Below are 235,400 nucleotides of genomic sequence, written 5' to 3'. Positions count from 1 at the left end.
TCCACGTCTCCAAACTTGTGCCACAGCATATGGATTGAACCTTTGGAGATGACCCTTACTTTGACGAAGCACAATAACCATCTGTTACTGATCTGCTTCTGGGATTTAATTTTGCTGAACCGATCAGCACTGATAGATAAATAACAGAAACAGATCAAAAAAATTACTTCATTTATGAGAGGATGACCATATAAATACAACACAATAACAATTCGTACATCAATACCGTTTCTTTGATATGTGTGTGTGTGCGTGTGGGGTGTTGTGCGTGTGTGCGTGTGTACACTTTTGAGAGTGCAATTTTTAGTAAAATCCATGTACAAAGCAAACATATTCATTGTATTCATATTCAAGTGAGATTTTTCCAAAGTGCAAATCTCACTTAATTAATTTCACTTAATTCTCGAAAGTGTACACTAGAGTGCACTCTAAATTGGATAAACTGTGGTGTTCCATCATTTAATGCCATGATGGATGAAATGTTATTGCTAAAAAATTTTAATTCATTTAAATCATGCCCTAATAGAAAGGTTAACATATTTAACAGTTGAACCAACATAATTGAATTGCAGCAATTGGTAACAAGTAATTCAATTGAGTTCATCCAACTTAATTAAGTTTAAATACTCAAGTTCTATCCAATTCAATTGATCATCCATCTCAATTCATCAAGTCTAGCCAACTCAAGTTATGTGTATCCAATTAATTTATGTCTACTAAGTTTATCCAAATCAATATAGTTTTTTTTAACTGAATTCATTAAGTGTGTTTAAAATGACTAGTTTAAATCAGTGTTACTCAAATCATTTAGTTTACTTCAAATAAAGAAGTAAACTTATAAAGGATCTCTTTTAAATGTCTTTTTTTTGACTCAGCCTTTATTTGAGAGTAGTTAGACAGGTAAGTGGGTAATGAAGGAGAGGGAAGACATGCAGCAAAGGTCATCTTGCCAGGAATCGAACCAACAATGGCCACATCAAGGACTAAGGCCTCGTCTGTTTGTTGTGCTCTGCCCCTGCCCACCACAGCACCCTGGTTGATACAGGATCTGTCCCTAGTGAGGTTTGCATCATGACGTCAGACGTAGGATATGAACTTAAATGTTTCAATTAAAGTCAAAGTAAAAAGTTCCTATATTTTAACAAATGTGTAAAAATCCTGTTTACTGTAAAAGTTGCATACCCATACCAACTCAATAACAGACAAGAGGTGATTGTCATTTTATTACATGCAATGTAGATCATTATGAATACATGAAAGTCAAAATTTCAAATACATGAATTTCGCTGGTTGCTTTGCTGGAGGAGGGCAGGGGATTGTTGCCTCCTTGTCGGAGCCACATTGTCTGCTGTGTGACAGGTTCATTATGGTACCAAGCCATCCTTTTGTTTCCTGTCCTGCAGCATACCATTGTCAGCCATCAGAGCAAAGGAGACTCATTCCACTCCATGACCACATTGCACATGAAACACATATTTGTAAAGCTGAGTAACGCTATCAATCGATGCTTGATAGTCTAAATCCCAACTCATCCAGGCAAGGCAGAGTGAGATGGTTTTTAGGGCTGTGTGATGATAGACTGTATTGTTTGAACAGGAGCACTGAGCTGCTTACACATCGTTTGACAGAAGGAGGGTTGGGACAACACTGGGACAATTTAAGGAAAAATGGTTTAGAACTAAACCAATTTACACAAAAGTGTAAAAATTTGCACAGACACATAAAGATAGAACACTAAACAGCCTATATAGATTCCCAGATAGCACAGAAACATTGAATCAATGTTGAACGCTGACATTGAAACAACATCGAAAGTGGTCGGTGACTTGTATGTTGAATCAACGTTAGGGTTTCAACCATTACTGACATTATATCAATGTTGATTCAACCATCATCTGTATGTCAACTTATATGCCTATTTGTGTTGATATTACATTGAATCAGTTAGGAATCAATGTTGATTCAACCTTCATCTGAACGTGGATCTGCATGCATATCTGTGTTGATTCTACATTGAATCAATGTTGATTCAACCTTCATCTGAACGTGAATCTGCATGCATATTTGTGTTGATTCTACATTGAATCAGTTAGGAATCAACACTCATTTGACTGTGGATGTACATGCAGATTTGGGTTGTTTTTATATTGAATGAAAGCTAAGGATTTATGTACATTTTAGGTCTGATAGGTCTACATCATAACATGCCACTAAAAGTTTCTTCACTGGTGTTAAACACTATATTATTGGCAGATGATGGGTAAACTGTAGGGCTGAAACGATTCCTCGAATGATTCGAGTACCTCGATTACTAAAATTCCTCGAGGAAAATTTACCTGCCTCGAAGCTTCGTTAATTTATGTTTTATTAGTTAGCGCACTGTGTTCCGGCCGGGACTTCATTTGCGTTGCGCGGAGCTCTCACTTCCGCCTCTGAGTTGTTGACAAAAGCTAAGTCTCAGCGGCAAAAAGTCCAATCTTCAAGATTGGCCCGTGGGGATTTTATTGATTGATGATAATGCCCGACTTTTTATCGTTTTTGGGGAACCAATAAGCATCCTTAACATGACTGGGGGAATGCCTGGAGTACGGCAGCATTTCTCCTCCGGAGCTGCTGGTTGAAAGCGAACGGCGGGAAGAGCGCTGAGGTGAGCGGATAGACTGAACAGGGCGGGCGGCTGAGTAGCTGATGCTTACCGTGTAAATGTAGCTTTACCGACGAACCGCACAATAAATTTCATATCCCGGTCTGAAGAAACGGGTGGCGGAGCGCATCGTACATGGCTGGTAGATGAGTTTCTGAGTGTGACCAGTGAAGGTGTCGTAAATATCCCGTATTGCTTCCCCCCGTGTTCGTCCCCCGGTCTAACGGTTCGTCAGTCCGCTGGTCTATTTCCTCCCCTCCACCCCATCTTACGTTCGTTCATTCGCCCTCTCCTCCCACTCCAGGCGGCATTTCCCGTATTTTCAAACCCAAAGCGTGACAGGTTAGGTGGCAAGGTGAGTTTAATTAATCTATTAAACTCACTGAAGATGAATACATAAACTAAAAGCTGGATTGTAGACATTTTTTATAAGCATATTTGTGAGCCTGCCTCTTTGTTATTAAATTCAATATAATTTCAGATTTTTCTATAACTTTTCTTCTGGTTAACTTAGAAAGTGAGCTATTATTGTTACAGGTTAGTTTTCTAAACTACAAAAAAGCAACTGTTAGGGATGCTCAAATATGAAAAATTGGACTGATATTGATATCTGATAGTAACACCGGTATTATGCCAGATTTACCAATATTTCATTTTATAATTTTTTTTATCCGATTACTCGATTAATCGTAAGAATAATCGATAGATTACTCGATTACTAAAATATTCGTTTACAACAGCCCTAGTAAACTGTGTACAAAAGTTTAAAAATGACAACATGGGTTTGATTTAACATTTTATTTAAGAAAAGAGGGACAGATCTTTAAACATATTTGATTCCTTTTTGACCGTCAAAACAACAGTCTGTTGTCCACAGAAGAACAGAGTCCATGAGGTTAAGCTTTGTACTGTATGAAGTAGGGAAACAGTACAAGTTGTGGTAACCCCAGTTTGACTCTGGTTGGCGTCACTTTGATTCCTTGCGATGTCTTCCTCTCATTCTGGCGCATAATGAAGCCACTTCTTGACAGTTTTGCTGCAGTCCTCAAGAGTCAGCTTTCGGTCAAACTGCAGAGCAACAGCTGAAAAAATAAAAGTGAGGAAGGTGCCGGTTAGAAAGATGATAAACATTTGAAAAGTTCTGAAACACAATGAAAGATTAAACAGTGTACTGGTTACAGGTCTGAGAACAAATACAAACCATATAGTTCCCCATGTACACTCACTGTTAAATTAATATCTTAATCTCTCATTAATATTTATCTTAATGTTTACATATACAACTACATTTACCCATTAAGCTGCAGTATAGTGTAGGATTTACGATATTGATATTAAATCAATATTTAAAATAAAGGGCTGTTTATCAGAAAACCTAACAATAAAACTCAGGGAGGATCAGGGTTTATTTAACACACCAGAGACAAATAAATAGAACAAAAGGTGATTTATAGTGTAGTTGGAAAAATTATAATTTTTACAGAATAAACTTCCATCAAATAGCTGGTTCAATCTTCCATCAACTACAAATATTTCCAAATAAGTTGATTAAATTCCTTAAAAAGTGTCTATATGCTAATAAAGATCCCACACAAGTAACAATAGTCCAGTTCAATTTAACCAGTTACCAATCCAAGGATCAACAGACTGAATCAGTCATTAGCAGGTTTAGTTCAGTGTTTCACCTGCCTTACATGTTAAGTGTTTCCCTTCTGCCTCACCTGGATTGAATCTGTGGATGATTAACAACCTTCTGCACTTCTTGATGGCTGCAGACGGTCATGTAATCATCCAACTCAGCTGTTCTCGTACAGAGGTTCATTTAAGCACGTCCCTAAGCATATCATAATAAAAAGTTAAAAACAAGTGATTACTATCACAACAATTTAAAGCCCACCTGGAGCAGCCAGCCTTACACTTTCTTGTCCACCACATGCTCTCCCAGACCAAACAATAGGCCCCACCCTATTTTAAAAACTCAAATCCCACAAAATCTCACAGGATTTCATACTTAGGCCTGGAGTGGTGGGTAGGATGAAAATAATACAAAAGGAGACATGACCTCAATTATTAAAAATATCCGTTTTGCCCCAAAATAACCAGGATTACTATGGGCACAAAACAATGCCCTTATTTTTCAATAAACACATTTAAGATCAAAGTAATATTGAAAAACTTACCATAAAAGTGCTCAGCGGAGAATTCAATTCAGAAGCCGGTAGCAAACAAGCCAGCAGCAAAGTGGCTGTTTGGTTGGGACAAACCACAAGTGTAAAATTGGGGAGGTGGACTGTACAACTCCTAGTACAGACTTGTAGATGTTTTTGTGTCAACACATTATGCACAGTCAGTAATAATATTTACAGAAAAGAAAGAAAATGTACAGAAAGGAATCACAACCCACTGTTCTCAACATGTAGTGCTTAATTTGAAACATGATTAACCCCCACCTAGTAATAAAATGTTCTGACCCAGAGCTCAAGGAGGGGGAGGGAAGAAGGGATGAGAGGGGGTAAAGAGGAGAAGGTTGGGAGGAGCGGCTGGGTGGGGGAGGTTTGGGAGGGAGTAGGGGGAGATGAGGAGGTGATGAGGGCTGCAACAAACTGCCCAGATTGCACACAACGGTAAATCAACATTGAATTATAGTTAGAAGGGTTGATTTTTGGTTGAGGTCAACAACTGACGGTTGATCAACCATCAAACAACCATCCACCTCTAGCCAAGTAACCAATGTTGAAACTGTGTCATTGAATCAATGTTGTTTTGTGGTTGAAATCTCATGAATGAAATGCTAATGTCTGATCAACGACTGATCAATGTTGAATCAATGTTGAATCAATGTCAGCTGTTTTGCCACACCCCTTCCCCTCCTCTCCTCCTCATCAGAGCTCTGGGTCAGAGCATTTTATTAGTGAGTGGGGGGTATTACATTCTAAATTAACCTCTGTAAAGGATAGTGGGTGAAAATTCATTTCTGTACATTTTCTTTCTTTTTCATAACAAAGTCCTACTGACCATTTGTGTGTGATATATTGACACAAAAACATCTACAACTTACTACAAGGAGTGGAGCGGTCCACCCCCACCATTTACATGAGTGGGATGTCCCAAACACACAGCCACTTCGCTGTTGGCTTGTTGGCAAAAGATGTTAATTCAATGTTGAATTGCCATCATGTGCAATATGGGCAGGTGCAGAGCTATGGGGGGGTGGGGCTGGGGGTGCGGTTTCAAGTCGCTTAAATGTCTGATTATAGACTGAGAAAGTCTACCGCCTGTTGAGAAAGGTCTATTTAATGTTAAAGTTACTTTCCCTCAATGGAATATATACTAGTCAGTCCCAGTGACCGTTTCACTCACGGTTTAGCCGATGTGTTTCCTGGGTAAAGATCAAACAAAAAACGCAGACCAACCTCCCCGCCCCTCGCTCAACAGTTTCTGGTAGCACAGGCGATAAACGTCAGGGGCCTGGTGATTCGTTAGGGGTCCGGTAATTAGCCCCGCCCCCCGGCCCAACGCTGACTTGTTCCGCTAGTGAATCTGGGTACAGAACGGAATCACAACTCAGTGTTGTCAACACATAGTGCTTAAGTTAAAACGTGATTAACCCTCACCTAAAAGGGGTTGTGCTGTGGTGGCGCAGGGGTTAAGCACAAACCACAATCAAGGACTCAGTCCTCAACACAGCTGTCGCAGGTTCAATTCCTGACCTTGGCAACCTTTGCTGCATTACCCCCCTTCTCTCATTACCCACCTTCCTGTCAATTAACTATCAAATAAAGGCCACTAGCCAAAACAATCTTTTGAAAAATGAAAAACCCTCACTTAAAACTAAAGTTTCACCCGATTGAGGGGTAGATGGGCCCAGGTGGGGGGAAAAGAGGTGTGTGTGTTTTTGGCAGGTGGAGGGAAGGGGGTTGGGCGTTTGAATGGCAGGCGGTGGTGAGGGGTGCAAAAAACACCTGAACACTTTGATTACTAGTTTTTCCCCAAACCTTATCCTCAAGGCAAACTGACCTGCATGCTTTCAGTTCAGCAAAACCTTGTAAATCAAATGTTAATTAAAATCATGTGTGCTGAATTAGGGAAATGCCTAAAACTTGCAGGGCAGTGTGCCTGGTGCCAGTGCTGAAAAACACTGGATTCGATGTGGCATTTCAATCAATGAATGTTAATTGGCTAGAATTGAATGGTTGTTTGATGGTTGATCCAGCTTCTGTCGTTGACCTGAACCATACATGCAGCCTTTGTGATCATAATTCAACATTGAATTAACATTGTGTGCTATCTGGGTAGTTCTTCCCCAAACCTTGTCCTCAATCAAACTGACCTGCGTTTTTTCAGTTCAGCAAAACCCCGTTAATCAGACGTCAATTAATATCATGTGTGTTGAATTAGGGAAATGCCTAAAACTTGTAGGGGCTGGAGGACCAGTGGTGAAACACACTGGATTCGACGTTGGCATTTCATTTATTTGATGTCAACCACAAAACAACATTGATTCAATGACACAGTTTCAACATTAGTTAATTGGCTAGAATTGAATGGTTGTTTTATAGTTGATCCACCATCAGTTGTTGACCTCAACCAAACATGCAACCTTTGTGATGATAATTCAACATTGAATTAACATATTTTCCAACAAGCCAACAGTGAAGTGGCTGTGTGTTTGGGACATCCCACTCATGTAAATGGTGGGGGTGGACCGCTCCGCTCCTTTTAGTAAGTTGTAGATGTTTTTGTGTCAATATATCACACACACAGTCAGTGAGAATTGTTATGAACAAGTAAGAAAATGTACAGAAAGGAATCAGCACCCACTATCCTCTACAGTGCTTAATTTAAATGTGATAACCCCCACTCAGTAATAAAATACTCTGACCCAGAGCGCTGATGAAGAGGAGAGGAGGGGAAGGGGTGCGGGAATACAGCTGACATTGATTCAATATTGATCAGATGTTGATTAGACATTAGCATTTCAGTCATTAGATTTCAACGACAAAACAACACTAATTCAATGACACAGTTTCAACATTGGTTACTTGGCTAGAGGTGGATGGTTGTTTGATGGTTGATCCACCATCATTTGTCGTCTTCAACCAAAAATCAACCATTAATCAGACTTCGGCATTTCAGACATCAGATTTCAACCACCGAACAACATTGATTCAATGTCACAGTTTCAATGGTTTGATTGGATGGTTGTTTGATGGTTGATCCACCGTCATTTGTCGACTTCAACCAAAAATCAACGATTCTAACTATTTTTCAACGTTGATTTAACATCATGTGCTATCTGGGTTGTTTAGCAGCAAGAAAAGGAAGTTGATTTTAGTTACACTTTAATTAGTTTAGACCAGTGTTTCTCAACCTTTTTTGTGCCAGCGCCCCCCCTTAGCCCTTATCCAGTTCCCTCACCGCCCCCCACCAAAGAATTTGCAGGCTACTTTGCACTGACCATTATTTCATCATTAATATTACTATCACTATTGTAGATGTTTTGATTTTTATGCTTGTTTCTGTATTTATCAAAGATAATTTCCCATAAACAAAAAAGCCATGGGAATAGAAATTATTTTCACAGGTGTTTACAAAAAATGCAATGAACATTCAAGTTAAAATCGGTAGGTCTAACAGCAGCCAATCAGAGTGGAAAAAATATTCTTATTTTGTGCCATTTTCTAGTTGTTAAATCTTGCACAAATGATCAGATAAAAGATTAACATGCCAGTTTAAACTTTGAACTATTTGCAAACCGACTGAGCTCTGCAACATTAAAACATGGATAGAACTGTAACTACATTAATCATAGCTCTTCTTCTCCTCAGTGTTTTTGTGAGTTTCTGGTGGTGCAGCTCTGTGCTGCCTTCAGGAGAATGGGACATCAGAGTATCATCTGTAAAACTTCACCCACATGGCATTTATTGTGCAAACCAGAGCTTTCAGTGGAAAAACAAAAGTTCCTTTTAATGCCATACAAATATGAGACAGAAACATGGATTATATCTTCATATAGACCTGTCTATTGATTTATAGATTAATAGTTTTACTGGACAGAAATTACAAAGAACAAATCTGGTTCTTAATGAGTCAAATTGAAAGTGTCATGGAGTCGTCAGCCTCATGACATTAACACTGACATGGAAAATAATATTGAAGAAATAAATATATCAAATCTAATTAAAAACATAAATAAGTGATAAGTTATTTACTGTTATGGCCTGTAAGATATATTTATTCTCAGTATCAGATATGGTGTCAACAAACCCATGACACTTCAACAATATTATTTTACCTTTTATCTGGAGATAGTGTCTGTTTATTCTTGCCATACAGTCCTCTGTATTAATTATTGCTCGAAAGGTCTTGCCATACCAGTTTATTCCTCTGTATTTGCTTTAGTTTTTTCTTAGTTTATTCTTGCATTTTGTTCTTCATTTATTTCCATTTTCATCTGATTAGTATTATCCTCTCTTGGTTTATTGCTATGTCCACTTTAGTTTCTTTCCTGTTGCTAGATTTATTTGATCGTTTATTGACCATCGTTAATCTTCACTCATCACCTGCTGCGCCTCCTAATCGTCATGTTTCACATCATGTGTTGATTTTTCACTGTTCACCGTCGGATTCTCTGTTTTTATGCCATAATTCACATCTAGTTCGTCGCTCCGTTTTATGTCCCGCTTCTCCTGTTTCAGAGTTTTGCGCAATGTGTGCGTCTTTTTTTTTAAGCCCTTAAGGTGCAGGGCGGTCGGGAAGCGTATCGATGGGGAAAAGGCAGACTGACATAAACCTTTTAAACAACGGAAACAATTTCTGCATTCTGATTATTGAAATTTAAAAGTGCCGTGTTGTTCTACCCCCGTTTCATACCGGACCACTTACAGCACCGTTGTTAACGCTATAAAATGAACGCTCTCTATCGTGGTATCACTATGGAGGGATTTCTTTATTTGAATGGGTTCATTTTTCAGAGGGATACACAGCGAGGGTATCGTGATTTTAGCTACCAGTAGCAGGAGAACGGAGCTGCGCCAAGAAGCTAACAGAAGCTAACAAACACTGAATAGAATACAGTTGCAGCCAAGCATGGTTTAATGTTACACAATACAGTTTTACCAAGTTGCTCAAAGTCTAAACTGGCATTGTTGTGCATTTAAGGTGTAAAGTTTACCTTCGACCAAACGCCCCCCAAAGGCATCCCAGCGCCCCCTTTGTGTAAAAATGTCCGCCAGCGCCCCCTGCCGTCCTCTGAACGCGGTACCGCCCACGTTGAGAACCGTTACTTTAAAGGAAAGGTGTGTCTTAATGAATATATAAGCCAACAATAAGTTGACTTTTAGAGCTACTTGTTTTCTGTTCATTATTGTGAAAATAAAATAAAAAAAAAGGATAGCCAACAACTTAATCCATTTTAGGCAAGTGTTACACAACCATCATATTATTACATGAAAAGAACTATATTCACTACTGTATGAAAATACAATGAATATGTTTGCTTTGTACATTGATTTTACTGGTTCCTTTAGGAGAAATGCCCTGGGCATGTTTCCAGTTCATCACAGGACACCAGCAAATTCTTATCCATATTTCTTCAACAAAAGTTTCTCTTTTGTTATTTGCTGGCTTTGCCTGTGCTCTCCTTCACAGACTTCTGAGGCTTATTTGGTGCCATCTTATGAATGGGAGGTTATCAAAGCGCATGTGGGAAAAAATATCTTGACAAATTTAAGTAGTCTTTGTAAAAAGGATTTGATGTGTTTTTCTTGGGATCAACCTCACCTCTCAGTTCTGCTGCTCAACCCACACAGGCTTACAAATGTGGCACCATTCCAGGGGGAAATTAACAGACTTTCCTACTGTTTAACAATGTGCAACAAGGTGGCCTTTTGCAGCTGGATTTTACAGTGAGGAAAAATAGTTGAGGCAGAGTCAGGTGGAAACAGCAGTGGTTTATTCTTCTCACAGCATCAAGAACAAGAACAATTTCACAGGTGAAACTGCAACCTTAAATAGTCCCAGCTGTGACAGACCAAACCACCCTCAATTCACAGGGAGATCTCAATTCACCAATCTCCACCTATTTAAATACAATACATTTTACTAAATACAAACATTTCCACTTACGTTTTATAAATATTTTATGTTTTATCTTACACCATAATGAAATACCACAAAAACCCATAAACAATCCCCCCCACACACTTTTCAATGGCCTCTCCTGGTTTATAGGTTATAAATGGTGTCAAGACCCCCAGGTATTATTTGTCCAAACACCCTGGAGAGGACACAGAAAAGACAGGTGAGTCACTTCATATTAGCACTCCAAACTGAATAGATTATGCACAAACATTTGCTCAGTTTTACCCACCAGTAGGTCCTTGCTCTGAGTAACAATTATCCTCCCTTCACAGGCAACCACCTCACTTGTTAATAAGGAGCAGCTGTGCAGAGCCCAGAACAAAAGGCTACATGTTGATCACTAAAAATACTCAATAAATACAGTTAAAACTTCTTGTGTGCAAGTTGTTATTTATGTGCAAATCTATGCTAAATGTGTGGTGCTTAATAAAGTGCAAAAAGTGCTTTTAAAGTGCCATACAGTGATTTAAGTAAAAATAGTCCAGTAATGAAGCTCTCTTCATTACACAATGATTCCCAAGAATCATTGTTATTACAAAGAAATTGTCATCCAAACAAAAATTAATTTATATTTTGGGCTACATTTCTACAGATTCTCCAATAGGTTTTGCGTCTGTCCAGTATTGTACCAGAGAACCTCCGGATGGAACTGGACTGTCCAAAGTAGGGGCGTTCCCAGGAATCTTGGGCCCCCTGACAAAAAATTAAATTGGGCAGCTACTGTTACAATTTGAGTCTATCTGACCCATCAAAAGCATCACAATTTCAAAAGCTTGCAACTGCCTTGCTTTCTTTGGTCCAATACTGATAACTAGTACAAAATTACTGCTCATGAACATGAATTTTACATGCAAGATGTTAAGAGAGGAAAAATTCTTGAACTTTAAAAACTTTTTGACTCGTTAAATCCTCTCTTATGCCCGGGTTCAGAAAAATGCTGTGCGCAAAGACTGAGATCACGCAGAGATAACAGCGTCACAATAATCAGCATTTATTCAAGACAGATGCATACTATGACCAGACAAACACATCACATAACATCAGAAACCTCAGAGCACAAACAACACATGAATTTACCTGAGAGAGAAAAAGACAAAAGATGGAAGCGACAAACAAAAAGCAAAGACGTCTTTGGAGAAGTTGCAAGCGCAAAATCTGATTTGTTACTTCTGTGTAGAAAGTTTTATCCTCTTGTATTTAATTTATTCAAATAAGGCGTACCTTTGCTCCTCCAACCAGGAGCTATCTCTGACCCTCTCTCAAGCCAGAAACCCCTGCCGTGTTTACGGCCTTTCACAGATGAGTGTGAAAAGCTACAACTTCCACTGTATTGTTTTCCCACAGACAAAAGGCAGTTCAAACGATCCTAGCAAACCATCTGCTGTAACTACAGATAAATTAAAGGTCAAAGAGCCAGAATACATTACTAATTTCAAAACTACAATTAGGCCATTTGAATTAAGACATGTAAAGTTTTAAAACTAGCTTATTTTAAATTTATTTTCTCAACAAAGAGTAAAATTCAGTATGCATACAGTCTGCAAGTAGGTTTGCTTACATTTTTTCTATTAGTTTTAGATTACTGAAATGTCTCTCCACACGAGCAACCAGGCACGTGCAGGGGGGGCTAGGGGTGCTTGAGCACCTGCCCCTTTTGCTCCTTGCCCCCAAGTGCCCTTTTGGTCAAAAATTTTTATTTATTTTTTTTTGTATTATTATTTCTGACGCATAATAACATGTACTAAAATTATTAGTTTTTTGTTGGGTTTTTTTTGTACAACATAATAAGTCGGTCACCTTGTTACCTTTGACCTTTTGCCCGTGACACATGACACAGTTGCTTCTCGCGCAGTGAAATAAGGCGGCTAACTGGAGCTCAACGTAGTGAAAGTTCCAGATTACAGAACAGTTTTTGGTGAATAAAGTGGAGTAGACTTGCTACTTGTCAGATAACGGAAAACATTGAAGTATCGTTTCTGCTTCAGCACGGAGTAGCGGTTTAAGCAGAGAGGTAATGAAATACAACAGACACTGACAGGCCTCTGCGTCTGCCTTTCTCTTTAGAACTACTGAGGGGAGGAGACAGCCAGGTGAGGAAAAACTGTTCTTATTTATGGATTCAGTATTTTTATCATACAGACATTAGGCTGTTGTTGTGCTATTAGCTAGCTACTAGCTAACGACTTTGATAGCAAAGCAAGATAACTAAAAAACGTCTTCCCTGTATCGTTAATGATATCAGTCATTCTTCAGTATTTCTTATGCAATAGGGGCACATCGCCCGTCCAAAACGATCATCTCCATAATGGATATATGTCTTCTAATTTCCTTTGCTGCATAATGTACATTGCATTTATTCTAGCATTAGGTAAATGTATCTTGAAGGAGAATAGCATTTAATAAAAGTCCAACAAGGATATTCATTTAGAATTAAAAATAACTCACCCTGAATAACCAAGATAGATATAATGTATGTAATAAAAGTGTGTCATTAATGAAGGGGAAAAAACTCAACCCAGATTTTAAGTAAGTTTAGGGTCTGGTTCGCAGAGTATGAAGTTAAATTTTTTTTTCCCAATTATTCAATAAAAAAAAAAAACTAACCTCAGTTAAGTAAAATAAAATTGTAATTTCAGTTACCAGTTTCAATGCTGTCAATCACAATCTCATGTGCTCATCATTCCTCCTCCTCGATTTGTGCCGTGCTGCAGCTAGCATAGCACAGAGCTGTGCAGATTCAAACTGTGAATGCTCAGTTTAGTTAGCATAGCTACCAATGACGGCAGATAAACGGTTTTCCTGTAATAAGTTGTTTCTTCCCCATTAGCACATTTAAGCAATGGGTGAATGAGGCTAATTGACAGCGTTAAGAGCATCCTAATAGTTCTGATTGGTTGTTTTGGTCAGAACGGTGCATTACTTTAACCAGTAATAGTAATGTAGTTGCACGTTACTTTTGACTGTTGCTCATGGGGAGACATTTCAGTAATCTAAAACTAATAGAAAACAATTTAAGCAACCTACTTGCATCGACTGTTTCATGTAAAATTCATGAGCAGTAAATATTGTGCTAATTATCAGTATTGAACCAAAGAAAGCAAGGCAGATGCAAGCCTTTAAAATTGTGACGCTTTTTATGGGTCAAATATACTCAAAAGTGTAACAGCAGCTGCGTGGGGGGCCCAATCTAATTTTTTGTCAGGGGGCCCAGGATTTCTTGCAGCGCCCCTGGGGACAAGGCAGAGGAAATAGATTTTTCACATTTTACCTCTCATACCATACTTTCGCAACGTAACAGTTTTAACAAATATGTGGAAAAAAATATTTTTTTATAAAAGTTACATACTGCAGCTTTAATTTCACTTAGGAGAGAACAGGTCAGGAATGACATGAATTAGAGCTGCTGCTGACTGACTCATCTGTTAAGTGTGGTAAAAGATATATGAATATGTTGGTATTTTTTTCCTTAATTCATTAAATGCTAGTGAAATGGAGGCAAACGGTAGTCTGTAGCTATGCTAACTATGCTAAATGGTTGATAATCTCATACAGTCTACTCACCTCTCGGAGAAAACCTGGGTTATAAATTGACACGCTTGCCTTTTTTTCTCTCTCCCTCAATTTTTTTTTCTTGTAAACCTGATTTTCTAACTTCTTAGCAGCATAGTCTGCCACAGTCGTTCTTGTTTCCTACTGTCTACTGCTGAACAGCGTCACTCTCAAGCGCTCCAAGTAGGAACGAACCATTTCATGCAAGGGGGGTTTGGGCAAATATGCATGTGTTTTTTGGTCTGGGAGTGGGAACATTAAATTTTTACTCCTAAAACAATCTTCAAAAATACAATATGATTAATTTTGTATTTGACAGGGCCCCAATTTTTTTTTATATCTATGAACAATAAATAAATTGTGGAAGGCCCCCTGTTGGTCAGGGCCCCTAGAATTGTCATCACTTTTCCCCTCTATACCGCGACCCTGGTCCAAAGTATATTTGATGCTCAAATACAATGAGTCAAAATGAGCTGACTCATTTTGATTACCTCAAAACAAAATCTTCTCCATGTGATTTCACCTATGAACATTGCAGTTCATATTACTAGCAAGGACCAACTCTTAGAAGCATATGGAAAATCTCAACAAATATTTTCTTGAAAGCTAAAACCTTCAAGCACTCTTGGTGCCATGGGACAAGAACCATACAAAGCAGCCTGCCACACAGATGTGGTAGCAACATGATGGGTGCATTAGAGATGGTTTGTAATGTAAAATATGTGGTAATATGCAGAGTCTTAAAAGGTAACTGAGGAAGTCTACTTTTATGCCATGAAGTCAGGATATCCAACCAGAAGAGGCTCTAATGCAACCTAATGGGCTATTGAGGTTGTGAAAATGTGTGAGGAGGAGCCCTTTAGGGGCTGCTGACTTGTGGCCTTTTGTGGCAAAGGAACATTAGTAAATTGATGGAAAGCATTAGTGAACAGTTCAAACTGAATAGGGGGATTTAAAGCAGGCTGGATATGCGGTCTGCTTCCATTAACACGGCAGAATGGAGAGAGATGAGTTAGTAAGCTGGTTTGAGGATTGTGTTTAGGGTGTTGCTGTACATGAAATTACATCACATGAAATGTGTCTGTGTACATTTAAGGAGATCTGCAAGCATCAGTTTAATGACATGAATTGTTGTTTTTCTCAGAACAATATGTATAGGCACAAAATATCTCATAATGATGACTTAAAAAATAAAATCGACCACAGACCACAGATTACCAGTACCCAGGATTGGTTTAGACCTTCATCTGCACTTTGATCTATTTAGGCAAAAGGAAAAGAAGGCAAAACAAAACAATCAATGCCTCTTAGGAGAGACTAGCAAGTAGAGTATATGAAAATATGCAAAAAAAGAAAAATAAATTCCTAGTTTATTTATTTATCTGAAGTAATGTGGTGGAAATTGTCCAACAAGAAATATAAAACATCTATAAAACGAGTTTAAAATTTAAGATTAAGCCTGTAAAGCTAGAGCTCATGAGGAGGAAAAACACTCATTGAGTATTGGGAAGACATTTTAAGACAATAGAACCAAAAAGGAATGGTCTTGTTTTCATGTAATTTGTACACAAGCAGAATAGGGATGGGTATGGGTAATGATGTCATCAAAGCTGATGACTCTGCAGGGTGCACTAAGAGCAGAAATGATGGCACAGCTTGTGCTTTATATAGTTCGTTGTGGTCATACAGAGGATATGTGTGAGTTTGTGTGATTGCATTCTGGATTCTCCCAGTGTACAAAGGAATATGGGCGCCGTAGTGTAATGAAATTAAAGCCAATTACGTCAGATTCATATTTGTACGCTCAAAGATGTTTTATGGGGAACCAAAACTGACATATTTAAAAATAAAAGCAGAATATATATATATATATATATATATATATATATATATATATATATATATATATAGTTTATTCCAGTTAGCTATTATAGTGTATGTCTGTCAATGTTAAATATGTTTGTGTGCATGTAAATTTTCCTGTTTATATAAATAGTTTTTTGTGGGTGTTTAACTTTTCCACATTAGTATGTCTATGTTTTTAGTCTTTATATAACTGCTTTAACATTTGATTACTCTTCTCAGGGAACAGCATGAACTGACAAGGGGGCAGCATTGTGAGCAGCACCAGAAATCCTGGATGGATCTCCTTCAGGAAGAAGCAGCTATCAACTGAGAGATGGCAGACCTCCCCAGGTGAAAAATTAGTGTATTAAGTAATGTATTTTCCGCACTATAAGGCGCACAGGATTATAAGGCGCACCTTCAATGAATGGCCTTTTTTAACACTTTTGTCATATATAAGACGCACCGCATTATAAGGCGCATAGAATAGACGCTACAGTAGAGGCCGGAGTTACACTAGATGGAGCTGCACTAAAGGATGAATGTCTAAACCCACTTTGTTGACATACAGAATGTCAACAAAACAGTCCGACTGCAGTCGGCGAGGAGAGCCTTCCGTGACTGGGCTGGGGCGTGGCCGGACGATGGTCACCCTTCTCCGTTCGTGCACAGCATGTTCGTGGAGAATGTGGTGCTAAATGACCTGCAGACGACCTGATTCTAGACGGTCGGTAGGTAGATAGGTCAGTCAAACTTTATTAACAAACCAGCATTCTGACAACTATTCCAGCATGAACCAAGCGCTTCTTCTTCTACGGGGCGAAAATGAAGTCAGCGGCTGCTTAACGTAGTTGCTAGGCCCATAGACATAATATAAGAATAGACGCCTCATGGACCGCTCTCTCCTATTATCGTTGATGAGATTTAGGGCGGCCATCTTGGAGCGGTCCACCACTCCACTCAACGTTATGTGTTTAGCAGGCACAATGACGTATCAGCGCATTTAATTGATAATAACACACTTTTTTGTTACTGGAAACCATATTCAAAGATCTCTCAAAGCTACATTTATAAACAATTGTATTTTTTAAGTATGTTTTTAATACATAGTTCAGCATATTTAAATATGCTTAGTGGCTATAACAATAGAATAGGAATGGAATATTCTGATATTGATGTAAATTATTTAGTAATATCAATACATATTTATATAACTATACAAACACAAATAATGATTAATAATGACACAAATAAATAATGATTAATACTGAATAATATATATTGGATACATGTTTATATGTATGTATGAATATACATACATATATATAAATATATGTATATGTTTTTCAGCCGACGAGTTCTAGCTTCAGAGTGATTCAGCAGCTGAGCTTGAGTCCAAAATCCGATGCGAGATTCATTCGTGTTGTGCAGTGAATCCGTCTCTCTAAAGATACTTCCCACTTCTTCCTCACATCGTGTCTTTAGAAAACCTTCAAGACAAAAACGGAAGATTTGGGATGTATCTTACTTTTGACAGAGTGAAAGAATTACATATAAATAATAGTCTTTACCACCTGTGTAAACTTTGCTGATGAATGTTATAACACATAATATAGGCTTTATAATATATGTTACATTGTTTCATTTCTAATGTAGGCTCTTGTGTCAGATAAACACAAGAGCCTGTTAGAGAATAATTAATTTTAATTAGAGAATAATTAATTTTTTTAGATTTACAGAATCTCAGTTAGCCTTCATAGAGCGGCTCAACCCCGGTATTACACCAAGCACTGTAGCTAATAATAGCTGGTATCTTGCCGGTGGACATAACTACAGTAAAGTAATATTCTAATCACAGAATATACACAATAATATGTCCATCTTACTTGTGAAATGTTGTTTGTGGAGCCCTCACATCAATAGTCCATCGATCCGAACAACAATATCCCTCAGTGCTGAGGCATCTCCTGTTGTTTTGGTTGAGCAAAGTAGGAGGGACGACCGCTCCAAGATGGCCGCCCTATTTCCTGCGCCGGAGCAGCCAATGCGGGGTCTACTCTTATATTATGTCTATGGCTAGACCTGTTGTGGCTCAATATTGGTCCATATATAAGGCGCACCAGATTATAAAGCCCACTATCGGCTTTTGAGGAAATTGAAGGTTTTTAGGTGCACCTTATAGTGCGGAAAATACGGTATGTTAAATTTTAACATACTTAAGCATACTTTTAGTAGGACTAATCATGAGTATATTTCAAGTATACTTAGAATTAGTATACTTAAATTGTGACTTTTTTTGAAATACTAATTTGGTGCTTAGTGTACTTAAGTAGTATTTAAGTATTACTTATGCACTACTTAAAGTGTACTAAGCATACTTCAACGTACTGTTTTTTGGACAAACTTAAGTAGTACTTAGTGTACTTTAAGTATACTGTTAGTGTACTGTACTAAAAACGTGCTTGATTAGTATATTTTGAGTACTATTTTAGTGATTGAATTAGATTTAACATGTACTTAGATTGTATCAGAAGAATTAGAAGAATTTTATTGTTATTGTCAGAAAGACAACGAAATTGCAGTTCCAGTACAACCATCCATTACACAACAACACGAGGGGGGGGGGGAGTGAGAGAGGGGTAGGGGGGATGGCTGAGGCCTCGCAGCCCGACAGGCGCCGCCTTGCAGAGGAAATAGGAAAAAATAATAAGAAAAACATCAGGTAAGGAGAGTGGAAAAAAACAGCCTGTCTCACACTACTCTTTGCAGGGCAGAGTTTGAGATGAAGAAAAAAAGAAAATCTCAGCACCTAAACACATATAAACACATACAGGTGCTGGTCATAAAATTAGAATATTGTGATAAAGTTCATTATTTTCCATAATGTCATGATAAAAATTAAATTGTCATATATTTTAGATTCATTGCACACCAACTGAAATATTTCAGGTCTTTTATTGTTTTAATTTTGATGATTTTGGCAAACAGCTCATGAAAACCCAAAATCCCTGTCTCAAAAAATTAGAATATTATGAAAAGGTTCTCTGAACGAGCAATAAAAATAATCATCTGAATCAACAAAGTAACTCTAAACACCTGAAAAAGATTCCTGAGGCCTTTAAAAACTCCCAGCCTGGTTCATTACTCAAAACCGCAATCATGGGTCAGACTGCTGACCTGACTGCTGTCCAGAAGGCCATCACTGACATCCTCAAGCAAGAGGGTGAGAAACGGAAAGAAATTTCTGAACGAATCGGCTGTTTGCAGAGTGTTATATCAAGGCACCTCAGTGGGAAGTCAGTAGGAAGGAAAAAGTGTGGCAGAAAACGCTGCACAACGAGAAGAGGTGACCGGACCCTGAGGAAGATTGTGGAGAAGGGCCGATTCCAGACCAAATTAAATTTTCATCTCCATAAAACTTTTCAGCAGATGGAAGCATGAAGTGCTCCAAAATCTTCTGATAGCTGCTGCATTGATCCTGCCCTTGATAAAACCCAGTGGACCAACACCAGCAGCTGACATGGCACCCAGACCATCACTGACTGTGGGTACTTGACACTGGACTTCTGGCATTTTGGCATTTCCTTCTCCCCAGTCTTCCTCCAGAGTCTGGCACTTTGATTTCCGAATGACATGCAAAGTTTGCTTTCATCCGAAAAAAGTGCTGCTTCTCTGTAGCCCAGGTCAGGCGCTTCTGCCGCTGTTTCTGGTTCAAAAGTGGCTTGACCTTTGACCTGGGGAATGCAGCACCTGTAGCCCATTTCCTGCACACGCCTGTGCACAGTGGCTCTGGATGTTTCTACTCCAGACTCAGTCAACTGCTTCCCCCAAGTTCTGGAATCGGCCCTTCTCCACAATCTTCCTCAGGGTCCGGTCACCTCTTCTCGTTGTGCAGCGTTTTCTGCCACACTTTTTCCTTCCTACTGACTTCCCACTGAGGTGCCTTGATATAACACTCTGCAAACAGCTGATTCGTTCAGAAATGTCTTTCTGTTTCTCACCCTCTTGCTTGAGGATGTCAGTGATGGCCTTCTGGACAGCAGTCAGGTCAGCAATCTGACCCATGATTGTGGTTTTGAGTAATGAACCAGGCTGGGAGTTTTTAAAGGCCTCAGGAATCTTTTTCAGGTGTTTAGAGTTACTTTGTTGATTCAGATGATTATTTTTATTGCTCGTTCAGAGAACCTTTTCATAATATTCTAATTTTTTGAGACAGGGATTTTGGGTTTTCATGAGCTGTTTGCCAAAATCATCAAAATTAAAACAATAAAAGACCTGAAATATTTCAGTTGGTGTGCAATGAATCTAAAATATATAACAATTTAATTTTTATCATGACATTATGGAAAATAATGAACTTTATCACAATATTCTAATTTTATGACCAGCACCTGTAGAGACAAAACAAGCCGGGCACGAAGAGGAGGTTCGATGTGCATATGGGTCTCATGTGAGTTATGTGTGTGTCAGACCATGAACCCTAACTGAAGCACGCAATTGTCTGTGATTGTCTGTGAGTATGATGTCGGAGTTCATCACCAGCTTATCAGTTCAGAGCCCACAGTTCTCAGGGAGCGGTGGGGCAGGGGGACAGCAGAACAGAGCCTTCTTTAGACATAGCAACCAGGGGAGGATAGCTGGGGAGGATACCCCCGTGCAGCTGCTGTTACAATTTTTTGAGTCTATTTGACCCATAAAAAGTATCATATTTTAAAGTCTTGCATCTGTCTTGCTTTCTTTGGTTCAATACTAATAATTAGCACAGTATTTACTGCTAATGAATTTAACATCCAACAGTCCACATCCAGTATGTAAGTAGGTTTGCTTAAATTTTTTCTATTAGTTTTAGATTAGTGAAATGTCTCTTCCCATGAGCAACAGTCAAAAGCAATGTGCAACCACACATAAAGCAATCCAGACTTCTCAAAAATGCTATGCAGCTGCATTTTATTCAAGCTGCAGTACATAATTTTAATAAAAAATATGTTTTCTCCATATTTGTTAGAGCTGTCACGATGTCGTAGCCGATTGTTATGAGACAGATAATCTGTGAAAACAATCAATCTCCTCCATCTCCTCCCTGAATTACTATTACTGGTTAAAGTAATGCACCGTTCTGACCAAAACAACCAATCAGAACTAGTAGGACGCTCTTAGTGCTGTCAATTAGCCTCATTTCCTCACTGCTAAATGTGCTAATGGGGGAGAAACAACTTATCATTACAAGAAACCGTTTATCTGCCGTCATTGGTAGCTATGCTAACTAAACTGAGAATTCACAGTTTGAATCTGCACAGCTCTGTGCTATGCTAGCTGCAGCACGGCACAAATCGAGGAGGAGGAATGATGAGCAGCACCACATGAGATTGTGATTGACAGCACTGAAACTCTCCTGCTGACTGGTTGTTTATAGAGAACCCGGTGAGAAAGTAGAGGAAATAGATTTTTCATAGATTACCTCTCATACCATACTGTCACAACATAATGACAGTTTTAAAAAATATGTGAAAAAAAATATTTATATAAAAGTTACATACTGCAGCTTTAATTTCACTCAGGAGAGGACGGATCAGGAGGGACGGTGGTTAGAGCTACTGCTGACTGACTCCTCTGGTAAGTGGTAAAAGGTACAGGGAACAAGTTAAATATATGAATATGTTGGTCATTTTTTTCCTTAATTCATTAAATGCTAGTGAAATTGAGGCAAACAGTAGTCTGTAGCTAAGCTAATTATGCTAAATGGTTGATAATCTCACACAGTCTACCCACCTCTCTTGGAGAAAAACTGGGTTATAAATTAACACTCTTGCCTTTTTTTTCTCTCTCTCCCTCTCTCTTTCCGATTAGCCAGGTAGCCACCAACCAGAAAGCAGAAAACCTATTATAAATCCAATCATGTACACATCTTCAATATCCTCGACTGACAGCATCGTCAGACACACGGTCTTCCACTTCCATCCGGAATCCATCGTGTATTCAGCGAAGAATGTCCCGTCGGGACACGAGGGTTCCCCTTTACCCGGTATCCCAGTGGAAAAAAAATTATCAATTGCATTGAGAGACCAGCTGACCAGATCCATAACTGGCAACTTTGGAAGCTATAGACCCTTTTCACAGTGACGTCAGACAGTGGCCGCCATAACTCAAAACTGGGTATCTTTACTTCCAGTGTGATTTTGCCTTGGGAACCAAGCTGAAAAATTCCCGCATTCTCATAATCTTAAGGATATAATAAAAGGTAAGTTTAATAATAACAGCATTTAAGTGTTAGATAGCTGTTATTAATCATTGTAAATTCACCATTCTCTAACTGTGTATAAAATAAACAGCCTCCGATCAGAGAGTTAACCACCTAGCAGCAGCTTTAGCCACATTTAGGAAAAAATATACTCTCTGTCAGTGCTGTAACGTTTAGAGGTTCACTTTCTGTGTTTTATAAAACAGTGTTTACGTGTTAGATAACCGTTATTAGTCATTGTCAATTTACCATTCTCCAACTGTATTCAAAGGAACCAGCCTCCGATCATGAGTAAACCAGCTAGCAGCAGCTTTAGCCACAGTTAGGAAACATATACACCGCCGCCTGTCAGTGATGTAACGTTTAGAGGTTTATTTTCTGTATTAATGGAAAATAAAGGACAGATTCCAACAACGTTGTTTAGAATAGTATTTTAAATATTCTGGGGCTGATTATGTATCTCTGCTCATTTCCAAGCTCAAATGAGCAACTTCACGTTCAAACACAAGTCCCCCAAAAAACGCGACCGGTGAATCATTATTTTTTATGAGTTTAGAAAAAACAAGACAAAAACCACAAATAACAGTTGGGCTTGACGACATTTCTGTTTTTCCAGCAACAAAATGCGCATCTCCATGCACTGTTCATGTTTCTGTCGCTGCTGTCACAGAGTCTCTCCCAAAGACGCACAGAAGGAATAAAAATAAATACAAAAGAAAATATTAATGTGCAGTGATTTGGATAAATAACTTCAATCTGATTACTGGATTTGAAATACGAACTCGTTAGATTATTCGTTACCGAAAAAGTGGTCCGATTAGAGGAAGGCATTACAAAGCAGCGGCGGCACCGGACATCTCTGCTTATAACAAACAAACCCCTATTTTTGTGGGATGAGTGGCAACTCCAGTCTATAATTTAATAATCTGTTCAAGATTAGAGCCTAAAACGTTATAGTTCAAAAACAGTAAAAAGTTCTGGTTAAGGAACAGTTATGTCACGTAGTTAGCTAGCTAATAAAATTCACTAATGCTAAGCTAACGGTTATGCAAAACAAAAATACCTACCTTCATAGTAAAATAGGTATTGTTCGGTGAAGAATTTGTAGCCTTTGTCTAATTTAGATTTTGTTATCAGAGAAAATTGGTTTGCAAATTGTGATATAACTTCAAATCTTATTTTAGGCAAATGTTTTAGAGACTGTGTAAACTCCATGCTCCGGTGTTCTGTCTGATCAACATATGCTGCCAGATATATATATATATATATATATATATATATATATATATATATATATATATATATATATATATGAAATAGACAACTTTATCATTACTTACTATGTACACCGGAACTAAGGATACACAGCTTCGAGCCAAAACGGAAGTTGTGTGACGTCATGTGAAAAGGGTCTATTCAAAGAAGACTAAAAACACAGGACACAGACGCTGAGCAGGGAAGATAGGGAGGGCAGGGAGACGGAGAAAGTGCGTCCTCCTCCTCCGAAAGACAGCAGAAAAGTATAAGTATATTGTAAATACATATTTAATATATCAGTAGTGAGATTACAGTATGCTACAAATACACTTTTGGTTTATTATAATTGCTAATGAAATACACTTTTTTTGTTACTTAATGTCTTTTATTATTCTTTGCCACTTTGTACATTCCATGCTTCATACACACATCAGGTTACCAGAACACAGAAGGATCCATTACAACACACTTTACAGGTGAAACTAATTACATTGTGCTTTCAATATATTACCATTTTGGTAACACTTTATTTGATAGGGTGTGCATAATAAGACTGACATGACATTAGTGATGAGCTATCTGAATCCAGGCTTCGAGGCTTGTACCGAGTAAAAAGGGGGCGTGTCCGATGAAGCCCCGCTTCGAGGCTTGTGTCGTCTTGCTGAAAACCACGTGACTGGCAACAAATGAGGCCTCGCATTGCATGGATCACGTGACTGCTTCATTTTGCGTGTCAGTTTTCAAAATAAAAGCACGATGAGTCATGCTGCTTCATGGATTGTTGTCCATTTGGTCGCGCATCAGAGGAGGATATTTGTCTTCAGTGGCCAAATAAAATGAACACTGACCAACATATTTGATGTGTATTGATGATGGCACTCATCAAAATGTAATGTTTGTCTCTTTGAACTGCATTGTTGCTGAAATGTGCTACGCAAATAAAATTGACTGATTGTCTGAAATGGAGCCAGCAAGAGGAAAATCTCTGACATCTGGGAATTCTTTGAGATTATCCTCACAATAAAATTCTTCTTAGATAACAATAATCAACCCCTCCAACTCCCAATTTCTCACCTTCTGCAAATTTCCACTATTATTTGTAGTCCGATTAGCAAAGATATATCAGTCTTGCACAGCAGAAACAGATTTAATCCTGTTGCAGAACTAAAATTCAACATGTCGCCAAATATAAGGGATCAGAGCCAATTAGAAATCCAAGAAAAAGTGAATGCTCCAACAGGCACTGCACTCCCAAGACATTAAAACATCAAATGTCTTTATTCTCAAATCCGTCTATGATATAAAAGAAAACCCAACATAACCACTGACCTTCAACATAAACCAGGATTAGATTGGCTACAAATAATTTTAATAATTAAAACATATGACAATTAAATATGGTTTCAATGATTCTCCTGTTACTAAACATGAGTTTGATGAAAACTTTGTGACAATATTGCATTTCGTAATTTTTGGAAGTATGATCCACCTGGTGTCAAGATCCGTATTTTTGTGTGTTTATATTTGAGTTTTCTGTGTTCAGTCCTGTTTCCCTGTGAGTCTCTGTCCTGTCCTCCCCGTTGATTGCTCCCCAGGTGTGTCTCATTCCCTTGACTACCCCGTGTGTATTTAAACCCTCCTGTTGTCTGTGTTCCTCGTCGGGTCCTTGTCGTTTGTCGTAGTCAGTATCTATGTCTGTCTAGTGTTTGCCGTCTACACTCTCCAGTCGTACTGCTAAGTCCTGGGTTGTGTTCGCTCGCACGAAGTCCGGTTTATTCAGTTGCTACCGGTATTTGGCTGTGTGCCTGTCTCTCTGCCGTGCTGCCTGTTTTTGGACTGTGAGCTTTATTATTAAAATCTTCATCATCATCACTTTACCTGGGTCTCAGCGTTCATCTTCACCGTCACCACACCGCTTCATGACAGAAGGACCCGACCACTAAACGGTGAGAAACGCTATCAACATCATGGACCCAGCAGACCGACGTGACTTATTGAGGGAAATCAGAAAATACGACGTTGAAATGGCCAAACCATACTCGCCGTTCAGCCGGCTCAATGCAGCCACACGTATGGCGATCCAGCTGGACAGGTGGATCCCGCTTCTTCCGCAGCTGGGTTTGGTGGACTTTTTCAAAGAGGTTGAGCGGGAGTTGCAGACAGTGAAGGCGGAGTTGGCGGCACGATCCAGACCAGCCCCGCCAGCTACAGTGTCTGCCTCTTCTCCACCAGCTCCAGCCCCCGAGCTCCCAGAGTCTGCTGCCGGAGCGCAGCCGCCCGAGCTCCCAGAGTCTGCTGCCGGAGCGCAGCCGCCCGAGCTCCCAGAGTCTGCTGCTGGAGCGCAGCCGCCCGAGCTCCCCGAGTCTGCTGCTGGAGCGCAGCCGCCCGAGCTCCCCGAGTCTGCTGCTGGAGCGCAGCCGCCCGAGCTCCCCGAGTCTGCTGCTGGAGCGCAGCCGCCCGAGCTCCCCGAGTCTGCTGCTGGAGCGCAGCCGCCCGAGCTCCCCGAGTCTGCTGCTGGAGCGCAGCCGCCCGAGCTCCCCGAGTCTGCTGCTGGAGCGCAGCCGCCCGAGCTCCCCGAGTCTGCTGCTGGAGCGCAGCCGCCCGAGCTCCCCGAGTCTGCTCCGCCCGAGTTTCCTGAGTCTGCTCCGCCCGAGTTTCCTGAGTCTGCTCCGCCCGAGTTTCCTGAGTCTGCTCCGCCCGAGTTTCCTGAGTCTGCTCCGCCCGAGTTTCCTGAGTCTGCTCCGCCCGAGTTTCCTGAGTCTGCTCCGCCCGAGTTTCCTGAGTCTGCTCCGCCCGAGTTTCCTGAGTCTGCTCCGCCCGAGTTTCCTGAGTCTGCTCCGCCCGAGTTTCCTGAGTCTGCTCCGCCCGAGTTTCCTGAGTCTGCTCCGCCCGAGTTTCCTGAGTCTGCTCCGCCCGAGTTTCCTGAGTCTGCTCCGCCCGAGACCCCAGCCGGCCTTCCTGCCGGCCCGGCGGATCCGCCTCCACGTCTCGGCTTTCTGCGCCGGAGACGCCGCCCGCCGGATCCGCCTCCACGTCTCGGCTTTCTGCGCCGGAGACGCCGCCCGCCGGATCCGCCTCCACGTCTCGGCTTTCTGCGCCGGAGACGCCGCCCGCCGGATCCGCCTCCACGTCTCGGCTTTCTGCGCCGGAGACGCCGCCCGCCGGATCCGCCTCCACGTCTCGGCTTTCTGCGCCGGAGACGCCGCCCGTCGGACCCGCCTCCACGTCTCTGCCTCCGACGTCGCCGCCCTCCGGATCTCCCGCGGGAGCACCGCCTCCTGTGCCGTGGTCGGCCCCCGGACTGTTTTTCCGTGTTTTAGTTTCCTGTTTTGGTTTTGGACTGTTTCTGGACTCTGGCCCCTTCCGTCGCCCCTCCGCCCACCCCGTTGGGTTGTTTTTTGTTGGACTGTTTTTCTATGGACTCTTGCCCTCCTTCCGTCGCCCCTCCGCCCACCCTGTTGGGTTGTTTTGTGTTTTTGGACTTTTCTGTTTTTGTGGGCGTCTGGTATCCGCCCTTGAGGGGGGGGTACTGTCAAGATCCGTATTTTTGTGTGTTTATATTTGAGTTTTCTGTGTTCAGTCCTGTTTCCCTGTGAGTCTCTGTCCTGTCCTCCCCGTTGATTGCTCCCCAGGTGTGTCTCATTCCCTTGACTACCCCGTGTGTATTTAAACCCTCCTGTTGTCTGTGTTCCTCGTCGGGTCCTTGTCGTTTGTCGTAGTCAGTATCTATGTCTGTCTAGTGTTTGCCGTCTACACTCTCCAGTCGTACTGCTAAGTCCTGGGTTGTGTTCGCTCGCACGAAGTCCGGTTTATTCAGTTGCTACCGGTATTTGGCTGTGTGCCTGTCTCTCTGCCGTGCTGCCTGTTTTTGGACTGTGAGCTTTATTATTAAAATCTTCATCATCATCACTTTACCTGGGTCTCAGCGTTCATCTTCACCGTCACCACACCGCTTCATGACACCTGGGTGACAAGGCTTACAGTTTCACCAGCAGATGTCACTAGTGAGTGATGAATGAAGCATCGAGTAATGAACCTTTTTGGTTCGTTACAAAGGGATGGAAAGCTTCATTGCTTCATGAGGTTTCACTTGCCCATCACTACACGACACTGTCATAAATATAACATAAAACCTTTCATCCAACTTCTAAAGAAACTTCTCATTAAAATTGTCCTTATTTACTGAATGACACTTCATGACACTGTTGGTATGTTCTTAACATGAGTGAGGATCAACGACAGAACATTTCCATTCACTGGACCACTGCACCTTACAGAAACGTACAAAAAAGAACAATAGAGCAATTAAACAGAGAAAGCATTTGTTTTTTAAAGAGAACAGAAAAAAATGCAAATAAAAAAATAATACAATTTCAAGACGTTGTGGACTCGCCATGTATGTGACACCATCAGAACTGATAATGATTGGGACCCGATACCTGGGGGGTAAAAGCATTTCTGGGTGTCTTCTTTGCCTGTTTATGTTAAAAGTAGAAAAAAATAGTCAGCAATGTCATAGAATCAGTTGATGTTGGTATTAACTATGAAGCTGTTTTAAGTGTGGACTTAAAGGAGACAAACTACCTTAACATCTTTCCATCCATGATCTGAACACGCTGATCCTTGCAGGGTGGTGAGGGGGGCTGGTGGTGCCCATCTCCAGCAGCCATCAGATGAGAGGCAGGGTTCACCATGGACAGGTCACCAGTCCATCACAGAGCCCTGAAAGCCAACAATGAATAAAATGTATGAAAGAGAAATGTTAGATTAACAAGGAGAACAAATTTTGTCCAGTTATCTTTAAATCAAATCATGTTTATTAAGCACTTAGTGTTGGTAATACACCAGTTTTTGTTATTAAAAATGTACCTAGCTCCTCATTTAAACTCCCCCCCCCAAACTTACATTATTAAGACGATGTGTAGGTTCATCCTCAGAGCTGGTTGTTGATCTGGTGGAGCCAGAGCTTCATCTGAGACAGGAAAGTCTTTAGGTTTCCTAAAACCTGATCTCTCTGGCTTCCTCTTTCATCTTCATTTGCTTAGCCCGTAAACATATGTTGAAGATAAAAACATTGATGAATAAGTTATAACAACAACCTCACAATATCAAAGTCTCTCTGTCATACGGAGCTTAATTAAAACCAGGTTAAGTTTATGAATAAATGTATAAGTCCCAACAAACAGAACCTCCATGCATTTATAACATGAAGCTGAATGATTATTATAGTAATAATCATACAAGTCACAATAAAATTGATAAAATAATTATTTATGAAACCAACATAAGTTATATATCTTTACTGCACTGTTTATAATTAAACAAAGATAATTAATAAGCAAACTTACCACTAGCTAGCAACACGTTTAGCAGCCTTCGTCCCTCGGGGCTCCTTTTGTGACACACATTTTATTTCCACTGGTTGTTGTCCAGTTGTGTTGTTGTCTAACTCATGTTAGGAACATACCAACAGTGTCATGAAGTGTCATTCAGTAAATAATGACAATTTTAATGAGAATTTGCTTTAAAAGTAGGATGAAAGGTTTTATGTTATGTTTATGACAGTGTCATGTCAGTCTTATGCACACCCCATCAAATAGTGTTACTAAAATTGTAATATATTGAAAGCACAATGTAATTATAATTTTTGTTCTTTAAAGTAATAACTTTCATGTTTTTTTGTCACACTTAAATTTTCATGTTCATTGTGTTCACTTTTGACGTGTAAACTGATAATTTATGTAAAGTTCATAAAGTTGTGAGTAAAATTGGACAATTTTAAAATGTTGGTAATAAAAGAAAATATTACCTGGAACATTTTGTGTAATTAATCTTTCCATGTAATTGTAGCCTAAAACAATGTAAGTACTGTAGTGTAGTTATGCATGTAATGTACAAAATAGTAAAGTAGGAATAAAGAAGACTTTTTTGAGTAATTAAAATTGTACTGTATTAGCAATAGCAGTAAATCAAAAATAAAAAGTGTAATTTAAATACATTACTAATATATTAGCAGTATGTTTAAAGTATATTAAAAGTATATTTTTAATATAATTCTATGACAGAATTAGTACACTCAAAATATATAAATAGTACATAAAAAGTATACTTAAAGTATATTAAGTACAACTTGAAGTTGTTGCAAAAAAGTATGTTAAAGTATACTAAGTATACTAAAAATTGTAATTTAATACTATTTAAATACAATTAAAATATACTAAGCACAAAAAAGTTGTTCCAAATTAGTACAGTTTAAGTACATCAATCAAAGTATGTTAAAAATTTAGTATAAAGTATACTTTTTTTTTTTACTGGGGAGATATATTAAATATATTTTAAATATACACTTGAGCAAGTGTATATTTATGTAACCCTGTCCGTGTGAGATGACACCTCGCTGTTCGTTAGACTCTGCGTTGTGTTTACTTTAATGGGTTGTTGTTGGAAGGAAACTTGAGGCAGGAATCGGACACACATGACGGTTAGATCGTGGTTCAGACCGTTTATTCGCACCACTCGACAGCACAGCGGCTTCGCCTTCAGAATTCACAACAAATACTTCAGAATTCACAGCAAATACTGTGTGTCAACATAAGTCTCATTAAAGCAGTTTTTTTTTTGTTTACAGATACAGCATATATTAAAAAAGAAAAAGACAAAATTATACAAAACTAACTACTTGGACATTAAAAGTAACATTTGGCTACAGTGAGGAGCTGGCGGTCAGTATTGCTTACCTTCAGAATTCACAGCAAATACTGATCTTTGTACTGCCAGCGCACAGTAACAGACCCCAAGTACGGCATTCTTCAACGGACGCACTTTACCAACTTCCACAACCCAAAGAACAAATCTAACATTTTGGTGACATGCGCTGACATATTTAAAGCACTGTCCTACATCTACACTTGGGCAAATACACATTTTGTTCAATTGAAGTATACTTTTATTGAATATACTTCTTAAAAGTGTAATTTGGTACAATTTTATTTAAGTATGTTTAAAGTTCTAATTTAGAAATTGGTACAAGCATACTTTTAGCATACTTCATATATAGGTACTACATTTAAACTTAGTATACTTAAAATGTACTTTCACAAATGTAAGTATGTTTGAAATATACTAAAGTATACTTTTTTTTCACCTGGGTCCACAGAGAAGAACTGAGCCATCATCAGAGGAAAAATGAATGCTGTTGTGCTCTGTAGCAGGTGAAAATGTATATTGTTGTTGTGCAATAGCCAGACTTGCCCTTTTCCCTTACAAGTCAGAACTGACTACTGCATGGCCTCCATCTAACAGGTCCGGAAAGTTCCTAAACCTATCAAGTCTTACTCTAACTTGAATTACTAGAACAATCTATTTAAAAAGGTGTCGAGAGAGACTCATCTAGCCAGTTCACTACCTACAATCCAGATGTTACAACCTTTTTCAGTTAGTGGAGCAATCAGCTGAGTAGCCTTGCAGCTGCATAACTCCAAAAACCACACCTGTTAACGGACACTCTTTCTCTATTTGACAACGAGCACTTGTTATTGAGCTAGATTAACTTTAGCTGCTAGACATAAGCTCCAAGGGTGTTATTTTTAATCATCTATAAGGTAACGGTGAAAATACCTTCAAATCTCTAGAATCATGTGGTATTACATATTTTACAAATCACTAAAAGAACTCAAAATTGATAGATAGCCAATGTTATGATTAGTGTACTGATTAATGTATCGATTAAATAATGATTGAATGTTGATTGCTTTGGTTGTAATACAATGAAAAGTGATTGTAAATGTATTAGATGTGATTATAAGATGTACTGGGAGGCCCTGTAACTTTTATATTATAATCCCAGCAGTAAACAAAAGAACTGAAAACTTGAGAAAGAGCAAATCTGAGGGAATTGCTTCAGATAGCTGTTGAAAAGAAAAAGTGAGTCAATAAGGGACGGTGAGCAGTACGAAAGGTCACTTAGCATGTGGCCACACGAGTAAGGAGTTGCGCAGTATCTGCAGTACACAACCATGGGATGAGAGAGTATAAAGACCCTTGGAAACAGGAAAAAGGGGCTTATTCAGACAACGACGAAGCAAACCTTCCACCAAGGACCAGGGCCGTGCAGAGACCACTAAAGGGGCAGGTGCTCAAAAAGAAAGGGCACATCTGACCGCATTTTAGGACAAAGTATTAAAGCCACACAGTTTTCAGAGTTTAATAAAACAATGATAAATTACAAAATGTTGTCATTTTGCAATCAAAGCTAAGAAAAATCTCTATAAAGAACATATAACTATGCATATGGAAGATATTTTATTAGTAATTTCTTTCTGCAGGTCTATTTTGTTATAGGAAAGTATTGCAATATTCAAACCCGCAGTTTAGCAAGATATGTAAATCAGAGCTAGACCACCAGACATATTGTCTTTACAGAATTCAGAATTACACTATTAAAAATATAAACAAGGGCACAATGCAACCTTTTAGTGTACTGTAATCTATAAAAAAGAGCTGCCTGTTTCCTACTGCAGTGGAGATGAAGATGGTCCATTCAGGAAAGCAGAGCTGCATCAAACTTTAATGTGGAACTGCAGAAAGAAGAAAAAAAAAGCAAAATGTGAATTGTTAATGCATGTCACCATGAGAAAAGCCTACTGAGTTTTGCTTAAAAAAACTTTTTTTATTAAAATCACACATTTTTGTCTCATGAAGTGAAAAAATTATTTGCAAAACAAACTTATTTGCACATGTCATAAATATTTTCTTGCTATTCCAAGTTTTGGTTTGTGACTCAAAGTTTTGCTTGTGATTCTCACATGACGTCGTGGGCAGGGTCCAAAATTACAACACAAGATTTCTGATGTGTGCAAATAAAAGTTTATGTTTGGCAAATAACTTTTTAAGTTCACGAGACAAAAATGAGTTATTCAATAATAAAAATAAGTTTTTTAAACAAGACGTTTTGTTTTTTAAAAAATAAATCATTACAATTCCAAAGGTTTTATTAACAATTTTATTTTACTTAACTGAGGTCACTTTTTTTTTCATTGAATAATTGGGGAAAGATTTAGCCTAATACTCTGTGAATCAGACCCTAAATGTACTTAAAGTCTGGATTGAGTTTTTTCCCCTTCATTAATGACACACTTTTATATACATTATCTCTATCATGGTAATTCAGGGTGAGTTATTTTTAATTCTAAATGAATATCATTGTTGGACTTTTATTTAAGTGCTATTCTCCTTCAAGATACATTTACCTAACGCCAGAATAAATGCAATGTACATTATGCAGCAAAGGAAATTAGAAGATCTGACATTTATCCATTATGGAGATGATCAGTTTTGGATGGGCGATGTGCCCCTATTGCATAAGCGACACTGAAGAATGACTGATATCATTAACGATACGGGGAAGAAGCTTTTTAGTTATCTAGCTTTGCTAGCAAAGTCGTCAGCTAGCAGCTAGCTAATAGCACAACAACAACAACAACAGCCTAACCTCTGTATGATAAAAATACTGAATCGATAGATAAGAACAGTTTTTCATCACTTGGCTGTCTCCTCCCCTCAGTAGTTCTTCAGAGAAAGGCAGACGCAGAGGCCTGTCAGTGTCTGTTGTATTTCATTACCTCTCTGTTTAAACCGCTACTCCGTGCTGAAGCAGAAACGATACTTCAACGTTTTCCGTCATCTGACAAGAAGCAAGTCTACTCCACTTTATTCACCAAAGACGTTTTTTTTTTATTCAAAAACTGATCTGTAATCTGGAACGTTCGCTACGTTGAGCTCCAGTTAGCCGCCTTATCTCACTGCGCGAGAGACAACTGCGTCATGCGTCACGGGCAAAAGGTCAAAGGTAACAAGGTGACCGGAGGGCTTCTTATGTTGTACAAAAGACCCCAACAAAAAAAACCAAATAATTACAAATAATTTTAGTACATGTTACTATGTGTCAGAATAGGGCTTAGGAAATAATACAAAAAAAAAAAAAAAAAATTGACCAAAAGGGCACTTGGGGGCAAGAAGCAAAAATGGCAGGTGCTCAAGCACCCCCAGCCCCGTCCCTCTGCACATGCCTGCCAAGGACTGCAAGGTCACCTGTTGCCAGGATCTGCCTATCATCTGGTATATGAGTGAACTGCTTCCTAAAGTCTCCCAAAGTAATAGTGACAGTGGTTAGGAATAGGGAGTTGATTAGGATGTGATTTCTAAATGTATAAATGTATTTCAATTATCAAATACCAACTCTCACTTATGCAAAATCTACATGAAACTGGAAAGATCTAAATATGCCAGTTTGCACAACAATATACAATATATATACACAAAATATGCATATTTTGTGTATACATTTTGTTTGTGTAGTGTAGTGTGTGCTCTGTCAGGTAATTGTGTGAATGTAATTTTTTGGTGGTAAGGCTTGAGAAAGCCTGAAGCAGAAGTGCAAAACAAGGAACAGGAAAGAGTAAAGAGGGAGATAAATTGATCAAGCTAAGCATCAGCAGATAAAGTACATGAAAGGATAAAAAACAGACATGGGTCCAAAGGAGAAGAGGAAACACACTAAGAGATTTCAATAGTAAAAGTCATGATAACCAAGTTCTTAGAAGGAAGAGGAAAGGCTGGGAGAGGATGTGGCTGAGTAAGTAATGTGAAATCGGGGGATAATTTCCTTTTTGTTTGCTTAGAATCAGATCATGATTACAGTAACTACAAAAGCAGAAAACATTCAAGACTATTTTCTAGCCAATGTGAAGTAACTAAATGAAATGAGAATAGAACATCACCTTTGGATTTCAGCTGAACAAGGAACCATTGATGGTCAATGAGCCAATCTATGCATTGCACATGAGGAGATGTTATATCAGTGATAACAGAAACATGGGTATGTTTTGATTTTCAGAAATGGTTGATTGTTGGTCTGGTCCATTAAAACCTTTTTAATGGCTACAAGTTGATGGCTTTTACCGCCAGAGGCATAACGCAGTCAGTAATGCTGTTAAATGTGTGTATGTGGGAAAGTGTATTGTTCTACATGGTTGTGTTTTCTTTTTATATAAGCATTTAAACATTATGTCCTAAATGCACTCATCTGTCTTTCCAGCTCCCAGGGGCATCAGATAGTAAGTGAGCTAATCCAATCACTGACATATAAATAAGTTTGTTTGAGCTAAAAGTATGAAGAAAGATTAGCAGATAGCAGAGAAAATTCTATGCTTTGCCTAACTCCAATCTTGCCTTTAGAATATGACTGGAGAGAAGATCTTTACAGACTGCACTCTGAATATATTTTTGTATGGTTAGTGATTGTAGGTGAGTTTGACTAAAAGACAAGTTCCACCATGCATCCTTATTGTTGACATGGAAATGCCAAAGACCAATCATCACAGGGTTACACAAGACACCAGCACACATTTCTGCTTTCTGAATTTGTTTGCACATGTTCTAAAAATAAATGTGCAAAGCTTCAATAAAGCAGTGAGACTGATATGCTATCATGTCAAAACTATGACTTTTCCCTTTGAGGAACGATGAAGGCTGTTTCGGTTCTATTCTACTTGTTTATGTCTTCACAAACGTATGAGTGACACTTCATTCTTAGTGTTTAGTATGACAGCTATACAAGTTTCAGTTCTCCTAGAAAGACTTTTCCACAAGATTTAGGAGTATGTTTATGGATATTTTAAGTCATTGTTTTAGAAACACCGTTGTGAGGTCAGACTCTGCTGGACCAGAAAACTTTGTTTACAGTCTGCTCTAATTCTGAAGGTTTACCTTTAAATATCCACAACCAAAAAATTGAAAGATTTCTTACACATGCCCAGTTCTCTAAATTCATTTTCATACAACATACACAAATGTACAATGGACCACTGTGTGGCTCGTGTTCTGATTTCTGGACAGCAGTGCGCATGCCTCAACTGATTGGCTTACATTGGGTGAGACACATCTCAAATACAACAGACAGTAGCGCATGCACATTGGGTTGCCCTTCCATTTTATTGACAGATGCAAAAACATTTCTACAGACTGATGTATACCTCTGACCTTAGTGGTATACAATCATTTTACAATCATTACTTTGCACCAGTAATGACTTGCTGGTGCTGTCTAATTGATTTTAGTATCAATTAGGCAGATAGTAAAATGCGTCCGTTAGAAAATAAAATGTTTCACTGATTTTTCTTCTGAGATGGACTTGTAACCTGTCCAGTACACTACCTCTTACCCAATGACCACTGGAGAAAGGCACCAGACACTCTTCAACCTTGTGGATGAGCAGATATAGACGATGGATGGATGGATGGATGGATGGATGGATGGATGGATGGATGGATGGATGGATGGATGGATGGATGGATGGATGGATGGATGGATGGATGGATGGATGGATGGATGGATGGATGGATGGATGGATGGATGGATGGATGGATGGATGGATGGATGGATGGATGGATGGATTCTCTGGCAATTTTTTATAAATTATTTAAGAACTACAATGACAATAGAAAGTCTCTGTTTTTCTTTTAGCTACCATTTCCATGCTTTTGTTTTGCTGGTTATAAAACAACAAACCAGCAGAGTGCTTATGTGTCTTACATGATGATGTACTGCATATTAAACCAGTCATACATTAAATCCAGTAATGTTCCTGAGTTGCTCTTGGTGGTTTTAGATGCATGTGGTTTCAGGCTGTGTCCTGATGTGCTTAGCTGTTTAGCAGGCCACAACTCATCTACACAGACCCACAGAAGGCCCTGAGGACAAATGAAAGGCCCCAGACAGGCAGGAAAACCTCTTTCTCCACCTTTAATAGGAAATAAGGCTCCATTAGGGTGTGTAACTGTGGTTTTTGTGCCTCTGTGTTAGTTTTGCAGCACTAGATGTAATAAGCCATGGGCTTGTATTCTGAAAAAAAGAAGTAAGTCTTTTTATTTTAGTGTAGACATTCACTGAATAAAAATGACCAAAATACAGTGATGTGAAAATTACACTGTGTTAGAGCTAAATCTCTGTTAGAATATCAAACTTTAGGATCTTAAAACCTTGATCTTATTTTTGGTTTCAGGTCAAACCTCTAAACAAAGATAAGAACCAAACATGAAAAAGATGGATCAGAAATGATTAATATTTCTTTTGATTCACAACGTCTGAGAAAAACAAAGGGAGATTCTGGCTCTAGACTGTACTAGGAGTTGATTGAGAACATACAAGTCCTAAAGACAGAAACAGACCTGTGATCTGGTCAGACTTACAGAATTTCATACAATCCCCCCCAAAAATAATCATTCATCTCAGCATTCATATAGAACATTTTCAATAATACTCTGCATACAAAATAACAGAAAACTAGGCTTATAAAATCATCAAGGAATACCTAAGCAAGTTAATTGGTCACAATTATTGATTAGTGATTAAATACAAAGGGAGACGCACACACACATTTCTGTGCGTGTGCATGTGTGTGTAGGGATAGAAATAGATTACTTTTATCTATGTCTCAAAAACATAGCCTAGTCTACAAACAGTGCATTAACTGTTCACTATGAATCAATAATTCTCCCATAATGCATTACTGTCATGGGTACATTATGAAGTCATGCCATCTGATTAATATCCTCTGAATGACAGAGGGCCAAACCCCTTTGTTTATCGAAAAGCATGATAAGCTCTCTGGCCCCAGCACTGTAGTTATTTCCAATAATTTACTACAAGAGAAAAATATGCCCACTGTCATGTAATAGGATTTTGTTGTCTTTTGTTATTTTTATTGTAATGCATTAAAGAGAACTTGCGCCGAAACTCAGATGTTCCACCATTTCTTTTTTGTAGGATCTTTGTTTTTACTAAAGATGAGTCAACTTTATTTGTATAGTAACACTCAGAAACAAGGTCATTCAAGAAAGAGCTTCACAGTAATACAATGAAATCATATACAAAATATAAAATTAATTTGCCATGGTAGTGGTTGAAGAGGATCAAAGAACTGCAGGCAAAAAACATGAGAATTTAATGTAACAAAGACGAAACCAATTTACAAAATGGGACATCCAGTGGAAGAAAAAAATCCAAGCAAATACAAAAACTGAAGACACAAAGGAATTTCAGGAGGACACAAGGAGAGTCCTGAGCTGTGGCTGGGTAACAAAATGAACTGGTGACTACTAATAGAACAGGTGTGAGAGCAGGCGCTAACTGAGGGGGAGAAGGGAGAGAGAAGGAGGCACAGAAGAACAGGAAACAATTCAAACACTAACTTAGACTAAAGAAAAGTGATACACAAGAACAGAAAACTAGAAACAAGAAAAACATAACTAGAATCACTAAGGAAGAACAAAAGTGGAAAACAGGGTAAACTAAATAGAGAGACTGAAGGAACACCAAAACTGGCAAAAATAACAAAAATCCCCCCAAAAAACTGAAACTCCAGATCCCAACAAGATTAAGCTGAAGCTGGGAAAAGAGTGAAACATGACAATTACCATGAGCTAAATGGCCACTCAGCAAGGAAGAAGCCTTTACTTCAAAAGAAACATAAAACAACAGACTGCAGTTTGCAATTGCACACAAGGACAAATATCTTCCTTTTTAGAGCTTTGTGGTCTGAGGCCGTCACAAAGCCCTGATCTCAATCATATGGAGAGTTTCTGGGAAGACCTGAAAAGGCCTGCCTACAAAATATACTCATAGTTCCAGCAGTTCAGTCAGGAGGAATGGGCCAGAATTCCAAGAAGCTACTGTGAGAAGCTTGTGGATGGAAACCCAAAAGGTTTGATCCAAGTCATACATTTTAAAAGACCGTGACCTTTGATACTTATCAAATGTATGTAATTTTTTTAAATTCAATGTCTTCGATGGATAAGTACAAATGAAAAAAAGAGAAACTTATTTCTGAAAGAATGACAAATACAATGGCACAAAAATATTTCTAAAAAATCTTCTCACCAAGTTTTCTGGCTTTTAGTAAGCAGAAATAATTTCAGTAATTCTAACTCAGCAAAAATTAACTTCAGAACAAAATGTGTTTGTGTCTTCTGACACAAACATATATATATATATATATATATATATATATATATATATATATATATATATATATATATATATATATATATATATATGAGGGTCAATTAAATGATAACATGAGGTAAAGTAAGTTCATTTGTGTATTTTAAGTGTATTGAATTATTTATTAGGATATTTATATAGTTCTGCTTTTATTTTTAATTCTGTTCATTTCTGTCCTCTGTGCCTCATTGGTTGGAAAGCCATGGGCCTGTGTAGGTGGAGCTTAAAGTTCACCATATGGTGACAACAGGGACTCACAGTGGGAATATCAGCTGAGGCAGAGAGGGAGGGGAGAAATGGAGATGCCAGGATGAATGACAGAAGAGAAAAGCAGAGGGATGGGGCCTCAACCCTTAGATCCCTGGAAGACTGTTCATGGTTTTTCTGCAGTGTCTTTGCGCTCCTACAGATATGATCTACACAGGACCCACGGACCAGGAGAGGTTCTCTCTGCTGGCGTTTGGACTGTGTTGAGAGAGGAAAGTACCGCTTCTACCAGATATACTGAGGAAAAGTTATTTTTATTGTTTCCACAGAGAGGAGCAGTGCAGGAAGATGAAGGATGTTAGTGATCCCGACATGGGGGTCCGAAGAACATGTTCCTTTGATCAGACTGTGAGGATCTGGAGCTGCTGGAAGGTTTTCCTTCTGCTGATCTGTTTGTTCCACAGCAGCCTGAGCTCCCTGTTGGACTGCCCGCCTACCTGCACCTGCTCTTCCACCGAGATCTACTGCAACAAGTCGGACAACAGCAGCATTTCTCAGCTGCTGTCCTTCCACATGGCAGGCGCGGAGAATATGAGTGAGAGCATCGTGGACCTTTTCCAGAACATCACCAGCATGTAAGAGTTATTTTAGACCCAATTCACCAGCAACAGATCGTAACTCTGTCGGTGTTTATTTACATCTTCATAAACAGGAAAAAGAAAAGTTCTTACTTTGATTTAGTAAGTTTTCTCTTACTAAATCACATAAAATGTTTTCACATTTAATCAATTTGATCTCATTAGGGTGAAATAAAAAGTTAATGTTGAGAAATCCTTTATTTTCAAATATCACTAAATTTTTTAATTACTCTGCTGATGGTGAGAAAAACACCAACTAAAGGAAACCAAAGCCAGGATGCTATCCAATGTCTTCTCTGCTTTTCAAAGGAATCTTAGTATTAGCCTAACATGGCTGCTGCTAGTTTGCCAGTCTCTCATTTCATTTGGAGAAACATTTTTAGGCTTATATTTCTTTTCATGAAAAGCATAAAAAGAAACTAAAGTAAAGCTTTTACTCCTATGTTGCAATTTATTATCACAACAGTTAAAAGATAATCAAAGGATTATTTCCCAGTTTTGACCTCCATGTTTTCCACAAAACTCTCCGTTTGACTGCACTGGTATGCCTACCTTTTATTTCTTTGGCCTTTTTAATACTGAATATTACTTTCTATAACTGCATCTTATTCACTGGGAAATATATATTCTGTTATTTCTTAAGGCTGCTATTAAAGAATCTCACAAAGGAGACCAATACTAGTCCAATACAGCACCAAACAATCAGACTTTTGAACTTTTTGTTGAAGAGTCATCACTAAATGATTGTTAGACGGGAAACAATATTTTGCTTTTATATTTAAAAACTTTCAAAGTTTGTTTTCAAAATGTCCTTCATGTAATATAAAAAGAAACAAGGTACATTTAAAAAATATAATTGAAGGAATTATTTTACTGGCAAAATATTTTGGTTTTCTCTATCGGTGCATGTTCTTTCTAGCTTTGCAGGAACCACAGACCATAGAACCGGATCGGGCCAATGCAGAGTTCTGCTCAGATAGAACCTCTCAACCTAACTTGAATCTGACCTCTGGGTTGCTGTTTTCTATTGCATTGGACACTCACTTTGACTTTTTTATTAATTAAAAACGGTAAAAATTCAAAGAGGTTATGCTACCAATAATAAAGCATACCAAAAGGATGCTACAGAGGAAGTGTTGAATCAGACTGTGGTGACAGCTGAAAATGTAGAGAATTTTATTCTATTGCAACAGATCTGGGGTAGGCAACTATAAATTCTAGGAGATTATTTTCTATATGTATATAGTACTTAATGTAAAGTCCCAAAAGGCGTTTTGAAATTATTATTTTTTTAATTAATTTAATGTAAAATGTCCATTTCAATTTACATTATTGACATTAATAAAGTGAATCAAGCTTATTAAGTCGTTTTCAAAATGCAACATGCAAAAAAAGCAATGACTGGATTGTGTGTTTGTTTATTGAGAACCACTTTCCTTCATTAATTCATTAATGAATCACATCGACAGCAAAGGCCAGATCTGTTGTCGTTGTTGCACTTCTTTTCACAAAACTCCTGAGTCTCTGCATCCAAGCCCCAAAGTGTTTTAGTAACCTTGTCCAGCCAGAGTCGTCTCTGAATTGCAGAGCCGATAAGCCGGTTTGGATTTTCGGGTAGCCTCTGTTCTCCATCAGTCTCCTCCAACAGTGAAACAAACTGCGATTCAGATCTTTTACCCTGATGAAATGACATATTTTAGTTAGCATCAACAGCATGGTTCATTTAAAGACTCACCTGCACAACATCTCTTGATGAATGATTCAATGCAAGAGGTTATGTTCTTGATACATTTAAATTGACTTAATTGACATTGATCTAAAGTCCAGAATTTGTCCCCGTCCAAACTGGACAGCCATCAGTGGTAACATCTACCAGTTTGTCCAATTTTAGTCCCACATCTCCATGGATACATTAACCACTGTGAACAAATCACTCCCTGTTATAGTGCCTTTCATTGGCCACATAGCTGTCAGATGCTTTGGTAAGTGTTTTGTTAATAAACAAACAAAGATAAGTATATAACATCCTGCTGCTGCAATGTTGGATGACTGGAGCTTTATGAAAACATCTTCATTGTTTTCTCAGTAGCTAGCCAGTCTTCTGATGCTCATGTATGCTCTGTATTGCTCAACCCATGTACTTCTTTCTCTCTGTGTTTACTTTCATAATGGTAGTAGATGAAGTTGTAATCTTGAAACACCTCTAAGCTCAAGGACAGATTTCAGCAAAATAAAGATCTATGTTAAAGTCTAGGCCAGGTGTGGGCAACTCCAGGCCTCAAGGGCCGGTCTCCTGCAACTTTTAGGTGTGTCTCTACTTCAACACACCTGAGTCAAATAATGAGGTCGTTAGCAGGACTCTGTAGAACTTGACTGCACTTAGGAGGAGATTCAGTAGTTGGATTCAAGTGTGTTGGACCAGAGAGACATCTAAGAGTTGCAGGACACCAGCCCTGGTCTAGGCCTCGCTATGGATCAGGTCCACCTAAAAATCCTCTTCTGTACAAAACTCTGCATTCCATGTCTAAAATTTTTTGCCGACATATGTAATTACCCAGGGTTAACTTCTTGAAAGCGATTCAGCACATTTGCTGGGCCACATAAGTCCACTGACGACATCAAGAAAGCAGTAGTAGCCTTCAAAATAAAAGTACTTCTCACACCTTTATCAGATTAATAGGATTTACACTTTTCTTACAAACTCATGCCAAAGGTTGTGTGTGGGCTGACAACCTTTGGATGGATGGTGCCTGTAAAATGTCCAGGTCTACCACAGATAATGTGTTTTGTATACGTCGACATACCGTCATTGCTGTGACCCATAATGAGCTGATTACGATGCTGGACACACACCAACAGTTATGTTATTTTAATGCTCACATAATTAATACGGAAATAATACATCATAGATTAAAACATGTCAAGCTCACCACTGCTGTTCATATACTGCTAAAGGACCATTGTCACCTGCAGTATGAGAACGGTGCTTCTGTACTGGATGCATACTTCAGTGTTTTATAGGTTATTGTTAATTTGGAAAAAAGATATTAGAGGATGGACGGATCAGAAAGAGTTTTCATCGTGGTCACATGATTTGGGGAACAAATAACTTATAAACAGCCTTTCTTTTAGGCATCATATTCATTACTGATGTGTATGATCCTGCAGTCATAGAGGTAAAGATGTTTCTCCAGTTCACACATATATAAATTAATAATCAGACTAGCTGCTTTTGGTTGAAGGTTAAGTAGGAACTGTAACATTTGTCGGTATAATAGATTTCTCTAATACATCAGTAGGTTGGCAGCAGATTTAAGACATCATATTTAAGAGATTACATATCTTAGTGTAGGGTCAGCAGTCCACTTTTCTATTTTCACAGAACCTCTCCTTGGAAAAATAATTATCTTTTTAATTAATAAATTAGCTGCTAAAGATAATTATCAAGTAAAGCTTTAACCATTGTTGATCAAATGTGAAAAATAAATAAATACCAATAACCAATAATGACTACTTCTGCCACCTTATAAATGAAGTTCAATCTGGAGAGACTCAGACAGAGAAAGAAAGCGATTTAAAAAAGTTTAATGACAGATAAACATTAAAGTCATTTGGCGTTTAGGCCCCGGCCAAGGACGTCGAGCTGGAACTTCAATAAGCTTGATAAACATTCCTGATGCTGCATAGGAATGTAGTCCCCCCGGGGCCTATACTGGTGGCGGAGGTCGAAGAAGGATGTGGGCTGAAGAGCCGGGAGCTGAAGGTGGAGATGGGGCGGAGGTGGGTTGATTGCAGCTGGTAAGTGGAGGAGGCCATGGATGAAGGTCCTTATCAACTGGAGCTTTATCGATGATTGGCCATGGCGTGGATTGATCCAACGCTGATAGGTCCAGGGTGATGAGAGAGAGGTGCTGATTGATGAGGCAGGTGAGGCTAAAGAGTCTTCCAGATTGAATTTGGGCCAAAGCTTCATTTACCATTTAATGTTATTAGTAATTAGTCTTGCTATGTCATTTCACATGAAGAGCATTAGTTTCAGTAGAGCTCAGTTATATGTACGGTCAATTTAATGACTGTTTAAAGTCATGAATTTATTGAGCATTAAATGCAGGTTTCCTGCAGAGTTGAGTATCTGTCTCTCATGCTCCCTCTCTCTCTCTCTTTCTTTGTTTCTCAGGTTGATTTTTACACCAACACTGCACATCATAGGGAGGCATTTTACTTAGTGTTGTTGAATTAACCCTTATAGGGTCCACATGCTCCAATACTGTTTATTTGACACTTTACTGGATTTTACTGTGTAACTGAAACACATTATTAATTCCACACATAATGTACAGATCCTACATTCCTGATTGCCATAATGATAATCGGAGGAAACCTAGTTAAGTTTTACATATACTTTATTTTTGGCATTAAGAAAACTGTATGGAACTGAAGTAGTTCAGCTGTGATTTTGGTTTTGCTCCCAGTCTAAAGTCATATGTGATTCTGCTGAACAGGTTAGTCCAACCCAAAGTCAATGCTGCCATCTGACCTTCACATGGCTGTGCTGCTAGTTGCTGCAAAAAAACTTAATTACTTCATGTTTATTTTGATAGTATTTTTGGAACCAGTTTGACTAACCTTATTGCCATGCTTTTTGTAAGCAAGTCTGTCTGCGTGTGAACCTACAATATAACTTCTGTTAATGCGTTTCTAACAGCTTTCAACCAAAGACATTATGACAAGAAATCAATATATGTGGATCAATCCTTTCCTAATGTCAAATTTAAAATGTATCTATTATAAAAATGAAGAAAAAAATCAATATGTCCTGTCTTTAATGCATTAATTATGTCAGAGAACTTCAGTCATATATGAACTCATAGATTCCAGATAAATCTGGGCTGTTTAATGTATCAGTGCTTGAGGCCTACAGCACTGTTAGCTTTTAATGTTGTACCTCCTTTATCACAGGAACAAACTTGAATCAGGGCAAAAAATTATTTCTCTGGTTTGGGTGTTGAAGCATTTAATGATCTTATTTCATTTAACAATTATCAGCAAGTTTATTTTAAAATTGATGAACAATTAGCATTATTAACTACAGTACATCAGTCCTTAGGATTCTGTAATCTGTTACACACCATGTTTGGGAATAATACCTATTTGTTTCTCCTTCTCCTTAGTGTCAGTTTTAGCAGTTTTTAATATTATTAATGTTTTAATTGTCTATATTATCTTGTATGTAGTATGAATTTATGGTGCATTCATTTATGTATCAGGGCCTGGACTTTAACTTGTTCATTGCAATTATTTAATTATGATTTTAATGTGTCCTAACACAATTAAACACTTTTTTTTACATACAAAATCCTGAGCCATAACCTTTGTATTCATACCTCTAAAGCTGACACACAAGTGTCTGAAAAACTATATTGTTGTGTTTAAGTTCATCAAAAAGGACTTAGCCTATCAGCGCTGCTATTCTAGTGTAAAATAGCATCTCAACTCTAAACAGCAGCACTGATATTCCGCATCCACAGTCCCCATTTCTGAAGAAGTTTTATTTTTTTCAAAAAAGTAAAAAAAAAAAAAAAAGATGAATCAGGGGTTCCTGCACCATTTTAAAGAGATATAATAGCACTATGCACCACTATGATGGTTAAATAACCTAAATAACTCAATAAGAACAAATATCTTTGTTGTTGAGCTCATTTTCTCTTTGTTAATAATAATTTGTTAATAATTATTATTATATTATTATAATTATTATCCTAATAGTATAATATATTATACTATTATAATATGTTATACTATTATAATAATTATAATAATATAATTATAATAATGATTATAATTATATAATTATTAAAATAATTATATAATAATACCTAGAATTAGTTTTCAGAATCTAGAATTTCTTCTATTTCTGGATTTTTAAGTGAATGACAGGAAGTTTTTACTTTCTCTTAGTTAAATGTTGTGGTTTTTCCCTGCAGATACCTTGATAACTGGACAGGTCTGAAAGCACTGAAAGATGTGGACATGGAGCTGTACCCTGGCCTACAGAGACTGTGAGTACTGAAGTATTTGTACACATGTTTCCGTATGCAGAATAACATTGTTTGTGTTTTAAATAAATCCCCAGCTGGCCATAAAAATATTTTTGCCTCCATTCATCTGGTTCATTGCCAGCAGTTGCAATGCATTTTTTTTGAAAGTGAGCTTGATGAAAAGACCTCCCAAAAAATATTTAAAAAATGAAAAATAAACCTCAAATATTGTCTTTAGAAGATTTTCATTAAATGTTAAACTATGTGACAACTAGCTCCTTTTAAAAAATGATCAAATTTGAAAATTGTTGAGATTTCAGTGATGGTAAATTACAGCCATGGTATCATCTTTCAGTAGGAGGGCTTTACCTTTCAGGACAAACTAAAATTAACCTTTTAGGACCAAGTCAAAAGTATTTATTATCAATATAAATGTTATATCTCTGAAGACAGATATCAGATATTGGAATATGGTCTCATGGTTACATTCCATCCAGTCTGCCAAATTTACCAAACGTGATGTTAAGAAATTTTTTTTGCCAACAGCCATCAGCATCTTCGATAACTCTGAAGAATCTAAATTAATGAGTTACAACAACATTTAATTTCTCTTTGGGATTAATAAAGTATTTTTCAATATGAATTTGAATTGAATTGAAGTAACTTGGCCATCTGCTCGTGTTCCAGATGTCCTGAGGTTCATTCAAATGAGCCTCCGAAAGTTGAATCTGTGCTGGCGTTTCTGTTTAGACAGAAGAGTCGTTCTCCTGGGAGCCTAAAGGAGCCATGATAGTTTAGGTTTTTAACATTACTTCATAATTTCTAACATTTAACATGCTAGCTGAGGCCAATCAAGCCTGAGATAAACCCTTCGGAGTGTTTATTGTATTAACACGTGTGTGATCTGTCTTCTCCCTTTTTTCAAATGTGTGTTTAACAGAACTATCACCCGAAGCAGCCTGCACACACTCCATCCTCGGGTTTTCTCCAAGAACCTTAATTTGCGCTACATGTGAGTCCACAAAGTCCTGCTGTGCCTTCTGAACTTTGGAGCAACACAATGCTTCATTTCAGTGACGCGTCAGTATTTCTGAGCTTTGCAAATGTATTTCATCTCCTCAAACTTGTCCGCATTTGTAAAATTTCCTCCACAAACTTATGAGCCAGACCAACATAACAAGTGCGCAATTGTAAAGTGGAAAAAAGTGACTGAGTAACATCTAAAATTTCTGCCCCCTTTCTGTGAAACCCTTAAATAACATTCAGTCCAACCATTTGCCTTCAGACGTCCCCTGAGCAGCAAACAGTAAATTACTGAACAATCCAATGGAAATACCATATTTTCCGCACTATCAGGCACACCGGATTATAAGGCGCACCTTCAATGAATGGCCTATTTTAAAACTGTTTTCATATATAAGGTGCACTGCATTATAAGGCGCATAGAATAGACTCCATAGTAGAGGCTGGAGTTACGTTATGCATCCACTAGATGAAGCTGCACTGAAGGATGAATGTCTAAATCCACTTTGTTGACATACAGAATGTCAACAAAACAGTCCGACTCCGGTCGGCGAGGAGAGCATTCCGCGACTGGGCCGGAGCGTGGCCAGACAATGGTCACCCTTCTCCATTCGCGCACAGCATGTTCGTGGAGAACGTGATGCTAAATGACCTGCAGACAACCTAATTATAGACAGTCAGTAGGTAGATAGGTCAGTCAAACTTTATTAACAAACCAGCATTCTGACAACTATCCCAGCATGCATCGTGTGCTTCTTCTTCTACGGGCGAAAATGAAGTCGGCGGCTGCTTACCGTAGATGCTAGACCTGTTGTGGCTTAATATTGGTCCATTATATATAAGGCGCACCGGATTATAAGGCGCACTGTCGGCTTTTGAGGAAATTGAAGGTTTTTAGGTGCGCCTTATAGTGCAGAAAATATGGTAATTATCAGAGATCAAAGCAATATTCTGTTTTTATTTATGATATTTTTCTCTTTTTGTTCTCTAAATATTAACTTTCGAATTTCTGCCATATGCACCTTTTCGGTCTCTGCCTTTCTGTCGATTTCTCCCTTAGAAACCTGTCTATGAACCCCATGTTGAAGACTCTGTCCTGGCATGTCTTTGAACATCTGCAGCTAACAGCACTGTAAGTCAGCCCTGGATTTGTTTTTTTCACTGACCTGTTGTTAGTACACCTCTAGGTGTATCTGCATGACAATAGTTTCTCTCTCCAATTCAATCCTCCTGCCTTATAAGTTAGTAGGTGGATGAATCCCTCACAGGCGTACAAAAATGTAGTCAGAAAAAATATTTTCCCATTTTATTTCAGACTTATCCTGCTGACTTATCCTTGACAAAATATTTCAGACAGTGTTGGGTCAAGACCACCTAACCCGAGACCAAGACAAGACCAACACCAGAGTGTATTGAGACCAAGACAAGACCAAGACTTTTTGGGTCCGAGACCAAGTCAAGACCAAGACCAGTGCCCCACGCTACATGATACGATAAAATGTGAAAGATGATCAAAATTACTTCTCAAATTGATCTGAAACATCCATATTCCCATAAAAACACCTAGATATTAAATACTTAATAAATTTAACCAATATTAAAATGGCTTCCATCTCTGTGCTACAATCTGCAGTGGTCTCGTGCCATCCCTAAAAAGATCCATGTCCATGTTGCTCATGTCAGAGCAACATGGACAAACCAACATGTTTTGTTATCCGCTATCTTGACCGACAAAATAAAAAAAACGGTCATGTACTATTTTTATCCGTGAAATTAGAATCATATTAACATCGGCTATTTAGCCGCATTTTATGCGGTTTAGTTAATATTCACTGTGAATCCAGATCCCATCACAAATTAACCACTGACTGAGGCCCCAATAACTTTTAATAAATTGAATTAAGCAACTTCACTCACCCGCTGGGATCTGAACGCACTTCCTCCTGGTCCCCATCTGCAGAAAAATCTGCGCTAATTTATCAGTCAGTTGGATCTGTCTGATCCAAACAGATCAACTGAACTCTGTGAGTGTTTTACCCTGTGCGGTCCGGTGTGCGCTTTTACCAGGATTTTTTTTTTTTTTTTTTTGCGTGTTTTTACTTCTCCGAAACGGACAGATGTTACGTCTGCAGCTCCTCCAGAACGCCGCTCTCCTGGGTAACGTGAATCCAGAAGGCTCCATTTGTTAAAACCGCTTGATGAGTTACTTCCAGCGGTTTTTAATACTTCGCAGCGGCGTAGCCGCGTCCGCAGTGGTTGAGCAGCGGACTGCGCATTTTACAGTCTAATTAATTTCTGCGTCGTCATTTATTTCCTCAAGATAAACTGCCGGCTCCTCAAATGGATTAACACAACGTTGCATTCTCTTTAGTTTTCTCTGGTCTGTAATGGAGACTTGAATTTAACGCTCCATTTCAACCAAAGGTTTGTAATGCGCTTCCTAACCAGACGCTCCAAAGCGTCCGGTCCATAACTCTTCAACACGCTGTCAGCTCCCGGTCAGAAAGACGCATTTAGTTCAGAGTCCATGAGATGATATTCAGAAAGGATTCTTTTAATTAATTGATTTCAGTTGCCTCTGAGACTAAATCTTTGCGTAAAGTCTATAATGTATATATATTACAGCCCTACCATTATTTATTTATGCTAGGGCTGCCCAAGTCTAGTTTTCCAGAGCTACCATCTGCAACTTTAGATGGTTCCTTCTCTAACACATCTGGATCATTGACTCACTATAAGCCTCTACAGAACTGAGTTGCTGCTAATGAGGGAAGTCAAGCTTTTGTCTGGGGTGTGTTTTAGCAGGGATGCATCTAAAAGTTGCAGTCTGGAGGACTGAACCTGGGCCCTCCTGATTTGTACTGTCAATGAGGCCCGTTGAGGGTGGCCAATATGCTGAAGTGGCCCTCGGTGAAATTGAGTTTGACACCCCTGGCGTATGGTAATCTCATAGAACGACTCTGAGGATTCCAGTCCTATCTAATAAGTAAAGAGACGAGCAGATGAATCGTACTGTTTCTGAATGTCGCATCACTATATTGCAGACTTTTGGACACAGCGTTGTCCCATATATGCGACAAGTCAGTCAACATCTCCTCACAATAATTCAGCGCAGTGAGTGACAACTTTTTTTCATCAAATGCTTATGTGTCTCTATACAGCTAGCTTTTGCTAACATCACGTCAAGCTTACCTTTCTTTGAGCTACTTTTCTAAGTGACGAAAAAAGTTAAACGTTGTTCCCACCGTCTGTGAAAGCAAAGCGCTGCTGAGTTAGCTGTGGCCATCGGATTTTTTATGATTTATGCAGCGCTATTCTATTACTGACTATTAGACATCTTCTGCCGCTGAGAGAAAACCACTGCGCATGTCTTGGAGCGCCACGTGCGAGTGAAAACTGGGGGGCGACAGGGGAGAAACAGAAACACGTAATTGACAAGTTACGTTATTGGTTGGATTTTAATCGGTGCGTTTTGCATCCACTGAAACAAAGATGTTAACAAATAAACTGGATAGTATGCTGTATGTTTAGTGATATTTTCACAGTTGCGGTCTCGGCTGGTCTTGAAATAAAATGCCGAGTCCTCATGGCCCGAGACCGAGACAAGACCGAGACCAAATGTGACCGAGACCATCAAAAAATGGTCTCGAGACCAAGACCGATCTCGAGTACTACAACATTGATTTCAGAGACAGTTCTTCCATTTATAGCTGAATGGTCCCTTCAAATTCAATGTGCAATGTGTTTCTCCGTTTTAAGAAAGCTTGATAAAGTCTTTCTTTACTTTAACCTTCTTGCCCTCTTCAGTGAGCACCTTATTACAAAACTGACTGCTGTATCTGCAGGCATCTGGAGGGAGTGGTGTTTTCCTGCGGGTGTGAGATCCGCTGGCTGCAGCTGTGGCAGCAGAGAGGAGAGGCGGGCCTGAGCAGCCAGCAGCTGACCTGCTCCACCGGACACACACGCATCCTGCTGCTGGACATGAACGTCACCAACTGTGGTGAGAAAAGACTCAAATCAAATAGAGTAAAATTTAAATAGTCATAAATTCAAACTTTTCCATTCATATTGATTGTAAATAAATGTAGTTCTTTGTTGGTAAAAGTAATGGTTTAAGAAATGTTTCGAGATGTCCTTTTTTTTAAAAAAAATACACAACTATTTTAATTTGTGGATGAAATGAATATTTAGCTTTTTGTTGCATAAATAAGAAAAACTAATTTTTTGATACTCTGATGACTCACATTACCAAAAACTTTCCAGTATCATAAACCTCTTCTTCCAATTGTATATATATTGTGATGTGCAGCTATGCTAGCTTAAAAAAATAACCTAAAATATGGCCTAAAAATGATTAGTGATGTTATGTTATAGCAGATTGATAAACTGACCAGAAGACATAAGTGTGTTAGTAAAATTATGTCCATAATTTTTATTCTGATTTACAGCCCGTTTCTGCCAAAGCAATTCAAGTCTGTTTTTCTTTCATTATGCTTCTAAATTACATATAGCCCTGAAGCTTTATTAATGCACACAAACAACTTCTTTTATAATTTCTGCATCTTTGACAACATAGGAAAGCTTAGAATCCAACTTTCTGACTTTGTAAATAATTCAAAATACACCTGGTTTTTGTTGTAGCCAGTCATTTTTACACATAGTTAATCTGGTTTCTTGATTGCCCTTTTTTATTTCTAAACTTGTACACTGATTAATCACTCCACTTAAGAAATGGAGAGTTTCATATAAATGACTGAATGACACAATTATAATGAACTTCCATGTCCATGATTGTAGTTTTGAAAAGACTTAAAAATGTGAAGATAAGTTTGTCTCTGTTCACTTGAGCAAGAAATCCCAGTTTAATCCAGATAAGGTGTTTCATCATTTGTGAACTCAGCCTCTGCTTCTCTGTTCCAGACCTGCCAGTGGTCAGCGTCAGTCACAGCAACCTGACAGTTGTGGAAGGTGATGAAGTAACAGTGATCTGCAACGGCTCCGCACTGCCAATACCTGAGGTGGACTGGGCTGTTAATGGCTTACAGTCCATCACCACACAACAGGTATGCAGTATGCAACCACCAGAGATTTAATACTTCTTTTTACTAGGTAAAACATTAAGGGCAATTTCTTAATGAAAGTTTTAAAACACGTAAAAAGGGAAGGATAACATTTACATACATTGAGCAAAGTGTTCACTCTGCAAAAACAATTACATGACTACTTAAAATGTCCTAGTCTGTCTTTAAAAGCAAGAACTGAAATGAAAGTGTTGAGATGTTATTTTGATGAAAATTCCAATCATTTGCAGCAGCAAAACAGAAAGACATAAGACCTGAAGAATATTTGGCTTTAGGGATTTTCATTTTAATACATTGGGAGAAGTGATTTTAGTAACTGGACTAAATAAGGAGGTGAAAGAAACAGCAGGGTTTTATATATGAACAAGAGCCAGTGGATGTTAAGATGAGGCTCCAATGAAGGCCAATTAACCTGAGAGTACAACAGACAGTGATGTGTTAAAAGGGGCACTAATAAATTTGGTAATAAACAAAAGTTATTTGGTTCATAAATCTTTGTTTCTCAGGTTTCATGTAGACCCTGACCAGACTTGCATATTCATAGAAATAAAATTAAAAAAAATTGGGGTCCTGAGGTCCTGTCAAATACAAAATTAATCATATTGTATTTTCAAAGATTGTTTTTAGCAGTAAAACTTTAATGTTACCCCTCCCAGACCAAAAAACACACATCCGTTTTTGCCCTGAACGCCCCCCTGTATCTGCATGAAATGGTTCGTTCCTGCTTGGAGCGCTTGAGAGTGCAGCTGCAGTCAGTAGAAGCTGTGGCCACGAATGACTGTGCCAGTTACTATGCTGCTAAGAAAAGTTATCAAATCAGGTTTTCAAAACCAAAATAGAGAGAGGGAGAGAGAGAAAAAGGCAAGAATGTTAATTTATAACCCAGTTTTTCTCCAAGAGGTGGGTAGACTGAGAGATTATCAACCATTTAGCATAATTAGCTTAGCTACAAACTGCTGTTTGCCTCCATTTCACTAGCATTTAATGAATTAAGGAAAAAATATTACCAACATATTCATATATTTAACTTGTTCCCTGTACCTTTTACCACGTAACAACAGGTGAGTCAGTCAGCAGCAGTTATAACTCACGTCCCTCCTGACCCGTCCTCTCCTGAGTGAAATTAAAGCTGCAGTATGTAACTTTTATATAAATATATTTTTTCCACATATTTGTTAAAACTGTCATTATGTTGTGACAGTATGGTATGAGAGGTAATCTATGAAAAATGTATTTCCTTTGCTTTCTCCCAGTGCTCTCTTAAAAACAACCAGTCAGTGACAGGAGAGTTTTAGTGCTGTCAATCACAATCTCATGTGGCTGCTCATCCTTCCACCCCCTCGCTCTGTGCTATGCTGCAGCTAGCATATCCTGTTGTAAATGCTTAATCTAGTTAGCATAGCTACCAATGAGCACAGATAAACTATTTCCCTGAAATAACATGTTATTTCTTCACCGTTAACACAGTTAGCAGTGAGTGAGTGGAGTTGATTAACAACACTAAGACCCACTTCCTGGTTCTGATTGGTTGTTTTTGGTCAGATTGGTGCATTACTTTAGCTAGCAATAGTAGTTCAGGAAGGAGGTGGAAAAGATTGATTGTTTTCACAGATTATCTGTCTCATAACAAACTGTCACGACATGATGACAGCTTTAACAAATATGGAGAAAACATTTTTTTATTAAAGTTACATACTGCAGCTTGCATAAAATGCAACTACATAGTATTGTTTTGAGAAGTTTAGATTGTTTTATGTGTATTTTGCATGTTGCTTTTGACAGTTGCTGGTGGGGAGAGACATTTCAGTAATCTAAAACTAAGAAAAAAATTAAGCAATCTACTTGCATACTGTATGACTGTTGCATGTAAAATTCATGAGCAGTAAATATTGTGTGTCTTTGGTCCAGTACTGATACTGGACCAAAGAAAGCAAGAAAGCAAGTATTAGAACGGGCGGATTATCAGGAGCTGAAGTAATTTTACTTATTTTTCCTCAGCCGCATTTTCCAAGCCTTTACAGTTGTGACACTTTTTATGGGTCACATTATAGACTCAAGAAATTGTAAGAGCAGCTGCGCAGGGGGCGGGAGGGCCCACTCTAATTTTTTGTCATGGGGCCCAAGATTCCTGGAAGCACCCCTGCATACACATGTAGAAGAGATTTTGGTCCACTCTACCTTTCAGATCTCCTAATCTTTCAGTTTTCAATGCTATTGCTAGGCAACATGGAGCTTTAGTTAGCTCCCTTGAAAGAATTTCTATTGGGTTCTAAGTTTTCTTAACATTACAGGTTTACTTAGATTATTGGCTTAGGTAATTTGCTGTTCTCTGAAAATGATGAATCACTTCTTGTGACCTTCATTGTTCCGCTCCCTGTCTGTGATACATACAGCTACATACATGCTGGTTTCAAAGACAAAAGAGAGAGATGATGAGATGACTGTATAAGTAAGATGCTGGACATGTTTTCTGGTGCATTCTGAGAAATGTGGTTAAAAAAAGACACATTCTAACAAAGCACAGTGCCTGTCTGCTCCAAGATCAGGCTAATAACATATCAGTTTAAAAAACTGTTTCTGGCTATCTTTCTTCGGGCCCCGCTTATGCTTTCAGACGGCAGCCAAATGGTTGTCTGCTCAGTTTTTTTTCCCCTTTTATAAAAATACTCATATAAACTCCTTGCATCTCTTGTCTTGCAATTCCTTACACTGTCATTTTTCTCTTGAAAGTATTCACTGGGATTCATTTTTTCCACAATTTCTTATCCTATGATGGAATACATTAATTTTATTCTAAGCATAATATTTTACACACACACACACACAAGTTTGTTTTGCTATCTTTGTGGGGACTTTCCATTGACTTCCATTCATTTCTACAGCCTAAACCTTACCTTTACCCTTTTCCTAACCCTACCCATCACATACCTAACCCTAACCCTAACCAAAACTCAATTCATACCTTAGCCCCAACTCTGACCCCTGACCCAAAAAGTCTATAATGTGACCCAAAACCAGAGCAATTGGTCCCCACAACGTAGTATATGTCAGGAAAATCGTCCCCACAAGGTATTACAAACAAACGCACACACACACACACACACACACACACAATTTTCCTTAATGGCAAAGTAAAAGAAAATTGGAATGTTTTCCCATCTATTAAACAAAATAATATGTAAATAGATATGTTGTGTTTTCTTGGATTAGATTCAAAGATTTACACATCAAGACAAAAAAAGACTGGAAGTTTGAATATCCAGCTCTGCATTAGACATTTCATTACTGTCTAAATGTAAACAATTTAAATAGGAAATTAAACAATTTAACTGTAAATTAAATGTAACTGTAAATTTAACTGTAAATTAGTAAATTTATAGCTAAATTTAACAATTTATATGTAAATTTAAATTTACAGTTAAATTTACAGTTAAATAATTTAAATAGTAAATTGTTTAACTGTTTAAACAGTTGATGCAATTTAAACAGAAGTGAAATGCCACTCCCCAAAAGATGCCACCCTGGGCGGTTGCCCATGTCGCCCATATCAGAAACCCCACCGGGTGGTTTATTACTAGTCTTATTAGAGGCACAGATGGTGCAGGTATGAATGTAGCAAAATGTACAAAACAGGTTTGATTAACTTACAAAATTAATATTTTTTTCATATTAAAACTGTTGAGGTTTTTAATTTTCTTTGTAAAAAAGAACATACTGTTATTTATGTTAAAGAGCTTAAGTGTGTACTTCTGCCTATACATTTTGGCTCATAATCTCTGTAACTGTTACTGACCTTAAATTTACATTTTACATTTTTTCTCATCAATTCAGAGTGCATTTCTGCAGACATCAATATTGTTCAAAATATCAAAATATGATATGTGATATGTAATATTTGATATTATATGATAACCACCATCCAGAATGAAGTTAAATGGGAAAAGCATAAAACTCACTTTGACTTTTTGACCTGTTTTCAGTTAAGAGTCTGACACACCAAACTCCTACCTCAGTCATTGAACTGTTAGGTTCTGTGTAGTTATTTTTGAGGTTTTCTGTTTAGTCCTGTTCCTGTCCTGTCTTCCCTGTTGATTGCTTCCCAGGTGTGTCTAGTTACCTGATTACCCTCCCTGTGTATTTAAACCCACCTGTTGTCTTTGTCTCTTGTCGGGTCCTCGTCAAACATCATGTTTGTCAATGTCTGTTGCCGTCTGCTGTCCGTTCTCCCTGTGCTGCTCGACTTTAGTTTGTCTGTGAATTCTTCATTAAATCATCTTTATTATGTCAACCTGGGCTCGTTGCATTTATCCTCACCACGACCAACCACAGATCATGACATGAACCTCTCAGAACATTTGCACTTTGATAACATTTACCCAGATATGATTTTATAGATATAGTTTTGATGTGTATCCTGAATATTTCAGAGGTTTGCTGCTTTTATCAACCTGCTGGTGTTCTTGTTTTCCGCTTCAGGATAAAGTATACAACAACAGTATTCACTCCATCACCATAACACTGGCCAATGTGAAAAGGGAGGACAACAATTTCTGGCTAAATTGCACCGCCAACAACATCGTAGGCTTTGCTAATGCTTCTGTTCACCTAATCGTTCACTGTAAGTTGACACATATAAGACAGACACAGAGATCAGATTGAGGATCCAACAGTGTTAAGAGTTGTGTGTCTGAGTTGATATGTATCAGAGTTGAATACAAACTGTACAACTGCTATTAGTAAGTGGAATTGAAAGTTCGAATTGCCACATGGGATAGACTGATAAAAACATGTAGTATAATTTATTTATCAGTTTGCATTCAAAACTCATGTTTGAATTGGTATATAACATTTTGACCAGGAAATGTTCCAAGTCATATTACTTTGTAGAAATTTTTATGAGCAAATTCAAAGATTCCAGAAATTATTTCTGTAGCCTATTTATGAAAATGAATGAAGATATTTGCCTCAACAGCTTGGATTTATATCAGTGAAAAGTTTGTAGTGAAAAACATTTGGAAAGTACAATAATTTATTTTGAATTATCTTGAGTGGCTGAATGTCAAAAAAGTTGAGATTTTCAGTGGCTGAAAGTTTTATTATCCTCATAAGCAAGCTCTCATAGTGTAGCCAGGAAAGCATGTGTTTTTCACTGTTGTCTTGACAGGGTTTTCAGGACATACTGTCCAAAACAGTGACCAGAACAGGAACCTTTCAAATCAGTAACAAGAACTGTTGTGTCCAGCATATGATCCCTGTTCAAATCATTCTTTAAATTCGTAAATAAATTAAGAAATAAAGGAAAGTGAATGTTTTATTATGAGTGTAAATGACTTCAAAAGCTTTGTGTGAATTAAATTCAACACTGGTCTTCTTTTCCTGTCTTTTCAGTTCCTCCATCCATTGAGAAGCTTAAGGAGCCAGAACGCCGCCATGACACATGTATAGAATTCACTGTTCGGGGTTCACCTCATCCAAGCTTAAGATGGTTTCATGAAGATAAGGTATGACAGATTTTATTGTCAAGAGTTATCATCTATCTATTAGACAACTGGGCTGATCTTACTAAGGAAGTACACTGTGTGGTGACCCTTAGACAGGCTCTGTGTTTTCCTTTTAGTATGGGAATGCTCTGAGGTCTCTTAGTCAGTTGTGGAGTGTCACTGGGGAGAGGAATGACAAAAAGAAAGTATTTGTCTTGAGAGCTTTGTCTGGCTCACCTAGCAAGAATTATATAATTTTATATAATATTCTTGTCCCATTTTCCTACAAGGTTGTGAAGGTTTGGCTGGCTTATGAGCCTTTACCACAGAGTCATCTGTTAACCTTGAACTTCACTGGAATAATTGGATAGTAAATAGTATTTTAGGTGTTATAGCTACTAAATGCAGTTAGTCAGTGTGGCGCGCACCACTGGTCATTCAAGGGCCACCTGGTCACTGTCATATAGTGCACTCAGTGCAGCCATAACACCTCATCACAGGGCAAGGCAGGCCCAGATGTGGCTGTTGGTGATTTTGTGCATATGTGTGCAGTGAACCAGACAAGGCCAATCAAATCCATCATATTACGCTGCAAGTCTTGAAGACATTTCTTCAAAAATGATCTAGTGCAATGTAGTGTTTCAAAAACAATAAAAGTTCTGACACTCACCCCAGGAGAAACTGAACAATACTCCTGCAGACTTCAATGTATCCAATCATATATGAGCTCCTGGCATGTTTTCTCTCCACCGGTGTCTTTATGGTGGATGTGGTCTTCTCTGAAGTAATTCTATTCTATTCTATTCTATTCTGTCAGGAAATTTCCCACAATGAGTACATCCGCCAAGATATGGATATTTACAATGATGACTTGGAGGGGTGCCTTCTTTTTAAAAACCCAACGCACTACAATAATGGCAACTACACTTTGAAAGCAACCAACTATCTGGGTGAGGTCAACAGGACAGTGTATGGACACTTCCTCGAAATGCCCCCTCCTGGTAAGCTGGTAACATCCAGAGCTTATGCCTGTTGTTTTTATGATAGGAAACTTAATACAATTTATATATTTGTATTCCTTTAACATTGAGAAACATACAATTAATCAACTTGATTATATGTAACATGCCCTGCGACAGATTGGCAACCTGTCCAGGGTGTACTCCGCCTCTCGCCCAGAACTTTAGCTGGAAATAGGCACCGGCAACCCTCCCAACCCCACTAAGGGACAAGGGTGTATAGAAAATAGATGGATGTACGCAACATCAATTTGCTATGTAAATGTATAGTTACCAACATAACTGAATTTTAAAGGAATACACACATTTTGTGCGTATACGAAATGTTGGACAACGGGGGCGACAGCAGTAGGAGTTTGCCTTGCAGTCGGTGGGTTGCTGTTTCAATTACCACTCCCCCCACCTCTGTCATTGTGTCCTTGGGCAAGATACCTGACCCACCTTGCAGAATGGTATGAAACTACAACTACAACCTCACCATTGTCAAAGTGTCCCAGGGCAGACATAGCTACAATCCATTAGCTTGCCATCATCAATTTATGAATGTGTGCATGAATGGAAATGTCTGATTTCATTGTAATTGATATAACTAATACTAAACCTTTTATGAAGTAATACTTCAAAAAATGTATTGAACCTCAGAAAAAGCATATGCTGTATTGCATCCCATGTATGTGACCTTCAGAAACACTAATATGTCAGATCCCATCAGCTGGATCTACTGATCCAGCTGATGGGATCTGATCCTTTTATTATGGAAGACTACTTAACTCTGATAGTTTTTGTTACTTCTGCAGGTTATTTCACTTTAGTCACCTGTCAACTTTACAGCTCCCATTACAAGCAGTGCTATCGCTCTCTTTAAAAGAAAATTAAAATTAATAACCAATCTGGGATCATTCACCTCCTTAAAGACTATATAACATATAATTCTATGTATGTTCACTGATCAGGGTGGTATGGTCTTAGAGCTCATTTTATTGTCTTGATATAAATATTTGTAGAGTCTGTACATTGCCTTACAGTTTGCATTGTCTTATCTATTTGCTTCTTCAATGGATTCAGATTATGATTATGGTAAGTACCTTCTAATGTCAATCTTACTGTATTATGTTTTAGGCACAAATTTCTAAGCCATGTCAAAGCTAAGGGATTGCATGTCAGGTAGTTTCAGTGGCGTAGTGGTGGATGTAGTAAGTTTGTTTCCTCAATTGGAAACAAATTGAGGAAACAATTTTCCTCAATTTGTTTCCAAATTGAGGAATTGGAAACAAATTATCTGCCATCTTGATATGGCAGATAAATTATTTTCAAAACTGGCTTTCCTTTTACCTTGTTTGCTGATCTTTCTGATTAAGAATACATGTCTCATTTTATGTCAGACACTAAGTTATTTGTTAAATGAAAACAAAACATCTAATTGTACCAGGGCTGTGAAACTGACCGTAGGTGAACAGTCAGTTTGTCTGTTTTTGGCTCTTTTTCCTCTTCATTACCATTGCTATTCTTTCTGGCCTATTGAATATGAACCTCAGGATGAACCTCTGACTGAACAGGACTTTTTAGTTTTGACAGTTTAGCAGATTAAAATCTCATTGATTTCCAGCCACAGGTTCAAAATATTAATGTGATGATTACTAAGTCACTTTGTTCTCACTTTTGCCTTGTAGCACAATGATATGTCATACTGGAAAATACACGTCATTACAAGATTGTCCCTGGTTTATTGAACGAATTTGCTAAGGGAGGATGTTTTAATTCTGTCCTTCATACATATCAGTATATAGGTCTGAGCCCCTCGGTCATACCATTGCTTAATTTTGAAAATGAAGCAGCCATCAGCCATCTGTGACTGCGTGACATCTAGCAGGGTCTATAGACATCTGGCTGTATGATATCCAGAAGAAGTGATATTTAGACTCACTCATCAACCTAACCAGGATAAACAGAAACGGCATCAAAATGTGGTTGAACGTTATCCAAGAGAGGCAAGGTTATAACCACCAAAGACACAGCTCCATCAAGAAGAAAGAACAAAAGAAGCCCAAGAAATGCCAATTGCTCAAACAGCTAAAGGATTTGTGGAGAGTCAAGGCTCAGTTTTGTCAGTGGAGAATTTGGAGCTGTAGCAGATTCCAGAAACAACCTCTGAGGTTTCTGTAAAAATAGAGGTAGTTTTCATTGCATTTGAATGTATAAAGATAAATGGTCTAACACCAAGATAGAACTGGTTTATTAGTATTCTTGCAGAAGTTCTGAGCAGAAAACTTTGCCTTTCTTTCCAGGAACTCCAACTGCAGAGACTCACAAACCTTTGGAAGATCCTTTTGGGGTTAGTTACAGAAGTAAAACGTTGTTACCTCAAACTTTGAATGTGTTTTAAAATAACCTCCACTAGGGAAAGAGTCAAGACTTCAAAATTTTGACATCTTAAAACATATTGATCAAGGCAGTTTTTCAAAACATAAAATTTAGATGCTAGGTGTCAGTTTCTTTACTGCTACCTGTCATCGCATAAGTTGCAACTCAGTTTGGCCAAGTTGCTGTATTAATATAGTTGCTCAAACAAATGGATTTGGGAGAAATGACTAAAAGGCAGTGCAGACCCACACTTTAGACCCAGGACATGTCAGAACAGCAAAGTTTGTGTTCATAACTGAATTCTCACTTTACCATAAACTGTATATTAGTGTGTGTATTTGATGCAGTTTTGAAAAATGTTTGTTTTTCATTCAATGAAGTTGTGACTAGAGTATCCAGAAATTCTACTCAAAAAGAGTAGTGATACTTCAAAAAGTATTTTTCACTTTTTGAAGTATTTATCAAAAAGTGCGATGAAGTAAAATGACTCCTAAAAGTATCTTTTTCCAAAAAGTTACTCAAATAAACGTAGCTGATTAAAAGTAACTGCTGTTATATTTAAATTTTGTTTTTGCTTTTCAGTATTATTTTTCATGCTCTCATTAACGTCAAGAGTCTTTACGTGGGCCTGTCTCAAATCCACATGAATTTGACTCGTGGATTTCGAGCTGGCATTGTTCCTGTGGTCTTCGTAATTTCTGTAACATAAAACTACTGAGTTATAGTTTGATGGACAGATCAATATAAAATTATCACCCATATTTTTGTCCATATTTTTTGATATTAAGAGGACTACTGTCACTTATTCTTCTCCACTTAAAGCGCTGATGCGAACATTTTGGTTTGGCAGAATGATGGCCATTTTGCTCTTGTGGACGTGTCTAAAAACACTGATGAATGTTAGTTTTATTTTTTTCTAAATGAATGTGCCCTTAAGTTCAAGATACCGTCAAGTGGCTCTGCTTGAACATGTCAGTGCAGAACATGGACAACATGTCAAGCATACTGTATCTACATCCATTCTAGATTTGGTTCACCAACATGTTTCCTGACCTGCAGGTCTCCATGGCGGTAGGTTTGGCGGTGTTTGCCTGTGTAATCCTTGTGGTTCTCTTTGTTCTGATCAACAAGTATGGACGACGTTCCAAATTTATCATTAAAGGTGAGTATTGTTCATTTCATGATGAAGTCATCAATAATGTGTGTTAACAGAAAAAAAAACTGATTTTGAACTGTTAATAAAATATTGCTTTTATTGTAACTTCATTATTAAATATTCTGAATGAAATTAATACAAAATAAATATACATTTTATTTAGTATTTATTTAGTTGATTTAATATTTAAGTATTTCTTTGGAAATGTCTTCTGTCATCATAAAGAGCCTATCCAATGAAGAAACAGATAAAACCTGATATTTATCTACACTGTATGAACATACTTACCAAATGAAATCCTTCCTCTCTGTCTCTCTCTCCAGGCCCAGTAGCAGTGATGAGTGGGGAAGAAAACTCTGCCAGTCCGCTCCATCATGTAAATCATGGCATTATAAGCCCCTGCGCTCTGGATGTTGGGTTAGATTCCGTGGTGATTGGCATGTCCAGGATCCCCATTATAGAGAATCCACAGTACTTCAGACACGGACACAACGGCACCAAACCAACCACTTGTGAGTAAAGGCTTCTCAAAGCATCTTTAAACAGAACACATGTAGCCTGAACAAGAAATTGATCTTGAAATTGGTGTTGAAAATTTGGACTTGGGTCATACTGTCATATAATCTTCACACTTGATTTAGATTTGTGCCTTAAAGACTGGAGACTTAACTAGGACTTGTTCTGGGATTTGTGTCTTGTTGCCAATTTTTATCTCATGTTATCAGGAGTGAAAGGAAGCTACTACTTCATACCAGCTGGTGGTTTGTAACAACCTTTTGCTGATAACTTTAGCTTAAGGGCAAAATAAGCATAATTTACAGTGACTTTTCCATATTGTGTCACATTACCACCACAAACAAATGTATTTAATTGGAATTTTATGTTAAAGACCAACACAAAGTGGTATGCAATTGTGAAGTAGAAAGAAAATTAGAAATAATTCAAAACATTTTTTTTTTACAAATAAAACACTGAAAAGTGCTGAGTGTAAAAGTATTCATTGCCCCTGCCCCTGAGTCAGTACTTTGTGAATCCACCTTTGGCTGCAATTCTTGTTTTGTTCAGAAGTTTGACATTATTTTACTCCATTGTTTCTGGCTCATAATGTAAATTTATAGCAAACATGCTTACTGTTTAGACTTGGCAGCAGTGTTGTAGTACTCGAGATCGGTCTTGGTCTCGAGACCGGTTTCGAGACCATTTTTTGATAGTCTTGGTCTCGTCTCGGACTCGACCGCATTTGGTCTCAGTCTTGTCTCAGTCTCGGGCGCTGAGGACTCGGCATTTTATTTCAAGACCAGTCAAGACCGCAACTGTGAAAATATCACTAAACGTACAGCATACTGTCCAGTTTATTTGTTAAAATTGTTGTTTTCAGTGGATGCAAAACGCACCGATTAAAATCCAACCAATAACGTAACTTGCCAATTACGTGTTTCTGTTACTCCCCCCTCCCCATTTTTCACTCGCACGCGGCGCTCTGTGACATACACAGTGGTTTCCTCTGAGTGGCAGAAGATGTCTGTCTAATCGTCAGTAATAGAATAGCGCTGCATAAATCATCAGAAATCCGATGGCCACAGCTAACTCAGCAGCGCTTCGCTTTCACAGACGGTGGGGATAACATCTAACTTTTTTCGTCACTTAGAAAAGAAGCTTAAAGAAAGGTAAGTTCCGTTGATGTGATGTTAGCAAAGCTAGCTGTACAGAGACACATAAGCATTAGTGATGAAAAAAAGTTCTCACTCACTGCACTTAATTATTGTGCAAAGGTGTTGACTGACTTGTCGCATATATGGGACAACACTGTGTTCAAAAGTCCGAAATATAGTGATGTGGCATTCAGGAACAGTCCGATTATTCTGAACGGCTCTTTACTTAGAAAATAGGATTGGAGTGACACTGAGAGCCGTTCTTTGTTCTTGTAATGCTCTGTGTACACTGCAGTAGCTCTTATTATTTTATGTAATTATGTACATTGATATTTTTTTAATTAACAAATAAAACACAAGAACAAAAGAGCATGCAGAGCATGCACATTGCTCTATGATTGTTTTTCGTTTAAAGTGGCAGCTGTAATGTGTGCCATGGTGTCAGACTACCTGGCTTCATGTAGCAGGAGAGAGGGTGAAAACAGTCACGGTGAGCGCCTTGTGCTTGGTTACTTCTTGCTTGTTGCTCCTTGGTCAGTGTTCATAGTTGAGCGTTATTTACCATCAGGGCATTGCCTCAATTGCTATGTTTAATGGTGCAGATAGTGATGGTTTCTGACATGAGGAATATGGGCAAACACTTAGGGCGTTATCTTTTTAGGGATGGCACGAGACCACCGCAGATTGTAGCACAAAGATGGAAGCAAAGCAGAACAAAGTTTGTTCTGCTTTTAATATTGGTAAAATTTATTAAATATTTAATATCTAGGTGTTTTTATGGGAATATGGATCTTTGAGATCAATTTGAGAAGCAATTTTGATCATATTTCACCATTTTATCATGTCTTGTAGCGCGGGATGCTGGTCTTTTGTCTTGACTCGGTCTCGACTTCCCTCGGTCTTGGTCTTGACTTGGTCTCGGACCCTAAAAGTCTTGGTCTTGTCACGGTCTCGATACGCTCTGGTCTTGGTCTTATCTTGGTCTCGGGTTAGGTGGTCTTGACCACAACACTGCTTGGCAGCCAATATTTTAAATGTGGATTAAAAACAGTTTTAATCTCCTAAAACATCCTATGTTTTGAAGAAAACTCTTCAAAACATATGCAGTGAAGTAAATGGTAGCCTGGAAAAACCAGCCCTTTGTTCAACGAATCTGGGCCTTTGGCTATTGAGCACTAAAACATTTTCCACTTAAACCACTGATGCAAACATATTTTTTTCTTAAATGAATGTGCGCTTAAGTTAAGTTCAAAATAATATTCAGTGGTTCTGCTTCAACATGTCAGTGCAGAACGTGGACAACAGATGTCAAGTGTGCTGTATACACCAAATACCACCAAAAGACAGACAGACATGTGGACTGAGTTATTCTATATTATTTAGCATTTCATCTCGAGAGATGAGTGTTTGCATTTCAAAATGAGATGCATGGATGCTTTGCCAGTGCTCAAATACGAATATGCAGCTAAAAACATGCACTTAATGTGTCAAAAACCAGAGAAGCTTTGAGATTTTATAGGGAGTATATACTCAGTTACCTTTTGTCATTCTCAGATGTTCAACATATTAAACGTCGGGATATCATTTTGAAGAGGGAGCTCGGTGAAGGTGCCTTTGGAAAGGTCTTCCTGGCTGAATGTTACAACTTAAGTCCAACCAAGGATAAAATGCTAGTAGCTGTGAAGGTAAGACTGGTGTGTGTGTTGAAATATCAGGGGAGTTTAGCCGCCTGAAACCAGGAGAGTCTGGAGTGTTTTGGAAACAAACCTACAGATGTTCGCTCTCTGAACAATTAGCAAAGCTAGTCAAGATTACAACTGACGTGAACTCCATGGTCACAATTAGACAACTCTAATTTTTTTTTTACTAGTAGTTATTATATATTGAGAATGTCTTGAATAAAAAATGATCTAGGTGAACTTTAAATTTACTGTTGTTTTTTAAGTTCTTGTACATTAAATGTATAAAGCATTGTGATTTAGACTTTTTTTTCTTTGACCTGGTTAATATGTCTATTCTTTGGGTTGTGGGTTGTTGATGTGCCAACAAGAACTCTGTCCATTGTTTTATTTCCTTAGCTTTTGTCTCATTTCTGATTTTCTTGCTCTCCAGAGCATTCTGCTGTAATCAGTGACCATATATTTATTTTTCAATGCTTAGTCTGCTCCTAGTCAACACTGTGGTAAAACTCACACTAAATATTTTGGAAATGCTACATCTCTCATTGTTTCCAGACTCTAAAGGACCCCACAGCTGCAGCTAGGAAGGATTTCCAGCATGAGGCAGAGCTGCTGACCAACCTCCAGCACGAACACATAGTCAAGTTCTATGGAGTGTGTGTGGATGGAGACCCTCTTATCATGGTTTTTGAGTACATGAAGCACGGAGATCTCAACAAGTTTCTTAGGTCAGTGATGCAGTCCACTAAACTCTGAGCTATAATGAGAATTCTTGTGAACATAATTATATAGCTTATAGAAGTTGTTTATACTAAACATTATATTGGTGATTTTATATGGTCCTTACATTGTATTGCAACTTCACATGGTTTCAGTATTATATTGTACAGGTGCTGGTCATAAAATTAGAATATTGTGATAAAGTTCATTATTTTCCATAATGTCATGATAAAAATTAAATTGTCATATATTTTAGATTCATTGCACACCAACTGAAATATTTCAGGTCTTTTATTGTTTTAATTTTGATGATTTTGGCAAACAGCTCATGAAAACCCAAAATCCCTGTCTCAAAAAATTAGAATATTATGAAAAGGTTCTCTGAACGAGCAATAAAAATAATCATCTGAATCAACAAAGTAACTCTAAACACCTGAAAAAGATTCCTGAGGCCTTTAAAAACTCCCAGCCTGGTTCATTACTCAAAACCACAATCATGGGTCAGATTGCTGACCTGACTGCTGTCCAGAAGGCCATCACTGACATCCTCAAGCAAGAGGGTGAGAAACGGAAAGAAATTTCTGAACGAATCGGCTGTTTGCAGAGTGTTATATCAAGGCACCTCAGTGGGAAGTCAGTAGGAAGGAAAAAGTGTGGCAGAAAACGCTACACAACGAGAAGAGGTGACCGGACCCTGAGGAAGATTGTGGAGAAGGGCCGATTCCAGACCTTGGGGGACCTACGGAAGCAGTGGACTGAGTCTGGAGTAGAAACATCCAGAGCCACTGTGCACAGGCGTGTGCAGGAAATGGGCTACAGGTGCCGCATTCCCCAGGTCAAAGGTCAAGCCACTTTTGAACCAGAAACAGCGGCAGAAGCGCCTGACCTGGGCTACAGAGAAGCAGCACTTTGGACCACTGTTGTTCAGTGGTCCAAAGTACTTTTTTCGGATGAAAGCAAACTTTGCATGTCATTCGGAAATCAAAGTGCCAGACTCTGGAGGAAGACTGGGGAGAAGGAAATGCCAAAATGCCAGAAGTCCAGTGTCAAGTACCCACAGTCAGTGATGGTCTGGGTGCCATGTCAGCTGCTGGTGTTGGTCCACTGGGTTTTATCAAGGGCAGGATCAATGCAGCAGCTATCAGGAGATGTTGGAGCACTTCATGCTTCCATCTGCTGAAAAGTTTTATGGAGATGAAAATTTAATTTGGTCTGGAATCGGCCCTTCTCCACAATCTTCCTCAGGGTCCGGTCACCTCTTCTCGTTGTGTAGCGTTTTCTGCCACACTTTTTCCTTCCTACTGACTTCCCACTGAGGTGCCTTGATATAACACTCTGCAAACAGCCGATTCGTTCAGAAATTTCTTTCCGTTTCTCACCCTCTTGCTTGAGGATGTCAGTGATGGCCTTCTGGACAGCAGTCAGGTCAGCAATCTGACCCATGATTGTGGTTTTGAGTAATGAACCAGGCTGGGAGTTTTTAAAGGCCTCAGGAATCTTTTTCAGGTGTTTAGAGTTACTTTGTTGATTCAGATAATTATTTTTATTGCTCGTTCAGAGAACCTTTTCATAATATTCTAATTTTTTGAGACAGGGATTTTGGGTTTTCATGAGCTGTTTGCCAAAATCATCAAAATTAAAACAATAAAAGACCTGAAATATTTCAGTTGGTGTGCAATGAATCTAAAATATATGACAATTTAATTTTTATCACGACATTATGGAAAATAATGAACTTTATCACAATATTCTAATTTTATGACCAGCACCTGTATATCTTGATAATTTAGGCTATTTACTGAGATGTTAGCATTGTGAGACCTTTTCCTGAACCTAGAGTCTAAAATTAAATTTAATCATAATATACCTGATTACATCACAGCTTAAATACTAAAAAAACAAGACCATATCAATATTATTATTTTTTACTTTGTTACATTCAATAGCAAATCATTTACACTCACCACAGCTCTAAACATGGTAACAGTCAGCAGCTTTAGGTCCAATAATGCTAAATAAGCTGTCTATCATGCTTGTGTATGCACTGCTTAATGGCTGAGAAACAGCTTACAAGAAAACTGTTTATCTGTTGTTATCAGTGGCCATGCTAACTAGCTTGAGTTTTCAAAGCATGCTCCGTTGTTGGGGACTAGCTGTAGCATAAGCAGAGCACAGCGGACTCTGTGTACACATGCTTTATTGACAGCGCTAAGATCCTCCTCCTGACTCTGATTGTTTGTCTCTGACCACGCAGTGTTTTACTGCCAAGCATTGACAGAGAGGCAGAGGTCTTTTTTTCACAAATTATCTGTTGCATATTATATTGACAGGTCATAGTGACACTTTTAACAAATCTGTAAAAAAATATTTTTTTGGTAACACTTTATTTGGAGGGGTGTGCATAAGGCTGACATGACATTGTCATAAACATGACTTAACACTTGTCATGAACATAAAGAAGTCTTTATGAATGTTTATGACAGTTGTCATGAAGTGTCATTCGGTAAATAATGACACTTTTAATGCAAAGTTGCTCTAAAAGTTGCATTAAAAGTCCATTAAAAGTGGCAACTTTGCATGATTTTGTAAATTATGATAATTTAATGCAAAGTTAGCACTTTTAATGGACTTTCAATGCAACTTTTAGAGCAACTTTGCATTAAAAGTGTCATTATTTACCGAATGACACTTCATGACAACTGTCATAAACTTTCATAGACTTCTTTATGTTCATGACAGGTGTCATGTCATGTTTTTGACAGTGTCATGTCAGTCTTATGCACACCCCTTCAAATAAAGTGTTACTATTTTTTTAATAAAAGCTGTATACTGCAGCTTTAACTAAAAAATATAAATTATAAGAAGAAATATTTTCTTTTTCCTGATTCTGAAAGAAAGTGAAACATTTGAAAAACTAAATGTTCCTTTTTGAAGCTGTTTAGCTACATTACAATGTAATGATGTTTAGATTATAATGTAAATTAATTAAAAACATTATTATTGCTGTTATTAATATTAGTATTATTATTGTTATTTGATTATTGTATAAAAAAGTTTCAGTTGCTGGTATAAATCATTTTTATAGTATCTGATGCTTTTAGATTTGCATTACATTCTAAAAATACTTCAAATTATATAAGAGGCACTATAAGTCAACCCCAAAAAAATGAATCGGTGCTTTAACTGTCCAGTGAAGAAAAGAAAAAGTTATTTTAAGCCTGAATAACAATGAAAAGATTCATAATTGTGAAACTGTCCTCTCAGAGCCCATGGACCTGATGCCACAATCCTAATAGATGGGCAGCCTCTTCAGACCAACGGGGAGCTGGGTCTGTCCCAGATGCTTCACATAGCAAGTCAGATTGCAGGGGGGATGATCTACCTGGCATCCCAGCACTTTGTCCATCGTGATCTTGCAACAAGGAACTGTTTGGTGGGGAATGGCCTTCTGGTGAAAATAGGAGATTTTGGCATGTCCAGAGACATTTACAGCACAGATTACTACAGGGTAAGAGCACATCTGAATATGCCCCACAACTCTTAGTCACATTGATATTATTAATTAAATAACCTGAAATGAAAGAACCTATAAATAGTGTTTTTTAATGGTCTTTTTTAACACACATCATGTAAGTTAATTCAAATCAAAAAGTAATTTTTACTTTACATTCAAAATGTGACATTTGAAAATTTTGTTGAAAACTGTTCCCAACTCTGCTTATGTTGGAAGCCCAAATTCAGAGTCCAAAAATGTAACTTCTGACCCTTGCTGATGCTGAATAATGAATAGCATTATGTTTTTTAATGTATGTTGTAGCACAAACCTGTAATAGATGCCTCTTAGACTGAAGCAGACATCCTGCCAAACCTGACAGGGATCCACATTCAGGTGGCTATTGATGTTGGCTTTAAGGAAACATAAAATTGGATGTGGGAGCAGTTTATTGTTTAGATAATTGAACTGGGTTTGTGACAAAGTTGTATCAAGCTGTTCCACTGCAACCCATAGGAAAATTCAACTGCCTAAAGACCATTTGACGAATTGGACAAAAATTTCTTTTTTTTTCTTTTGCTAGAGATGATTAGCATTGTTTTTCACTGTGGCCAATTTTGTCTCCTGAAAAGGAAAATTGAAACCTAAAACTGAAGCATAAAGTGAACTGAAGCTTCTTTAAATAAAACAACCTGCTGTTCCAAATTTCAGTTCATGTCTTTATCTGTCCATCTTTCTCCTACTTTAGCTTTTAAAGTAGAAAAAAGAGGCATTTCTTTTATGCTTTTTATCTTATAGCCAATGAATGTATGACATAATGTGTAGCCAAGTCAGACTGATGGAGCACTTTAAATATGCGCTGCTGACTGCTCATTGGTGTTAAACTGTGCTCATGCTTACATTAGAGGTGCATTTGAAAATACACTCATCTAAAAAATATTTTTAATGTTCACAACCCTACTTATTGTTTAGGTTGGAGGTCACACCATGCTTCCCATTCGTTGGATGCCCCCAGAGAGCATTATGTACAGGAAATTCACCACAGAGAGTGATGTGTGGAGCTTTGGAGTTATTCTGTGGGAGATCTTCACATATGGCAAACAGCCGTGGTTTCAACTCGCCAACAATGAGGTACAGTACACACAGTTATATTAGATACATTTGGTTTAGTTTTTTTTTGTTTGTTTGTTTGTTTGTTTTTTTGCATTTCTCTTTGTTTTTTCAAACATCTTTTTGTCCTTTTCAGGTTATTGAATGCATTACCCAGGGCAGGGTACTAGAGCGCCCAAGAGTCTGTCCAAAGGAAGTCTATGACATCATGCTGGGCTGCTGGCAAAGGGAGCCACAGCAGCGCCTCATCATTAAAGACATTCAGAAGAAGCTTTTGGCCCTAATGAAATCCACACCAGTTTATCTAGACATATTGGGATGAGAAAAAGGTTCATATGTAACCCTGGAGGCAAAGGAACAAAACTCTCATACCAGACCCCAATCAAATCAACATGTGCAGTAGGATAAAGACCACATCTACATCTGTTTTACTTAATAGAAGCCATGAATCAAACTACCTTAAATAATCCTGGAAACAGACCAAAATGAACCTAACACTCATACAAAAGATATTGTAGATCTTTTTTTTATATGAACTCAAAGCATACGACTCATTTAGAACTACACATTGTATCAAACTGGAGGTAAGTTTGTCAACAATATTGCCCTAGTCTGAAATTTTTTTTATCATTTTGAATAAATTGCTCTGCCCACATGCATAGATTATTGCAGCATTGCTTTTTCAGTCCTGATCTACAGTCCTAGTCATTTTTGTAGTTTGGTGATATGTGAGATATACTGTCATAGATGTCAATGTGTGTGCATACATGTTAATCAGAATTCATTTTTCCACTCTCTGTTGTATTCAGTACTCAATATTCCAGTACTTTGTCATTTTATATGCCTAATAATAAAAAGATTACATGCACTAAACTCAAATAACATTCGTCTTCAGTCTGGTGATTCTACAGCTTCATGAAGGACCTGAAACTATGTCCTTTGTGTCCTTCATGAAGTTCTTAAAGATGGCTATTGCAATATCTTAAATTACAAACTTACACGTTCTGTATAAAAAAATTATTTTAAAAATGAAAGTGAGACCCTGGTGAACTCAGTATTTTACCTTCATACAGAAAAGTCTCAAGGTGTATATTAAAACCGAGAAACCATTAGTAAATATAAACTTTGCTGATTGTGTTGCACCCTTAAAAAGAACTTAAAAACTCATATATTTTAGCTTTTGTGCAACTTTATTAAACAAAATCCATGGTTCGAGCATACAGCTTGTGTAGTTTTCTCTCTCTTTCTGTAATAATCAGATGGGATTTTCAACTCCCATCATGCATTGCGACATTCTTAAAGGGGTATTATGACAGAAATTTATGAAAAAAAAAAAAATAGTTTGAGCACATATTTAGCCATAAACCAATTGAATTCTTCTAAATAAATACTAAATCAAATAAATGCTTGCCCAATATGATCAATATACCTATTAAACAATATCACGTTCTTAACATATTTTCAGGGCTCTACAATTGCATAGCATTTTGGCAACGTGGCATCGGAGATGTTCAGGAAAGGGCCTTTACCATGATATTACTATAATTTGAAGTAATCTTTTATATTGTACACATAAAGTAAAAATGTGCATAATGTATATACATAATATATAATATGTATAATCTGTATACATATAATGTTGCACACATTGCACACATTATGGATAAACGTAATGCGTATACATTGTCCAAATGTAAGAAACCTTTGGGCCATGATTCTTACACTGATATGATAGACTTCTTGCATGTTGTTCTGTTTACTGTCAGGAAATAACCACGTTATGAATTTGTGCAGCTGGGCATGCCTGACTCAGTGCAAAGCACTGTGTGTGACTCCAAATCCCACAAGTCATGCACGTTACACTTTATATTTTACTTTAAAAAGTGCAGAGCACTGTATTCCCAAAACTGTTCTGAACGCTCTGACTAAGTATTCACTTGGTCAGAACACTCTGACCAACTATTTACTTGGTCAGAGTGTTCAGGACAGTTTTGAGGCGCAAGTTTTTCACCTTACGCCTCTTCGAAGAACTTCATACCCAAACCAGAGATCAGGATTTTGTGCAACTAGTAGCACTGACCACATACCGTCTTCCTGCTGCCATGGTAACAAGCTTACCTGGAACCACAGACGGAGTACTGACCCAATCATTCAGTCCCAGCTAGCTTTTTTCTTAGTGTGTCCTGACCAGCAATGTAGCAAGTGCACATATGAACATTAATACAGCTGGCACATTCCAAGGAGGCTAATTTATCAGATTGAAAGGATCTTTTGAAAATAAGGTACCGTATTTTCTGCACTATAAGACGCACCTAAAAACCTTCAATTTCCTCAAAAGCCGACAGTGCGCCTTATAATCCGGTGCGCCTTATATATGGACCAATATTGAGCCACAACAGGTCCAGCAACGGACCTTACCACAGGGGCCGCGTTTCATTGGCTAATGCCCATTTTAGGTCACAGTGCAGCTACCACGTGCGTGACCGTCTCACAAACACAAGCTACAGTAGTAAACATATGCTAATGTACATTGTGGACCATCAAAACCATGAATGCCGACTTACCCAGCCTTGCAAGAACAATAGGCATCAGTGATCTTGTCCACAGCTATATTTATGCTGAGGGTGTGAGGATCTGCTGTTTTCCTCATCTATCGGTAGCTTTTAGCTGTGACGCGCACAATGTTGGAGGCATCCAGTGGCTCAAACACCTTGATGTCGTCCAAAAAAGATGACATGAACTTGTTGGTTCCCCTGTCCATTGTCGTGGCTGATATGTTGTGAAAATCCGGCAGAAATGCTACGCTAATTAACTCAGATCGAAATGAAAGACGTCATGTTTACACAGACATGCAGTAGGCTGCTTACGTAGTTGGTCCACTACGGTAAGCAGCCGCCAACTTCTTTTTCCCCCGTAGAAGAAGTAGTGCGCGGTGCATGCTGGGATAGTTGTCAGAACACTGGTTTGTTAATAAAGTTTGATAATACATTTAAAGGGGGGGAGGGGCAGGGGAAGAGAGACAGAGACTGCAGCGGCAGCGTGTCGGTTGGTCTGTGTTACCCAGAAAGCAGTTGGGCATAATATCGCAACACCAACACCGTGAGTGAAACAACGACTGGGCCAGCCTACTATATAAAGTACTCGGGGACCATTTCTTTATTAATGTGGATGTGTAATAATAGAGTATGAAGCGTCTATTCTATGCGCCTTATAATGCGGTGCGCCTAATGTATGAAAAAAGTCCTAAAATAGGCCATTCATTGAAGGTGCGCCTTATAGTGCGGAAAATACGGTACTTTTGATGAAGCAGACTGAACATTTAGATTCTTCTGTCACAAACACAGATCACAAGAACAATCTTGTTTTACTGTTGGTACAAGTTTAATACATTTGTTGAAGATTCAAGTTAACTTTCTTCTGTAAGTCTAACCAACAAGTGTAACCAACTGGTGCTTCACTGGTGCTTCTGTGTGATTATCAAAATAAACTGAAAGGAAAAATGTTGGAAACCAATTGATTCAAAACTACAGTTTGTTGCATACAGCCAGGCATCAAAATACACCATTTTACTAGCCTCTGCTGGCTTATAACATCACTCAGATCTATTCTTTCTTTAGTACTTTGTTAATTTTGAGGACAATGATGTGCAATTTACATAATTAAACACAAATTTTACTGTTGGAAAAATATGTTCTGCTAGATATGAAGCTGAGAAATCCAGTCAATTTTATTAACTAGTCATCATCTTGTCCAACTGAGAACAAGATGATATTGTTTTAGAGGCGACCTTCACTGTACAGTCATTTTCAATCAAGTAGAATATGCCTTTTAATGAGGGTTGTTACATTAAAAATATCTTTTGAAAATAATTTCCTAAAAGCAGGTATGAAACATATTTTTCATTAAGCTCACATTTCTGTATGAAAAATATTTGTTGATTGGTCTGATGTAATATTCTAACTTTAGATGTCTATTTGTATTAGCTTTAGGTGGAAAATTGTCAAATTTAACAAAAATAAAGGTTTTCAAACATCCATCTGTGTGTAATCTATATAATGTTTGACTTTGTGATAAAGTCCTTAAAATAAATTGACTTTTCAATAATATTCTGATTTATTCAATGATTTATTTTTTTTTAACTCTGTAGATAATTTGCTGAGCCAGAAAAGCTTTCCAGTAACTATGGCAAATCGTTATTTACTTAGTTCCTCATACAACAAGTAAATATGTGTAATTTTTTAAAACCTTATAAACGTGTGGAATAGGATTTCACCTGATCAGCAGTCTGGTGTCATTATCAAATTCTTCTCTTCTTAATGCACCACACATTTCCATTATGAGATTGATCTGAACCGTTGGCATGTACTCTACTCAAGCACATTGCATTGATTTAAGCCACACTATTGCAAGTCATGCAGAAGGACTGGAACAATTATGTTAGAAAAGAAAAGACTTTAATGGCAGCGTGTTTCCTTTAAAGTCATGCTAACAATTATGTACGGCAATAAAGTTACAAATTTTAACATTACTGCCTGTCCTTTTTTTTATCCTTAAAGTTTTTTTTTTTTTTCTTTTTTGAAGAAAAATTGAACATGGAGTAAATGCTGCAAGTCAATGAGTCGATTCAATCTGCTGGGTTTACTTAGATAGAAACGTTTTAAACTTCTTTGAATAATTCATTGATGACACTGTACTGCTTGACAGCTAGGATCAGTTGGAATGCATTTTTGATTACATTTAAATTATAATTCTTCTTATTTATTTATTTTTTGGTAAAGTGCTGTTGGAGTTCATTCATTTTTGTCTCTGTGCACCACCCAGCTCCGTTTACCAGTTTCAGGACCCGACCAGAACCCCTCAGGGTTATTACCTTGAGAAATAATGACAATTGGTTTCATAAAACCAGGCTTTAATGCTGAAAAATGATCCAGTGTTACAAGCCATACAAATGGAACAGATACAGAGTTACATTCACCGTCCACCACTGGGCCACAATGAGCTCACCTTAGGGGTGACACCAAGTGAGGCAAAGATTAAAATGTTTAGCTTTTTATTTTTCTCTGCAGTCCCTAATCTCCCTAAAGGGTAGTCTAATCAGTTTCAGTCTGTTTATGTATGACTGGCGGCAGTCACACATAAATATGGTTATGTAAGCTGCACCATGTGTGTGTAAGCAGATAAAACAGGCTAAAGGAGAGAGAGGAAAATCTTTACTAGACTCTCTAATGCCCCTTTTCCACCGGCTCAGCTCGGCTCCGCTCGCTTTTGGAGCTTTTCCACCGGATATTTTTCGGGGCTGAGGTTAGTAATGAACTGGTAACCTGTCCAGGAGGTACCCCGCCAGTCACCCAGTGACCACCGGAGATTCCAGATTCCAGACTTCCTGTCTCGGGTTCCTACATGAAACTAGTCCACATCATGATGCTGCTACCCCCGTATTTCTCATACAGGAGTTTTCTGTGTATTTATTTTTAGGTTTTGTTTCCTGTGACTCTCTGTGCTGTCCTGTCTTCCTCTTTGATTGTTCCCAGCTGCAGGGGAGCGTTATAGGAGGGAAAAGTGATGACAATTCTAGGGGCCCTGACCAACAGGGGGCCCTGCACAGTTTAATTATTTATTTTTTGTTCATAGAAATAAAAAATAAAAAAATCAGGGCCCTGTCAATTAAAAAATTAATCATATTGTATTTTCAAAGATTGTTTTTAGCAGTAAAAAAATTTTATGTCCCCACTCCCAGATCAAAAAACACACATCCATATTTGCCCTGAATCGCCCCTGCATGAAATGGTTCGTTCCTGCTTGGAGCGTTTCACCGTGACGCTGTTCAGCTGCAGACAGTGGAAGACACGAACGATTGTGGGAGTTACTATGCTGCTAAGAAAAATTATAAAGTCAGGTTTTCAAAAAAAAAAAAGAGAGAGGGAGAGAAAGAAAAAGGCAAGAATGTTAATTTATAACCCAGGTTTTCTCCAAGAGAGGTGGGTAGACTATGTGAGATTATCAACCATTTAGCATAATTAGCTTAGCTACAGACTGCTGTTTGCCTCAATTTCACTAGCATTAAGGAAAAGAATTACCAACATACTCATATATTGAACTTGTCCCTTGTACCTTTTACCACTTAACAGATGAGTCAGTCAGCAGCAGCTCTAACCCACATCCCTCCTGACCCGTCCTCTCCTGAGTGAAATTAAAGCTGCAGTATGTCACTTTTATATAAATATATTTTTTTACACATATTTGTTAAAACTGTCATTATGTTGTGACAGTATGGTATGAGAGGTAATCTGTGAAAAATCTATTTCCTCTGCCTTCTCCCAGTGCTAGAAACAACCAGTCAGTGGCAGGAGAGTTTCAGTGCTGTCAATCACAATCTCATGTGGTGCTGCTCATCCTTCCTCTCCCTCGATTTGTGCTGTGCTGCAGCTAGCATAGCACAGAGCTGTGCAGATTCAAACTGTGAATGCTCAGTCTAGTTAGCATAGCTACCAATGACGGCAGACAAACGGTTTCTTGTAATAATTGTTTCTCCACCATTAGCACATTTAGCAGTGAGTGAATGAGGCTAACTGACAGCGCTAAAAGCAACCTACTAGTTCTGATTGGTTGTTTTGGTCAGAACGTTGCATTACTTTAACCAGTAAGAGTAATTCAGGAAGGAGGTGGAGGAGATTGATTGTTTTCACAGATTATCTGTCTCATGACAAACTGCTACGACATCGTGACAGCTTTAACAAATATGGAGAAAGCACATTTTTTATTAAATTATGTACTGCAGCTTGAATAAAATGCAACTACATAGCATTTTTGAGAAGTCTGGATTGCTTCATGTGTAGTTGCACGTTGCTTTTGACTGTTGCTCATTGGGAGAGACATTTCAGTATTGTTGAGAATGAAAATCCTAATCGATGAATCATAATTTGTATTGACACACGGAGCATAAAATCAGCCAAGAAAAGCATTCAGACTTTACTTATTTTATTCACTTTCAGCGCTGAAAGGAGATGCTTTTACCATTACATTCGAGAAGAGTTTCTAAAAAAAAAAAGTCTGTGCAGCGTCTGAGGAGAAGGAGGAGGGTAGCTGATTATATGGACTGAAGACACTCCCTGAAATCACACCATGTCTCTGTGTCCCTGATAAGTTTCTGTTTCTCTGAGGAATGAGCCTTAGCGTCTAACAGAATCAAAAATGTAACTCTTTACTATGGGCCCTTTGTCTAACAGCGTGTGACTCTTTCTCAACCTTGGTAAAGCGTCTCAACAGTATCTAAAACTAATAGGAAAAATTTAAGCAACCTACTTGCATACTGGATGTGAACTGTTGGATGTTATATTCATGAGTAGTAAATATTGTGCTAGTGTTGAACCAAAGAAAGCAAGGCAGATGCAAACCTTTAAAATTGTGACGCTTTTTATGGGTCAAAAATAGACTCAAAAAATTGTAACAGCAGCTGCGTGGGGGGCCCAAACAAATTTTTTGTCAGGGGGCCCATGATTTCTGGTGGCGCCCCTGCCCAGCTGTGTCTAGTTCCCCTGATTACCTCCTGTGAATTTAAGTCCACCTGTTGTCTCTGTCTCATGTTGGGTCCTTGTCTACGTCTAACGTCTTTTGCCGCCTTTTGTCATGCATCAGTTGCTGTCAGTTTCCCTGTGCTGCCTGAGTTTGTTACCTGAATTCATTATTAAATCTTCATCAATATCTTCTTCAACCTGGGTCAGCCTGCGTTTTCACTCACCTCATCACCCACAAATCATGACAGTAGTAGGACCCGACCACATAATGGGTGAGAAAGGTAAAAAAGTATTTAATAAATATAGACAAAATACAAAATAGATGAGGGGAAAAAGAGTTGCTTTCAAACAATGCTGACAATTATTTTATATGCTGGTAGGGCTCACAGGATTCCTATTTCTAGATAGAAATAGACTCCTCACTGACTGGAAGTCGGAGTTGTACAGGCTGAAGAGAAATGGTGAAAGTCCCCTGTGGTAACCCAGAGCTGGTGACCAGCCTCTCCGACACACAATCCCTCTGTCACACAAACTGCTATCAGTCAGCTGGTGAATAATTCAGGAGGTTTTGGTGGAATCCATCTGTATCTGTTGGAGCTTCTCACATGGCGGTGCAGGCTGAACTGTGTTCATAAAAACATGATACTAACACTGCTGCCTTCTATGCAGGAATAGGAGTGACAACAGATTCTACTCTGAAGATCCTGAATCACACAGATAAAATTAAAAAAAAAACTATCTGTTGCTCTCAGTTAATTGACTCATTTGAATATTTTAACTTGCGTAGATTTTTGAATGGAAAATACAGATTACAAGGCAATTCCTATTTGTTCCTTAACAAAAGTCAACCCACAAGCATTTTAAACAGATATGATGATGTAAACAGATATTCACATGTTATTTATTAATTAGTGGAATGAATATTGAAGCAACATGTAAAGGACATCAGCCAAGAAGTTAAATATAGAGTGAAAATTTGTTTTCCAGATGGACAAATGGACACTTTGTAACTTTGTTACAGGGTGGCTGAAGGACAAGAAAGTCAATGTTTTGTTGAGGCCATCACAAAGCCATGATTTTAGCCCTGTCAGGAGGAATGGGCCAGAATTCCAGCTACCCAAAATGTTTCATACAAGGCAATGCTACAAAATACAGGAGATGTATGTAAACTTCTGATTTTGAAGAGATTAATAAATACATTTCTGAAATATTCATGTTCTGATTAATGTGGAATTTAGCAAATTGAATTTATCTTGGTGCACTTCTTTTGGTTTCAACTGTAAAAATGGTTGAACCATAGTGAAGGTGAAAGAAATCAACATCAATTTGCATTTTGGATGATTTGTAGCTAATTACACCAGTGACCCTAATTCTACAGTATCTGTTTGGGTGAAAGTTGTTTTATTGCTTTAAATCATGACAGAATAAGAAACATGTTTCAATCAGATGGTCTTGCTAGTGACTGGTTAATCTGGTCCCTAAACAGACATGGCTAATTCTGCTTTTTCAACCTCTTTAATTCAAACAGCAGTTTATTCTTGTTGAATCCATTAATTTAAATGTTTAAATGATCTTGGCTCAGTGATGAAAGGTCCTCCCCACACATTACAAATTAAATTATGGTCCAAGTCATACACACTACTGCATATTACAACCAACCAGAGTTTCTGTTAATATAAGACAATATGTGGCATAAAAATGACTTCATTTAGGCCTTTGTATCAGTGTCTGTCACTAGGTGAGCTAGTATTCCATTTACATGACTCACAATTCCCCTCGGTCTTTAACGAGCTTTCAGACTACTAAATAATTCACTCTTCTCAAATCATAAGAGCAGATTTCAGAGCAGATGCTCAAGTTTCATATTTTGTTTTGTAAAAACCTGATATAGGTTTTTTCCAACCTCAGAGGAACAGCCCTGTTCTGCTCTCATCTGTCCTGCCTTTGCTCTCCTTATCACTGCCTCCCAGTCCCTGCAGAAATGTTTCCAATGGAACGTGATGCGTGGAGTCGACTTCTCGGAGGGTTTGGTACAATTCTCCTACACTGCCTGTTTTCCTAATTCAACACAATGGTCTGACACTTATTTAAAACGCCATGAGAGCCCCACTCACTTTGAAATTACCTGTGATACAGAGACAATGTATTGCAGTATTTCTATTTTTAGTCAAATTTTATCTATTTTTATTTTTTAAATCACTTGTGACTGTGTATTGGTTAGTTTTTTGTTTTTTTATGTTTTTTCCCTCCATGTCTGCCTCTTCTTTTTTTATTATTGCATTTCTACAGCATTTTATTGTCCAAGGACCTTTTTTTCTGTTTCTGCAGACCAAACTGTTTATCGCTGCAGATGTTGGTATCTCAGTCTGCTGATGTTCGTCCCAACCAGGGAATTTTTAATTCACCTAAAACTCTCAGTGTTGAATACACAGTATTTTCTTATTATTTTTTAAATACTGAAGGCTTGAATGGCTAAATGTTCTGCTAATAAATTTAGAGAAGACACAGACAGTGTTGTCATCTTTGAACCTGGAGACCTCAATAAATATTTGGCCTCCAGTAACATTGTAAAGACATTGACAATATGTATTTTTTACTGAACAGGATGTCTGTTATTTACCTGCACATATTGCTCAAATAAGAAATCACAGAGTGATTCATATAACTAATCCATGCATTTCTTATTTTTATTGTGATTCCTGACTATCAAGAATGTCAGTGAAAAGCTTCTAGCTTCCAAACACTGCAGTAGGAATTCCTATAACATTTAAAAGGAGAAATCATACATCTCCAATTTAACATCCCTTCATTTGCTCACTTTTTGTCCACAGCAGCATTTCTCATTTGGTTTCCTTCACTTTTACTGTGAGCTTTTAAAACCAGACCAAGATGGCTGGACAACGTCATGCACAATGGCTGCTTGTTAGTTCCACCGTCACAAGTTGCTTAGTATGAGCAGCAGGCAAGTCAGCAAGTTAGTCTGTGTACATGAGAAGAATGCAGAAGAACAGAAAAATAAGGCAGAAAGCAACAGACAGGTATACTGCAGCACAATGTTCATCCGAAGCATGGCTGACCCTGTAGTCTGACTGAAAACATTTATTAAATATATTTAATTTCGCTTTCTTTTTAATCTCTCTCTCACACACAATCACACATCTAATGACCAGAATAAAATACAAAATTCTAATCAGCAGATACCATAACAAGTTCACCGAAACAAGAGCACAATTCCAAATAGAGCATGAGACCATTACCAGCTTGGTGATTGGGCCTGTGGGACACTTAAATGAGCATTTAACTGAGCCAATCAATATAGCTTCCTCCTGACAAACCTTATTAACTGCTACTGCAACAAGAGAGCTGACACACTCTGGGCATGTTTACACTAAAACACAGATTCTGGGTGTGAGGAGATGGAAGGTTTATATTACTTCTGGGTGCCAAATTCAGCTGTGTGAGGATAAGAAGGAAATGCTCATTTGATTTGTCTATCTTGTCTGCACAGTGTATCTGTCAAATCTATTTAATTCACACAGCACTGTTTATAAATATTAGCAATTTAAAGTTTGTGATATAAAGAGTAAAGATGGTAAAAGAAAAAAGAAAAGACAAAATAACATAACAGGTATTATGGGTTTATTTATGAACATTTTGATGACTGACTAAAAGTAAAGAAATAATTCAATAAAAGTAAGGCAACTAAAATTTTAGCAACAAGCTATAATCAAAAGAACAAATATAAATGGCTAATATTTATTACTGTGTTTAATAAAACAAAATAATATGACCAATTCAATTAATAAGAAGAACCTATATTTTTTTATTTTCTAATGAATTCATATGGGCATGTATATATCATCAGACTTTCACAAAAGACTACAACCTCACAAAGTTCCTAAATTATCTAGAAATGGCATGATTTAACACACCTGAAAAAATTTATTTGAAGGAAGTTATGACATGTCCATTCTGTCAGCATTTACCAAATAATTTCCCCCTGCTGTTTGCCACTTCCTGGTGATCCTCATCTGGACACTTCATGCTCTCTGCATCAGCAGTGCCTGATCCTCCAACAAAAGGCTACAATAAAACCAACCAGGACCCATGGTAGAGTCAGGATGCAGCAACATGGCATGCCAACATCACACCAAGACAAGCCAGTAGTCACAGCCAGGGGCACGGTAAAGGGGTGAAAAGTGATGACGATTCTAGGGGCCCTGACCTGCAGGGGGGCCTCTACAATTTAATTATTTATATTTTCTTCATAGACATAAAATAAAAAAAATCGGGGTCCTGTCAAATACAAAATTAATCATATTGTATTTTCAAAGATTAGTTTTAGCAGTAAAAATTTAATGTTACCCCTCCCAGACCAAAAAACACACATCCGGTTTTTTCCCTGAACTCCCCTCTGGATCTACATGAAATGGTTCATTCCTGCTTGGAGCGCTTAACAGTGACGTATGCAGCTACAGTCAGTACAAGCTGCAGCTGAATACAGCGGCGACTGTGGTAGTTACTATGCTGCTAAAAAAAAGTTATAAAATCAGATTTTCAAAAACAAAACGGAGGGAGAAAGAGAAAAAAAAGGCAAGAGTGTTCATTTATAACCCAGTTTTTCCTCCAAGAGAGGTGGGTAGACTGTGTGAGATTATCAACCATTTAGCATAATTAGCCTAGCTACAGACTACTGTTTGCCTCAATTTCACTATCATATAATGAATTAAGGAAAAGAATTACCAACATATTCATATATTTAACTTGTTCCCTGTACCTTTTACCACTTACCAGATGAGTCAGTCAGCAGCAGCTCTAACCACCGTCCCTCCTGATCCCTCTCGAGTGAAATTAAAGCAGCAGTATGTAACTTTTATATAAATATTTTTTCACATATTTTTTTAAAACTGTCAGAATGTTGTGACAGTATGGTATGAGAGGTAATCTGTGAAAAATCTATTTCCTCTACTTTCTCACAGGGTTCTCTAAAACAACCAGTCAGTGGCAGGAGAGTTTCAGTGCTGTCAATCACAATCTCATGTGGTGCTGCTCATCCTTCCTCCCCCTCGATTTGTGCTGTGCTGCAGCTAGCATAGCACAGAGCTGTGCAGATTCAATCTGTGAATGCGCAGTTTAGCTGGCATAGCCGTCATTTAAACACTGTTTAAATGACGGCAGATAAACAGTTTCTTGTAATAAGTTGTTTCTCCCCCATTAGCATATTTAGCAGTGAGGGAATGAGGCTATTTGACAGCGCTAAGAGCATCCTACTAGTTCTCATTGGTTGTTTTGGTCAGAACGGTGCATTACTTTAACCAGTAATAGTAATTCAGGAAGGAGATGGAGGAGATTGATGGTTTTCACAGATTATCTGTCTCAAACTGCTACGACTTGGTGACAGCTTTAACAAATGTGGCGACACTAGATGGAAACTCAGATTTTGTGGAAGTTTAGTTTTAGTAAATTGCTCAACAACGCCACCCTGGGAATTTCACCCAGAGATTACCTCTTGTTTAAGGCACACAGGTTCAGTTATGCAGGGATTAAAACATCTGAGACCGTTTCAAAAAATATATATATAAAAAAATCAACATTAAATTCTTTTGAAAATGTTTTTAAAACCAGTTTTTTTTTTTTTTTAATGGAACTAAAGAAATCAAAGGAAATCAAAGAAAATAGAAGAGCTGCAGCAGCTGAGGTTACCGGCCGGAGGGGGCGCTATGGGGACGACATCCACCAAACACAGCAAATCAAAAAAAAAAAAAAAAAAAAAACCTTTAACACCAGACGCAGTGAGACAACCCAAACTCCAGAATCACAGCACGCAGACGAGGAAGACACCGTCACCACACCAACACCGCCACCGGACCTCAGCAACTGCAAACAAAAAAAACAGTTAACCAATATAACGATCTTAAAAAGAACAAAATCAGCCCGACTAAATAAACAAAAGGGCTGTAAACAAAATAAGTAGAAAAATAGAAATCAGACAATACAAGTTAAAACAGTAAGACCAGGCGTGCCACACCCCAAACACCGCTCCAATGAGGGCGGATAAAGCCGCCGCAGATCAACTTTAGAACAATTGTGCAGGAATCCGGGCGATTTACGTAGACGGCGCAGAGCAAAGCTGAACAGATCCGGGAAACAAACGCAGACAGAGGTTCAACTGTGGGGAACCTGCTGATCCACACAACATGCACACACTCGCAGACCGAGGAAGAGAAGGAACGCAGCGCAGTGGCATTTTACCACCAGAACATCAGCGCAACATGCAACAGCCAGCGATTTATTGCTTTCCGCTGCTAGAGTCCACCGGACGCAAGCCACACAGTGGGAGAACAAAGACGACACATGCCTGAATGAACGCCGCAGCTCCCTTATATACACCACGCCCACTCAAGAACCGGAACTTCTCACCTTTGTGAGGAATTTGTGGGGAATTATGTATATTTCTATACCACTACACAAATATGGAGAAAACACATTTTTTATTAAAGTTATGTACTGCAGCTCGAATAAAATGCAACTACATAGTATTTTTGAGAAGTCTGGATTGCTTTATGTGTAGTTGCACGTTGCTTTTGACTGTTGCTCATGGGGAGAGACATTTCAGTATCTAAAACTAATAGAAAAAATTTAAGTAAACCTACTTGCATACTGGATGTGGACTGATGGAAGCTTAAAAGCGTAAATTCAAGCTGGGAAGACTCAGATCAACTCGCCGGTGTTGCGTCAATTCGCGTTTCCCCGTCAGATACGGTTCCCCCTGCGTCTTTTTGCCGCTCCGCCCGCCCACGCGGCAAAATACGCGCGTGGTCGTGATGAACACTGAGAAAGCACGAGCGTAGCAAGCACGCGCTTGTTCGGCGCGCTTATCGAGAAGGACCTCGCTGCAGCAAACAGAAAGGGGCGGGGACGGACCGCTGTCAGTCTCTTACCTTATTTGGAAATGGGGCCATTGCAATCCGGAAGTGAAGGGGGCGCTTTTTCCTATACTTCCGTTCTTTTGAAATCTGTGATATATTTTCACCTTTAGGGAGGAGTTTCACTCTCAGAATGTATTTGAACTTTTCTCTTTTATTTACTTCTCGGTAGCTCACAGTTTTTAGCAAATTCTATAGCTTTCGGTGTACTTCTAAATCTGCTCCTTAGTTGCATCTTTTCGGGCCTGCTACTGCCTCTAGTGGCGTGGGGGTGGTAACACAACTAATATAATTACATTACTAAATCAGAATACCACAAAGTCTTTATTATTTACTATTAATTTACTATTTACTATTACTGGCATTATAAAGCAACATATTTTTTCATTTTCTTAAGGATGTAGAGCTAATTAAATGACAATACCTTTATACATTATAAATAATTTCTATATATCTCCATCAATTATAGGAAGAACAAAAGAAATAAGGAGACATGAAAAACAACATGATCAACTGTAATAAAAATACCATTTGCAATGTATACGTAAGAAAAAATCATAGTACCATTCTCCTGAAGAAGCTGAATGTTTTGATATATGAATTAGTACAATTAGTGAAAGATAGTAGAAGTACTTAAAGGACGAAAAACGTACGGAACATTAAAAAATAACTAGAAAAATAGCTGTTCCTAGCGAAATGGCCGTGAGAATGCATATTTGCAGAATGACTGCAGCAGAAATGCAAGAAAAAGTAGAGAAAAGCGTAAGAAGTAGGAAAAAGCAGAAGAAACTGAAATAGTTGAAACAGTGAAATTCAAATAGTTGAAATAGTTGAACAGTGAAACGTAGCAAACAGCAGAAATTAGTACACATCCAGAAATATTTGAAGGAGTGCAACTTAGTAAAACAAAGGGCATTAAGGGCCAAAGAAGCATATTTGCAGAATGATTTATGGAGAAATATATGAAACTTGAGAACAAAGAATAAGTAGGAAAAAAGCATAAGAAAGCTACAGTCATACATTGTAGAAATCATTTGCCAAGCAGTGAAACTTATCAAAGGAATTGCAGAATTCAGCTAAAGAAGCAGAAGTTTGTGTGCAACATGAATTATTTGAAAAAGTCAAACAGTGAAACCGAGCTTAAAAAAGAGCAAAATTAGCACAATGGGAAATTAGTGAAAAACCAAAAGTAGTTGAAACAATTGAATAGTGAAACAGCAAAAAGCTTAAATTAGCGGAAGCAGAAACACCAGAAATATTTGAAGGAGTAAAACAGAGCAAAACCAAAAGCAAAAGTGGTCAGACGAAGCAGAAAAGTTTTATATAGGAATTGATAAAATTAATAAAAGTTTGCAGAAGACCTTTGCCGACAGTAAAACCAGTAGAACCAAAGGCATATACAGAAAAGTAGACAAGCTACTATAAAAGATAGTGGAACCAGTAGTAGTAGAAGGCATACAGAAAAGTATACTTGCAGAATGCATAGAAACAGATAGAAACAGAGCACAAGAGAAAAATACATTGAAAGAATAGGGGAAAGTGTGACATGGCTGTACTTCATAGAAGTTTGACAGAAAACAGTAAGACCTGTAGCAATAATAGTAATAATTCCATAAAGTAGACACTCGTGGCTACATTTTAATGCATAAATTATTTCTCTACAGTGAAATATGTATGAACAGCATCATTTTGTTAGTCAAAAAGCAGAAAAAGTTCAAAAACAGCAGTTACTAAAGTGGACACTCTAGCAACTGACATCAGTTAGTAAATTCCACCATGTATGTCAATGGGGCAAAAAATTTGCACAAAAGAACAATTATTTCAAAAAGTGCAATAGTGAAGTTTACAAAAAGATATAGCACCATTCTCCTGAAGAAGCTGAACGTTTTGATATATGAATTAGTACAATTAGTGAAAGATAGTAGAAGTAGGTAAATGACAAAAAACGTACGGAAGACTGGATAATAACGAGAAAAATAGCTGTTCCTAGCGAAACAGCCGTGAGAATGCATATTTGCAGAATGTCTGCTGCAGAAATGCAAGGAAAAGTAGAGAAAAGCTTGAGAAGTTGAAGAAAGCAGAAGAAATTGAAATAGTTGAAATAGTTGAATAGTGAAACGTAGCAAACAGCAGAAATTAGCTGAAGCAGAAATTTAGTAGAAGAAGAAATTAGTACACAACCAGACATACTTGAAAAAGTGAAACTTAGCACAATGGGCCAAAGAAGCATATTTGCAGAATGATTGATGGAGAAATATAAGAAACTTGAAAACAAAGAATAAGAAGTAGAAAATAGCATAAGAAAGCTACAGTCATACATTGTAGAAATCCTTTGTCAAGTAATGAAACTTAGTAAAGGTATGCCACAATTCAGCTGAAGAAGCAGAAGTTTGTGTGCAACCTGAATTATTTGAAAAAGTCAAAAAGTGAAACAGAGCGTAAAAAAAATCATAATTAGCACAAGAGGAAATTAGTGCAAACCAGAAATAGTTGAAACAGTTGAACAGTGAAACAGCAATAAGCTCAAATTAGCGGAAGCAGAAAAACCAGAAATATTTGAAGGAGTGCAACTTAGCAAAACAAAGGGCATTAAGGGCCAAAGAAGCATATTTGCAGAATGATTGATGGAGAAATATATGAAACTTGAGAACAAAGAATAAGTAGGAAAAAAGCATAAGAATGCATTGAATGCATTCTCACTGATGATAATAATAATGATAATAAAAATAATATTAATAATAATAATAATAAAGGGAAACAGAAACACTAGTAGTGAGAATGCATTGAATGCATTCTCATTGATAAAGAAATAATGAAACACTATTAGTGAGAATGCACTGAATGCATTCTCACTGATAATAAAGAGAAACAGAAACACTAGTAATGAGAATGCATTGAATGCATTCTCACTGATAAAGAGATGTTCTACTGGGTGTAGAACAATAGGTGCCTGCCATGCATTACATGGAGGTCAGTCAATAATAATAATAATAATAATAATAATAATAATAATAATAAACATTTTTGCCTTCTAGTCTGAAACATTTTTTATTTGTTTCCCCTAACTTGTATACTAACTTGTATATACACGCACGCACGCAACGCACGCACGCACACACACACACACACACACACCTATATGTGTGGGCCAAAAAGTTACAACAGTGAAATTGAGCTATGCAGTGTGGGTCCTTAGGCAAGACCCTTGGAGCTATATAGCCTACCTCATACCATGAGAGACATTGATATGCATAACATGCCGGCTCAGACGTCCCCCGGCCAAACAAGGTCTGCGTCAGGTGCTGGGGAACCAGAGCACCTTGATGACAAATGGGCTACTGCAGAGGTTCCCAAACTGTGGGGCGCGCCCCCTAGGGGGGGCGCCATGTCATTGCAGGGGGGGCGCGGGAAGCCGTCTGGATGAAAAAAACAAAACAAAACATGAACACTGTATTCACTGGGTTTTTACGCAGAAAATGTTTGGAAACCACTGGGGGGGCGCAGAAGAAAAAGTTTGGGAACCACTGGGCTACTGGAACAAGACGGAAATGGGCGAGAGGTGAAAACCTGGATCTGTTGAAATGCTACTACTCAAGTAACCCTAGTCAGAGGGGCTACATGCAAAGAATGAGGGAAAAATGGTTAGTTCGACATCCCCAGTCTACAATGACTGCTAAACAACTAGTAGCTCAGTGTTCCAACATCCGCAAACGGCAACTGCTATCACAACTTGAGATTGACGAGGTACAACACAAATGCTACGGCAAGGGGGAGGAGCCTGGATGTCAGGACAGGGGGGAGTTAACTACAACAACCCCAGAGACTGGGTATGCAGCCCCAGTAATGAACGAACCATCAAAGCTGAACGAGGCAGCAGCTGACCTGAGAGAGAGAATTATGGCCCGAATGAACACCAGACAACCCCAACGCCAACTACAGCTGCTGAGTGAAGTACCATCAGAAAGTCTCATTGAAGATGTGAATGCAGTATTGAGAACGATCCCTACCAACACCATAACAGAAACCAATGAACTGAAAACTCAGCATCAGTGATCCTTGATATGCTTGGCTATAAGAGCAAACCATGAGACCCAATATCCACCATGGAAAAGATGGTTAGAGGCTAAGATCAAGATAACAAGGAGGGAAGTGAGCCAACTGTCAGAGCTCCAAAGGGGTGCAATGAAAAGATCAGTACCTAAGAAGTACAACCAGATGCCCATACCTGAAGCACTCGAAACTGCCAAACAAAGTCTCTAAGCCTTGGCCAGCTGCCTAAGAGAGAATAAATCCAGGAGGATTAACCGGCTCTTCTCCACCCAACCAGCTAAAGTGTACTCTCAATGGCAGGGTACTAACAACAGAGCAGACCCACCAAGGCTGGAGACTGAACAATACTGGAAAGGCATATGGGAAAGGGAGGCGTCCCACAACAGCAATGCACAGTGGCTAACCTCTCTACGAGAGGACCACAGCAACCTCCCTGAACAAGCTCCGGTAACCATCACTGTGGCAGATGTCCAAGAAAGAGTCTCGGGTATGAAAAACTGGACAGCACCAGGACCTGACATGATCCATGCCTACTGGCTAAAGAAGCTCACTGCCCTCCATGAGCGACTGGCAGCTCAACTGAACCAGCTGCTACAAAATGGGACTCACCCGGAATGGTTAACTGAAGGGCGCACAATCCTGATACAGAAGGATCCCTCAAAGGGTTCAGTCCCATCCAACTATCGGCCAATAACCTGTCCTCCTTGTAGACCACACAGTCGCCCGAGACTGCAAAACCTGACCCACCAACCTGTGCACCGCTTGGATTGATTACAAGAAAGCCTATGACTCAATGCCACATACCTGGATCATTGAATGCTTAGAGATGTACAACATCAATAGGACTCTAAAAGCCTTCATTGCAAACTCGATGGGGCTGTGGAAAACCACCCTTGAAGCCAACTGCAAACCACTTGCACAAGTGTCCATCAAATGTGGCATATACCAAGGAGATGCTCTGTCCCCACTGCTGTTCTGCATAGGCCTGAACCCCCTCAGTCAAATCATCAACAAGACTGGCTACGGATACCGACTTAAGAATGGGGCCACAATCAGTCACCTCCTCTACATGGATGACATCAAGCTGTACGCCAAGAGCGAGCGAGACATCGACTCACTGATCCACACCACCAGGATCTACAGCACTGACATTGGGATGTCATTCGGACTAGAGAAGTGTGGCCGGATGGTTACAAAGAGAGGGAAGGTCGTCCACACAGAAGGGGTCTCACTCCCAGAAGGAACAATAGCAGACATAGAGCACAGCTACAAGTACCTGGCAAGCAAATGGCAACCTCGATGAGGTCACAAGGAAAGGAGCCACAGCCAAATACCTCCAACGAATACGGCAAGTCCTGAGAAGCCAGCTCAATGGCAAGAACAAGATCCGTGCAATAAACAGCTATGCCTTGCCAGTAATCAGATACCCTGCCGGAATAATTAGCTGGCCAATGGAAGAGATGAAGGCCACGGATGTTAAGACTCGGAAGCTACTAACCATGCATGGAGGGTTCCACCCCAAATCCAGCACCCTGAGACTGTACACGAGCCGTAAGGAAGGAGGCAGAGGACTAGTGAGTGTGAGAGCCACTGTCCAGGATGAAACATCCAAGATCCATAAATACATCAAGGACAAAGCCTCAACGGACGATGTGCTCAGCGAATGTCTCAGGCAATGGGGAACAGAGGACGAGGTGCTGGAGGAACCATCATGGGAAGACAAGCCCCTACATGGGATGTACCACCGACAAATAACTGAAGTGGCTGATATCAGGAAATCCTACCAATGGCTGGAGAAAGCTGGACTCAAGGACAGCACGGAGGCAAGGAGGCCTCTGAGACAGTCCAGCACATAACAGCAGGGTGCAAGATGCTGGCAGGGAAAGCGTACATGGAACGACATAACCAAGTGGCGGGCATAGTGTACAGGAACATCTGTGCAGAATATGGACTGGAAGCCCCGAGGTCAAAATGGGGGACACCCCCAAAGGTGGTGGAGAATGACCGAGCTAAGATCCTGTGGGACTTCCAGATCCAGACAGACAAGATGGTAATGGCGAACCAACCGGACATTGTGGTGGTGGATAAAGAACAGAGGAAAGCCGTTGTGGTGGATGTAGCAATACCAAGTGACCACAACATCAGGAAAAAGGAGCATGAGAAACTGGAGAAATACCAGGGCCTCAGAGAGGAACTGGAGAAGGCCTGGAAGGTGAAGACCACAGTGGTGCCTGTGGTCATCGGGGCCCTCGGGGCAGTCACCCCCCAACTGGAGCAGTGGCTCAAACAGATCCCAGGAACAACATCAGACATCTCAGTCCAGAAATGTGCAGTTCTAGGCACAGCCAAGATACTGCGCAGAACCCTCAAGCTCCCAGGCCTCTGGTAGAGGACCCGAGCTCAGAGGATGAAAGAGACCACCCACGGAGGGTGAGAGGGGAATTTTTATATATATATATATGTATATATATATATACATGTAATGGGTATTAGATATACAGATGAAATTCCTGCTAAAATATGTTTCACAGTTATCCTGTAATTGGTGGGTTTTGGCGCCCCCTACTGGTTACCTATAAATTGGATGAGAAACCAAAAATTCCACACAGTTGTATGGAGTTAGATTTGTTTCACAATTATTCAATCAAAAAAAATCATGTCAAACAAAAATAGTAGTATTCAATCAAAAAAAAAATCATGTCAAACAAAAAAAGTAGTATTCAATCAAAAAAAAAATCATGTCAAAGCAAAAATCACTAAGTTTTTTTTTAAACTTTTTTTTTTGTTTTTGGTTGAGTCTCTTTTTTTTGGTTGAAACCTTTTTTTTTGGTTGAGTCTTTTTTTTTTGGTTGAGTCTCTTTTTTGTTTTGGTTGAAACTTTTTCTAAGTTTTTGGTTGAATTTGTCTTCTTGCTTATACAACTTTATTTGCTTTGGGGAAGCTTACATGAACATTCTGGGCGGGGCTTAAGGACGAGCGATGTAAGACGTGTTCCGATTGGTTAGCGCTGACTAAAGCGGATGACTCCCTGAGATCTCAGAACTCTGTCCCGAACTGCAGGGCTTCGGTGACGGGACACAGAATGTGAATGGTAAGTAATCTTCACAAAATTACACCGTTTAGCAGGTTCTAAAGTGTCCACCCTGTTTCAAAGAAGAAATCTTACTCAACTTATGACGACAGTCACATATTTTGTCTGCCGTGATACCCGGTAACATATTGTGCTAGCTAATGTTAGCACTAGGTAAAGTTCATAAACTAGGCTTGTGTAATATTCGCCTGTCTTTATGTTGAATTCGTTAACCAGCGCACCTCTGTCGAGTGGCATTAAGCGTGGAAAATACCAAATATATCTGGAGGAAATATGTGTTAAAAACTGTTGCGCAATCCTCAGTGTGTGTGTGTGTGTGTGTATATATTTCTCCAAGTCAGTTTATTTAGTGGTTTTAAAAATAATGCCTCTTCTTCTATGTTACATTTTTTGCATTATTTTTAGTACAGATAATCAGCGTACTGTACTGTATCTGCTGGTGGTTTAAATTGATTTCAGCTACATTCAAAAAGTATTCAGATTTTAACATACATTTTCTACTTACTAAATATTTCAGTTTACTCTTTCTCAGTAACTTCAGTGTTATACCTCTGCACTATTTTGTTGCAGTTTCTCTTATTATGATACAGTAACTGTTTCACTTGAACATTTAATTTCCTGAGATATAGTCAATTTATTTTCAATTAAAACTCTTAAAAGACTTTAGGGTTTATTGGGTTTTGATTATGTTGTCTAGGTAAATATCATCACTTACTCATACTTTTTTAATTCATTTTTGTTTTTCAGATTTGCGTCAAAGCTTCTTGATGCGTTTCTGAACCATGATTGAGACTCTCCATGATGTTCACCCAGGACAAAGGGGAACTCGTATCAACTCCACTCCATCAACCTCTTGAGACCTTCCTGTTGTTAAATTGCTTTTCCCTTGGATTCAAGCACCTGCACCTCGCTGACCAGTAGTGACCATCAGTCCACAGTCAACTGGATCATCACAACATTGACTAACTTTTTATTTACAATTAGGATCTGAAAACCAGAGGACCAGCTACGCAAAAATCTACCTGCAGACTTTAAGCAGCTACCCTGACACTGCAGTGATCCTGGACTGGGCTGAGCTGCTCTTCCTCTCTCCTCTTCCTCTCTCCTCCAGAGTGACGAGTTTTCATCACCAGTAAAGACAAGTTTGAGTAACTGCTGGAAAGTGTATTATATATTTTCAGTGTTCATTTTGTTATACTGTTTGGACTTAAAATAAAATGTAATCTCTTTTGTAATACTCTACATTTTACAAACCTTTTTCCCTTATCTCAGTTGTAACATTATGTGAAGTATTTGCATGTAATTCGGCCTTCAAGCGAGATATTAAAATTAAACGCTTTCAAGTAATATTTCATCTTTTCTAAAACAAAATACAGAAAATACTTTCACAAAGTGGCTTTATTTCTGTCATTCCTCTTGTGAGTTGTATAATGGAGTGTTATGGCCAGGTTACAAGTATTTTTAATTATCAGAATGCAGTCATATTAGGATCATAAAGATGCAATTTTACCAGAAGAACATCTTAAAATACGGGAAGTCATTTTATGGAGAAGTCTTAGCTCCCTCTGACGAAACCAGCTCAGTCCAGGTGGTTCCGATACATTCAGTGGTTAAGAGGATCAACTGGCCACCAGGTCAGCATTGATGTCAAAATAACAAACAGAGCTACTGACGTAGGAGTATTTTCCATGTTGAAGAAAAGCAAAGTTTATAATGGGAGAGGGAAAATGATGCGTTTAGGTCAGCCGATGTCTCCATCCAGGAAGCCACTAAAGCCAAACAGAACTCACTTCAGCTCCAGCTGAAGTGAGGATGAAAAAGGGAGAAATAACTGAACGTTAACATGATAGGGAATAAAGCAAATTTGGTAATTTGCTTTTAATGTGTTCCAGATCCAAAAAGAAAAAGCTCTGATATAAACTTGTTTATTTATTTCTGCCAGGATGTTGGTGGTAATTTTTGTATTTTTATTACAATGTATCATTAACACATAAGCATGCATTATTTTTAAAACCACTAAATAAACTGACTTGGAGAAATATATTTAGCCAAACACACACGGCCCCTATAAGCAACACTTCCTTCCCTACCTGACCTTCTCTGACTCAACACTTACTGATCTCTCCATCCTCATGCTCTGATCGTCTGTAGCAGCTGGAGGAATCAGTAAGACCTACAAGCCTGTCCTGCTTCAGCTGCTCTCTGCTGGTCATACTAGAATGGGGAATTAGGAGAACACCAAATTAATTTAATATCATAACACAGCAAAAGGCATATTACATCTAATTCGGAATAAAACTAAGTACAGGACACACACCCACCAAATAATAAAAAACAGAAATTATGTGAATATCCTCCTTCGGCCTGTGACCTACCAGCTTAGTTTTACATTTTACATCTGGAAGAAAATGTATATATTTAAGAGTTACGTTGCCTCCCCTCATCGACAGCACTGAATATGTGCTTGGTAAATAAATCATCTGCACAGTCACTTGACGTGTGGTGCAGATTAATGTGGACCTGATAACATTGGAGCAACGATCCGCTGTTTTCCCATTTTAGCTTCAATGCTAGTTAATACACACACACACACACACACACTGAGGATTGCGCAACAGTTTTTAACACATATTTCCTCCAGATATATTTGGTATTTTCCACGCTTAATGCCACTCGACAGAGGTGCGCTGGTTAACGAGTTCAACATAAAGACAGGCGAATATTACACAAGCCTAGTTTATGAACTTTACCTAGTGCTAACATTAGCTAGCACAATATGCTACCGGGTATCACGGCAGACAAAATATGTGACTGTCGTCATAAGTTGAGTAAGATTTCTTCTTTGAAACAGGGTGGACACTTTAGAACCTGCTAAACGGTGTAATTTTGTGAAGATTACTTACCATTCACATTCTGTGTCCCGTCACCGAAGCCCTGCAGTTCGGGACAGAGTTCTGAGATCTCAGGGAGTCATCCGCTTTAGTCAGCGCTAACCAATCGGAACACGTCTTGCATCGCTCGTCCTTAAGCCCCGCCCAGAATGTTCATGTAAGCTTCCCCAAAGCAAATAAAGTTGTATAAGCAAGAAGACGAATTCAACCAAAAATTTAGAAAAAGTTTCAACCAAAAAAAAGAGACTCCCCAAAAAAAGAGACTCAACCAAAAGAAAAAGTTTCAACCAAAAAAAAGAGACTCAACCAAAAACAAAAAAGAAAGTTTAAAAAAAAACTTAGTGATTTTTGCTTTGACATGATTTTTTTTTTGATTGAATACTACTTTTTTTGTTTGACATGATTTTTTTTTTTTTTGATTGAATACTACTATTTTTGTTTGACATGATTTTTTTTTGATTGAATAATTGTGAAACAAATCTAACTCCATACAGTTGGTTCAGTGCTCTGTTGTGGTAAATCAACAAATCCGGTTCTCTTCTAAATGGTGTTGGAGGTTTGTTCAGGAGGGTGACTGGAATCTTTGTTACATTGCACAGAGCCATAGGTTGACCGGTAGAGAGGTTCACTGCGCCATATGTATTTTATCAACCACTGATTACAGGTAATTATATTATATTAAATGTCAGGAATTTACTTTGTCAGATATGTGTATCAGTTTGTCAGTTAGTTTGTTATATTTATCAGTTTGTCAGTTGTGGTTGCCATTCTGTTTGTTTGTTGGTTTCTATGGTAACATGACATGTTTCTTTTCCACTAATCCCCAGAGAGCTTTTAATGACTGTTGTTGTATTTATTATTCATATTTTTATTTATATTCTAAAACTATACGATCAAATGGCCTAGAAAATATAATGTCGGAATTCACTATAATTGTTTGTGAATTACACAGTTGGTTCAGCGCTCTGTTGTGAGCCATAGGTGACCGGTAGAGAGGCTCACTGCGCCATATGTGTTTTATCAACCACTGATTACAGATTGCAATAAATCATCTAAAAACCAACCAACCGGCCTCCGAGTGTGCATAACAGGACGGAGATAATAAAAGGTTTTATGCACTTACTTTGTCTCTTCCCATAAAATGTGTTATTACTGATGAACGCCATTTTTATGAATTAGAAAAAGGTACGTACAAAAGTCCCACTCCTTCACATGTGATATCATTGAAAAGCCCTAAATGTCCTCTCCAGATACCAAAAGGAATTAATTCAGTAGAATGCAGGGGGTGGGAGATATTCAAGTTTAGAAATGTCCTCTACAGAGGTCAAAAATGAACTACTGGTAGTCAGGTCAGGAGGATATATATATAATAAAATTTTACCCAGTGTCTTTGAACGCAACAGTACCACAGCGCATGCGCTAACCTTTGACGTATCTCCTGAGCTAGCGTTCAAATAAACCGGGAAATATCTGTTTATGTTTATTTTATTTGGAAATAAGGTATGTGGTTTGTGTAAGTATGGATTTTATTAGGATTCTTCTTACGTTTATCGGCACATAAATAAGCTTTATAGAAAACATTATAGTATTATGTTCAAAGATTTGCTTACTCTATGTTTCGTTTAGAGCAGAAGAATACATATATTTCTCCTTGAAAAGTCGAGTAACATTCGTTGTTTTCAATTTCGTTTTTTTTAAGCTAGCTGGTGTTCAAATTAAATTAGAGCAAAGTTCTCCTATGAGACTATACGGTCCTTAGGAGATGGTAGAATGCTATTGAAGACGCCACAAAATCATCACTAGCAAAAGACCTTTTCACATGTTCGCCTCGCATCTTGTTATTCATGAGTTTGAATTTAAACTTGTTGAGCCTGAAGGCCAGATATAATCTAATTGTATGTACAGCTTAACCTATATGAAAGTACGCTTAATCAAAAAGGTAATTTATTTTGATGATTCACCTTTCAAAGTAAAAATCCACACGAAATTGGAATGTTTATTTCTGTTGAATTTGATTATTACAGCTAATGGAAAACCCAAAGTTTGGTTTCACGGGAAATTTGAATAATGCATCTGATTATTAAAAATTTATTTTTAAAAATGTGAGGTTGAAAGTGGTCATGTACTGTACAGCAAGCTACATACATTCAGTGTTTGGTCGAGGCTCCTTTTGCATTAATTGCTGCATCAGTGCGAATTGGCATGGAGGCGATCAGGTTCTTTTAAAGGCCCTCGGTTAAAACCAATGTTGGTTGGATTTTGTGCATTTATTTAAAATAAATAACACTTTGATATAGAGTTATTAAATTACAATTCAGTATGCCATTAAAACTGTTTTTGTATAGTGAGTTTCCAGATGAAAGGATCAGAAGGCCAAAGAGCAGATGGCTCTTATATCTGTCTATGCATATTCAGCATATGCAAGCATCATATTTTGCTGCTTGCACCAAAGTTATAAGACAGGCCAGCACAATAGTCATACAGATGATGTAAAAGTTCTGGCATGTTGAGCTCTACAAGCCCCTCTACATCCTAACTCACCTAAGGCTTTTATGATGGGAAACTTTGCTTCCCTAAAATCTAAATATCCATATCTTTGATTTTACCCTTTAAGAATATTTATTTTGTTGTTCAGAAAGCAATGATTACTTATTGTCCAATTAAATATCGCCAGATCTGTCTTGTAGTGTAAAGTGCTTTCAAGAACTACTAATGCTGTTCAGTTACCATTAACTAGAAGAAAGGTGTCTCTTATCATACAATCTGCTTCTCAATAGGTTTCACAGTTTGGGCTTTTGTGCTGGTATTTGCTCACTGTACATTTTCCTTTGTTCTTGATCTACACCTTTATTTTCATTGTGAATAATTTTAAAATGTCTGTGTTCTAGGACAATGGCTGACCTGGAAGAAATCTACCAACACTTTCAGAATAAACTCTCATCCTTACAGTGCATGCTGGATCTATCCGCTGCTGGTATGGCAGTGTGTTTTGGTTAGTTGCAACCATGTAAAACTATGTTTGAAATTATGACTGGGCTTTTTCTTCTTCACATTTAGACTTGCCCCAGCAGAAGATAAAGAAACTGGGACAAGAAGTATTGGGACTTGGAAGGATGCTGGAGGAGTTTGAAAAATGTGTCGATCAGCAGAAAGAGCAACTACTGCAGCTGAAGGTCAAGTTTTTGCTGAAGTGTTTGGTGAATGAGCAGTGCTTGATATTCAGAATTCACAGGACAGTTTCAGAAATAAGTTAGTCATTTTTCATCTTGTGCCTCTGCTTTGTTGTAAATAAAAACCATGCTTTTATTGCTTTTAGGAACTTGAGAAGTTATTTCAAAATTATCTGGAGAGTGTTCAGCACATGAAGGACAACTTTCCCGCACACATTCCTAAAAGGAAAAGTCCAGTCAAGTAAGAAGATAATGAAATTCTTGTTTTGTTTATATGAAGAGCTGTTAATATATTTTGTATGGGTTATTTTATCATTTTCATTGTTGCCATGTATCTGTATAGTTAGTTACTTGTTTCGTGACAATAAGAAAAAGAAGCATCTGTTGTATCTACAGTCTAGAAAATGTTTTGTTTTTTCTTAAAAAAATAAAACTTTTTATGTTGTTGAGAGCTTCAATATTTTAGAAACCTTAAAATGCAGTAATCATCATTAGTAAAAATAAATACTGTCCTACTGTAACATCATGAAGGGGGACACTAACTCTTAGTTGACCATAATATTCTGTATTTGATTACATTCATTCAACGTTTCAGGGTTTCCCCCAGAAAACACTCTAAACTCTGTTGTAGAGGTGCTAGTGAAGCTATCCAGCAGCCTACCGTTTATTTGAGTTAAAAATGTTTAAAGTTGACAGGAAATTTGAAAGTAATCTGAGGTAATTTTGTATTATTGGAAGAGATATTAACAATACCTACACCAACTACAAAGTCTTAAGTGTTTCACCAAAGAGACTCTTTAACCCATCTTTGCCATCACTGATACTGGTAAATAAAAAAACCTATAATAAATGAACAATACTTAGCTTGGTGGGGTAGCAAATAAAGCCTGTAGGACTGTAATATCTGATGGCAGTGTTTCCCCTAGAGACTTAATGTTGGAGGGGGATTGGGGTTAATTTTCAAGGGTGTGCATTACCCCTGATTTAACTGTGGTGGCCTTGTTGGCAGGACGGGGTGCCCCCCTTGAAAAATGGTAGGAGAAACCATAAGGATCTATTGTGTAGCTTTGAATGTCTGACAATTATTATATTTGGTTTGCAGGGACAACAAGCCAGCAGATAATCAGCCAGCCTGGGCAGAAAAGACTAAGAAGATCAGCAGGAACTTTGTGAAAGAGATGGATTATATCACTACACGAGAGTATGAGAGCATCCCTCAGTAAGTCATTTTTTTAAAGTGTAGTTTTGCATGACAACATCTTATGATATAAATATGAAAGAGTCATACAGATGATGTAAAAGTTCTGGCATGTTGAGCTCTACAAGCCCCTCTACATCCTAACTACATATCAAAATGGATATGAAAAAAAAACTTGGAAAGTTAGATTATAAATATATAAATAAATAAGCATAGACAACATAGCTCATTTTGAAGAAAGCCTTTTGTAAGAAATTCCCTTAATCTTGTGATTAAGGGAATTTAATCACAAGATTAAATTCTTGATTTTAATCTTTACCAAGAACAAACTTTATCCCAGCGTTTTCAGTGTGTTACCGACCGCAGTGAAGTTGTTCTCAAGTTGGATATTCGCGCTCTGTGGAGTAAGGGGTGTTTAGCTCAAGATTGATCTGATTTATGAACGCTAATTTCGGCCAGCTGTTCTCTACCGCTCCCTCCTCAAGCGCTTGGAGGTTCACATGGGGCCGTCAATTTCCGAACCAAACTCTCCTATAAACAAATGCCTTGCCTTGTGACCAACTGATACAAAAACGTGGTAATTCATGCTATTACACGAGGCACACTATCCTCTATTCAAATTTTAAGTCATATTCAATATTTTAACTAATTTTAATATTAATAAATGTTTTCTTAAATAGCTTCCAAATCGTGTGCCCCATTAACTCAATATCAGTGTGAAATTGTTCTACTAGACTGTATAGATGAGGCACACTCATCTTTATTATATTTTAACACTTTATATTTTTTAACTGTTTTTGTAGTCAAAATTTTGTATTTCTCTTCAATAGCTTCTAGGTCATGTGACCTATTAACTCAAAATCTCTGTGAAATTATTCTACTAAACTGTATAGATGAGGCACACATTTTTATTCCATTTTGACCCCTTTTTAATTTTTTTTTTTACTAATTTTATATTTAAAAAATATTTTTTAAAAATGTTCATATGATGATCATCACATTTGTTACCTGTAACGTTCAGTTACATAAAATTCTAGGACAGGATCTATTTCATTACATGTTCACTTCTTGCCTGAAATATCTTAAATACATACAACAAATATTTACTTAAAGTGTGATCTATTTCATAACATTTACTTGACACCTTTATCTTTTACTCTGAAATGTCTAATTACACATTCAATGTTTAAAGATGGGCTCTTTCATCTGGTTTGTTTATTACATTAAATGTTTACTGTAAAATGTCTGATTATATAATTGTTTACTTTAATCACATAAAAATGTTTATTTAAAAACAATCTTTCATTACATGTATGTTTATTACCTGAAATATTTTAAATGTCAAATTTTTACTTAAAATGTGATTAATTTCATCACCTGCTTAGATGCAACTTTGAAGTGCTTGAATCAAACCTTTCATGAATGTTTACCACATTAAATTATTAAATGAGAGAAAACAGCCACTTCCAACTGTACACATATTTCAACACAAAATAATGAGGGGAACAAATACAATTTTCTTTTTTTACTATCTACATTTTACATAAAACTGTACAAATATTTCAGAAATAATGAGTGCAGAAAATCTTTTTCCAATCTGTGTTTTAATCAACAGTGCAGCATTGCAGTTGCATATTATCTGCAGGTTTCATTTGCATTAGGTTTTGCAACCACACTAGAACACATGTTCACTAAGCTGCAGCACACAAACACAATCTTGTCAAGAAGTACAACTTGTTCACTCTGACATGTAAGCAGCAACCTAATTATTATAGTTCTGTGTAACATTTTGTATTTGTTCCTCATGCAATCAATCACTCTTTCCACATGAATTCTGAGGTGAGCTAAAGCTCGTGTGTCTTCAATGTCTTTAGCAACAAGTTGACATCTCCCTTTAGTGATTGATGGCATTTTGACCTCAGCACACATCACTCTTACACTGTCTTTAATATCAAAGCCTCTGTCAGCTAATACAATATCCCCAGGTAATAAATTGGAGAAGAAGGCCACAGTTTTCTGTTATGTGCTTGTCTGATGCATGCCCGCCTCATCCCTTAGAAAAATAATAATAATAAAAAAATCGACCCATGTGGTGTTATACCATCCATCCATTTTCTTCCGCTTCATCCGGGGTCGGGTCGCAGGGGGAGCAGCTTCAAAAGGGAGGCACAGACTTTCCCCTCTCCCCAGCCACTTCTTCCAGCTTCCCGGAGGAGCTGGAAGAAGTGGCTGGGGAGAGCCACTTCTCTCCCCAGCCTGGACGCCAGGGAATGGCTGGCCTGGCGTTCCCAGGCCAGCCGTTCTGTAATGAAGAAACATAGCCCCTCCGGGGTGTCCTGGGTCTTCCACCGGGGCCTCCTCCCGGTGGGACGTGCCAGGAACACCTCACCATGGAGGTGTCCAGGAGGCATCCTGACCAGATGCCCAAGCCACCTCAACTGGCTCCTCTCGACGTGAAGGAGAAGCAGCTTTACTCTGAGTCCCTCCCGGATGACTGAGTTTCTCACCCTATCTCTAAGGGAGAGCTCAACCACCATGCGGAGGAAATCCGCTTGTATAGCGATCTCGTTCTTTCTGTCATGACCCAAAGCTCATGACCATAGATGAGGGTGGGAACGTAGATCGATCGGTAAATCTAGAGCTTCACTTTTCGACTCAGCTCTCTCTTCACCACGACGGACCGGTACAGCGCCAGCTTCACGGCAGACACTGCGCAAATCTGCCTGTCGATCCTCGGATTTGGAGGCACTGATCCTCATCCATACCAGAATCGCCTCGAAGCCGTGCGGAAGTCTTTTTCCATGGCCTCTCCAAACTACTCCCACGCCGGAGTTTTTTGCCTCAGCAACCACCCGAGCCGCATGCCGCTTTGCCTGCCGGTACCCATCAGCTGCTTCTGGAGTCCCACAGGCCAAAAAGGGCTGACAGGACTCTTTCTTCAGCCTGACAGCACCCCTTATCGAAGGTGTCCACCAACGGGTTCGAGGGTTGCCGCCGCGACCTTGCGGCCGCAGCTCCGATAAGCAATGGAGGCACGGAACATGGTCCACTCAGACTCAATGTCTCCTACCTCCCCCGGGACGTGTTCGAAGTTCTGCTGGAGATGGGAGTTACAGCTCCGTCTCACAGGGGACTCCACCAGACGTTCCCAACAGACCCTCACAACACTTTTGGGCCTGCCAGGTCTGACCGACATCCTCCTCCAACACCAGAGCCAACTCACCACCAGGTAGTGGTCAGTGGACAGCTCTGCACCTCTCTTCACCCAAGTGTCCAAGACATACAGCCGCATATCCGATGATACGATGACAAAATCGATCATCAAACTGCGGCCTCGGGTGTTCTGGTCCCAAATGCACATATGGACACCCTTATGCCTGAACATGGTGTTCGTTATGGACAATCCGTAACAAGCACAGAAGTCCAACAACAGAATACCACTCGAGTTCAGATCGGGGGCGGCCGTTCCTCCCAACCACGCCCCTCCAGGTTTCACTGTCATTGCCCACGTGAGCGTTGAAGTCCCCCATCAGAGCAAGGGAGTCCCCAGGAGGGGCACTCTCCAGTACCCCCTCTAAGAACTCCAAGAAGGGTGGGTAATCTGAACTGTTGTTTGGCCTTCAAGCACAAACAACAGACAGAGCCCGTCCCCCCACCCGTAGGTGGAGGGAGGCTACCCTCTCGTTCACCGGGGTAAACCCCAATGTACAGGTGCCAAGATGGGGGGCAACAAGTATGCCCACTCCTGCCCGGTGCCTCTCACCGTGGGCAACTCCAGAGTGGAAGTATGTCCAGCCCCTCTCAAGGAGACTGGTTCCAGAACCAGAGCCATGCGTCGAGGTGAGACTGACTATTTCTAGCCAGAATCTCTCAGCCTCACACACTAGCTCCAGCTCCATCCCCAACAGAGAGGTGACACTCCACATCCCAAGAGCTGCAGCTGAGGATCAGACCGCCAGAGTCCCCTCCCTCGGCTGCCGCCCATCACACAATGCACCCGACCCCTCTGGCCCCTCCTACAGGTGGTGAGCCCATGGGAAGGGGGTCCCATGTCTCCTCTTCGGGCTGAGCCCGGCCGGGCTCCATGGGTAAAAGCCCGGCCACCAGGTGCTCGCCATCGGGCCCCACCTCCAAGCCTGGCTCCAGAGTGGGGCCCCGGTGACCCACGTCCGGGCAAGGGAAAACCAAGTCCAAAGTTATTGTGCATCATAAGGGGTCTTCAGAGTGCACTTTTTCTGGTCTCTCACCTAGGACCCGTTTGCCTTAAGAGACCCTATCAGGGGTATAAAGCCCCAGACCGCATAGCTCCTAGGATCATTGGGACACTCAAACCCCTCCGCCACGATAAGGTGGCAGCAAAGGAGAGGGTGGTGTTATACCAATAAGGTATTTCATTGTGTGTCTACCTTTGTACCAAGAGAAAGATTGTAAACATGCTTTTAAATTTGAGGGTTGTTCTGTGCCTAATTCAAAACAGTCAACAATAATTGCCACAAGTTTTCCAAATGTTTCCATGGTAAGCTGGCCTCTCAGGCCAGCTTACCATGGGCTTAAGGTGTGCATACAACCCATCTAGGGTTTCAGCAAAGGCATTAGACAGAGTTTTGTGACACATTAAAAAGATGGCAAAGATGCTGAACAGGTAGATCGAGTCTTAGATGCATTAGTATGAGTAAAATTATTTGAAACTGTGAACGTTTTTTTGATGCCAGCAGAAAAGGCCTAACAGTGTTAAAACAAGATGACAAAGCATCTTATTCAGGACGTCCTGTATAATATTTTACTTTTTTTGTGTCATCCTTAAGAAAATCTGTGACCAGCTGTTTTTTATTCAGCTCTGACCTGAGGTCCCTGTTCTCCTTTAACATATTTATTTCTTCTCTTCTCTGTTCACAGAAGTGATATTCTATTTGTTGGCTTTTTGCTGCTGGTTCATGTTCCTCTTCAGAGTCTGCAACCTTGCTGAGCTCCTCTCCTGGGGTTTCCTCCTCAGCCTCTCGAACTTGCTCCTCTTCTATAGCCTCCGCTACCGTGTTTTCATTATTTACCTCTTATGGGGTAAATAATGAAAACACAGTCTCTGTAACTTGCTCCCCCACTTGTTGATCCACCATAGTCTTGCTGTATCGCCTCTTTAATTCACTCGCATGTCGATTCGATGTTGTAGCGTTTACCTTGCAGTAACCCATATTCAGCGCTGGAACCCAGTCTGGATTGAGCTAATCTCATATGTCGGTTTGCCTTGAAGAGAACATATCAGAACACACATCAGTATTAATACTTTAAATTTGATAATGCTAGAAAACTTAAATAGTTTACTTCACAATAATGGAATAACCCCGATGTCCACTGACAAAACTTGGACTATGCTACATAAAAAATATAAGCCCGACCTAAACAAGGTTGACCCACTTAAATGAACCCAACATAAACTCAACATGAGTACACCTGGACAAAATCATAGCAAAAAATTATGACACAACACCAACAAAGCAAATTTAGACACTCACCAGAATGGAAATGTCTGGAGCAAACTTGTATCCCAATCTTGGGATGTTGGAGAACATAATATCAGGACGTGTCACCGATGATACCCAGGACATTCATTTTCTTTTTGTTAGCTCCGATAACTTAGCCTCCTCGCGTTGTTTCTAGGCAGGAAACGGTGAAACGAAAGTCTGTTTTCTATCTTTTTACTTTTTCGGTCGTGTGATCGGACATTACATCCAATAATGCAGCAAGTTCGTACCGTTGCTAAATTATTTTAAGAAACTTGGATTCAAAAGATCTGTGAGAAAGTCGTTTTTGCTGGTTGTGTTTAATTTCCTTCAAGATGGCGCTCATATCGTTCGCCGCAGAGTACATCTACAGCAGTGACGTCACGCTCTAAAGCTTAATATTGATAAACATTTCAGACAGAAAAGAATTGGTATCGGCCAAAATCGGAATTAAAATATCAGCAATCACTGCAGCCCTAGTGGAAATTCTTCTGTAACAGCAACTTTTCTGCTGCGGCAGCATCAGATTAAGTTAATAATTTGACATAGACAGCTGGTTCTGTTCTGGGGACTTCTCTGAACTCTGAATATGATTGCACAAAGGACACTTCATAACATAAAATACATAGTGGACATTTCTGAGCATCTGCTTCACTTGATGGTAACAAATCAACAGTGTCTCTAGTCAAAGACTTCTTCAGATTTGCTGCAAACCATCTCAAGAAACAGACACCTAATTGCATAAGAGGCAGAAACTCCAGATGTATGGGATTGCACAGTTTGTCTAAAATGGATGTGTGGTCATACTGCACGCATCAGAATTAGGTGAGACTAGTCTGTGTGCCTCTCTGATGAAGCAAAAATCAACTTCCTTCTGTACTTGATGATACATCATGTTAATATCTCATTTGTCCCTGTCATGGAAAAAATTGCTTTAACAAGAGTCTGGATGAGAAGAAAGTAAGAAATTTATTAAAACCTTGCAAGGTGAGAACAGAAATACAGAGTGAAAGGAGTCTGTCAAGTCTGCACTGACCAACAGTGGCTCTGACTTCCTTTTATAGGTTTTGGTCAGAGAAGAGAGACTTGATTGGACAATAGATGTGAATCCCTGATGTAATTCTGTGGAGCCCAACACAGATGGTCTGACCATTTGTCTATTGTTAAGAAAGGAGGTTGTTCTCTGATGCTAAAGAGGGCAGATAACTTGTATGTTGGGGGAGTAACACTTAGTCTCCAGGATCAAGGAGCTCTTGCTGTTATACGGCACTGTAGAAGTCTATAGGAGAGCAGCTTGAGCAATCTCATGATGAGATCATGCAGACACAATCTAAAGCACAAGAGTGGTGAGGAGCACATTATAAAATTTTCCATTATAGTCCCCAGAGCTGATTTTGTGTGTTCAACAATGTACTTCTGAGTTCATTTGTCCAGATCTGTTTTAGTTTTTTTCCCCTTTTGGCTGACTGTCTATATGCATGTTTGTTTTTCAGTTACATGAAAGGACGTGTTTCATATGAGCAGCTCAATGCTGTAGTGGAAGGCATTAACACTGCTGTAGCAGCCAAGTATAAGATCCTCTGTCAGCCACTGAAGGCTCTTAATAATCATTCACGCAAGTTGCAGCAGCGCTTCAAGGACCAGGAAACCAAAGATACAAGAGGTATGCTGCAGGCCGTACGCCCCCAAGCAGCTGTGAATGAGAAAATCTGCATGCCTTACCTCAGTTGATAAAATTGACTGAATTGTTTCTCCTTTGTTGTTTTCATGGAAACTCTAGATAAATCTGGATAAGCTTGTGAAACATCCACACAAAGACACTGATTAGTTTTCTTTTTTTTCTGTACTTGCAGGACAGTTTTTTGTCGTGGAGGAGGACATGCATGAATTCACCCAGATGAAAGTGGACAAACGCTTTCAAGGCATCCTGAACATGCTGCGACAATGTCAGCGTCTCCGTGAGGTCAGAGGGGGAGGACTGGTCCGCTACATGTTGATGTGAAAGGGTGTGTGAAGGGACACACTTCCTTCGTAGCCTTAACACCATGACAACACTATAGGCTGTAATTAAGTATGTTATAGTGATTCTTAATTCACTGTTGTGGATTTGATTGAATATTTGTCACATAACTTGTGATAATGAGACAACGTTTGTTCTTGTTTTGGTTTGGATTGAATATTTGCTTACAAGTAAAATTGCAAAACATTAGACTTAATGCATTTATTTTTACTCCGCTGGGGTCAGTACAGTCTAGTGTCTGTGTACGCTGTAGCTAAATTATGTCTTTCACTGAACCAATGGGACGCAGTCAACTAGCCTTCATTTTGTCAGTTACATTTGATGTAAATTGAGATGAAAAAAAATCTGTTAAACCAGTATTTTGCTCCCGTTTCAAACACGCTTTTGTTCTAGCTGAAAGTTCTTGTACTCTTAGGACCACATTTTTCTGCAATTCAGGCATTTACCAGCTTGGACATTGCCTTCCTGTGCAATTCTACTGGAGAAATGTTCTCTTTTCCAGCACTATACGAGATAGTTTTTACCAGACTAGGCATTTACTGACATATTCTACATAATAATTTAACACTGGACTGAGAAATGGCAGCGGGGTGAAAAGTCCAGAACTTTAACAGAAGACATGAAGGAAGCAGATGCATCAGCCTTGCCTCGGTCGGACTGCCTCGATGTGTGAATGGGTGAATGACTGAATGCAGTGTGAAGCGCTTTGGGTCCTCTGGACTTAATAAAGTCCAGTCCATTTACCATGTCCAAGCAAGTCCAGCTGCAAAATGAAATCAGCAACCATATAAAGCTTGTCAGCAGAACAAGCATGAAATGCTCTAAACTGTCCCAGTAGATGCTGCACTGACTTTGGTCTTTATGTGACCAACCATGAACAGATGATGTGATGTCTGATCACTACTGCAATTTTCTCAGAAATTAAATGTTGATTTTCATCAGCTGTAAACCAAATTAGCAGAAACCAGTTTTTGAAATACATCAGTGTTGGAAAATAGGATTCAGCCTCTAAGTTTTTGCTCAGATTGTAATTCACAGAATAATCTACACCTACCTGTCTTTCTCAAACTGTGGTCACGGGACCACTAGTGGTCGGTGGGCGCCCCCTGCTGGTTTTTAAGGTACATGTTTATTTTGTTTGACATGAGCTCAAAGTGAGACCCATACCAAAGGATTGCATATAAAAATGATGGATAAGTGACTTGAGACCTGGTCACTCAAAAGAAAAGCTGAACATACCAACAACGCCAGGCTAACTTATATGATCAAAGGAATTCATGATGGCAGGAATGTTTTAGTTTCTTGGGCTAAGTTGCAGAACTTTTGTTATTAGAACACTATTCTGATACATAACATGCTGCAATGAGTGCAGTATGATGGGGACAAGGCAGTGAGTTGCACTGCAGATATTATCAAACTTTAAAAAGTTACGTTGCTTTGTGTTAATAAATTACTGTTATTAGTCTTAACTTTTATCATCTAATTGATCCTACAGTATTCCAGTAAGATGCATTTGAAACATTCGGAGCCTTCGCTGGAGGAAACTCACACTGTCCTTCCATGCAGATATTAGTGTGGGTTGATTGTTTCAGTCTTGACTGTTTAACTTGTAGCAGACATTTTGTTTAAAAAAAAAATTAAAAACACTCACAAACCAGGCAGTTATAATTGCTGAAAAAAAAAATAGCTGCAACTTTATTTTTAAGGAAGCCAGATTGAAGCTGGGGACACAGTATACAACTATAGGCGAAGATTTTGAAGACAAGGCGTTCTCACAGATGGGTTGTTTGTCCCCGACTGAAAGCCTGGGAATCCGACTGAACAACTGGACCAGCAGAGGGATCACACACCACAGGATGCTTCAGACCAACTACAGCCAACTGAGCGCATCAAATTCTCATGGGAGTCCAGTCTTAAATATCTGAGAAATTTTGTCAGGATTGTAATTAGTTTGGTTGTAGTTTTAATGAAGTCCACCACATTTATGTTCATTCTATTGTAGTTAAAAAGAAAAAAAAAAGTCATGACCAGACTGGTCAAATATGCCTGAAAAAATTCAAACATATTTGACTGATCAGGTCAGTTTCCCTTCATCTCACACCAACATTTCTGTTGTGATTGGCTGTGCAGCAGGTCCACATTAGCACTGCAGTGTCACAGAATCAGGCATCGAAACGGCGTCTTAAGGTACCGCCGTTCTGGTGAAAGAAATGACGCCGAGCTCAAGCAGCTTTCCAACAGCTACAAGTTTAATATCAGATCAACAACAGTAGAAAAACAGAGGCTAACAGACAAAAAGAAGAGTAAGAAATTCAACATCATCCAACAGACTCTTTAAAATAATTCCTCTGTACAATATTTACACACACATGCACACACTCGCACACACTACATTACATTTACACACGTCTCCTCAGCCAGCCTCTGGATGTCCTCAGTGAGTCCTTTTTTTCCATGATGCATCCAGGTGAAGAAGTGATGATGGCGTTCTGAGTGGGGAGTGAGAGGTCTTTGACATGTATGAGGATGAGAAGAAAACATGAACCAGTGAGACGACAGAACAATGCCGACCGCCCATCATACCATCTCCAGTCACGCTTCACCATCAGCGTGTCTCTGTTTCCGCCTGCCAGCTCCACAGCATCCCCTGTCTGAGAACCACAGCCTGTGCTATTAGGTCAGTGTGGAGGTGGCGAACCACCCAGAACGAGGAGAACCGTTTTGGTCCGGTCCAGCAGTGAGTCTGCTGAAAGTTCAGGGGTGGATGTCGAACATGAAGTGATGTCACAACAGAAAGATGCTTTCGTGTGATTCATTCACTTGACTAGGATGGGTGGAGTTCAGCCAATCAAAACTACCTGCAGAGTTAGCATAAAAAAACCGCATGAATAGAAATGAACACCAAAAAGTCTAATTTCAAAGAGTTATTGGTTTCTGAGGATCTCAGGTTTTCATTAGTCATTTCTATGATTGTCAAAAGAGTTTTGATTAATCATTACAACAATAAAATCTATAATGGTTTTTACAAAACCCAAAAAGAAATTCTCAGAAATGAGACTTTCATTTCTATGGGTTTCTATGGGTTTAGTTTTTCTGTTTTTAAAAGAGCATTATTTGCATTTGTGGGCCTTTGACGGCAGTGACAAAAAACCCACAACCTGTTACTAAAATAGACTGAAATGGATTTTGAAAATATTTTATCACCACTTTATTATGTCTTTTTATATTTATTGCAATGAATACAAAATTGCTCATCTGGATTTTCTAGCAGTTAAATTGTTGGTTCCCCTCTGATGATGGCTTGAACCCCACAGTGGCCTTGCGCTGGCCTCCTGTCTGTAAAATCATCTTTTGTAGACGTGTCAGCATTTTTCCTCATACCTGTTTTAGTACTTTGTTCTTTGAAAAGGCTCAAAATCAATGTCTACTTTTCATTGGTTCATTTTCAGTAAAAATTATTCATCATTACTTCTGCCAGTTTCCAGATATTTTAGTGACCATTAACTGAGGAAACCAACAACGTAGTCCAGGTCTTTCTGATCAGGTCATCACCTGAACAGAGTGATGACCTGACGAGTCTCCACTAGGGATGCTCCCGATCAGGTTTTTTGCTGCCGTTTCCGATACCGATCACCAATGAGGCCGATCTCTGCCGATCACCTGGATTGACTGTTAATTTTTTTGCTTTAGGTATAAATGCTACTTTGTTATCTGACAAAATTTAAAAATTATCTGGCAATAAATTCACATAATTCAGGCATAAAACATGCAAAATACTTGTAGGTACAATACAGCAGCTATTCAGTCAAAAGGACAACTGAAAAACCTGCAGTAAGTAAAATAATATTTAATAGTAAGTCTCTCAGTACTATAAATTATACATGAGTCAAATAAATCTGCCTATATCAAATAATGTCAAGTAAAAAAGGAAACATTCACTCAAAGTCAAATGCAGGTTGCATCAAAATAAACGATCCTTCCTGATAGCTTGGCTAGTTGATTAATGCTGATTCTGATTGGTTGTTTCTGAACGAGCAGAGTAATTCTGCACATCACAGGAGGAGGCAGAGGAGATCGATTATTTTTCAGGGATTATCTGTCTTGTGTTGGGACGGCGAAAGTTTTTAATACATATCTAAAATCTTTTCTTTTTTTAAGTTACGTGCTGCAGCTTTAAGCAGAGGTTCGGTGTGAGAGTTCACTGCAGGTGGAGCAGAAACGGCGCTACATCTGTGAAATATTACTTACTACCAGTAGCGCGTAGTGGCGGTTCAACAAAGAGAACAGAACCAGCATCTTACACCGCTATCTCGAAGACTTAAATTATTTTTCAGGTTATTTGTTTAGCTTTCTGACCGTGATGCTAATCTGCTTTACCGGCTGCTCCGGATGTCCTGTTTTCCTGCGTTGAGCCTTGATGTAGTCAAACTCCGTCAAGTGCTTGTTTTTTAAATGTCACATTAGATTCGTCGTGTTGATGCATTTTGACGTGCTTCACCCCCACCGCAACACCCAAACATTCCCGTTCACTCTCAGCATTATAGTTCCACACCACATTGCTTAGGATTTACTGCTGTGCGCTTGCAGCAGTGTGAAGGAAAGAGGAGATCAGCTGCACACAGGCTGCAAATGAGATACAGGTGATCGGCAACAAGAGACCATGATCGGCGATCACTGATCATACACTTTTTCACGGAAATCGGCCGATTATGATCGGTGGCCATTCGATCGGCACACCTCTAGTCTCCACCATCAACTCTGAAATGGATTTCAGTACTCCACCATTCAGGGCCTAGAAGACTAATAATATTTAAATTTTTATAATTTTACAGACAAGAAGCCAGTGCAGTGATTTAGGAATAAATCAAAATACCAGAGAAAACCTGCAAAGAGTTGTTCAGTTATTACAAAAAAGGGGTTGACTGGAGTAATGTCAGTAAAGATTATTCCGCTGATAGCCAAGACATTTGTAGCATGCCATTTTAATAAAATATATATAAACTAGAAAAAAATTGCATTTGCTGCAAAAAAAAAAAGAAGAAAAAAAAAAAGGATATCACGAGGTAAAAAAGCAGACCTGCAATTCTGCACTTTAGATAACCAATTCCTGTCTATAGGATACAACTATAATATGCGAAACAAAATGTGAAATGAACCTGCAGTTTATAGGGAGTTTCAGAAACTCTGATTCTTTTGCCTCACAAAGACGGATGAATGGAATCAGTTACAGAAGACTGCCACAGGCTGTGTTTCTGCTGCTGTGTGAATAAAATCAGGAATCTTAGGGAGGCCGGTTTGGATCTCACCAGTTTCACCTCCGTGGAGGGGGGTACATGGATGGGGCCGACGCTTGCTGACTTGCAACAATGGCTGAAGAGGAGAGACCTGCAAGGAAATACCAGACATCATAAACGTTCAGCATCAAACTCCTGAGCCAGTCACTGAGGAAAGGTGAAGACGCCTGCAAATGGCTCCAATAAACCTGAGAGTCAATGTCTGGTGACGTAACAAAATGCTCTCAGGTGGAGGTAACCTTTAACCTCTTCCCTGAAGTTATAATGGGAAGAAATCTCTGAACGCCCTTACCACAGGGATAACTGGCTTGTGGCGGCCAAGCGTTCATAGCGACGTCGCTTTTTGATCCTTCGATGTCGGCTCTTTCTATCATTGTGAAGCAGAATTCACCAAGTGTTGGATTGTTCACCCACTAATGGGGAACATGAGCTGGGATTAGACCGTCGTGAGACAGGTTAGTCTTACCCTACTGATAATGTGTTGTTGCAATAGTAATCATGCTCAGTAGAATTCTTTCAGGAACTGTACTAACCATCTGTCTTCATGTCACAGGGTATTTATAGTAATTAGAATGTTCAAATATTGTATTTATTATGCTGGAAAAATAGCTGAGCAGTATAACATCTGTCCTGCAGTCTGAATGGACCAATTCCAATATTTTCACCCCCCCCAAAAAAAAATCCAATCTGTGCCTCTTCCAAATGTGAACTAATCCTGAAACGCATCCATTAGTTCTCAAAGCGTCTGCAGTCTGAACGCTCATGTCACATTTTACCAGACCTTTACATCATTGATGTGAGACATGGATCATAATTCTGTGCCAGAAGTCAAACGGTAGATCTGGATGTAAACAATAGCTGAAAATTATGAATAAGCATATCTATGCATGGATTTATGGATATGGAGGACCGTGTATGTTTTACTAAGGGGCAGATGAGAGATTTGAACATATTTTAACTTCCTTGACTTTCAAAGAGGAAATGGTTCCTATCAACAGATTTTTAAGGTGTAAAAGTCTTGAACAAGAAGGTCTGCAAAGCATCAGGAGAAGAAAATCTCCCCCATTAGAAAGTAAGTTAAAAACTTGATTATCAGGTTGTTTTGCGTTTTGACACATTCGTACTGTGTGGCAGCATGCGGATCTCACCCGCAGCATAGGACAGGTCATACTGTCCTGACAGCAGAGGGTATCCCAGGTGATGATGGGGAGGAATGACTCGATGAGAAGGAGAAGATCGAGGCCGAGCGCCCTCTCTCTCACGTTCCCTGTCCCGTTCCCAGTCTCGTTCCTGCACCGTTTTGTTGTCTTGAACGGAGGGCGATTTGCTTTTGTAATGGCTGGCATGCTGCTGCAGCAGATCCAGAGCTTTGGCCTCACTGGGCGGCTTCACAGTTGGACTTGACCTGGAGGGTTTCTCCCCGTCTTCCCCTCCTGCCACTTTCCCTCCATATGAAGAAAAAGGGTAACCGGCCTGCAGGTATGAAGCTGAGGACAAAGTAAGCAAATTGCCACTGTGAGGCTGCTTTCCAACTACAGTAGGGAGAACAAGTATTTCATCAACTTCATAAAATAATGGCCAAAGTAATTTTTTATTTTTATTTTTATTTTTTGGCAAAAAAAAAAAACAAAGTTCCCACCTCAGAAAAAAAAAAATCACTTTTGGCAAGAACTGATTTTGTGTTCTATTTTTATTATATTTTTCAGAAACAAGTTAGAGGGTGAAAAACGAAAACAGTGCCAAAACGACGCCCCGTTATTCAGATAACTAACATGAACCATGAACATTACCTGGGTAGTTCTGCATCATGACTGCAGGCATGCCTCTGTAGCCGGGGTGGCTGGGATCAAAGCCCTGGCTGTAGCCATAAGGTCCCTGCATGTAGGACATGTAGCCCTGATGCTGGGCCAGCGGGGAGGTGAACTGCATGTGGGGGACGCGGACCTCCTTCCCTCCACCTTGGTGCTCCTCTGGGGGCAGTGGGATTCTGCCCTCCATTCCTTCTTTCACCTCTTCCTTCTGAAGGCTCTCCTTTACCCGCGGCTTGTCCTCCTTGGCCTTCCTGTCTCGCTCCTTCTCATCTTTCCACCTTTCTTCTTCTTGCTGTCTTGCAGCTTCTGAGTATTTACTGGGATACATATAGGGCCACAGGCGAGAGTCTGGCTCCTGGGAACAAGAAGAAAACTTGAGAAAAGTACAGTTTTTTTGACAGTTGTATAAAGAACTGTCACAGACTAAACCAGCAGTTTCAGAACCATGTTTCAGGTGGGTTTAATTGTGAATTTAAACACTTTTTGTGGAACATTGATATTGAAGTTTGTGTATCAAACATAATTGACCTCTATTACTATACATGGTGCAGGTGTATTGGGTTAAAGGAGATATAATCTACACTGCTGAACGACATCAAAATATCATGCTACTTTTGTTGTGATGTCACAAAGTCTCACTTTATTTTTAGTCCATACTTTATACTCACCTGATGAAAGATCAATCAACAAGTGCCCCCAAATGGTTACTGCGGGTTTAGGGCTAGCCATACCCACGAAGGTCAGAACCTATTGCTGAATGAGCTTCACAATATGCTAATTTCAATTAATTAATGACAAAGATCTTAACATGTTTAAAATTTGCGATTTTTAAAAATATACATAGGTTCCAGCCACCACTTATGTATTTTCACGTTTCTGTTACATCAATAAATTTGACCCACAAGAATCACCAGCAAACATTATAGTGATGGATGATGAAGTCACTTCTCTTGGTTCATTTTTGCTTCAAAAAAGCAATCAGATGGAACGCTGGAAAAGACTGCTGTTCTGTTCATGTTGTGCTAAAAGGAGTTAGCCTATCAGAGAAGCTATTCTGACCTAAAACAATATCTTAATGCTAAACATGTAGCAGCAGCACAGACTTCCCAACACTAATGTCAGCATTAACAGTCACATTTCTACAGGATTTGTTCCATGAATGATCAAGAGTTACTAAAATATTTGAAACCTGAATGGCTAGACTAGCACTTCGCAGCAATCTGATGGTTGAAGAACCTAAATAACAGATTAATAATAATAATACATATATTTGTTGTTGAGCTCATATTCTACTCTATTTAAACCAATAATTCAGTGGTAAAAAGGGTTTTTGATTTGAAAATGTTCTGTTGACAAATTGTTTCAATCAAAATGCGACTAATTACAGACTCTGCAATTAATTTGATTGAAAATTCTGATAAAATTCCACTATTAATATTTATAATGGTATGTTATATGTGAATCTATAATTAACTTCAAGACATGACCTGTTCTGACATATGGGATGTTCTTAAAAATAACATTAACTTAATACTCTGTGACTGTGGTTATGCATCCAGTGAGGAACCATCAGTGATGTCAATTTCAAAGTTGCCAAACGATTAGAATGAAACAGAGTTTCCCACAGCATTAAGGAAACCTGCAGTTATTAAAATTAAATTATATAATTGTTACATTGCATTATATAAACAAGTACTGGAGCCTAACTTATACAGTATTTCCTGAAACCTTCTTATAAAGCTCAGAACATAAATGTGCAGAAATGCATTACCTGTCTGTACCACATGGTAGAGTCCACACCTGTTGATCTGCCCAGTTCTATCCCTGGTTTGGCCTCTTCTTTCCCATGGTGACTCGTTTCATGAAGTTTCATCTTCAGCCCTTCAGCCTGGGTGCTGGGGATCTTCATCTCCTCTCCTTTAGCCATAATGACAGACTTGGCATGTTCTGAAGCTGCTGCAGGATCTTTAGACTTGGCCGGGGTGATCAATCCTTTAGACCCCAGGTCTGTGAGGCCGGGGGCGCCAGAGACTGAAGGGGGACCTGAGGTCTTCTGCTTCCACTCATCTTTACCAAAAGAGTCACGGTCTTTGCTTTCCAGCTTCTTGTCAGATTGCCGCTGCCTCTCCTCGTATTGCTGACGGTAAGCAGGGTTAGAAGCCAGCAGGTGGTTATGGTAGGCAGGATCAGAGGCATAGGAGTAGGGGGCCACATAGTACTGGTTGTAATACAGAGGTTGGGAGTACATATTGGAGCGCGGTTGGATGACTGATGGCTGCTGAGGACCCAGTTCTGCCTTCCTCTCCTCCGGAGGCTCCACCTTAAGTTTGCCCTCCTCTGCCACCTCCAAGTCTTCTTCCTTCTTCACCTTCATCTGTGTTGCCTCCATATGAGCAGTTGCTCCTGGTACTGCTCCTGGGCTGGGGTTTGGGTAGCTTGGCGAGTAGTAGGAGTCATAGTTGGGGTAGTATGGCGACTCCTTACTGGGAGCCTGAGAAGGGAACAGTGTTTTTTTGGCACCTTCACGCGGCCCCTGATCAGGATCTGATTTGACCTTCACGCCCTCGGCCTTCCCTTCTCCATCTTCGCCTGCATCAGAGATGTCAGAGTAAGCGGGGCTGCTGGTCTTCACAGACACATTGTCAGCACCGTTCTGGTTCTGGTGCAATGGTGTTGCTAAGCCAGCCTCTATCCTGCTTGCGACGCCAATGGACGGACTTGGAGCATTGTCGGAGAAACTGTAGACCTTGTCAGCCTCAGCTTTGATGCTTGCCAAACGGCTCTGGTGAGCTTCCATGCATCCATTTAGCAAACTATCTGTTGTCTCAGAGTATGGACTTTTTCCCTCCTCCAGCCGCCCTATCTTGTTCATTGCTGCAGGACTATCCTCCTCCTTCCAACTGTCCCTCTTCTTCTTGTCTTTCTTTTTCTTGTCTTTCCCAAGGGTGGGGCTGCAGGAAGGGTCCGAGAGTGAAGAGGGTTTCGTTTGGCTGATTTTCACCTGGGGGCTGCTGGGTACAGACTGTACTACTGAGCTCAATGCAGGAGACGATGCCTGGGGAGAGTATGATGACGCAACCCCAAGGGGCAATGGTCGGCCCATCTTCGCACTTTTTTGACTTGATTTATCAAGTTTGCTGTTGACTGACATTCTTCTGGCCTTTCTGTCATCCACTCCATCATTGCTGGCTTCATCGGTTAAACATCCTCCCTCCTCACCACCGTCGGTGGCCTCAGGCTCCCCATCCCCTGCCTTCTTTTTTCCCTTCAATGACTGCTTTCCTGACGAGGGAGAAGGGGCATCAAAGCCCCGTCCTTTGGGAGTATTGGAGCGGGCAGGAGAGAACGCAGCACCATTACAGGAAGTTGGGTCATGCTGGACGACAGAGTCATCCCCATATTCACTGTCCCCATCCTGGTCTAGTCGTACATCATGGTCATTATGGGCGCGAGCCTGGTGGTACTTCAGCCCGTTAATGTGTTTGTATTTCTTGTTGCAGTTGGGATGGGGGCAGTCGATAAGTATAGGAGAAGGACAAGTCCGCTCCAGTTGTGGGGGGGCCAGAGCTTCTGTTTTCCCAACAGGTAACAGGGTCCCCACAACAGAAGAGTTGGTTTTCATGCGCTTTGAAGCTTTAGAGTCCTCAGAGCTGGAGGTAGGTTCCATGTCAGACACAGGTTTAGTTTTCCTCTTGGCAGAGGAGGGGCTGGCCTTTGCATCTTCACCACAACCCACCACCACACCCCGGCGCCCTTTGCTGGTTGCAGCAGCTCCATGAGTCTTGCTCCCACTGCCTTTACTGTCTGATGAGTTGCTGTTGTCATTCAAAGGCGTGTTGGTGCTGGGTCGCATCCTTTTCCCCCGCCCACGGCCACTTCGCATCTCCATGTCACTGGTGGGGGACTCACAAAACCTGTAGGCAAACAGTAAAAGCATTTAGACTCCATTCTCTATCATGTGTGGCCAACCTTCTCTGTACTTTATAAAGTTCAGTCTATACTCCCATCTAAACCTCTCTCATTTGCAGTTTAATGTAAAGTCATAGTAAAAAGCCATTATCAGGATTTCTTCACGTTTCACCAACTCAAAAAACAATGTTCTTAAAAATTTTTGTGTGACAGAAAAGTCCAGCAAGAACCAAAAAAAAAAAAATTTAATATAAGGTATGAGATTAAACGGTACTGCCACAACAAAATCTAAGACCTGTGATCAGACTATTTTTGGCCAACCTACATTTTTTAGTAAATTTAACACTTTTTAAGAGTGTGCGTACACCATGTGTTACACTATGTAATTTTGACGATGTGATCTAGGAAATACCTTCTTCTTTACTTTCTGAAACAAACTTTCTGATTAAATAAAAACTTAATGAGCCCAAACTTGATCCTACCCCTAGAAGATCTGGGTAGTCAGAAACTGTTAGTTTTCTAAATTGATCACCGCGGAAGACAACATGCATCTCCCAATTCAGTAAGCTGCTAACCAGTGAACTGTAACTGGAATGTGTTAACATACCTCGGTGGGGCCCAGTCGTGTCTTGTGCAGTCCAAAAGGGTCCCAACATATGTTTTGTTCCTCCAGGTGACATTAACCACAAGCATCCCTGCAGAATGGAGAACACAGTAACTAAACTATCACAATGAAATTAATGCATACAGTTTAAAGACTAATGCTATGACTTGTTTTAATTGTTTAAAAAAATGAGGAAGAAAATTACTTAAGTATGTATCTTTTATAAAAAATATTTTTTATACATATTTGTTGAAACTGTCACTATGTTGTGACAATTTTATATGAGACAAATAAGCTACAAAAATAAAAAACGAGCTTCTCTGCCTTCTCCCAGTGCTATCTAGAAAACAACCAATCAGGGCCAGGAGGCAGAATGGCGCGATGCCTGGAGTACGGCAGCCTTTCTCCTCCTGGAGCTGCTGGTTCAAAGCGAACGCCGGGAAGAGCGCTGGAGTATTTATACAAACTGAACACGGCGGGTGGCTGAGTAGTTGATGGTTATAGTGTAAGTGTAGCTTTACGGACGAACTGCACAATAAATTTCATATCATCCCGGTCTCAACAAACAAGTGGCGGAAATCATCAAGGCGGTACATGGCTCAGCAGGGCCGAGCTCAAATCGTGACACCGGCAGCTACCGTAGCACTTCCGGTGGCAGGTTCCATTAGGTGTCACGGGTGCCACTGACTTCGGCTGACTTTGGCACCTGCCAAGGCCTGCCGCGACCTCATACTGGCACTTCCGGTGACATGTGCCATTAGATGTCACGGGTGCCACTGGCTTTGGCACCTGCCAAGGCCTGCCGTGACCTCATACTGGCACTTGTGGTGACACGTCCCATTAGGTGTCACGGGTGCCACTGGCTTCGGCACTAGGTGTTGAGAATTTGTTTTGGGTTTAATCAGAATTATTATTTAGGATATTATAATTTAATAAGTATTTGAGTTGCAGTTATTTCATAGATTTAGTTAGCATTTGATAGTATCTGGTTCAAAATGGACTACTTGTAGACCTTTAACAGAATGGACTACATATCCCATGATGCTTTAGAACTAGTAGAAAAAGAACTTGAACTCAGACGTTAACTGAATTCCTACACTCTGTCGTAGATCATCGTGTATGATTCGTACATCCTATTTATTCACTAAAGTTCATCTGAATAATCCAGACGACTCCTTTCGTCTTTGAATTATTTGAATACACAACAGGTGTCACAAGGTGCCATTGGCTTCGGCACTTTTGCAACAGCTGATTCTGGCTTCCACTAGAGCTGCCATTAGGTGTCCAGAGTTTTTCATAGCCGTCACAACTGCTGCCGCTGTTATGGAGGATGGCAATGCCAGTTTTTGTAATACGTGTTATCTATATTGCCTGTTTATAAATTTTTTTTTTCAATGGTAATTGTATTGTTTAATTGTCCATTTAACACCTTTAATATTTTTGACAGAATTTAATTGATTTAATTTAAATTGATTAAATTAAATCAATTAATTTAATTTTAATTAATTAAATTAATTAAAACTGTTTAACAGGCATTTTCGGAAAATTATTATTAGTTTCCAAAAAAAACTCTGAAAGTTATAGTGGATGCCTGGTCTATTACTTTCTTGGGAACTTGTGCACTGTCATGGAACCATGCTGAACATAATGTCACTCTGGAATTGTCAGCTCTGACATACTTTGGCCACTGAGTAGTGGCACCTAGTGGTAGCTATTATCAGCTGTCCACCGGTGTTTTTTTAAATGATGAATTCACTCATATTAAATCTGACACAGAAGCTGCGGCATATGGAGCTGCGCACATGTAGGCTGTAGCCCTACATGGGCAAACCCATGTGGGCCCACCATGGAAACAGCAGACAAACCCATATTGGACCCATGTAGTCTGCCCTCCTTTTCCCATATGGGGCCCACCTAGATATGCTGGCTAGGATGGTGACTTATGTTGATCTCAACTTTGAAACATTGAACTTTAACCTCTATTCTCAACCTAATCAGCCCGGTTTCACGTGAAAACCTGTTCAATGTGAACACTGTTTCCACCGGGTAATTTAAGTTGTGATATTGAGTACGTGGTCATAAAAATCTATCATTGCACGGACATGTCCGGCAGACGTCCGCAAACTCAAGGCAGCTGTCACCGGAAGTGCTTTGGCAGCCCCTGGCAGATGCAGAGCAAGTGGCACCCGTAATAGCTAGTGCCGAAGTCATTGGCACCCGTGACACCTAATGGCACCTGTCACCGGAAGTGTCAGTATGATGTCACGGCAGCCCTTGGCAGGTGCCATGGCCAGTGGCACCTACGACACCTGTTGTATATTCGACTAATTCACAGATGAAAGGAGTCGACTGGATTACTTTAGTGGATAAAAAGGATGAACGAATGATACATGATAATATACGACAAAGTGTAGGAACTCAGCTAACATATAGGGCCACTGGGGAAAAAAATTAAAAAGTTCTGACTTTAATCACAGAATTCTGAGAAAAGTCAAAATTCTGAATTTTGACTTTTTTCTCAGAATTCTGTAGTAATATCTTTACAACTACAGTGCCATCTTTAGATATTCACAGTACAATTATTATGTAAAGTATTATACCAGAAACTAGAGACACAGCAAATTCTGGTTTTCTTATAGATCTGACCTTCCTGTTCTAATTTCTTTAAAAGAACACAACACAAACATTTATCATAGAAGGAGCAGTTGTGAATCCAACAGAAAATACAGGAATTACAATATTATCCACAGTTATGTATCCCATGATCTATCCTTCTACCCTGTACCTGATTTTCATACTTAAAATGGTGCATCAGTGTAAGTGCTGCTGGGTGATGCACTTCTACACCAAAAAATGGTGGAAGTCTTCATTTTGTGTTATTTAATGAACAACTCCACATGATTAATCTCTATAAAGACAGCTACTGACAGAGTCAGTTGTTTAATTCGTGTTAGGTTGCTCACCATCTTCTGTCTCCTGCCACACAATTCCTTCCAGGTTAACGCTGGTGCCAGGCTCACAGGGCCCCAGACATTCTGGTTCAGTGGCCAGAGATGCTTCTGCTGTGTTCACTGCAACAGAGCGCGTGCGAACCATGATTTGCTCACAAGAGGACGAGATGTCGCTGCTATTAGCAGGAGGACCAAGGAGGTGAACAGGAGGAGGAGCACAGGTGGAAAAGGGAGATTCCATCTGGAGAAAGAAGCGGACAGAGAAGCCCTGCTGTCAGTCACATTCACAAGCTGTTGGGTTTCAGGCCAAGAAACTCTGTCATTCCCCGTGTTCTGCAGATACGTAACCAGACTTCTTTAAAAAAAAAAATAAATAAATAAAAAAAAGATTTATATACACATCACTAATGTGATTACTGCTGGAAAAATTAGAGTATAAATAATACACCACAAGTCCCATCTTGTTCCTCAACACTCATGTAATTTTTTAGCTACAAACAAATGCAGATCCACTGCTACTGTCCTGTTCCGATGAAATATAATGTAAAATGTCTGTGGAACCATCTTTCTGTTAAAATTGTTTTATTATATGTAGAGCCACGACTTTTTTTTTTTTTTTTACAAAGAGGGTACGAAGAGGTTAATTTTTGCTTCAAAAAACGATCTGAAGAAACACTGGAAAAGATTGTTCTGTTCATGTTGTGCTAAAAGGAGTTAGCCTATCAGAGAAGCTATTCTTTTTTTTATTTTATTTTTAATTTCGTTTTGATCAAAGTATTATTTTTTACATAAACCACAAAAAACACCGACAAAGAGACACACAACAGAAATCCCTCCTACTCCACCATTTCCCTCATATACTGGATCTACTACCCCAACATGTATCCACCTTGTATGCATACATCAGTCGATGCAAAGCACAGGTTTGAGCATAAATGAAAGAGACAAATATTTGACCTGTACACAAATTTATCTGCTGAAATTTTTTCTACGCAAGATATAAATGGCTGCCAGATATCAAATAATTTGTTTACAGATCCCCTAACAGTATACCTGATCTTCTTCAAATGAATGTAAGACATAACTTCTCTTAACCAGTGTCCATATACTGGAGGATGTGGATCCTTCCATCGAAGAAGAATGAGTCTCAGTAGAAAGAACTGCTAACACAGTCCTCTGATGTTTGCTGAAGGAAGCCCCTGCTGGAGCCACCCCAAAGAGAGAGATGAGTGGTGATACATGAACAGTTTGTCCAAATATTCCTGAAAAGGTATCAAAGATGCCTTGCCAGTATCCGTGTAACTTTGGACAAGTCCAGAATGTGTGCAAAAGTGTGGCTGAAGATTGTTTACAACGATCACACGTTGGATCCAAGTCCCTTTTGAATTTTCACAATCTGTCCTTAGACCAATGTAAACGATGTACTACCCTGAATTGAACTTTAACATGTTTCAGACATATTGAGGACAAATATATATTTTGAATAATTATTTTGCCAAAGTGTGTCTGATATGGATTCCTCCAAGTCCATCTCCCACTTGCACTTCAAAGAATCTCAATTGGCATCAATGTATGATCTGAGCAAAGATTATTCTTTATTATTATTCTTTATTATTATTCTAGAGTTTATACTCTACTCATAGAGCGTTTTGTTACAGACTTACACATCAGAATCTCATCTATAAGAGAAGTTGGAGGACGTAGAGGAAAACATCCAGAGTTCGACATTACAAAATGTCTCAATTGTAAATACCTGAAAAACTGTGACTTGTGGATGTCAAATTTCTGTGTTAGCTGTTCAAATGAGGCAAACTTATTGTCTATACAAAGATCATTTAGAGAAGTTATTCCCTTTAAACCCCAAGCATTGAAAGTAGAGTCCATTAGTGAGGGAGCAAACATGTGATTATTTGATACTGGAGTAGACAATAATAATTATGTACTTTTAAACAACCTCCTGCACTGATTCCAGATTTTTATTGTGTGAGTTAATACCGGATTAGAAGTATAAGTTGAGACTGGTTGATTGAACGGTAACTGGGAGCAGAGTATAGCAGAGAGAAAGCTAGATGTACTTAAATTCCTCTCTAAGGTCACCCAAGTAGGAACAGGATTGTCCTCTCTCAACCAGTACAGTAAGGCTCTAGCGTTAGCTGCCCAGTAGTAATATAAGTTGGGGAGTGACAAACCACCAAGACCATGGGGTAGCTGTAGCATCTTACTGCCTATCTGTGGATGTTTTTTATTCCAAATAAATGACGACAACTCACTATTTAAATTGGTCAAAAAAAGTCCTGGTGAGGAAAACTGGCACGCTCTGAAATAGATAAAGTAGTTTGGGCAGTATTGCCATTTTGATCACGCTGATTCTACCCCCCAGGGATAGAGGCAGGGATGCCCATGTAGCGATGTCCTTCCTAAGGTTCGCCAGGAGAGGCAGATAGTTTGCTGTATAGAGATCTTTGTGACTGTGAGTAAACCAAATACCAAGGTATTTAAATTTGACAGAGCTGATTTTGAAAGGGACTGGACCCATATCCTGCTCTTCTATTGGGGTCACAGGCATCAATTCACTTTTTTGAAGGTTAACCTTATAGCCAGATATGTTTCCAAACTTTTGAAGTAAAATAAGTAACTCGGGAATATTAGACAAGGGATCTGAAATATAAAGAAGTGCATCATCAGCGTATAAGGAAACTTTATGTTCAGTGCCAAACCGATTGATACCTTTAATTTCTGGGCTATTCCGCAAAGTCACTGCGAGTGGTTCAATTGCGATTGCAAATAAGAGTGGCGAGAGTGGGCACCCCTGCCTCGTACCACGTTTCAATTCAAAATAACTGGATAGATTACCGTTGGTGCGTACTGCTGCCATTGGCAAGATATACATCAACTTCACCCATGAAACAAATTTAGAACCGAAATTAAACATCTCAAAGATCTTAAAGAGATAGTTCCCAGGGTTCCCCCCGGAAAACTTGCTAAGCCTGGTGGTCGGGGCGTTGAGGCGGTCCACCATGTTATTGTATTAAAAGATGTTAAGTTGACAGGAAATGTAAAAGCATTATTGTGTAATTATATGTTACGGGGAAACATCTCCAGTGAAATGCTATTTAAACCCACAACTAGTCTAAAAACAACAAATTTTCACTTCAGTGAAATTTAATTTAATCCAAATTAAGTCAGCGGCTCCATCAGGCCCCCAAGGGCTTCAAGGGCCCCATAAACACTAACATTTTAAAACAGACCACAGATACATAAATGTAACACTAGTTTATTGAGATTATCAATCCTGTTAAATTTGATTAAATTGTTTAGGATACATAAGTTGAAACACTTTAAATTGTTTAACATTTAGATGCAAGATTTTAAGGAGCTGGCAAGTTTACTTTGTAAAACTTCAAAGAACAATATTCATAGGTAGCAGTGTTGTGGTACTCGAAGTTGGTCTTGGTCTCGAGACCGGTCTTAAGACCATTTTTTGATGGTCTTGGTCTCATCTCGGACTCGACCACATTTGGTCTCGGTCTTGTCTCGGTCTCGGGCTCTGAGGACTCGGCATTTTATTTCAAGACCAGTCGAGACCGCAACTGTGAAAATATCACTAAACGTACAGCATAACTGTCCAGTTTATTTGTTAACATCTTTGTTTTCAGTGGTTCAAAACGCACCGATTAAAATCCAAGCAACTACATGTTTCTGTTACTCCTCCAGCACATGTGCAGTGGTTTTCTCTCAGCGGCAGAAAATGTTTGTCTAATCATCAGTAATATAATAGCGCTGCAAAAATAGTAAGAAATCCGATGGCCACAGCTAACTCAACATCGCTTTGCTTTCACAGACGGTGTGGACAACGTCTAACTTTTTTCGTCACTTAGAAAAGTAGCTCAAAGAAGGTAAGCTCCGTTGACATGATGTTAGCAAAGCTAGCTGTACAGAGACACATAAGCATTGTGATGAAAAAAAGTCACTCACTGCCTGAATTATTGTGCGGAGGTGTTGACTGACTTGTCGCATATATGGGACAACACTATGTCCAAAAGTCTGCAATATAGTGATGCGACATTCAGAAACAGTCGATTCTTCTCCACGGCTCTATACTTATTAGATAGGACTGGAGTGTCACTCTCTGAGAGCCGTTGTTCTATCAGATTACCATATGCTGTCAGAATAGCAAACATGCAGTGAGTACCATGCCTGCGCATGCGCATTAAGAAGTCCGACCGTCAGAGGAGTTGTCAGTTCACCATACGCAGCAAGTTATGACGAAAATAAGTCATTAAATTGTTTTCAATGATAACTATATAGATATACACGTGTTGTCATGGTTTCAAAGTGTATTTAAAGCAGGATCTGGCTGCAGCTGGAGTCAACTACAACACACACCCGTGTAAAACTCACCTAACCGCTAAGTCAGGATGCCATACAACTGTTAATAACAAAGTGTATGATGATCTACGTCATGATTCTATGTTGCTAGCATACATGCAGCGAGTACCATGCCAGCGCATGCGCCTTAAGAAGTCCGACCGTCAGTGCAGTTGTCAGTATACGCAACAAGTTATGACGAAAATAAGTCATTAAATTGTTTATAATATGACATAATATGATAACTAGATATACATGCGTTGTTGTGGTTTCAAAGTGTATTTAAAGCAGGTCTGGCTGCAGCTGGATGCCATACAACTGTTAATAACCAAGTGTATGATGATCTACGTCATTATTCTATGTTGCTGATTAAATAAAATCATATGGTAATGACAGCGCATGTCTGAGCTAAGTGTACGACTATCTGACAACGTATGCTGATCTGACAGAACACCGTGAGTTCGTGCAAACCGTATGACGATCTGACCTGACAGAACACCCGTTCTTTGTTCTTGTAATGCTCTGTGTACACTGCATCATTATTTAATTTAATTATGTACGTTGATATTTAATTAACAAATAACTAAAACACAAGAACAAAAGAGCACGCAGAGCATGCACAATGCTCTATGATTGTTTTCGTTCAAAGTGGCAGCTGTAAATTCTGCCATGGTGTCAGACTACCTGGCTTCATGTACTAGGATAGAGAGTGAAAACAGTCACGATGAGCGCCTTCTGTTTGGTTACTTCTTGCTTGTTGCTCCTTGGTCAGTGTTCATAATTGAGCGTTATTTACAGTCAGGGCATTGCCTCAATTGCTATGTTTAATGGTGCAGACAGTGGTGGTTTCTTACATGAGCAATATGGGCAAATGCCCAGGGTGTTATGTTTTTAGGGTGGCACGAGACCATCACACATTGTAGCACAGAAATTGAATATTTAATATTGGTAAAATGTATTAAGTATTTAATATCTATGTGTTCTTATGGGTATATGGATCTTTCAGATTATTTTGAAAAGCAATTTTGATCATATTTTACATTTTATTGTGTCATGTAGCTGGTCTTGACTTGGTCTCGGACCCTAAAAGTCTTGGTCTTGTCTTGGTCTCGATACACTCTGGTCTTGGTCTTGTCTTGGTCTCGGGTTAGGTGGTCTTGAACACAACACTGATAGGTAGATTGTTTTGTTACCATAGCAACAATCTGATGCTGTGAGTTTAATCTTTGAATTTACAAATACAAATTAGTAAACTGCGATTATAATTTATTGCATTTTAGGCTGGCCAATTAAACTACTCCCTTCTCCCATATTTCACTAAATCTAACACAGAAGCTGTTAGAGGTGCTGGTGATTTTAGCAGCTAGACGGCCCCTTAGTCAAAATCTGCTCAAGGCCTCATACAGCCTTGGACCGGCTATAAATCCGCTGCACTGTGCAGAGATGCGCAACAAACGGGAGATTTAATTGAATGCTGCTAAGATGGCTTCAGTAGCTCTTTCATTTTGTGTCTGTTTAGTTTTTAATCGTCACAGAAACTGTTCTGGTTGGTCGAGTTTATGGGACGAGTTTCTCAGGTCTCCGTGGGCCGCGCGCATTAACTCTAAGTAGACAACGCATTTGATATGGTTTGATGCATCGTGTAACCGGAAAAATAATACTAAAAAAATAAAAAATAAAAGAACATAAATTCAATGTGATGCGTGACTCCGAGGAGAGCACGAAAGCTCCTCACCAGGCTGAACCTGCATGATGAGGTTAGCGCTGCTCATTATCCACAAACACTCTGGCCAACCGGGACCACAGACATAAACTTTACAGGGAAGACAGACACAGAGCCACACGCTGGGCAGCGTGTTGAGATGTAAACGCCGCATATAATTGTTCGTTCATAAAGATAAATCATTCTCACCGCTCCACAACGCACACCTCTGAATTCGCTACAAGTTATTCCTGCGGTTCACATTGAGCTGCGCAACCAGAGCTAACGCGGCGGGCTTTAAACTCTTCCCTAGAGTTCTCCAAAGGATCACAATTCCTCACAGAAAGTTGATGTAAACATCCATACATGTCAGCCTGTGTCCAGTTTGAGTGAAAGGAGGCGGCAGCCCGCGATCCCGCTGAGGTAAAGCAGCGGCAGCGCAGAGGCACCAGCTGTGTGATTGGTCCGCGCACTGTCAGCTATAAACCTATCTATTATAAACCTAAACTTTAGGAATAAATCTGCTCTGCTAGTGAAATGCTAAGAGCAACAGAGACGCTGCAGCCCGGCTTTAAAAAAAAAAAAAAAAATTATTTATTTATTTATTATTATTATTTTCCTAGAAACGTAAACAAGCAACAATTGTGACACTTTTATGGGTCACATTATAGACTCAAGAAATTGTAACAGCAGCTGCGCAGGGGGCGGGAGTGCCCACTCTAATTTTTTGTCATTGGGCCCAAGATTCCTTGCAGCGCCCCTGATCAGATGTGATGATGATCGGTGCCTCCTTAAAGCGAACAGGGCCGCGGCTCCGGGCCCGATGTAATATTTCCACACAGTCTTGATAATAGTGCAGCTTAGCGACAATAACCCACGACTTATTGCCTGACTTGTTCCCACCTCGAGTGCGATGGGCTCGGTCAATCAGTGGTGCTTTATCCATCTTTAGCACCTCCACTAGGAGTTTAGCCACAGCTGCTAAGTGGAGTTTAGCAGTCATAGATCTATCCATTGGAGCTGGATTCTGGCGTCTCGGGAACCCCAATGATCCGCACAGTGCACCTTCTCATGCGCCCTTCCATATAGTCACTTTTTTCTTGGAGCCCATTCACTTCTTCTTTCAGTTCCATCACGGTGGTGCGTAGAGTAACAATCTCATCAGACCAGGTTGATAAACTATCTTCTACCTCTTTGACGCTTTGTTTAACTTGGTCCAGGTCAGCATGAATAGCATTGTGCCGTTAACCACTTCCGCTCTCACCGCTTGTGGCTCTCCTTTAGTAAAGGTGAACTCTTCAGCCTCTTATTTCCGATTTAATCACAGCTGAGATATCGGATTTTATAGTGGCAAGAATGTCAGACTTCAAGGAGAGTGCGTCCGCCTCGCCGGGGGAGGGAGAAGGAGGTGCTGAGCTTCCGGCTTTAGCTGTAGTCTGCTCCGAGGCGGTATCGGGCCTGGCAGCCACAGAGCTTGAATGTTTGTATTTCTTCAAGTTTGTCGCCATTCTTCTACTCTTCCAGGTTAGAATCACTCAGGGGTCGAGACCAGACAGACCAAATGCTCAAAACAGCAAGGATATTTAGTAGAAAACCATATACAGAAAGAAATTGGAGCGGGAGCCCAAGCGAAGCACGTCTTACTCCTCTTCCGCCATCTTGAACCCCCCTCAGAGAAGCTATTCTAGCCTAAAATAGTATCTCAATGCTAAACATGTAGCAGCAGCAAAGACGTCCCCAATGCTAACATCAGTGTCAGTCAAGAAGTTCTAGGAATGTTCAGGCGTTGCTGGAACACTGGAAAGCTGAACATGCATAATAGAATTTTGCACCAATCTGACAGTTGAAGAACCTAAATAACAGATTAAAAACAATAAATATCTTTGATTTTGAGCTAATAAATTATATATATATTCATTCAATAACTTAGTAGCAAAATGGGGTTTTGAACTGAAAATGTTACTTATGTTGATATATGGCTACAATTAATTTAATTATACATTTTAAGAGTCCCCCTCTAAAGATGAGGACACTTTTTAGATGAAATATAAAAACTGCAGCATAATTTAGTGAAGAGAGCAACATTATGCAGAAACAAATATAAATTTGAAGGGAAAAACTTATTTCATGGGCTAAAATCCTATAACAGTCTCCATGCAACTTTTTTACTTATGATACGATACCAATATTGCAGCTTTGAGTATTGGCCAATACCGATATCGACCCAATACAATATCAGCACAAATCATTATTACTTATTTTGTAGTGTGAAATCTTAAAATTGTGATATTCAAACAAAAGTTATATTCAAACAGGGAACAATAGTCAATGACAACAACTGACACATTTATCATTAGCTAACAGGAAATGCTGGGGCAGACTAAATGCTGGGGAGGACTAAATGCTGGAGCGGCATGCTTTTATCAGCATGCCTACCTGAGATCCCAGATGTAGGCCTATATAATTTAATACTTGTATTTTGTCTAATATTGGACAAATGTCCGATATCAATATTGGATTGGGACAACATAAAGCTATTGTAAAGCAGAAGATAGAGCACATCAGTACTAAAGTCTTTCCACTGGAGTTCAGAGAATAGACTTTAAATACTGTTAGTTTATAAATCACTAAGCGGCTTAGCACCACAATACATTAAAGATCTGCTGTTATCGTATCAACCTTCCAGACCTCTCAGGTCTTCTGCTTCTGGTTCTGCTCTGCATCCCCATAACCAGAAACAAACATGAAGAAGTAGCATTCAGCTTCTATGCACCACAATCTGGAACAAACTTCCAGAAAACTGCAAAAGCATTCCGTTACCATACAGGGCAGTGCCCATACAGTACAGAGTTGGTTGTGCCCATACAGGGCACAACTAATTTATTGCTTAAGTTGATGTTTTCTGTTGCAATAGCTCAGAGAAACAGGGCAATAACCTGACCGGCAGACTATGTTAATATTGAGCAAATTCAGTCATCTGCTCTCTATTAACATTTTGCTCCCCAAACAAAATGTAAGCAGTTTAGATACCAAAAACCACTTCATGTCTATTTGACAATATTACAACAGTTCCATAGGAAGAAACAGAACGTTGCATTACCTTCTCACTACTGACAACTTTCTTCAGATTCCGGCAGTCTGCGTCGTCTACCTCCTCCTGCTCCGTCATTATGGTAACAGCCTGGCCAATCCCTGCAGAGTCCAGAGCCAGGTTCCCAAACTGGTCCACAGGGTTTAACTCTGGGTTTAGTTGATTCTCGAAGGAGCTGTTACGAGGGGCTCCAAGAGGCAGAACAGCAACAACAGACTCCTTCTCAGTGTTGACCATTCTTGTCGCTACAGCTTCTATTTTCTCCTTTTTAGTTTTTCCGCATGCCACATCTTTGTCCTTTTTTACAGCAGGGGGAATACGAGAGGCTTTACCAGACTTATCAGTCCCCTTAGTTAGGGTAGAGTTAGTGTTCTGGGGTGCCATGTCTCCCTGGGCCCTGCTTTGAGCCTCCTTCTTAGTTCCATCTGGAGTCTTTCCACTTTCTTTGGAGTTTTTACTGCGCTTTGATTTGGACTTGCCATCTTTGCTCTGCATGGCAGCAACAGGACTGACAAACTTTATGTTGTCAGGTAAAGCAGCTACAGCACCTGGAGGGGCAGCCATGGCCCCTCCTTCCTTACTGCTTGACATCTCTAACTTGTCCTTCTCTAAATCAGCATCCAGGTCAATGATCAGATTTCCAACACCAATATCCCACTCGTCAGCACTGTCGTAAGTGTCCACCGCATTGGAGTCCACACCTTTCCCACCTGCAGGGCTGCTGCTGAGGGACATCTTAGTTCAAGCGTCCCAGAGGGCCACAGGGGGCCGCGGGGGGGCGTGCTCCCTACAGCAGTGCACCTGCTCAGGGCTGCAGCCTGTGTCTCCTCCAAATTGTTTCCCACATCGCCTCCTGTAAAAGAACAAAAATCACAGATTGGAGGTTGCCATTTAACGTGATCAACTAATTCAGCACTTCTCACCCACAGACTAGAATATTATATGGTGATGAATGGAAGGAAAGATTCCTCTGAGTATTAATATACAGTCTCCCCTGGACACTTTGTGGTTTGGCAGTTTTCACAGAAAAGAAAAACTTTTGAATATTTCAGCCCTGGTAAAGATAAAATCTGCTTATACACTATGCGCCTTTTAGCAGTTTTTTTACACCACTTAGCCAGGACAAAAACACATCAATAGATTGAAAGCAACACGATATATCGGCATCGTAAGTAAAGGCTGGGGTATACACTGGGGTAAACCCTGCATCCATCAGGCAGGGTGAAATATTTCAAGTCCTCTCCTGGTGAAGCTCCTCCATGGATTTTGCTCGACAGTCCTGTCAGGTCTGCAGTTATTCATGGAGGATTGTAAGAAGGATTCAGTTTTAGTTACAAATGGAGTGACAAATATCAGACGCATTGTTTTCTTGTGTAAGCATCATTTTCAGATGGCACAGAATGTTTGTGTATTATAATTTCATTCTATTGTCTGAGTTTAGTCCATTTCACTAAACTAAAAGGTGTTGAAGTGAGGCGCCGGGCAGTGTTAGTGGATAGGAGGCATCAGGGGAGCATCATGAAGAGTCAGATTTATAATGCATCATAACTTTCCAGATCATAACTCAATTGAGTTAACTAAAAACTCTCACCCAGTTTGAGTTTAGGTAACTTGTTTTTCATTATTATAAACTAGCAGCAACTATTTACCGTGTTACACCAGGCAAATAGTTTCCAGAATGCTTTGATAAAGATTATTTCTCAGAAACCAGGAGGAGTCATGTAAAAACATCTCGACTTGTTTCAGTCTCATCAGGTTCATAAACACTCAGGGAACAGATACCTTGACCTGAAGAGACAGGGGCTGACCCATCTCAGACCTCAGATGAGCACCTCCTTGGAAAGCTCCAATCTGCTGTTCATCCTCAGATCAGAATTAATGACCGCATCGTCCGCCTGCTTCAAAAAGCCCCTTTCCACCTGGAAAAAGCAGAAAGCAGTCACAAACTAATTCTGGGATTGTCTCTCTTTGCGTTTCATATTATCCGTTTGGTTTCAGACAGTCACTCTATTATGAGGCGGCATATGGATAGTTGCCTTTAGTGGTTTTTCATCCGGACTGTTGAAATTTTTATATAAATGTCACAAAAGATGTACCCAACAAGACGTCAAAACACAATTTGATCAAATATTACATTAATGTCTCGGTGAGAAAAAGGCCTAAAACCAACGTATAATAATATATGGACCTGTATTATCATTGTTCTATATACAACATTACTGTGATTGGAGTGACTAATTAGCAGCCTGACATAATAAGAATGTGTGAACACTGCACACAAGTATCTGAAGTGGACACAGACGTTAAACCAAGTTGAACATTTAAAATAGTTTATAAAAGAAAAAAAAAACATTTAAAATAGTAATAGTCAAAATGGCTATTACTGATAGACTGATGTAAAACATTTCTGCGTGCTATTTGATTCTGTGCCATCCTCAGTGCTGTGAGTGCAGTGTGTTCACAGCCTGTGTGTGGGTACTCAGTTATAGCTCTGCCTGAGGAGATGAAGAAGGTGAAGAGGTGGCTCCTAGGATGTGTGGGGTCATCTCAATGTTATATAGCCCTTGTAAAGGGGTCGCTTGAGTTTTCCTCATCAGGTCCTTCTTTTCTTAATCCCTCCTGTTTCATGTAAAATCAACGGATCCCCACATTTATTTGCACTAATTCATAATTGTCAATTTATTGTAAAATTTCTGCAAAATCAGTCAAAAATATATTTATTTATGTGCTATACTGCGTTGAAAAACACAGTTGAAGATTAGTGCTGAGGTTTTGGTCAGACAATCATGTAATAAAATTCGATTGGTTTGATATTTCAGCTGATGCTTCATTTGTCCGACTAATAAGTGACACTTATTCTAACCACTAAAGAGAAAGAGAGACAGAGAGAGATATGAATATCGTGGTAATGTGCAATCACAGCATTATTAAAGTCAGAGATAGAATGTCTGTGGCATGAGCATTATGTCATTCACAACAGTGGCAATCTTTGAATACTGGAATATTATTTTCTATGCGGATTGAACTCATATCATTGGTATATCGAAACTGTGGAAATTAGGGGTAATGTAAATGAAACATTGTCATCACGCAGCGTTGAGAAAAGCAGCCTAGTTCCCGTTAGCCTGGTGCAGCTAAGTAGCTGCTGCTGACGCGTCGGCCCCACATATTTACCGCATGTTACCACAAAGCTAACGAGTTTGAAACGTGACCTTAGAGAGGATTTATTACAACCACGTTAGCGTCAATCACACATAAACAACTAAGATCGACTGTCTAGTACAGAGTCATGCGAACGTGTTCGTCAGAATTTCTGCTGCTAATACAAGGCCCAATCATGGCCCACTACAGGGTTAACGGCATCCATTATCGGACGCAGCATATTCAGATAGACTGACAGAATTTCCGTAACGACTGTCAGGTTTGACAAAAAAATACCCTGCGCCTGGTAGATGGATCATGCTTTCAAGATGTAAAACTACATGTGATTCCATGAGATCAGTGTTGCACACAAGGGTAGTATTCAAGTTAATGTAAATTGTTGTTTGTTGTGTATGATCATAAAACCAAAGTAATAAATATAATTTACGGACAAATGACTGTAAAGTGTAAGCTGTTTTAGACTTTATATTCCTTAGATTAATTAAAGAGCAGTCGTACTTTAGATAAGGACTCTCTAAACCAAAGAACATGATACATTGGAAGCTTGTCATGACACATTGGCAACAGTAAGCAATTCGAGCTTACTGATGCCAAGACTACTTTCTCAATCAAACAACAACACGAGTTACATGTCCACCTAAATACCTGCAGCGATTAATGAATAACTGAGCTGGAGTTAGAGGTGCAAGTAGGGTCAAAAGAAACAAGCGGGTCACAGGAAAACGTGTCCGATGACGGAATCCTGTCCCTTAGCTTCCAGGTCTCCAGACAAAGACAGCAGCTAGCCTGCTGAGCTAACTCCGGGGATACCAGCCTAGCATTCTCTAAAGGACAAAACTAAAGTTCCTCTAACAGAGACAGCGCAGTCTTACATTACCACTTACCAAGTTAAGGATCCCTTTCCAGTAAATATTCATGTACACTTCACAGGTTGGTTTACTTCCAGAAATGATAATCAAGACAAGTTGCCCCAATGTTTAACTGAGGAGTCAACGTGCTCCCAGTTCAATGGACAGCAGCCATCACAGTCATATCCCGGAGAACGCTTCAAAACACCAGGGAACAGTCACAGTCAGTACTGCGGACTGAACGGAAACAGAACAAACAGCAACAATTCCATGACCAGATGGGATAATCCAGAGATTCCAGGTCCAGGTATCCCAGTTAACAGTCAATGTAGACAGGAACACACCAGTAGCACTACGGAGCTAAATGGCTGTTGGCTACAACGCAACCAAACCCCGGAACAGTGGATCAGAGAAATGAGTGGAGCCGGAGTGACTGGATCAGTGGACTTGGAGTCAGTTATGCAGCTCTCTCACATCGACCTGAAATGCATTTAAAATACATTCAGTACTTATTTTGTTATTCCGTTTAGTGGCGTTTTCTTGAAGTATGTAACATATTTGTCTTTCCTATTAACAAGACAAGGGCCTTGCTTTCCACACATTCTTCATTTCTATACAAGGTGTCAGCATAAATATTTTTACTCCTCCATGTTGAATCTTTAAGTTCTGCTTTTAACACATTTACAACATCAGATAAACAATTATTTTTCTAAGATGATCCTGGGTGCAGCTGAGGATTTTCTAAATTTACCATAGGATCCTCACAGTAGTTTGGCAACAGTTGGCTCCTAACAAACAAAATTAAAACAAACAAAAAGCAGCTAAACTTAAGCCATTTTATAGTTGCTTCTTAGACAAAGTGACTTTTGGGTGTAGTTTCTTATTTCTTTCTGAAAACAGTTTAGGTTTTTTTCTGATGCTAATAACAATGAAAGTTTGGCCAAAATCTCTTTATCAATAGGCAAAAATATATAGTTACTATCATATCCTCGTTACTGAAAATCAATCTAAAAACATAACAAACAAAAAAAAAGACAAACAAAACAGATGCAACACCTACAGAAGTCCTGAAGAAAGCAGAATCATTTTCTTCCACGACGTCTGGCGGCTGGAGGCAAAGACCCCTGATGTCCGAAAGCTCAGTGGTCTGAAAACTATTGAGAAAAGTAAAAACCTCTCAATATTTATGGAACAAATACGAAGACCTAAAGTTTTTCAACTCAGTGTTCTTTTTTTGTTTGTTTGTTCTACAGATGATCTGTCTCATACCATGCTGTCATGACAAAGTGACAATTTTAACAAATGTAAAAAAAAAAAAAAAAAAGAAAAAAAAAGTCAATTCAAAATAACAGTGAAGGATAGCAACTGAATGTTTGGGAAATTAAAGTGAAGAATATACTTTTACAGCCTAAAATGTATGAATGATGAGTGTATGTGTTGTTTTTTGTGAGCAGTGCAAAGAGAATACCACAGTAATAATAACTAGAAAATTTCTGAAGAAATTTAAGTGGAGCCTGTCGGTTGGAACCCAGCGTTCTGATGCTACAAATTAGCATCATTCCTAAAGTAAGCTGCAATGTACTCAATAGCATGTGGGGAGTCACAAGCATGTTGAGTAACATGGACTTATGCTGTTCAGTATGTTGAAATTAGTGTACAAGTAAAAATGAGCCAAATTGCTAACATTACCCTAAATGCTGTCAGTAGCATGTGGAGAATCACTAGCATGTTGTCTCACATTGACTTACTCCATTCAGTGTACTAAGCGTGGTTAATAAATAAGAAAAATAGCTAAAAGCTTTTTTTTAGGGAAAAGGCAAATGAAGAAATATATTTTACAGGCGATAACAATAAGGAATTTATCATTTATTTATGTTTTGATTAGATTTGGTATATTTATTTTTTCATGTCGATGTTAACGTCATGAGGCTGATGACTCCATGACACTTTCAGTCTGACTCATTAGGATTTGATTAAGAACCAGCTTTTGTTCTTATCTTCTCTGATGGGGGCGGTGAAGGACCTGGATAATGGATAGGGGGGCTCTGGCCCAAAAAAGGTTGAGAAACACTGACAATATACTTATTCCTGTAATAAACAGTTTTAGATCCTTTAATACAAAGGTACAGCTTATGTCACACACTTCAGTCTCAGAATAACCCCCATTGGTTACCCCATATGGTACTGCATAAACGATATACAATATATATTTTTTTATCTGTAACCAACATGTTCACAGAAAGACACAATATGGCTAAACAGATTTGACCCATGTAACGTAAAAAAGATCTAAACAACATAATATTACTTTCCAACAACTTTCAGAACCGCTTTACTTCATAGCTGATAACTGACTGTATGTTAAGCATTCTGGCGGTAAAACACCGCAGTGAAGTTAGTTTCAAGTTGGATATTCGATATTCGAGCTCCGCGGAGTAACCGACGTTTAGCTGAAAGTTGATCCGATTTATGAACGCTACTGTCGGCTACTGTCTATCGCTCCCGGCCGCAGCGCCCGAAGGTTCACTTAGGGACTATCAACAAATTACCGAACCAAACATTCCTATCAAAGAAATGTTAATAAATGCCTTGAATTGTAACCAACTAACTAATTGTCAGTGCTAATTCATGCTTTTACATGAGCCAAAATAGCATCTATAAAATTTTAAAGTCATATACAATATTTTCAATAATTTTAATATTAAATAATATAATGTTTTCTTCAATAGCTTCCAGGTCATGTGACCTATTGACTCAAAATCACTTTGAAATAATTATCATAGTCTCTATAGATGAGGCACAGACATTTGTTTTCCATTTTTAGCCATTTTCCATTTTTTAGGAATTTTTTTCATCAAAATTGACGGTTTTTCTTCAATAGCTTCCAGGTCATGTGACCTATTGATTCAAAATCACTTTGAAATTGTTCTACTAGTCTGTATAGATGAGGCACAGTGATTTGTTTTCCATTTTAAATAATTAAATAATTTTTTTCGCCAAAATTTAGTGTTTTTCTTCAATAGCTTCCAGGTCATGTGACCTATTGACTCAAAATCACTTTGAAATAATTATAATAGTCTCTTTAGATAAGGCACAGACATTTGTTTTCCATTTTAAATAATTTTCAATTTTTTAGGAATTTTTTTTATCAAAATTGAGGGTTTTTATTCAATAGCTTCCAGGTCATGTGACCTATTGACTCAAAATCACTTTGAAATTGTTCTACTAGTCTGTATAGATGAGGCACAGACATTTATATTCGATTTGAGTCCTTTTTGTAATTTGTAGGTATTTTTATATTAGCTTATATGTCATCAATCAGTCAATCCAATTTTATTTGTACAGCACATTTCAGCAGCAAGGCATTTCAAACTGCTTTATATAATAAAAACATGAAAACACAGAGTCATGCAACATAGAATCAACAACACTTCGCCACCAGTGGGCACATAGAGCACGGTGAGCAGCACTCCTGACTCAGCGAGCCAACGGCAATTAAGCGCAGCAACGGCTGGTCAGCGAAGGCGCTCACTGTCGCTCTCATGTTTCCACAGGTAAATGTCAATTAGCGCTGCTGTTTGTGTCTCTTGTGGGGAAGGTGGGCTAGGGCGGAGTGGCGAGGTATATGTGTGGAAGTGTTTTGTTAATTATTTGACTTGTATTGTAAATATTTATTCTTTGACTCATGTGGTAAATATTTGTTTGTGAGCGAGCCAACGGCAATTAAGCGCAGCAATGGCTGGTCAGCGAAGGCACTCACTGTCGCTCTCATGTTTCCACAGCATTTGTCAAAATAAAAGAACCTGCGCAACACCACACTGATTAATTTTCAAGTGTGCAACAACCTTATCATGATGAAAGTGTTTGAGTGTTGAAGTGACTCTAGGAGTTATGCTGTCAGGGGTTTCATACCCCTTATAGGGTCACCCAATGCTAGAGGTGATGAACCAGACAAAGAGCAGCCCAAAGACCCTTTATAAAGGGTCAATCAATGGATACAGTGTACCCTCACCTGGACGCAGGTCACCAGGGCTCCACCCTGGAGCCGGGCCTGGAGTTGGTTCTCCGTGGCAAGCATCTGGTGCTTGCCAAAACACATGGAGTCTGGCCAGGCTCAGCCCAAAGTGGATTCACCTTCCCATGGGCTCACCAACTGTGGGCCAAAAGGGCTGGGTGCAATGTGGGATGTTAGAAGGCCGAGGGAGGGGACCTTGGCCATCTGACCCTGGGCAATAGACTTTTCATGGGCATCACCTCTCTGGTGGGAGCCTGAGCTGGTGTGTGAGGTTGAGAGGTTCTAACTAGAAATAGTCTCATCTCATCGCATGACCCAAGATGAGAGCCATGCGCTAATTAATGGAACATTTATAAACAATCCGATATGTAGTGAGAAAATGTAATGTTTCAGTTGTTGGCTGTGTTTCTGTGACTTTGTATTTTTGTGTTTTTATGGTGTAAAGCTCTTTGAAATTCCTTGTTGTTGAAATGTGATATATAAATAAAATTTGATTAGATTTTTGGATTTGGGTGTTTTCTGTCCGAGGCCACGTTCTGCACAACCGGGGTTCTGAAGGGATCCATTTTGGTGGCCTTGGGATCACACCTCTGCTTTTGGCAGATGATGTGGCCCTACTGGCTTCATCAGGTCATGATCTACAGCTTTACTGGAGCAGTATGCAGATGAGTGTGAAGCGGCCGGGAGGAGGATCAGTACCTCCAGATCCAAGGCCATGGTCTTGAGCTGGAAAAGGGTAGAGTGCCTTATTTGGGTCAGGGAAGATTGTCCTGACCCAAGTGGAGGAGTTTAAGCATCTTAGGATCTTGTTCACTGTTGGAGTTCATTCATTTCTGTCTCTGTTCACCACCCATGTCCGTTAACCAGTTTCAGGACCTGACCAGAACCACTCATCGTAAATGACCTTGAGAAATAATGAGATTTGGTTATATATAAAAACAAACTTTAATGCTAAAAGCTGATCAAATTCCACAAGCCATACTTATCATCCAAATGGAACTTCATGCTTATTATGTTACATTCACCGTCCAGCGTTGGGCCAAGTGAGGCAAAGATTGTAGCAAGTTTAGCTTTTTATTCATCTCTGCAATCTGTACCCTCCCTAAACGGTACTCTAATCAGTTTCAGTCTGTTTACATGTCAGCAGTCACATATAAACATGGTTATGTATGCTGCAGCATGTTAAGATGGTAAAAGAGATGGAGGAAAATACAGAATCCATAACATCAAGAATGAGGGCAAAATGGACAGGAGATCAATAGAAGGATTGGTGCAGTAAAGTGGGCGTTGTACCAGTCTGTGGTGGTGAAGAGAGCTGGATCGAAAAGCAAAGGTCTCGATTTGCCAGTCGATCTATGTCCCTACCTTCATCTATGGCATAGGCTTAAAGGTCTTGACTGAAAGAACAAAATCACAAACTAACGGCCAAAATTAGTTTTTTCCATAAGGTGTCTGGGCTCTCCCTTAGTGATAGGATGAGAAGCTCAGTCATCCAGGAGGGACTGAGAGTAGAGCTGCTGATTTTTCACTTCGAGAGGAGCCAGCTGAGGTGGGTCAGGTATCAGATTAGGATGCTTCCTTGACGCCTCCCTAGTGAGGTCTTTTGGGCACATCCCACCAGGAGGAGGCCCACAGGAAAACCCAGGACACGCTGGAGGGACGATGTTTCTCCAGCGTGGACGAGCGTTCCAGCTCCTCCAGGATTCCCCTGGAGGAGCTGGAACAAGTGGCTGGGGAGACGGAAGTCTGGGCCTCTGCTGACCCCGCAACCTGACTGCAGACAAGGGGAAGATGATTAATTGATTTTTCTTCAATAGCTTATGGGTCATAAGACCCATAAGTTAATTGGGTCTTATTAACTCAAAATCAATGTGAAATTATTCTACTAGACAGGATAGGTGGTGCAAACTCATTTTTATTCCATTTAGCCCTTTTTATTCCTTTTCAGTCGGTCACATGAAATTTAAGATATTAAACACCAATCATATTTTTTAATTTGTAAATTTAAATGATGTAAAAACGGATAAAGATCTAAAATGGGTAAAAAATGAGGGTGCCTCATCTCTAATGATTAGTAAAGCAATTTCAAAGTGGTTTTGAATCAATAGAACACATGTCTTGAAAGCTATTGCAAAAACATACTAAATTTTGACAAATGAAATTGCTAAAACATTAAAAAAAAATGTTAAAATAGGAAATAAATGACTGTGCCTCATCTATACAGGAACAATTTCACACTGGTTCTGGGTCAATAGGTCACAAGACCTGGAAGCTATTGAATTAAAATACTAAATATTGACAAAACAAATTGCTAAAAAATAAAAAAATGTTAAAATGGAAAATAAATGTCTGTGCCTCATCTATAGGGACTATTATAATTATTTCAAAGTGATATTGTGTCATTAGGTCACATGACCTGGAAGCTATTGAATAAAAACCCTCAATTTTGACCAAAAAAATTCCAATAATTAAAAATTGAGTCAAAATGGAAATCAAATGTCTGAGGCTCATCTAAAGAGACTAGAATAATTATTTCAAAGTGATTTTGAGTCAATAGGTCACATGACCTAGAAGCTATTGAAGAAAAACACTCAATTTTGGCGAAAAAAATTCCTCAAAAATGGAAAATGGCTAAAAATGGAAATCAAATGTCTGTGCCTCATCTAAAGAGACTAGTATAATTATTTTAAAGTAATTTTGAGTCAATACCTCACATGACCTGGAAGCTATTGAAGAAAAACACTCAATTTTGGCGAAAACAAATTCTTTAAAAATTGAAAATTATTTAAAATGGAAAACAAATCACTGTGCCTCATCTATACAGACTAGTAGAACAATTTCAAAGTGATTTTGAATCAATAGGTCACATGACCTGGAAGCTATTGAAGAAAAACCATCAATTTTGATGAAAAAAATTAATAAAAAATGGAAAATAGCTCAAAATGGAAAACAAATGTCTGTGCCTCATCTAAAGAGACTAGTATAATTATTTCAAAGTGATTTTGAATCAATAGGTCACATGACCTGGAAACTATTGATGAAATTTTGATGGAAAAAATTCCTAAAAAATTGAAAATTATTTAAAATGGAAAACAAATGTCTGTGCCTCATCTATACAGACCAGTAGAACAATTTCAAAGTGATTTTGAATCAATAGGTCACATGTCCTGGAAGCTATTGAAGAAAAACCATCAATTTTGATGAAAAAAATTCCTAAAAAATGGAAAATGGCTAAAAATGGAAAACAAATGTCTGTGCCTCATCTATAGGGACTATTAGAATTATTTCAAAGTGATTTTGAGTCATTAGGTCACATGACCTAGAAGCTATTGAAGAAAAACACTCAATTTAGACGAATAAAATTCCTAAAAAATGGAAAATGGCTAAAAATGGAAATCAAATGTCTGTGCCTCATCTAAAGAGACTAGTATAATTATTTCAAAGTAATTTTGAGTCAATAGGTCACATGACCTGGAAGCTATTGAAGAAAAACATTGAATTTAGACGAATAAAATTCCTAAAAAATGGAAAATGGCTAAAAATGGAAATCAAATGTCTGTGCCTCATCTAAAGAGACTAGTATAATTATTTCAAAGTGATTCTGAGTCATTAGGTCAAATGACCTGGAAGCTATTGAAGAAAACATTATATTATTTAATATTAAAATTATTGAAAATATTGTATATGACTTTAAAATTTTATAGATGCTATTTTGGCTCATGTAAAAGCATGAATTAGCACTGACAATTAGTTAGTTGGTTACAATTCAAGGCATTTATTAACATTTCTTTGACAGGAATGTTTGGTTCGGTAATTTGTTGATAGTCCCTAAGTGAACCTTCGGGCGCTGCGGCCGGGAGCGATAGAGAACCGCTGGCCGAGAGTAGCGTTCATAAATCGGATCAACCTTGAGCTAAACGCCGCTTACTCCGCGGAGCTCGAATATCAAATATCCAACTTGAAACTAACTTCACTGCGGTTGCTAAGGCAGGCCCCAACTAATAACTAACTGATCTGGTGGCACGGGAAGGGGTATGGAGGGGTTGAATAACGTCTCTAGGCAACAATGTGTTAACACACAACCAGTACAGACAGTTCCAACGATGAAAGATTAAAGTGATATCGACATGTACAAGTGCTACCAGCCCTTTAATCCTGTCGCCAGTCGTTTCCTGCAGCAGAAATGGGAATTCAGACGCTATTCAACTCACCTCCACAAAGTAAGTTGATGGGGAAAGGCTGTAGCAATGATGACTGATTACTTTTTTATATAAAGTGTTTCTTTAATAATGTGTCTGTTGTGTTCCTCTATTTCTTTATTACTGGGGATTTGGTCCTCCAGTTCCGTCTCACTTTCCTCTTGTGTCTAGTGTCCTCCATGACCGTTATACATAGCACGTTGTCTATTTCTTCTTGAACCCTTTGACTATTTCTTCCACTGGGAACCTTTATAATCTACGGAGCCCCCTGGGGGACATGGAGGGGACATGGAGAATTTTTTTTTCTTTTGCGTTTCCTCACAATAAGCAACTGTATACAAAATAGACCGGCAAATATTGCTGGTCAAATATTTGTGTATACAGTCACAAATGTCAATTTCAAATTTCAAATATATACACATTTAAAGAGCCTCTGTGAAAATGTGTTTCTATAACTCTCGGCGCAAAAACTGATTGAAAATCGATTAATTCACTGCATGTTTATGTCTGTTTGTGCAAGGTTGCGATGGAACTACACGTGCCCTTTAGACCATTCAGACTACCAACACAAAAAAGACACAATCAAATCTGTACAATATGGCTTTAGTACACAGTGAAAGTAACTCAGAAATAATCCAAATAGTTTGGATGTGGTTTTTCTTTCTTTCCTTCTTACGGAAGTTTGTTTACATCTACAAATTCAGAGTTTGTAAGATCAGAACCACAAGAAGAATTTTTTGTGTTTCAGTCTGTGATGTGAAACTATGGAACAGGAATTAAAACAACATCCAAATATTAAATAATTCAAACTTTTGTTTGGAAAGGAAATAGTTTGCACTAAATATGAGAAACTGTCTTGATGTATTATGTTGTTGTTATAACAGAGCATTTTGAGCATCAATATTGCCATTATTTTTGTAGTTAGAGCTATTATTAGCATATCATTGTGTTGTGTGAATGTATTGTATTAAGCAGGAATCTGAAAGTAGAATAAAGGTATACTGATACAATACTTATAAACATGATGTTCCTGGAGAAAGGCTGGGTTTTAATAAGTTTATACTTCTATCCACTCCTTTGACTCTTTATTGCATTGCTGTAATTTTATTGTAACTTGGCGCATTCAATAAAATATGGACAGACAGACAGAACAACAGGCAGATAAATGTTATTTTTAAGCCTCTTCATCTGGGACCTGAGTCTGAATTTCGTACCACAAACAAGCAAATGCGAGCTGGTATGACAATTAGAAATTCTTGAAACCTTGAATCCCCCATATAGATAAATTTAAAGTCAATTACTGTACATAAATTTCAGTAGTCTGGAACTGTCTGTCTGGAAACCCAACCAACTACATAGGATTTGCAGCGACCATTCTTCCAAACCTAGCACATAGAGACAGTGGACAGTGGACTGCATCCATCATTAACTTTGCAACAATTTCTCCTGTAGTAATAGTGGGAAGGAAAACTCTCCTTTAACAGGAAGAAACACGGTGGAGAAAAACCCCTACAAACCAAACCAATTCAGTTTTCTTTGGTTCTACCTGCACAGGTGCAATTTGCCCACCCTGTAGTGGACACCAGGAGAGTGCTCACATCAGCAAATTCCCAATATAAAATGAAGAGATTGCAGGTCAGTAAGCACACATACACACACACACACACACACACACACACACACACACACACACACACAGATGCAACAAGTCATAAAGCTAACTATATGCAACAGTTTCCTGACCAAGTATAGATCCAGTATCCTACAAATCATTTAGAAAGAAAAGGCAAAGCAAATTACGTAGGCAGACAGACAGATGGATAGATCAGTGTTTCCCAACACTGGTCCTCAAGGCACACTGACCTGCATGTTTTAGATGTTCCCCTGCTTCAGCACACGATTTCAATTGATGGCTGATTAACAGGGTTTTGCTGAATTGCAATCATCTGAATGGGCTGTGTTGAAGCAGGGGAACATCTAAAACATGCAGGTCAGTGTGCCTTGAGGACCAGGGTTGGGAAACACAGAGAGAAAGTGAGAGAGAGAGAGAGAGAGAGGGAGGGGGGGGGGCAAATATTGACAAATGTAGGTTTGCATGTGGACAGACCAAGGAAACTGAGTGCTGTAAGCAAAACCAGTTTCTGCAAAGTCTTTAGTCTAAGGCAGTGGTCCCCAACCTGTTTATTACCGCGGACTGGTCAAGACTTGGAAATCTTGCTGCGGCCCGGGGGAGGGGGGTGGTGAGAACCGTCAGATAAGGTTTCTGCCTTATCTGGTGTTCCCGCTAAATTCTGAATATACCCAATTTGGGTTGTCTTGGCCCGATTATCGCAGCCTGTGGGGTTTTCCCTGCCTGACTGGGAACGAGAACACAACCTGTTGAATGTGACAGGTAGCCACTCAGAAAGCGCGGTGACGTAGGAACAGAGGGGAATCCCAAACAGCTGAAATATCGCGCAACTGAGAGTCCGGTGGATATCGGAGATGATATGTGGAAATGTTTACTATATGTAAAGGTCATTATTATATATGTTTATTATTATATATGTTTATTCAGTTAAAAATGTGAACTATGAATAAACATAGTCACCTCCAAATCATAGTGCAGCAAATAGAGCGGCTGCTCCCGTCGTCTTTTATCCACCACCTTTAATTTTTGTTACATCTTTTATCTCTTAAAATGAGTCCACAAACTATCACTATTGTTTCTACACAGTCATCCTGTTTGGTCATTCTAAATTCCCGTTTGCTAAGTTTGGAGTTTTACTGGATTATCCTCTTGAATCGGGATGTTCGTGAGTGGAATCGGTTCGTGTGGTGTGTTGCTTCTGCCTTGTGGCTGGAGACACGAACCGATTGAACCTGTTGTACTTTTATCATCCCTGTGGTCACAGAGGTTGGAGAATCGGCCAAAAATTCTTAAATCTTGCCGTCTAAACCAGACTTAAGGCTCACAAGCTCTACTCATCTCCTCTCGACCCAGTGGCGGAGCTAGACTTTTATTTCTGGGGGGGCAAAGGGGGGGCCAGGGCTATCTGTAAGGGGTCCACTGACTATGACAATGACAATACAGTAAGAGTACTTTCATTCACATACTATATATAAATAAAGACTCATGAAATGAGATTTGCTCATGTAATTTGCAGTTTATTATCAATGCATGCCACACAAAGCATAAGTGGACATTAACCTCTAAATGACACCATTGTAACAAGACAAGACTTACAATGAGAATGCAGTGTCACACAGTTCACAATTACAATATCTCAAAAAAGAAGGTTGTATGTTATGGAAACTGTTATTTAATAGATGCTACATGTGCATTTTATTTTCGAACTTAATGCAGCTATGACCAAATGTACTGACTCCTAAACTATCATTGGTACAAGTACCAGTCGGTGAAGACCTAAATCATGAAGAGAAACACAAGACTACTTCATGCACTCATAAAAGTAAAATCCTTCGGTTGTTGTGAGATGAAGCAAAATATGTTACAAAGTCATCCATGTTGAGGCCCCGTGCCCTCCTTGACTCTATGCTAAGTGTTCCAATGTGACTTAGCCTGGCATCAGCCATTGTTGTCCTTAGGTAACTTTTAATTAATTTTAAAGCAGAAAAGCTTCTCTCACAAGAAGCAGTACTAACTGGACTAACTACTGCAATCTTGCAAAGTCTGAATAATTCATGTAAAACCTCTTTATAAGGTTCAAGAAACAGAATAAAATCAAGCAAAGTAGAAGGTGTGCCTAAATCACTCTTTATTCTCTGATCAAGCAAACGCTTTATTTGGTGCACTTCATGTTTCAGGTCATCTAAATCTGACTCAAAGATATGTCCAAAAGCAATCAGAGGCTCCTCATTCAAGAAAGTTGCACTTTTGGGGTTTAGGGACTGCACTCCTTGCATGATCTCACAATTTTTCTTTGAAAAACGCCTCTTTAACTCCACTATGAGACAGTCAAGCACCTGATTAAAGAGTGGTCTGGGGAAGCCCTCGTCATCACATTTTCTCTGTCCTATAGTGCTCATTACAAGTGAGTCAAGAAATTTTGAACTTAATCTTGGATTTCTTCTGTCAATTTTTACACTGATTTTGCTCTTCTCAGCAAGTTCCTCAACCTCTTTCCATAGTTCATCAAAGTACTTTTCATTTCTGTAGTCCTGGAAAGTGTCTATAAGAGCACCTACTAGATCTACAGCTCTTGCTAGGTCAAGAGTGCTGGACTGAAGCATGTCGGAAAGACATTTGGCATCACCAAGCACTTTACAAAAGGTAACCAAAAGACCTAAAAATTGGATATCTATTTGAAGAAGCAGACCCCTTGCCTCCACTGTTCTTTCGCCGTTTCTTTCAAGTGCAATATCCTGCAACAATCTCAGAACCGCTGGAAGTCTGTCTCTCATGGTACGGCATGCCGTATACCTGCAGGCCCACCTCGTATCTGAAAGTGCCTGGAGCTCCCTGGGTTGTTCTGCTGGATACAACTCTTTCTGTACGTCAAGCCACCTCAGATGAACATAAGAGCCAGACACAAAGTTATGAAGCTGCTGTAGAAGTGCAAAAAAGTCAACGACCTCAGGGACTGCTTTGGTAGCATCAACAAGGACTAAATTCAAGCAATGTGCGTTACAATGAACATAAAATGCAAATCTGGCATTGCTCTGAATTCTGGCAGATACACCAGAATGCTTCCCACTCATGACGGATGCACCGTCATAACCCTGTCCCACTAGGTTATTTCTGTAGTCCAGACCATGTTTCTCAAGACAGCTAATGATCATTGCACTAAGACCTGCTGCATTAAGGCTTTCAGCTGCCTGGAAACATAGGAAGCTTTCGTGGATGACACCATTGTAATAATATCGTACAACCAAAGACATTTGTTCCTTTTTTTGCAAGTCTTTTGTTTCATCTGCAATAACACTGAACACTTCACATTCCTTCACTTCTTTTATGATTTCAATCTGTACCATCTCTGCTAAGCCCTGAAGAATTTCATTTTGGATTTGATGACTTGTGTATTTTGCATTGGCACATCCTCTAAGCTTTTTTTCAATTAACTGATCATGCTTTGCTATTTCATCCAATATAGCCAAAAAGTTTCCCTTATTTCTAGAGTCCCCAGACTCTCGATGACCCCTTTGAGCAATATTTTGTGTTGCAGTCAAAAGAAGAACATCGGCTATTGTTTTAATATAATAACGGTTTTCTTCCACCACTTTTTTCCGGTTTGTGTTTATAGAATTTAGCATGGTTGTATTTCCCTCATTAGCCCTTTTATATTGACTCCATGCATACATTGCATTTACATGGTGCTCTAACTTTGAGTGAAGCTTAAATCCAGACTCCTTGGACAATGCCTTTTTCCAATTACTGAAGCCGGAATGCGAAGCAAAGACACTATCTGGTGCATTAGGCAAAGAAAAATGCCTACAGGCAAAGCAGTAGGAGGAGTCTTTAATAACAGAATATTCTAACCAAGAATAGTCTTTGTACCAGGAGCTGTGAAAAGTTCTCTTTCTTGTTCCATGCTGAGTTCTGGGGAAGTTTGTCAAACTTGGCTGAACAGGGCCCTGTTCTTTTGACTTTGAAATATCTGGAATACAAACACAATGGTCATGTACACATAATTTACATGATCATTATGTCATGTAAATTGTGCAGCTACTAAGCAGGTCTTAGTGTAAGAAAAATTACCACTGGGTCCTTTTGGAAAAGCAAAAGGAGTGCTGGACACTGCTGAGAAGAGATTAGTGGTATCTCCTGCAATTGCCCCTTCTGGCTCATCATCATCCTGGTCAGGCGCAGAGCTTTCTGTGTTTTCAGACTCCTCCTTTGATGGAACTACGTTGTAAAAACAGTACATTAACATAATTGAACCAACAATTAAAGAAACACATTAGCAGAAGCCAGCAAGTAAAAATGACCTAAAACGGGGCAGGAATTTGACTGTTTCTGTAGATACTCTGACCTGGTGATGGTGGATTGGTGTTTGCCAGACTTTCTTTCTCGTGACTGTTCTCAGGACATGAGCTACCAGGACTGCTGATGTCAGAGCTGAACCCTGTTTGATCTGTGCCTGATTTGCTTCTTTTTATAAAGAAGCTGTCTATCCTGCCTCCCTGTCTTTTCATTCTCAACTGACCCTAGGAAAAAAAACAAGCCAGTCATGTTATGCCAAGTATCACTTCCTATTACTTAGTGTTAATAGATCCCCACTTCCAGTGTGTAGGTCAGGGGAAACAGACTGTGGCTGTATGTTGAGCATTCAAACTTCTCAGCTACTGGACCGACTAACCTGTTTTTGTTCATGATCATTATCGACTTTATTTATAAAGCGCTTTAACAGCAGCCAGAGCTGAAATAAAGTGCTAAACATCAGCGATGAGATAAAAGAAAACATAAAAGAAAATGACAAAGCTAAACACATATGAATTGAAATAAATTAAACATTTCATGGAAAACATAATAAAGCAAAAAGAGTAACAGATTAAATTGTCCCAAGTTCATGCCCTTTCCTAGGGGAAACGGAACCTCTGACAAAGTGTTGCCGTTTCATAGAAATTTTTTAGAAAAGAATCAGTAAAAATAGCAAATGTCAGTGGGGAACTTGTGAGGAGTTTTTTCACTCATTTTATAGTACAAGCTGGCTCCATTAGCATTACCTTTCACAGGTAAGAAAGAAAGAACACAATTTTATGAACAGAATTTCTTGACTTTGTGGCCAAACGACAGCTTCTGAGCCAATAAATATTTCCCATGTAATTATATTGGCCAAAAGTAACTACTCTGATTGTTATTTTCTTAGTATAGCTAACATTTTTCATTCTGTATAGTTTTATTTAATGCGAGAGCTAATAAGAAATCGCTGTTAGAAAGGAAGAGCATTACAGACCAGAGGATTTTGGCAGGTCATATAATCAGGAATGTCGTGATCCATTCTGTCTGATAACACGTGCACCACGTTGGATACTTTTCTTTTACTTCCCGTATTTATCCTCACCGACATTGTTAAGGCAGACGTGAGTGGTAAACACACTGAAACACGTCAGCATCTTTACAATACTTTTTGCTTCTGCGTGCATTACGAGTCTGACTGGCAGACGTGACGTATCATAGCAACTGGCCGACTCGCTCACTAAGTCGGCGTCTACATATGTCTATAGCTGTAGCATTGTTAGCTTGATGCTCGCAACTTATAGTAGTAACTCAACTACCAGAAACTGTTTCTTGGCTGAGCACAAAATGTTTTTAACGGGTTTTTTTTATTGGTAGTAGTAAACCATTGTAAAACTTACCTTTGAAGTCAGATTATCCGTCTTGGAGTCAAATCGACTGTATTCCTCTTAGCTGTACAATATTTCTCTATCGTCTCTTCGCGGTTCTCCTCTTCTTCTGTTGGATCAACTCTGTTGTGTCCAAATGGTGTATCACAATAAACGTAAATGGTGCATATCGCCCCCTGCTGCTTTTGAGCAGTCACAACAGTCACAAGTGTCACAACCCATTGTGGTACATAGTGCTACCTACTGTGAAGGAATGACTGGGTGTCGTGACATGTCGATCATTTGGGGGGGCCGCTGGGGGGGCCAATCAGATGGCTGGGGGGGCACTGGCCCCCCCGGCCCCCCCTCTAGCTCCGCCTATGTCTCGACCACTGCCCAAACGCGCTCTGACTCTGGTTGCTATGGTAACGTTTACATATCCCTTCAAAATAAGATACAGATGCGACACAAAAACGAACATTTTACTTTCGTGAAAATTTTAACTTATTTTAACTTGACTAACGGGAGCCCTGAGCTTCTTTCTCTGCAACGAGACGGTCCCGTCTGGGAGTGATGAGAGACAATGACAGCCGAAGTGTTGCTTATATCCACAGCCTGCTTGGTCTCTACGTGGCGAAGCAGTTTGAAGCGCAGAGCGGGCTTGTAATGTGGGACTCACCTACCGGTCCGGGATAAATCCATTCTCCTGTCTCTTCTCTGGGCCTTTTCCCCTTTGCAAAGAAACTTTCCAAAGACATCTGATCCGTTTCTTACTCATTTTGCTGCTTGTGGGCTCATTGTTGGCGCGCAAGTAACCGAGAGAATCCGGTTAAAGGATTTTCAAAATAAAAGATCCTTCAGACTCAAATAATACATAAAACGGAAATATTTAATTATTTCTTGCGCGGCCCGGTACCAATTGGTCCACGGACCGGGGGTTGGGGACCACTGGTCTAAGGTTTTACTGTAGGTTATTTTCAGTGCAGTTGGCCATTTCTTCTAATAGCTTAAAATAATTTGATAGGTTTTCCTCCTCTTTCTACATCACAAATAACTCTCCAAATTGTGGAGTTTACATCAGTGTATGGACTGTAAAGACACTGTCTGAAAATATAAAAATTGGTTTTAATATGTTTCCATGTTAAATTTCTGGTTTTTAACTTGGTGAAGGATGAACGACTGTCTGCTGCCAGGAGAGACAATCGTCTTTTGGTTTCCAGGATGAAAAACAATCGTCTTCTGGCTTCCAGGATGGCCAACATCAAAGGCACAGTGGACCACAGGAATGAATACCGACGTAAAAGGTTAAACTTTTTGGTTTTTAAAAGAAACAAATTTATGAGTCACCTTTATGTTTTGAGTCACTTGACAATTGGTGTCATGAAAGGCTTTGCTATTCTTCAATTTTTTCATTCTTAACTAAAATATTTTTTTACACAAGCACATCTAATATGTTAAGTGGAAATTGATATCAATGTAGCTACATTATATTGCCAAAAGTATTTGCTCACTTGCCTTGACTCACATATGAGTTTAAGTGACATCCCATTCCTGATCCTTAGGGTTCAATATGACGTTGGTCCACCTTTTGCTGCTAGAACAGCTTCCACGACCTTGTGAAGGCTGTCCACAAGGTTTAGGAGTTTTTATGGGGATATTTACCATTCTACCAGAAGCGTATAATGAGGTCACATACTGATGTTGGACGAGAAGGACTGGCTCTCAGTCTCTGCTCTAATTCACCCCACAAAGATGTTCTATCAGATTGAGGTCAGGACTCTTTGCAGGCCAGTCAAGTTTATCCACACCAGACTCTCCATCCATGTTTTTATGGACCTTGATTTGTGCTCTGTGCTCTGGTGCACAGTCATGTTGGAAGAAGGGGCAAGCCCATGTCCCATGAATAATTACCCCACACTACAATCCCCCCTCCACCAAACTTTATACATGGCACAATACAGTCAGACAAGTACAGTTCTCCTGGCAACCACCAAACCCAGACTTGACCATCAGATTTCCAGGAGAAAAGCAATTCGCCACTCCAGAAAACGCGCCTTCACTGCTCTAGAGTCCAGTGGCGGCGTTCTTTACACCACTGTATCCGACACTTTGTATTGCACTTGGTGATGTTTGGCGTGGATGCAGTTGCTCCACCACGGAAGCCCATTCTATGAAGCTCTCTGTGGTCTGTTCCTGAGCTAATCTGAAGGCCACATGAAGTTTGGAGGTCTGTAGTGATTGATTCTGCAGAAAGTTACCGACCTCATCGCAGTATGTGCTTCAGCATTCGCTGACCCCTCCCCGTCAGTTTACATGGCCTACCACTTCATGGCTGAAGTGGTAGCCAAACACCAAACAGTGTTTCCCAAACACTTCCATTTTCTTATAATACAGCTGACATTTGACTGTGGAATATTTAGGAATGAGGAAATTTCACAACTGGATTTGCTGCACAGGTGGCGTCCTAGCACAGTTCCACAGAGAAATTCACTGAGCTCCAGAGAGCAACCCGTTCTATCACAAATGTTTATAAAAAACAGTCTGCATGCCTATCTGCTTCATTTTATACACTTAGGGCCATGAAAGTGATTGGAACACCTGATTTTGATCATTTAGATGGCTGGGCAAATACTTTTGGCGAGATAGTGTATAATATGAATGGCTGAACATGTAAAAAGTCCACTGATGGGCTATGTAGAATCCAGAACAGGTTAATGATTGACCGTAAGTGAAATCTCTTCATAACCTTCGATACATAACCTGATGCTTTTTTCTTTAGGTTAGTTTTTTTGGGGGACATCTTGGACAACAAATAGGAAACCAAATAACAATTTTGTTGAACTTTTTTCTGTATCCTCAGTTTGAATGCTGGCAAAAGGAAGCAGGATCTTATGGTCATCAGTGAGGGAAATCAGGCCATGTACCAACGACTCTTATCCCGCAAGTCTGTATACTCCCGGGAGCATTGGTTGGGTGACTGGGAGAAGACGGAACGTTTACTCAAACACATGTCCCGGTACCCCAAGGAACAAGCAGCTAAACAGGTGAGACCACACTATCATCATGTCTGAAAGTTTTACTGAGAAACAAAGAATTCTTAAAGGGATCCATGATTAGTTGTAATAATAGACTTCATTTCAGAAATATTTAGGTTGTTTAGTTTTACTGAATTCTCATAAAATATTGTCACTTGAATGTTGCCATGTTGGTCACGCTGCAATGCATTCTGGGTAAAAGACATCTAAAAGTCCAATTGCTTTAGGTCCATCTGGCCAAAATAGTGATGGGTAATGTCTTTAAGCCTTTTCAGAATGAACCAGAGAGCATTGAAATCAATGGGAATGTAGAAATCACAAGGAGTAATGATGATGGAGTTGGTGTTTTGGTGCTGCTGCCACCTTCAACTTCATAAATGAAAAAATGAAAGACATATCTGTGGTCGGACTGTGTGATCTGTAAGTCAGTAGCTCTATAGCGCCGTGTCTGGTCCAGTAACAGTGTTGGTTCAGTCGTATATATTCAGTATCGGCGGCCACAGCAATTAGCTCTGTTAGCATTTCAAAACGCTTCCAGCGCTACATGTTTAATGTTCCTCCCAGCTGTTTAGCAGGCGGCAATGGGATTTTGGCGCTTTGTGGATAAAAACTGTTGATCACCTGTTAGACCCTTTGTCAGTTTTGCTCATATAAATGACTCACAGTTGCCTGGAGCGAAATGTTGAGGGCACAGTGTAGGTCCTTCGGAAGTTGTGTTTGGCTCTTTCCCGCTCCTCTTCCTCTTCTTCCTTTTGCCTACTGACCCCGTCCCAAACTTTATTCTTCCACTGTCAGGACATGTACTTGCCAGTTGATGGTTCATACCTCTGAACTATTTCAGAAAGCTGGTTGATCGCTCCTTTTTTTTCATGTGGGAAATGATTCAGAATCACCTCACTGTTTTATTAATTACAGCCAACAATGACACAGTGTGGCATTATCTAAAATTACACCAGTCAAACACAACATTATAAATAACTCAGGTAAAGTTAGCCTTCCTGACTTTACCTGTAGACCGTTCTGTAGATTCCAGTACAGAACGGTCCCAACAACATTATCAACCCATCAGGTGAAAAAATGGCGACCTCCAAGGATCAGTTTATCTCTCAACGGTAAACATCTGTCAGTGAACATGTCAGTGCCTCAGAATGACAAGTCCTTGTTTCATTGTGTTCAGATAAGACAGTCAAATTGATTAGTCATGTTGTCAACATAAGTGTGCTATGGAGGGATGTTGTGTTATAAACCATGGCTAAAGTTTACATGGCTAAAGGTATTGTAGATTCTAATTGTGGAAGATCAATTGCAAGAGACTGGACAAGATTCACATTCATGCTGTTATTGTAATGTGTTGACAGACCATGTCATTTTGATTCAAAAATGAAAAAAAGAGCACTGCAGGACACAAAAAATCTTAGAGGACAAATGGGAACATAAAACAATCACAAGGAAAAGTGTACATGCAGTGTGCTGCAGCCTCACTCTTCTTTTTCTTCTTCTTCTTTTTCTTCTTCTTCTTCTTCTTCTTCTTCTTCTTCTCCTCCTTCTTCTTCTACTTCTTCTTTCTCACTATTAATCCCGTTGCAATCTTTGTCCTTCCACTGTCAGGAATGTAATATTGTGTTGTGCTCTGGCTTTATGCACTATGTACTTGCCAGTTGATGGTTCATACTGAACTATTTCATAAAACTGATTGATCGTTCCTTGATCTAATGATTTACCGATGTAAAGTCAGGATTCACCTGGCAGCAATTTACCAGTTCAGGACAGATTCAGAAAGAACATCAAATAAAAATGTATAGAAAATATTCCTGGCATATTATCAAGAATCAAGAATACCTTTATTACTCCTCCAGGAAGGAAACTGACATTCTAGTACAGCCCATCCAAAAGAACAAACAAATTTCATATGGGAAGACATGTCTGAGGCTGCAGATGTGGGAGGTGATGCCTTTTCAAAAAAGAACACTAGGAAAGAGGAAGGGCCAAAAGTGACAACTTGTTTAAGCATTTTGCATGTTAACATTCGTACATTGGTACGCTGAACTTATGCTTAAATGGTTGAAACTATTCAACAGAGACCCACATAATACATTTTGATCAACATGACATAAGCAATTAAGAACATGTAGGAAACAGCAGGGAATACATAATCACTTGCATGGATGTACAAAAGCATTTGCAACTTGTTCACAGAAATGAGAAACTGCTTTTTCTGATGTATACAAGTGACACAGTGAATTAAAGATTGATCAAGTTGAGAAAAGCACTAAAGCGACTGAGAAAAACTGTAAATGTATCATAGCACATGTCAGGCAGCATCATTGTGACCTGAGTGATGACTGTTGAACTGTGAACTTACTAAATAAGTTGTAAATGTTTACAAGGTATACATTTTTTAGCCACAGAGTTCATCTTACAAGCTGTATGTGTTTGTAATCAGTTCTATGTTTTGTGTTTGCAGAGACTGGAAAATAAAAAGAAGATGGTGACCTTTAACAAGCAAGACCAGTCTTCGAACAAGTCAACCACTGACAGAAGCAAAGACATTCCTGGAGACCAGTAAAGCTCACAACTTATGCGGAAATGTTTTGCAAATTCTGCTTTGACATTTTAAACAACCAATATGCTGCCACTACGCCTCGGTGTCGAAAACCCTTAAGTGGCCGACATCATCTACATCAGTGTTTTTCAACCACTGTGCCGCGGCACACTAGTGTACCGTGAGTGATCGTCAGGTGTGCTGTGGAAATTATCCAATTTCACCTACGGTATTTTCCGGACTATAAGCTGCTACTTTTTTCCTACACTTTGAACATGCGGCTTTTCTGTGGATTTTTCTTCAACCACCAGGGGGCTCTTTAGCAGGAAGTGAATCATTGGAAGTCAAAATTGGAAATCAAAGAAGAACATGCTAATTTTGATTTGGAACAAGCACATGCTAGCAGCAGGCACGACGGAAAAATGTTTTCAAACTCATATGATGCAGCTTCTAAGTTGAGGAGTGTTGATCTGGCAGTACAGGAGGGAAATAGAGGCACTGCACGTAAACTCGGCGTGAACAAAATTGGATTTGGAGACGGAGAACTGCGTCCTTAATATATCCAGCAGTTATTAGGATGCAGCTCTCTGCTGCCCTCTGCTGGCTCCTTATGGAAAACTGAGAGCGGCAGAGATACCAGCGGCCTGTAGCCCGGTGCGGCTCATATATGTATATGGGATATATGGGATCATATATGGCGGGCCACGTCATTTGGTCCGGCCCCCTGAACAATGCCGGATCTGGCCCGCCTGCTCATACCAGAGAGCATTCAGTGTTTTTTTTTTTTTTCATATATTGTATTTTCTGGTTTATATGTGGATTTTTCTTCAACCACCAGGGGGCTCTTGAGCAGATGTGAAACTAACTTTCCCTCAATGGAATATATACTAGTCAGTCCCAGTCACCGTTTCACTCACGGTTTTTTCCATTTGCATTCTGGGTAAAAATCTATCTAAAAGCGTGAATGTGTCGTCGCCCCCCCCCCCCACCCGCTCGACAGTTTCAAAGACAGAACAGCCCTCCCCCCCCTCTCTCTCTCCCCCACCCTCTTCCCCCAACCCCCCTCTTCCCCCGTCGACAAGAATTTTCTAAGGTTTCTTTCTCCAAAAACTAAGACCGGCCCCCGACCAGAGAAAGGAACAGCTATGTGGCCCTTGCAGGAAAAAGTTTGGGGACCCCTGATATATGGGATTCAAAAAATTTGAAGGTACGGTTTATAGTATGGTGCGCTCATAGTCCGGAAAATACGGTAATTGATCTTAAAAGATTTTTTTGAAAACGAATTAATTATCTGCAAATAATGCCATCTTTGAGTGTCTTTGCTGTAGTAGTGACTAGCGGCGTAATCATGTAATTTTATTATCACTAGATGGCAGTAAGTACAGAACATTTTACATCAAAACAAGATAATTAGTGATGCATGAATGTTACTACATTCAGGCATCACACACGACAGTGTTGTGGCACTGTTCAAGTGTACTTTTGAAGTGGACATGTTAAGTGCAATTTGAAATAAGAAATGTAAAATATGATAAAAATAAATGTTTGTGTTTATTTGATTCCTATTCAAGACACTTTGATAAGAATGACTATATATGTAATATAGGTGGCTACAGAGTATCTTTGTTTACATTTTTGGTTGGTGGTGTGCCTCGTGATTTTTTTCAATTAAAACAATGTACCTTGGCTCAAAAAAGGTTGAAAAACACTGATCTACATGACATCACATGCAGGAAATAAGATATCACAAGTCTTATTTACTTCATAGAAGCAAATAAGACAAGACATAATATTTTTTATTGCTCATTATGTATCTAGAGCAGTGGTCCTCAACCTTTTTATTACCGCGGACCGGTCAAGACTTTTCTGTCAAGGTGCTTCAGAGTGAAATCAAATGACAGGGTAACCTCAGGCACTCAACCATTCATTTTCAGACTTTTCTGAAAAATTTCTGAGCTCAGCGCACACCATTTTTTTCCCATCGCTGCTATTTCTGTGAGTGACCTATAGATATAGGTCTATTGGAGACTATTGGAGACAACAAATAGCCCTCTCATATGCTTCAAACGGTTTTTGGATCGGCCTTACGGATCCTGAACGGGAAGCAGTTGTTCAGATTGCTTATTTCATCAAAACTGACTGGGTGTCTCATAAAGATAGAAATCCTTCCCCACCTTTCTGTCTCACACAGGGCAGTTGGCTGAGGATTAATCGCTATAGCAACAGAATACAGAGAAAGGCAGAGCTGCTGGTTTGGACTACAAACCAGCAGCCGTAACTGCCATAACTATAGTTTTATCTATGGCCAAGACTCAGTTACAAGAAAGGCATGAGCAGCCTGTCGGAACTACAACAAGGCAGAACTGTCAGTTACTATAGAGGAGGACTTAGCTGGTATTCTGAACTACTTGTGCTTTGAGCATTATATAACTGATTTAACCCAATCACTATTACACATTGAATTAGTGTGGCCATTTAAAATGAAGCTTATTGAAAATTTCAAAATAAAAGCCTTGACAATTTTTTCCTCATGTAATTGCTCTTTTGGGCATTAGGTAACTGGTTTAACCAAACCACTGTTACAAATGGGATTAGTGTTGCCATTTCGAATGAAGCTTATGGAAAATTTCAAAATAAAAGCCTTGACAATTTTTATATAATATAATTGCTCTTTGTTGCATTAGATAACTGTTTAAGAAAACCACTGTTACACATGGAATTAGTGTTGCCATTTCAAATGAAGCCTACTTAAAATTTCAAGATAAAAGCCTCACTCACAGCTGCACTTGGGAGGGGATAAATTATCGTAGCAACAGAACACAGAGCAGGGCAGAGGAGCTACTTAGGACTACAAACACGCCATAACTGTAGTTCTATCTATGGCAAAGACTCAGTCAAAAGAGAGGCCTGAGCATGTCAGAACTACAACATGGCGGAACTGTCAAGTTACTATAGAGGAGGACTTAGCTGGTATTCTGAACTACTTGTGCTATGAGCATTATATAACTGATTTAACCCAATCACTATTACACATGGAATTAGTGTGGCCATTTCAAATGAAGCTTACTGAAAATTTCAAAATAAAACCATTGACAATTTTTACATCATGTAATTGCTTTTTTTTGCGTTAGATAACTGTTTAAGAAAACCACTGAAAAAAAATTAGCCAAAATGCTAATAATAGCATGAATGCTGTCAGTAGCATGTGGGGGATCACTACCATGTTGTCTGTCATTAACTTACTCCATTCAGTATACTAAACGTGGCTTATAAGTAAAAAAAAAAAAAAAAAAAGGGCTAAAAGCTTATTTTAGGTGAAATGCTAATGCACTGGCTTACGCAAGCCAGTGCCATAACTTGAGAGAAAATGCTAATAAAGGCTTATATTATTGCACCGCCTATGGCTGTGCACTAACTTGAGGGAAAAAGATTATTAAACGTAATGTAATTGCACCCCGTGCGGCGGTAAAGCGGAGGGGATTAATAAGGCTTTTATTTTGAAACTTTCAGTAAACTTCATTTTCATAACCACACTAATCCAATGTGTAACAGTGTTTTGGTGAATCCAACTATATAATGCCCAAAACAGCAAGTAGTTCTAAATGCCAGCTCAGCCCTCCTCTGTAATAATTGAGTGTTCCACCATGTTGTAGTTCTGACCTTCTGCTCTGCCCTATGCATTAAAGTGCATTACATGGAAGGCACTTCCCTATGTAATGCTTATGGCAAGCCCCAATTAAAGAGACATTCTATTGGGTGTAGAACAATAGGTGCCTGCCATGCAATGCTTGGAGGCAGTGACTGTCAGTCACTGCTTTGCCTATGCATTGCTATGGGCAGGCCCCAACTAGAAAATTCCTGAAGAAATTTAACCGGGGCATGCCAAAGTGTGCCCGTCGGTTTAGACCCAGCATTCTGATGCTAAAAATTAGCATTAATGCTAAAGAAAGCTGCAGTGTAGTCAATAACCTGTGGAGAGTCAGAAGCATGTGGCCTAAGCTGTACTTGTACCATTCAGTATGTTGCATAAGCTAAAATTAGCCAAAATGCTAATAATAGCATGAATGCTATCAGTAGCATGTGGGGCATTAGAAGCATGTTGTCTATCACTGACTTACTCCATTCAGAAAACAAAACATGGCTAAGAGGTAAGAAAAGCGTTCTGATGCGCAATATTAGCATCAATGCTAAGCTGAGCTAAATTGTAGTCAAAAACCTGTGGACAGTCAGAAACATGTTGACTAAGCTGTACTTGCACCATTTATTTTGTTAAAATGAATGCATAAGGTAAAATTAGCCAAAATGCTATTAACAGCATGAATGCTATCAGTAGCATGTGGGGTATCACTAACATGTTGTCTATTATAGACTTACTCCATTCAGGATACTAAACATAGCTAATAAGTATGAAAAGCATTCTGAAGCTCAACATTAGCGTCAAGGCTGCGTTACTATGGTAATTAATGACCTTCACCTGGGCTGTGTTTCTGTGTCAAACAGAATGGTGGAAAAAGAGTTCCTCTCTTTATGAGACACTCAGGGTCGGTCTAAAGCAGTTTGACAGAGAACCATAAGCCCTAGAAAAATTTCGAAAACATTTTATGGGAGCAGGCATGTGTGTGTATGTCATGACCGACTTTTAGACCAATAGATCCTTTTCACAGTGACGTCAGACAATGGCCGCCATAACTCGAAGCGGTGTATCTTTGCTTCCGGTGTGATTTTGCCTCGGGAAACCTGACTGAATAATTCACAGATACTCATTATCTTAAGGATATAATAAAAGGTAAGGTTAATAATAACAGCATTTAAGTGTTAGATAACCGTTATTACTCATTGTCAATCCACCATTCTCTAACTGTGTATAAAATAAACAGCCTCCGATCGGAGAATAAACCAGCTAGCAGCAGCTTTAGCCAAAGTTGGGAAAATAAATACACCGCTGTCTGTCAGTGTTGTAAAGTTAAAAGGTTCACTTTGTGTATTAACTGTAATAAAACCGTATTTACATGTTAGCCTTTATCAGTCATTATCAATTCACCATTCTCCAAATGTATTTAAAGGAACCAGCCTCCGATCGGAGAGTAAACCAGCTAGCAGCAGCTTTAGCCAGTTAAGAAAAATATGCACCGCTCTGTAAGTGCTGTAACGTTTAGAGATTCACTTTATTTATCAACTTTAATAAAACAGCATTTAAGTGTTAGATAACTGTCATTACCACCATTCTTTGACTGTGTATATAATAACCAGCCTCCGATCAGAGAGTAAACCAGCTAGCAGCAGCTTTAGCCACAGTTGGGAAAATATATACACCGCTACCTTTCAGTGCTGTGTTGTTAAGTTTTACTAAAATCACTGACATCTTCCAACACTGTTGTTTAGAAATGCATTTTAAATATTGATTTAAGCACTATCTGCTAAATAATTTACATATTCTGATGTGATTCATAATTTCTCCATTTATTTTGTTGTCCATCTTTCTCAACAGTAGCCGACCTAACAACCTACCATATCTGAGATGGTCTTGTTTCTCTGTCCATGGTAGGATCAGTCAATCAACTGTGGGACATCTGCTGCCTAATGTCAAACTGTCATGGGCCTCTTGATTTAAAAGGAAAAACCAGTACAGAGCCTCCCTGCTCCTGCAAGTCACACTTCTTGGATGAACACTCACTACTGCAAGCAGCTGTGTTAGAAATGAAATCTGTGTATCTATTCTGTAATTAATATCTATATGTATCTATTAATAAATGAATTGATGTGTAGAGTTCTGCAAAAACTATTGTAAATAGCTTCTCTTGAGTAATCTACATATGTGCAACTTTTACATTTAAATTGCTTCTTTTTGTAAATTTTACACATCTGGCAACGAAATATGTGGATGAGAGGAAATGCAATGTACGGTTGGTTCGCCATTACCATCTTGTCTGTCTGGATCTGGAAGTCCCACATGATCTTAGCTCAGTCATTCTCCACCACCTTTGGGGGTGTTCCCCACTTCGATCTCGGGGCTTCCAGTCCATATTCTGCACAGATGTTCCTGTACACTATGCCCGCCACTTGGTTATGTTGTTCCATGTACGCTTTCCCTGCCAGCATCTTGCACGCTGCTGTTATGTGCTGGACTGTCTCAGAGGCCTCCTTGCACAACCTACACCTTGGGTCTTGTCTGGTGTGTTAGATCTGAGCCTCTATTGCTCTGGTGTTTAGGGCCTGTTCCTGTGCAGCCAGGATGAGGGCCTCTGTGCTGTCCTTGAGTCCAGCTTTCTCCAGCCATTGGTAGAATTTCCTGATATCAGCCACTTCAGTTATTTGTCGGTGGTACGTCCCATGTAGGGGCTTGTCCTCCCATGATGGTACCTCTAGCACCTCGTCCTCTGTTCCCCATTGCCTGAGACATTCGCTGAGCACATCGTCCGTTGAAGCTTTGTCCTTGATGTATTTATGGATCTTGGATGTTTCATCCTGGACAGTGGCTCTCACACTCACTAGTCCTCTGCCTCCTTCCTTACGGCTTGTGTACAGTCTCAGGGTGCTGGATTTGGGGTGGAACCCTCCATGCATGGTTAGTAGCTTCCGAGTCTTAACATCCGTGGCCAGCTAATTATTCTGGCAGGGTATCTGATTACTGGTAAGGCATAGCTGTTTATTGCACGGATCTTGTTCTTGCCATTGAGCTGGCTTCTCAGGACTTGCCTTATTCGTTGGAGGTATTTGGCTGTGGCTCCTTTCCTTGTGACCTCATTGAGGTTGCCATTTGCTTGTGGTATTCCCAGGTACTTGTAGCTGTGCTCTACGTATGTCTGCTATTGTTCCCTCTGGGAGTGAGACCCCTTCTGTGCGGACGACATTCCCTCTCTTTGTAACCATCCGACCACACACACACACACACACACACACACACACACACCTACACACACACACACACACACACACACACACACACATATATATATATATATATATATACATATATATATATATATATATATATATATATATGTATATATATATATATATATATATATATATATATATATATATATATATATATATATAAAATTCCCTTCTCACCCTCCGCGGGTGGTCTCTTTCATCCTCTGAGCTCGGGTCCTCTACCAGAGGCCTGGGAGCTTGAGGGTTCTGCGCAGTATCTTAGCTGTGCCTAGAACTGCACATTTCTGGACTGAGATGTCTGATGTTCCTGGGATCTGTTTGAGCCACTGCTCCAGTTTGGGGGTGACTGCCCCGAGGGCCCCAATGACCACAGGCACCACTGTGGTCTTCACCTTCCAGGCCTTCTCCAGTTCCTCTCTGAGGCCCTGGTATTTCTCCAGTTTCTCGTGCTCCTTTTTCCTGATGTTGTGGTCACTTGGTATTGCTACATCCACCACAACGGCTTTCCTCTGTTTTTTATCCACCACCACAATGTCCGGTTGGTTCGCCATTACCATCTTGTCTGTCTGGATCTGGAAGTCCCACAGGATCTTAGCTCGGTCATTCTCCACCACCTTTGGGGGTGTTCCCCACTTTGACCTCGGGGCTTCCAGTCCATATTCGGCACAGATGTTCCTGTACACTATGCCCGCCACTTGGTTATGTCGTTCCATGTACGCTTTCCCTGCCAGCATCTTGCACCCTGCTGTTATGTGCTGGACTGTCTCAGAGGCCTCCTTGCACAACCTACACCTTGGGTCTTGTCTGGTGTGTTAGATCTGAGCCTCTATTGCTCTGGTGTTTAGGGCCTGTTCCTGGGCGGCCAGGATGAGGGCCTCTGTGCTGTCCTTGAGTCCAGCTTTCTCCAGCCATTGGTAGGATTTCCTGATATCAGTCACTTCAGTTATTTGTCGGTGGTACATCCCATGTAGGGGCTTGTCTTCCCATGATGGTTCCTCCAGCACCTCGTCCTCTGTTCCCCATTGCCTGAGACATTCGCTGAGTACATCGTCCGTTGAGGCTTTGTCCTTGATGTATTTATGTATCTTGGATGTTTCATCCTGGACAGTGGCTCTCACACTCACTAGTCCTCTGCCTCCTTCCTTACGGCTTGTGTACAGTCTCAGGGTGCTGGATTTGGGGTGGAACCCTCCATGCATGGTTAGTAGCTTCCGAGTCTTAACATCCGTGGCCTTTATCTCTTCCATTGGCCAGCTAATTATTCCGGCAGGGTATCTGATTACTGGTAATGCCACACACTTGGACTGTTTATTGCACGGATCTTGTTCTTGCCATTGAGCTGGCTTCTCAGGACTTGCCTTATTCGTTGGAGGTATTTGGCTGTGGCTCCTTTCCTTGTGACCTCATCGAGGTTGCCATTTGCTTGTGGTATTCCCAGGTACTTGTAGCTGTGCTCTATGTCTGCTATTGTTCCCTCTGGGAGTGAGACCCCTTCTGTGCGGACGACCTTCCCTCTCTTTGTAACCATCCGGCCACACTTCTCTAGTCCGAATGACATCCCAATGTCAGTGCTGTAGATCCTGGTGGTGTGGATCAGTGAGTCGATGTCTCGCTCGCTCTTGGCGTACAGCTTGATGTCATCCATGTATAGGAGGTGACTGATTGTGGCCCCATTTTTGAGTCGGTATCCGTAGCCAGTCTTGTTGATGATTTGGCTGAGGGGGTTCAGGCCTATGCAGAACAGCAGTGGGGACAGAGCATCTCCTTGGTATATGCCAGATTTGATGGACACTTGTGCAAGTGGTTTGCTGCTATGGACTCTAAGAGTCCTATTGATGTTGTACATCTCCAAGCATTCAATGATCCAAGTGTGTGGCATTGAGTCATAGGCTTTCTTGTAATCAATCCAAGCGGTGCACAGGTTGGTGTGTCGGGTTTTGCAGTCTCGGGCGACTGTGTGGTGCCGATGCCCTTCTGTGCCGTGCTCATGTATTTATCCATGTGCCCGCTTATCTTAGCTGCTATGATGCCTGACATGAGCTTCCATGTTGTAGAGAGACAGGTTATCGGCCGATAGTTGGATGGGACTGAACCCTTTGAGGGATCCTTCTGGATCAGGATTGTGCGCCCTTCAGTTAACCATTCAGGGTGAGTCCCATTCTGTAGCAGCTGGTTCAGTTGAGCTGCCAGTCGCTCATGGAGACCTTACATCCGGGCTCCTCCCTCTTGCCGTAGCATTTGTGTTGTATCCCACAGTCATTGTAGACTGTGGGTGTCGAAGTAACCATTCCACCCTCAGTCTTTGCATGTAGCCCCTCTGACTAGGGTTACTTGAGTAGTAGCATTCCAACAGATCCATGTTTTCGTCTCTCGCCCATTTCCGTCTTGTTCCAGTAGCCCATTTTTCATCAAGGTGCTCTGGTTCCCCAGCACCTGACGCAGACCTTGTTTGGCCGGGCGACGTCTGAGCCGGCATGTTATGCATATCAATGTCTCTCATGGTATGAGGTAGGCTATATAGCTCCAAGGGTCTTGCCTAGGGACCCACACTGCATAGCTCAATTGCACTGTTGTAACTTGCCCCAGCCTTGATTCGAACCCCGGTGGTAGACTGGTGTCTTGCCCACTGTGCTATACAGTCAGTCATATATATATATATATATATATATATATATATATATATATATATATATATATATATATATATATATATATATATATATATATATATATATATATTCTCCAATGAAACGTTAATAAATATCTATCTATCTATCTATCTATCTATCTATCTATCTATCTATCTATCTATCTATCTATCTATCTATCTATCTATCTATCTATCTATCTATCTATCTATCTATCTATCTAAAACAGCGTCTTCCTCCTCATGTCTTGATCGTAGTAAGAGTTTAACTTGTCAGGACGTGATGGAGTAGCGGGTGTTTGGCATAACTGTCAAGTTTTGGTCTTGTGGCTACAGGTAATGTCGCTACTGAGCGGGTGGTGAGAATAGCATATGATGTGAGGAGGGGTTAATATGATCATGAATTTTCCGTGGCAGGTGGCAACCCCAGTCTATACTATAAAAATCTGATTAAGATTAGAGCCTAAATACATTCTATTTCCAAAACAGAAAGGCTACGTAATGTTAGCCAGCTAACAAATTACTATTGCTATCCTAGCATATCAACTAACAGCTAGAAAAAAAACAAAACACGTACCTTCGTAGTCAAACTGGTATTAATCAGCGAGGAATTTGTCCAGTTTAGATTATGTTGATGAAGAAAATTTGTTTGCAAATAGTGATATATCTTCAAATCGTATTTGTGGCAGCTGCTTTAGAGTCCAGAAACACCGTTAACTACACACACCAGAACTAAAGATACACTGGATCGAGTCAAAACGGATGTTGTCTGACGTCATGTGAAAAGGGTCTATAGGGCGATTTTTGTGCCCGTGAGGGCGAGTTAAAGTCAGATATCTACTGTGCTGTGTGTCAGAGAGAAATATTCCTGTCTCTGTGAGACACTAAGAGTTCCTATCTTTGTCAGACACTGAGCGTCGGTCTGAAGCACTTTTACAGAGAAGTACAACCCCTAGAAAATTTTTGAAAACATTTTACAAGAGGAGGCATGGGTATCAATGTCATGACTGACCTTCAGAGCAATAGGGAGATTTTTGTGCCCACGAGGGTGAGTTAAAAAGAGTTTTGGAGTCAGAAATCCACTGTCCTGTGTGTGTGTCAGAGAGAAAGATTCCTGATTCCGTGACACTCAGCCTTGCTTCGCAATTTATGTCACCATGGTAACTCCCAATCCTACTAAAAATAGCTCCCTTCTCGGCATCAAGCCGGACGTTTTGATACCACTTTTGTGGAGGTGCACACAGCGGTACGAGCCACACTAACGGTGACAGAAGAAAAATAAATAAACTTTAATAATAAAGAGACATCCTATTGGGTGTAGTAGAACAATAGGTGCCTGCCTATTGCTATGGGCAGAAGCAAGGCAGTCACTGCTCTGCTAGGCAGGCCCCAATAAAGATATGGATACCATATACACTATATTGCCCAAAATATTCGCTCACCTCCTTAAGTGTTTGCCAATGATTTTCTGTCATGCCACCCCTAGGGATAATGCATTTGTTCAGGTCCCCCGATTCCTGCCCAAATTGAAATACTATTGAGAATCTGATAATATTTAATAATGTATCTGTACATCCCACTGGCTCCACCATTAAATGACCCGATTATCAAAACAACTGAAATGAGAGGTAGTAGCTCATTTTATTGTTTTAAGTTTCTAAACAATTTCCAAGTTCAGTTTATTAACTCAAGACTGCTCAGTCTGTGGGATTCTCAATAGAGAAAAAGTGCAAATGATAAGTGATTTTAATTATTTGGATGGGTGGGCAAATACTTTTGGCAATATAGTGTATAATATGAACAGATTAATATGTAAAAAGTCCACTAAAGGGCTTAATAGAATCCAGAACAGGTTAATGATTGACAGTAAGTGAAATTTCTTCATAACCTTACGTACAGGTGCTACCTGATGCTTTTTTCTTTAGGTTAGATATTTGGGGGGACATCTTGGAGAGCAAATAGGAAACAAAATAACACTTTTGTTAAACTTTTTTTCTGTATCCTCAGTTCGAATGCTGGCAAAAGGAAGCAGGATCTTGTGATTATCAGTGAGCAAAATCAGGCCATGTACCAACGACTGGCATCCCGTAAGTCTGTGTACTCCCGGGAGAATTGGTTGGGTCACTGGGAGAAGACGGACCGCTTGCTACAACACATGTCCCGGTACCCCAGGGAACAACCAACTAAACAAGTGAGACCACACTATGTGTGTTATGTGACAACGTTAAAATTTACACTTACTACACATGTAGGGAACTGAACAACTTAAAAAAATTGAATACAAAATGCAATAGTTCTTTATTTTGTTCTGATACATCTTGTCTGAAAGTTTTACTCAGAAACAAAGAATTCTTAAACAGATCTATGATTAGTTGTAGTATTATTTCAGAAATATTTATTTTAGAAATATGTATTTCTGAAATAAATATTTCAGAAATAAATACTGAAATAAATTTATACTGTAATTTACAATTACAGTATAAATACTGTAATTACAGTACAGTATTACTACTGTACTGTACTGACTGTAAGGCTGTTTAGTTTTTCGAAATTGCGATAAAATATTGTCACATGAATGTTGCCATGTTCACGCTGCAATGCATTTTGGGTAGATTACATCTTTAGGTCTGACTGTGCTAGCTCCATCCAGCCCAAACAGTGATTAGTAACATCTTTAAGCCTTTTCAAATTTAACCAGAGTATGTTGAAATAAATGGGAATCTAGAAATTACGAGAGGTAATCATGATGATGAGGACCAAACGGAGGAAGCGGACAGTTGGCCATAGGAGCTGGTATTTTGCTGCTGCTGCCACCTTCAGCTTCATAAATGAAACTGTGGCAGCCAGGGGTGGGTTGTCTTTAAGGTTATGAGTAAAATAAACCAGCCTGGAATAATACTCCAGGAAAACTGAATTGTAATAAAGGCACATGAAAGTTCTGTTGGAAGAAGGAGACAAGATTCAAAAGTTCTACATAATTTATTGGAGCTACCTCTGGTCGGACTGTGTGATCCGGTAAGCACTGTCGGCTTTTGAGGAAATTGAAGGTTTTTAAGTGCGCCTTGTAGTGCAGAAAATACGGTAATAAAAAAAAAAAAAAAAAAGAATTTCCTACAGAGTCCAGTTTCTTTCTCAAAATCCGTAGTTTATCTCTCAGAGGTAAATATTTGTCAGTGAACATGTCAGTGCCTCAGAATGACAAGGAAACGGCAGGGAATTTCACAGAAATGAGGAACTGCTTTTTTTGTAATGACACAGTGAATTAAAGATTGATCAACTAGTTTTGAGAATTTCAATTCTGTTCTGAGAAAAGCACTAAAGCGACTGAGAAAAACTGTAAATGTATCATAGCACATGTCAGGCAGCATCAATGTGACCTGAGTGATCCCTGTTGAACTGTGAAATGGTGGAAGAAATATGTAAGTTCAGCTTATAAGCTGTACATGTATTTGTAATCAGTTCTGTGTTTTGTGTTTGCAGAGACTGGAAAGGAAAGAGAAGATGGTGACCTTTGACAAGCAAGACCAATCTTCAAGCAAGTCAACCACTGGCAGAAGCAAAGATGTTCCTGGAGACCAGTAAAGCTCACAACTTATGCGGAAATGTTTTGCAAATTCTTCTTTGACATTTTAAACAAACAACATGCTGCCACTAGGCCACGGTGTCTAAAACCCTTAAATGGCCTACATCATCTTCATGACATCACATGCAGCAGATAAGACATCACAGGTCTTATTTACTTCATGGAAGCAAATAAGACAAGACATAATATTTTTATTGCTCATTATGTATCTAGAACATACAATTACAGTGGTACGCTCAGTTATGAATGAATAAATACAGTTAGCTGAAATATAATATTAATGTAACAAGAATATAATAAAGATATGGATACCTTATACACTATATTGCCCAAAGTATTCACTCACCTTCTTAAGTGTTTCCCAATTATTTTCTGTCATGCCGCCCCTAGGGATAATACATTTGTTCACATCCCCCCACCCCTGTCCAAATTGAAATACTATTAATAATCTGATAATATTTAATAATTTACTTGTACATCCCACTGGGTCCACCAATAAATGACCCGGTTATCAAAACAACTGAAATGAGAGGTAGGAGCTCATTTTATTGTTTTAAGTTTCTAAACAATTTCAAAGTTCAGTTTATTAACTCAAGACTGCTCAGTCTGTGGGATTCTCAATAGAGAAAAAGTGCAAATGATCAACTTTGATGTACATTTTTACAATAAAAATGTATTATTTTGCTGTTTTTTCAGCTTGTTTTTCAAAAGGTATATAGTTTCGTAGGTAAATTTTGTGCAAAATTTGCAACAATATTGTTTATTCCACCCCCACACAGCCATATTGTTCTGCACTTTGCACTGTTACATTATCTGTACTTTGCCATAATTGGACCTGCTGCTACTTCTTTGGTATGGTTGAGTGCCTTTAGTTAATTTAGTTGTATATATTGTTATATTATTATTGTGTGTTTGCTTATTTATACTGTATATATTCGACCTCTTGCACGGGAGCTGCAATGGAAATTTCGTTGAATTCTGTTCAATGACAATAAATGCTATCTATCTATCTTGTCAGAAGAGATGAAAATTGGATATTTACGTTCACAGAAAATACGTCTTATCTATGTTTTGGGCTTTTTCTGAAAGCTACAGTTACTTCCTTACGATGGAGTTAGGGCCAGACTAAGAGTTTTTTTGTACGTTTGTTTGTTTGTTTTTTTGTTGTTGTTGTTGCTTGTTTGCTTTAATTTACAGTAAAGTTGTAATGATACGAGAATAAAGTAATAAAAAAAAAGTTCAGAAAATCCAACACCACACTGTGCCAAAAAAAGGAACACCAAGGGTCTTGTAAAGTTATAGTTGGTTTTTACAAATAAGGAAATATTTAATCTTAACATATCAGAAACTAATCTGATCTATTAAGACGCTTTAAATAATAAAGGATTATTTATTAAAGAATTGTTATTTCAAAGAACGACTTGCTGAGCTGGTAATGTCATATCTTGATTATTCTATCAAAGCTTTTTTCTTATTAAAATTAAAATTACGTTTTTCTTTTCGTCTTTTAAAGACTTTGTAGTATCTATTCTTGTAATATGACATTGTTCTTCTAATTTTATGACTTTTTTTATAGTTAAAAATAAAATCTTAGTCTGGCCCAAAAACTCCGTCATACTTGTTTTACTGACCTCTGCCACGGTTTTTCTTTTCACTGTCACAAACTTCTTCATCTCTCCTCTATGGCGGTAGTTATGTTTCTAAACGTCCGAACGTATATCCTCACTGAGGAACAATGGTCTTAACGCAGCTTTCAGCTATGCTCAGCTCAGTGTTGACTACCTATTCTACTGGCTTGAAAGGGGCACCCTATTGATTCATTTTGAACACTGCTGCCACCTAGTGACAGGAAGCTTGTTTAGCAGTCAAGCATAAATCAAGACAATTATAAAGTCCTGCTTCTCTCCACACCAGACTCTCCATCCATGTCTTTATGGACCTTGGTTTGTGCTCTGATGCACAGTCATGTTGTAAGAGGAAGGGGCCAGCTCCAAACTGTTCCCACAAAGTTGGGAGCATGGAGTTGTCCAAAATGTCTTAGTATGCTGAACTATTCAGAGTTTTTTCACTGGAACTAAGGGGCCAAGCCCAGCTCCTGAATAACAACCCCACACCACAATCCACCCTCCACCAAACTTTACACTTGGCACAATATAGTCAGACAAGTACTGTTCTCCTGGCAACCACCAAACCCAGACTCGTTCATCAGATTGCCAGATGAAAAAGTGTGATTCGTCACTCCAGAGAACACCTCCACTGCTCTAGAGTTGTTTTGGTGGCGTTCTTTACACCACAGCATCTGATGCTTTGCATTGCACTTGGTGATGTTTGGCTTGGATGCAACTGCTCCACCATGGAAACCCATTCCATGAATCTCTCTGCAGTCTGTTCCTGAGCTAATCTGAAGGCCACGTGAAGTTTGGAGGTCTGTAGTGATTGAGTCTGCAGAAAGTTGGTGACCTCGTTGCACTATGTGCTTCAGCATTCGCTGACCTCGCTCCGTCAGTTTACATGGCCTACCACTTCATGGCTGAGTTGCTCTCTTTCCCAAATACTTCCATTTTCTTATAATACAGCTGACATTTGACTGTGGAATATTTAGGAATGAGGAAATTTCACGACTGGATTTGTTGCACAGGTGGCGTCCCAATACAGTTCCACACTGGAATTCACTGAGCTCCTGAGAATGATCCATTTTGTCACCACTGTTTATAAAAACAGTGTGCATGCCTAGCTACTTCATTTTATACCCCTGTGGCCATGGAAGTCATTGGGACATCTGATTTTAATTATTTGGATGGGTGGGCAAATACTTTTGGCAATATAGTGTATAATATGAATGGATTAATATGTAACAAGTCCACTAATGGGCTATGTAGAATCCAGAACAGGTTAATGATTGACCGTAAGTGAAATCACTTCATACTCTTACATACAGGTGCTACCTGATGCTCTTTTCATTAGGTTAGTTTTTTGAGGGGACATCTTGGAGAACAAATAGGAAACAAAATAACACTTTTGTTAAACATTTTTCTGTATCCTCAGTTCAAACGCTGGCAAGAGGGAGCAAAAGGACATCGCTGGGAAAAATCAGGCCATGTACCAACGACTTGCATCCCATAAGTCTGTGTTCTCCCGGGAGCATTGGTTGGGTGACTGGGAGAAGACGGAGCGTTTACTACAACACATGTCCCGGTACCCCAAGGTACAACCAACTAAACAGGTGAGACCTCACTATGTTTTAAGTGACAACGTTAAAATTTACACTTACTACACATGTAGGGAACTGAACAACTTAAAAAAATTGAATACAAAATGTAATAGTTCTTTATTTTGTTCTGATACATCTTGTCTGAAAGTTTTACTCAGAAACAAAGAATTCTTAAACAGATCTATGATTAGTTGTAGCAATAGACTTTATTTCAGAAATATTTATTTTAGTTGGAAAACAATAATAATACAGTAGGGTGTTTAGTTTTTCTAAATTGCGATAAAATATTGTCACATGAATGTTGCCATGTTGTTCACGCTGCAATGCATTTTGGGTAGATTGCATCTTTAGGTCTGACTGTGCTAGCTCCATCAAGCTCAAACAGTGATTAGTAACATCTTTAAGTCTTTTCAAATTTAACCAGAGTATGTTGAAATAAATGGGAATCTAGAAATCACGAGAGGTAATCATGATGATGAGGACCAAATGGAGGAAGAGGACAGTTGGCCATAAGAGCTGGTATTTTGCTGCTGCTGCCACCTTCAGCTTCATAAATGAAACTGTGGCAGCCAGGGGTGGGTTGTCTTTAAGGTTATGAGTAAAATAAACCAGCCTGGAATAATACTCCAGGAAAACTGAATTGTAATAAAGGCACATGAAAGTTCTATTGGAAGAAGGAGACAAGATTCAAAAGTTCTACATAATTTATTGGAGTTACCTCTGGTCGGACTGTGTGATCCGGTAAGTAGTTCTACAGTTTTGTGTCCGGTCTGGTAACAGCTGTTTAGGGTTCAGTCTTGGTCTAGTCGGATTGGTGGTTTCATATTCAGTACTGGCAGCAGCAGCAGCAATTAGCTCTGTTAGCATTTCAAAGAGCTTCCAAAAAAATTTGAGAGGATCAGATATTCAGTGAAAAGCAACTCTAAATTCTATAACTTATGGCATTCTTTCATGACATTCTCACTCTCTTCAGTCTCTTTTCCCGGACTGGGTGATGCCCTCCCACTGCACCTCCTCCCACACCTGTCCATTTTTTTCCCTTTTTTAATTTTCATCTTTTCATTAGGTGTGTATATGTTTTGTCCTGTTCTGTTATGTAAGAAAAAGAAAAATACTCATAGAAGGTGAATTGTATGCCTTTTTCCATCTGTACACTCGGTACCTCTTTTGTGGCCGTGTTTAGTCTTTTCTGTTGATGTCATGGAGAAACTGTGTACGATCTGGTATACTGTGTCATTAGTAGTTAAATTTTATCTTGTAACGTCTCCCTTCCTCCTAATAAAAATATTAATAAGAAAAGAATTTCCTACAGAATCCAGTTTCTTTCTCAAAATCCGTAGTTTATCTCTCAAAGGTAAATATTTGTCAGTGAAATTATCAGTGCTTCAGAATGACAAGGAATCAGCATAATCAACATAATCACTTGCATGGATGTACAAAAGTATTTGCAACTTGTTCACAAAAATGAGAAACTGCTTTTTTTTGTTGTACACAAGTGATACAGTGAATTAAAGATTGATCAAGTAGTTTTGAGAATTTCAATTCTGTTCTGAGAAAAGCACTAAAGTGATTGAGAAAAACTGTAAATGTATCATAGCACATGTCAGGCAGCATCAATGTGACCTGAATGATCCCTGTTGAACTGTGAAATGGTGGAAGAAATATGTAAGTTCAGCTTATAAGCTGTACATGTATTTGTAATCAGTTCTATGTTTTGTGTTTGCAGAGACTGGAAAGGAAAGAGAAGATGGTGACCTTTGACAAGCAAGACCAATCTTCAAGCAAGTCAACCACTGGCAGAAGCAAAGATGTTCCTGGAGACCAGTAAAGCTCACAACTTATGCGGAAATGTTTTGCAAATTCTGCTTTGACAAACAACAAGCTGCCACTAGGCTTCTGTGTCTAAAACCCTTAAGTGACCTACATCATCTATATCACATCACATCACATGCAGCACGCTGTGTTTTATATAAGCAAATAAGACAAGACATAATATTTTTTTTTATCATAATTGATCATAAGGAACATACAATTACGGTGGTATCCTCAGTTATGAAGAAATAAATACAGTTACCAAAATATAATTTTAATATAACAACAATATAATAAAGATATGGATATTACTTCAGAAGGTGCTGACATTTGACAAGCGAGGATGATATGTGACATAAGTTCTTTTGGGAAAAATATCAGGTGCTTATCCAATTTCAATTCAAATTATTTATATTGCACCATTTCACAACAAATGCTGTCTTGAGGCACTTTACAAGAAAGTCTTTTCAATTCAATGGTGTATACCAGCGATGCCCAAAGTGGGTCCTGGAGGGCCGGCATCCTGCATGTTTTAGTTCTCTCCCTGGTTTAACACATCTGGCTCAAATGATGGCTCATTAGACGGCCAAAGAAGAACATTGACATGCTGAGGAGGTTGTTGCTACCACCAGGGAGAGAACTAAAACATGCAGGATGTGGCCCTCGACTTTGGGCACTACTGGTGTAGACATTCCAACTGATCATATCGAGCAGTACAGTAAGTCCAGTTCATTACTGAAAGGAGTTTAAAAAGTTTTTATCTAAGGAAACCCAGCAGCGGATCAAGTCATTGACTTACAAACATAGCGACAGTAGACAGTTGTCTTGTTGACTTTTCAGCAATCCCTCATGATGAGCATGCATGTAGTGACAGTGGGGAGTAAAATGTCCCCTTTAACAGGATGAAACCTCAAGGAGAGCCAGAACCTGGTTCAGTCCATCTCAAACAGCTGACCAGACTGTCAGTTGTTTGACAGCCTGGTCAAGTAAATGTTCTGACCAGCAGAACATTTACTTGATGGCTGGATTTTTTTTTTGTTTGTTTGTTAGTTTTGTTGTTGTTGTTTCTTTTGGGGGCTCTTGGCTCTTTTTAGAAGCAGCAGATACCCAAAGGGAATGACAGAAAAATGCAAACAGTGAATTTTACAAAATAGTTGTACAATTCAGACAGGACTCTAAGCCCACTTCTGCTGAGTATATGGATTCCATTGCACATAAGAAATATTTCACACATTTTACTTCAAGTACAATCTAAGGTTGGCTGGCACAGTAATCTTTTGCATCACACTGAACTTAAGAATCTATTCATGCCATTTAAAAAGGGGAAAACATACAAACTGGATTATTTTTTTGCAAATTGGGTTTTTAGGGAGTTGATAAGAGTACCAGACCTTCAGAGTGTGTAGCTTATTGTTCACAGACTGAGCAAGAAAAAAAGTCCTTTAACAGGTTACATTAAAGCACATCTGGTCTTAAGCACAGTGAGCTGAATCACAGACAGTTGGAGGAGTTTCCTGTTTTTGTAGCAACACAGACATTAACGCTAATTTTTGAAAGAGAGGAGGTAAAATGTAGGGCCATTTAGAGAACTTGTCTGTGTGAGCCCGGCAGACACATGAATCAGGAGGAGGTCCATTTATTACTGGGAGCGCCTCCTCCTCCTCTTCCCCTCTGTTCTGCCCCGTCTGTTTCACATCAGAACAGCACAGTGAACAATCCACCCTGGGATGAGACGCGCTTATTCTTACTCCGTTCTTCACTGTTTGTCTTTGAGAGCAACTCATGGATTATCACCACGTTCTTGTGCTGTGGATGTGCACCCTGTGGCCAGGTGAGTGAGCATGCAACACATGATGCATGATGCAGAGTTCATTTCAAATAAGTGCTGCAGGTGACTTTAAGGACATGTCAAATTATAACGTTTGAGGCATTTATTTGAAATCCCTCCAAGCTGCCAATTACATATAAGGGACAGTATTTTAAGACATAGCAAATTAGCCAAGCTTCCATTGATTTACTAAAAAATCTGCCTCAAATATTCCACATTTCAAGGTGCAGCATCAATTAGAACTGAACAGAGACACTCCAGTTTATGAGACTGAAGAACTGTGTGTGTGTAATCAGGAGGTCAGCAGTACCAGAGCACCACAGGGAACTGTACTCTCACCATTCCTTTACACCCTGGTCATCTCAGATCTCCAACAGTCAGAGTCCTGACGTATACAAAAATACTCAGATGATTCAGCAGCTGACAGGTTTATCAAAGATGAACAGGAAGCTGAGTACAGAGAGCTGGTGAACAGTCTTAACTCATGGTGTGGAAACAATCATCTCTTCTTGAATGTGAACAAAACACAGGAGATGATTGTTGGTGAAACCAGAATGTGATTCTGTACTGCAGACTGTTCTGGAGCCTCTGGAGATGATTGTTTAAAGAAAGATGTCTAACAAATTAAGGAACACAGAGAACCACGTTGAGCATCCTCTTGATGAGACTCATGCAACAAAGATTCAGGGGCTTTTTTAGGCTTGCTGTAATACTGATGGCTACAGGAGATCCTTCCTGCCCACAGCCGTCACCATCTGTAAGGAATCTGTAAAGGGATTTGGAGAATTATAAAGTATTTTTTAAGTGAATTGACCTCAACAGCATTTCTTCTGTTTTTGTTTCTTCACTCTTTAATGTTTCAGAAAATAAAACAGGTCTTTTTCTATCAGGCAAAAACATAATCCAATTCCATCCAAACTTTTAAAATGATCAATTCATTTAACAATAAAAAAATGTATCCATGCCATCCTGACTGAAAAAGTAATTGCTCCCTTAACTTTAGAACTGGTTGTGCCCTACAGCATGAATGACCAATTTATTGTTGCACTATGGCCTCATAACTGGATTTAAGTCAATACTTTAACTAGGCCACTCCAAAGTCTTGATTCAAGGTTTTTCTTCATGCAGACTCTTGGGTGTCATCATATACAGCAGTGGTCCCCAACCTTTTTATTATCGCGGACTGGTCAAGACTTGGAAATCTTGCTGCGGCCCGGGGGAGGGGGGTGGTGAGAACCGTCAGATAAGGTTTCTGCCTTATCTGGTGTTCCCGCTAAATTCTGAATATACCCAATTTGGGTTGTCTTGGCCCGATTATCGCAGCCTGTGGGGTTTTCCCTGCCTGACTGGGAACGAGAACACAACCTGTTGAATGTGACAGGTAGCCAATCAGAAAGCGCGGTAACGTAAGAACAAAGGGGAATCCCAAACAGCTGACATATCGCGCAACTGAGAGTCCGGTGGATATCGGAGATGATATGTGGAAATGTTTACTATATGTAAAGGTCATTATTATGTTTATTCAGTTAAAATGTTAACTATGAAAAAACAGTCACTTCCAAATCATAGTGCAGCAAATAGAGCGGCTGCTCCCGTCGTCTTTTATCCACCGCCTTTTATTTTTATAACATCTTTTATCTCTTAAAATGAGTCCACAAGCTATCACTATTGTTTCTACATCGTCATCCATGTTTGGTTATTCTAAATTCCCGCTATGTTGGGAGTTTTACTGGATTATCCTCTGGAATCGGGATGTTCGTGAGTGGAATCGGTTCGTGTGGTGTGCTGCTCCTGCCGTTTGTCTGAACACGAACCGATCGAACGTGTTGTACTGTTATCTCTGTGGTCACAGAGGTTTGGAGAATCGGCCGATAATTCTTAAATCTTGCCGTCTAAACCAGACTTAAGACTCACAAGCTCTACTCATCTCATCTCGACCACTGCCCAAACGCGCTCTGACTCTGGTTGCTATGATAACGTTTACATATCCCTTCAAAATAAGATACAGATGCGCCACAAATACGAAAATTTTATTTTCGTGAAAATTTTCACTTATTTTAACTTGACTAACGGGAGCCCTGAGCTTCTTTCTCTGCAACGAGACATCAGGGAGTGATGAGAGACAATAACACACGAGGTGTTGCTTATATGCACAGCGTGCTCTACGTGGCGAAGCAGTTTGAAGCTTCATTGCCTCATTAGCAGCCGGTAGCCGCATGTTACGCAGAGCGGGCTTGTAATGTGGGACTCACTTACCGGTCCGGGATAAATCCATCCTCCTGTCTCCTCTCTGAGCCTTTTCCCCTTTGCAAAGAAACTTTCCAAAGACATCTGATCCGTTTCTTACTCATTTTGCTGCTTGTGGGCTCATTGTTGGCGCGCAAGTAACCGGGAGAATCCGGTTAAAGGATTTTAACCGGTACAGGTGGACCGGAGGTTGGGGACCACTGATATACAGTACAAGTCAACAGTTGTTTTGGACTTGGAACTCTTCCATTCAGGTTATTTTTGTCCAATTTTTTTTCTTTTTGTTGAATCATGAACACGGAGCTGGAGTACTCCACATGTTGTCATTTCACAACTCTTGGATTAAGTTTTGAAAGTTGATTAGGCTGGAGATTAAAAAACCCCACCAGATCCACTTCATAAGGTGGTCTGAAATGTTTCTGTTATTCAGTAAGATCAAGTTAATGAACTCTAATGATTAAAGTCAATTCAATTCAGTTTATTGGTACACCAGTAATTCACAACAAATGTCATCTTGAGGCACTTTACCAAAAACAAGATTTCCAATTCAATCACATATAAATGGCTGTAAAAGAAGAATCATTCACATTTTATTTATATAACACATTTCAGCAACAAGGCAGTTCAAAGTGCTTTACATTATAAAAACATAAAAATACAAAGTCATAGAACACAGTCAACTGAAGCATTACATTTTGTCAAGTGCTATTACATATGATATTATTTATATGCAATATCAATACATATGCATTGAATAACATATATTAATAATATACATTATTGATATTGTCATGATGTGTGGTTGTGAGTGGTGAGGGAGACGCCGGTGAAACCAGGTAGTCATGATGAAAATTATGATTTAATGACGAACCAGGAGAGTCCAAAAAACAAAAACTCAGTCCAAACAGAAAGCGGTCAGGGCAGGACCTGCCGCAAACAGTCCGGTGGGCGGCGACGCCGGAGGCGGAGCAGGAGCCAGAACTTAAGCCGCGGGGGGAGTCTCCAGGATCCTTTGGGGCCGGCTGCTGCAGGCTCAGGAGACGGAGCGCCGGCTGCTGCAGGCTCAGGGGGCGGAGCGCCGGCTGCTGCTAAACTATTTATTAGCATCTAAGCTCTTAACTATTAGGCTCTTTGTGCTTAATAAATGAGTGAAGCATACAGTGTAGAACCAAAGAAGAATCAGGTACAAAAACAGAAATCAGTGAGAAGATCAAGCAAACCTCTAAAAGATGACCAGAGAAGATCCTTTCTATTCATGTTTATATTATATGTATTAACATGTTTTCTCAATTGTTCTTGATCTGACTCTGAAGCCAGTCTCCTTCATAAAATCAATTGGAGTAATTTACAAACTTTTCATTAGTCTGACATTTTCATTGGGCAACATTCATTTGAGTAACAACTTTTGGGGATCATTTGTGTTCAAATATTTTGAAGTCCTAGCAAAAATCTTTTGCTAACCACATGGAGCTTAGCATAGTTAGGTTCTAATCTGACAGTTTGAGGAAGTGAAGTCAGAGTTCAATTACTTTAAAAATATATCCTTTTCACAATACATGAAAAGGATACAAAGCAGGAGAGTGGAACGTTTTGGTGACATGAGATCTAAACAGGAAACTAACTAAATGAGGAGAGGAGACGTTTATAGAACACTCAGTTTCAGTAACTATGAGCTGCAAAAGTTATTTCTGCTTAGTTGCTCTTATAGTTACTAAAATAATTACTTGCAGTAATGATTTAATTTAGAAAATGACTATTTTTTGTACTAGATCACTGAAGTTGACTAACAACATTCAGTCATCCAAAGCCCCATAATCCAGAGTTCATGTGCAACATTTTCCTTATTGTTTTGAGATTGAATTACTTAAAAACTAAAATACAGCTGTGTGAAATTTAAACTATTTGTGGGCAGCCTCTGCTTTTGTGGATCCAAAAGTCACCTCCAGATCAGGGCCTTCATGTGTAACTTTTTAAGATGTATTGATTCTGCAGATACAGCATTAATTGAGCCTGAGTGAAATTGGCTTCAGTTATTAAAGAATATAGTCAATACATAATTTACCACATTGGGAGAATTACTTTTGGATAGTAACTAAAACTCTGATTTGAAACTTTGTGTTGTATTTAATTTAGTCTGAAATGAATGTTTGTTTGAGGATCTGAAACATTTAACTGTTACCAAAAAACACTAACAGGAAAGTGTGAAAGGGGAAATACTTTTTTTACAGAACGTGTAATCATGTTTTATCTTGTGAAATTAACATTCTTGTGAGACACTGAATGTCCCATAAGGCAAAAAAACAATAACAAAAAAACAATTGAAGTAATTATCATTAAACATTTATTCATATCTCATACATAACATTTTAGTCTCAACAGCATATTTCATAAATATGCCTGGCCTACCCCAACTGTCCACTGAAACCATTCATATTTGCAACAGCTAACGTGTTTCTCAGGATATTAGCACTTCCTGCAGTGATGTACTGTTTTAGTGGTTTCACTGGTTGTTCTGATATTTTGATCAATGTTCTCATGCAGGTAGGGTGTGAAATTCCCACTAAGGATCTTTTCCTGTATATCTTTTATTGCTTTTAAACATTGAAGTGTGAAATGTCACTCAGATGAATTAGTGTGGACTCAGTGATCTCCGCTGAGGGTCATAGTGGCTTTCAGACTGATCAATATAAATGTGCACCGACACATCAACTGTTTGTGCTGATGCTGATCCACAGCTGGCAGTTAAACACAGAAAACAGCTATTTAGAATGTGGACGCAGGGTCACGGTAAAGGAGTGAAAAGTGATGACATTTCTAGGGGCCCCGACCAGCAGGGGGCCCTCCACAATTTAACTATTTATATTTTGTTCATAGAAATAAAAATAAAAAAATCGGGGTCCTGTCAAATACAAAATTAATCATATTGTATTTTCAAAGATTGTTTTTAGCAGTAAAACTTTAATGTTACCCCTCCCAGACCAAAAAACACACATCCGTTTTTGCCCTGAACTCCCCCCTGTATCTGCATGAAATGGTTCGTTCCTGCGCTTGAGAGTGACGCTGTATGCAGCTGCAGTCAGTCGAAACTGCAGCCACGAATGACTGTGCCAGTTACTATGCTGCTAAGAAAAGTTATCAAATCAGGTTTTCAAAAACAAAATAGAGAGTAGAGAGAGAAAAAGGCAAGAGTGTTAATTTATAACCCAGTTTTTCTCCAAGAGAAGTGGGTAGACTGTGTGAGATTATCAACCATTTAGCATAGTTAGTTTAGCTACAAACTACTGTTTGCCTCCATTTCATTAGCATTTAATGAATTAAGGAAAAAAAATACCAACATATTCATATATTTAACTTGTTCCCTGTACCTTTTACCACTTAACAACAGGTGAGTCAGTCAGCAGGAGTTATAACTCACGTCCCTCCTGACCCGTCCTCTCCTGAGTGAAATTAAAGTTGCAGTATGTAACTTTTATATAAATATTTTTTTTCCACATATTTGTTAAAACTGTCATTATGTTGTGACAGTATGGTATTAGAGGTAATCAGTGAACAATTTATTTCCTCTGCTTTCTCCCAGTGCTCTCTAAAAACAACCAATCAGAGACAGGAGAGTTTTAGTGCTGTCAATCACAATCTCATGTGGCTGCTCATCCTTCCACCCCCTCGCTCTATGCTATGCTGCAGCTAGCATAGCCTGTTGTAAATGCTCAATCTAGTTAGCGTAGCTACCAATGAGCGCAGATAAACTATTTTCCTGAAATGACATTTCTCCACCATTAACACAGTTAGCAGTGAGTGAATCAAGTTGATTAACAACACTAAGATCCTCCTCCTGGTTCTGATTGGTTGTTTTTGGTTAGAATGGTGCATTACTTTAGCTAGCAATAAGTTCAGGGAGGAGGTGGAAAAGTTTGATTGTTTTCACAGATTATCTGTCTCATAACAAACTGTCACGACATGGTGACAGTTTTAACAAATATGGAGAAAACATTTTTTTTATTAAAGTTACATACTGCAGCTTGCATAAAATGCAACTACATAGCATTTTTTTGAGAAGTCTGGATTGTTTTATGTGTATTTTGCATGTTGTTTTTGACTGTTGCTCATGGGGAGAGAGATTTCAGTAATCTAAAACTAAGACAAAAATTAAGCAATCTACTTGCATACTGTTTGTCGACTGTTGCATGTAAAATTTATGAGCAGTAAATATTGTGCTAGTATCGGTATTGGACCAAAGAAAGCAAGGCAGTTGCAAGCCTTTACAATTGTGACACCTTTTATGGGTCACATTATAGACTCAAGAAATTGTAAGAGCAGCTGCGCAGGGGGTGGGAGAGCCCACTTTAATTTTTTGTCATGGGGCCCAAGATTTCTGGCAGCGCCCCTGTGTGGACGTAATGTATCTTGATGTTTTAAATCCTTAGTGGAACTAAAGTGGAGTTTGTTGAATCTGTCAGATCATTTTTGTTGAATGTCAGTCACCTGGTTCTTTGTTTTTCCATAACAATGATGCATATTGTTCATACTTGGCAAAACCCAAGTACTGGCTTGGTACTTAAGAATTTATAGAAGTTAATATTGGTCAACATTCAAATTAAAAAATTAACACAGTTTGTAGCTTGTTTATCCTACAAACGATCCTAAAGCTAAATTAACCAATGTCTAAAAGTCTTTTATGCAACCTTAAAAAAACACAAATAACATATTGTTCTAAAAAAGAAAAAGAAGAAAACACTCACAAATGAAAGGTTTTGTTTTGGTGTTTTATTATTTGATTCTAGTTGGGACCTGCCATAGCAATTGCATAGGGAGAGCAGTGACTGACTTTCTCCCTATGCATTGCCATAGCAATACCTCCCATGTAATGCATGGCAGGCACTTACTGTTCTACACCCAATAGAATGTCTGTTTATTGGGGCCTGCTCATAGCAATGCATAGGGAGAGCAGTGACTGACTTGCTCTCCCTATGCACTGCGCAAGCCAGTGCATTAGCATTAGCATTTCACCTAAAATAAGCTTTTAGCCCTTTTTTTTTACTTATTAGCCATGTTTAGTATATTGAACAAGTCAGTCACTGCAAGTCAGGCACCTATTGTTCTACACCCAATAGAATGTCTGTTTATTATTATTGAGAGGCCCCAAGGGCCAAAACCTACAAACTCTCTTACACGTACTATCAAACTCTCATACATTTACTATCAAAATCTCTTACACATACTGTCCAACTATCAAACTCTCTCATATTCACTATCAAACTGTCTTACATTCACTATCAAACTCTCTTACACATACTGTCAAGCTATCAAACTCTCTCACATTCACTATCAAACTCTCTCACATTCACCGTCAAACTCTCTGACAGAGTTTGATTGCAACGGAAGTTAACTTAAAATTTCAGTTTCTGATTGGACCCCAGGAAGGTAGGCGGATTTTCACGGACAGAAAAATAGCTGAGCGGCAACTAATATTTTAAATGACATTGTTAGCGCTCCCACAGCATTATCAGAAGTGCTTAGAAGCCGACAGCCAGCATCGGAAACCCCATCTATCAGTGGGATAGCCGCCTCTTTGGAAATGGCAGTAAAGCCAGCAACAGCACAAGTTATGGCGCTCTCTTTTCAAAATAAAAGTGCATCTCCAGTTTATGTTTGATTCATACATCAAGTTTCTCTCCTGCGGCTATTACAGGCTAAAGCTTTGTGTTAATTAACCCTCTATGGCATGACTTTTTTATTTTTTTGGGGGGAAAAGTATTTTCCTGCATTCTTTTGGGAGCTTGTTGGTCCCTAATTACATATCAATCATAAAATCGGACCCTGACACCTCCCGGAACCGAATTTGGGTTTGTTGCCTCAGGGCAACATTGCGCTACAAGGGGTCTAAAACGCCAAGTTTTCTACAGTAATTATGAGAAATGAAATACAAATCAAACAAAAACTATATTAATAAAAAAAAACCTTTTTTGACAAAAATAAATCAGACATGGTTCCAACTCACCAAATATAAAATAAACAACTAACTTTGATTAATGAATGGTACATTTGCGCAAATTACTAAAACGAGCATTTGTGTGTTTGTACATGTGTATGTTTGGCAGAGTTAGAATCACTAAGGATGTTGAAATTAGTCTTTTTCCCTATTATATGTTAAACATCAGGAAGGAATTGCTTGCTGTTGTGAAAAAAAGTGTGTATCACATTTTTGGCACTTGATTATTGGCGTATCTGGGAATTACCATCTGTTTATCTGATTATCTATGGGTTGTAGCGACCAGATTCACATTAAGTGACAGGACTTAGGGCTGCAGGTTCTTTTTATAAGAGTTTGTAGTTCTGATTTTTTTGGTAGAATTTGAGCCAAGCAAAGGACAACATTTCCACCAGCTCCCATATCTGGTAGATTCGACCCTGTGTAGATTTTCAAGTTGTAAGGAACACCATCTGCTCCAGCTTTATGAAGTACCCTGCAGACCCATATATTTGGGTTTAGCAGGTATTGCTTCAGTCTTTGCCTGCCTTGGAATGGGGCCATTTGTTCATTGATGACCAGCTCTTCACCCTTTGGGACTAAAGTTAGTTTTGAGGATAAACAAACAATGAAATAATGGTTGTACAGTGGATCCTCATGTTTTCATTGGGAATGACCCCAGATGAACCATGCACATTTTATCCATGAAATGACCTTGCATCTATCTCCTGTTGCTGTTAGTCAATAATAAAGTAAAAAAATAGGCTTTGATAATTATTTTGTAATCAATTGCATATCATCGCATTAGAATAATATTGTCTGAGCAAAAGGGCCCTAACTGCGCAATGTTGCCCTGAGGCAAAAAACAAAAAAACACAGTTTTAGCATATTTTAAAAAATGTCTTGAAATGATCCATAATGCTTCTTTACATACTCACAGATATTAAAATATTTTTAGTTAGAGTGACCCAAATTTAAACATGAAGAAAAGTGATGTATAACTTACAAGTAGGAGGCAAGGTGTAGCATGCACCTCTGCTTCATAAAAAGGACTGTTCCTCTTCTAAGTAAAAGGTCACATGAACCTCAATACCTCTTTTATTTGGACAAAATATGTCTGGAGGTATTTTAAATCATTCACCCCAAAAAATAAAATAAAGGAGCAATGTGAGGTACAGAAATGTGGTTTGTTGCCCGAGGGCAACGCCATGCCATAGAGGGTTTTAATTTGCAAAACGACATTATGTATCAAAAAAAAAATATTATGTGGGCAAAAAATCCTGTAAAGCACATATGTGCAACCTCAGTTAAAATTGGTCTTATAGGTGTCCCTGTATCATCCTGAAGTCAGAAAAGTAAGGTATTGTTTATGTAATCTGAAAGATTTTTTTGCATGTCAAATGTCAGCAATTTTGATTGAGGTAGCACATATGTGGTTTACAGAATTTTTTGCCAACATAATATGTTTTAATTTATTTTCAGATACATGATTTCCTTTAGCAAATCAATTAACACAAAGTTTTACATTTTTATAGCCGCAGAAGAGAAACATGAATCAAACATAAACCGGAGGTCCACTTTTATTTTGAAAAGCCTGCCTGGTGTTCTATCAGAAACTGAAATTTTAAGTTAACTTCCGTTGCAATCAAACTCTGTCAGAGAGTTTGATACTACGTGCAAGAGAGTTTGACTGTGAATGTCAGAGAGTTTGATAGCGAATGTGAGAGAATTTGATAGCGAATGTGAGAGGGTTTGATAGTACGTGTAAGAGAGTTTGTAAGTTTTGGCCCATGGGGCCTCTCATACTCTAGTGTCTACTCAGACTTAATTTTCACTTATGTAAAAAAAAAGAAGAAGAAAAGAAAACACTAGTTGAATCCAGGTCGAGATACAAAGCTTGAGACTTGATATAAATTGATATCAAATCTCAATCTTTGATTTTTTTAGTTGGCCTTTTTTTTGCTGTAAACATCCATCAGCATCCATCATCTTTTATACTATTTAATCCTTGCAGGGCTCCCCTGGTGAAACATAAATGTACTAAGCATGTTAAATTTGAGCATACCTGAAGCCAGACTAATCATAATTATACTTGAAGTGTGTTATTTTGTAACAATTAATTATAAATGTATTTTAATAGTAATTAAATTGTAGAAAATCACAATTTAAAGTGTACCAAATGTACTATTACATACTTTTTTGGAACAACTAAAGTTATACTTTGTATACCTTAAGTATACGGCTTTTTATGTAATATATACATGCTTGATTAGTGTATTATCTTAAGTGTATTATTTTTGTGATCAAATTACGTTTAAAATATATTTAGAAGTATATAAGTATTTCGTGTTTTATATATTAGTAGTGTGATTACAGTATGCTACAGTTACACTTTTGGTTTAATATTATTGCCAATGAAGTACACTTTTCAGTTACTTAATGTCCTTTATTATTATTCTTTTCCATAGTACATTAATGCTCCATACACCTTACAGTACTGCAAACACATCAGTCTACAGAACACAGAAGGATCAATTCCAGCACATTTTCTGGCTGAAAAAAGTTACATTGTGTATTCAATATATTCAGATTTTTCCAGAGTACAATATACTATCAGAGAATTGTACAAACTGTCAATGTATTAAAAGTTTACAGACAACATGCTTATGAAAATTAGCACAATAAAACAATAGGTACACTTTAAAGGAAATGTGAAAAATATTTCATCAAGGACAGAGTATTGTTTTTATACAATGTCACAGTATTCCAGTATTACTGCAGACAAACTGACATTTCCCCTTCCTAAGAACAGTTGGAGGTGGGGTATACCAACGAGCAAGTTGAACAACTTGCATAATTTGCATTTGTATTTATTTATTTATTTCAAACAGGTTTTACAAACAAGTGAACAAGTAATCAGTAGGATAGAGAAAAACAAGTGCATAAATAACCAAGAATAAAACAATTAGTTTAATACTACTTTGGTGTTTGAAAAAGAGCAGGAAGAAATGAACACTTAAGTGAACATTTAATCCTACCTCTTATCTCAATTTAATGAAATATATTACCTACTCACTCAATAATGATCAAAAATTTGAAATTAAAACTGTTATAATATTTATGTGCTTGTTCAATGCACTGTGGTAATAAATTATATTACACAAAAAAGATGGCTACAAACTAACTCATGAGACAATAACATGTATGGATAATACTGGTAGTAGCAATGATGACTGTAAATAACAACCTGACTGTGACAGCTGACCCTACTGTCACACAGACCTGAATGGTGGTAATTTTGTTTATCCTTTACATTAATTTAGATATTAATTAGTGAATAGTTTAGATTTTTATTAAAAATTATTTTTCCATTATTCTGACCTTTTAGTTAACTATTTGCAGTGCACACATTTAGTTAACTTTATTTGTCAGTTCTTTATATTCTTGTTAAAAGCAACAAATTAATTTATTTGTTTTGAGTTACCAGTTTCCTTTGGAGCTGCTGCTGGAGGGTCACAGAAGAGCTCCAGCTAATTGATGTCCTTGTATGGCTGGCAAAACCTCCTCAGCGGGCCGTTCCATTTGTTTGCCAGGGGATGGGGAAATTTGGTTTTCTTTAATTTAATTTGACCATTTCTTTAATGTTTCTTCTATTTGGTAGTTTCAGTCTAATGTTTGTTTAATTTAAAGATTTGGTATTGTATTTGTTTAAGTTTTTGTATGTTTAAATTACCCCTTGTGTGTCAGCAGTGGTCTGATCAGCCACTATTTAAGTTCCCCTCATGTCTTGTTTGTTAGGTCAGTTTTGTGCTTGAGTTCTTTGTGTTAACACCTGAGTTGTAGTTTGTTATGTTGACCTCAGTTTTGGGCCCAATTCTTCATTGTTTGATTATTTTTGAACTTTTTTGTAATAAATTAAGATTATTTTTGAATCTCATTCAGCGTCTCTCTGGCTGGTTAATGTGAGAACCCTCACACTGACATACAGCTAAAGGTTCCCATAATGATGCATGTTGCACAGAATTTTATTGTTTCTGCTGTTCTTGTCTCTGTAAAATAATTTTGGGCTTATAAAGCTCATGATAGCTGGTTAAATGGGCAGATTATCTGTCCTGTTGCAGAACCAAACCTGCAAGAAGCTGTTTATTGCAAAGACACAACTGCTACCAGAAAACAGCCTTTCCTGAAGAAAGGAAAGCATGGTGCGTCTCTAATATTCAAATATTTCTCAGGTGACTTTAACAAAGATTTTTAACAGATTCCCCATTCTTAAGCTAACCAACTGAAAGCAAACAGAGATGATTGGACCAGATAGAACATTACCTACTTATACTACATATCTAAAGGAAGTATCTGGCATTTTCTTCCTTTCAGAAGGAACTGAAGACAAAGGAACGATGGAGCAGAGCGTGTTAAAACTGTAGCTTCTTTAACATACCTTGATTTCAGAAACAACCATCTTTAACAGTAATGATACTAGAATTTTCCACATCTTTCTATAACAGTGTTAATGTTGGACATTATGAACAGGAAATAAGAGTGCCTGACAAATGGCCTTTGCCCTGTTCTACCTGCCAGGAAAGTGACACTAGAAGGAGCTGCAGTGGTTCTAAAGCCAGCCATCTGTCTGCCTGCTGAAGAAGTGACTCACAAGGCCACGTCTGACAGTGTGCTCACTTCTTCTCATAATCACTTCCATCTCTGGCCTAATTAGAATCATACCTTACTGACTTTCATTTGAGACACTGGAATTTTTGCACCTGAAAGTACAGACATAACGTCTGCAAACATATTCTTGGTCTGCAACAGCTGCTAATCATTAATCTGTTTTCACTTACGATAGCAACAAAAATAAATATGAAGAAAAAAAAACAGCCAATGAACACTATTCCACCAAGAGCAACATCTGACCAAAAGAAAGGTCTGCTCAGTTCTGTGAAAAATGTTAAGAATTTGCCGTCAGAGCCAGAGGATCATCCAAGTTACTCAAATTGGTGGCAGCAAAACGAGACGCTCAGACATGGATCAGAATCTTGCGTCCACATTCTGGCAAGCACCTTGTGTCTCCTGCCAATAGATCTGATAAATCATTCTGGGTTCAGCTCACACAGAAACCAATTACTCTCAGCTGCGAGGAAACCATCACTCTAAAGACTCTGACAGTTCTTCTCTTTTCCAATGTCTTTTATTTTTCTCAGCAGTAGAAAAAAAATATATCATTGCCATCTGTGCTGGCAGATAAACAGTCTGACTGAGCAGACTGTTTATTTCTTCAGCTGTGGTGATGAACCACAGCACACACAGTACATACTGCAACAGAAAGGTAGCAAAATAAAAGCTAAAAAGTACATGGTGATGTGGTGTTATGTTGAATAGTGTAGCAAATTCTAAAACAGATACAAGAAAAGTTACATGTAGGGTAATAAAACCGTCTCAATGCATTTCAATAAACTTTCCTCTTAAGAATGGGATTTATTTGCCAATGACACGGTCAGGCACTGATGGACGCAGGGACAGAACAGTGAATAAAAAAACAGGTGTTTATTAGGAAATAAACTTATTCTTAGTCAGACAGGCCAGGCTCAGAACCAGGGAATCCAAATTGGGGTCAGGCGGTTCCTGATCTCAGGGTCAGACAGACAGGGGGTCAAAGTCAGGAGGTCCAAATCCAGTGGAGAGGGTCAGGATCAGGGACAGGAGAGGCAACTAGGTAGAAGGAAGAGACAGACAGGTTAGTTACTGGGCACTTAGCTCAAGTTTCTACAGCAGGCCTGAAGGTGTTACCGCTAAGGGTTTCACAACAATCTGACGCAGTGCAGGGGGAAGATCTGTCCTTATATGGCAGCAGCTGGGGATCAGGGTAATGATGATCAGGTGTGAGTGGTCACAGCTCAGCAGCAGCTGTGACAGCCAACTTCTCCACAGTAGAAGTTAGCACATGCATCTCTCATGTTTACAGAAAATCCAGGGAAATACAGGAGAATGTATCTTGTAGGTGTTGGTATAGAAACAAAAACACTTTGTCAGAGGCAGGCATGTCAATTTGAGATAATAGAAAAGCAACAGCAGCACGAGTAACAACCCATTCCAACCAAGAAGAATTCCTTACCCACCATAAGCTCCAATGTTACCTGGATCATCTACCAAGCTCACTGAAATCAATACATTTTGTGTCTTTGAAAAGCAAATGTCCTCAGCTGACCCATATGTGCAGTTTGGTTAATCAGATCACCTGTCAGGACCGTTTATTGTCAGAGGTCTGTAATCCTTTTGATCCCAGTCAGGTTGTCATTTATCTCTACTATCTCCGATGCTTTTATAATTTTTTATTATGTAGTTTTTTTTTCTGTGTTGTGTTTTGCATTGTAGTTTTGATTACTTTTCTTTTTAGCTTAGTTTATTTATAGTTTTATTGCATGGAATCTTGTTTTCTGTAGTCGTGATTATTTTTTGTTTCTCACTCTTTAATCCCTATAAACACAGTTAAGTTTCTCTTTCTTTAGCTTTAGTTTCTGCCAACAGCATACAATCAGCATTCCATTTCCATGTACAGTATTCAGTATTCAGTGTGCAGCCGTGACAAAACTGGGACCAGTGTCCATTAGACTAATACGAAGCAGAATGAGATATTCCTCAGGATTCTCATGAAATGTGATGCTCAAACAAAAATGTAAAACTGATGAGAGCAGTTGGAATAACCAGGGCTTTACAAAGAGTGGGGTGTACAGTAAAACATGTTGGTGGCAGTGTGATGGTCTGGGGGTGCTTTGAGCTTTCAGGACCCAGAGGGCCTGAACTTAAAATCCTCCAATGTCTCAAAGCTCAAGGTTGAAGCACAGAGACATGTTGTGCTTGGTTTGGCCAACACATTTTACAAAATATGGCAACCATTCTTATGCCATATTGAAAGACTCTTAGACAATTCAGAAAAATGTCAACGAAGACTTGTTTAGTTGTTACTTGCTTTGTTTCTATATTTATGCAATACATGTGTGGATTTGTGGGTGGATTTGAATGTGTTGGTAGGGGATTTATTTAGCTGAAAATTCAAACAAAAGTATTCAAATAAAAACCCTCATATCTGGCTGATTTACAATTGTGTAAAGATGTTTCTCCACCGCTGAAAAGTTGTCCTAACCAGTCAGTAGGTTTAAGGGGAAATCACTTTTTCATACAGGACTATGTAGGTTTGGATTTGTTTCCTGCCTTAACAGTAAACACTTTCATTTTAAAAACTGCAGTTTGTGTTTTACTTGTGTTGTCTCTAATATTTAAATTGGTTTGATGTTCTGAGACACTGAAATGTGACAAACATGTTAAAAATAGGAAATCAGTAGAACAAACACTTTTTCACACCACTGAGTAAAACAGGTAACAGCAAAAAGAGCAAAATAGACATACAAACTACTGAGGTCAAATTTATCACATAGCACATTTCAACAATAAGGCAGTTATTGTTGAAATGTGTTTATGGCATAAACTACTTTATGCATATGCCATAAAGTAGTTTATGCCATAAAAACATTTCAACTATAACTGCCTTTATGGCATAAAGTAGTTTATGCCATAAACACATAAAGTAACCAATTATGAAACAAGCAATAAATGTTACATTTTGTCAAATACCATCAAATTCATCAAACAAATATACATCAGATATATTGATGTATATAATCTAACACAATAAAATACCTGAATAACACAATTAACTGGAAGAAAGGGAACATTTTTTGACACAATGTAATCCCCAATTCTGTGTTGGAAATGTGTGTTGGTTAATTTATTTGTTGAGTGTGCAAAATATGACTGTGTCATAAAATCATATATTTTCCTGTGTTTTAGATCTTCAGCTCTGCTTCAATTTTGACACAAAGAACTACAAGATCTTCCATGGTTCTATAGAGGCTCAGTTTGGATACACGGTTCAGCAGCATGAGGCAGGAGGGCGCCAATGGTAAGAGTCCCCCTAAATTTAAATATTCACAGTTAGTCAAAGAGAATGAGATCTCAAAGTCAATATTCTGACATGTTTCAAGTTTTATGAAGAGTCCTGGGTGCTTTTCCTATATTTCTTGTCATTCATCCATCTTGAAACACTGCCAGTGTACCCATATCTTTGTGCCTGTATTTACATACAAAAATGTCGCTATTACAGAATGAGTCACACAAAGAAGCTGCTGGAAAGAATAGAGGAAGATCGGTTTAGGTCAGAAGTATGCATTTATGATTTCATGTTAAGAATAGTATTACAGATGCAGACTTTGCTATTAGAGTCCTGATAGAGAAATACTGAGGCCAGATGGAGATGCATTGATAGCTTGAACACCTTTTTACTAATTAATTAAATCCTCTAGGCATGGTGGTGCCTTATCCGAAAGACATAAATAAGACAGTCATTTCTAAATAATTGGAAACGGCATCCTTGTAGCTTTAAAGAAGGTGTATGAATGACAGAGTGCAGAGAGGAGCTGTGGTATTACATGAGGAGGTCTGAAGCAGTTCTTCACTGGGCAGTCACCTGTCAAAGTGACACAACTCAGGCATGGATGGACGCTGATACTAAACAAGCTCCAGTTTATTGGACACTTTTCTCTCCTGGTCAAAGAGGCTAAGATCAGGTGTGCGGGTCCGATCTAGGGTTAGTTCCAGCTCTCAGGGTCAGACAGGCAGAGGGTCAGTCAGGAAATCAAAATCGAGTGAGTAATTATGTCCTAGTGAAAGACATACAGGGACAGCAAATACAAGATAATGGTGAAAAATTAATGCAGCCCTGAATGGATATAAATTGTGTGACATTTCAATGACCTATTGAAACAATACCACAGCGATTTTGTGCTGTAATCAAAGGTAAAGGTGGTCCCACAAAACAGTAGAGCAGGGGTCCTCAAATCCAGGCCTTGAAGCCCACTGGTTCAAGCCTGGTTCAACATACCACAATCTGAAAACGACCTCATTATTTGACCCAGGTGAGCTAAACCCTGCAGAACACCAACACGCCTGGATCTGAGGGGTCCTACATTAGTGTGTGACAAATTTTGTGGCCATCAAACAATCTACTGACAAAGAATAAACCATCTACAGGTCAGAAATAATCAGAAAATGTTCAGCAATCTTATTTGAATAATTGCTTAAGTTTTATTTTATTCATTCATTTTATAAATCTCGTGTCAAAAAAAAATCTACTTCTGATTTCTTTCTCATCTTAGAGGAAAAGGAATGAAGTTCTATCTTCCAGCTCCAAATTAAAATAACAACTTTCATGTGTAAAAATACAATATAGGTTGAGGTTTGCAGCCAGCAAAGTGTTAGCAGTTCAGCCTTTTACCTTTCTCCCTCTGTTGAGGGAGATTAGGCCTGTACTGCTCCAAAATATGTCCTCATATGGATAAACTGATCCCAGCTGGGACCAGACATGAAAGTAATAGCAAAATACTGAAGTTATTTCCATGACTGAGTTCTGGAAGATTCTCCAGTTTCTTGGAAGAACACAGAATAATTCAGATAAACCTGTTGGGTGAAAACATGTAATGTGACAAAATATAGACAATTTGAAGGGGTATGAATACTTTTGCAAGCCATTATATGTTGGACAGTGTAAAACCCTCAAATACCCATCTAGAGACATTTCCACACAAAAGGCCAGAAATATCCTCCAAGCTAGTTATAAAAACACTTTGAAATACCTCACACAACAGAATTATTATTGTTACCATATCAATGTTCAATCATTCTAATAAGAGCTATAAAATGAGAGAAGAGTATTTACACTGTTATATTTCTCAGTTATTAAAGGAAAAGAGAATCACAGAATCTCAGGTTTATCAAATAAAGACTAAAGCAGCTTTCTTTAAAAAAGAAGTAAGGCCTTTGTTGTGTTCCTACGTGCAACCTGAAGTCAAAACTAACATACCGAAGAGATCTGGAAACAAATAGAGAAAAAGTTTATCAGCAAGTTGTGCAATACTGCCACATTTTTAGACAGGGCTACAGTCCTCCAGGCTTGCAACATCTTTATGCCTTTGACATCTCAGGTAAACAGTGGAAAGTATTAGTATGTCATGAGTTCAGCTAAGCCTAATGTCATGATGAAGTGCTGCATGTGGGAACGGTGAGCTCTAGCTTTTCCATCTGTTCCAGTCCCAGTTTCCTACTAAAAGAGCTACATTTGCATTCCAGCATTCAGCTATGATCTTATTCCTCCCTCCTCACATAGAAAATCATCCTTTTTCCACTTCCTTTGTAATACACATGTTTGTTTTCAGCAAAAGGAGATTTTTTTTTAAATCTCATTTTGTTTTGTGATGTATTACTTTGAAGTAATTTTTTACTGGTTAAAACTTGTATTATAGGAGCCTTAATTAATGTCTTCAAACAATTTCTGCAGTTCCATCAGGAACTGAGGACTTACGTCTGATGTGAATAATTTGTTTCTGTGTGCTGGGCTGGTCATTAGTCACCTCCTTGTTCATTGCCTCTAATAACCTGCGTTGGTATTACTAACTCATAGGTACTTTAACAGATCAATTCCTTCCTCCTAAGGTAATCCCTGCCTTAGCGAATCTTCCTGAGGCTTTCATAATCAGAATCTATGAACTTAGGTAGAATTTATTTCTTATGCTCCATTCATCCATGAGATAGACAAGGACCAGAATTCACTTACTCAAGATAAAGCCGCAATAAAAATCTGTGTGGAAAAAGTCCAGCTCACCAAACGCGCACTAGTGCCAAGGGACAGCTGAAGGACCAAGGGAGAAGTCCCTTGGCACTAGTGCGCATTTAATTGTTGCACTTTTTAGACGTTTTTGTCCCCAAAACGGCTCATCAAAGTTCTTTTTCTTGTCGGTTTTACTGGGGTTGGCAACAAACTGTTAGTAGCATTACCGCCACTTACTGTGGTATGGAGTGTGGTTTGTGATGGTCTAAATATTTATTCATATCTAAATATACATATATTTTACCATAAATTCTACCTACACATACACTCACACATACACACGTAAAAACACGTACATGCTTATGCACAACTTTGTATACCATTCTTCTATATTATGCACACATTCACAAACACACCTACTATAATCAAATTCTATAAAATAATTTAGTTTTCTTTAGAAATCGAATAATTATTTGCATATGTTTACTCCCCAAATTCTTCCTCAAAATATCTAATAAATTAACCTTTTCTTTAATACTTTCAAACTCTCTCTTCATATATCTTCTCTCTTTTTCATATTTATGACATTCTAATATAACATGCTCTATAGCAGTGGTTCCCAAACTTTTTCTCCGGTGCCCCCTCAGTGATTTCCAAACATTTTCTGGGCCCCCCTATGGATTACAAATGGCTGTCTGGTTGAATGACACGTGTGAGGGGTGGAGGGAGAGAGAGGATTCTTAGAGACTCCCTGTCCCTAAGAAGGGTAGGTGAGGGTAGCCTATAGGCTACTTGTTGAGCTTAACGTGATGTACTGATATTAGCTAGCTAGTCATCTTTTAGCTAACTTCACCCGTATCCAACAGCTTTACTCAACAATTGGTTAGTTTGGGGGAAAACTGAAAAGTTCTTTGCGAATTGCTTGTTTGCTGCCATGATTCTAACACACACACCTGAGTAGCTCTGTACAGCAGCAGCAGGTCTCCTTCACTGCTGCACAGGTGTAAACCCAGCGCGAGCATCGTAGCGCTCATGTTGCGTTTAAAGGTGGCTCGGAAAAACAGGTTACCACATGTTAACAACAGATTAAACAGTTTTAACTGCTGATAAAAGTGACAGAGGACGCAGATATGGGAAGTGAGGAAGCCCCTACTGTATCAAATTGACATAGGAATAACAGAGAGTTGGCCATTCTAAGGTAAAAACCCTGCAATGGCACGGCGCACCCCCTATGGGGCGCGCCCCACAGTTTGGGAACCTCTGCTCTATATTTATCACAGTAATCACATTTGCCAGTTTTGTGCTTTTGAATTTTAAAAAGTGTATAATTAAGTCCTGTATGTTCAAATCTTAACCTTGCTGTTACTCTTTCCTCCTTTCTATTTCTTCTTTCTCCTACAATCTTCTGAAGTTTATAAAACCATCTTCCTGTCTTATCTTCATCCCATCTTTTTGCCATACTTTCATCAGTTTCTCTTTAACAATACTCTTTCCGTCAGAATTACTTGTTTTAACTGTAAAGTTAATAGGATTCTGAATTGCCCTCTTTGCCATTTTATCTGCCCTCTTGTTTCCTTCTACTCCAATATGCGCTGGAACCCACAGAAATATAACTATTAAACCCATGTTTTGCATTCTGAATAATGTATGAAATATTTCTAATAAAATGTCTGTTTGATTATATTTTAAACTTAATAATGCAGAGCTTGAATCTGAACATATTATTGTTTTTAATGGTTTTATGTCTTCTACCCATTGTAAAGCTAATAATATTGCCAGCATTTCTCCTGTGTATACTGATAATCCATCTGTAATTCATTTTCCTATTTTTATATTGAATTCTGGTACTACAAACTCTATTCCTATGTTCCCAGTTATTTTTTATGCATCTGAATAAATTTGAATATATTGATAATTATTTAAATATAATTGCACTGAATAACTATCTACAATGTATGATTTGTCTTGTTTCTTTTTCGTTATTGACATATCTACTTTTGCTTCTGGTAGAATCCAGGGTGGTATAATTGATATCGGTGTTGTTTGACTAATTTCTAAACTATTCTTTTTAAATTCTTTTCTTTTCAATTGTCTATCCAAAACTCCTCATTTCTTTCTTTTCTTTTTCCCAACATGGATTTAAAATGTCAAGAGTTGGATGATCAAAGTTATTGCCTTGCAAATGTAACCAATAATTGATTTCTAATTTTGTTCTTCTTAAATCTAACGGCATTTCTCCCATTTCTATTTCTAATGCTATAGTTGGTGTGGTTTTGAATGCTCCAGTAGATAATCTTAGTGCCTGATGTTGAACAATGTCTAATTTAATCAGATGTGTTTTAGCTGCTCAACCATAAACTAGACAACCAGATCTTATCAACTAGATCTTATCATATCTGCATAAATCTGTTTTAGTGATTGTCTATCTGCTCCCCAGTCACTGCCAGCCAAGCATCTCAAAATATTCACAATTTTCTTACATTTATCAACAACTTTTTAAATATGTATATTACATTTTAACTTTTCATCAAACCATAGCCCTAAAAATGTTATACACTTTACCTGCTCTAATTCTTGGTTATATAATTTTAATTTTATTTGCTTGTTTATTTTTTCTATTTCAAAAAATACTGCCACTACACTTTATTTACTTGAGCTCTTCTAAACTCACCAAAGTTCCAGCACTCTCCATCGAGTCTCTCTCTTTCTTATGAGAGGCCCCATAGGCCAAAACCTACAAACTCTCTTACACGTACTATCAAACCCTCTCACATTCGCTATCAAACCCTCTCACATTCACAGTCAAACCTTCTCACATTCACAGTCAAACCCTCTTGCACGTACGAAGTTATCTTAAAATTTCAGTTTCTGATTGGACCCCTGGCAGGCTTTTCAAAATAAAAGCGGACCTCCGGTTTATGTTTGATTCATGTTTCTCTCCTGCGGCTTTAAAAATGTAAAGCTTTGTGTTAATTGATTTGCTAAATGTTAGAGCCATACATAGGAAATATTTAAGTTATTTGTAAGATGGTTTGTTTGTATTTTATAAAATTTAGTTAGGACGATTGATATTTATTTAGGCAGTTTTATTGTGCAATTTAGTTTTATTTTGAAAGGTCCAAGGAATGAAACAGATATTGGATCTATTGCCATAAGACTAAAGGAAATCATGTATCTGAAAATAAATTAAAACATATTATGTTGGCAAAAAATTCTGTAAACCACATATGTGCTACCTCAATCAAAATTGCTGACATTTGACATTTAACAAATGACATTTAACAAATCTTTCAGATTACATAAACAATACCTTACTTTTCTGACTTCAGGATGACACAGGGACACCTATAAGACCAATTTTAACTGAGGTTGCACATATGTGCTTTACAGGATTTTTTGCCCACACAATATTTTTTTTTCAGATACATAATGTTTTGCAAATTAAAACCCTTTATGGCATGGCGTTGCCCTCGGGCAACAAACCACATTTCTGTACCTCTCATTGCTCTGTAATTTCATTTTGGGGGGAATGATTTAAAATACCTCCAGACATATTTTTGTCCAAATAAAAGAGGTATTGAGGTTCATGTGACCTTTTACTTAGAAGAGGAACAGTCCTTTTTATGAAGCAGAGGTGCATGCTACACCTTGCCTCCTACTTGTAAGTTATACATCACTTTTCTTCATGTTTAAATTTGGGTCACTCTAACTAAAATATTTTAATATCTGTAAGTATGTAAAGAAGCATTATAGATAATTTCAAGACAATTTTAAAAAATAATTTATATGCTAAAACTGTGTTTTTTTGTTTGTTGCCTCAGGGCAACATTGCGCAGTTAGGGCCCTTTTGCTCAGACAATATTATTCTAATGTGATGATATTCAATTGATTACAAAATAATTATCAAAGTCAATTTTTTTTTAAACTTTATTATTGACTAACAGCAACAGGAGATGGATGCAAGGTCATTTCATGGACAAAATGTGCATGGTTCATAAGCTGGGGTCATTCCCAATGAAAACATGAGGATCCACTGTACAACCATTATTTCATTGTTTGTTTATCCTCAAAACTAACTTCAGTCCCAAAGGGTGAAGAGCTGGTCATCAATGAACAAATGGCCCCATTCCAAGGCAGGTAAAGACTGAAGCAATACCTGCTAAACCCAAATATACGGGTCTGCAGGGTACTTCATAAAGCTGGAGCAGATGGTGTTCCTTACAACTTGAAAATCTACACAGGGTCAAATCTACCAGATATGGGAGCTGGTGGAAATGTTGTCCTTTGCTTGGCTCAAATTCTACCAAAAAAATCAGAACTACAAACTCTTAAAAAAAGATCCTGCAGCCCTAAGTCCTGTCACTGATGTCAATCTGGTCGCTACAACCCATAGATAATCAGATAAACAGATGGTGATTCCCAGGTACGCCAATAATCAAGTGCCAAAAATGTGATACACACTTTTTTTCACAACAGCAAGCAATTCCTTCCTGATGTTTAACATATAATAGGGAAAAAGACTAATTTCAACATCCTTAGTGATTCTAACTCTGCCAAACATACACATGTACAAACACACACATGTACAAACACACAAATGCTCGTTTTAGTAATTTGCACAAATGTACCATTCATTAATCAAAGTTAGTTGTTTATTTTATATTTGTGAGATGGAACCATGTCTGATTTATTTTTGTCAAAAAAGGTTTTTTTTATGAATATAGTTTTTGTTTGATTTGTATTTCATTTCTCATAATCACTGTAGAAAACTTGCCGTTTTAGACCCCTTGGTAGCGCAATGTTGCCCTGAGGCAACAAACCCAAATCCTGTTCCAGGAGATGTCAGGGTCCGATTTTATGATTGATATGTAATTAGGAACCAACAAGCTCCCAAAAGAATGCAGGAAAATACATTATGTATCTGAAAAAAAAAATATTGTGTGGGCAAAAAATCCTGTAAAGCACATATGTGCAACCTCAGTTAAAATTGGTCTTATAGGTGTCCCTGTGTCATCCTGAAGTCAGAAAAGTAAGGTATTGTTTATGTAATCTGAAAGATTTGTTAAATGTCATTTGTTAAATGTCAAATGTCAGCAATTTTGATTGAGGTAGCACATATGTGGTTTACAGAATTTTTTGCCAACATAATATGTTTTAATTTATTTTCAGATACTTGATTTCCTTTAGTCTTATGGCAATAGATCCAATATCTGTTTCATTCCCTGGACCTTTCAAAATAAAACTAAATTGCACAATAAAACTGCCTAAACAAATATCAATCGTCCTAACTAAATTTTATAAAATACAAACAAACCATCTTACAAATAACTTAAATATTTCCTATGTATGGCTCTAACATTTAGCAAATCAATTAACACAAAGCTTTACATTTTTAAAGCCGCAGGAGAGAAACATGAATCAAACATAAACCGGAGGTCCGCTTTTATTTTGAAAAGCCTGCCAGGGGTCCAATCAGAAACTGAAATTTTAAGATAACTTCCGTTGCAATCAAACTCTGTCAGAGAGTTTGATAGTACGTGCAAGAGGGTTTGACTGTGAATGTGAGAGGGTTTGATAGCGAATGTGAGAGGGTTTGATAGCGAATGTGAGAGGGTTTGATAGTACGTGTAAGAGAGTTTGTAGGTTTTGGCCTATGGGGCCTCTCATAGATTATAGCAGCCAAATAGAAAAATTCACTCTAATGTAGATTATAATTATGAAACAAACAGCAAAGGTACGATGTCATATTTTTGGGATTTGGGAAATAGGTGATTCTTTACCATTTGTACCACTTGTTCTGTGGATTTTTCATGTGGATCGGTGACACTACGGCTGTAAAGCAAAGGTTTTGGACTTTAATTTGACCGGCTACCTGTGTGGTTAGGATCATGTTGCTCGGTGTTGGTAGAACATAAAGATGGAATAATTTTCCGAGGGCTGAAGCGTTGCTGCCCTCGGCTGTTCTTAAATTACCGTGCTCGGTATCAGAGGGGCGCTCCGACTGCATGTTAAGTGTATTTTATATAATTGTAATATAAACAAAAACTAAGGAGTTGCCTAAAAATAATTTCATACTCCGTACAAACGCATATATCAACACACACACTGGCTTACCTTGTGCCAAATCGCTGCCTCTGTTCTCAGCCTATTACCTAACAGTGGATTTCCTCCCACATTATTTTCCTCCAACAAATTATTCCACTAAACGAGGCACGTACAGCTCCCTTTTAACCACCGTCTTCCCATTTCTGACGCTGTATCTTCAGTATCCTCAAGCTTTGAAACAGCAGGCAGCTACAAACCGTGTGTTAACTTTAGTGGCTAAGTTTTGGCTACGGTCCTCTGTCTCCTTGATATCAGCAGGAAAATTAAAAAACAAAACTAAGCACTGGATGGTACCGGCTAATGGACACAACGGCACACAACAAAACTCAGTTGTTGTACCAGTAGCTCGCAGATATTTTAACTTTTGCGTCTTGTTCATGGAACAGCTCTTGCAGTTGTGGTTAAAAACAATAGGAGCAAACGGAACCCGGAAACAATCTATGTGGCGAAAATTTAAACGGAAGTACGTCACCACTACGCGTGGCATATAGACATATATAAGCTCACCTGCAGTGTAGTCTGCAGGGTGTGAGCAGTGCAGTCTTCGGCCACATGGCATGCAGCGTCAGAGGAAAAAAGAAACCTCTACTAGGTAGCTGTGACAGTGTTTTTCTCACTGTTCTCTATTCTCAATAATTACATTCGTTTAGCATAAATGCTGCGTCATACCTTTTCATTTTAGTTGGCCGTGCTATGCTAGCTTGAAGAGAAAAGCAGCATGACAAAGTTAACAGGCAGTCAATCAGAAAGATGAGCTTGTCAAATAACATTTGAATAAATTGTTTTTACTTATGTTCTATAATAATGGTTGTAACATTTTAAATTGTATATAAAATCATATTTCTAATTTAAAACTTTATCATTTTTATTTTTACATTTTCCCCCCTCAAGTTTTGAGTCCCCTCTAGTGCCTCAGGTGGCCTCCACTTTGAAAACATTGAGCTAATTAAGCTCAATCATTTTTAATTTGCTGTTTGTACAAACAGCAAAGTACAAACCTTTGCTGTTTGTACTGCTGCTGGCTGTGAACTTAGTCTGCTTTTTGAGATGTGGTTTAACTCTGCCCTTTGATGTGGGAAGAAGACACATTAGCAGGAAGGAGGTAAAGTAGCTAAAACTGGCATACCATTTTCCTATGTCATCTCCTGTGGAATGTGACTCAGCCCTTTTCCCACAATAACCTTCAAAGCCACATGTGGTGTTATGTGTTTTAATAGTAATGTTGGTGGCTCAGTGATAGTACAGCAGAAGAATGTATGTTAGAGAGCAGAAAATTAAAACAAGTCTTCCAGTAGTCTTATAGAAAAAGGCAGTACACTTACAAGACATCACTTACATCCTCAAGACGTTCTACAGAAGCACCATAGAGAGCATTCTGACCAGCTGCCTCTCTGTGTGGTGTGGAGGCTGCAGCGCCTCCGACTGGAAGAACGTGAGGAGAGTGGTGCGGACAGCAGAGAGGATCATCGGGGCCCCCCTTCCCTCCATTCAGGACATTTCATCCCAGCGCTGCGTGTCCCGAGGCCGAAACATCGTCAGTGACCCCTCACACCCCCACCATGGACTGTTCTCCCTGCTGCCCTCTGGAAAGAGGTTCCGCAGCATCCGGTGGAGGTCCACCAGGTTCCGAAACAGCTTTTTCCCACTTGCCATCAGACTGCTGAACTCTTAACCGCACTGCACTTAAAATCTGGTCTCCACTTTATACCTTGCACATGTACAAAACTAAATAACTTCTATTTTTACTGTCATTCCTGCACTTTATATTTTATATTTATATTCATATTTTATACTGTATTTTATTTTATTCTGGAGTAACCTCATAACATTGAAAGCTCAAAACACTGTCCTGAGCTGTATGCAACGAAATTTCGTTCTGTATACACCTTGTGCATGCAAAATGATAATAAAGTTAGTCTAAGTCTAAGTCACTTATATGGTATTGGGTACACTGGAATAATAGAAACAGAGAAATTTGACATGGAGCTAGCAAGAAGAAAATCTCTGACATCTTTGAATACTTTAAGATGATCGCTCACAGTAATCTTAAACAAAAATAATTAACCTCTTGACCTCCAAAATTCTCACCTTCTGGAAATGTCAACTTTTATTTTGATCAGCAAAGATATTCTTGCACAGCAGAAACAAACTTTAAGCTCTTGAAAGAGTAAAATTCAGGCCTGATGAGTAAAAATATAAGGGATTAGAGAGCCAACTAGAAATCCTAGAAAAAAATGTTTTTTTTGTTTGTTTGAAGAATTGTAGTTTTCAGGAGGCAAATCAAAACTTGAAGAGTACTCTGCCTCAACAAGCACCCTGCACTCCCAATACACTAAAACAAATGTCTTTATTGTCATATCTGCCGATTACATAAAAGAAAACAGTCACTGACAATGTTAAGGAAGAATATCCTAAAATAGGTTAACTTTGGAAAAAGTTTGGCTCTCTCTCTTCCTCTGGATCCCAGGTCCTCTCGGCGGGCCACGTGTAGCCACAAGGAAAACAACAATGCGTGTTGACGTCACAGAATTACAGAATTTAATCCAATAAGAAACAACTTATGAATTAACAACAAAACTGCAGAACAACAGAAACATACATTCATTACCTGAGACAAAAAAGATAGAAAAGAAAAGGCAAAGACGCGTCTTTGGAGAGAGCTGGTGCAAAAAAGGCAAAATAGTGGCAGCTATCTGAATTATTACTCCTGTGCACGAACTTTTATAATGTAGGTGTGTCTTTTCCTTTTTAATATATTCAATTAAGGCGTACCACCGCTTGACCAACTGGAAGCTACCTTGGACACTCAGAAAAACTTAGAACTTCCCCTAATTTACTGCTGTGAACAAAGGCCATTTGCTTTTTTGTTTAACAAACGAAGAGGAGAGCCTCATCCTGAACTCCTGCGGTTTTAAAACCATCTAAATAAAGGATATACAGAGAAAAGGATTTCACAGATATGTGTGAAATCTGGAGTCTCTCCCGCTATCTCTCCCTACATAAATTCTCAGGAACAAACTTAAATTTTGTAATTAATTTAAGGAAAGTTTATGTTAACAAACTCAGTTTTGCTCTTCTGCACTCAGCATCCCAAAAGATTGAGTCCTGCCTTAAACTGAAAATAACACATAAAATCAACAGAACAAAATGAGGTACAATTCCTTTTTCTAACCTATGAAACATAATATTCAATCCTAAGTATACAAGTTAACACAATCATTTTCCAAAACCCCATTTAGCATAAATCCTGAGTAATTTTCTAATACTAAACAAAACATTTTCATTTAATTCTAACAGTCAGAAATAATACAATTTTAAAATCCATTCATCATCGTCTAAATTAATTCTAAAACTAAATAATACAATTTCCATCAGAGAATGCTATCTATAACTAAGAAAAATATCTTGTAAATTAAATGTTAGTGGTTCAAAATCTTCACACAACCCAGATGTTCACAGAAGGATTCTGATCTCCCGTGAACTCGGTAAGTTCCTGTTTCCCAAGGTAATTTAATGATACTGGCCTCTACTTTCCTGCATATGTTAATCTATGACCTCCTGTCCTATGTGTTACGACCACACGGGTCCAAGGAGAAGCTCTACAGATCACCCCATTTTCCTTGGTACTTTTGAATACTTACCCAGCCATAGTTTAATTTTAAATCACTAACAGAAACCTGTTCAAAGTTTTAAAATTTGTTCAAAAAGATTAAACTGTATTAAACACTAAAAATAATCATTTTTCTCAACAACAGTCAACATATATCATAATTAGTTTGACTACAAATCATGAATTTACTAATTTTTTGAATTATGTCCATCTGAGTGACAAGACTGCCACAATTTCAGCAGCAGATGTCACTAGTGAGGAATGAATGAACCACCGAGTAATGAACCTCTGGGCAACACAATGGACTGGGAAGCTTCATTGCTTCATGAGGCTTTGTTTGGCCATCATTGATGCACACCTGTATAAAATAAGTGAAATTCCTTGTATCCACTCAAATTTTTTTTACTGGGATGGATCAAAAAAACAAAGTTAAAATCATCAGTCCAATTTATTAACACCAAACAATTTATAGCAATGTATTGGAACAACAGAGAAAAGTTAACCATTTCAGCGCTGGACCACTGCCATGAGGCCTTAAGGGCCCCAAACATTAAAATTCAATTCCTTTTTTAGGCCTCTAACTGAGCCTCTAACTTGAAGTTAATTCCTTAACTTCACATGATCATGTGTGTGCATGTGAGCAGCTAAAAGAGTTTTTTTGTAAAGACACAGAATCATATATCCAGAACACTCACCAGCAGTCATTCAGCTCTGGTTACAAGAGATTAATTTCTTTCAGGTGCATTGGAGCAGGGATGAATCTAAAAGTTGCAGGATGGTGGCTCTCAGGGCCTGGACTTGGGCACCCTTTCAATGGAGTCTTCTGGAACATCAAGATGTTTGTAACAAATGTGAGACGGGCCTTTTCATTTTGGTCTTAGACCTCTCCTATTGAGGGCATTTCTGTCCAATCTGTTTTTTAATGTGAATCATGAACACTGACCTTAGGGCCTGAAACCACACCAGATCTACTTTTGCTCTCCAGTCTGCTGGAAAATTGGGTAGGATGATGTACACAGAAAATAGAACATGTTAAAGTCAATGGGATCTTGCACATCACAGACTCTGTGGCTCTGTCTCTGATTCGCCAGTCAAGACAGACATGATTTTGTTTGGAGCTACGCAACAATGTCATGGAACTGTCACAGGTGAGACTCAGTGGCAAAGTGAAACGCATCTGCTTTGGAGGAAAATACAAACTAAACAATTTTACCCACAAAGCAAATAGTGTACTTACCTGTGGTGGGACCTTAGAAGTACATAGAAAAGCGAAAGAGTGAAACAACGCCAGCGTTGTATATGCTGGCATTCTATATCCAGCATATATGGAATGCCAGCGTAACACAAAGTATTCACATGTATATGATCCTGCTGGTGTCCCATAGAGAAACTGTCGTGTCAGAGACTCTGTGTCCTGTAAAAATCTGGTTGTTGAAAAGTCAGATGCAAGCGATGTGTTTTGGGCCTAAATGTGGCTAGTGAGGCCTGCGATAATTTATTTGATCTTCTGGGTTCTTAAGTGACTTCCTGGATGAATTGTTGTGCTCTTGAAGAAATTGGTTTGTAATTTTTTCCAGATTAACAGAGCTAAATAACTTTGTTTCTCATCTGTTCTGTAATTGCTTTAAACTGGAGCATTGCATTTTATTCAGTAATTCTGTGTTGATTGACCGTGACTGAAGTTCTAATATGGCATGAGAGACAAACAGTTCTGTGTGTGTTTTCCAGGTTGCTGGTCGGGGCTCCCTTTGAATACACAGGACAACTGCAAACTGGTGATGTTTATAAATGTCCAATGGATATCAAAAGCTCTTCAAACTGCAGCCGTCTTGACCTTGGTGAGCAAACCTTAAATCATCAGTAGATCATGAAAATGTGGCAGAGGTGTTTTCAAATAATTGCGGCATTATGAACAAAGCATGATGGGGTTTCATTGAAGTATAACTATGTATTGCTTGAGATGACATATGTAGCATATGATGTATGCCAGGGGTGTCCAAAGTCAGTCCTCGAGAGCCAGCATCCTGCATGTTTTAGTTCTCTCCCTGGTTCAGCACACCTGCATCAAAAGATAGCTCGTTAGAAGGCCTAAGGAGAACATTGACTTGCTGAAGAGGTTGTTACTACCACTAGGGAGAGAATTAAAACATGCAGGATGCCGGCCCTCGAGGACCGACTTTGGACACCCCTGATGTATGCTCTTTACAACACAATGCAAAAAGGTATTCTTACATACCCCTCAATCTCATTGTGGCATCAGTATAATGTATGGTGGTGCATTTATTGATGACAAAAGTGATGACAGATATGAGAGGAACCGGGAACAACAAGAAGCAACAAGGAGCTGTACGACTGTAGAAACCAGAGGAGGATAGCAGAAACCGAGAGGCATAAATGCTGGAGAGGTTAATATGTCTAACTGACAGGATGAATGTTGGCTGGAAGGGAGACATGCAAAGATAACTCAGGTAAAATTATTTGAATAAACACAGAATAAATGCACAATTAAAACAAAGCATAAAATGATCTACTCAAAAAAAAAAAAAAAAAGCAAAAAATTACAACATAAATCTGAATGCAAATATAGAAAATATATTTCTATACAAACTTTGGTTTGTGATGAAACCAAAGTGCCAAAGATGATGACATTCATAGTCTGAGAAGATTAAGCTGGTGAGATATAAAATTATTGAATCAAAATCTGAAGAATTTGCTCAACTAGCAACAACAATATTACTCTCTGCCACTTTTTCCTTTAAAAATAAAGGTATAGCCTGACTTAATGCAGATGTTATTGTATATTTTTAACATCAAGACCACACAACACTTCCTATTGTTAACACTGCTGACCTTCATTTTAGTGCTCTCTCAGATGTTGGATTTATCCCTGCATGAAATTGTGATTTATGAATGGTCAGGAGTCCAGAGGCAGCTCATGTCTGTTGGATTTTGATAGAAATTCCTAGTGAAAGAGTCCATTGGCATGAATAGAATAGAATCACCTGCAGCAGCAGTGTTATTTGCACACCTTTTGGTAACCTCCCCCCCCTCAAAAGCTAGCATTTTTTTACTTCTTTTTTTTTTTTTTTTAGCTTAAAAACTTTAATAAAATCCTTGTTCAAATTCTCCTAAACATCATAACGTTTCCACTCTGGCCATATGTGTACAATGTTCAACACAATATTCTCACACCATATGCACACAATATGCCAAACTCTGAGTCACCTATATGCAATAGGTGATTTGTGTTTTTACATTTATGATGTTGATTATTGTTATATTCTTTTCATATTTACATATGTATATCTTTTCCATGCAGGTTTGTTAGTGAGGGGGAAATTTGGTTATTCTACATTTTGTTGGAATTGTTCCTGCTCCCTGCGTTTACTGTGAGTTTCACTCACTCACTTCATGTACCAGGATGCTGACTACTGCCTCGTGGATTTCCATGATCTAGAGAAGAGGATTTTCAGAATGTGATGGCATCATTTCTGGTTTCAAGTTAATTGAATCAGTCCTGTGGGTGTCACAATCCTCTGTAATTGACAACTTTTTATTCTACAAGTCATGATGTCATCTCATTTGTTTTCATATTGAGGAGTATTTCCTGTGAATAAAAGGTCCATTTTAGAGATTTCCAAGCTCCTGAATATTTGTTTTAAATCAACTCATATTAAAAATGAAGTTGGCAGAATTTAGTTTTCTTTAACCAAGAGCTGTCCAGTGAATGCTGCTGCTTAAGTTTGTATCGTATTATACTCCTCATCTTTTATGTCAAGCATTAAGATTTGTCCTCCTAGAACGTCAGCTGAGTTTTTCTTCACTGATGGAGCCATAATACTTCTATTGTTAAAAGTTATCATCAGAGGCACGGTATAGGGGGGAAAGTGATGACAATTCTAGGGTCCCTGACCAACAGGGGGCCCTCCACAATTTAATTATTTATTTTTTGTTCAGAAGTTTAAAAAAAAATCGGGGCCCTGTCAATTACAAAATTAATCATATTGTATTTTCAAAGTTTGTTTTTAGCAGTAAAAATTTAATGTTTCCATTCCCAGATCAAAAAACATATATCCATATTTGCCCTGAACCCCCCTATCTGTGTTAAATGGTTCGTTCCTGCTTGGAGTGCTTCACCATGACGCTGTTCACCCGCAGACAGTGGAAGACACGAACGATTGTGGCAGTTACTATGCTGCTAAGAAAAGTTATAAAATCAGGTTTTCAAAAAAAAAAAAAAGAGGGAGAGAGAGAAAAAGGCAAGAGTGTTAATTTATAACCCAGTTTTTCTCGAGAGGTGAGTACACTGTGTGAGATTATCAAACATTTAGCATAGTTAGTTTAGCTACAAACAGCTGTTTTGCTCCTTTTCACTAGCATTTAATGAATTAAGGAAAAAAATTACCAACATATTCATATGTTTAACTTGTCCCTTGTACCTTTTACCACTTACAACAGATGAGTCAATCAGCAGCAACTCTAACCCACGTCCCTCCTGACCCGTTTTCTTCTGAGTGAAATTAAAGCTGCAGTATGTCACTTTTTTATCAATATTTTTTTCACATATTTTTTAAAACTGTCATTATGTTGTGACAGTATGGTGTGAGAGGTAATCTGTGAAAAATCAATTTCCTCTGCCTTCTCCCAGTGCTAGAAACAACCAGTCAATGGCAGTCAATCACAATCTCATGTGGTGCTGCTCATCATTCCTCCCCCTCAATTTGTGCCGTGCTGCAGTTAGCATAGCACAGAGCTGTGCAGATTCAAACTGTGAATGCTCAGTTTAACTAGCATAGCTACCAATAGGAACAACAGGTGTTACGTCAATCCGCGTTTCCCCATCAGATATGGTTCCCCCTTCGTCATCTTGCCGCTCCGCCCCGCCCACGCGGCAAAATAGGCGCGTGCTCGTGATGAGCACTGAGAAAGCACGCGCGTACCAAGCACGCGCTTGTTCGGCGCGCTTGTCTGAGGAACTACGGACACCGTGAAAGCTCAAACAACATGTTTCGGCAAAGTTGTCACACTTTCTTCACGTTTTTGCGGGAAACTAATAGTAATAATAATAATAATAATAATAAATATATATGTTATACATATTATAATTATAATAAATAATATATATTTTATACATATATTATAATTATAATACATAATATATGTTATAGTTATAATTATAATATATATATGTTGTATATATTATAATTATAATATGTTGTATATATTATAATTATAATATATATGTTGTATATATTATAATTATAATAGATAGATAGATAGATAGATAGATAGATAGATAGATAGATAGATAGATAGATAGATAGATAGATAGCATAGTGCTATATGAATTAAAAACAGGGCAATGCAATTTAATGCTCAATATTACCCATCAGATACCGTTTCCCCTGTTTTAAAGTGGGGGAAACGGTATGTGATGGGTGAAAGATGGCCATCAGATAGCGTTCCCCCACTGTAAAACAGGGGGAACGGTATCTGATGGGAGATTTATGGCCATCAGTTAGCGTTCCCCCACTTTAAAACAGGGGAAACGGTATCTGATGGAGACATTTCACCCATCAGATAGCGTTCCCCCTGTTTTACAGTGGGGGAACGGTATCTGATGGCCACATTTCACCCATCAGATAGCGTTCCCCCTATGTTAAAATCACCCATCAGATAGCGTTCCCTTTGTTTTACAGTGGGGAAACGCTATCTGATGGGTGAAATATGTCCATCAGATAGTGTTCCCCCACTGTAAAAAAGGGGGAACGTTATCTGATGGGTGGTTTTAAAATGGGGAACGTTATCTGATGGGTGAAATATGTCCATCAGATAGTGTTCCCCACTGTAAAACAAGGGGAACGTTATCTGATGGGTAATATTGAGCATCAAAATGCATTGCCCTGTTTTTATTATATATATATATATATATATATATATATATATATATATATATATATATATATATATATATATATATATATATAAATGCTCAACATATATTTAAATTTAAAATAATTATAATATATACGTTTTGTATTATTATTATTACTCTTCCTCTTCTTATATTATTATTATTATTATTATTAGTTTCCCGCAAAACGTGAAAAAAGTGTGACAACTTTGCCGAAACATGTTGTTTGAGCTTTCACGGTGTCCGTAGTTCCTCAGACAAGCGCGCCGAACAAGCGCGTGCTTGCCACGCGCGTGCTTTCTTAGTGCTCGTCACGAGCACGCGCGTATTTTGCCGCCTGGGCGGGGCGGAGCGGCAAGAAAACTCAGGGGGAACCGTATCTGATGGGGAAACGCGGATTGACGTAACACGTAACACCTTATTTATGCTAATTCGAACGCCCCTCCTGTAAGGCGCTGAAACATTGTCCAAGAAAATCGGTTCGGGCGTCACGAACACATGACCAAATGAGCCAACAGTGATATCATATTAATCCTTAAACTATAGGCTTTCTATACATACCCGGTTTGTCAAGGGTTATTTTTTTAGTTTTTTTGTAAATCATAAAAGTATCAAAACTTTGTCAAATAGCGAACGAATTATAAAAAATAAACCCGATAAAATGGGTATAAAAATAAAGGTTAATTTGTTAGCTTTAATATAATACTGGAACCACACTTGCAGAATCAATGTGCGTGACGCCCCACGCATATCAACACACGAACGGACCTCCCCCGAGGCGCCCCTTCCAGCTTTCGCTCTTTCTGCAAGTTAAATGTGGCTACGTGGTGAAGCTAGCTAAAAACGAATAACCGGAGTTTTAAGCATCCGGTAGTTCTAAGAGCGGATCGAGTGAACCCCTCCTGAGCTTTTTACCGTGGGCACGGTCTAGCGGGGACCTGTTTTAACAATTTTATTTTTGTGATTTTGCAAACTGAAAAGCGGACGAACCGCCCGGCTGGCTGATCATGACCGCGCTATGCCGAGGTCCACAGTGATCTAACGCGGCCTGCCGGAGCCTCGCACAAAGCCTGCGGGAGGAGTTAAATCTAAAGTTAAATCTAGTCGAAACTTTTATAAAAGAGGAGAAATTAAGCAAACATGGTCCCTTCACCTCCTCACCTGAACGTGGGGTTATTCATCCTCCTCCTCCTTCCCCTCCCCCTCTTCCACAGGTATGCTTTGTCCTTATTATTTAATAATAATAATAATATAAAAGCGGATTAGATCCGCTGTTTTTATGGGCCACGGGAATTATGTATGATGATCTGCATTTGTGTGGTTTAGGTTTGTGCTGATTTTGTGCGATTTGTGCAACAAGGACATGAAGCACGTTAACAGACGTGCTCAGTGGCGGTTTCTGATATGGGAGGCATGGGCAACCGCCCAGAGCATCATTATGTGGGTGGCGGCATGATGAAGTGACTGTATCTATACTAAAATGATACATTCTAGACATTTTTTATAATAAACTGTACTTTCTTTGGCACTTTTTCAGATGGTCAATAGTAGGGAATTTTCCATAAAGAAAGAAATCTAAAAAAACAATCTCTATTTTCTGCCAACAATATAGAAAAAACTACTAAAGATAGCCATAAATAAATGTTTTTATATGATGCTGCAGCCTAATTGACATCTAGGAAGGAAGTTTCAATGAAATGCATTAAAAAATAAACATTTTGGTGCAAGTCAAAAATTCTCTAAAATTAGATTTTTTTAAAAACAAACAAAAAATCCCTATTTCCTACCAGCAATATCAAGGAAACTATTAAAGATGGCCAAAAATGGATGACTTTATGTTATTCAGCAGCCTAATTTATCTGTAGTAGAGAAGTTTTATTGAAATCTGATGAAAAATACAAGTTTGGGGAGTGGTCGAAAAATACTTAATTTTGTCAATTTTTGAATTTTTTTTCTGTCAGTCAAATTAGCTTTGGAAGCAGTTTTGCGGCCTAATAAATCTTTATTGAACAGTCCCAGACCCCTACAAAAAATTGAGCCTATTAAGACCACATAGCAGGATGGACAAAATAGTTTTTGGGGCTTGGTTTCAACATATATTTTTTAATATAGTATCCCAAACATGCCATCTCTGCTGTCAGTGTAAATATTGAAATTTGTTTTATTTTTAAAAATTACATATTTTAAAGAACCTTCATTTTAAAAGTAAACTGTTTATACTGTACATATTCATGTTTTTCAATATGATTAATTTATATTTAAAGGATGTCATTACAAATAAGTGTCAAATTTATTTATTTTTTAAGTAATCAGCTTTCAAAAACCCCATCTTTTTCTACTCAAATGTGCGTTTGTGGCAAGGTACACCTACCCCCCAAAATCTCGGAAACCGTTAGAGATAATGGGCTGAATTTTTTTCTGCTCTTTTCTGATAATGCACTTAATAGAAAAATGCATTCAGAGTACAAAAAATATAAAGAAAAAAAATTGGTTGCCGGTACCTACTACCAATGACGGCAGATAAACGGTTTCTTGTAATGATAAGTTGTTTCTCCACCATTAGCACATTTAGCAGTGAGTGAATGAGGCTAATTCACATTGCTAAGAGCGTCCTACTAGTTCTGATTGGTTGTTTTGGTCAGAACGGTGCATTACTTTAACCAGTAAAAGTAATTCAGGAAGCAGATGGAGGAGATTGATTGTTTTCACAGATTATCTGTCTCATAACAAACTGCTATGACATCGTGACAGCTTTTACAAATATGGTGAAAACATATTTTTTATTAAAGTTATGTACTGGAGCTTGAATAAAGTGCAACTACATAGCATTTTTGAGCAGTCTGGATTGCTTTATGTGTATTTTGCACATTGATTTTGACTGTTGCTCATGGAGAGGGACATTTCATTATCTTTTCTAATAGAAAAAATGCAAGCAACCTACTTGCATACTGGATGTGGACTGTTGGATGTTAAATTCATGAGCAGTAAATATTGTGCTAATTATCCGTATTGAACCAAAGAAAGCAAGGCAGATGCAAGACTTTAAAATTGTGATGCTTTTTATGGGTCAAATAGACTCAAAAAATTGTAACAGCAGCTGCGCAGGGGGGCCCAAACAAAATTTTTGTCAGGGGGCCCACAATTCCTGGCAGCGCCCCTGGTTATCATTGTAAGGTAATAGTTTAAAAAGACAATTTCAGAGATGAATTTATAGATACTGCTTTGATTTGTTTTGGTGTTATTTTTTTGTCTTTATCCAAATATTAGAACATAATTCCATATTTACCAACAAATGGTTATGCCTAGGCATAACCAAGGGGGCCTTGTTAAAGTTTCCTTGCTGTCTGGTAGCACTCTCCTTTAAATTGTTGTTTTTCCTACAGAGCTTTTTGGGATGATGCTTATGTCCGAAATGCGATTTTGTTCCATTCAAGGTGGAAAAAAGGGAAGGGACCTGATTAATCCAAAGAAAATCCTAAATGCCTTAACATAAGGATAGCTGAATGTAGTGATCAAGTGTGCTACATTTTATTTTTTACATCTAGATTGTTTTGATTCTGATCAGGAAAACTTTCTCTGGACAACGTGACAGAGAGGAAGGACAAGATGAGACTAGGAATGACACTGACCTCCAACTCCAAGGATAGCAGCTTTGTGGTGAGTTATAAAAACATACTGAGTTTGAAATGAATTCATGTTAGCTAGGATTCAACAGCAGACATGGAGGAGGACTCTATCATACTGTTTGGTTTCTGTCCCTTCAACACCTACCAATAGATATTGCTTGGAGCAATTTGGAACAATTACTGGCATGGGCTCATTCTCATCAGTCACTTCATTAGAAGCAGCTTGCAAGTAGATTCAGCAAGATGTTGGAACTAGGGCTGGGTGATATGAGGAAAATCTAATATCCTGATATATTTTTGCTATATCACGATAGATGATATATATCACGGTATTCTTAACTGAGCTCCAATGTTATTTTAAACTATAGACCCCTTGCAGCATGATGTCTGCAAGTTCCTGCCCCCATTTCTCTGCTAGATTTAAATGTAAGCTTATATAAAAAGTGATGCAGTATTTTCCTATGAACTGTCTACACCATGACTAGATAACATGGTGAGAAATAAGTTTTAACTAAGAAAAAAATAGCGAGGGAGAGGGAAGTAGGTCAGTTATGCTTGACTTTGACAAACTTAACATATACACTCAAAAAAATGAACTTAGGGGGTTATTAGATTAATAAAAGAATATCATGTACTTTTAACACAATAATTTCATGTTTTAAACAAAAACGTGATAAAATCATGTTGAACAAACAAGAAATTCATCAACTTAACGTTTATGAAATTGAATCATGTTGAGATAACACGATTCATTATAGTCAGACTGATCTTGTGCTGGAGGCGACGAGCGAGATCACGGCAGATCCCGCGAGATCATGGGAAATCACACGAGGCCCTGGGAGATGATTGTTTTTCGTGCCAGGAAAACGCCAGCTGCAGTTTAGAGAATACTAAATTTTCCTGGCAGGATTGTGCTATGTACATCAGTGTTGCTATGTACACTGAAAGAAATAACTCTTTGGATTAACATAAAAAAAATCATGGAAAGATTTTCCACCTGATTACTTTGCTTTATTTCAGCACTATGTAATTCTGTTACTTCAATTTAAAGAAAATGTGTTGGCTCAACTTAATTTATTAAGGTTATTCCAATTTAAAGCAAATGTGTTGGCTCAACTTAACTTTTGTGGTTGATTCAACTTATTTACTTTAGTTGGACCCAATGTAATTTAATAGAACCAGACCAACTAATTTGCAATGTTTTGGACCAAATTGACTTTACTTGATTAAGATGAATGCAAATTTAGTTGAAACCAACTTATTTAACAGTGATACCTTCACACTATGTAATTGATGTACTCATGTCAGTGGCTAACATGTGCTAACATCACATGAAGTGATGGTTAGCTGGTAATTAATCAGCGTTTTTCTAACGTTTGCACCATTTCCTGCTTGCTCCATGCTTGTGTCAAAGCACAACTGAATTGAAGTGGTCATTGCATTTATAAAAAATAACATGTTTAACAGAATTATTTTATGTTTCAAAGGCAAATATGACAAAATCACGTCAAATAAACATAAAATTCAACAACCTAGCGTTAATAAAATGTATTCAAGTTGAGACAACGTGATTCAATTTAGTCAGACTAATCTCCCGCCGAAGAGGGTCTAGCGAGACCCGGAGATCACGCGAGACACTGGCGAGATTACGGAAGATCACGCGAGATGCTAGCGAAATTATGGAAGATCACGCGAGATGCTAGCGAGATCACGCGAGATCTTGTGTCTGGGAAAACTTCAAACTGTTCTTTCAAGAGAAGCGGGAAGATTCCTGATTTGGATCTGCTTAATTTGAAAAAGGTAAGATTCAGTCTATTTTCATCCGTCTAAATCAAAATAAAAATCGAAATAAAAAGATGCAAATTAAAATCATCAGACTTTTTTAAAAAAACATTTTTTTCTATGTTCGGTCACGTTTCTATGTAATTGATGTACTCAAATCATGCTAACATCACATGAAGCAGTGTAAGGGTCACAAAGCTGCTGTCAAGACAAAAAACGGACCCCATAAATGTCACAGTTTTGCTCCTCCTCAGGTTGTTAAAACTCCCTGGAAAAAAGTTGGACTGATGTAAATTCAGCATCTGGTGCCATACAAACTCTGAAGTCTGAGGTTTAGTGGATTTTAAACACTGGGGCCAAACATAAGTCTATTTAAATGTTTTTTTATTATTATTATTATTTCATTTCAGTACTGTTATTATGTAGGTAAATGCAGAGTGGACATTGGATGCACACACACTTTTGTGGCTTTCTATCGTAATACAGATTCTTAATTTATTAATAATAAAAAGTATTAAATTTGAGTCAGAGGAACCTGCGGAGACCTTTGCTGTTAGAGCTTTAAATGTGCTTGCAATGTCCACATAAATGTCCACCTGCTAACTATGGATTTCTAGTATTGTTTTCTGGCTGAAACACTCAGAGGATTGTCCATTATTCCTATTAGTCCATGAACAGGCTTTCTTTTTTTTAAATGCATATATTCCTCTGCTCTAAAGATGTATTTTGTTATTGTACTTGTTTTTCCCCAAATAATTGTAGTTCAAAAACAATTTTTAAGTTTATCGGTTTAATTTTGAAATGTTGAGGTTTTTGTTTTGATTTTTATGTTTTATATTTTTATTGCTTTCTACCATGTTCAAGTCACCACTGTTCTGCAATACATGCTTGCATGTGCCCAGTGGTTATATTCAGTTTCAGAACAGCTGAAACACTGGGTGCCTTTAAATCTCAACTTAAAACCCACCTGTTTAGTGTTGCTTATAGCTAAATTAGGCTTAGTGCGGTTTTAATGTCTTCAATGTTTTTAATGTTTTTGGCTTTACTTTTTATCTGTTTCACTGTTTATTAAATGTTGCATGACTCTGTGTTTCTGTTTTTAATTATGTAAAGCACTTTGAAATGCCTTTCTGCTGAAATGTGCTGTACAAATAAAATTTGATTGATTGATTCATGATCCATTCAAGAGACTTGTACTAAAAGTTTGAATGTTCAGATACAACTCTGCTCAGGGTGAATTACATATTTTAATGTTTGAAAATCTGATCTCTTTCAGAACATCACCTGTCTGTTATCCACCTACATAAGCACTGGTGAAGGGGGTCATCGGCCATCAAGTTTTAGATTGCAGTGGCTAATGGTAAGCTTTGCCAGATCTAAAATGACTGAATCTAGTGTTAGAGCGATCATAAGGGTTCAGCTGAACTTGTATTTGGTAAGTCTGTTTTATTTGTCTTTATTTGCGTGGGGATGTGGAACTGTAAGGAGTGTTGTCTCTCTCTGTCTAGTAGATATGAGCTGCTATCAGCCCTATGCTAGCTACAGATTAGTACAGAGCAAGGGGGAAGAAGGATGAGCAGCAACATGAGATTGGGATTGACAGCACTAAAACTCTCCTGCCACTGACTGGTTGTTTCTAGCACTGGGAGAAGGCAGAGGAAATAGATTTTTCACAGTATATTCATTTGAATTTAAGTTTTCAAGTGTGTGACCCTATAGTATACTGCTGGATTTTGGCGGTTGTTCTCATTGTTTTTTGATCTGCATATTTAGGAAAACACGGCTGAAGTCAGACGAGAGTGGATCCTAAAAGGTCTGTGTGCATACCTGGATGAAGATCCAGAGAAGCTGGAGAAAGAGTACATGGTATGTTAATTTATCTTTGTGTCCACAAAAGAGGTGATGATAGTTGGAGTTAATTGGACTTCCTGTGAATTACCAACAAATTTAAAGTAAGAGAAGATCATTAAAACTCTTCTTTTTTTTCACTTGGGTACATTCAATTTTAATTTGACTTTTGAGATGCTTTTAGATTTCTCCAACAGAAAAGGATAATCATTAGTAAGATTGATATAATTACAGTTATTGTTAAGTGGGTTTAAAATGAGGATTTTTAGGTGAGTTAAACTCCACAAAAAGATCTTTGGCCTGTTTTATTTAGCCTTTTTTTCTAACAGCATTGTTTCATATGCAGATCTTTACCTAAGATGTTAGTACTGATCTATTTGGAAATAACTACCACACATAGTCATGACATTTCCTCCATCCAGGAAATAAGACAGGTTCTTCATGTATAAGATGTTTGGTTTGTGTACAGAGTCAGGGCTTTGTTTGCACATAAATAGGACTGGTTTGGAATGACAGTGTGTGGTGGATCCTCAGACTGTCATTTCAATTGAGGAGAACAGGCCATGGAATATGGGGCCTATTTGGGATTAATCCCTTCTCTTCATGTTTTTCCATATGAGACAATATACCGTATTTTCCGCACCACAAGGTGCACCGGATTATAAGACGATTTTTGTGAAAATGTAAGGCTTTTAGGTACACCTTATGGTGCAGAAAATATGGTACCTTTTCTAAATGGAAAATCTTACCACTGGACTCACAATTAACACAGACAGATCTTTGATGGACCTTAGCTGTTGTTGAGTCAGCCAAATAAGTGTAAAGTTATTTTTTTATTTAATGAGATGTGAAATCTCTCCCCCCCAAAACCCCACCCATGTTCCCATCATCAAGGTGCACAAATGGCCGAGACCGTCTGTGGAATCTGTTATTCGACCGGAGAGTGCAGAGCCTGGCGATGCCATTGAGGATGTTGGGATTCTCCTGGACGGGGTGGAAGTGATGAACAACTTGAGCAATCTATCTTTACATGTTTTTCTAAAGACCGCAATGGAAAACTAAATTTTAACTGTTACAGTTCGCAAAGTTGAGCGAACTTACTGACACTTTTTATGTTGTTAAGAATTTGATCTATGCTAAACACAGCCCAGTTTTTTTCTGGAAAAACAAAACTGACCTTTTGTTGTTTATTTCAACTTTCAACTCAGCTGTTTTTTGTGCTGTGTAAAAAGAAAATGGATAACAATTTTGAAAATACAGTTCATGTTGTACTTTTTCTCATTGTTGAGTGTTCTTTCTTCTTTCAGTGTGGTCTTAAAACACTTCATTTAATAGCACTTAAGAAAATGTCTTTGATTTAACATAATTCAATCATGGAAAGATTTTCCACACGATTATAATATAGCTTTCTTTCAGCATGAAGCATGTTTGTTCAGCTAACTTAATTTTCATGAGTTGGATCAACTTAATTAAGTAGTGTGAAGTTATCAGTGTAAAATTAGTTAGGCTGGCTCTATTAAATTACATTGGGTCCAACTAAAGTAAATAAGTTGAATCAACCACAAAAATTAAGTTGAACCAACACATTTCCTTTAAATTGGAATAACCTTAATAAATTAAGTTGAACCAACACATTTCCTTTAAATTGGAATAACCTTAATAAATTAAGTTGAACCAACACATTTCCTTTAAATTGGAATAACCTTAATAAATTAAGTTGAACCAACACATTTCCTTTAAATTGGAATAACCTTAATAAATTAAGTTGAACCAACACATTTCCTTTAAATTGGAATAACCTTAATAAATTAAGTTGAACCAACACATTTCCTTTAAATCGGAGTAACAAAATTACATAGTGCTGAAATAAAGCAAAGTAATCAGGTGGAAAATCTTTCCATGATTTTTTTATGTTAATCCAAAGAGTTATTTTTTTCAGTGTAGATGGGCTGTGAAATATGGTGTTTTGGTTCAGCTTAAAAGTAAAAAAGGCGACCTACTCACAAACTGACAGATCATCAGTAAAGCAGCTGTTTAAATGAGCTAATCAGCCACCCTGTGTTAGCGTGGCTAATAGCAGCGGTGGCTAATCTACCACAGCTTTGGAACTAGACTAGTTCATCTGACTCCTCTTCGGTTACCATCTCAGGGTGCGTTCACACTGCAGCCTGAAGTGACTCAATTCCGATATTTTGGCAATTCTGATTTTTTTGCTGGAGCTGTTCACACTGCCAATAAATGCGAAATGTATGCCTTCTGCAGTCTGAACGGGCAAACGACCTGAAAGTGTCCTGCATGCGCAGTAGAGGGCACAATAGTGTCAGCGTTCTCAGTTTTCTACCAACTGCCATAAAAAGAAGAAGTAGTGCTCAGTGTTTGCGGAAGTAAACATGGAGGCTAACGGTGGAGCTCATAGACATAAGGATAGACGCCTCATGGACCGCTCTCGCCTATTGTCGCTGACGAGATTTAGGGCGGCCATCTTGGAGCGGTACTCCACTCCACTCAGCGTTATGTGTTTAGCAGGCACAATGACGTATCAGCGAATTTAATTGATCATAACACACTTTTTTGTTACTGTAAATCATATTCAAACATCTATCAAAGCAACATTTATAAACAATTGTATTTTTTAAGTATGTTTTTAATACATAGTTCATCATATTTAAATATGCTTAGTGGCTATAACAATAGAATAGGAATGGAATATTCTGATATCGATGTATGAAGAGTATATTACAAAGCACACACCCATTCATAATTTATTTAATAAATTATTTAGTAATATCAATACATATTTTATATAACTATACAAACACTAATAAATAAAGATTAATAATGGCACAAATAAATAATGATTAATACTGAATTATATATATAAATGTGTGTGTGTGTGTATATATATATATATATATATATATATATACATACACACATATATATATATATATATATATATATATATATGTATATATATATATATATATATATATATATATATATATATATATATATATATATATATATATGTATATATATATATATATATATATATATATATATATATATATATATATATATATATATATGTTTTTCAGCCGATGAGTCCAAAATCCGATGTGAGATTCATCCATGCTGCAGTGAATCGTCTCTCTTTATAGATTTCTCCCTCTTCTTCTTCACATCGTGTCTTTAGGAAATTTTCAAAACAAAAACGGAAGATTTAGGATGTATCTTACTTTTGACAGAGTGAAAGAATATAAACAATAGTCTTTACCACCTGTGTAAACTTTGCCGGTGAATGTTATAACACATAATATAAGTTTTATAATATGTGTTATATTGTTTCATTTCTAATGTAGGCCCTTGTGTCAGATAATCTAAGAGAGTAATTAATTTTTTTAGATTTACGGAATCTCAGTTAGCCTTCATAGCGGGACTGAACCCGTATTACACCAAGCACTGTAGCTAATATTAGCTGGTATCTCGCCGGTGGACATAAATACAGTGTATCACAATATATACACAATAATATGTCCATCTTACTTGTGAAATGTTGTCTGTGGAGCCCTCACATCAAAAATCCATAGATCAGAACAACAATATCCCTCAGTGCTGAGGCATCTTCTGCTGTTTTGATTGAGCAAAGTAGGAGGGTATACCGCTCCAAGATGGCCGCCGTATTTCCTGCGCCGGAGCGGTCCATGAGGCGTCTATGCTTATATTATGTCTATGGTGGAGCTTAGCTTACACATTCGAAGTTGTTGCCCGGCCGGAGCATATTGTTTGTTTTCTCCGAGCAGCGTGATTGGTAGAACATTTTCAGGTTGGGAGTGGGGAGGGACTAGTGATGCATTCATAGGATGTCGGATAAACCATACTCACAGTGAATTTGACGGCGAAAGTTTATTATTTGAACAACAATTTGCGATATATAGCCAATTTAACTATCGTAAATTGAAATGATCGCGGTACATCGAGTATACTCGATATATTGCCCAGCCCTAGTTGGAACTGGTGGTGGGAATTAATTGTAAGGTTTATAATTATTTGCACACACATTTTAATTAAAAAAAACCATAGCTAAAATAAGCAGCATTTTCACTTCAAAAGCCCTTTTTTTCCTGCAAAATTCTTGAATAAATAGATGTGTTAAATAATAAAAATATTTATTGTTTTTAAGCTGTTAGGTTCTTCAACCATCAAATTGGTGTGAAGAGTTATAGCAAATCGGCTTTCAATTGTTTCAGGAACCCCTGATCATTCAGATCATTCAGACTATTGTGTTCATTTGAATACAGCAATAGTGTTTTTCAGCATCCAATCTGATTGTTGTTATTTATTGATTTATTTATTTATTTAGAAGCAAAAATCATCTTCCAGTGGGCATAGAAAATAATTTGCCCACTGGAAATTATCCAGTGGCATTTGTTTTGTGTATTTAGTAAAATACACAATAAAAGCAAAGAAACATGACTTTGTCATTCATGATTGTTGTTTAAACACATTTTATTGTGTTTAGGGGTGTACCAGAAACACAGTAAAATGGTTCCAACTTAGGACTTTGGTATGTAAAAAAAAAAAACGTGATTAATTGAGTTAAAACTGGAGATAATTCAAATCCACGTGATTAGTTAACTAAAATGAACATGTTTAAGTTCTGGCCCAAGTTGGAACATTTGGAGTTTTGTCCATCTCAAAGAATATCACAGTTGGAACTTTCATCCTTCGTTTTATTACTGTTTTCTTCAGCAAGGTGCTTTCACCACTAGGCCTGTCACGATAACAAATTTTGCTGAGCGATTAATTGTCTAAAAAATTATTGCGATAAATGATAATATTGTTTCAAGACCAGTTGACATTGATTTAATGGAAATTACTAATAATGCATGTGATTTCCCACCATAGATAGATACAATGTATTTTCAAGAGAACACATAACAATGGAACTAATAAACTAAATTAACAAAACAACCAAAAACAAAAATAAAATTGATTCTCAGTCTCCATTAACAAAAAACATACTTGAATAAAAACTAAACAACGTAAAGCCAACGTGGAAATAAATACTGCATTCAACCAAAAGAGTGCAGATTATGAAGTCTGTATACTGTAATGGCCTTCAGTAATCACTAGATTTAAATAGAGAAAACGGGCACATCCTGACGCAATAGTTCACACTACACGATCTTTTGCCCCCATTTTCCCCTTACGATAATCTTAGAACGTTGGGCGTTCCAAGATTGTCGCTGGTGATTTCGTAACCGATCATCCTGCAGTGTGTGGTGTGTTACGGTAGATCGTCGGTCGTGGCCGCTCCGATCTAAATCGGGGTTTTTCCCCGACTGGGAGCTTAACGCAGCCTGTTGAATGTGACAAGTAGCCAATCAGAAAGCGCAGATTCTCCTCCGTGCTTTCTGAGGGGAAATTACGAGGGGAATCCCAAACAGCTGACATGGCGCAACCCGAAGTCCAGCGGACATTGGAGATGATATGTGGAAACAACATTAATATTTATTCAACATTTCGAGAAAGAATATAGAAATGACAAGGGGAGGAACTGGAGCCAAATTGCTACTGCAGTTGATAAACCAGGTAACTTTTCAGCTGATCTTTGTTAACGTGACATAAATAGGTTATAAAGATTTTCATTCAGTCAAGATTTTACGCTGACTCTAGGCACATGCATCACAGGTAGATTCTAGTAAAGCATTGATTAATGCCCGATTTTAAAATTAGCTAACTGGACTTGTAGCCATTATTTCGTGCCCATGTGGCTGGACACCACATGGCATGACGAACCCGATTGAACCGTTATACCTAGGATTTCTGTCGGCTAATGTGTGGTCTCTCAGGTTTTGAAAATGGGCTGACAGTCGGCAGACAACTCGTGTAATGTGCGCTGGACATTACACTAAGGAAATAGGAAGGGAGGGTCAGTGAAGAGCACCGGGGTTGAGTCTTTTTTCATTCAGTGTCATCAACAGAAAGAAATAAGCCAGGAAGAGACAATAAAGCCGATAATTAAAATGAGGTCGATAGGTTTAATTTATCGTGCGATTAATTGATTTATCGTTTATGGCGGCAGGCCTATTTACCACACATTAACTTTAAAGCGTTGCTGCCAATGTGATTGGCTGATTTGCTGCTTAAATAAGTAAGCTACTTTATCGATGTACTTCTAGAGTGCTTGGTGAGAGTTCATACTGATTTAATTTAAATAATATATTTTTAACAACTTTTTTACACCGAACATGTTTCAAAACATACACAATAAAGGCAGTAAGAAAAAAAGTTTTGCTACCAACATAATAGAAAAATCTCTGAGACCTATGGTAGTAATCAAGGTTTGCTAACATAATGCTTGTCCAATTTGGTTACTCCATGGTGTCCTTTGGCATTTGGTCAGGTTTAGTTCCTATCAGTGTTCATCATGCTAAATTATACAAATGTTTTTGCTGCAGAAATAAAAAAATGATTACATTATTAGTTTACATCTTTCTTTGCAGCTGATATTAGGAAAAAGAGGGTGTGTTTTGTAAACATATGTCTTTTGAAGACATTGTATGTTTTCATAGTTGTTGAACTTTTTGTCACAACCACAAATTTATTTTGATGTTATATTGTGGACCGATATAGACATGTCCATCATAGTCAGAAATTTAGAATTTCTTTTAAGCTAATTAACTTAAAATAAATTTAATCTTATTTTGCACCTTTTTTTTTTTTTTTTTTGCATTTTATATGATTTAGAATTATATATATATTTAATGCACATAAATGTGTCCCTAGACTTGTGGTCCTCTCTGGTCCCATGAATGTGGAAGTTCTCTGTACAGCACTGGAATCTGCACCAAAGCCAACCGGAACTTCAAACTCACCCAAACTATTGCACCGGCTCTACAGAGTAATGCATCCATACACACACACACACACACACACACACACACACATGCACCCACCCACCCACACAAACACACACTTACATACATATAATTTGAAATTTGCTGTCTGTCCATTTCAATCATTTAGGGTGTGAAACATTTATGGACATTGTCATTGTTCTGGATGGGTCCAACTCCATTTACCCTTGGTATGAGGTGCAGAACTTTATCATGAACATCTTGCAGAAGTTCTACATTGGCCCAGGTCAGACACAGGTTTGTCTGTTGCACACCCAGACATGAAACGGAGACAAAACACATTAGGTTCTACTTCAAAAAATAAAAAATAAAATAAAATAATAATAACTTCACCACACCATATATTGAAATATATCTTAATCATGTGTTCAGGCTTTAGTTGTATAAATTAATACTTTTGTTGTTTAAAAAGTTCTTAAGAGCAGATAAATTCATAACAGGAAAACATGCTGTCCGTTGGTTTTGGGTGTATACCCAAAACCAACGGACAGCATGTTTTATAACTACTGTGAGTAGTTATAAATGACAGTTCAGTTAAGTGTGATTTGATTGTAGGTGGGAGTTATTCAGTATGGCTCCACAGTCGTCCATGAGTTCAGTTTGGGTGAATACCAAACAACGGAGGATGTACTGGATGCTGCCAAGAACATTGACCAACGAGGTGGAGAGGAGACCAGGACAGCACTGGGGATCAGTGTGGCACGGTATCACAGAATGCTGATCAAATTAATATGTATCACTACCTGTCAATGTCATTTCTGAATTTTAAGAGTTATTTTAAAACTTATAAACTAATGTATCTACTGTTCTTTGATGGAATATGACTGAATTTCATTTCTTTAAGTGGTATCCCTCTCCTGCTGTTAAATTGTTACTTTCTCTATCTTACTCTGTCTTCTCAAAGCCCCAGTTGGTTGTGGTAGATGGTCTCTTATACTAAACCAGGTTCTGGTTCTATTGGAGGTTCCTTCCTGTAAAAGGAGAATTTTTCCTTTCCACTGTTGCTACATGCGTGCTCAGTATGAGGGATTGCTGTAAAGTCAATGAGAGCAAGCAATTTCTACTGTCACTAAGTCCAGGACTTAATGCCATCTGCTGGGTTTCCTTACATATAAACTATTTGAACTAACTTCATTAAGGGGGCTTACTCCACTGTTTATTAACTGTAATGTATGTATGATTGAACTGCAATTATTTTTCGTTAAGTGCCTCAAGACAATATTTGTTTTACAAATAAACTGAACTGAATTAAATTGAAATTGGATAAGCACCTGATGTTTTTCAAAGGAACTTATGTCTGAACAGTTAAGTCACACATAATGTCAGCACATTCTGACATTATGTAGCATGTTAATTGAATTTAATTGGTCAATCAAAATATAGCAAATATTAGATATTTTTCAAAGTGCAACGTTTGACAAATATCTCTTGTTTACAATATTTCTTAAGCTGAAGATCACATAAGGAAACTAGTTGGAACTAGAAGATGAATGAATCAATCAATGAATCAATCAATAATTCAATATTAGGATATACTATAGCTATGAAAGATTTCTCCACTTCACCGCAGGTTGGAGGCATTCCAGCGTGGTGGCAGGCCAGGAGCACAGAAGGTGATGATTGTTATCACAGATGGTGAATCACATGACAGTCCTCAGATGATGGAAGTTGTCAATCAAAGCAAGAAAGAAAACATCACCATGTATGCTATTGCAGTGAGTCCCACTTTTATCTTTAGAGCTGAAATACGAATTATTCACTACTCAAGTTTGAGATCATGATTTTCATCCAGTAGAAGGTGGACTGCTTCATCCCTGATGAGGTCAGTCTGTGCCCCAAATGAAACATTTTTAAGGATCTTGTTCATGAGTGATGTCAGGATGGCTGGGGAGATTTCTAGAAAGTCTAACATGTGGTAATATTGGAACTGTGGTGTTTTTATGGGGTGAAAAAAAGCTGGGCCAAATCACTGCTCTTCATTCCAACCCTTACCTTTGGTCGTGACCATGAGTTTATCCCGAATAAATAATTTTGGACTGGCTGATCATTTTAATATGCAATTCACGCAGCCATTGTTAAGTTAAATACTAAAATTAGCCTTTATTTTCAAAGATCAGCCAGACCAGAATTCTTTATTTGGTACAAAGACGGTGCCATTATATTAAGAAATTTCGTTTCCATTTTTACGTCTCAAACTATACTACGGGTTCTGTTCTTGGTTTTATATTCCATCCAGATAAGATAAGTTGGTATTTTTTTGTCAATGAAACTGAAATGTTTGTGTTCACTATGTGCAGTGACGTGGGGTGAGGTTCATAGCTGGTGAGGCACTGACTTAATCATAATTAGATTTATAAATATAGACCTCCTGCTTGTTATTGTTTACATACGGAAATTTTGTGCACAACGCTGGAGGGCAAAGAGACTATTCTTTTACATACCATCATAGCTGCTGCCACGATAGAATAATTCCGTTAACTCAATTAAACTAGGAAATGTAGGTATTATTAATTTCGTGCTGTGCTCCACAGCAAAGGGAAAAACCTAAGTATAACTCAAACCACTTCTTTCTCGCTCTCTGTATCAATCAAACTACACGCAGACTCTTTGCCATAACATAACAACACCAAAAAACACTCAAATATTTCCCACACAAAGAACAGAATATTCAGTCTGTTGCCATAGTATGGCTTAATGTTTATTTTGCGATTATTAGTAAGTAACTGCTGTGGTAGAATGTAGCTACTACTGCTATTAGCTAGTCTAACACAGCAGTTTGCGAGTTATGTTTCTTTTCTGTATTCTTTACACATACAAACTTTAGCTCACAAAACGCACATTTAATTAATAAACTAAACAAACAAATTTTTACCTCTACTTATAACCTCTACTTTTACCTCTACTTACTAAGTCCATGCCCCGCTCATTCTGCACAAAATTATCAGTTCATCCAAAGCCAAGTCTATCCTTGACACTATGGCAGGGGTGTCCAAAGTCAGTCCTCGAGAGCCAGCATCCTGCATGTTTTAGTTCTCTTCCTGGTTCAGCACACCTGCATCAAATGATAGCTTGTTAGAAGGCCTAAGGAGAACATTGACTTGCTGAAGAGGTTGTTACTACCACTAGGGAGAGAATTAAAACATGCAGGATGCCGGCCCTCGAGGACCGACTTTGGACACCCCTGCACTATGGGGTTTGTTGAGAATGAAAATCCTAATCGATGAATCATAATTTGTATTGACACACGGAGCATAAAATCAGCCAAGAAAAGGATTCAGACTTTACTTATTTTATTAACTTTCAGCGCTGAAAGGAGACGCTTTATCATTACATTCGAGAAGAGTTTCTATAAAAAGTCTGTGCAGCATCTGAGGAGAAGGAGGAGGGTAGCTGATTATTTGGACTGAAGACACTCCCTGAAATAACACTATGTCTATGTGTCCCTGATAAGTTTCTGTTTCTCTGAGAAATGGACCTCAGTGTCTAACAGAATCAAAAATGTAACTCTTTACTATGGGCCCTTTGTCTAACAGCGTGTGACTCTTTCTCAACCTTGGTAAAGCGTCTCAACAGGTTCCATTTGGAGAAGGACCTCGCTGCAGCAAACAGAAAGGGGCTGCGACGGACGACTTTTTCTTCTTCTTCTTTAGGTTTTAGCGGCAGCTTGCATCCATTAGTGTTGCACTACTGCCATCTATTGGATCTATACCTCTATATTTATACCTCAAATTCTCAAAGATCCCAGTATTTAAAAAAAAAGAAAAATCTTCTTTTTCCCCTCAATACTATTTAACTGATCGATCACATTCTCAAATTTCAATTCCCTACTAACACCGAATTCCGTTTTTAATCTTCTTTGATTTGCATATTTTCTACAACTAATCAAAACATGATCCACCGTTTCTACAGTATCACACCAACTACATAAACCAGTAAGATGTTTTCCCATCTTAAAAAGAGTTCCATTTAAGAAACTGCCTGGTTCTTATTCTATTTATAATTATCTCCTCCCTCCTGTTTATTCCTCTGAACCTTACTACATCAACTGTATTTTGTATCCTATATAAATGTCTTCCATTTATTTCATTATCCCATCTAATTTTCCATATCTTCTTGCTTTCTCTCCAAACTATACTTTTGCCTTCAGATTTAGATAACTTTATTGGCATTTCAATATCTTCTTTTTTAATTGCCTCCTTAGCCAACTTATCTGCTCTTTCATTGCCCAAAACACCTACATGAGCAGGAGTCCAGAATAATATTACATTTTTATTTTGTTCACGTATCCTATGATGAACAGCCATAATCTCATATAATATATTTTGAGGATTATTTGTGCGTCCCTTTTCAATACTCAACAATGCAGATAATGAATCACTAAAAACTATTATTTTATTTATATTAGTATCCTCCACCCATTCTAAAGCTAATAAAATAGCACATAATTCTACTGCATATATACTCAAATAATTAGATGTTCTTTTTGAAATATTAATCTTTAATTCAGGAATCACTACTGCTATACTTGTTGCTTCATTTTTGGGGTCTTTCGAACCATCAGTATACATTTGCAAATAATCATTATATTTATTCTGTATTTGATTATAAAATTCTTGGCAAATATCTATTGTATTTCTTTTCTTAATATTTGATAGTGATCTATCTACATTAATATATTTCCATGTCCATGTAGGTCTCAATGGCCACAATACTGTTGGACTAAATTCTTTATTAAATATTTTTGCTCCGTTATTCCCAACCCACCCAAAACTGTTAATTTGTTTCTTTCTTCTTTCCCAACAATTTTCTAATACTTTCTTAACTGGGTGATCTTCATTATGTCCTTTTGAATTTATCCAATAATTAACCATTAGCTGATATCTTCTGATGCATAATGGCGTCTCTCCTGATTCTACTTGTAAAGCACATACTGGCATTGATTTAACTGCCTCTAAACAAATTCTCAATGCTCTGGCTTGGATAACATCTAACTTTTTTAACCTAGTTTTAGCTGCTGAACCACACTCCCATAATCTATTCTTGATTGAATTAGTGACACATAAATATTTTTAAGTGATTCAAAGCTTGTACCCCATGTCACCCTACTAAACACCTCATAATGTTAAGAACCTTTTTACTTTTCTCCATAATATGTTCTATGTGATTTTCCCAAGTTAGTTTCTATTCAAAATCTACTCCCAAAATACGAAAACAGTCAACCCTTTCTAACTCTTTCCCATATAAATACAACTTTTTATCAACCCCAATTTTTTTATTTGTAAAAAACATTACTTTTGTCTTTTCAATTGAAATTTTAAAGCCCCATTCTACCCCCCACTTACCCATTTTATCTATACCTTCCTGAAGTTTTAAAATAAGATGTTCTACATTTCTTACCCTTTTCCATAATGCTTCATCATCAGCAAAAAGTGACTTGCCAAAACTAAGATAATTCTTTAAAAATATCATTAATCATAACTGAGAATAATGTTGGACTTACCACACTTCCTTGAGGAGTTCCATTTTCTATTTTACATGATTGTGAAACATGAGATCCTATTTTGACTTGAATATTTCTATCAAATAAAAAATCCCCTATCCAATTAAACATATTACCTCCTAATACCTATCTGATGTAATTTAATAATTAACCCTTCCCTCCATAACATATCATATGCTTTTTCTACATCAAAAAACACAGCAACAACAGTTTCCTTATTAATCTGAGCTTTTCTAATATCTTCTAAACATAAACTAGGATCTATTGTTCCTATCATTTCAGGACTCTGCACCTGACCCATCATTATATTGCTGGTTATAATGTAATGATCACTACCAAAAGACTTATTTTTAACTTGCCAATCACATAATGGAGCTAAACAACTTGAAACAAATGTTAAATCCAATACAGATTCCTTACCTGAATTAATATAAATTCTTGTCTTCTTACCATTATTCAAACATACAAGATTATTACTATCTAAAAAACACACTAAATCTTATCAAACCAAAGAAAACCTCCTTTGGCACTTCTTTTGTTTCAAACTCCACCTACACAGTTTCTGTTTCAACTTTCTCTGGACCCCTTGTCAATCTTGGTGCTCTTTTTATTTCCTTATTACTTTCTTTCAAATTCCCAACTAAGTTTTTCATGTTTACACTTAAATGCATCCCTGTGATAATTCCTTTGCTTTCATTATTTCTTTTTTCACCCACTTTAACAACTGTTCTGACTTTGACTTTACACACCCACCCAAGTTTTATTGCCTTTTCATCCTGACCTTCCGAATTACATCCAATCAAAAGATTTCCATCTCTCAGTATTTTAGCATGTTTAATTTCTCGTATATGTGCTTTTTGTGCTTTTGTTAACTTAAGTAAATCAATCTTCTTAGCTCCTTCTCCTTCATCAAATCTTATTATAATGTTCAGATTTTGATGTTTTGATTCTTCTGCTTTTTCCTCAATGCCTTCACTATCTGTGTCTTCAGTACTTTCCTCATCTCCCTTTTTCCTCTTTCTTTCAGCAGCTTGCTGCTTCTTACCACCCTTCCCCGCCTTTTCCCACTCTTTTTCTTCATTTGACCACCCCTTCCTTCCTCGTCACTATTATAGTCACTTCTTTCTAAATCCAGCGTTGCCATGTTCTGAATTAAGTCACATTTATCACCAAAAGTTCAGTTCCAAACTTTCTGTCTTCGTGCTACCACAATCATACGTGGCTTCAAAAAACCTCTCCACTCGGCGTCCTCCGACCGCTCCCTTCCGGCTCGCCCAAACAGAGGGCGGACCACTGTCAGTCTCATACCTTATTTGGAAATGGGACCATTGCAATCTGGAAGTGAAGGGGACGCTATTTCCTATACTTCCGTTTTTATTTTCTTTTGAAATCTGTGATATATTTTCACCTTCAGGAAGGAGTTTCACTCTCAGAATGTATTTGAACTTCTCTTTTTTATTTACTTCACGGCAGCTCACAATTTTTAGCAAATTCTGTAGCTTTTGGTGTACTTCTAAATCTGCTCCTTAGTCGCATCTTTTCGGGTTTGCGACCGCCTCTAGTGGCGTGGGGGTGGTAACACAACCAATATAATTACTAAATCAGAATACCACAATATCTTTAATTACTTATTATTAATTCTGGCATTACCAGAACAGTAAAAGACAAATTCCCTCACAAAAGAACATACCTTTTCATTTTCTTAAGGAAGTAGAGCTAATTAAATTAGATAAACAAGAACTGAAAGTGATTACAGTTTCACTTGATGGCCAACCTGTTGAAACTGTGGCAAATTTTAAATACCTCGAGTCATTCCTGGACAGTCAGCTCAACTTTACTGAAAGCACTGACTATATTTTTAAGAAGCGTTCTCAAAGACTCTACCTTTTAAGAAGACCTTGGGATTACCCAACTTGAGGTTGGGCAGAGGTTAGGCAGAGGTTGTTGAGTTAAAATGTTAAGACTTAACATTTTAACTTGAGTTTTAACTCAACTCAAGTTAAAACAACATTTTAACTCAAGTTTTAATTTTTCATCTCCTCAGTTGGTTTGGTCACATGAGCTGCAGACTAACAGACAATCTTTTACGAATACTTTGAATGGCAGGTTAATAGTGGTAAAACCAAAAACAACTCTGTCTCCACTGTTTCCTGAAAGAACATGAAAGACGGCAAGAAATATTTTAGCAGGGAGCATCCATCCTCATTATTCATCAGTCTGGACCTCTGAGCTCATGAAGGTGTTACTGTGTTCCTCTGGCAACTAAGAACATCTATTAGACACCATTTATTGACAGTGCAATAATTAACCAAACTAAATAATATTTACCTATAGCGTGCTAAGTGTTTTTGCTCTATTCACAAATTGTTGATAATCAATCAATCAATCGATCATATCTTTATTCCAGACACAAAAAGGTCCATAGAAAAAAGGTAAAAACAAGCAAAATAAGAGAAAAATAAAAATAAACATGACATATTATTCACCGAGTCACAAATAAATGATGACGCCAATGACTCCATAATCTTGAAGAGAATCTCACAGTACTAAAAGCAGGATTTACTAAAATTGCAATTATATTATTGCAATTTTTATTGTAGATTATCTGTGCATGACACAGATAATCTACACATGCATTTATACATAAGATTCCTGAGCACAGCTGCACATGTGGGAACAGCATTATGTACAAACATATGGCTAGCACTACTCCATCGAGGCACTTTGAGTAGTAGCCTCATGCCATCATTGTATGTCACATAAAGTTTCTGCAGGCTACTTTTTCTTGTATCGTCACCACAGATAGTATGTGTAATAATGTGATTCATGAATATGATTTATCGTTTGAGTCGAAGGAAAATTTCCTTGTTGAGAGATTAAATAGTTTCATCTTATTTTTTTTCTATATATAAGACTCTACCAACAAGAAGTCTCTCAATAATATACATGGCACTGTAAAAACAAAAAATATAATTTTTGCCTACATCTGTTTAACAACCCTGGTTATAACAACCTGGGTTGTTATTCTTCTGTACCTAATTCATTTGTTTGTTATTGGCTTTTGCTCAATTAAATTTCTTACGTATACACTGCAAATGGTATTTTTATTATAGTTGATCATGTTGTTTTTTATGTCTCCTTATGCAGTAGCAGAGCTAGACTTTTAAAGTTGGGGGGGGCCAAGAGGGGGCCAGGACTACCTCTGGGGGGGGTGTCATGTCATGTGTTGCCTGTTTCCCTGTGCCGTCTGTTCTCCGTCTATGTCCTTGTGCTGTTCCCCGTTGGTTCTGTGCCTTGGAGATCATCATTAAATTAATCTTTTTTCACCTACATCCTGGGTCTGCCTGCGTCCTTGTCCTCACCACAACATACCACTTTATGACAGAAGAATCCGACCCTCCTGGTTCTCCGCCCACTCTGATAGGTAGTTTTTTGTTTTTGGACTATTTTTTCCTATGGACTCTGGCCCTCCTTCCGTCGCCCCTCCGCCCACCCTGATTGGTTGTTTTTTGTTGGACTGTTTCTTTTTGTGGGCGTCTGGTGGGACGCCCACCAGACGTGGGCGTCCCACCAGACGCCCATGTCTGGTGGGCTCGCGAGTCAGTACTCGCCCCCCCCCAACCCTTCCTTTGAAGGAAGGGTTGGGGGGGAGCGAGTACTGTCATGCATAGACATAATATAAGGATAGACCATAGACATCAATACGTATACGCCTCATGGAGCGCTGAGTCATACGTAACTGCGTCCGCCATCTTGTATGTGGCAGCAGAGCGATCGGAGCTCCTTCACAAGTAAGATGGACATATTATTGTGTATATATTGTGATTAGAATATTACTTTACTGTATTTATGTCCATCTTACTTGTGAAATGTTGTCTGTGGAGCCCTCGCATCAATAATCCATCGACCAGAACAACAATATCCCTCAGTGCTGAGGCATCTTCTGCTGTTTTGATTGAGCAAAGTAGGAGGGTATATCGCTCCAAGATGGCCGCCGTATTTCCTGCGCTGGAGCGGTCCATGAGGCGTCTATGCTTATATTATGTCTATGCTGTCATGTGTTGCCTGTTTCCCTGTGCCGTCTGTTCTCCGTCTATGTCCTCGTGCTGTTCCCCGTTGGTTCTGTGCCTTGGAGATCATCATTAAATTAATCTCTTTTCACCTACATCCTGGGTCTGCCTGCATCCTCGTCCTCATCACAACATACCACTTTATGACAGGGGGGGGCAAAATTTAAAATTTGTGTGCGCACATCTATATATGTATCTAGTCGATATATGTATAATTTAAAAAAATAACCAAACTAAATATTTGGTTATTTTTTTAAGCCCCTCTGTCATTTGACAGGTTATAATTAACACCTTTGACTGGTGCACATAGAGACATGACAGACTTTACGCAAAGAGTTCATCGCAGAGGCAACTAAAATCAATCAATAAATAAATCCTTTCTGAATATCATCTCATGGACACTGAACTAAATGCGTCTTTCTCACCGGGAGCTGACAGCGTGTTGAAGGGTTATGGACACGACACCTTAGTTAGGAAGCTCATTGCAAACCTTTAGTTGAAATGGCGCCTTTAACTCCAGTCTCCAGTACAGAACAGAGAAAACTAAAGAGGATGCAACATTGTTTAAATCCATTTATAGTCTAAACAGAGGAGCCAGCAGTTTATTTTGAGGAAATAAATAAAGGTGCAGAAGTTAATTAGATCCATGCGCAGTCCGCTGCACAACCAATGCGGACGCGCAAAGAATTAAACTTAACTCGCCCTGCAGTTTTAACAAATGGAGGTGAAGACGTTACCCTCCCGCACCCAGAAGGAGAGCGATGCTCAGAAGGAGCGCGGCAGACGTAACGTCTGTCCGTTTTGGAGAAGCGAAACCATGCAAAAAATAAAAATAAATTTTTTTGATTTTAACCATTTAAAAAAAAAAAGAAAAAATAATCTCGCAGAGTTCAATTGTTCGGTTTGGATCAGACAGATCCAAATGTCTATTAACCAGGGCAGATTTCTCTGCAGATGCAACCAGGAAGAATTTGTGAAGCTGTGCGTTCAGAGCCCAGCGGGTGAAGAAGTGGTTATTTAAGTGGAGTCGCTTAATTTCATTTGTTATAAGTTATTGGGGCCACAGTCAGTGGTTTGTGTCACTACGGAGAAAAGGTTAGATGCATTTATCTGCTTTATGTGATCTGGATTCAATTAGGTGAATATTAACTAAACCGCATAAAAATGTGGCTAAGTAGTCAATGTTAATATGTTTTGACAGGTAATTTGACAGGTAAAAATATCAGACCAGAATATTTGCCTGATGGTAGGTCGGGCTTCTAATGAGTTCGCATTTAATGAGTTTGCAGCACACAGAGAAAACCTATAGAGAAGGTTATGATTGTAGTTTAAATAGAGGAACAGCAGCTGACTGTTGAGGGAGGAAAGAAAGTGCAGATGTCCGTTAGACAGAAACAAGCGCAGTGCGCTGGGCAAAATGCACATAAATGCTCCACCGTTCCAATTAATCACACATGAGATGACAAACGCCAAATATACAATACATAGTTACACTGCTTACGTTAATGGTGTTTTAAAAACAAAACCAGTAAAAACTTAAATAATGTAATATGTCAGATTCTCTCCTCAACCTCGTCTTGATAAGAACAAAGAACAGTCCGCTGGTTTCGCGTCCAGACTGTGATAAA

At 38.7% G+C, this 235,400-nt stretch overlaps 7 protein-coding genes, 1 long non-coding RNA gene and 1 pseudogene across 11 annotated transcripts; 5 read left to right on the top strand and 4 right to left on the bottom strand.

The window, feature by feature from the left end:
* Positions 1-3,427: 3,427 nt before the first annotated feature.
* Positions 3,428-5,090, bottom strand: LOC148159528 (uncharacterized). The gene is made up of 3 exons (XR_015763109.1): positions 4,825-5,090; positions 4,366-4,478; positions 3,428-3,726 (listed from the first exon to the last, which is right to left on the bottom strand). It is a non-coding gene; the product is annotated as an uncharacterized LOC148159528 (long non-coding RNA).
* Positions 5,091-39,032: 33,942 nt separating this feature from the next.
* Positions 39,033-71,274, top strand: LOC106910523 (NT-3 growth factor receptor). The gene is made up of 18 exons (XM_014977176.2): positions 39,033-39,577; positions 45,565-45,639; positions 46,559-46,630; positions 47,702-47,773; positions 50,487-50,641; positions 51,562-51,704; positions 56,199-56,340; positions 57,111-57,223; positions 58,020-58,203; positions 59,287-59,298; positions 60,507-60,553; positions 61,642-61,744; positions 62,062-62,250; positions 64,945-65,075; positions 65,625-65,797; positions 69,054-69,297; positions 70,255-70,413; positions 70,529-71,274. Exons 1-18 carry the CDS (start codon positions 39,291-39,293, stop codon positions 70,712-70,714), a joined length of 2,487 nt encoding a protein of 828 aa, XP_014832662.2. The 5' UTR covers positions 39,033-39,290; the 3' UTR covers positions 70,715-71,274.
* Positions 71,275-96,262: 24,988 nt separating this feature from the next.
* ska1 (spindle and kinetochore associated complex subunit 1) lies at positions 96,263-107,107 on the top strand. Of its 3 annotated transcripts, none has more exons than XM_014974545.2 (7): positions 96,263-96,364; positions 97,753-97,838; positions 97,922-98,061; positions 98,181-98,275; positions 99,137-99,253; positions 106,224-106,393; positions 106,584-107,107. In XM_014974545.2, exons 2-7 carry the CDS (start codon positions 97,757-97,759, stop codon positions 106,730-106,732), a joined length of 753 nt encoding a protein of 250 aa, XP_014830031.2. In that variant the 5' UTR covers positions 96,263-96,364; positions 97,753-97,756; the 3' UTR covers positions 106,733-107,107. The 3 variants fall into 3 exon arrangements, with proteins under 3 accessions (XP_014830031.2, XP_014830032.2, XP_014830030.2); XM_014974546.2 differs by having other exon boundaries at positions 96,263-96,377; positions 97,922-98,037; XM_014974544.2 differs by having other exon boundaries at positions 96,263-96,377.
* Positions 102,025-104,421, bottom strand: LOC148159527 (uncharacterized; annotated as a pseudogene).
* Positions 107,108-108,977: 1,870 nt separating the features above from the next.
* On the bottom strand, positions 108,978-134,894 carry LOC106908444 (zinc finger protein 609-like). Of its 2 annotated transcripts, none has more exons than XM_014974540.2 (10): positions 134,527-134,894; positions 132,263-132,399; positions 130,490-131,333; positions 121,332-121,560; positions 118,372-118,459; positions 115,627-117,769; positions 113,835-114,210; positions 113,193-113,531; positions 112,057-112,135; positions 108,978-109,608 (listed from the first exon to the last, which is right to left on the bottom strand). In XM_014974540.2, exons 3-9 carry the CDS (start codon positions 131,213-131,215, stop codon positions 112,062-112,064), a joined length of 3,975 nt encoding a protein of 1,324 aa, XP_014830026.2. In that variant the 5' UTR covers positions 131,216-131,333; positions 132,263-132,399; positions 134,527-134,894; the 3' UTR covers positions 108,978-109,608; positions 112,057-112,061. The 2 variants fall into 2 exon arrangements, with proteins under 2 accessions (XP_014830026.2, XP_014830029.2); XM_014974543.2 differs by having other exon boundaries at positions 108,978-109,259.
* A 7,160-nt stretch (positions 134,895-142,054) lies between these two features.
* On the top strand, positions 142,055-173,734 carry si:ch211-284k5.2 (uncharacterized). The gene is made up of 9 exons (XM_088006632.1): positions 142,055-142,725; positions 144,259-144,339; positions 151,141-151,274; positions 152,831-153,014; positions 155,470-155,567; positions 167,099-167,282; positions 168,572-168,669; positions 171,720-171,897; positions 173,612-173,734. The coding sequence occupies exons 1-9, from the start codon at positions 142,633-142,635 to the stop codon at positions 173,711-173,713; spliced, it is 1,152 nt and encodes a 383-aa protein (XP_087862758.1). The 5' UTR covers positions 142,055-142,632; the 3' UTR covers positions 173,714-173,734.
* Positions 145,831-149,950, bottom strand: LOC148159526 (zinc finger MYM-type protein 1-like). Its single transcript, XM_088006633.1, has 3 exons — positions 148,677-149,950; positions 148,403-148,549; positions 145,831-148,301 (listed from the first exon to the last, which is right to left on the bottom strand). Exons 1-3 carry the CDS (start codon positions 148,837-148,839, stop codon positions 146,149-146,151), a joined length of 2,463 nt encoding a protein of 820 aa, XP_087862759.1. The 5' UTR covers positions 148,840-149,950; the 3' UTR covers positions 145,831-146,148.
* Positions 173,735-205,840: 32,106 nt separating the features above from the next.
* LOC106912191 (integrin alpha-11-like) lies at positions 205,841-225,455 on the top strand. Its single transcript, XM_088006631.1, has 5 exons — positions 205,841-205,947; positions 213,589-213,680; positions 224,072-224,186; positions 224,312-224,439; positions 224,758-225,455. The coding sequence occupies exons 1-5, from the start codon at positions 205,905-205,907 to the stop codon at positions 224,962-224,964; spliced, it is 585 nt and encodes a 194-aa protein (XP_087862757.1). The 5' UTR covers positions 205,841-205,904; the 3' UTR covers positions 224,965-225,455.
* Positions 215,033-218,661, top strand: LOC148159525 (uncharacterized). The gene is made up of 4 exons (XM_088006630.1): positions 215,033-215,449; positions 216,708-216,791; positions 217,205-217,297; positions 218,174-218,661. Exons 1-4 carry the CDS (start codon positions 215,315-215,317, stop codon positions 218,339-218,341), a joined length of 480 nt encoding a protein of 159 aa, XP_087862756.1. The 5' UTR covers positions 215,033-215,314; the 3' UTR covers positions 218,342-218,661.
* Positions 225,456-235,400: the final 9,945 nt, after the last annotated feature.

Source organism: Poecilia mexicana, unplaced genomic scaffold (genome assembly GCF_051168715.1).
Source record: "Poecilia mexicana isolate PSO_F unplaced genomic scaffold, ASM5116871v1 scaffold_6, whole genome shotgun sequence".
Classification (NCBI taxonomy): Eukaryota; Metazoa; Chordata; class Actinopteri; order Cyprinodontiformes; family Poeciliidae; genus Poecilia; species Poecilia mexicana.
Note: the sequence above shows the minus strand (reverse complement) of the source record. Positions and strands in the feature narration are given on the sequence as shown.

What these genes read in the sequence shown, in the direction of transcription:
- LOC106910523 (XM_014977176.2), top strand. Translation starts at nt 39,291, where the DNA reads ATGAAGGATGTTAGTGATCCCGACATGGGGGTCCGAAGAACATGTTCC. An exon ending in AGTCCATCACCACACAACAG is followed by an intron (nt 51,705 to 56,198) that starts GTATGCAGTATG and finishes TTTCCGCTTCAG; the next exon opens with GATAAAGTATACAACAACAG. An exon ending in TTCAACTCGCCAACAATGAG is followed by an intron (nt 70,414 to 70,528) that starts GTACAGTACACA and finishes TGTCCTTTTCAG; the next exon opens with GTTATTGAATGCATTACCCA.
- ska1 (XM_014974544.2), top strand. An exon ending in GAGTATGAGAGCATCCCTCA is followed by an intron (nt 99,254 to 106,223) that starts GTAAGTCATTTT and finishes TTTGTTTTTCAG; the next exon opens with TTACATGAAAGGACGTGTTT. An exon ending in GGAAACCAAAGATACAAGAG is followed by an intron (nt 106,394 to 106,583) that starts GTATGCTGCAGG and finishes CTGTACTTGCAG; the next exon opens with GACAGTTTTTTGTCGTGGAG.
- LOC106908444 (XM_014974540.2), bottom strand. Translation starts at nt 131,215, where the DNA reads ATGTCCCTCAGCAGCAGCCCTGCAGGTGGGAAAGGTGTGGACTCCAAT. An exon ending in AAGTTGTCAGTAGTGAGAAG is followed by an intron (nt 121,561 to 130,489) that starts GTAATGCAACGT and finishes TTCTTTCTCCAG; the next exon opens with ATGGAATCTCCCTTTTCCAC. An exon ending in CTACCATGTGGTACAGACAG is followed by an intron (nt 114,211 to 115,626) that starts GTAATGCATTTC and finishes TCTTGTTCCCAG; the next exon opens with GAGCCAGACTCTCGCCTGTG.
- si:ch211-284k5.2 (XM_088006632.1), top strand. Translation starts at nt 142,633, where the DNA reads ATGTACAAGTGCTACCAGCCCTTTAATCCTGTCGCCAGTCGTTTCCTG. An exon ending in ATTCAACTCACCTCCACAAA is followed by an intron (nt 142,726 to 144,258) that starts GTAAGTTGATGG and finishes CTACCTGCACAG; the next exon opens with GTGCAATTTGCCCACCCTGT. An exon ending in AAAGACATTCCTGGAGACCA is followed by an intron (nt 155,568 to 167,098) that starts GTAAAGCTCACA and finishes CTGTATCCTCAG; the next exon opens with TTCGAATGCTGGCAAAAGGA.
- LOC148159526 (XM_088006633.1), bottom strand. Translation starts at nt 148,839, where the DNA reads ATGAAAAGACAGGGAGGCAGGATAGACAGCTTCTTTATAAAAAGAAGC. An exon ending in CACCAATCCACCATCACCAG is followed by an intron (nt 148,550 to 148,676) that starts GTCAGAGTATCT and finishes TTTACAACGTAG; the next exon opens with TTCCATCAAAGGAGGAGTCT. An exon ending in TTTTCCAAAAGGACCCAGTG is followed by an intron (nt 148,302 to 148,402) that starts GTAATTTTTCTT and finishes TTTGTATTCCAG; the next exon opens with ATATTTCAAAGTCAAAAGAA.
- LOC106912191 (XM_088006631.1), top strand. Translation starts at nt 205,905, where the DNA reads ATGGATATCAAAAGCTCTTCAAACTGCAGCCGTCTTGACCTTG. An exon ending in CTGCAGCCGTCTTGACCTTG is followed by an intron (nt 205,948 to 213,588) that starts GTGAGCAAACCT and finishes GATTCTGATCAG; the next exon opens with GAAAACTTTCTCTGGACAAC. An exon ending in TATTGCACCGGCTCTACAGA is followed by an intron (nt 224,187 to 224,311) that starts GTAATGCATCCA and finishes TCAATCATTTAG; the next exon opens with GGTGTGAAACATTTATGGAC.
- LOC148159525 (XM_088006630.1), top strand. Translation starts at nt 215,315, where the DNA reads ATGCTAGCGAAATTATGGAAGATCACGCGAGATGCTAGCGAGATCACG. An exon ending in ATCTGCTTAATTTGAAAAAG is followed by an intron (nt 215,450 to 216,707) that starts GTAAGATTCAGT and finishes GATCTCTTTCAG; the next exon opens with AACATCACCTGTCTGTTATC. An exon ending in TTAGATTGCAGTGGCTAATG is followed by an intron (nt 216,792 to 217,204) that starts GTAAGCTTTGCC and finishes CTGCATATTTAG; the next exon opens with GAAAACACGGCTGAAGTCAG.